This window comes from Scyliorhinus canicula, chromosome 20 (assembly GCF_902713615.1).
Source record: "Scyliorhinus canicula chromosome 20, sScyCan1.1, whole genome shotgun sequence".
Lineage (NCBI taxonomy): Eukaryota > Metazoa > Chordata > Chondrichthyes > Carcharhiniformes > Scyliorhinidae > Scyliorhinus > Scyliorhinus canicula.
The window spans coordinates 30,537,846-30,826,203 of NC_052165.1; the positions used below are offsets into that span (position 1 = coordinate 30,537,846).

The 288,358-nt window shown below is 47.3% G+C and overlaps 1 protein-coding gene across 3 annotated transcripts; it reads left to right on the forward strand.

Moving 5' to 3' along the window:
• The first annotated feature begins 14,699 nt into the window (after positions 1-14,699).
• LOC119954722 (monocarboxylate transporter 2-like) lies at positions 14,700-191,877 on the forward strand. Of its 3 annotated transcripts, none has more exons than XM_038780230.1 (5): positions 14,700-14,842; positions 83,750-83,984; positions 158,998-159,141; positions 163,645-164,484; positions 189,836-191,877. In XM_038780230.1, exons 2-5 carry the CDS (start codon positions 83,777-83,779, stop codon positions 190,099-190,101), a joined length of 1,458 nt encoding a protein of 485 aa, XP_038636158.1. In that variant the 5' UTR covers positions 14,700-14,842; positions 83,750-83,776; the 3' UTR covers positions 190,102-191,877. The 3 variants fall into 3 exon arrangements, with proteins under 3 accessions (XP_038636158.1, XP_038636157.1, XP_038636159.1); XM_038780229.1 differs by lacking the exon at positions 14,700-14,842 and adding an exon at positions 24,583-24,693; XM_038780231.1 differs by lacking the exon at positions 14,700-14,842 and adding an exon at positions 83,530-83,660.
• The last annotated feature ends 96,481 nt before the right edge of the window (positions 191,878-288,358 follow it).

Sequence of the window (288,358 nt, forward strand, 5' to 3'; positions counted from 1 at the left end):
TAGGGATCTGTCCTGGAAATTAAAGTTGACGCTTCCATTGATCAGCATTAGGTTATCCTTCACATGCATCACAGTACTTTTCCTTTGGTGAAAGTACTATCATGTATTTGAAAATATAAAAGAAAATGTCCTCTGCTGTCATGTTTTGTATTCCTATTTAATTGGACTGGCCGATATGGTTGTTTAAAACAAATACTTCTAAAAATAGAAAAAGTGGTCTGCATCTGATACTCCTCCTTGATTGGCAGTTACTCTTCTTTGAAATGGAAAAGCATAGTTTCCCTCAGTGTAGCTGGACGCTTTTGTTACGATGACATGTTCCACCGTGAGTGTTTGGCTGGGTTTCAAAAGCTGAAGCTCAGCAAGTAGCTTATTTGATGGAAGAGCTATTGAAACATTTACAAGCCCTATAATAACATAATACGTCTTCGATATGGTTTCTTGTTGGATTACAAACTTAATCGGCACTTAAAGGATTACAACCTTTTGTTTTCCTTGAGAGTTTTGGTTCAGTATCAAAACAGTGAGCTTGAGTTCAGGGTCTTCTTGGATTGTTAGAGGTTCAATGGTATTCCAAGATTTAAAAATAATTCCTGTTGCTATTGCATGACTCCTGAGAGTGACGTATATTGGTTGAGTAGCTATGGAGGATACATGGGGGAGGTGCGTAGAAGTGGCACGTGGAAGGTGAGGTAGCATGGGATACCTCAGGATCAGAGAGTGGCATGGGGGAAAGTGAAATTTCATGGGGCAGCATTGTGGGGGGGGGGGGGTTGTGGGAGAGATGAGGGGTGAGATTTAGGATGCCGTTAAATGAGACTGGGACCTGGATCGCTGCGTTGGAGAACTGAGATGGGCCTTCAAACTGGCTCGTCTTTGCATACACACTCTTCACACACTATCATGGATCACAAAATGAATTGCAGCCAACCCCTGTGTGAAAAGACAAACATTCTGGGCAAAGTCACACATGGGTCAGGTGTGCATCTTTTGAAAGCTAGGAAAGTTTGCGTGCCAGGTTTCCCGGAACCCTGCCAAGATTTGGCCCATGTACCACTTAAATTGTTTTGAGCAATTTCTGTTTGAATCTTAGGTGCCCTTTCCTTCAATTCATATCTAGGTTCTTATCTGTTTACAAAAATGTTGCCATAATGCATCCTTTTTACAACTTTCTGCTCTTGACTGGACTCGTACTGGAAATTCAACAGCACACCGCGCATGAATGTCTAAATAACATGATGTATGCACAAATTTTCAAAATGCAATCCTTCCAGATGAGGCTCCATCTTGAGAGTATGAAGTTGAAAAATTAGTATACCACTGCCATCCTATCGCAGGAACCATCCCACCTACATTGAAAATGGAAAATGGCCTTTAGAAAATCTTGACATCACAGATGCCTATGCCACCATTTGGCACACTGCCTCCTCCTGAACCTGTCACAGACCCCCCCCCCCCCCCCCCCCCCCCCTCCCACCCAACCACTCTGGTAATAATAAATATCAGGACATTGGTCAACAATCTAAGACTCAAGTGTTCACATACAGGCAAAACGTACATGGAAACTACAAACCCATGGACTCCCCCAAGCTCAGTACTGGCTCCAACCCTGTTCACTTTATGCACAAATGATCTTCCAAAAACTATCGTCCAAAACTGGACGACACACATACACACGCACCACACGCACCCACACACACCACACGCACCACACACACTACATACACACCACACACACGCAAAAACACACCTGGAAAACCCCTCCCACACAGGACTTCAAGCACATTCCACCTGCACAAATGAATGGGAATTATTGGACATGACACACAAGCACCTGGTCTTAAACCCAACCCAAGGTTGCCTGATTTCAACCTTTCAAGGAAAGAATTATGGAATTTATAGAATTTACAGTGCAGAAGGAGGCCATTCTGCCCATCGAGTCTGCACCTGCTCTTGGAAAGAGCACCCTACTTAAGCCCACACCTCCACCCTATCCCCGCAAACCAGTAACCCCAGCTAACCTTTTTTGGACACTAAGGGCAATTTATCATGGCCAATACACCTAACCTGCACATCTTTGGACTGCGGGAGGAAACCGGAGCACCTGGAGGAAACCCAAGCAGACACGGGGAGAACGTGCAGACTCCACACAGCCAGTGAGCCAAGCTGGTAATCGAACCAGGGATGCTAGAGCTGTGAAACAACTCTGTTAACCACTGTGCTACCGTGCTGCCCACCCTTAACAGATTCAGGGCTATGGCCCTGCTTGGCCAAACTCCACGGGCGGAATTCTCCGTTCCCGGGAAAAATCGGGAAGGCCGTCGTGGACTCGGCCGAGTTTCACGACGGCCTCAGAGGCCGCTCCTCTCACCGTATTCACCCCCACCCGGGGGGCTAGGTGCGGTGCTCTGTTATTCTCGGCCGCCGGGCCTTGACGCTTGGCGAGAATAACGCGACGGTGGTGCCTATGTGACATCAGCCACGCATGCACAGGTTGGCCGGCTCCAACCTGTGCATGCGCGGCTGATGTCATGACGGCTGACGGCTCAAACCCGCGCATGCGCGGTGGCCGTCTTCCCCTCCGCTGCCCCGCAAGACATGGCGGCTTGATCTTACGGGGCGGCGGAGTGGAAAGAGTGCGTCGCTTTGAGACGCCGGCCCGACGATCGGTGGGTACCGATCGCGGGCCAGTCCCCTCCCGAGCACTGCCGTGGTGCTCACTCCCCTCTCCGCCCCCCCACAAGCTTCAAACGGGCTTTTGGCGCCCATATTCACGACGGCAGCGACCAAGTGTGGTTGCCGCCGTCGTGAAACAGTCACGAATGGAAGGCCGCTCGGAGAATCGCCGAGCGGGGGGTGGGAGAATCGCGGGGGGGGCGCCAGGGGGGGCGTGAAATGAGTCGCTTGGCCCTCCCGCGATTCTCCCACCCGGCGTGGGAGCGGAGAATCGCGGCCCACACATGGGGCATTAGTGCCAGTCCCCGATGTGCCTGAGAAAAGTATGCGCATCATAGAAGAATGTCCAATCTACAGACTCAGTAGAGGCCTTCCACTCTCAACACAGCAGGAATGGAAGAAATTGCTTGGCTGAGGGGCTTTGCATTTCCTAAATAGGAACAGCTCGAGTGTAAGTAATGGTGTTTGGTCGGGAAATCAAATGCAATCCAAGGATTGTCTCAAGTTCTAACATTTGCTTCAAATATAGAAATATTCAAATATAGAACATTGGAACATATTTTCTGATAGGAGGCTGTGATTCCAATTCTTATAAGTGAAGGAGCGTATTTGTTCATAATGTTAATATAGTTCACCTCTATAATGACCAATCAGCATCACACATTCAAATTATCATGTGACACATTCTCAAGAGTTTTGCAATGTTCACTCATATGTCTGCTTGTAATGGGCAATGTGAGGATAGCAAATTATATTGAAAGCTTCACTTAATTATCACGTTGTCACGATGGAGAGATTAAACAGTTCTTCACCGCTTCCAAACTCTTCCTCTGAGGATAATGTTTTGTCAGACAATTGGCCATTTCCAATAAGCTGTGCATCTGATTTTCCAGCCATTGAAATTAATCATGTGGCACCGATCAGGCAAATGGATCACTTTGGAGTCAAAACCCTAACAGGATATACCTGTTGATGGAAATAGGCAGCAAAGTGAACCCTGTGGGAATCTATGTTCGTCAAACAGTTCTGCAGGATCCCAGGCCATTGCTGACAGACAACCAGCCAGCTAAGCTCATTAATGGACCCAAAAAGGGTAAGTCTGGGCCTGAGGCTGTTTTCACTCCAATGTCGTTAAGGGGAGAAAATCTGCCACCTATTCCTGGTCTGGCCTCAAGTAAGGTAATCACAGATTATCACTCACTCCGCTCTCACTGTGTTCTGTAAAGATTTGTTCACCTGTAAAGATTTACATTCCAACCATTCTTCACATGCCAGGCTCTCATTATCTTGTAATTGTGTCTCTCTATATGTGCTGTGATTGTGAACCTGCCTCCACTTCACCTGAGGAAGGAGCAGTGCTCCGAAAGCTTGTGATTTCAAATAAACCTGTTGGACTTTAACCTGGCGTTGTGAGACTTATTGTGGCCACCCCAGTCCGGCACCGGCATCTCTTCACCATGGGCTACAAGTAACTCCAGACCAACAGCAATGTAGCTAACTCCAAACTGTCCTCTGAAATGATCGAGTAGTCACTCAGTTTAAGGGAAGTTAGACATGGGCAGTAAGTGCTAGTCTTACTATTGCAAGCCAAATCTTTGATGGGTATTTCTAGTTGGATAACCAACAGGAAGATTACCAATGGCTCCCTCTGGCATATTGCATAGCTTTCACTCATTAAACAAGCAGGGGTCTCGTTATGCACTCTCGTTTGTTTGCTGATGGGTCACAGGCGTAGATCACTTGTTAAAAGAAACAATTCCTAGGCATCACAATGGTGCAGTGGCTAGCACTGCTGCCTCATGGCACTGAGGTCCCGGGTTCGATCCTGGCTCTGGGTCACTGTCCGTGTGGAGTTTTCACATTCTCCCCGTGTTTGTATGGGTTTTGCCCCCACAACCTAAAAATGTGCAAGGTAGGTGGATTGGCCACACTAAATTGCCCCTTGATTGGGAAAAATGAATTGGGTACTCTAAATTTTTTTAAAAAGGCAGTCAGTGTCTGATGAACAGAAGGTTGGGAGATGGGGAGCGGGTGGCTTGCTGAAAAGCAACCTCTCCTCTGCAACCATTTTACTGCCAGAGGCTGAGAGTGGGCGTTGTATGTACGGCAGCCACTACCTTCCCAATGGTGCTGCTGATTGCAGAGGCACTGCCGGCCTCTGATTGGCTGGCTGTTCTTACCGGGGCGAATCCGTCACCCCTCCCTCGCCGGGTCCTCTATCCGAAGGGAAGGCCTGCTGCAGGCCTGTTAAGTGCCTGAGTAGCAGAAGATGGCAGGCCTTCTCCAAAAGAGGCAGCATGGGTGGTTGCATTGGTTCTCCAGCTGGCGGGCAAAACCCCCAAAGCCTCCACAAGATATCGCCCATTCACTGTGTTTTTCACCTGCTATGCCAACATTGGGCACTGCTCAACAGTTTCCGCGCTGACCAAGGTCTTTGTGCAGCATGTTGACACAAGTGGGGCCTTGCAAGCAACCCAGATTACAGCTAATAATAATCCTTATTAGTGTCACAAGTAGGCTTACATCAACACTGCAATGATGTTACTGTGAAAATCCCCTAGTCGCCACACTCCAACGTCTGGTCGGGTACACTGAGGGAGATTCAGAATGTCCAATTCACCTAACAAGCATGTCTTTCAGGACTTGTGGGAAGAAACCGGAGCACCCGGAGGAAATCCGCGCAGACACAGGGGGAATGGCTCCGCATAGACAGTGACCCAAGCTGGGAATCTAACTCAGGTCCCTGGTGCTGTGAGGCAATAGTGCTAAGCACTGTTATACAGCCAGGTGGGCTGGATATTTACGCAATGCAACTCTCAAAAAGTAATTTAATGTTCTTGGTGGGTGTTTACAATTGGCTGGAAGAAAAGAAGTTAAAAAGGGAACAAGTTCATTTTGAAGTTGATGATGCCACTTTGGATTGTTAACTGACCATGTAATGAAATTTACTTACAGACCTGTGTCTCAAAGTGAAACTATTTAACCAATTTATTGTTTGACTTCAGACAAATTATTTAGCCAATAGACTTTAAATTAAATAGAATTGCACTCCGAGGTACACATTCTAATCCAATCAGTGGATTTTGAACAAAATATATATACTTTTTAAATTTTAAAGTAGCCAATTCTTTTTTTCCAATTAGAGGCAATTTAGCGTGGTCAATCCACCTACCTTGGCCATCTTTGGGTTATGGAGGTGAGACCCATGCAGACACAGGGAGAATGCGCAAACTCCACATGAACAGTGGCCAGGGCTCGGGATCGAACCCCAGTCCTTGGCGTTGTGAGGCAGCAGTGCTAACCACTGCACCGCCATGCCACCCTTGAACAAAATATAATTGATGAATACGTTTTTCTATTTAATTCTGTGACACGTTAATCAAGAAAACAAAATCAAACTCATTGAATCAGTGAAAGTAATGTGCTTCCACAGTTCATTGATAACTTTAAATTCTTAATTTATTAATCCATACTTGTGCAGCTTAAAATGATTAAGGGTAAGGGACCCTTATTTATTGAGTCACGCTTACAGTTCATAAATTTAAATCGGTCCAGTATTTAAATTGTTCTGAAAATAGCCACAGACGTCTTTGCACTGATAGGAGGGTTGCTGAAAACTTAGAATGAACAATCTGCATCGACCTAGAGTAAGATTTCTTAAGGTATACTTGTAACTGTGCTTTTTAAAAAAATCCTAGATATCTACTACTATAGATGAACAATTAAAGTAGCAATTGAACATATGCATATCAAATATTTGTGCAATAAGACAATGTGAAGTTGCATCAAAAGCTTAACAGATCAAATTCTTTTTTCAAAATGAGGATCGCATAATGGGACCGAATAAGGAAAATGTGGGGTGCAGAGTTGATATTTTGCAACTGTATGAGCTCTTCTATATGTAGGCCAGGGATCAACGCACCGGGGTTAGTAATGCATTCCTGACTTGCTAAAATTTTTAATCTACTGTTATGATTAATATTCCAGGAATAACTGGTCCATTTTCAATCGGCAGGAATCAATGTCTGGTGTATTCATTGTGTGAAGTGTGCTTAGTGGAACAATCAATCATGCCAACAAGATGTCAGTAGGACAATTTGATCAAGCAAATGGCTCCAATAAGTTATTTTCCCTATGTGCATTGGTATATTTTATAAGCAGATGAGAAGTGTACAGAGGACAGGAGGAAGTGACCATCTCTTTCAATACATCTTGGGTTATTTTTTGTAGCAAAGACCAATCTGAGAAAAAGGACAAGTTTACATGAGTATTCTTATCCTTGCTATCCTTATTGTAAACTTTGGCTTACTATCTTTTTGATTAGGATCTTCAGAATTACTTGCCTCCAACCAAGTAAAAGCATGTTATTTATTTATTTTGTAATATTAAATCAAGGTTTCCTCTTTTTAAAAATTTGTCCTTGTTCCTGCTTTCTATTGTGCTGGGTTTGTTGATCTGAATGTGGTTGTCAGCTCACATTCGCAGCTAAGTGGCCAAAATATAACAACATTGATCCATAGTGATCTCGTAATTTGAATATTTTCGCTGAATACTGGCTGTTGCAATGTCAGGGTGAGAACAGCATAAGTGCACCTTCTAACTGAGAAAATAAATTAATAATATGTGAGCAGCAAATGAGGGAAATGCACTGACATCAGAATGTGCAAAATATCTCATTCTAGATGTACGAATGGATTTAGTTTAACTGCTATGTTTTTATAAAATAAACAATTTAATTTAGGCTATAGGAAATGAACAGAAAGAACAGCAGATTGTAAATGGGTGACAATTAAGCTTTTGAAGAAAAGATTATGGGAAACAGTCCTTTATAGTGTCATGAGGTTATGTGCGTTTATTTTTGAAATATGATTTTTTTTTAACTTTCAACTGACTGGAAATTTTGCAATTTGAAGTGACTCAGAACAAACTATTGAAAACTGCAAGATCGGGCAGTATGGTGATGCAGTGGTTAGCTCTGCTGCCTCATGTCACCGAGGTCCCAGTTTCGAACCTGGCTCTGGGTCACTGTCCATGTGAAGTTTGCACATTCTCCCCGTGTTTGCGTGGAGTTCGCCCCACAACCCAAATATCTGCAGGGTGGGTGGTTTGGCCATTCTAAATTGCCCCTTAATTGAAAAACCCTGCAAGATCACCTTCCATGGTGAAGGTGAAAAAGCAAACAAGACACCCTCAGGAAAGTGAAGAAAAAGATATTTTCTATAATTTGGAGACCCATCCAAAAGGAAGAAACACTAAGATGCAAAGTGTTTGATAATGAAACAAATGGGCTGAATTCTTCCGCCCCCCCCCCCCCCCCCGTCGCAAGAACGCCATGGGCGAGCCGCGTACAATGGAGAACTCCGTTGGCCTCGGGCGGGATTCTCCGGTTTGGTGGGAGGACGCGGCCGGGGAATCCCACCCAACGGCTAAACAGACAGACTCACCCAAAACCCCTTGGAAATACTCAAGGGGTGCAATATAATAGGCCAAACTGCAGCCTCTGCAGAGAGATTACAAGAAAGCTTTCAGCAGAGGAAACAGGCTGAAAGCTGGGCTCTCTCCCTCCCTCTCTCTTTTGGAACAATGGGGTTACCTGGTTCAGAAACCAAGTTTACTAGAAATCTAACAGTGAACCGGGATTTTGTAATAATTGCAACACTATCTACATCTGACCACATCACAAAATCAGCTAATCCAAACTGGCCTCAATGGCAATTAAAGGATATTTAAATGATTTTTTAATCATTGGACTCCAACTTGTGTGTGTGTAGGTGTGTGTGTGGGGGGGGGGGGGGCAGTGGTGAGGAGTGGGCAATGACTGTATGAGGGCTAAATACCTGACATTGCATATTTGTTATTTTTCCTCTAGTTTTTGTGAGTGGAACGGTAGCATAGTGGTTAGCTCTGTTGCTTCACAGCCCCAGGGTCCCAAGTTTGATTCCTGGCTTAGGTCACTGTCTGTGCGGAGTCTGCATGTTCTCCGTGTCTGTGTGTTTACTCCGGGTGTTCCGGTTTCCTCCCAAAACTCGTGCTTGTTAGAGGAATTGGACATTCTGAATTCTCCCTCTGTGTACCCGAACAGGTGCTGGAATGTGGTGACTGGGGGATTTTTTTCGCAGTAACTTCATTGCAGTGTTAATATAAGCCTACTTATGACAATAAAGATTATTATTAGTGGTTGGAAAATGTGCTCTTTGTTTGATTAGCTTCTTATTGCTCCTTGCATAAATGATTGAATAGATTTGGATTCTGAAAAGATGAAAAAGAAACAAAGTGAGGACGTTGACTAGAGGGGAGCCGGTTCAGCCGCTCTTATCTGGTCATAACAATAGAAAGAAGCATAAGAATTTCTGGGCAAAAAATGACCCAGGTAAATCTAGATCACCTTCTACCATCCTGGATCATGCAATGATATTGGAGCTGTTGACTAATCATACCAGCTCGTCTTTCTGAAGGACCCAGGTTTGATGTGAGGAATATTTTCGTGGTGGAGTGCTTTGGGAATCATAGAACTGAAATTGGTTGACCAAAAGAGCGAAATAGGTTCATTGCATTTTGTCAACTGACTTTTCTGTTTTTGAAAAAATTTAGAGTACCAATTCCTTTTTTGCCAATTAAGGGGCAATTAAGCGTGGCCAATCCATCTAACCGGTACATCTTTGGGTTGTGGGGGTGTGGTAGTATGACTAGGGACATCATATTACCTTAGATACAAACTGCCATGGGTACAGCAGACTCGCTGCCCATTGGCCCAGGCAAGTCATGTGCCTCTCTGCCAATTGGCTGTGGCTAGTCATGTGACTCACCGCTGATTGGCTGAAAGGTTGGTAGCTCCGCCTACGAGGCTGGGTATAAGAACTCGTACCGGCTGGCAGTCGGCCTTTCTCTGAACGACCACTGCCGGGCACACATATAGCGTATTAAAGCCTGTTGTTTGGAACCTCTCTACGACTCGAGTCCAATTGATGGTGCATCAGGGGGTGAGACCCACGCAGACACAGGGAGAATGTGCAAACTCCACACGGACAGTGACCCAGCACCGGGATCGAACCCGGGTCCTCAGAGCCGTGAGGCAGCAGTGCTAACCACTGTGCCACCATGCCGCCCCATCAGCTGTCCTTTTACTGTTTTTATTTTCCATTGTCTTGGAAAGCAGTGACAAGATTTTTTTAATATAATCCAAGTAAACGCGACAGTGAAACAAGAAAATGAGTCTTCAAATAACGTTTGAACTATCGTTCTGTGATTTTCATGTGAAAAGAAGGTCAGATGTAGCGAAGAGGCTGCTGTCTGTTCACTTCGAGCCTGTTTTGGGCATGCTGGTGTACACCAATTTTATCCCGATGTCTTCAAAGTTGCCTGCTCCTATTAAAAATATCTCAAATTATTCAGGTATGGAATCCCAAAATCTTACTTTCTGAAAGAAACCACCGAGGGCTTTTTAAAAATAAAAAGACAAGCTGGGAAGTTTTGGACATTACAGGAAAAGCAAGAAAAGAACAATCAGCAGGCAGCTAGAACTTCAAACTTGGGGAAAAGCAGGTGAAGTAGTAAAATGAAAAAAAATGGGAGAACAACATTTAATTACATAATTCTATTTAAATACATCTATTGAAATATGGTTGCAGGCCACCATGAGGTGGCTTAAATGAAGTTTAGGTATGGACAACAGGAAGAATTTGGTAAAAAAAAATCTATCCTTTGTGTTGCGGGCACATGTTGTGAAATTCTGCCTTCCGAGGCTGTGTTGTTCATTAAAGAATTGTAGAAGCCAAATTTTCATCCCATGTTCATGTACGCAGGAGAGACCAATGAGAAGGATAGACTTTACAGAGGTTGCAAAAGTGATTGTGTGAGAAGATATGGTAGAATAATGGAGTGTAGAATAATTTGTTCTTAAGGGCAGCGCGGTAGCATTGTGGATAGCACAATTGCTTCAGCTCCAGGGTCCCAGGTTGGATTCCGGCTTGGGTCACTTTCTGTGCGGAATCTGCACATCCTCCACGTGTGTGCGTGGGTTTCCTCCGGGTGCTCCGGTTTCCTCCCACAGTCCAAAGATGTGCAGGTTAGGTGGATTGGCCATGATAAATTGCCCTTAGTGTCCAAAATTGCCGTTAGTGTTGGGTGGTGTTACTGGGTTATGGGGATAGGGTGGAGGTGTTGACCTCGGGAAGGGTGCTCTTTCCAGGAGCCGGTGCAGACTCGATGGGCCGAATGGCCTCTTTCTGCACTGTAAATTCTATGATTAATCTAGGACAAAGGTTCGGCACAACATCGTGGGCCGAAGGGCCTGTTCTGTGCAGCATTTTTCTATGTTCTATGTTCTGTATGTAATACTTATTATATTGACAGCTAACCATGACTCAAAATAATGGGCCAGGAAATTAAGTCTGAACTGGACAAAATGTACCTGATAGAAAGCTTTATAAATATGTGAACTTGCATATAGAACATAGCATTTACAATGCAGAAGGGGGCCATTCAACCTGTTGAATCTGCACCAGCCCTTGGAAAGAGCACCCTATATTTAAAAAAATAAATTTAGAGTACTCAATTAATATTATTTATTTATTTTTTCCAATTAAGGGACAATTTATCATGGCGAATCCACCTAACTTGCACATCATTGGGTTGTGGGGGTGAAACCCATGCAGACATGGAGAGAATGTGCAAACTCCACATGGACAGTGACCCAGGGCCGGGATTCGAACCCGGGTCTTCAGCGCCGCAGTGCTAACCACTGCGCCACATGCCCTAAGAGCACCCTACTTAAGCCCACACTTCCATCTATCCCCGTCACCCAGTAACTTAACTTTTTGGATACTAAGGGGCAATTTACCATGATCAATCCACCTAAACTGCACATCTTTGGATTGTGAGATAAACCGGAGCACCCGGAGGAAACTCACGCAGACACAGGGAGGAGGAAGTGCAGACTCCGCACCAACAGTCATCCGAGGTCAGAATTGAGGGTCCCTGGAACTGTGAGGCAGCAATGCTAACCACTGTGCCACCATGCTGCCCCATACAAAATGTCTTAATTGTTCCAGAAGAGATTCACATTTGAACCACCAATGAGCCACCTTTGAAAAATGCCTGCTGTTGTTATATGGGCAAACATACCAGCCAAATTGCTCAAGGTCACAATGAGCAATAATCATATAAATTACATGATAACCTGTTTTGATGAAGCTTTTTGAGGGATAGATATTGGCCAAGACACCTGTCCCTTTCCTCAAATAATATGATGGGGCTTTTCACATAGAACAGTACAGCACAGAACAGGCCCTTTGGCCCTCGATGTTGTGCCGAGCAATGGTCACCCTACTCAAACCCACGTATCCACCCTATACCCGTAACCCAACAACCCCCCCCCCCCCCCTTAACTTACTTTTTAGGACACTACGGGCAATATAGCATGGCCAATCCACCTAACCCGCACATCTTTGGACTGTGGGAGGAAACCGGAGCACCCGGAGGAAACCCACGCACACACGGGGATGACGTGCAGACTCCGCACAGACAGTGACCCAGCCGGGAATCGAACCTGGGTCCCTGGAGCTGTGAAGCATTTATGCTAACCACCATGCTACCGTGCTGCTGGTATCTACCTGATACATCTACCTGAACAGATAGAAAGAGGTTTTATTTAACATCAGATATTAACAAGAACAACTCTGTCATTTTACTGTTCCTGCAGTGTTCAACTGAAGTCATAGCTTAGAATACATTCTTAAATCCTAGAGTGAGATTTAAACCTATGACCATCAGTCAGAAGTGAAAGTGCTACCTCCAAGTCCAACTTGCAGATTAAGGTATAGCTCTTATTTGGCTTGGGTTTAGGATTAGAATGATAGCTCTTAAGAAATAGGAACATGAGTAGGCAATTTGGCCCATCAAACCTGCTCTAGCATTCAGTAAGATCATGCCTGATCTGATTGTTGCCTTAACTCCAAATTTCTACCTGTTCCCCATAATCCTTAACTCTGCTGCCGATCAAAATCTGTTTAATTCAGCTTGAATATATTCAATGATCCAGCCTCCATTCCTCTCTGTGGAAGAGAATTCCAAAGAATAATGATTCTCTGAAAAAATAAATTCTTCCTCGTTTCTGGCTTTAATGGGAGATCCATTCTCTTTAAACTGGGCCCTGTAGTTCTAGATTCCTGCACAAGAAAAAACGTCCTCTTAGCATCCACCCGATCAAGCTTCTTCAAAATCTTAAGTTTCAATAAGATCACCTCTCGATCTTTAGGGATGAAGGACATTACTTATGTCAAGGGGTTGAACTGTTTCCACTGGTATGAGGGCAGGTAATCAGTGGACCCAATTTAAAATGGTTGACAAAAGAATCAGAATGGAATTGAGTTTTAACATCCACTACCTGGAAAGGTGACGGAGAAAAGATTTGGTCATGATTTTCCAAAAGGAATTGGGCACATTCTGGGAAATGAAAATAGTTGCCAAGTTATGCGGAAGGAGCAAAGAAGTGGGGCTTATTGGGAGCTCTTTCCAAGAACTAGCACAGGCCCGATGGACTGGATGACCTCTTCTTGTGCTCTGACCTTCTGTGACCTACAGAACTTGAGGGCATGCCATTTGATCTTGGTGAAACCAGGGAAGACCGTTTCATGGTAGTAATGCCAGTGGACTAGTAATCCAGAAACCCAGGCTAAAGTTCTGGGGACACAAGTTCAAATCGCAGGAAATGCAGTGCAGAAGACGCCCTTCAACCCATTGAGTCTACACCGAGAGATGAAAAACACCTGGCCTATCTACCATGGTAACTGTGGAATTTAAAATTGATTAATTGATTCTGGAAGTGAAAGCTAGTCTAAGTTAAGATGACCATGAAACTGTAATTGATTTGTCATAAAAACCCATCTCATTCACCAATCCCATTGAGGGAAGGAAATGGTCTGGCCGGGATATGACTTCAGATCCATGGCAATGTGTTTGACCACATTTGTGGGACTGAAGGGCTATGGGGAGGGGGAGGGGGGGGGGGGGGGGGGGGGAGAGAGAGAGAGAGAGAGAGACAGTAAGTAGGGGTTGAGACCACAATCAGATCAGCCGTGGTCTTGTCAGGAGCAGACTTTTAAAACATTTTTCAGAGTAACCCAATATTCTTTTTCCAATTAAGGGGCAATTTAGCATGGCTAATCTGCCCACCCTGCACATCTTTGCGAAACCCACGCAAACACGGGGAGAATGTGTAAACTCCACATGGACGGTGAGCGAGAACTGGGATCGAACCTGGGACCACGGTGCCGTGAAACAGCAGTGCTAACTACCGCGCCACCGTGCTGCCTGGTCAGGAGTAGACTTGAGGGGCTAGGTCGGGGCCTCACGGTAGCATGGTGGTTAGCATCAATGCTTCACAGCTCCAGGGTCCCAGGTTCGATTCCCGGCTGGGTCACTGTCTGTGTGGAGTCTGCACGTCCTCCCCGTGTGTGCGTGGGTTTCCTCCGGGTGCTCCGGTTTCCTCCCACAGTCCAAAGATGTGCGGGTTAGGTGGATTGGCCATGCTAAATTGCCCGTAGTGTAAGGTTAATGGGGGGATTGTTGGGTTACGTGGGTTTAAGTAGGGTGATCATTGCTCGGCCCAACATCGAGGGCCGAAGGGCCTGTTCTGTGCTGTACTGTTCTATGTTCTATATGTCAATTAGGGATGAGCAATAAACGCAGGCCTTTCTGTTGATGCCCACACCTCATGACCAAATACATTTTCAAAATCCTGTTGTGCTGACCCACATAACTTGGAAAGAAATAATTGAATAAGTGCCTTTAGGAAATGACGAGACTCTAAGCAACAACAACCTCTCATGTGTTCCAGCATATCTGCACATACAGATGAATCTTTCTTGTATTGAGTGAATGTTTCTCATTGATGCGTTTTTGCACAGAGCTGCTTTTGTTTGGGCAGACTGGGTTATGTTTGTGTGCTCTGCTTGATCTGTGGCACTCTTAAAAGATTGGAGGGCAGATCCCAGAAAAGGGAGGAGTTGGGGGATGATGGGGAGGGAGACACCAGTGAGGGAAAAAAGTGCCGGTTTGCCGAAGCAGCCATCATCCCGACGTCACGGTTTCTCTCCAAGGACTGATCAAATCAATCAGGATAGAGGGGAAAAGGAACGGCGGCACACATCACCCGTCCTCATCACAGGTAAGGGCTGGAAATACCCCGGTACGGGGATGGGAGAGAGTGCTAGCTCTGGCTGCCTGGATATTCTTCTCCTGTAGGTCACTGTGTGGAGGATGTAAATTTCAACCCCCGCCCCCTTTGTAATATCAGTGAAGGTCAAAGTGAGAGCATCAATCCAGTGCGACCCCTGGAGATGGTTAGAGGGTGGGTGGCTCAATGTGAGCTATATTATCCCGGGACAGGTTTAGGTAACGAAGGGGCAGCATTAACCCCAATTGTCAGAGATACAGCTTCGGTCTATATTTAGACAAAGAGATCCTGACTGGCATTTATCCGGGGTAATTATTAAATGTGCGCGATGTGCACAGTATTCATTTCATGGGGTCGGCTGCGATAGAATTCCGATTTTATATTGTGTATTAAGAGGAGACGGGAGGGAAGCCCCCTTGTCATGTGATACAGCTGAACATGCTGCAATTCCTCCCAAGCCGGTGTGTTTGAGAATGAATGGACGGGGGCGGAGTCTGACTGTACACAAGTATGTCTTATTGCTGCCGACTTCAGTCAGCTGGAGCGTCAGAGTGGGAAGGGCTGGAGCTCAGCGATCTGGTTCGCCCGTTCTGGATGAGATCATGTGGCTCTATTTTCCCCTTGGCTGTCAGCTCACACACACACAAAGCTGTTCAGATGGTCTGCTGTTTTCTGATGGTGGGGGTAGGAGGGCTTTACAAATTGCGCTTCAAACTATGTTGTGCAATCTAAATCAAGCGGTCAGCAGTGTTTAAACCACGCACCTCCATCAGTAAGGATAACCAGCCTATGTCTCTTCTATAAATTGAATTGTGCCCCCCCCCCCCCTTCGTGTCACTTTAATCCTATTTTTGAAGTGAATTCTACCCCTTGCGTTCTCTTTCTGACCCAGTTTCTGAATCTGTGGTCACCTTTGGCGTACTTTCCTCATCTTCTCTACCAAATTGCAACGCAATTGCTAACTAGAAGCTACACCGTTTCGACAATGTGTTGGAAGCTGGAATACCATTTTAGAATGGTTTCAGAAAGGGTTTGCAGGTCAGCTATTTGCATGTAAAGTTTATTTTATCTGAAAGAAATAATTTGTGTAGAATCCCTACAGTGCAGAAGGAGGCCATTCGGCCCATCAAGCTCACAAGGCTAAATCGCTGGCTTTTAAAGCAGACCAAGCAGGCCAGCAGCACGGTTCGATTCCCGTACCAGCCTCCCCGGACAGGCGCCGGAATGTGGCGACTAGGGGCTTTTCACAGTAACTTCATTGAAGCCTGCTCGTGACAATAAACGATTTTCATTTCAAGCCTGTACCGACCTTCTGAAGAATACCCCACTCAGGCCCGCAACCCTGTAAACCCCACCTAACTTTTTGGATACTCGGGAAAATTATCACGGCCAATCCACCTAACTTCCACATCTTTGGACTGTAGGAGGAAACTGGAGCACCCGGAGGAAACCCACGCAGACATGGGGAGAATGCAAAACTCCACCCAGACAGCCATGTAAGGTCAAAATCAAACCCAGGTCCCTGGCCCTGTGAGGCAGCAGTGAGAACCACTGTGCCGCCCAAACACATTTCCCAAACAAATCTGATCTGCACATTCTGTCTCTATTTGTTTTCAATAGTGAGCAAAAGAGATTGCTTGTTGGCTGGTGTTTGATTTTCTGTGAGTCTCATTGATTTGCACTTAGCCAGTGTAAATATTTCAGACCATTAAATAAAAGGATTGTGTGCATTAAAAATATCTATTTTTTGAAATCAGTGCAGTTGGAAAGATACTTGCTCTGATCCATACTGTGAGAGTAGTGCTGTGACTTGGGTGATGTTTAGCAGAGTGGGGTAGGGTGATGCTTCCCGCAGTCTTTAATTTTGTTTTGGAGTGCCTGCTGCTCCATTCATAATGAACAGGGTTGATCACAAATTCAATAGTCTGATCCTGCCTTCCACCCCCCCCCCTCCCCTCCCCTCCCCCCATATCCCTTGAACCCTTTAGCTCTCAGAGCTATATCTAATTCCTTCTTGAAATCACACAATGTTTTGGCCTCAACTTTGTTTTGTGGTAATGAATTCCACACATTCATCACTCTTCACCTCAGTCCTAAAAGGTTTACCCCTTATCCTGAAACTCCGACCCCAAGTTCTGACTCCCCCCACCATTGGGAACATTCTTTCTGAGACTTCCCTGTCTAATCCTGTAAGAATTTTACAAGTTTCTATGTAATCCCCTGTCGCTCTTTTTCACTCCAATTAATATAATCCTAACCAACCTCGTATGACAGGCTCACCATCCCAAGAATCCGCCTGGTAAACCTTTGCTGCACTCCCTTCGCTGCACTCCCTTCACAGCAAGAACATTCTTCCTCAGATAAGGACACCAAAACTGCACACAATACTCCAGGTGTGGTCTCACCAAAGCTCTACACAATGGCAGTAAAACATCCATATTCCTGTACTCAAATCCTCTGGCTATGAAGGCCAATGTACCACTTGCCTTCCTTACTGCCTGCTGTACTTGTGCACATTTAGGTCTTATTGAATATCCACCTCTCTCAATTTGCACCCATTAAAATAATAATCTGCCTTCCTATTTTTGTCACCGAAGTGGATAACATAATTTATCCACATTAGGGGCAGCAGGGTAGCATGGTAGTTAGCATAAATGCTTCGCAGCTCCAGGGTCCCAGGTTCGATTCCCGGCTGGGTCACTGTCTGTGTGGAGTCTGCACGTCCTCCCCCTGTGTGCGTGGGTTTCCTCCGGGTGCTCCGGTTTCCTCCCACAGTCCAAAGATGTACGTGTTAGGTGGATTGGCCATGCTAAATTGCCCGTAGTGTCCTAATAAAAGTAAGGTTAAGGGGGGGGGGGTTGTTGGGTTATGGGTATAGGGTGGATACGTGTGTTTGAGTAGGGTGATCATGGCTCGGCACAACATTGAGGGCCGAAGGGCCTGTTCTGTGCTGTACTGTTCTATGTTCTATGCTGCATCTTCCTCACAGCTCACCCTCCCATCCGACTTTGTACCATCTGCAATCTGGAGATAATACATTTAGTTCCCTTGTCCAAATCATTAATATATAATGTGATCAGTTGGGGTCCCAACACAGATCCCATGGCACTAATGTCACTGGACTAGGAATTCCATGGCCAAGGCTAATGGTGAGGGACATGGGTTCAAATCCCACCATAGGTCTGGAAATCGGTGAATAATCTGGAATTGAACACTCATCTCTGTAATGATGGCTATTTATTTTGTTTAAAAAAAAAACAATCTGGTTCACAGATGACAGATGTCCTTCAGGAAAAGAAATCTGCCATCCTTACCCGGTGGGGCCTACATGTGACTCGTGAGCCACAGCAATCTGGTTGCCTCTTGACTGCCCTCTGAAATGATCTAGCAAGCTACTCAATTCAAGGCAAGTAGGGATGCCAACAAATGCTGACCTTGCCAACGACACCCACGTCCCATGAAAGAATACATTAAAAAAAACTATTTGTAGGTAATAAAGTAAATACTTGCATTCATATTGTTATGGGCCAGGGTTTAGAGAACCCCAAAGTGCAACGTGTTCACCTGACCCACAACTTTTAATAGATTGTGGTATGGGGAGCACACAGCTCACTCTCTAGGTGTAGTACAGGAGAAATGGAAAAGTATTTTTAAAGCAAAACAATGTTTATTCGATGAACTCAAGTTAACTTTTTTTAAACATACAGTGAACATCTTAGCAACCATTAATTCAAATACAATCCCCAAAGAATACAACACTACGTAATTCTTAAGCTGTCCTTTTAACATCCAGAAGACTTACAAAAAACCTTTTAGCAGAAGCACATCAGATTAAAGTCACTACTAAGAGCAGTTATTAGTTTTAAATTATTAGTGGGGTTGAGGAAGTGAGGGATGTAAAAGTGAAGACTGGGTTCATAGAATCCCTTCAGTGCAGAAGGAGGACATTTGACCCTCATCACAGTTACAAAGTCTAAAAAATACAGAAACAGTCTATTCGGATCAATGGTCCATGCCAACGCTTATGCATCAGAAAAACATCCCCTTGCCCCTTGACACCTAACCCATCTATTCCTAATGTTTCTATATTGTTTACTCGTAACGGTGGCCCACGGCTGCCCCCCAGCTTTGGGATTTGGCCAGAGTGACTAGATCCCAGTCTATGTCTGGGAGCTTGGGGAAGCTTTCCCCTCCAATCAGCATGGCCAGTATCTGGGCCACATATCCCTGCTCTCGGTTCCCTCCGGTAGGTCCACAATGCGGAGGTTTTGCTGGTGTGAACAACTCTCGTAGTCCTTCACCTTCCCCTTCACCGTTCCCTGTGTCGCCACAACCTTGCAAACCCAATCTCCAGTGAGGCAATCCAGTCGCTCTGGTTAGTTGTAGCCTTCTCCAGCTCTCTGATCATCGCCTCCAGTGTCTCTGGTCATCGCTCCGCCTTTTCCAGCACCGCCTGAAAGGGGACCAGTGCCTCTGCTACCGCCTCTTTCACCGTCGCCATAATTTCTAATTTGATGACGTCTCTGCAATTGCTGCTCCTGTGTTTGGAGGTCCATCCATTTATCATAGGTAGCCCGGCATATACCCTGGCAGCTCACATCATTCGGATGTGGTCGATTCCTCCACCCAGCGTGTTTGTTGTCGCCTCAATTAGCGGTCACTGGACCTGGTGAGTGGGCCAGGAAAGAGGGAAGTCGCCAGGGTGGAGGTTGGCATCGGGCAACCAAGTGAGCCACCACTACGTTGCGGTGCTCCTATGGCACTTGTGGCGCGACACCCCCACCTCAACTCCCCCACCTCTTCCACAAAACCAACCACCACAACCCGTGAGCCAATCATGTGTCGTGACTTGCAGGATCACCTGCCGATGAGGCGGGCACTTCTGGTGTTCCCTGCTCCCGACCCCAGCCCCAAGCAGATTCCAGAGAGGAGTCGGCAACGGACAGCGAGGTGAGCCCCGAAACTCCAATCCAAGACACCCCGGAGCACCAGTCCGGGGTCAGAACTGACTTTCCATCACAGCCATCACCATCGTTGGAGGATTACCGGGCGGAGGTTTTTAGGGTAATTTCTAAAGTGATGCACCTGAAAGTGGACCCCGGCACTCGGGAGGCCATATTCGGGGTGTTGGACCAACCGGGATTGGAAATCAGTGCGGAGGCAGATGTTGGAGACTTTGCCTCGTTGATAGCCCGAAGGCAAATCCCCGTAACCCAATAACCCCTCCTTTTTTTTTTTTTTTTTTTATAAATTTAGATTACCCAATTATTTTTTCCAATTAAGGGGCAATTTAGCGTGGCCAATCCACCTACTCTGCACATTTTTGGGTTGTGGGGGTGAAACCCACGCAGACACGGGGAGAATGTGCAAACTCCACACGGACAGTGACCCAGAGCCGGGATCGAACCTGGGACCTCAGCGCCGTGAGGCGGTTATGCTAACCACTAGGCCACCGTGCTGCCCTCAATAACCCCTCCTAACCTTTTTTGGTGACTAAGGGCAATTTATCATGACCAATCTACGTAACCTGCACATGTTTGGACTGAGGGGAAGGATGGATGGGTTCTACAATTCATAGGCATTATTCATGGTGCACTTTCAAGAACTGGATAACATCAAACATTAGTTGGTTGGGAGGATTTTGGGGGAGGGGGACTGTGTGTGTTAATGGGCGGGGCCCCCAGGTCAGACACTATGGTGCCCCTCCCACTCAATCCCAAGCCCACCCCATGCCTACCTCCAACTTTCATCCACCCCCCCCCCCCTTCCAGCACGCCGCCGCCCCTCTGCTGCGTGATATTGTGGAGGACGCAGCAGCCCACCACGTAATGGGAGACCCTCCTAGCGTATACAGGAGGGCCCTTCCAGAGCGGACCAGGCACCTGAACCGCATCGTCAGGATGCTGATGCACCACTAGATCATGACCCTGATTGCTGCAAGGGCATCATTGTAGTAGGTCTCCGCTTCTGTCTGTGACTTCCAGATAGGCATCATTAGCCACGACCGCAGTGGATAACCCCTGTCGCCCAGCAGCCAACTGCACACCCTGCGGGGCACCTCAAAGGGTTAGGAACTGTCAAGTGTGCCAGGATGAAGGCTTCATGCACACTGTCCGGGCATCGGGCGCAGACCTGCAGGATGTACACTTCAGGGTCTCACACCAACTGCACATTCATCGAGTGGAACCCCTTTCAATTTGTGACGACCGATTGGCCGGCGCTCGTAGGGGTACATGCATCCTGTTGAGGTGGTGGACCTCTGTTATTTAAGGATGACATTCAGACAATAGTAAAGGATGACATCGGTGCTATTGAGCATAAAGTTGAATCCATTTGGATGGAAATCAGGAATAGTAAGGTGAAAAAGTCATAGATAGGAGTAGTCTATAGGCTACCAAATAGTAACATTACGGTGGAGCATGCAACAAACAAAGAAATAATGGATGCATGTAGAAATGGTACAGCAGTTTATTATGGGGGTTTTTATCGACATGTCGATTCGTTTAACTAGGTTGGTCAAGACAGACTTGAGGAGGAGTTTACAGAATGTATCCGCGATACATTCCTAGAACAGTATGTAATGGAACCTACGAGGGAACAAGCGGTCCTAGATCTGGTCCTGTGTAATGAGACAGGATTGATTAATGATCTCATGGTTCGGGATCTTCTCGGAAGAAGCGATCACAATATGGTGGAATTTAAAATACAGATGGAGGGTCGAAGGTGAAATCAAACACTCGTGGTTTGTGCTTAAACAAAGGAGATTACAATGGGATGAGAGAAAAGCTAGCAAAGGTAGACTGGGAGCAAAGACTTTATGGTGAAACAGTTGAGGAACAGTGGAGAACCTTCCAAGCGATTTTTCACAGTGCTCAGCAAAGGTTTATACCAACAAAAAGGAAGGATGGTAGAAAGATGGAAAATCGACCGTGGATATCAAAGGAAATGAGGTAGAGTATCAAATTGAAGGAAAAAGCATGCAAAGTAGCAAAGATCAGTGGGAGACTAGAGGACTGGGAAATCTTTAGGGGGCAGCAGAAAGCTACAAAAAAAGCTATAAAGAAGAGTACGCTAGATTATGAGAGTAAACTTGCTCAGAATATAAAAACAGATAGTAAAAGTTTCTACAAATATTTAAAACAAAAAGGAGGTAAATATTGGTCCTTCAGAGGATGAGAAGGGCGATTTAATAATGGGAGATGAGGAAATGGCTGAGGAACTGAACAGGTTTTTTTGGGTCGGTCTTCACAGTGGAAGACAAAAATAACATGCCAGTGACTGATGGAAATGAAGCTATGACAGGTGAGGACCTTGAGATGATTGTTATCCCTAAATGAGGTAGTGATGGGCAAGCTCATGGGGCTAAAGGTAGACTTGGGAATGCATCCCAGAGTGCTAAAAGAGATGGCTAGGGAAATTGCAAATGCACTAGACTCTGGGGTGTTCCCGGTGGATTGGAAATTAGCAAACGTATCACCACTGTTTAAAAAAGGAGACAGGCAGAAAGCGGGTAATTATAGGCCAGTTAGTTTAACTTCGGTAGTGGGGAAGATGCTGGAATCTATCATCAAGGAAGAAATAGCGAGGAATCTGGATGGAAATTGTCCCATTGGGCAGAAGCAGCATGGGTTCATAAAGGACAGGTCGTGCCTAACTAAGTTAGTGGAATTTTTTGAGGACATTGTGGTAGATAACAGGGAGCCAATGGATGTGGTATATCTGGATTTCCAGAAAGCTTTTGACAAGGTGCCACACAAAAGGGGTCTGCATCAGATAAAAATGCATGGCATTAAGGGTAAAGTAGTAGCATGGATAGAGGATTGGTTAAAGATGATTTTGAGTTGGGGACCAAGTGCAATGTGTCCAAGTTTGCAGACGTCACTAAGATGAGCAGTAAAGCAAAAAGTGCAGAGGATATCGGAAGTCTGCAGAGGGATTTGGATAGGTTAAGTGAATGGGCTAGGGTCTGGCAGATGGAATATAATGTTGACAAATGTGAGGTTATCCATTTTGGTAGGAATAATAGCAAAAGGGATGTTTTTTTAAATGATAAAATATTAAAGTATGCTGCTGTGCAGAGAGACCTGGCTCGTGCATGAGTTGTAAAAAGTTGGTTTACAGGTGCAACAGGTGATTAAGAAGGCAAATGGAATTTTGTCCTTCATTGCTAGAGGGATGGAGTTTAAGACTAGGGAGGTTATGCTAGGGAAGTAGATTTAGGACTGACCTGAGGAGGAACTTTTTCACCCAAAGGGTTGTATGGAATTCCTTGCCCAGTGAAGCAGTTAAGGCTCCTTCATTAAATGTTTTTTAAGATAATGAGACATAGATTTTTGAAGAATAAAGGGATTAAGGGTTATGTTCGGGCCGTAAAGTGAAGCTGAGTCCACAAAAGATCAGCCATGATCTCATTGAATGGCAGAGCAGGCTCGAGGGGCCAGATTGTCTACTCCTGCTCCTAATTCTTATGTTCTAGATCACCCCCGGATCTGGGGCATCTCTGAGATGCCAGTGAATCCCGCTGTAATCTGGTGGACTCATTGAAATGGATGTATTGTGCCGACCGGGCATATAGGGCATCTATGATGACACGGATGCACCTGCGCACTGAGGTCTGCGAGATACCGGACAGCTCCCCATTCAGTGCCTGGAAGGACCCTTAGCGTACAAGTTCAGGGCGGCCGCCACCGGGAGTGGGTGTCCTCCCCCATACTGCCACAGTTCTAGGTGCGCCATGATCCTGCAGATATGTCACACGGTGCCCCTGCTCAGCCGTAGTCTTCGATGACACGCACAAGAGGTCTTCAAAGGACAAGTGCTGCTGGTACGTATGAGGCCTGATACTGTGCCTCCTTTCCACCTCCTCCTCAGCCTGTTGGGCGGCTGGCTCTCTCTCCGTCCTCACCGGATGTCTCCTGTTCCTCTGGGGCATGCTATGCTACTCCAGGACGCTCCTCGAGCAGCTCCTGCTCGTATAACCTCAGTGCATCCCCCAGGGCTGTGGCGGATACAATGAAGGCCGCCATTCCTGATCGGATTCTGAAGTCCATTGTGTATAGGGGGTGAAAGGTAGACGTGTGCGTACCCCCGTTCACAACCAGTTCCACTGGGCTACACAGTGGCCCAGCCTCCACTGCAGCCACCGCCTCCTCCCTCCTCCCATCCCACACCCACTCCCAGGCATTCCCCTGACACTCTACGCACTGCATGCACCCTTGGCCTAGTCGGTGCCTGATACAGTGGGGGCTTCTGGCCCTGGCACCCATCCCTGCCTGCAGGGGTACTGGAGGTTGGCCATACTCATACCAGAGGTACACACTGCAGCCCCTATCCAGAGTCCTCCAATAGGGGCTACTGCATGCGCTCCCCTTGGGTAGGCCATGCGGTGTCTCACCAGAGGGTGGTGCTCTGTTGTGGGGTAGGGGTGGCGGGGTTTAGGGGGGGTGGAGTGCAGGGGTACTGCGATGAGGTCACCCATACAGCCGGTGTCGCTCTGTGGAACCATGAGCCACAAGTGGGCGGTCAGAGGGGTGCACCAAAAGATGGCTGCCTTGCAGTCTGCGACAATGGCGGTTTGTGCATGGACACCCCAGTCCCAGGGGGTCTCCGACCCCATGGCAAATCCCCTGGTAGACAATGCCTCAAGCCAGCCCTGCCAGTGGCCGGATGGGCAGCCCACAATGGCGCCTCTGGGAATATGGCCTACTTCTTCTCTCTCCCTCAGCAGCCATGACGCGTGTTTCCCGGAAACCAGAAGTGAACATTGCCGTTGGTAATTCCTCCTGGAGGAGGCAGAGCATCTCATGGGAACCCCAGAGATAACTGGGTCAGGTCCGTTAATGGTATGTCAACGTTGGTTACTGTATGTGTGGAATAGAATGCATTGACGCTGCTGTTAAGCCACTGGAGCATGGCATTCTATTGGAAGCCCGGCACTGGCCCATGCGCGATTCTCTGCCCAATCACATTTCGCGATTCCGGCGTCACTGGATGGAGAATTCCACCTGCTATCTCTCTGTTCTGGCATAATTCCAGTAAATCTCTTTTGCACCTTATCCAGTGCCTCTATAACTCTTTTATGATATATTCACAGTACTACAAGTATGGTCTGACCAAGACTCCCTCCAAATTTAACATTTGCTTTTCATATTGGCAGCATGGCAGCACAGTGGTTAGCACAGTTGCTTCACAGCTCCAGGGTCCCAGGTTCGATTCCCGGCTGGGTCACTGACTGTGCGGAGTCTGCACTTTCTCCCTGTGTGTGCATGAGTTTCCTCCGGGTGCTCCGGTTTCCTCCCACAGTCCAAAGATGTGCAGGTTAGGTGAATTGGCCATAATAAATTGCCTTAGTGTCCAAAATTGCCCTGAGTGTTGGGTTCGGTTACTGGGTTATGGGGATAGGGTGGCGGTGTGGGCCTGGGTAGGGTGCTCTTTCCAAGAGCCGGTGCAGACTCGATGGGCCGAATGGCCTCCTTCCACACTGTAAATTTTATGAAATCTATGAATTTCAATTACTTCACAAATAAATATAGTTGTTCTCTTTTGATGGCCTTATTAGACTGCTACTTTTATTGATTAGTAAATCTGTATCACCAAACTTAAATGCTTATTTGCCAGGTCGTGTATGGCCTCCTTTTTCTTCCCATCAAAATCTTTAATCCCATATTTATTTATATTGAAGCTCATTTGCCAATTATGCACCCATTCCATTATGCTATTAATGTCTCTATGTATTTTGCCGCAGGCCGCCTTTGCATTAACTATATCCAAATGTTGATACCAATTTTGAAACTGTACTTCTAACTCCTGAGTCCAAATCATTTGTGTGGATTGTGAACAACTGTGGGTCCCAGCACTGATCTTTGCGGAGAATCAATCCCCACCAAACTGAGTAACTGCCTTCCACCCCAAATTAATGCTTTATGTTTTGGATCCAGCTTGCTACCATTCTGTGAATTGCTTCCTGACACCACGAGGGGGAGGGGGCGGGGTGGGGGGAGGATTTTCCGGCAGGAACTTCTGGTCCTGCTGATATCTGTGGATTTTGTGTGCGCCGCAACCTCCGCCGCTGGGGAATGCTCCATTTGGGGGGGGGGGGGGGGGGGGGGGGGGGGGGGGGGGGGGCGGCGCCGCCATTGGCGGGTCTGGAAGGTCCCGCTGGCGGGAAAGGACGGATAATTTCTGCCATTGTTTTAATATTGTCAGCCTTTCCCCTCCCTATCTCCATAATCACGTCCAGCAGAACAACCCTCGAAGATATGCACTCCTCCGATTCTAGCCTTTTCTCCTTAAAAAGTAGAAACACACGGGTAATATTGTCTGGATTATTACCTGAGCCACTAACTTATTGGCAGAGGGCCAATAGGATTAAAGAGGTAAATGCATGACTCAACATTGGTGTGGGAGGAATGAGTTTGAGTTCATGGGACATTAGCACCAATACTGGGAAAAGAGGGATCTGTTCCATTGGGATGGCTCCACTTGAATCATGCCGGGACCATTGTCCTGGAAAGTCGAATAACTGGGGCTTCAAACTAAATAGTGGGGAGTTGCGTGGAAATTTTAAAAAATCAAAGTGCAAACAGAAGATAGGAGTGTAGGTTAATGATGAGAATGCGCATAGCATTCAGATTAAAATTAATGCGTTACTGGGGCTTCAAACTAAATAGTGGGGAGTTGCGTGGAAATTTTAAAAAATCAAAGTGTAAACAGAAGATAGGAGTGCAGGTTAATGATGAGAATGCGCATAGCATTCAGATTAAAATTAATGCGTTTACAGTGCAAATAGAATCAAAGGCGTATCATTTGGTGGTGATTACTGAAACATGGTTACAAGGAGACCAGTCTGAATATCCAAGGGTATTCAGTGTTTCGGAAGTATAGTTAGAAAGGGAAAGGAGATGGTGTAGTAAGGGTAGCCTCAAGGGACAATACATAATGTATTCAAGACTATTTCTTAGAACAATATGCCATTGAATCAACCAGCAGGCAGGTTATTTCGGATTTAGTATTGTGTAAGGAGATGAAATGAATTAGTGATCTTGTAGTAAAGGATCCTCTGAGGAAGAGCGATCATTGCATCCTTGAATTTCAAATTCAATTGAAGGCAATAGTGTTCTGGTGTAATCTGATAGGCATGAGGACAGATTTGGAACTAGTGGACTGGGCAGATAGACGTAGGACGGTTGATGAACAGCGGAAGATATTTAAGGAGATATTCAATTGCTCCCAAGTAAAATATATCCAGAGAGGAATAAAGATTGTAAGAGGGTGAAAATGTATCTGTGACTAAGCAAGGAGGTTAAAGATAACATAAAATCAAAAATTAAGGCCTATCATATTGCAAGGATCAATGGCAGGTGAGACGATTGGGAAACTTTTAAAGACTAATAATGGGTTACTAAAAGGTAATAAAAAGAACAAACGTAAATTGTGAAAGAAATTTAGAACAAAATAGAAAAAAACAGATTGTGAAATATTCAAGTACACACAAAGGAAGAGAGTAGCTAAAGTCAACATTGGTCCCTTAAAGAACAAGATTTTGGATTTAATAATGGGGAACACAGAAATGGCAGAGGCACAAAATCTACATTTTGCCTTGGCTTTCATGGTGGAGGACACGAGAACTGTTCCAATAGTAACAGTTATTGCAGATGCTGTTGAAAAGGAGGAATTTAAAACAATTGCCATCACAAGACAAACTAGGGAAAATGTACTGAACAAACTATTGGAATTAAAGGCAGACAAGTCTACATGGCCTGATGGCCTACATCCTAGAGTCTTAAAGGAAGTGGAGGCATTGTTCATAATATTCCAAAATTACCTGGATTCTGGAAAGGTTCCAGTGGTTTGGAAAAAAGTCTAATGCAAAGTCCCTGTTCAAAAAGGGAGACGGGCAGAAAGTAGGAAACTATAAATCAGTTAGGAAATTGCTGAAATCCATTATTAAGGAAGTAGTGGCGGGACATTTGGAAAGTCAAAACGCAATCCATCAGAGTCAGCATGGTTTTACGAAGAGTAAATTGTGTTTGCCTAATTTGTTAGAGTGCTTGTTACATCGTCAAAGAAATGTGGATAATGGGGGTCAGTATCTGGACTTCCAGAAGGCATTTGTTAAGGTGCAGCACAAAAGGTAAGATCCCACAGGATTGGGCTAATATATTAGCTGTAGTAGGGTATTGGCTAACCAACAGAAAGCAGGGAGTGGGGTTAAATGGGTCTTTTTCTGGTTGGTGATCTGTAACTGGTGGGGTGCCACAGAGTTTGGTCCTTGGGCCTCAACTATTTACAATCTATAGTAATGTCTTTGATGCGGGGATAGAATGTATGATAGCCAAGTTTGCAGATTACACCAAAATAGGTGGAAAAACAAGTCGCAACAAGGAAATAAGACATTTACAAATGGATATGGATAGGTTAGGTTAAGTTAGGTTAGGTGATTGGGCCAAAATTTGGCAGATGGAATTTAGAGTGGACAAGTGTGAAGTTATCCATTTTGGTCAGAGGAATAAAAAGGCAATTTATTATCGAAATGGAGAGAAACTACAAAATGCTTTGGTGCAGAGGGATGTGGATGTTGGTATGCAGGTGCAACAGGTAATAAGGAAGGCAAATATGGAATGGAGTATAAAAGTAAGGAAGTGCTGTTGCAACTGCATAGTGCATTGGTGAGACCATATAATAGGAATCGCTTATTGTCACAAGTAGGCTTCAATGAAGTTACTGTGAAAAGCCCCTAGTCACCACATTCCCGCGCCGGTTCAGGGAGAACGGTACGGGAATTGAACCCGCGCTGCTGGCTTTGTTCTGCATTACAAGCCAGCTGTCAATCACCTTAAATCTGTGCCCCCCTCCCTCCCCCCCCACCCCGGTAATCTGTCCTGCATCTTGGGAAAATAAGCGGTCTACTCTGTCCACTGTGCTAAACTAGCCCCTAGTATCTGGAGTACTATGCAAAGTTTTGGTCCCTTACTTGAGGAAAGGACATGAATGCATTGGCAGATGAAGGACATAAATGTGGTTCAACAAAGGTTCACTAGATTGATTACAGGGTGAAGGACCTGTCCTGTGGAAAGAGATTGAACAGTTTATGCCTGTACTCGCTGGAGTCTAGAAGAATGAGAGGAAGTTTAATTGAGGTATAAATGATGCTAGAGGGGATTGACAGGGTAGATGAAGGGCAGATGTTTTCCCTTATTCAACATTATAGAACGAGAGGCCATAGTTTTAATCCAAGGGGCGGCAGATTTAAAACAGGAATGAGGAGAAATTACTTCACTCAAAAGGTCATGAACCTGTGGAATTCTCTACCCCAGAGTACAGTGGACACTGGAATACTAAACAAATTTAAGGAGGACATAGAAAAGTTTTAATTAGTAGCGGGATAAAGGGGTATGGGGAGCGGGCAGGAAGGCAGAGGTGAGGCAGATATAAGATCAGCCATGTTTGTATTGAATGGTGGAGCAGACTCGAGGGGATGAATTGCCTACTGCTGCTCTTAGTTCTTCTGGTCTGCATTCCTGATTTGAATTGTTCCCTCGCTTGTCAAAACCCTGTTTCTTCTCCCTTATGCTCTAACTCTCTCTCGAACTCTCTTTCCCCCTTAAAACAAACACCATCAATCAATTTGCTCTTCTGTCTCATGTCATTAGGTGTAAAATTTAGTTTTGTAATTCTTCTGTGTAACATCCTGTCATATTTTATTACATTAAAGGCACACTACAAACGCAAACTGTTTTTGTTTTGGCCACGCCAAACAATTCAAAGTTTTTTGTAACCAAATATAGATTGCAAAGCAGTATTATTTGACTGGCTAAGCATATACATAGTAAAGGTTCTAATTGCATCATAGTTATGTTTTACAGATGATGTCCTTTGTAAATATACAGCACAAGTGATTTGTGTTAAATGGGTCTAAATTGAATTATAAATGTCTAAAATATTTTTCATTGCAAAACAGCCTGTGATTCAATTGTTTTATTTTTGAAAGGTTGTTATCAACTACTATGTGCTTGATTAAACAGAAACATTGTTTGCGAGTAAGTAGAATAGGAATGTTTTTACTAGCCTGATACTAAACAAACGCAATTGGTAGATCAGGCATTTGAGCCTGTTCCTGACCCATTGATCTGATTTCTTCCTAATAATAATCTTTATTATTGTCACAAGTAGGCTTACATTAATACTGCAATGAAGTTACTGTGAAAATCCCCAAGTCGCCACACTCCGGCGCCTGTTCGGGTACACAGAGGGGGAATTCAGAATGTCCAATTCACCTAACAAGCACGTCTTTCGGGACTTGTGGGAGGAAACCGGAGCACCAGAGGAAACCCAGGCACACACTGGGAGAATGTGCAACTCCCCAACTGTAGCGGTGCTGGACACACCGGGTTCACAAAAACTGAGAGCACACGTGCCCCCCGCCATCGGAAACTCGGCCCATCGGGGGTGGAGCATCGGAGGTGGGCCTTCAGGAGGTGGGCGGTCCCAACGGCGTGTGGCGTACTCCTCGATGATGCCGTTTTGGAGGGGGCAGAGCATCTGAAAATGGGTACCATCCCCAATTCGGTCGTAAACAGGGATTCCCCGCCCGATCGCCGATTATGATATTGGCGTCAGGCAATAGAGAATCCCGCCCTGTGTTTCCGTTTTTAAAATTTTGGACAGAAGAGGTCGGACTCCTCAGCACCGGGTGCATCTTAGGAACTGGTTTTGGAGGAAGTCGGTTTTATTGGTTAATTGGTGGGTTGGCCTGGAACAGTGTTCTGCTTGACATCCTGTATGATGCTTTCTGAGAGAACTGGGCAGAAGTGCTTAGACCTTGGAATGAAAGGGATGGTCTCTCTCTCTCTCTCTCTCTCTCCTGCTGCTGAAGTGAAAGAACTGCTTTATTGTTCTTAAACTAGTGAGTCCCTGGCACATCTTTGCTGTGAACCTGAAATGACACTAAGTCTGTAGAGAAGGTCGACAACCTGGCAGAAAAAAAACACCTCAAGCCTAGAAGGAAGAAATGCCAAAAAGAAAGCCTAAACTGCATCCCAGTGCATCAAATATCTTTGTCCTTCTATTTTATTTAATATTTTCTTCCTCTTTCCACTCCCCTTTCCCCTCTGTGTTCTTTGTCTATGCGTGTAGAAAGTGGGGGCACTTAGAAAGGAGGGGTTGGGAAAGAGGTAGCAAAGTGTCAGTTACATTTCCTGTCTGTTTAAATATGATACTGTACATAATAAAAGGTTACTAGTGTTTTAAAGTTATAAACCTGGTGGCTGTAGACTATTGGGCACAACCGAGGATTTTGGTAATTTAAATAAAAATTAATTTCATCTTTGTTGCGACTCCGGGTCAAGTGGTGCTGAATTTGACTACGCATAGCCCAGGGGTGTCATGACAATCGTATGAGTACAAATAGGAGCGAACATTGCGAAAGGTGTGTGTAAAAATAAACCAACCCCTTGTATTTTATCTTAACTTGAGTTTGCAGTGCAAGTTATTCATCGGGGATTGGAACATCCCAGCGCGATTCTCCGAGCCCCATGCCGGGCCAGAGAATCGGCGCCATTTGCCCTGGTCGCGGGCCGCTGTACATGGCGGGGCCGCTGTTTCTCCGGCCCGGATGGGCTGAGCGGCCGCACGGAAAAAGCAGAATCCCGTCGGCGCCGTCCACACCTGGTCGCTGCCGGCGGGAACTTTCGCGAAGGGTCGGGGGCGGCCTGTGGGGTGGGAGGGGGGCAGCCTGCGGGGTGGGAGGGGGGCGGCCTGCGGGGAGAGGGGGGGTTCCGCCCCCGGGGGGGGGGGGGGGGGGGCCTCCGATGAGGTCTGGCCCACGATCGGGACCCACCGATTGGCGGGCCGGCCTCTCCCCCTCCGGGCCAACTTTGTTGCGCGGCCGGCCCCTGAAACCCCGCGCCATGTTGCGTCGGGGCTGGAGCATTCAGTAAAGCTACCGCGCATGTGCGCGTTGGCGAGTCACCACTGCGCATGCACAGGTTGGTGCCGCCCCCAGTGCGCGCCAGGAAGTAAGGCTGGAGCGGCGTGAACCGCTCCAGCGCAGCCAGAATCGCTACTACCTGCGCCCATTTCACACCGTCGTGAAACGCAACCACATTCACGATGGCACGGACACTCTATCCCGCGATCGGAGAATCACGGCCCCCCCAAATTTAAGAGGTGGGGAAAAAGTGCCAGTTTTAAAATTATTTTTTTAAATTACTCTATATTTTATGTTCTATGTTTTGTCAGAGTTACAAAGCCAGAGCTCAGAGTGTGGACAGGGGCAAAGCCCTAATCCTGCTCTTTGCCTGCTCCAAAATCCAATTCAAATTGAATCCAATTCGTGGGGGAAACCAAAACACTTTTCTGTTTACGGATGGGTCGCGAGAGGAGAAATCAGGGCTGATTAAATGAAATCTCTTTCCGCCTATAACGACAGAATGGCAAACACTGGTGTAACTCGCTTAAACAATGCTCTGGGATCTTTTATGTGCACTTTACAGAGTAGACGAGAACCTCGGTTTTAGGGCTTGTCTGAAAGACTGCACCTCGGTTCTGGCACTAAAGAGTTAACCTAGATTGCCTGCTCGAATCTCTGGGCTTCAATCCATGACCTTCACCCTTCGCGACAAGAAGGTTATTATTGAACCAAGGCTAACAGCTGATAGGGTAAATTCACTGATCCCACACTTGCTGTTGTACACTACGTATGGACTGTAGTTGGACGGTCAGTGTTTCTGAACAGTGCTCCCTTCAAGTATATCTACCGGCAGCGCAGAATTGGTGTTTTTGCCCTTCTTTAGTTACCGCAGTGCACGCTTTGATATGGAAGCTTACAGAAAGATTGTGGCCAAGTTAGTTAAGATAAGCCCTGTCCACACATACTCCAGCAGGGACACTGGCTGATGTTACCTCTCTTAGCCTGAGGCCAGTTTTAATGCTAACACTGTGACTGAGCATAGAATGTAACTTGAGGGCAGAACCTTCTGGGTCTCAATGACACAGTATCACACTGAATATATTTACACATTGAACAATTAGGAAAGCTCTTTCTTCTAACACTGGACAGTGAGTTTTTTTGCATTGTGTGAACTTGGACCCGATCAACATCCTTTGGCCCCACTTTCAACATGCAGGTCGAAGTTCATTAGTAAATCCAAAAACTAGAAACATCCCTGAACTGCACATTTTAAATTCATTTACAGGATGTGGGCCTCACTGGTTAGGTCAACATTTATTGCCATCCCTAATTGCCCTTGAGAAGGTGGTGGTGAGTTGCCTTCTTGAACCTCTGCAGTCCTTCAGGTGTAGGTGGTGAGAGCTGCTTTCTTGAACTGCTATAGTCTCTGTGGTGTAGGTTCACCCACACTGGTGTTAGGGAGGGAGTTCCAGAATTTTGACCCAGCGACAGTGAATGAACAGCGATATATTTCCAAGTCAGGATGGTGAATGACTTGGAGGGGACCTTCCAGGTGGTGGGATTCCCAGGTATCTGCTGCTCTTGTCCTTCAAGGTGGTAGCAGTCGTTGGTTTGGAAGATGCTGCCTAAGAAGCCTTGGTGGGTTCCTATATTGTACCTTGTAGATGGTACACATGGCTGCCACTGTTCATCGGTGGTGGATGGAGTGAATGTTTGTGGAAGGGGTGCCAGTCAAGTAGGCTGTTTTAGCCTGAATGTTGTTGGAGCTGCACTCACCCAGGCAAGTGGAGAGTATTCCATTATACTCCTGACTTGTGCCTTCTAGATTGTGAACAAGCTTTGGGGGTCTTGGGACCTTGGGACAACCTGGGATCTTGGCACCGTGAGGCAGCAGTGCTAACCACTGCACCACCTTGCTGCCATGACCTGCAATTATAACCACAGTATTTATGTGGTTAGTCCAGTTCAGTGTCTGGTCAATGGCAACTCTCAGGATGTTGTTAGTGGGGGATTCAATGATGGCAATGCTTTTGAAAAGGGGCGATGTTTAGATTCTCTCTTGTTGGAGATGGTCACTGCCGGGCAGTTGTATGGTGTGAATGTTACTTGCTATTTGTCAGCCCAAGCCTTGGATATTGCCTAGGTCATGCTGAATTTGGACATGGGCTGCTTCAGTGTTTGAGGAGCCACGAATGGTGCTCAACATTGTGCAATCATCAGTGAACATCCTTCTGACCTTATGTTGGCAGGAAGATCATCGATGAAGCAGCTGAAGGTGGTTGGGCCAAGGATTTCCTGCAATGATGTCCTGAAACTGAGATGATTGACCTCCAGCAACCACAACCATCTTCCTTTGTGCAAGGTATGACTCTAAATAGCAGAGTTTCCCCCCTGATCCCATTGACTCCAGTTTTGCTAGGGACCCTTGATGCCATACTCGGTCAAATGTTTATTGGATATCAAGGGTAGTCACAATTATCTCACCTCCTGGAGTTCAGCTCCTTTTTTCCATGTTTACAATGAAGTCAGAAGCTGAATGACCCAGGTAGAACCCAAACTAAGTGACAGTGAGGAGGTTATTGCTAAGCAAGTGCTGCTTGATATCACTGGTGATGACCTCCTTCATCACTTACTGTTGATCGAGAGTAGACTGATGAGATCGTAATTGGCCAGGTTGGATTTGTCAGGCTTTTCATGCACAGGACATACCTGAGCAATTTTCCACATTCCCAGGTAGGTGCCAGTGTTGTAGCTGTACTGGAACAGCTTGGCTCAGTATTTCATTGACCTTTCGTGTAAGAAGTCTAGTTGTTTGTCGGCACTGTTTATCTTGTGGTTTATGTATTGAACATGTTAGAGTGAAATTTATTACAGGTACCCTGTATTTATTATTCAGTGGGTTCTCTAACCATTTTACTCATTTAGACAATAGGCTTCAGCTATTGTAATAGGTTTACATGCGGTATCCAAAAACTGAAATGATCTGAAATCCCAAATGTAATCGGCACCAAGGGTTTTGGATAAAGGGGACAGATCTGTACTCCTTTTTCTATTGTGTGATTTCCAGTTAACAGAACTAAAACCATGGCGGGGAGACAGAAAAAAGATTTTTTTTCTACATTCATTTATGGGATGTGGGGGTCACTATTAAACCAGCATTAGTTGCCCAACCTTAATCGCCTTTGCGAAGGTGGTGGTGAGCTGCAGTCCATATGGTGCAGGTACACCCACTGTGCTATTAGGGATGGAGTAATAGGAATTTGACCCAGCGACAGCGAAGGAGCGGCGATATATTTTCAAGTCAGGATGGTGAGTGATTTGGAGGGGAACCTCCAGGTGGTATTGTCCCCATGCATCTGCTGCTTTTGTCCTTCTGGATGGTAGTGGTCATGGGTTTGGAAGATGCTTCATAAGGAGACTAGGTGAGTTACTGCAGTGCATCTTGTAGGTGGTATATACTGCTCCTACTGTGTGTTGATGGTGGAGCGAGTGTAAAGGGGTGCCAATCAAGCGGGATGCGTTGTCTTGGATGGTGTTGAGCTTCTTGAGTGTTGTTGGGCCTGCACTCATCCAGGCATGTATTCTATCACGCTCCTGACTTGTACGCTGCAGATGGTGTGCTGGCTTTGGGGAGTCAAGAGGTGAGTTGCTCACTGCAGGATTCCTAGCTTCTGACATGCTTTTGTAGCCACAGTATTTATAGGGCTAGTCTAGTTCAGTGTCTGGTCAATGGTAACCCGCAGGATGTTGATAGTGGGGATCCAGTGATGATAATGCCATTGAATATCAAGGGGCGATGGTTTGATTCTCTCTTGTAAATGGTCATTGTGTGGCACAAATTTTACTTGCCTCTTGTCAGCCCAAGCCTGGATATTGTCCAGATCTTGCTGCATTTGCACGTGGACTGCTTCAGTGTCTGAGGAGTCACGAATGGTGCTGAACATTGTGTTATCATTAGTGAACATCCCCATATAGAGTTCTCATGTGACCACTCGATCTACATCTTCCACGATTATCTGGGACACCCAGTGACGTGAGATGCAACAGTGGGAACAACATGCATATACTATGGTGTAACACACAAGTTAACCGAGTTCACAATGCATGCCTATTTACAGATACAGTGAGGCATGGATTAAGCTGTTAAAGCTGTACATAGCCCTTTGCGTGACCTTTTCTCCCCACCTGTTGTTGTAGAAAGCTGAAGTTCGAAAGCCTGTACTAGGCTAAGTTATAATAAAGTCACAGAACCTCGTGTTTGGTTTACCCTGATACCCTGATCATGTAGTTGCCCCAATTGGTCTTTGGCTGGTGTGGGCAACATTCCATCAGTGTGTTAGATCGAGTGAATGTGGAAAGGATGTTTCCATTAGTAGGAGAAACTAGTACCAGAGGACACAGCTTCAGACTGAAGGGATGATCCTTCAAAACAGAGATGAGGAGGAATTACTTCAGCCAGAGGGTGGTAAATCTGTGGAATTCATTGCCGCAGAAGGCTGTGGAGGCCAAATCACGGAGTGTCTTTAAGACCGAGATAGATAGGTTCTTGATGAATAAGGGGATCAGGGGTTATGGGGAGAAGGGGGATGAGAAACATATTAGCCATGATTGAATGGTGGAGGAGATTCAATGGGCTGAATGGCCTAATTCTGCTCCTATTGTGGTGATATGCATCACTGTAAATACACAAGGGGTTAATGTAAATACACGTAGACAAGATAGACACTAGAGCGAGCACCAGAGACATGACACACAGACAGTCAACCAATAGGTCAGTAAGATAGGACACGACCAATGGGCATTTACGATATACACAGAGGTGACACTACCACAGGGGGGCATTATACCAACCTATATAAAAGGACACAGCACACATGATCTTCCTCTTTCCAGTGGAGACTCTCAGTGTGTACACAGGGTTGATTTGAAACACATCACACCCACCACCTGGATTGTAGCAGACTGGTTCATCGGTCTGAGTAGCTGTAGCAGGATTAACAGGAGAGTCGAATCCAAGTAGGAGAATCGTTAACAGTTTAATAAATGTGTTAAAGCTATCTCCAAGTCTGAACCTTCCTTTGTCAGAGTGCACATCAAGGAGAAGCAGCTTATGCTATGCCAAGAGCATAACAAAACATGGTACCCAGGAGTGACCTGTTTAAATCCATATAGTTACAACTCAGCAAACAGTGACAACCAGCAACAGCACCCAGGCAAGATGATGTTCGGGATTTCGGTTCCACGGCAGCTCAGGTACCAAGGCAATCTCAGTGGAAACTGGCGTTGGTTCAGGCAGAGATTCGAGATCTACCTGGTAGCGACCGACCTAGATGGCGTGGCGGATGCATAGAAAATAAAGCTTCTGCTTACCATCGCGGGTCCAGAAGCAGCTGAAATCTTACAGACCTTCAAATGCTCTAATGAGCAAATCAAGAGCGACTTCCAGGCAGTCCTGGACAAATTCCAAGATTTTGCGAGGAACATACAAGAAAAAACAGTAAAAGAGGTGCCAAAATTCATCACGAGGCGAAGGTAGGCTTTCCATTGAAGACATCTGCAGTTTTGATTGGCAGCCATCTTGGAAAAGGTGACGCACATGCGCATTTGCATGAAGAGCACATTGAACGGGAAGGTCCGTTTGCGCATGCGCGAGAAGCCACGCATGCGCAATTGCGAAAAAGGCCCCCAGTAAAGAAACAGCGATATGCGCAAGCATAATCGCTTCCTACGCACTGCGTCACACACTTCATCACGTCAGAGGCCCCGGACCACGCCCACATAAAGGGGAAATGTCCCAAAACACGAAAAAACAAAATTAAAACCGTAAAACCCGATTCTTTCACCTGGAACGACAGCACAGTGCCTGAAATTCGACCAGTAGCTGCAACAAGCAGTAAGCACCGCCCAAAGAGATGATATAGTCCTTGAAGACTATGACTCAGACCTTGAATTCTTCTTTGGACATCGTGAGCCCAATGCCAGCTCCGACACAAAAAGTGATGACATGCTCTTGGAAGACAACGACTCAGACGAAGATTTCACCTTGGGAGGTGGCTACCCCAGTACCAAATCCGAACCGCAACTAGAGGTGTTGTACGTTGACGACCCCGACGATGAGTTCTTCGGATTGGGGAATCTTCAACCTAGCATACATGACATCCCGACTCGCGAGTGCAGGATTATGCTGCGTCCTGACGCCAAGAGACAGAGAGCAGTACAAGCCCACAGAGAGTGGCTGCTGCCACACAGAGAGTGGTCCACACACCGCAAAGGGTCCCTGACTCCACACAGAGAGTGGTCTACACACCACAAAGGGTCCCAGCCTCCACACTGAAAGTGGTGGACAGACTCCACAACGAGCTTGTGGACAGACCCCACGATAGAAGCAACGCAAGACTCCAGAACGCAGTCCTTGCATGAACAAGACCACGAGGGTCTGGTAACCTCCTCTGAGCAACCAGCAGCAGACAATGCAAGTCTGCCATGCTCAAGTGCACAGCACGAAGACTATGACAATCTACCATGCTCAAGTGAATGACAAGAACACACTGAGGCTCTACCCACTGTATGTGTAACAAGTGATGACGGCATTCCACTTCCCATACAAGATGTGCAATGTGACAGACCTCAGCTAGTGTGTACAGAGGCACTCGATGATCACAGTGAGACTGGTGACTCCGGTGACACCACATTACTTCAAACCTCATTCGCTCGAGCCTTTTTGCAAGCAAATTAATTCCTGAATGTTTTGACTCCGGCCATGGAGCATCAAGAAACCTCAGAAGATGCAAGTGAACCAGAAAGGGCTCCAGACGGGGAGCATCGACAAGCTAAAACTGACTCGGATGAAACAGACCAGACTCCAGATGGGGAGCATCGACAAGCTAAAGCTGATTCAAGTAAGTCGGACATGACTCCAGACGGGGAGCGCCGCGAACTCAGTGACGGCACGCTCAAGGAAACAGCAGACGCCACAAAGCACGCTGACACGACTAACACTGTGAAGGACTCTTATTATCCACAGAGTGTGGTCCTTGAGCGCAGCAAACAATACAACAAAACCAACCAACACAGCAGCAACATTAAAGACAATAACAAGAAGCGTACCAGAGGCAACAACGTCCACAGCAAGCACCTCAAAAACAACAACTATGGCACAACGACTGGTACGACATGGTACAACTCTGCAAATGCGGGACACTGTTACTGCTCAGCTCAGTATAATGACATACCATGGCAGGACGATGCATCTTCCCAATTCATGTTTGCTGCACTACCAACAGGCAACCCAGCTATCAGGACCGATTGCATACATTGCTAGCACAAGCATCGAAAGAAAGAGTCCACATCAGACAACAAAGTGATGTGACCACTCTTCTTGGTTCCTTACACACAGGGACACTGATGGTGTTCACAAGAACATGCCACCACCAACATCACCAACTCGCCAACCAAACGAGAAAGACATTCAACCATAATAATTAATGGATTTCCGACTCATGCATATTATTTGGACTTATTGTTTAATGATCACTGTTATCATAACTTGCACATAGCATCACTTATCCACCTAGTTTGTTCAATTTTCTTTAACACTGTACAGAAAATATGTAACATGAAAAAAGGGGCATGTGGTGATATGCATCACTGTAAATACACAAGGGGTTAATGTAAATACACGTAGACTAGATAGACACTAGAGGGAGCACCAGAAACATGACACACAGACATTCAACCAACAGATCAGTAAGATAGGACACAACCAATGGGCATTCACGATACACACAGAGGTGACACTACCACAGGAGGGCATTACACCAACCCATATAAAAGGACACAGCACACATGATCTTCCTCTTTCTAGTGGAGATGCTCAGTGAGTACAGACACAGGGTTGATTTGAAACACATCACACCCACCACCTGGATTGTAGCAGACTGGTTCGTCGGTCTGAGTATCTATAGCAGGATTAACAGGAGAGTCGAATCCAAGTAGGAGAATCGTTAACAGTTTATTGAATGTGTTAAAGCTATCTCCAAGTCCGAACCTTCCTTTGTCAGAGTGCACATCAAGGAAGCAGCTTATGCTATGTCAAGAGCATAACAAAACACCTATGTCTTTTGGACTTATGTTCTGTGGGTGCAGGGCTCACTGCATTGACTTACGGAGCAGACTGCATGTCCACTGGTGTCGGGGGCCTGTGCCATAAGCTGGATGACTGAATTGCCGTGTCATCTGTTGCTGCTGGTTCTGATACCTGCAGAAGGTGACAGTGGTTGCGTACATAGTGGGCACCATCTGAGGCTGAGCATTTCTGTGAACCATCGCCAACTAGTCATGCCCATATCCGGTCTGAATCCTGATTGTTTGCCCAGGTGTTAAATGGCCGAGTCAGTGGGCATCTCCACTGTCGTGCATTTTGCTTCTCAATTGACTTTGCATGAGGGTATCAATCGCTTCGCTTTCCGGTTTGGGCTCCTGCCAAACCTTAGCAGTAGGAATCCTGGTCCTGATGCACCTGGAAATGAGTCTGCGCTGACAAAGGCAGGCTTTGTCATGGTAGATTTCGCAGACTGAGGAGTGCAGCATCTGTAGTCTGTGCAGCTACTTCAACACGTGCGTTGCCTGCGCTCCAGGGGATAACTCCTGCGTTCCCACCATGTGACACCTTTTGTAGCTGCATCATCACATTCTCATGTGGTGACTCAGCCCACAGAAGAAAAACTTTTTCAGGCAGTGAATGGTTCAGACCTGGAATGCACTGCTTGAAAATGTGGTGGAGGGAGATTCAATGGAGGCATGCAAGAGGAAATTGGACCATTATCTGAAAAGGAAAGGTTTGCAGGACTCCAGGGAAAAGGCAAGGGAGTGGCACCAGATGCGTTGCTCCTTCAGAGAGCTGACATGGACACTTGAGGCTGAATGATCTCCTTCTGTGGTGCAACCATTCTATAATTCTACAGAGGGAGAGGTGAAGCTAACAAAAAGGAAGATTTCTGATAAGATGGATGTCAGAATGACTAAACAGCAACATAGATGATTGTCCAAGGCAAAAAGGGATGTGCCTGGATGAGACTGGTTATGGCTAATGCAATAGTCCTTCACCTTTGCCTCTCAGGAGTATTCTGCTCTCGACGTTCGGAAATACAGAATACCAGAGGGATCTTTAGGTGCATGTCCAAAGATCCCTGAAGGAAGCAGGACAGGTAGATAAGGTGGTTAAGGAGGCATATGGGATATTTGCCTTCATTAACCAAGGTATAGAATATAAGAGCAGGGAGGTTATGATAGAACTGTATGCAACACTCATTCGGCAACAGCAGAAGTAGTGTGCAGTTATAGGTAGGATGTGATTCCCCTAGAGAGAGGTGCAGAGGAGATGCCCCAGGATGTTGCCTGGACTGGAGCATTTCAGCTTTGAAGGGAGGTTGGTTAGGCTGGGGCTGTTTTCCTTAATGCAGAGAAGGTAGAGGGGGGAACCTGATTGACGTGTACAAAATTTTGAGACATAGATAGGGTAGATAAGAAGTTTTGCCCCTTAGTCGAGGGGTCTATACCAGGGGGCACAGTGCTAAGGTAGGTGCAGGAGATTTATACGGGATTTGAGGAAAATCTTTTTTGCTGCGAGGATGGTGGGAGTCCGGGATTCCCTGCAGAAAGGGTGGTAGAGGCAAGAACCCTCACAATATTTAAGAAGCATTTAGATGAGCACTTGAAACACCGTAGCAAACAAAATTACGGACCAAGTTTTGGAAAATTGAATTGGAAATTGGATAGATAGGTGCTTGATGGCTGGTGCAGACACAATGGGCTTAAGGGCCTCTTTCTGTGCTATAAAATTCTCCGACTCTGACTATTATTGTCCTATCACTATCTTTTTGATCTACTAGTAACCTGGAATTGGCATACAAGGAATTTTGCAGATTAAATAATATTCAGAAATGGCTGAATAAATGATTTGAATTTTTTTTGTTTTGTTTTATATGGTGATGCCTCTGAATGCTATAATGAAGCTTGTTGACTTTATGAAATAGCAATAACAAAGTGAAAGAGGCACATAAGTCAATGTGCATGGTTAGGAATGAGGAACAGGAATTGGTCATTCAGCCCCTTGAACCTGTTCTCCCATTCATTTCGATCACAGTATATCTATATCTCAAGTCCATTTATCCACCTTGATTCCTCATTCCTCAATAACCTTACCCAATAAAAATTGATCAAGCCCCGCTTTATAAGTTTTTTCCCCCTTCCCTTAATGCGACAAAGTGCTTCCTGATGTCAAATCTGGACAGCCTTGCTCTACCTTTTAAGTTTATGTCCCCTTGTTCTGGATTCCCCCGTCAGAGGGAATCATTTCGATCCACCCTATCAAAACCATTAATCATCTTAAACAACTCTTTTAGCACATTGTTGCTGCATAGACAGTATGCAACATTTCTACAACATATCTGCAGGACCACATTTGCAGAGAGAAGATGTGTAACGTTAAGGCAGGCTTATGTAGGAAACAGAATTCATGGCTGAACCTAAAGCTTTCCCAATAAAAGCAGGAATAATTTTCCAAAAACTTGCCTTAAGCTGAGGATAATTACATAGCACAAATTACATGTAAAATTAAGACCAGTCACTCACAGTAGTGAGGACTATGGGCGTGACTGAGCAATTCTCCTGTAAATCGTCTCTATACTGGCAGTGTTAGCATGTGGAGCCGACTCTACAAAAAATTGTTTGCGACACGGAAACAGTGAGCTTAAGCACAGCTTTTTTAAACTGCCAGAATATTTAAGGAATATTCAGAACAGACGACATAACTTTTCATCAGGTCGAATTTGTTCCAAAAGTGAAGCATTGTTCAATGTTCAATGCTGCGATGTTCAAGGTTTAAGAGAGATGCACTTTGGGTTGTAAGCTGTATTAGCATAGTGAGATTCTGTGCTTCGGCGTACACAGTCGACAACCACAAGCACCAAAGTATCCTGAGGCAAAAGCTGTCAGGAGATTCATAATAAAGAAACTTTACAGGCTGCAATATTTAATTATAAGATCACAAGATATTTTGTGTAAAGGAAAAAGGACCTCTGGCACAGCTGATCTCAACCTTTCTCACATTACCGACTCTATCATCTCCCTATTACAGCTTCAAGCATTTTTTCAAAAGAGCCCCATATGCTAGCTTCAACTGTAGTCAATCAACCTCTTAGTAAAAATAAACAACTCTTACTTGTCTTAAACTTCATCTTCACAACACTGAAGTTGTATATTCTTGTCTTGCTGCTTTTTGCAAGGTCAGATGATCATAAGAAATAGGAGTGGGCCATTCGGCCCATCAAACCTGCTCTGCCATTTAAAAGATCATGGCTGATGGATCCTGCAAGCTCCCTATGACTCTTGACTGTCTTGTCGATTAAAAAGTCAGTCCAACCCCGCTCGGCCTTGAACGTATTGAATGACCCAGCTTCCACTGCTTTCTGGGGAAGAGAATTCCAAAGACTAACGTCGCTCTGAGAAAAGTAATTCCTCCTCATGTCCATCCCAAATGGCAGACCCCTTATCCTTAAACTATATCCAGATTCTCCACGTTGGGAAACATCCTCTCAGCATCTAACTGACCAAGAACCCTCAGAATCTTGGGGGCGATTCTCCAATACGGGGCCCAAGTGTTCGTGCCGTCGTGAACGCCATCGTGTTTCACAACGGCGCGAACCGGGCCCGGGTACGACCGATTCTGGCCCCCACAGGGGGCAAGCACAGCGGTGTAGCGGTTCACGCCTCTCCAGCCTTCTTTCACGGCGCCAAATGGGCCAACCCGCACATACGCAGTTGGGCCGTGCCAACCTGCGCATGCACGAGGAACTTTGCGCGCCGGCCCCGACTCAACATGTCGTCGGTATTCAGGGGCCGGCCGTGCCAGAAAGTAGGCCCGGGTGGGGAGAGGCTGGCCCGCTGATTGGTGGGCCCCGATTGCATGCCGGACCACATCGGAGTGCCCCCCCCCCGGTGAAGGAGCCCCCCCCCACAGGCTGCCCCTGACCATTCGCGCAGAGTTCCCGCCGGCAGCAACGAGGGGTGAATGGTTCCGGTGGGACTCCCAAACACGCCGGCGCACATGGCGCCAATTCTCTGCACCTCGGAGAATCGTACGCTGGCATCGGGGAATCGTGGCGTAGTTACGGCGATTCTCTGGCCCGGCGTGGGACACGGAGAATCGCCCCCCCCCCTTATGTTTCAATCTGATCACCTCTAATTCTTCTGAATTCCGGCGAGAATAGGCCCAAATTGCTCAATCCTCCCTCTTAAGACAATCCCTTTATCCTCGGAATCAGCCTAATGAACCTTCTTTGAACAGCTTCCAGTGCAAGGATATCTCTCCCTAAAGTGACTAAAATGAAACATAGTATTCTGGGTGCAGTCTCACCAATGCCGTGTACTTCCTAACTTCACAAATACTGTTGTACCCCCATGCTAACTTTTAGTGACCCACACACAAGGGCACTCAGGTCCCTTTGTACCACACCATTCTGCAGACTTACTCTATTTAACTAACATTCTCTTTTTCTATTCTCCCTGCCAAAGTAGACAACCTCTCATTAGCCCACATTATGGTCTCTCTACCAAATTTTCACCCACTCAGTTGAGCTATCTTTGCAGACTCTTTGTATCTTCTCAGTTTGTCGCAGCATAATGCCTTCAAGATGCCTGACAGTGTGTTGTAAATCTTGTTTGTCTGCTTCCATAGGCAGGGGAATAGTCAACCCACCTTTGGGAATTAACTGAACATCAGTCATGAGAACCTAACTGGCACATCTGCTCTGCTTAAGCATTGGATTGTAGGACCAACATTTGACATGGGCGGGTATATTGCTATTAAAATGTATTTCCTGCACTCCAGTTCGTCCTGAATTCTATTCTCCTGAAATCTATGAACCCTTATTAGAGTATTCAGTAAGACAAATAGGTGTTCTCTGTTTAGGGTTGCCAACTGTGAAATGTATTCCTGGAGGTTCCATCACATGACTTGCTCCCAGGCTCCAGCTGTTGGTTGATCAACACATACGCCCTTGTGACACGCTGCCTTCTCCCTCTTGATTCCCTTTTGATCTGATTTATTGTCATATGTAGCAAAGTACAGTGAAAAGTATTTTTCTGCATCCGATGGAACGTACATAGTAGACAAAAAAAATAATCAAGAGTACATTGACAAATGTTACATCGACAAACAGTGATTGGTTACAGTGCAGAACAAGGGGCCAAACAAAGCAAATACATGAGCAAGAGCAGCATAAGGTGTCTGGTACGGGAATTGAACCGTGCTGCTGGCCTGCCTTGGTCTGCTTTCAAAGCCAGCTCTTTAGCCCTGTGCTAAACCAGCCCCAGATTGAGGATCCAAAGTGAGGAAGTAGGGACGTTGTTGGGTTTTCTTGACTGTTGCATCAATGTGAGTGGATTTGGACAGATTGATGGTGATGGTGTCACCCAGGAAATTAAATCTATCGACCACCCACACTTCGGAGCCATTGATGCAGGCGGGAGTGTGTGTCGTGCTATGCTTACTGAAGTCGATGGATCAGTTCCTTTGTATTTCCGACATTTAGCGAGAGATTGTTTTTGGTACACCGTGAAACCAAGTGGACGAGTCCTTCCTCCACCAATTGGAAAGCAAAAAGACTCATTACCCAATTGGACGATGCTTGACTGTCAATCAAACACCTTTTATCCCCATTTCCAATATTCCACAATTTGGTAAAGAGAAATATTTGAAGTTTTAAAGAAAGAAATTATGGCCGGGATTCTCCAACCCCACGCCGGGTCAGAGAATCGCCCGGGGGGGCCGACGCCGGCTTGACAATTATCCGGCGCTGATTTTCGGGCGACGGCGGGATCACCGCCGTGCCGGTCGGGGACCGATGAAAGCGATTCTCCGCGCCTCGATGGGCCGAGTGCCCACTGAGTTCGGCCGAGTCCCGCCGGCGTGGGTTACGTATTGTCCCACCGGGCGGGACCTCTGAGTTCTGCCTGTGGGGGCCGTCCTGGTTGGGGGGGGGGGGGACGAATCAGACAAGGGGGGCCACTGGCCTATGATCAGGCCTACTGATCAGCGGGCGGACTGGTTCTGTGGGAGCCTATGTTCCTCTGCGCCGGGCCCCTGTCGGGCTCTGCCATATTGCCCGGGGGCCGACGCCAACTCGCTCCGGCCGTCGAGCGCCGGCTTTCGGGCACCGGAGCTGTGGCCACCACTCCGGTGCCGTACTAGCTCCCTAGGAAGGGTGGATAGCTGCGTTGAGGCCCTTTGACGCCAGAGTGGCTCGTGCCGCTTTTCACGGCAGCGTCAGAACGTGGCTGCAGGATTGGAGAATCCCACCCTATATCTTTTATCATGTTCTGATGATGTTTCTGTCGGATTTCATGTAGCAGTGACCTGGAGATTGATCCACGTTCCTGGAGACACTAGACCAATCCTGAACGGTTGGCAACTCTACCTCACTGGTACATGGCTTTGTCTATTATTCAAATATGATTTTGTTCAATTTATTCTTCCATAGCACATGGCTTTTGCTGACGAGGCCAGTATGTGTTGCCCATCCCTAATTGCCCTTGAACTAAATGCTTTCTCCCCCCCCCCCCCCCCCCCGATCATTTTAGAAAGAAGTTAAGGGTCAACCACATTATTGTGAATCTGCAGTCCTATGTAGGCCAGACTAGGCAAGGATGACAGATGTCCTTCCCTACAGTGAACCAGATAGGTTTTTATGACAATCAAGGGTAGTTTCACCGTCGCCATTACTGAGACTAGCTTTATATTTCAGCTTGTTAATTGAAATTAAATTTCATAGGCTACTGTGGCGAGAGTTGAGCCCATTGTTGGAACAAACAATTCTACGGACACGTGCTTGTAGGATTAGAATAGCGGTTTTAATATACTCACAACAGAGCCAGCCTATTAGCCATTGAACTTTCGGTGAACTGGCCGGCTAACCATGTGGCACTGATCTTTATACAGCAGCTTACGGGGGAGGAGTCCTGGGCAGAGCCAAGGGAGAAGCCCCGTACAACTCAAGCATTCCCAGAGCTACTCCCCCTGGAGGACAGGTAGTGCAACTGCACTTACAATATAGACACATGTATATACGAATTATAATCCGGTGCGAATCACATTCACCACACCCATGAACCCAGAGGATTAACCCACGCTGGTGGAATACTAGTCCAGTGACTTTACCCCTATGTCCACCACCCTCCTGATACAGCAGATTCTAAATGGTCTTTGGAACCGAACAGCAACAAATAACACATGAATTCATAAACTGATGGATGTTTGTCAATACAGGAATAGGGCCATCCTGTGCAGGATCACCTATTTCAGTGTCTGTGGTGTCATGGGCGCAATTCTCCGCTCTCATGAAAATTCGGAGAATAGCGGGCGGCGTAAATTTTTACGGACACGCTGGTCCGACGCCCTCCCACTATTCTCCCCCACCCCCACGTCCGCCTCCCGACACGAATCGCTGCCCGCCGTTTTTTTACGGCGAGCAGCGATTCTCTCCTGGCCGATGGGCCGATTTCCAAGGCCTTTACGGCCATTTTTACAAGCGTAAAACACACCTGCTCTGACCGTTCGTAAAAACGGCCGTAAAGTCCCGTTCTCGGGAACCATGGCACCGATTGGCACTCTTTCTCCCTCCGCTGCCCCGATGGATCCATCCGCGGGGCTTCTGCAGGGCATAACGGCCCGTGCATGCGCGGGTTTCACGCACAAGCGCGATGACGTCATCCGCGCATACGCAGGTTGGAGTCGTCCAATCCGCGCATGCGCGGCTGATGTCATCTGACGCGTCAGCCGTCGGTAACTCTGGCTAGCGGCTTAACAAGATTCGTTAAGCCCGCGATGCCGGAGTTCACAGCCGCGCGATGCTAGCCCCGACCGGGGAGATGAATCGGTTCCCGGTCGGGGGGGCGGAGGCTGGCGTCAAACGCGCCCGTTTTTGACGCCAACTTCCCGAGTTTTCGTAACTCGGGAGAATCGCGCCCCATATTTGCCAAACTGATATATGATTGATTTAAATTCCTTAAAATGGAATGTTTAAGTCAGGTTTGAGAGTCGTGGGTTGCATACAGAAGGAGGTTCCAGATTCGAACCAAAGTGTACTTTTTTTACACAGAATTCAAACCGCAAGGGGTCAGCGAGCACAAATATATACTTGTAAAGCTTTTTCTTTTGTGTTCATTGACTGTAGAGGGTGCAGTGGTAGTGTCCCTACTCTGGGCAGAAACTGTGCGTACAAGACCCACTTCAGTGCTTGATGACCTTGGATGATGCAAGCATCGCATGACCAATGGCCATGCAGGTTGATTATCAGCCTGTGCATTCTTCCAATATGCCTGATAGCAGACGCTAAAGAGTGGAACATTTTCCTAGCTAACCACACTGCAGAAGGAAATGGCACTGCAATACTTTGCCAAGCACGATCATGTGACAATCTATTGGAAACCCATGGTCATTATGGGGCATTGTACCTGAAGGGGGAGGATTGACAGAATTGTACAATATGAATATTTGCCAACAACAAATGTGCAAGTGCCTTTCTTGCTCCAACAATTTTTTGGAAAGCCAAACGTCACATATATCATCCTGCTGCTCCCCTGAATGTTTAACAGAAAATTAAGCAGGAATGAAAAATTACTTTTTCCTTTGGGGACTATTCCTGATGCATACCTCAACGTGAAGGTACAAATTTTTGTTAGCCAGCTATTGAATACCTGGTGTTATTTTCTTATAAAAGGTAACAAGTAGATCAGAACCAGCTGACGGCAGTTTAATTGTCTATCACCACCTCTGTGTAAAGGGCTATTGAAGGTTAGGAATGAAGGATTGTGTTGGTGCATGTGACTGTGTGAGAGTTGCCAAGTGCAAGAAAATAATATCACTGAGAATAGAAGTCAACATCAGCCAGGAAAACCCCACCCCTTACTCTTTTTGAAATGTCAAGAAGTCAGGTTTTGTTTAAATGCTTCCTCTGGGGAAATGCAGTGACATTTCTGAGATTCCTACAAAATAGAAAATTAAGTTGCATTGTATGGTGAAGCAGAAAGCTAGTGTATTAATTAGCAGATCCGGAAAACAAAAAAATGCTAGAGGAACACCGCAAATTCATCATCGGAAAATAATGAGACAGGTCAATGATTTGGATGTGGTCCCTTCAACACCCGAAAACTTAAAACTGTTTTTATTTGCCTTTTCCAGATGCTGACCACCGCTCAGTCCCCAAACGTTGCCTTCATTACAAATTCTCAGCATTAGCAGTTTGTCTTTAGTTGAGCTTTTAACTATTTTCAGTAGAATTTTCTCATGAAGGTCTTTAAATCGCTGTGAAATATGCTACCATACTGCTTAATAAAAATAATTTTCATGTTTTCAGCTTAAATGTAAATATATGCGTGTACATTGTATAAACCTTTAATGAACAGTGATTACCACAACTAGCATTTACCTGAAAGCATTTCCAAATTCTGGAAGGTGATCTAATATCTGACATTGTGATCATCGTTGTGGCCAAACGCGATGCAATCTGCCTCAGTGTTGTTCCAGTTCTGCGGAGCTAGGCTGTTGCAGGCGCACTTTGTTTTGGCAGCATGCAATAGGCAATGAGAACCTGACAGCCATGAGAATTAGTGATGTACCCAGGTGCATATTTGTGACATTGAGAGAATTATGAAGTGAACCTTTTATAAAACTGCAGAAAAATACATATATTTGAGGAGTCTCTGTTCTTGGTAAGTCATTCTAATTTAAAAGCTGTTTAAATGTGAATATAATGGATATATGTTCCTTTTCGATCTCGTGGTCCTGTATCCTTACAAATGCTTTTGCATCCTATAGTAGATTAAGTGCTGACAATGCTCGAAGCCATTATCGGCCCATACTTGGACTGGTGCATATGATTTTTTTCTACAGGGCACATTTCCAATCTCCACCTGGTAATCAGTTGACAGGCGCGAGCAAGACAGACAAGTGTATCGTCCCATTTGGAAAGGAGGGATAATTGAAAGGCAAGCCAAACCTAACTGAACAGTACTGATTGGTGGTCAGGAATACACCAAATACCCAACCTCTTAGCCAGGACATCATTAGAATGATATAGCTCAGATCGGTCCCTGGGATGACAGGGTTGTCCTGTAATGAGAGGCTGAGAAAATTGGATCTATATTCTCTGGCGTTTCAAAGAATGAGAGGTGATCTCATTGATTCAGACAAGATTCTGAAGAAGATTGATAAGGTTGATACTGAGATTGGCCGGAGTTTTCTGGCCATTTACACCACTGGAACCTTCCGCTCAGTCCGACGGTACGCCCCAGCCCCTGCCGAAGTCCCCCCTGCCAGCGTTTTCCTGGTGGTAAGGGATGCAAACGGCAGGACCAGAAGATCCCATCACCAGCAAATGGCAGACTACCTCCACTGCCACGTGGAAAAATCCCACCCTATGTTTGTGCTAGCTGAAAAAAGCATGGGAGTGCAATCTTGGGATAAGAAGCTGATCATTTAAGACTGATAGGAGGAATTTAATCACTCTAATGTTGTGGTTCATTGGGATTCTCTACCTCAAGGAGCTTGTGAATAATCCATTATTGAATATATTTAGACTGAGATAATCAGATGTTTGATCTTTTCAAGAATTGCCGCATATGGTTTCTGAACAGGTAAGTGGAGTTGAGGCTGAAAATCAGCCATAGTCATGCTAAATGATGGAGCAGGTTCGAGGGGCTGTATGGTTTGTTCCTGCTCCTGTTCCTTGGTTCTATATTCAAGGAATATTAGTGGGCATCACTGTAGCACTGTGTCTTCACAGCGCCAGGGTCCCAGGTTCGATTCCCTGCTAGGTCACTGTCTGTGCGGAGTCTGCACGTTCTCCCCGTGTCTGTGTGGGTTTCCTCCGGGTGCTCCGGTTTCCTCCCACAGTCCAAAAACGTGCAGGGTTAGGTGGATTGGCCATGATAAATTGCCCTGAGTGACCAAAACAAAGGTTAGATGGGGTGCTGATGGAGCCCCCTCCCCTCTGCAGGCAAGCTCGCACTCAACACGACTCATGGTGATACTAATTGGTCCAACCCTGTAGGCCCCGTGCGGGTTATAGCACAAGGAGAGATGAAAATGACAGATGTAGAGGACAAACTAATAATTTGATGACACCAATAAATGATATAGGTAAAGTCATTCAATAGTCATGGGTATCATTTTCATGTATTGGAACAATTCAGAAAAAAGTTGCTCATTTGAAAATTATTATTTAAAATCTGTGAACAATCAAAGTATTTTTGATTCATGGTGTCATTATTTTACCTCTCCGTGAACAAGTGAAACTAAAAGTAATGTTAATGTTACTGGTCTGAAGGGCTCTGTCCATATGAAAATATCTTCAGTTACAAATGAGCATGACGTGATGATATAGACCGTGTTCAAATCTATAAAGCTGTTCATGCTGCTATGGTGAAAAATATTCTGTCCCCAAATGCCCAAATAAAATGCATGCCAAATAACTTTTCATCGACACAGTGCTCCTTATCACTGGGAAGGCCCTGAAGTTTTCGTTTCACTCTAATGTGCCGGAGAAGAATGGGCTGGGTTCAGTTGAGTTGCCCCACTTGCACCTCGCTTAATTTTCTGCTCCATTTAACTCAATATAACTATGATTATGAGTGGGATGTAAATTTTCATTGCCACCCCACTCCTGTTGTATGTGTCTGGCTAAAATCTGGACTTTGTACCGTTCCTGAGAGGCAAAGCAGAGGCAAAGGCTTTCCTGAAAGGCCTTATAATTAGAGGTAATGAGAGGCTCATCAGAACCCAAAGGAGCAGCACACACCCACATGAGTAATGTGCCAACACACCCATTACAATTACAGGCATATTTTTGATTTATGAAGCACCCAGTTTATGGAATCATACTACTGAATTAAAATAGCTTTCATTCTGCTACTAACTTGGAATTGTATTCCTTTTGAGACTTCCGTTTGATTTGTGTTCAGTAAACAGGGGCTTGATTCAATTGGAATGTGTTGGTTGTTAGGTTTTGGGAACTTTGCAGTTTGACATGAACCTGGCTGTTTTAGGCTGTAATTCAGAAGCTCCCAGCATTTTAAGATTACAGCATAGCTGCCAAGAAAATGCATTAAATATACAATTTTTTTTTTTTTACTGTATTTATAAAAAACATATACGTATTAAACTTATTGATGAAGGTGTCATACTCCAAAATTGATTTAGCATCACACGCAAGTTTGTTTGTGACAATTTTTTGAAAACAAAAATGTTAAAAACAAATTAATCTAACTGTTAATTAATCTGAAGATCCATTAAGATCAATTAGGCTTCAGTCGACCGGAGAAAACAGTATTCCCTCCAGTCATTAATGCGTCTATTTACACACAGTTGCATTTTAGCATGGTGCAGCAAATAGATAGTCTAATGAACCTGATCTTAGAAACCCTGTGCGCTGCTGCATTATTTGCCTCCGAATCAGAAGTTTTTTGCTTCAGGTCCCACTACAAAACTTGATTTTAAAGATCAAAGCTAATGGGCAGCACGGCGGCGCAGTGGGTTAGCCCTGCTGCCTCACGGCGCTGAGGTCCCAGGTTCGATCCTGGCTCTGGGTCACTGTCCATGTGGAGTTTGCACATTCGCCCAGTGTTTGCATGGGTTTCGCCCCCACAACCCAAAGATGTGCAGGCGAGGTGGATTGGCCACTCTAAATTGCCCCTTAATTAGAAAAAATGAATTGGGTACTCTAAATTTATAATCAAAGCTAGTACCCTCATGCAGTAGTAAGAGACTGCTGCAAGGCCCAAGGTGTCATTCTTCTGATGAGATGTTAAAACAAGACCACATCGACACCCCCCTCGTGTAGGAGCAAAATGTCCCACAGCACTAGTTTGAAGAATAATGGAGGGGTTATCCCTGGTGTCTTGCCAATACATTTATTCCACAAGCAACATCAGTGATGAGATTATCTGGTCATTATCACATTGCCGTCTATGGGAGCATGCATTGCGCAAATTGGTTGCTGCAGTTTTGCCAGGTTACAACAGTGACTATACTTTAATGAAATGAAACGAAAATGAAATGAAAATCGCTTATTGTCACAAGTAGGCTTTAAATGAAGTCACTGTGAAAAGCCCCTAGTCGCCACATTCCGGAGCCTGTTTGGGGGAGGCGGGTACGGGAATTGAACCGTGCTGCTGGCCTGCCTTGGTCTGCTTTAAAAGCCAGCTCTTTAGTCCTGTGCTAAACCAGCCCAAATGGTACATGATTGACTGTAAAGAGTTTGGGATATCCTCTGATTGTGAAAATTATTACATAAAACAAACCTTTTGATAAAACCCCAAACTGTGTCATCGGGGATATGCTAGTCCTGTCTAGCATAAAACGGAAGTAATCTTCAACAACCATTTGTTGCCTGGGATCTGGCGAGCTCCATATTATTTTAAATTTGCTGAAGTCAATATCCAATTCTTTCAAGTACCTATTCAAATTCAAATTTAGTCCATCATCATTAATTAATGTTGGCCGTGAACATTCAAACTGATGTCTGTGTTTTTTAATACTTCTGGTCTGTGTGCGTTTTGAAACATACGACAATGAACACCTGTTACACAGGAAATCTTACAACGAAGGCGTGATTTGCTAGTAAATGATTTGTCCCACATGTTATCAGAATGACAAATGGAGTCAGTCATGCTGTAAATGGCTAGTTGTATAGTGCAGAAAATGAAATTGCAGGTGAAAGGTAGATGAGAAATGGGAATATAAGTTGTCAAAGTATAATGTTTGTTTAAGTGTGCGCGCGTGTGTGTGTTTGCACAAATGCATTTGAAGGCCATATCCTTCCCTGGCAATCCACAGGATTTGAACTGGTTTCCCTGAGGGAATGTGAGACCATCAGATTTCTGTCCGTGTGGGACCAAGTATTTTTCAGCATTAGTTGACTTCCCTTCTGCTTGCTGTGAACTAATATATTATGAAATTACCATGTTCCTCTGGGAAACTGATGTCGTCTTTGAGAAGTTAGGATGGGGGAACTGGGAAATGTGTCAATATTTGCCAGATCTGCCTAGCCAGCACAATTATCGGGTAACAAGATAAAATAGTTTGTCCTTTCTTAGTAATCAAGTATTGATCATCACTTGAGTGTTCATGTCCCAATTCTAAATCCTTTAATGTAAATGTCATGACATTAGTTACGTCCATTAATAAAACGAAAATGACCTCATATTGATTAGTGCACCTGATAGAGTTCAAAATCATATATGACCTGTCACGTTTTAAAAACGACCATGTCACATTTAGATTCAGGACAATTGTTATAGATACTTCTATTAGTTTCTTGTAATCCTGTGTAAATATCTATGATTTTTCATGCAACACACATTATTCCACAATACTGTGTAAAATTGTCCCAACAGAACATTTTGACTCTGTATTTTGTATCATTTTCAGTTTGCTGACATGTGATTAGATTCAGTACCTCTCCAGCCCCTCATTCATAGAATCATAGAAGACGCACTGCGTGAAGGACCAGGTTAGGCTGAGAAAGAGGTGGGTGGGTCAGGTTTTCCACTCGGGGATTGATTCAAAGTCGCGTGGGAGGGTTGGGGGGGGGGGGCGCGGAGGAGGATTTTGATTAGCAAGAAAACCGGGTTTGTGAGCGCGAAGGAAGTGAGGGACTGGGTGGGAGATATGTGATGGTGATTGGGGTACTGGAAGGGGCGCCGGTGCTGCTGCTGAATGTGTATGCATCGAATTGGGACGATGTAGATGTTATGAGGGAGTTTCTGGCAGCGATCCCGGACTTGGCCACGCACTTGTTGGTCATGGGGAAGATTTCAATTGTTTCCGAGAGCCGAGGGAAGATAGATGGAGCCCCAGGTTAATGGGTGGCATACGAATGGAAAAAGGCCTGGAAGGTTTTATGGAAAAGATGGGTTTGTTGGACCCATGGTGTTTCAAGAACTTTGGGGAAAGGGAGTATTCCTTTTTCTCACATGTTTATAGGGTGCACTCAAGAATCTAATTTTTTGTGGTGAGCTGGGAGGCTTTGGTCAGGGTGGAGGGGAAGGAGTGAGCGGGGATAGTAATTTCGGACCATGCACCCTATCGGTTGGAGATTCTGCTTCGATCAGGATGGGTGCAGAGGCTGGGTGATCCTTCACTGGGGTTGTTGCAATTGGAGGGCTTTGTGATCAAGAGTGGGCTGTGATTAAAGATTATGTAGATTTGAACCAAAATGGGGATCTGTCGGCGGCCACATCATGAGAATCACTAAAAGCGGTGATCCGAGGGGAGATTATCTCATTCAAGGCACATGTGGATAGGGAAAGGAGGGAGGAGTATGAGCGATTAATGAACGAGACAGATGAGGTGGATAGGGAGTACTTGAGTGCCCACCACAGAGGGATTGGTGAGGAGGAAAACGTTGCACGGCCAATTCAATAAATTGATAATAGGGAGGGATATAGGACAGTTGTGAAGGGAAAGAGGGGAAAATGGTAATTTCATTATATATTAGTTTTATTAATGGATGTAACTAATGTCATGACATGTACAAATACAGGGAGAAGGCAAATCAAATGTTAGCGCATTAACTTCGGAGTCAGGCCGCGTCCGGGAAAATATTCAGGATATGGACTGAAGCAGGAGAGGTGGTGTCGGTGCTGGGGAAGATAAATGAGGCGGTTAGGGATTATTAAACGGAGCTGCACAGGGCAGACAATGGGGGCGGGGGGGGGGGGGGGGGGGGGGAGGTTTTGGACGGACTGGAGTTTCCACATTGGGAGGAAGAGCAGAGGCAGTCGCTTGTGAAGCCATTGGGGCTGAGGGAGATATTGAACAGTATTAGGGTTATGAAGTCGGGGAAGGCCCAGGGCCTGATGGAATTTTATAAGGAGTTTCCGACGGACCTAGCACCACATCCCTTAGGGGCGTTTACTGAGGCGCTGCCGAAGGGGGAGCTGCCGGAGACGATGACGCAGGTAACGATAACATTGATACCAAAGAAGGGGAAGGACCCTTTGGATGTGTATAGGCCCATGTCTTGTTAAATATAGATGTGAAAGTGCTGGCTAAGTTGGTGGCGGGAAGGATGGAAGTTTGTGTCCGGGGGGGGTTGCAGATACAAAACAGGCTTTGTAAAGGGCAAGCAGTTTTCCAGTAATATAAGGAGACTGTTAAATGTGATCATTTAAAAAAAAAAAATTTTAGAGTACCCAATTCATTTTTTCCCAATTAAGGGGCAATTTAGCGTGGCCAATTCACCTAGCTTGCACATCTTTTTTTGGGCTGTTATGCCCAAGTGGTGAAGATGATCTTTTTCCCCAAAGTTCCTGTTCATATTCCAGATACTTCTGACCTTTGTACCGAGGGCCTTCTTTCGAAAACTGGATACGATTATCTCAGACTTTGTATGGGCAGAGAAGGTGCCATGGGTTAAGAGAAAGAGGCAGAAGGGAGGGTTGGCATTGCCGAACCTGCTGCATTATTACTGGGCAGCGGAGGTGGAGGAAGAATTCTGTAGGGGGTCCAGCCTGAGGGGGACGGCGGTGTTGCCAATAGCGCCAAGAAAATGCACGCCAAGGAAAGAGCCTGGCAGTGCAGTCCCCAGTAAAGGTTTGGAAGCAGCTGAGGAGACATTTCAGGATAGAAGGTGGTTTTGAGCTGGGGCGGATAGATGGTAAGTATAGGAAGTGGAGAGAAGTGGGGCTAGTTAAGGTGAGAGATCTGCACCTGGAAGATTGGTTTGCCAGCATAAAGAAACTGAAGGAGAGGGTAGAGCTCCCGAGAGGAAGTGCGTTTAGGTATCTCTAGGTAAGTGACTTCTCACAGAAGGTTTATAGAACAGTACAGCACAGAACAGGCCCTTCGGCCCTCGATGTTGTGCCGAGCAATGATCACCCTACTTAAACCCACGTAACCCGTATACCCGTAACCCAACAATCCCCCCCATTAACCTTACACTACGGGCAATTTAGCATGGCCAATCCACCTAACCCGCACATCTTTGGACTGTGGGAGGAAACCGGAGCACCCGGAGGAAACCCACGCACACAGGGAAAGAGTTCCCCAGGTTACTGAGGTACACATTGTTGGAGCAATTGCTGCTTCTGGAGGCGGGATGGGAGAGCAGGATCTGGCACATTTAGGGGTGACTGGGAGAACAGAGAGGTGAGTGGGTAGTGAAGATTAAGGAGCAGTGGGAGGGAGAGGTGGGAGTGAAGATAAACTTGGGAGTATAGAGTGAAGCGCTATGAAGGATAAATGCGACGTCCTCGTGCACAAGGATGAACCTGATACAATTCAAGGTGGTACACAGGGTACAAATGACCCAGGCAAGAATGAGGGGTTCTTCCAGGGATTGTCAGACGAATTGAGAAGTGCGGGCGGGGACCAGCGAATCAAGCACATGTGTTCTGGGGCTGTGAACAGTTGGAGAGATTCTGGGTGGCAGTGTTCGCGGCGCTAACGAGGATAGTGTGGGAGGAGATTGAGCCGGACCCTTTGGTGGCGATATTTGGGATATCAGAGAAGCCAGAGCTGATGGAGTGGAGGAAGGACGACTTTGTGGCCTTCACCTCTCTGATTGCCTGGCCAAAGGATTTTATTGGAATGGCCGTCAGCAACACCACCAGGATAGCGGCCTGGCTGGGGACTTGTATAACTTTCTTCGGTTGAAAAAGGTCAAATACAAATTAAGGGATTCAGCAGAGGGCTTCGAGGCAAGGTGGGGAATGTTTGTGGCCGTGTTTGAGGAGTTGTTCATCGTGAATGGGGCAGGGGGTGGGGGGGGGGGGGGGGACGGAAACTGGGGTGAAGAGGGGGAAAAATTTGTACAAACTGTACAGTTGTGTGTTGGGGAGTTTGCTTCCCGAATTGTTAAGTTCTGTAACCTTTTAAGCTTGCAATAAAATACATTAAAAAAAATAGAATCATAGAATTTCCACAGTGCAGACGTAGTCCATTCAGTCCATTGGGCCTGTACCGACCCTCAAAAAGAGCAGCCTAACTAGCTCCACTCCTCTGCCCAATCTCTGTAACCCCAGAACACCACCTAATCTTTGCACATGAAGGGACAATTTAGCATGGCAAATCCACCTAACCTGCACATCTTTGGACGATGGGAGGAAACCGGAGTACCCGGAAGAAACTCACACAGACACAGGGAGAAAATGCAAACTCCACACAGGCAGTCACTCAAGGCCAAAATTGAACCTGGGCCCCTGGAGCTGTGCGACAGCAGTGCTAACCACTGTGCCAGCATGCCGCCCACACAGATGGTTTGTCCATTCTCAATGCAGGTCTCAGAAACCCACCCCGTTATCGACCAGCCAATCATCCACAAGATAATCACAATGCCTCCAGTGGAAGTGGTACAAGAGAATGATCAGCAACTGAGAAGCCAACTCTAAGAGTGGTACAGCTGACCAACACAGCAGCTACTGTGCACAATGCAGCTTCATCCCATATGACCATATGTGATGCTGTAAACTAGTCGCTGTGCTCCTACCATCAACAACAAAAAGCAGTGGTGAACATTTCACTAAAGCTATCTTTCGCCGCGGGAATGCTCTTCCTCAGCCACCGAGGCCATCGGGACAGCGTACACATAGAAGAAAAGAAAGAAGCGGCATAGGGATGAGCACAATGTTCATCGACCCTGCAATAAATGGGTTAGAGTAGCAGCAAACATTGATCAACATAACTGCTGAACTGACCAAGTGCACTTCAACACAATGGAATGGGAAAGAGAATGAAAGCATACCCAAATACCCGTTCAATCTCCAAACCAACAGGGAGAATCAGAACTAACAGAGCCTACCACAGCTCCGACAGGACAACAAGTTAGATATGAAAGGGTTTTAAGGTTTCCTGACTGCCTGATCCTGTAACTGCAAGGACTTGAAGGGGGGGGGGAGGTAGGGGGTAATGAGAATGTTATAATAATTCTGTAAAATTAATGTAAATGCATGAGACTGATAACCATGTAAGACATTAAGTAAATAGGTGTAACTCCAGGTACATTGGATAAAGACTGGGCAAGTTGGAGTATAAGTGTCTGGCACACACAGGCTTCATGTGGCACTGAGTACTAGTGATATAAGAAGGTACATGACACAGACTCGGTATTCAGTGTGGTGTTGAGCAGAGACATGTAAAGACTTAAATCTGGGCAAAAACATTATGCTCTTACCCCCCCTCCCTCCTCCCAGGTGGACTCCAAAGTGGGGAGGGGGCATAAAATGGCAGCAGGATTGTCAAATCCCAGCTGACTCTAAGGATGCCTACCACTCGCTATCCTGAAAATTCAGGCTATAGAGATAGTTCCCAGCCTGTATCATGCACTTAACATATGTGAACAGTTTTACTTGTTAATAAAGACTTACAGTTAACCTACTGAAGACTACAAAAATTATGAGACCTCTTCAAGTGATACCGTTCTGTAACCAACACCTTCCCACTTGGTGACTGCCAAAGTCTAAAGAGAGTGGTATGGGTTGTCCTTCCAGGAAGGATTCTGGCTAAACCACTTACTCACAGACATGGATGCAATTGATTGCTTTCCATTTGGCTGACAGCATGATGGGGAATGAACAGAGGCAACACTGAGGAGGACAAGGTGCTGGAAAAGGAAGCAGGGTAGAAGGGCTTGCAGTAGGAGGCCATATTTATCTCGGATATTCACTTGCTTTCCTGAACCTCAATTAAGAACAGTGTGCCGGAACACACAGGGACCAATCAACATGTACAAACACCGCAGCCAATCACCAGTTAGAATACACACACTATAAAGGCAGAGGGCACCACGGTTCCCGTTCATTCTGGGTGCTGCCTCTCGGTGTAACAAGAACTCATCCAGCCCAGCACAGACTTACAACACGTGCTGAGAGAATCAACTGGTTCGGACAAGGCTTAGGTCTCTAGTTTAAGTTAGCATCATTTAGACCCACAGTCATCGTGTGTTAGTTAGTTAGAAGTAGTTAATACAATTGAGTTGAACCTTCATCAGTGTTGGAAGTGTCTGTTCATCTCTCAAGTCTACACTAGCCAACACTTCACCGGACCTCTCCATGTTAGCAAGGATGTCCCCAATGAAACTTACCACCAGTTGCAGTCAAAACTGCAGCCTCCGGGAAGGGCAAAGATGGCATTGCCAGTGACTATGAAGTTAACTGTTGCCATGAATCTTTATGCTTCTTGTTCCTTCCAGGCTGCAGCAGACAATATTTGCAACATCTTCCAGTTTGCAGCCATTCGTGAAATGCGGGAATTCACTGAGGCACAATATTCTGAGACAGCCGAATACATTTAATTCTCTCTTGCCGGAGAGAAGCAGGAGAAATGAGAACGTGACTTTGCGGCTTCCCAGGGTGCCATTGATTGTACACAAGCTGTGTTTCAGACGCCACCTGTCAGCTCTGAGGTTTATCACAACCGAGAGTATCTCCACTCCCTACACAATCGAGAGGATATCTACCCCCTAAACATCCAGCTAGTGTGAAACCATACAGAGCATGTTATGCAGCCCAATGCCCAGTACCTTGGCAACAGTCATAATGCCTTTCTTCTGTGGCAGTTCCCTTCTACATTTGAGACATCATGGCAAAACGGAGGGTGACTACTGGGGAACAATGGCTAACTGCTGATGATTCCGGTGCACAACACATGCACGTGTACCATATGCGTACAATGAAAATCATGCTGCTACTCAAAATGTGATAGTAGTTCATTAGTTAAACAAGGCCTCTGCTGCCTGGAACACTCTGGAGGATTTCTTGGGTGTCTTCTGGCACTGTAGGTGGAGTCCCTGCCTCTGACCCAGAAGCTCTGGATTCGAATCCCATCCCAGGACTTGATGGGCAAGGAAGGTGCATTTATAACGTGGCCAACAGGTTGAGTGTCAGGCTGCAAGATCCTTCCAACATGCCAATGGCAGGTGGCAAGAGTGGAAGAGATTCTTGGTCAGCCATGCTCGATGCGGAGTGGTGCCCCTCAAGCTGTAAGTCTCCGGTGACCTGTTCCAGGAAGAACTAGCTATGGGAACAGATGCAAGTCTGCCTTGTTTGCCACCAGATGTGGGAAGAGAAACAGCTCCTATTGCATCTAGCCTAGACAATTACTACTTAGCTTGCTCGGTGGTCCAGTGATTAGGGTTTGCTGCTCTTGACGCTGCAGTTTGGGTTTGATTCCTGGTCAGGGCAAACTGTTTAAAAAAAATTTTTTTTTGAATACCCTCAATTGCTCTGTGATGGAAAAACAACAGTTGGAAATGTAACATGTTCAACAGGCCAGGAACAAAAGAAAGGCAGAAAGAGGAAGACAGTGATAGAGCTGCAAAGCGCTGACAATAAAGGTGCCGGTGCAAGATAATATCAGGAGTCCTGCACTCGCCAGAGACTTGTGGTGTCCTCCTCCCTGTTGCTCAACCTCGCTGTCATGAGGGGACAGCCTGTGCTACCACTTATTCTATGACCAGCTGAGGAAGAGAACAGCAAACCAATACTGTCCCTTTCCAATTGGCCTGACTGTCATCAACTTATCTGACTTTGATAGCGGTGAACACAACCCCGCTTCCCCATTCAACAACCTCACTCTGTTCCTGACCGTCAGCGTCCATTTGTTCACAATGTAAAAATGTAAGTCAACACAAAATAAACATTCCAAACTTGTCTTCAACGTGCCTTTTTCTATCCTCTTATTCATATGCAGTACTACTCCAGTGGCTGCAGCGTGGCTGATGGGAGGCTGCTAACTACAAATTGCCTTGGAATATGGCCTTTAGCAGCTCTGGGCCTAGAAGCACTAACTGTGGTGGGGCTGCAGCACCGCATCATGGGTGGGAGCAGTATGGGCTAATTGGCAGACCAACAGCAAAGAATGGAAGATTAGCAGGACAAAGGTTATCATCCAGAAGGAGAGGACAGGAGAGCTATACTCCACCAAGCCATCGCCACTCCTCTGAGAGGGCACCTCAGCAATCCTGGTAATATGTTGGAGGGCAGATTGCCAGACTTCTGTGACACCCTGCATGACTCCTTGAACGTCAGTATCCACAATTACGATGGGAGCAGTTTGTGCCTACAAGCTGAGCTTGAATGACTTCAGCCTGAACTCTTTTATTTCAGCATCCGAGCATTGGGAGGCTTCTTCTGTATTGTGAAGGAAACTGAGATATCAGCCATCGGATATTACATCATGGGTTTTCTTTTTGGCAATAGAGACTTAAATAGGAGCCACGTGATTGCTCTTGGCAGTACTTTTATCCAAATTACAAAATATGTCAGGTCATTTTCTGACTTCACACTGGTGTCTTCAAGGATTCTGGCTAAACCACTTGGGCATGTAACGTCAATTGGAAATAGCGGGAAATCAGCAGACCCCCTGAAGAAATTTTACTCGGCTTGGATGGTTTTGTATTAGTGTGTTGCAGGTTCAGCTTCACAGCAGTGCTCAACCTGTATAATATAACTTGCCCCCTTTTCGGGTCAGACACTGACTCTAGATTGAAGCCACAAGTAAACTAGCTACAGCACTGGCTATACCGGTGGTCTTAGTTGTAATGCAAATGCATCCCCAATCTGAGCGAGGAATTTGAAATTTTGGTCTTCCGATAAATTGGGTCCAAGATCTACAATAATTAGCCCGATGCTGAATTATCGCAGAATCACAGAATCAGAAACTTTAACGGCACAAAATGAGGCCATTTAGCCTATCATGTCTGCACCACACCTGCAAATGACCATCGTGACTCAATCCCATTCTCCTGTACTCCTGCACAGTGATTCTATTCAAATAATCATCTAATGCCCTCTTGAATGCCTCAATTAAACCTGCCTCCAACACATTTCCAGGCAGTACATTCCAGACCTGAACTACTCGCTGTGTGGGAAAGCTTTCTCTCCCGTCACATTTGCTTCGATTGCAAATCGCTTTATATCTGTGCCCTCTCGTTCTTGGTCCTTTATGAGTGGGAACAGTTTCTCCCTATCTACTCTGTCCAGCCCCCTCATGATTTTGAACATCTCTATCAAATTTCCTCTTTGCTTTCTTCTCTTCCAGGATTGGTGAAAATCGATGAAGCGCGGTCAGACACTGAGCGGCGTTATCTAGAATTATGCTTCTAGAAACAAAAAGTTTGACCTTTTTATTTAATCTGAAACTTCCTTTAAATCTGCTACACACATACTTAGCCAATACAGCGATGGGTTTTTGGTAGTGTTGGAAACACTAAGGACTTTGGGGAGTGCAGTGCAAAGGAAACCAGCCTTATTTAGTCCTCGGCAACAGTTGCTGAAAGAATATTGTGAATCTAATATAATTTAATATCAAGCAGTAACTTGAATACTATTGAGCAACTTTATTGGATCTGGCATTTGAAAAGTGCCAATGGCTATGAGATGAGAGGAACAATTACATTAATTGACGCCATCAGTGGGTAAATCTGGGCAGAGTCTCGGTCGCCCATCGGCGGTAGTGGAGTTCCCGATGTGGTGGCGAATCCAACATCGGGGGAAAAACCGTATCGGTGCCGGTTACTGATGCCTTTACAATGCTTTGATCCCAGACTGACAGCAGCATTGAGGTTCATGCCCCGCGCCTCTAGAAGGATGAAAATAGGTCACATTGACCTATTTGCGCTTCTTAATGGGTTGGACACCGGATTTTCCACTCCTCGATGATACTCTGGCTGTGTGGGACAAGATTCACGAGGGCATGCATTGGTGAAGGTATTTCCAATGTAGCCCTGGCGCGGTGGACCTTGGCGAAGGCCAAGGAGGGTAGGTCTTCAAGGTAAGTGCCCCCACCATCCATTGGAGGCTTCATTCCCCCCCCTCCCCACAATGCAAATCCTGTCCATTCCACCCCTACCAGACCCATCCCGCCAGTGACCCCTCCATAACAGAGCCTCCAACCAGAGACTGCCAGGTGAGACCCCCCCCCATAACAGAGGGTCACATAAGAGAGAGCCCCGCCATAAGGGAGCCCCCCCCCCCCCCCCCCCCCCCCACCCCCATCAGAGACCTGACCATAACAAAGCCCCCCGTCTGGAAGCCAGAGAGCAGTTTAGACAGAGAGAATGAAAACAAATCACTCCTTTGAAATTCATCTGGGTCCTTTGAAGCCCCTGCTGGCTCAGGCAGTGAAAGCAGCACCTGTCAATTCCTGGAAAGAGAAAACCAGTCAGCTGGGTTTAAACCCCCTCAGATCTTTGAGCTGCCTGCCATTCATTCATATCAATGGGAAATTATTTGTACTAGGCTCTGATTGACAGCTTGCATACAGAAAGCTGTCTGGATTGTTTAATTTAATTTCTCCTCATGCTTGGGTGGATCTCAAGTACCCTGCCGTGTAACTAACCACAATGTTTATAAACATCTAGCTATGATTGACAGCACTTGACCACATCAAAAACAGTCAATTGCTTGAAAGCTCTCTTATGGAGGGTCTGTTGGCGGTCTCTGTTATGGAGGCTGTGGAGAGAGGGGCCTCTGTTATGGTGGTCTCTGGAGAGGGGGGCTCTGTTATTGGGGGGTCTCTGGTGGAGCACTCTGTTATGGGGTTTTCTGGTAATGGGCAGTTGGGTCACTCTCGTACTGTGCAGGGGGGGGGTGATGGGGGGGGGGTGGGAGAGACGGGGTGACGCAGAAAATCCTGTGGTGGGTTTGCGGTGGGGCGGGGGGTGGGAGATGGGACAGAATTGCATTGCGAGGGAGGAGGGAGCCAGCTGTCGGACCTTACTACCAGGTCACCTGCTCAATTTGGCAGCCCAATAGCGGGATTTGTGATGGAACCCCTTGCAATCCCTGCAATGCATAAATTTGCATGACAAGGGACAATGAATTGCCTGTGGTCGCCCACTGCCAACGTGAGCAAAAATCAGAGAGATCCATCCCCAGCGGGAAAACAGAGGGCGGGATTCTCCGCTTGCCGATGCCAAAATCGTATTTGGCGATCGGGCGGAGAATCCCTTTTGACGCCGAAATCAGGGGCAGTGCCTGTTTTCAGATGCTCCTCACCCTCCAAAACGGCATCATTGGTGAATACGCCACAAGCCATTGGGATGGCCTCACAACGTCACCTGAAGGCCCGCTCATGATGGGCCGACTTCACAACAGTGTGGGACACGTGTTCTCTGAGTTTTCGTCAACCTCGTATGGTGGCTGCGGACTGGGTCCAGCGCCGCCACAGTCAAGTGGGGGGGAGCCGTTCCGCTGGCCGGGTGGTGGGGGGGGGGGGGGCTTCGGCGGGAGCAGGGGGGACTGGTGGGGAGTGGTCCGGGGATGGCAAGGATGGTTACAAGGGGGCACCATCTGAAAGGTCGTTGCCTTGTGCATGCGTGGCCACAGACCCGCCAATTCTCCGGCCGTTTCTGCCGGTGTAACTGATAGCCCCCCCACCCACCGGGCACAGCATCTGCCGGGGAGGGGTGCCGCCATCCTTTTCATCGTAAAATTAAACACATCTTCCGGACATAGCCTCAAAATCGGAGAATCCAGCCCACACTCTCCCAAACTGAGAATTCAGAGCTTTCTCAGGAAGTTAGACTGACTGTTGAATTTCTGAAAGCCTTTGCGTGCTTGACTATTACAGAACTTGGGCAATGCCAGATGATCTTCAGGACACGGCTGTGCTGACTTTCCCTTTGCTTTGTAACCTTCATTACATAACAATGATGAGTATTGACACTGGCAGAAGCAAAAGAGGGGATGCAGCAAATTAACATTTCAGTCTCTCGAAGTTTCAAACAGAACTGCTGTTCAGCAATAACAGGGAGCTTTGCTCCACATCAAAAGTAAAATACGCAATAAAATTTCAGAGAAAGTTGATCAAATCCGGCCTCTCAATATTTTGCTTGACATGAAGTTGAAATTGCTATCCAGCAAACTTTTTTTTCAAGATCCCGGCAGTCTTTGTAAACATTGGTCAAGATCTTCCAGCATCTTCCGGCTGGCGGGATATTACAGTCCAGCCAAAGGAAATAGCACTTTAAATGGCCAGCTACATCCACCGGAGGGGGAGGGGTGAGGTGGGGGGGGGGGAATAGCCAGCTACATCCACCGGAGGGGGAGGGGTGAGGTGGGGGGGGAATGGCCAGCTACATCCACCGGAGGGGGAGGGGTGAGGTGGGGGGGGAATGGCCAGCTACATCCACCGGAGGGGGAGGGGTGAGGTGGGGGGGGGGATGGCCAGCTACATCCACCGGAGGGGGAGGGGTGAGGTGGGGGGGGAATGGCCAGCTACATCCACCGGAGGGGGAGGGGTGAGGTGGGGTGGGGGGGGGGGGGGGGGGGGGGAGGAATGGCCAGCTACATCCACCGGAGGGGGAGGGGGAGGGGTGAGGTGGGGGGGGGAATGGCCAGCTACATCCACCGGAGGGGGAGGGGGCGAGGTGGGGTGGGGGGGGGGGGGGGAGGAATGGCCAGCTACATCCACCGGAGGGGGAGGGGTGAGGTGGGGGGGGGGAATAGCCAGCTACATCCACCGGAGGGGGAGGGGGCGAGGTGGGGTGGGGGGGGGGGGGAGGAATGGCCAGCTACATCCACCGGAGGGGGAGGGGTGAGGTGGGGTGGGAATGGCCAGCTACATCCACCGGAGGGGGAGGGGTGAGGTGGGGTGGGAATGGCCAGCTACATCCACCGGAGGGGGAGGGGTGAGGTGGGGGGGGGGAATAGCCAGCTACATCCACCGGAGGGGGAGGGGGCGAGGTGGGGTGGGGGGGGGGGGGGAGGAATGGCCAGCTACATCCACCGGAGGGGGGGGGGTGAGGTGGGGTGGGAATGGCCAGCTACATCCACCGGAGGGGGAGGGGTGAGGTGGGGTGGGAATGGCCAGCTACATCCACCGGAGGGGGCGAGGTGGGGTGGGGGGTGGGGGGGGGGGGGGGGGGAATGGCCAGCTACATCCACCGGAGGGGGAGGGGGCGAGGTGGGGGGGGGGGGGGGAGGAATGGCCAGCTACATCCACCGGAGGGGGAGGGTGAGGTGGGGGGGGGGGAATAGCCAGCTACATCCACCGGAGGGGGAGGGGGAGGGGCGAGGTGGGGGGGGGGGGATGGCCAGCTACATCCACCGGAGGGGGAGGGGGCGAGGTGGGGTGGGGGGAGGGGGGGAGGGAGGAATGGCCAGCTACATCCACGGAGGGGGAGGAGTGAGGTGGGGGGGGGAATGGCCAGCTACATCCACCGGAGGGGGAGGGGGCGAGGTGGGGTGGGGGGGGGGGGGAGGAATGGCCAGCTAATCCACCGGAGGGGGAGGGGTGAGGTGGGGGGGGAATGGCCAGCTACATCCACCGGAGGGGGAGGGGTGAGGTGGGGTGGGGGGGGGGGGAGGGAGGAATGGCCAGCTACATCCACCGGAGGGGGAGGGGTGAGGTGGGGGGGGGAATGGCCAGCTACATCCACCGGAGGGGGAGGGGGCGAGGTGGGGTGGGGGGGGGGGGAGGAATGGCCAGCTACATCCACCGGAGGGGGAGGGGTGAGGTGGGGGGGGAATGGCCAGCTACATCCACCGGAGGGGGAGGGGGCGAGGTGGGGTGGGGGGGGGGAGGAATGGCCAGCTACATCCACCGGAGGGGCGGGGAGGGGGGTGAACACGCCATAGTGAGACCGTAAATTCCTAGTCATTGAAATGTTATCTGCCGTTCGGACATGGAGAAGTAGGCCTGTTGTCCCGAGCAACACAGTGCCAGCCATGTATCTGGCAGAGGGGCTGGTTCAGCTCAATGGGCCAGACAGCTGGTTTGTGATGCAGAACAAGGCCAGCAGCATGAATTCAATTCCCGTGCCAGCTGAGAATTCTGAATTCTCCCTCTGTGTACCCGAATAGGCGCAGGAATGTGGCGACTAGGGGCTTTTCTCAGTAACTTCATTGCAGTGTTAATGTAAGCCGATTTGTGACAATGAAGGTTATTTATGAAGGTATCTTGTTTGTGCATTGTTCTAAGCAATCATCTGATGTCAAAGAATCGCCGGGAGGTGGCGTGAATTCCACCCCGCTGCTCAGACGCCGGCTGCCGAATTCTCCGGTGATGGTTTTCGGGCGGGGGCGGGGATCGTGCCGCGCTGGTCAGGGGCCGTTGGCAGTGGCACCCCAGCAATTCTCCGGGCCCCGATGAGCCGAGCGGTAGCCCGTTTACGGCCAGTCCCGCCGGTATTAAATAGACATGGTCCATCCCGGCGGGACCTGGCTTGGAGTGCAGCTGGTGGAGTCCTCGGGGGGCGCGTGGGGGGATCGGGCCCTGGGGGGGGGGGGGGGGGGGGGCCACGGTGGCCTGGCCCGTGATGGGGGCTCACCGATCTGTGGGCAGGCCTGTGCCGTGGGGACACTCTTTCCTTCCGCGCCGTCCTCTGGAAGGCTCCGCCATGGCTGGTGCGGAGAAGAAACCCCCTGCGCATGCGCAGGAAACAAGGTGGCAGTTCTGCGCATGCGCCAGAACACGCTGGCGGTTCTGCGCATGCGCCAACCCCGCCGATGCCGGCCTAGCCCCTGGAAATGCGGAGGGTTCCGCAACTTCCAGGCGACCCGACGCCGGAGTGGTTCGCGCGCTCTTGGCACCGGCGCCAGGCCGTTCCGCCAATTGTGGGAGAATCCCGGCCCTGGTGTATATGTGCAAACATACATACATAAACACACAGACATATGCATACATATAAAGTGCATGTCAGTACATTACTACAGAATATCATAAAAAATGTGAATGATAATATATAACTGCTAGTACATAGGAAAATAAAATTGGGCTCCCAAAAGGTGCGGCAATTTTTTTTGACCTTGAAGTGACTTATCTCCGCATTAAATTGAAGGTCAGATTTACTGTTAAATGTTATCTCGGTCTGCTTACAATCGAATCTGTTTGCTATCCCTTAATCTGTTTTTTGTAATTAACTTTGAGTTTAGTTATTACAGCATCATGCAACACTCTTTTAATCAGCCAATAGAAAAATGCCTACCTGCCAGGTAGTTTAGATTGGCAGATGCAGATAGGCTGCCTGAAGTTTTGCCACTTTAGCCTTAAGCTCAAATGATTTATCCAATTATTGCTTTCAAGATAGAATTATTGTACTTTTACAAAAGTGACTGGCATCTTTTCTGATAATTAAATTGAATACCCCTCAGGTACTGAGAGACATTTCTGAACAGATTTATGGGGAGTAACTGCCTTCTCAGGATTTTAAGCGACTACAACTTTCTGACTCCGCTTATCGTTGCTGTGCATGTAAAGATAAGACCATCCCTGTGTAATAAACTGTAATCTAATCTGGATCACATTATACCATGCTTACACAAAGCACTGATTTATAAAGGAATTATTTCTCTACCCTGATTTCCTTCCTACCTCAGTTCCCAATACTCTTTGTCAGGAAGCCACTTATCGGCGCCTCTACCTTTGACCCTCCCCCTCCCCCTCCCCCCCCCCCCCCCCCCCCCCCCCCCCCCCACCCCCCCCCCCTCCTTCTTTGCTTCTCCCCCTACTGATTGGTGTCTGTATATCTTTGTGAATTGCATTGAGACATTAACTGCACAATACATTTGCTGGAAACTGGAGTGAACAAACCAGGATTAAGCGTGCTCGGAATCAGCAGGTTTTCAAAGAAAAAGTCAGACATTTTAGGTTATGAAAGTTTCTCTATGCTGTATTATATGATGAATTGGATTGTACTTTTAGTTGTAAATTATTTTTTCACAATATGCAGTTTGTGTCCAGGGTAAAAAGCACAGGGAATACAACCTGATATGTTGAATGTTACATTTAGTTGTTTGGTAATGCACTGGACTAGGTCCTCTTGTCACTATTGTTTCGACATGCCAAATTCAGCTTGATCCTATCTGTTTTGTAACTGAAGAAAAAGCCCAGCTTACTAAAAGGGGCAAATAATGACCATTAATAAATGTTAGGTTGTTTATTTCTGTTTAAAAATGTAAGTTTGGTTGCTGAAGTATCCTATTTATTTGCTGCGCTATATAATGGTGTATGTACCAAGCCACAAAAAACAGGAAAGCTCCAGACTGGATCCCGCTTAATTAGTGGATCTCAGCAGAGATGGTGGTGGGAGAGCTGTTTTCTGGGCTGGGAGTGTATATGCTGAGTGTACAATCAAGGATGAGGTGTTGAAGCTCTCAGAAAATGCATTGACAGTATCATTTCCAAATCTACTATTAGGTTCTTTTCATGTGCATTGAGATTTTGATTCCCCAAGCACCAGTAAATCGTTGTTTGAAAAGTGAAAAATATTACTGCTGGTTGGCATTTTATTTTGAACCATACGGTATTTGGAATTATTAGTCTTTAATATAGCTGAAATTTCATTTGATTCAAGCCTATGAAAAACATAAATGACAGAAAACTACTTATGTCTGACTAGGGGATGGTATCTAGAGGGGCAACTGCTTTTCTTGAATTCTTTTGATAACCTGGCCCTGGGTGTACAGGGTACAATTAAAAAATTTGCAGACGATGCAAGCCTTGGAAACATTCTGAACCGTGAGGGGGCCAGTGATAGAATTCAAGAGGATATACACAGGCTGGTGAAATGGGCAGACGCATGGCAGATGGAATCCAGAGAAGTGTGAAGTGATATATTTTGCTCAGAAGAGCAAGGAGAGTGGGGCTGCACGTGTGGCGCATTGTTTAGCACTGCTGCCTCGATTCCTGTACCGGGTCACTGTCCGTATGGAGATTGCACGTTTTCCCTGTGTCTGCGTAGGTTTCGCCCCCACAACCCAAAGCTGTGCAGGGGAGGTGGATTGGCCACGCCGAACTGTCCCTTAATCAGAATAAATGAATTGGGCATTCTAAATTTATAAAAACAAAGAAGAGCAAGGAGAGGTGACATAAAGGGTACAATTCTAAAGAGAATCGGGAGCAGAGGGACCTGTGTGACTGCAAAGATCATTGAAGGTGGCAGGGCAGGTTTGAGAAAGCAGTTAACACATTATACTGAATCCTGGGTATTATAAATAGGGGCACAGAGTGCAAAAACAAGTAAGTTATGAACCATCGTTAAACACTGGGTCAACCTCGACAGGGAGGATTGGATGATTTCAGAAAGGATTTACGAGAATGGTTCCAAGGATGAGAGACTTCAGAAGATGGGAGACTTCAGCTATGTGGATAGATCGGCAATGCTGGGGCTAGTCTCCTTGGAGAAGAGAAGATTGAGCGGGGATACGTTCAAAATCATGAGCGGTCTGGAAAGCGTAAATGTGGAGAATCTGTTCCCATCAGTGGAAAGTCACGCGGACCCTAAGGTGATTAACAAAAGAACCAGAAACAACATGAGGAAAATCTTTCTTTATGCATCAAGTGGTTTGGATCTGGAACGCGCCTCCTATGCAGGAAGTGGAGACAGATTCAACTGTGTTTCCCAAAGGAAACCAGCTAATTATTGGGAGAGGCAATGGCATATTGGTGCTCTCCCTGGACTTTTCACCCACGGTAATGTTCTGGGAACCTGGGTTTGAATCCCACCGTGGTGAAATTTAAATTCAATAAAAAAAATCCGCAATTAAAAGTCTAATGATGACCATAAAACCATTGTTCATTGTCATAAAAATCCATCTGGTTCACTGATATCCTTTAGGAAGGAAATCTGCTGTCCTAGCCTGGCCTGGCCTACTTGTGACTTCAGACCCAGGGCATTATGGTTGACTTTGAACTGCCCTCTCAGATGGCCATGCAAACCACTCATTGAAAATGAAAAATGAAAATCGCTTATTGTCACAAGTAGGCTTTACTGAAGTTACTGTGAAAAGCCTTTAGTCGCCACATTCCGGCGCCAGTTCGGGGAGGCTGGTATGGGAATTGAACCGTGCTGCTGGCCTGCCTTGGTCTGCTTTCAAAGCCAGCGATTTAACTGTGTGCTAAACCGGCCCCTGTGTCATTTGTATCAAACTGCTATGAAGTCTACAAAATTAAATTAAACTGGACGGATCACCTGGCATCAACCGAGGCATGGGAAATGACAATGGCAAACCTAGGCCTGTTGACCCTGTAAAGAACTCCTTACTGACATCTGGTGGTTTGTGTCAAAGTTGGGTGAGCTGTCTCACAGACTAGTCAAGCAACAGCCTGACAAAGTCAAGCTCACAGGATCATACCATTGAAACGATGTCCCAGAAACCACCATCGCTATTCCTGGGTATGTCCTGTACCACTTGCAAAACAGATGCAGCAGAAGTGGTAGCACAGGGCATGCAGCTGGTGTGGTGAACCACTGTGCACCTGTATTAGGGGATGTACGGTAGGACCTGCACTACAGGTTCGCCGGTAGCCCCTGCCGGCTAGCTCTGCCTACAAGGAGCCGTATAAATATGCATGACATCCTCCTGATCAGCCATTTCGCCAGCTGCAGTAGGAGGCCACGCATCTGACTGTAATAAAGCCACAGTTGTACCAATCTGAGTCTTTCATGCAATTGATCATGCATCAAATTATTAGAGTCAGATTTTTCTACATTATGGACATCAGGATCAAACCAGATCGCCTGCAGCTGGATCCGCACTCGCCAGATGCCAGAAAGGACTTTAATCACTGGCTGGCTTGTTTTGAGGCCTACATCATCGCTGCGACCCCCACGCCGACAGAAGCTCAGAAGATCCAAGTTCTATACTCCTGGTTGAGCTCCAACATGTTCCCATTAATCCGACGCCCCAAGTTACACAGAAGCAATGACGCTCCTAAAGGAGAACTACGCTCAGAAGACAAACACACAATTCGCAAGTCATGTACTCGCCACTCGCGTACAACTACCTGGTGAGTCGATCAAAGACATCTGCCGGGCTCTTATCCCACTCGTATGGGACTGTGACTGTCAGGCCATCACGGCCACTGAACGTTCCAATCTCCTCATGCGTGACGCATTCGTAATGGGGATTGCGTCGGACCCCATCCGACAACGACTGCTGGAAGAGGCCACGCTCTACCTAACGGAGATGAAAACCTTAGCGCTCTCCATGACGGTCGCATCTTGAAACGTCCAAGCCTATCCCGCTCGCCATGCGACCCACCCCTCCTGCCCCTCCTGGATCCCGCAAATGACCCCCCCCCCCCCGGCCGGGGCCCCTCCTAATCAATACGCCTGTGCCGCCCGCCACGCCACGCACCCTGGGGGTCCCCGCTGCTACTTCTGCGGCCAGCAGAAGCACCCCCGCCAACGCTGCCCAGCCCGCACCGCCACTTGCAAATTCTGCAGTTAAAAAGGGCCACTTTGCAGCTGTGTGCCAGGCCCGCGCAGTTGCTGCTATCGCGCCCGCAATCGCCCCCTCCCCCCTGCCAAACGCACAATGGGCGCCGCCATCTTATCCTCCCGGGGCCACATGCGACCAGTGGGCGCCGCCATCGTCTCCCCCCAGGTCCACGTGCGGCCCGTGGGTGCTGCCAACTTGCCTCGCCCCCACAACGTGCGCACCGTGGGCGCCGCCATCTTGCCCCGCCCCCACAACATGCGCTCCATGGACGCCGCCACCTTGTTCCCAACAGGTCCTCCGGACGCCACCATTTTGTCTCCCCCACCGGACTGGAACACTGGATCCGGGTCACCGATGCTCCCCATCTGAATCCTCGGACGACCACTCTCAGCTCGCCGCGATGACACTGGACCAGTCCCGTCCTCACAACCTGGCCACCGCTTCGACGACAGTGAAAATCAACGGCCACGCGACCTCTTGCCTGCTGGACTCCGACACGGTAAAGCGCTGCTCCCTCACGGTCCAGCCCACCAACCAACGGATCTCCCTGGCCTCCGGATCCCACTCTGTCTCGATCCGAGGGTTCAGTGTGGTCAATCTCTGTCCAGGGCATAGGATTCAGCGGTTTCCACCTCTACGTCCCTCCCCAATCTCTGCGCTGCACTATTGCTGGGTCTGGATTTTCAGAGTAATCTCCAGAGCCTCGCCCTCAAATTCGGCGGGCCCCTACCTCCACTCACCGTTTGTGGCCTCGCGACCCTCAAGGTTGACCCCCCCTCACTCTTTGCCAATCTAACTGCGGATTGCAAGCCCGTCGCCACCAGGAGCAGACGGTACAGCGCCCAGGACAAGGCCTTCATCAGGTCCAAGGTCCGGCGGCTGCTTCGGGAGGGTATTATCGAGGCCAGCAAAAGCCCCTGGAGAGCCCAAGTGGTGGTGGTTAAAACTGGGGAGAAACACAGAATGGTCATGGACTACAGCCAGACCATCAATTGGTACACGCAGCTCGACGCGTACCCCCTCCCACGCATATCTGATATGTTCAATCAGATTGCACAGTACCGGGTCTTCTCAACAATTGACCTTAAATCCGCCTACCAGCAGCTCCCCATCCGTAAATCAGACCGTCCATACACTGCCTTTGAGGCGGACGGTCGGCTCTATCAATTTCTTAGGGTTCCCTTTGACGTCACTAACGCGGTCTCGGTCTTCCAAAGGGAGATGGACCGAATCGTCGACCGGTACGGTCTGCGGGCCACGTTTCCGTACCTGGACAACGTCATCATCTGTGGCCATGACCAGCAGGACCACGACGCCAACCTCTCTAAATTTCTCCGCACTGCCACTCTCCTCAATCTTACATACAACAAGGAGAAGTGTGTGTTCCGTACGACCCGTCTAGCCATCCTCGGCTATGTCATCCAAAACAGACTCCTGGGGCCCGATCCCGACCGCTTGTGCTCCCTCATGGAGCTCCCCCTCCCCCACTGCCCCAAGGGCCTCAAACGCTGCCTTGAGTTCTTCTCCTACTACACCCAGTGGGTCCCAAACTACGCGGACAAGGTCCGCCCACTCATACAGTCCACCCAATTTCCCCTCACGGCCGAGGCACAACATGCATTCGCCCGTATTAGAGCAGACATAGCCAAGGCCGGAATGCACGCAATAGATGAGACACTGCCCTTTCAAGTAGAAAGCGATGCTTCAGATGTCGCCCTCGCCGCCACTCTAAACCAGGCAGGCAGACCTGTGGCATTCTTTACCCGCACCCTTCATGCCTCTGAAATTCAGCATTCATCTGTTGAAAGAGGCCCAGGCTATCGTTGAAGCGGTGCAGCATTGGAGACATTATCTGGCCAGCAGGAGATTCACTCTCCTCACTGACCAACGGTCGGTAGCCTTCATGTTCAACAACACGCAGCGGGGCAAGATCAAAAATGATAAAATCTTGCGGTGGAGAATCGAGCTCTCCCCCTATAATTACGAGATTTTGTATCGCCCCGGCAAGCTCAACGAGCCCCCAGATGCCCTCTCCTGAGGTACATGTGCCAGCGCACAAGTAGACCAACTCCATGCCCTGCACGACAGCCTTTGTCACCCGGGGGTGACTCGATTGTACCACCACGTCAAAGCCCGCAATCTGCCCTACTCCGTCGAGGACATATGGACAGTCACCAGAGACTGCCAGGTCTGTGCGGAGTGCACGCTGCACTTCTGCCGGACCGCGCGCGCTTGGTGAAAGCGTCCCGCCCCTTTGAACGCCTCAGCGTGTATTTCAAAGGACCCCTCCCCTCCACCGGCCTCAACACATATATCCTCAGTGTGGTCGATGCATCCTCCAGGTTCCCCTTCGCCATCCCATGCCCCGATATGATGTCTGCCACCGTCATCAAGGCCCTCAACACCATCTTCGCTTTGTTCGGTTTCCCTGACTACATCCACAGTGACAGGGGATCCTCATTCATGAGCGATGAGCTGCGTCAGTTCCTGCTCAGCCGGGGTATCGCCTCCAGCAGGACGATCAGCTACAACCCCCGGGGAAACGGGCAGGTAGAAAGGGAGAACGGGACGGTTTGGAGGGCCGTCCAGCTGGCCCTACGGTCCAGGAACCTCCCAGCCTCTCGCTGGCAGCAGGTCCTCCCTGACACTCCATACGGTCTCTACTGTGCACCGCCACAAATAACACACCCCATGAACGTGTTTTTAACTTACCCAGGAAGTCCACATCCGGGGTGTCGCTCCCTACTTGGCTCGCAGTTCCAGGACCGGTCCTTCTACGTAGGCATGTCTGACTCTACAAGGCGGACCCCTTGGTGGACAGGGTACACTTGCTCCACGCCAACCCCCAGTATGCCTATGTGGAGTTCCCCGATGGCCGCCAGGATACACTCACTCAGGGACCTGGCTCCCTCAGGTTCTACTCCCACACACTTCCCCACCCACGCGTCACCCTCCCCTCCCCCCGGCGCTACCAACATTAGCCCCACCAGGTCCATCCCTCCTTCCCCTGCCCACGCTAGAGGACGAGGAAGATTTCGGCACGCTCCTGGGCTCATCCGACTACTGCCCAGCACCAACATCGCCAGCACCGACGTCGGCGATGCCAGCACCAACATCGCCGCCCACCGTTACGTGCTCCCAGCGAACCGTCAAACCACCGGACCGACTTAACCTGTGATGGGCACCGGACTACCAAAATGGACACATTTTTTTCATCTCCCCACTGTAAATTATTTGTAAATCTGTATATAGTTCCACACCACCCCCGCCGGACTCATTTTTAACAGGGAGTGAATGTGGTGAACCACTGTGCACCTGTATTAGGGATGTACAGTAGGACCTGCACTATAGGTTCTCCGGTAGCCCCTGCCGGCTAGCTCCACCCACAAGGAGCCGTATAAATATGCATGACCTCCTCCTGATCAGCCATTTCACCAGCTGCAGTAGGAGGCCAGGCATCTGACTGTAATAAAGCCACAGTTGTACCAATCTGAGTCTTTCGTGCAATTGATCGTGCATCAGCTGGGAGGGATGCATTTTCCATGACAGTATCGATAGCAGTGACCGCACAGTCCAGTTCAGCTTTTGGTCAATGTTAACCTCCAGGATGTTGATAGTGGGGATTCAGTTATAGTGATGCCATTGAATGTCAAGTGTCGATAGTTAGATTCTCTCTTGTTGATAGACATTGCCTGGCGCTTGTGTGGTGTTACTTGTAACTTGTCAACCTGAGCCTGGATATTTCCTCATCTTGCTGAATTTGGACATGGACTGCTTCAGTATCTGAGAAGTCACAATTAGTGCTGAGCGTTATGCAGTCAACAGCGGACATCCCCACTTCTGACCTTCTGATGGAGGAAAGGTCAAACAACTGAAGGTGGTTAGGCATAGAGCACTTCCCTGAGTAAGTCTCATATCCAGGAGCTGAGATGGCTGACGTCTGACAACCACAGTCATCTTCATTGTGCTCGGTTTGACTCCGACCAGCGGAGAGTTTTCCTGTTGATTTCCATTCACTCCATTTTTGCTAAGGCTCCAAAGTGCCACACTCGGCCAAATGCTGCCTTGATGTCAAGAGCAGTTATTCCCACCTCACCTCTGGAATTCAGCTCTTCTCTCCATGTTTAAACCAAGGCTGTAATGAAGTCAGGAGCTGATTGACACAGGCAGAACTCAAACTGAGTTTCATTGAGCATGTTATTGCTAAGCACTGCTGCACTGTTGATGACCCTTCCATCACTTCACAGAGGATTGATAGCAGACAGATGGGGCAGTAATTGACCAGGTTGAATCCGTCCTGCTTTTTGTGTATAGGACATAGCTGGACAATTTTCCACATTGCTGGGTGGGTGCCAGTGTTGTAGCTGTACTGGAATAGCTTGGCTAGGGGCATTGCAAGTTCTGGAGCACAAGTCTTCAGCATTATTGCCAGAATTTTATTAGGGGTCATTGCTGAATCAGCTTTGGCTGAATTGAATTGGCTGAAGACTGGCATCTGTGATCCCAGAGACTTCGGGACGAGGCTGAAAAAGATTGTAGGAAATGCCTCAGTCTCATAATTGAAGTGTTGGCTAGTGTAGACTTGAGAGATGAACAGACACTTCCAACACTGATGAAGGTTCAACTCAATTGTATTAACTACTTCTAACTAACTAACACACGATGACTGTGGGTCTAAATGATGCTAACTTAAACTAGAGACCTAAGCCTTGTCCGAACCAATTGATTCTCTCAGCACGTGGTGTGAGTCTGTGCTGGGCTGGATGAGTTCTTGTTACACCGAGAGGCAGCACCCAGAATGAGCAGGAACCGTGGTGCCCTCTGCTTTTATAGTGTGTGTATTCTAACTGGTGATTGGCTGCGGTGTTTGTACATGTTGATTGGTCTCAGTGTGTGTCTGCACCATGATATACTGGTGTATATTATGACAATATTTTGTAGTGATATTCTGGGCTCTCTGATCATTGAGGATGAGGTTATGTGTGGAGCTTCCTTCCCCAGTGGTTTGTTTAATTGTCCACTGGCATTCGTGGCTTGATGTGGCAGGAACGCAGAGCTTAGATCTCATCCATTGCTGTGGAATTGGTTAGCTCTGTATATCACTCACTGCTTATACTGCTTATACCACGGAATTTAGCACGGTAGTAGTGCCACACAACATGATTGAGGGTTTCGGCAATGTGAAATGGAACTTTGCCATCATAGAACCATATGGTAGCTTTAATATTGGAGGCAGTGAGGATTAAAATCAATACCAATCTTACAGATTGCAAATCTAGTCAGACAATTAATGGAGTGGATTCCATTTGGATCAGGGGAAAGAAGAATCAAGTGGGGTTTACAATGGATGGCCAATCAGCAGAGGAGAGTTTACCATCCATCGTTTAAATAGGAGGGCTTTAGAGGTAAAATAGGAGCTATTGGAAGTTAGTTAAGGCTGGAGTTAGAGTTACAGAAAAACCAATGACTTTTCCCGGCTACTAATCTTCGAGGCTGTTGTCATGTTAGTTTTAAACTTCACAGCTGATGTTTGGAGGTTTATATCAGTACGTCTTTCATGAGTGATTTCACTTCCTTCGCAACAATTTGTATTGTTTTCAGGAAGGGGCGACTGGATTTGGACAGGTTGAGTTGACGAAGAGCCATTTGAGTAAGGACGGGGGTAGGGTGGGGTCTAAATGCTGTAAGCAGCGTTGGTAACCGTTTGTTATGGTCCCTATGAATAATGTGGATTGCAGGACAAGTCATTAATTGGAAGTGCCAGAGTAGGGCTCTGGTGTGCTTGGGCAGGACGACACCCCTGAGTGAAAGGGGATAGAGGTTTTGCTACAGCTAGACAAAGCCCAAGTTGGCCACACCTAGAGTACGGTGAATAGTTCTGGAATGCACACCCAGCAAAGCATGTATTGATCTTCAAGGGAGTGCAGCATGGATTTGCCAAAATGATACCTGGGTTCCATGGGTCAAATTACCAGGTGATATTACACAAACTAATGTTATACTGCCTGGAATTTAGAAGGGAGCAGAGAGTAAATCGAGAGACACTAACAGAAACAAGACAGGATGACATTGAATCCTTCTTCTTGAAATTGTAGATGGGTAGGGGTGTTGGTAATGAAATACTGAAAGCTTTCAAGGCCAAATATGGAAGTGGTAGTCAGGTACCATTTGAATGCACAGTTTGACAAGTTTAGGACTGAGAGGCATATCGCCTAAAGATTAGAGCCAGACCTTTCAGGAATGAAGTTAGGGAGTACTTCCACACAAAGAATGGTAGAACTTTTGCTAATGGCAGTTAATGCTAGGTCAATTGCTAATTTGAAGTGTGATAGATTTAAAAAAAATAAATTTAAAGTATCCAGTAATTTTTTTTCAATTATGGGCAGTTTAGCATGGCCAATCCAACTACCCTGCACATCTTTATGAGTTGTGGAGGTGAGATCCAGGCTGGCATGGGAGAATGCACAAACTCAATGTTTAAAGTGTGTCTACTTCAATGCCAGGAGCATCCGGAATAAGGTGGGTGAATTTGCGGCATGGGTTGGTACCTGGGACTTCGATGTTGTGGCCATTTCGGAGGCATGGATAGAGCAGGGACAGGAATGGTTGTTGCAGGTGCCGGGGTTTAGATATTTCAGTAAGCTCAGGGAAGGTGGTAAAAGAGTGAGAGGGGTGACATTGTTAGTCAAAGACAGTATTACGGTGGCAGAAAGGAGATTTGATGAGGACACGTCTACTGAGGTAGTATGGGCTGAGGTTAGAAACAGGAAAGGAGAGGTCACCCTGTTAGGGATTTTCTATAGGCCTCCGAAAAGTTCCAGAGATTTAGAGGAAAGGATTGCAAAGATGATTCTGGATAGGAGCGAAAGTAACAGGGTAGTTGTTATGGGGGACTTTAACGTTCCAAATATTGACTGAAACGCGATAGTTCGAGTATTTTAGATGGGTCCGTTTTTGTCCAATGTGTGCAGGAGGGTTTCCTGACACAGTATGTTGATAGGCCAACGAGAGGCGAGGCCATATTGGATTTGGTACTGGGTAATGAACAAGGACAGGTGTTAGATTTGGAGGTAGGTGAGCACTTTGGTGATAGTGACCACAATTCGATTACGTTTACTTTAGCGATGGAAAGGGATAGGTATATACCGCAGGGCAAGAGTTATATCTGGGGGAAAGGCAATTATGATGAGATGAAGCAAGACTTAGGATGCATCGGATGGGGAGGAAAATTGCAGGGGATGGGCACAATGGAAATGTGGAGCTTGTTCAAGGAACAGCTACTGCATGTCCTTGATAAGTATGTACCTGTCAGGCAGGGAGGAAGTGGTCGAGCGAGGTAACCGTGGTTTACTAAAGTAGTTGAAACACTTGTCAAGAGGAAGAAGGAGGCTTATGTGAAGATGAGACGTGAAGGTTCAGTTAGGGCGCTCGAGAGTTACAAGTTAGCCAGGAAGGACCTAAAGAGAGCGCGAAGAAGAGCCAAGAGGGGACACGAGAAGTCTTTGGCAGGTAGCATCAAGAATAACCCTAAAGCTTTCTATAGATATGTCAGGAATAAAAGAATGACTAGGGGACAGTAGTGGGAAGTTGTGCGTGGAGTCCGAGGAGTTAGGAGAGGTGCTAAATGAATATTTTTCATCAGTATTCATGCCGGAAAAAGACAATATTATCGAGGAGAAGACTTAGATACAGCCTACTATACTAGAAGGGCTTGAGGTTCTTAAGGAGGAGGTGTTAGCAATTCTGGAAAGAGTGAAAATAGATAAGTCCCGGATGGGATTCATTCTAGGATTCTCTGGGAAGCTAGGGAGATTGCTGAGCCTTTGGCTTTGATCTTTAAGTCATCTTTGTTCAATATAATAGTGCCACAAGACTGGAGGATGGCAAATGTTGTCCCGTTGTTCAAGAAGGGGAGTAGAGACGACCCCAGTAACTATAGACCAGTGAGCCTTACTTCTGTTGTGGGCAAAGTTTTGGAAAGGTTTATAAGAGATAGGATGTATAATCATCTGGAAAGGAATAATTTGATTAGAGATAGCGTAGGTCATGCCTCACAAACCTTATTGAGTTCTTTGAGAAGGTGACCAAACAGGTGGATGAGGGTAAAGCAATTGGTGTATATGGATTTCAGTAAAGCGTTTGATAAGGTTTCCCATGGTAGGCTATTGCAGAAAATACGGAGGCATGGGATTCAGGGTGATTTAGCAGTTTGGATTAGAAATTGGCTAGCTGGAAGAAGACAAAGGGTGGTGGTTGATGGGAAATATTCAGACTGGAGTCCAGTTACTAGTGGTGTACCACAAGGATCTGTTTTGGGGCCACTGCTGTTTGTCATTTTTATAAATGACCTGGAGGAGGGCGTAGAAGGATGGGTGAGTAAATTTGCAGATGACACTAAAGTCGGTGGAGTTGTGTACAGTGCGGAAGGATGTTACAAGTTACGGAGGGATATAGATAAGCTGCAGAGCTGGGCTGAGAGGTGGCAAATGGAGTTTAATGCAGAAAAGTTTGAGGTGATTCATTTAGGAAGGAATAACAGGAAGACAGAGTACTGGGCTAATGGTAAGATTCGTGGTAGTGTGGATGAGCAGAGAGATCTCGGTATCCATGTACATAGATCCCTGAAAGTCGCCACCCAGGTTGAGAGGGTTGTTAAGAAGGCATATCGTGTGTTAGCTTTTATTGGTAGAGGGATTGAGTTTCGGAGCCATGAGGTCATGTTGCAGCTGTACAAAACTCTGGTGCGGCCGCATTTGGAGTATTGCATGCAATTCTGGTCGCCGCATTATAGGAAGGATGTGGAAGCATTGGAAAGGGTGCAGAGGAGATTTACCAGAATGTTGCCTGGTATGGAGGGAAGATCTTATGAGGGAAGGCTGAGGGACTTGAGGCTGTTTTCGTTAGAGAGAAGAAGGTTAAGAGGTGACTTAATTGAGGCATACAAGATGATCGGAGGATTAGATAGGGTGGACAGTGAGAGCCTTTTTCCTCGGATGGTGATGTCTAGCACAAGGGGACATAGCTTTAAATTGAGGGGAGATAGATACAGGACAGATGTCAGGTAGGTTCTTTACTCAGAGAGTGGTAAGGGCATGGAATGCCCTGCCTGCAACAGTAGTGGACTCGCCAACATTAAGGGCATTCAAATGGCCATTGGATAGACATATGGATGATAAGGGAATAGTGTAGATGGGCTTTAGAGTGGTTTCACAGGTTGGTGCAACATCTCCTGTATTGCGCTGTAATGTTCTATGTTCTACGTTCTATGTTCCACACAGACATTGACTCAGGGCCAGGATCGAACCCGTGCCCTCGACGCCGTGTGGCAGCAGTGTTAACCACTGCACCACCATGCCGCCCTTGTAGTGTGATAGATTTTTGTTAACCAAGGCTGCTATTGGGCAAAATCTAGTGTCTGGGATTATGTTGCAGATCAGCCATAACCTCATTGAATGCAGGGACTAACTGGTTTATTATGTTCCTGTGGTGTCAATCAAATAGTTCGGGCTCCTGTTCCTGATCACCATCCAATGAGCCCATGTGGAAAAAATATACCATGTGGATGCGGTTGTCGGTAACACCCTTTCATTTGGGTTCAGGAAGATTTGATTGAGAGGGGGGTGGGGGGGAGGTCTGATGGGGAGGAAGTCATTACCTTCAGGAAAAGGAGGAGAAAAGAAATCAAATGGAACAGGGTGAAACACAGTTTATTTGTGTCGCCAAAATCCATGACCATTTTAAGTTTTGAGCGCAGCAATGGTTGGAGCCAAGCAATGTAAGTTTGTCAAGTCTGTGCAGTTCCCAAGGTGAAGCCGAGCTCCCATAGTATTGCAGCGAGACCTTGAAACATTACTGAGGAAGGTGACCTCTAGCAGGACTTGAGACCATTTGGCAAGATGTAATTTGTTAATGAGCATGGGCAGACAGCTGGTGACTGTGGAATATTCATAAGTTTTTGTGTGTGTGTGGGGGGGGGGGGGGGGGGGGGGGAGTAGTGAGATGAACCAGAGCTTGTATTGATTGGATCCTTTGGAAATGAATGTGCTATTGCATGCTCTACCGGGCTACCTCTCTGGGTTGACCTTGCTGACTAAGTTACAGTTCTGTTCTGTTGGATATTAGGTCATGGTTTATATTCAAACTCCAGCGCTTCTCACTTGGCTACATTTCTTTGTTTAACTTTGAAGGGAAAATCACACGCGTCAAAAGATTTCATCTTGAGCTTTGCTGTTCTAATTTACCTGAAATTAAAAGGAGAGATTAAATTGTTTGCCCAAAGCACTGATTCATGCCGGGCTGGTTTAAATTGGCTGGCACTGCAGGTTTACTTCCCGCTGCAGTTTTCCTGTCCCCTCTCCTTAAAAAAAGTTGTGGTCACATTTTAATTTGCAGCAGTGATTTCCTGAATGGGCCAAGTTGTTTAATTACTTCAGTGATTTAAGACATGGCATGTGCAGTGAGATAATCCCTTTGACTGACGTTGTGTGTCTCCTCCTACTCTGTGTGTTTATATTGAACAATGCCAAGCAGAAAATACCAGTCTGCTTTTCATGGTGTTTATTATTATGCTCCCTGCATTTAAACAGCCTCAAATTGGCTGTACTGTCAAAAGCACCTCACAAGAAAACTACCCCTGAACAAGCTAGCTTTGGAATCCTCTTAAACAAGTCCTCGCAGGTTTGACTTATAGACAAGATAGATAAGATTTAGTTTAACATTTTCTTTAGTTACAACTTGATAAGATGACTTTTCTTTGCTCCTTCCAGTTAACCAAGAACAAGAAGAGATCGAAGATGCCACCACCAGCTCAGGAATATACCCCCCCAGATGGTGGCTGGGGATGGGCCGTGGTCGTTGGCGCTTTTATTTCGATTGGATTTTCTTATGCATTTCCAAAAGCCATCACTGTGTTCTTTAAGGAAATTCAGGAAATCTTTGGCACCTCTTACAGCCAAATTGCATGGATCTCTTCAACAACACTGGCTGTTATGTATGCTGGAGGTAGGTTGATAAACCTCTACGTTGAATGTTGCAACTAGCTTAAACAAGTGTTTCCACTGTGAAAGGGAAAACTACTGATATATGTTTGCTGAAACACATACATGCATGTTCTGAACTTACAGGAAGGCCGCACATTCAACAACAACAACTTGGATTTATATAGCAACGTTGATATTCGGAGAGAAAAAAACGGTGTACATTTGAGCAAAAATATATCAATTCTAATGCCCATCTTTGCTGTGTACAGAATACACAAATGTTGTGCTGCTCCTGTGAGTGAGAAGCAAGGCGGGCAGGGGAACTTAATTGACAGGAGGCCACAAATCAGCTTCCCGATAAACCTTTGCAATTAAATTCAGGGAGGTTTGAAGGTGGGTTGTGTTTCCCAATGGTTTGCATTAGGAAGCACATTTGTAGGCATCCGCATGTATGTTGTGCATGTTCATCAAAAGGCCAGCCAACGGAATTAGGTTTCCTTTCCAATTAAGTTATCAGCGAGTGAGCAGCATGTACCTTCAGATTTCTGACTGTATATAAGTGGCGTTCAGCAGGCGAGGTAGTCAACTTACTGAAGTTGGAGTGAGTCCCACTGTTTTTCCGCATTGTTCAATGAGGCAATGATTGGGTGATGGCAGTCTAACGGATGCAATATAGGGAGCCTGGCTGAGGAGAGAATGTCTGAGGCATGGAGGGAAGGTGATGGGGCAGGGATGTGGGAGAGACGAAAAGGCCTTGTGTGTTTTGTGTGGGGGTCCTATGAATATGTTGGTGAGGGGTAGTTTCCCGTTGGAGAGAAATGGTCCTAAATAGTGGGGTTGGGGGTTGGTGCTGTCTATGGTGGGATCCTGGGGAGTTGTAGTGAGGGTACTGGGAACCGAACTGTGAGAGGGGTGGTGGGATGCGGTAGGCTGCCAGGTCCAGGGTCATGGTGGGGTGGCAGATAGTCTCACATGGGTGTCACAGAAACAGACAAAACAGGGAGAAAATGGGAAGCATCACAGTTGCCATTGGATGGTAATAGGTGTAGACTCAAAGGGGAGAGATGGCACATGGAGGGTGATAGCTATAGGCTTAAGAGTAACATGAGGAGCTTCAAGGGTAACAGAGCAGAGAGGAATGGTTACATCGGGTGGATCAAGGGAGATGGAGAGAGGTTGGTGACTAACAGGTAGGTTACATGGTAAGGAAGTGGGTCTGGGACGTTATGGGCACCATTGTTGCAAGTCTCCTCTTCACAACTTGGTTGCTCTGCATGTATGAATCCTCAAAGCAGAAGGAGGTTTTTTTCTGGTGCATGGAGTTGAAGGTGAGCACATTTCGCCAACTAAAGGGAAACCCTAATAACCACTACTCAGCTGCACGAGGACAATGTTCAGGTGTGTTCAATGTTTAGGTGTGTTCAATGTTTAGGTGTGTTCAATGTTTAAGTGTGTTCAATGCTCAGGTGTGTTCAATGTTCAAGTGTGTGCAATGCTCAGGTGTGTTCAATGTTCAGGTGTGCGCAGTGCTCGGGTCGAGTGCGTTCAATGCTCAAGTGCGTTCAATGCTCGGGTGCGTTCAATGCTCAGGTGCGTTCAGTGCTCAGGTACGTTCAATGTTCAGCCGTGTTCGATGTTCAGGCATGTCCGATGTTCAGGCGTGTTCAGTGCTCAGGCGTGTTCAATGCTCAGGCGTGTTCAATGCTCAGGCGTGTTCAATGCTCAGGCACATTCAATGCTCAGGCGTGTTCAATGCTCAGGCGTGTTCAATGCTCAGGCGTGTTCAATGCTCAGGCGCGTTCAATGCTCAGGCGTGTTCAATGCTCAGGCACATTCAATGGCCAGGCACGTTCAATGCTCAGGCACGTTCAATGCTCAGGCGCGTTCAATGCTCAGGTGTGTTGAATGCTCAGGCACATTCAATGCTCAGGCGTGTTCAATGCTCAGGCGTGTTCAATGCTCAGGCGTGTTCAATGCTCAGGCACATTCAATGGTCAGGCGCGTTCAATGCGCAGGCGCTTTCAATGGCCAGGCGTGTTCAATGGTCAGGCGCGTTCAATGCGCAGGCGCCTTCAATGGTCAGGTGCGTTTAATGCGCAGGCGCGTTCAATGGTCAGGTGTGTTCAATACTCAGGCACATTCAATGGTCAGGCGCGTTCAATGCGCAGGCGCGTTCAATGGTCAGGTGTGTTCAATGCTCAGGCACATTCAATGGTCAGGCGCGTTCAATGCGCAGGCGCGTTCAATGGTCAGGCGTGTTCAATGCTCAGGCGCGTTCAATGGTCAGGCGTGTTCAATGCTCAGGCACATTCAATGGTCAGGTGCGTTCAATGCTCAGGCACGTTCAATGGTCAGGCGTGTTCAATGCTCAGGCGCGTTCAATGGTCAGGCGTGTTCAATGCTCAGGCGCGTTCAATGGTCAGGCGCGTTCAATGGTCAGGCGCGTTCAATGCTCAGGCGTGTTCAATGCTCAGGCGTGTCCAATGCTCAGGCGTGTCCAATGCTCAGGCGTGTCCAATGCTCAGGCGTGTCCAATGCTCAGGCGTGTCCAATGCTCAGGCGCGTTCAGTGCTCAGGTGTGTTCATTTCCCAGTGTGTTCAGTGCGCAGGCGTGTTCAATGCTCAGGTGTGATCAATGTTCAGGTATGTTCAAAGCTCAGGGGTTTTCAATGCTCAGGGATGTTTAATGCTCAGCCGTGTTCAATGTTTAGTGTATCCAATAATCTGGTCTGTTCAATGCTCAGTGTATTCAATAATCTGTCTGTTCAATGCTCAGTGTATTCAATAATCTGTCTGTTCAATGCTCAAGTGTGTTCAATATCCAGTGTATTCAATGCTCTGATGTATTCAATGCTCAGGGTCTTCAATAATCTGGTCTGTTCATTATACAGGTGTGTTCAATGCTCAGTGTATTAATGCTTAGTGGGCGGCTTGGTAGCACAGTGATTAGCACTGTTGCTTCACAGCTCCAGGGTCCCAGGTTCGATTCTTGCCTTGGATCACTGCCTGTGTGGAGTTTGCACATTCTCCCTGTGTCTGCGTGGGTTTCCTCCAGGTACTCCGGTTTCCTCCCACAGTCTAAATATGTGCAGGTGGATTGGCCATGCTAAATTGCCCTTAGTATCCAAAAAGATTAAGTGGAATCACTGGGTTACGGAGATAGCATGGAGGTGTGGGTTTAAGTAGGTTGCTCTTTCCAAGGGCCGGTGCAGACTAGATAGCCCGAATGGCCCCCTTCTCCACTGTAATTTCTATGAATCGACGATTCTCAGAGTGTTCAATGTTCAGTGTGTTCTATGTTCAGTGTGTTCTATGTTCAGCGTATTCCGTGTTCAGCGTGTTCCGTGTTCAGCGTGTTCCGTGTTCAGCATGTTCCGTGTTCAGCGTGTTCCGTGTTCAGCGTGTTCCGTGTTCAGCGTGTTCCGTGTTCAGCGTGTTCAGTGTTCAGCGTGTTCAGTGTTCAGCGTGTTCCATGTTCAGCGTGTTCCATGTTCAGCGTGTTCCATGTTCAGCGTGTTCCATGTTCAGCGTGTTCCGTGTTCAGCGTGTTCCGTGTTCAGCGTGTTCCATGTTCAGCGTGTTCATTGTTCAGCGTGTTCCGTGTTCAGCGTGTTCCGTGTTCAGCGTGTTCCATGTTCAGCGTGTTCCATGTTCAGCGTGTTCCGTGTTCAGCGTGTTCCATGTTCAGCGTGTTCCATGTTCAGCGTGTTCCGTGTTCAGCGTGTTCCGTGTTCAGCGTGTTCAGTGTTCAGCGTGTTCAGTGTTCAGCGTGTTCCATGTTCAGCGTGTTCCATGTTCAGCGTGTTCCGTGTTCAGCGTGTTCCGTGTTCAGCGTGTTCCGTGTTCAGCGTGTTCATTGTTCAGTGTGTTCTGTGTTTAGTGCTCAGGCGGTTTCAGTGCGCAGGCGCGTTCATTTCCCAGTGTGTTCAGTGCTCAGGCGCGTTCAATGTTTGGGTGCGTTCAGTGCTGGGGCCCGTTCAGTGCTCGGGTGTATTCACTGTTTGGTATATTCAATAATCTGGTGTGTTCTGTGCTCAGTGCTCAGTGTGTAGTGTGTCCAATGTTCAGGTGTGTTCAATGCTCAGTGTGTCCAATGTTCAGATGTGTTTTCTTCTCTATGTTGAAGCTCACTTGACAGCAGGTTTGTTCCCTGACTCATGGCTCACATAACATTGAGATCTCAGCAAAGTCGGCAGTAGCAGTGAAGTCTGCTGAAGGGCAATTCAAAGTGACCAAGATTGGAGATGACCGACGTATGATAATCTAATCTTTATTAGTGTCACAAATAGGCTTACATTAACCCTGCAACAAACTTACTGTGAAAATCCCCTAGTCGCCCCACTCACCCGCCTGTTCGGGTACACTGAGGGATAATTCAGAATATCCAATTCACTGGAACTTGTGGAAGGAATCTGGAAGAAACCCACGCAGACACAGGGAGAACATGCAGACTCCTCACAGACAGTGACCCAAGCTGGGAAACAAACCCGGGTTCCTGGCGCTGTGAATCAACAGTGCTAACCACTGTGCTACCGTGTCGCCCATGTGGAGGATGTGATGGAGGGAGGGAGGGAGGTAAGTGTTATTTTCCCCGGCCCTGTGATGTAGGGGAGGGGTGGGGGCAAAAATGTGCTGGCTTGGAACATTGACGGTCCCAGGTCTATGGTCATGGCTGATAATGATGTGTTCCCATCCCCCCTCCAATTTATACTCCAGACTGTGAATATTCCACCCATTGTATTTGTGGTCAAAGTATATTGTCAAAGTAATTTTGCATTTTGTGAACATTGATATTATGATTACGGAATATTACTTATGTGAGGTCTGTCTAGGTTGTTCTTGAGCTATCATCAAAACCTGTTGTAAGTTGCAGCTTGGAATGTGAGGATGATGGGTCATATGGGACTCTTGTGGTTTCTGCATTGCAAGTTGTGCGGTCAAAATGTGCAGTGCTTCCTTTTTGTGGTTCCTTGCTCCAGTAACGAATGATGATGATAACATTGTTCTGGTTGCATTTCATCTGATTCACCTGCCATGCATTCTGCCTTTGCTTTTACCGCATTGTCACCATTATCAGCCTGGACTGTGGTGGGAGCAACATAATAATAATCGTTTATTGACACAAATACGATATTACTGTGAAAAGCCCCTAGTCGCCACATTCCAGCGCCTGTTCAGTTAAGCCGGTACGGGAATTGAACCCGCACTGCTGGTCTCGTTCTGCATTACAAACCAGCTGTCTAGACCACTGAGCTAAACCAGCCCATGTGATGAATAAAGCAGCGTGGAGAATTAACTCTGGAGTTGACAATTATCCTGGCTCTTGACAGCAGCCAAGCTGGAGCTATCGTCCCCCGACAGCTTGTCCCAACCACTGACTATTCCCAGCAGCTGTCCCCTAGCCATCACCAATGGCTTGTCACACTGGGCACCATTTTCCAAGCCCCAACCAGGATGATTCCTCATCCCAACTTTACAGTTATGTTTTAGAATTTTTACATTTTGAGTCGAACAACAAGGTAAGTTTGCAGAAGTTAGCAAAATTGTGAGTTACCACTTGGCCATGCACGCTGCCATTTTCAGAATCTAGCCATTAGTCGGACACATTAATACACATTATATATCTAACCATACGTTGGACATTGAGTCCAATTAATCTACAACTGAAGAACTATCCTGATTGTAAAAGCTAGAGTATGTTACATAAGTCTTTTCTCTCGGGCCTATTTATTGTTCCACCATTACATTTAGCTGATCGTGTAAATATGTTCCTACTTTTCCAGTCATGGATGCACTTAAGGGGAAGCGAGAAATGAGGGAGAACGGAATCGAAGATTATGCTGATGGGGGTAGATAAAGGGGGCGGGAAGAGACTCTTATAGAGACTGAACACCAGCACAGACCAGATAGGCCGACAGGCCTGTTTCTGTATTGAGCATTCTATGTAATCATATGTAATTAAGTGCTAATTAATTAATTGTTAATTACATCCAGGTAATTAGTTGCTTTCTATCACATGACGAGGAATTTTTGTGGACTATCAGTTACATACAACCAGTGTTATGAGTCCTTTGATTTATAAGAGTGTGGAAATTTAGGACTCTACCTTTAACTTAATAGTAAGTGAAATGAGTCATGTGACTTGTGCCGGAGTCTGATTGACAGTAAGCCTGAGTGGTTTATTTGTGAGAGATCAAAAGAGTCTCGGGTTGTTTTATTGATCGAGAGATGCAAGACATTTATGCAAGACATCCATGTCCATAACGAGGAGAACCTGAGTCTCCAAACAGCCCAGAAAGATTGTATTATAAACTGTTCCTTTACCTAGAAGATCAAGGGGGTTGGGAACAAAGAAAAAATATTACCATTTTTGCTGAAATACAAAGCTAATGAGTTTCCTGTTGCCACAGAGAAGAGGATAGTGGAAGCCATTTTGAGATCAGGTTACAGGCTCCCTTGTAATGTCACAAAAATATCATATACAGACAGCAGTTTTGGAGTTTTATCTTTTGGGCCTGCAGCCAACTAGGAGGTGGAAAGTGAAATCAATAGTCATCCAGGCCTGCACCTTAAAAAGAGAAAATGCTGACCTTATTGTTCACCATGCAGAATAATAATAATCTTTTTATTATCACAAGTAAGCTTACATTAACACTGCAATGAAGTTACTGTGAAAAGCCCCTAGTTGCTACATTCCGGCTCCTGTCCGGGTACACAGAGAGAGAATTCAGAATTCTCAGCCAGTGCGGGAATTGAACCCGCGCTGCTGGTCTTGTTCTGATTTACAAACCAACTGTCTAGCCCACTGAGCTAAACCAGTCCTCTATGAAGATGGGAGCTCTTGCTCAGTTTGAAATTGAGGTTTGCCAGGAGTTAGAACAAAGTTAGAGGGTTCACCTAGCTGGAGCTCGAAGGAGAATCCCCAGGAAAATTCTCACTGTGAAAGATAGTATTGGGAAAGAAAAAGAACAGAAGTAAAACCCATGGGAGCTGCAAATTATTTGGATTGATTCCAGGAGAATTCAATGTCTACTTACGAGATCAAGTAACGTAACAAAGTTGGGGTTTTGAGTTGTCATGAAAAGTAGAAAGGGAAAAGTCTGTTTGGTATTTAAAAGCCTATGAAAAGAAATAATAAGTCGTTTGACATAGAAAAAGCTTTATAAAATGTGGAATCTTGTCACATATCTTTATTTCACCCAATAACTGGAAGTTCGCATTTCTGTTTATAAGTTGTCTGTCTCTGCCAAAATCATAACATTAGAAAGGATTCAATTGGTTAATGATTATCCAGCTTTGTGTGAATCATATTGGCAATTTTCTTTGTGTACGGGTTACATTTTAACTTGGAGGAATTGTTCAGCAAGTTCGGCTGGGATTTTCCATTGAGAATCAAGGGAATTGGGACAGATCTCTGCTGCCGCTGGGAATGGGGCACGGATGTGAGTCTCTCTCTCTTTGACCATGCAAACAGCATGGTGGAGAGCCTGTTAGATTCCATTGGGATCAGGCCACCATTTTGAGCAGGCAGCCCGACTCTGAGATCTGGTGCCAGGATCCCCCTGCAATGCTAATCCTGCCCCCACCTCCTGCTGACATGAAGGGGCATCCTCCCCCTTACCATGGGAATAATGGGTCACCTGCCCACAGCAGGCATGCATGAGGGTGACCCGGCCCCTTCCGCACTCCTCATCAGATCCCCCATCAAGTGGTGAAAATGACACAGAGATATAGACAGGTTAGGTGAGTGGACAAAAACTTGGCAGATGGAATATAATGTGGTAAAGTGTGAAGTGATGCACTTTGGTAGGAAGAATAAAGAAGTAGAAGATTATTTAAGTGGGCAAAGACTGCAGAAAATTGCAGCACAGAGGGATTTGGGGGCCCTCGAGCATTAATCACAAACCGTTACCCCGTCAATATGAAAGTTCAGCAGGTAATTAGGAAGGCAAATGGAATGTTGGCCTTTACTTCAAAGGGAATGGAGTATAAATAGGGAAGTCCTGCTAAAAATATACAAAGCACTAGTATGACCACACCTGGATTTGAGTGAACAGTTTTTGTCCCCTTATCTAAGAAAAGATATAATGGCATTGGAGGCAGTCCTGAGAAGTTTTGCGTGGTTGATCTTGGCAATGGAGGGATTTTCTTATGAGGACAGGTTGAGTAGATTGGGCCTGTACTCATTGGAGTTTAGAAGAATGAGAGATGATCTTATTGAGACAGGATTCTCAGGGGGGTTGACAGGGTAAATGCTGAGAGGTTGTTTCTTGAAGGGGAATATGGGACCAGAGGGCACAATCTCAAGAGTAAGGGATCACCCATTTAAGACTGAGATGAGGAGGAATTTCTTCTCTCAGAGGGAGATGAGTCTGTGGAATTTGTCACTGCAGAGGGCTGTAGAGGCTGAGTATTTTCAAGGCTGAGATAGACAGATATTTAATCATTCAGGAAATCGGGGGTTATGGGGATATGGCAGGAAAGTGGAGTTGAGGATTGCATCAGATCAACTATGATCTCATTGAATGGTGGAGCAGACCTGATGGGCAAGTGGACTACGTTTCCTCATACATCGTCAGTCACCCCCATCAGACCTCTCCATCAGTCACCACCATAACCCCCCCCCCCTCCCCTTCACAAGGGACCCCCATCAGTTACCCCTGCCTGAAAGCGGAAGAGCAGTCCAAGCAGTACAGTGAGAAATCATTGCATTTTCAATTACCCTTCCACAACAGCTGCTGCCTCAGCCAAAAGTGTTTAAAGCAGCAGCTGTTAGAGGAGTAAAAGGCTTCCTGGAAAATCAAGTACACTTGAAATGGCTTCAAATCCCCTGGAGGCCTTTGAAATGTAAATCCTCCATTCAATTCTCACTGCTTCTGGGCCCAGGTTTGACGGACACGTCACCTTTGACGGACACATTTATAAACACACTTGCTTTAATTGACAGCTCCTCACCACGTCGAAAGCGACCCCGTGGTTTCACTTTCTCTTTATCTCTGCAGAAACCACTTCAAGGCTCCAGGCTAATGGAGGGGCTTCATTCTTAAATTACCTATCGTGCCCAGGTTTACTTGGCCAGCTTCAAATTTGTTTGCATGCCAACCTTTACTGCTTCAGTTTTGGGCAGAAGGCCCTTCTATATTCCATTACGGTCAAATAGTGACAAATGTACAATTAACTTTATTTAATTTGGAGCAAAATATTATAAATGGACAGTTTGAGAGAACAGATTTGATATGGAGCACAAAGATTTGTTCTGCATATAACCCGACAGGAAAAGGTCCTTCTTTTGTTAGGTGATGCATTTTCCCTTGCCTGAAATCCATTGCTATTTGTTGTTTATCACAAGATTTCTGTAAAATGAGAATGACCTAGAGGATTGGAATTTAAACGAGAGGATTCACTTTTTGCTGGGCTGGTTCAATCTCCTGCACTAACTTGAAAGGAAGACTGGTGAAATTCCTGCAATAAAAACCTGAGCCCAGAAGCAGAACCCAGAACTTCCTGTCGCTTGCCATTTTAACTCGTCATCCTGCTCCCAGGTCTACATGTCCGTCCTTGGCCTGCTGCAATGTTCCAGTGAAGCCCAACAGAGGAACAGCATCTCATCTTCTGTTGAGCCACGTACAGCCTTCCGGACTTGACATTGAGTTCAACAACTTCAGACTGTGAACTCTGTCCTCCACCTTCACCCCATTTTTATTTCTAGCAATTTATTTTCATTTCTTCCATTGGTCAGCTTTTCCCTCATCACTGTCTCCCCTCCCCCACCCCACCCCACTAGAGCCATCTGTTCCCTGTTCCAAGTTGTACATTTACTCACCACCTTTTCAAGGGCAATTAAAGATGGGCAATAAATGCTGGCTTAACCAATGATGTTGAATTTTAAAAAATAAACGGTGGGAAAGGAAAACAGTTAATGAAAGATATTAACTATGAAATTTATATTAGTGCTCTTTATAGCTTTTCAGATCTCGCCTGTATTATACATGGTTCCAACAGAACCTGATGTACACGTTTAAGATTTTTCTGCAGGAGAAATTCAGCTCATCACTCAGGGATGGAAATGAAAAATGGGTTGTTCTTCCAAGGGTGGCAAATCTGCCAGGACAGTCTTACAGCTGAGGGCAGAGAGTGAACAGCTGGGGGGGAACCAGGCAAAAATCTACTCCAGAGTATGGGCATGATTCAATGAAAACATTTCTAAGTGTTACCCTAGGGCAGCACGGTGGCCTAGTGGGTAGCACAACCGCCTCACGGCGCTGAGGTCCCAGGTTCGATCCCGGCTCTGGGTCACTGTCAGTGTGGAGTTTGCACGTTCTCCCTGTGTCTGCGTGGGTTTCGCCCCCACAACCCAAAAATGTGCAGAGTAGGTGGATTGGCCACGCTAAATTGCCCCTTAATTGGAAAAAATAATTGGCTAATCTAAATTTAAAAAAAAAAGTGTTACCTTGGGCGCCATTACTGGCTGTCTCACCGTCTGATTCACCAGACCTGTGCCTCAGCGCCCCGCCGCTAACAAGGGGGAGTTGCTTTCAATTGCTCCCTCACCACTCACTCCCAGTGACGCACCAGCATGGCAGTGCGTCGACCTACTTCTCGCTTTGGCGATGCCGACCTGTCCAGTCTTCTTGATGCTGCCGATGTGAGATGGGACATTCTGTTCCCTTGAGGTCGGAGGCCCAGCAGCAGCGCCAACAATGTACCTGGGAGGCAGTGATAGCGGCTGTCAGTGGGGCAGCGTAACAAGGAGGATCGTGGTACAATCCAATGTCGGAAGAAGACCGATGGTCTCCACAGAGCTGCAAGGGTAAGTAACCACCTCTCTCCTGGCATCAGTTCCGTCTGCCACTGCTGAAATTCCTAACACCCCACCCCTCAGGTCACTGGCTGACACTTCGCACGCGCCCCACACTAATCTTCATACTTGTTCCTCTGTATCCCTTGTCGCCCACAAGATAATCCCTTCATGTCTAGATGTGGTGCCCATACAGGCCACCTGCTATTGACTCATCAAGCACGCGGCTCACAATGCCTTCCTTTGGCCCCACAGGAGAAGATAGCCTATAATAAATGGGAAATGTTGAGGACAGGGCGGGGGAGGCGGAGTCCCAGAGATTCGAGTCCTCACTGCCTATGAGGAACGGGCGCTGGAGACCGCGCGGATGCCCGAGGAGAGAGCAGTCACCGACAGCAAGGTTGGCTTGTGCCACAGAGGTGAGGATCCACTGCCCCTTGAGCCAGATGACCTGTCTCGTTCACATCAGACAAAATGATCCTTCCCTCTCATTGACCACGTCCATTGCCTTGCAGGATCTCCATCTGATGAGGCCCGGCCATCTGGAGTCATTTCCCCTCCTCCCCTGCCACCCAAGAGAGCTCCGAGGGGATTACTGGCGAGGCGTTACAGCTATCATCTCCACCTTCCACCGATGCAGAGACACACACCTCAGTGAGCGACATTAGTGGACACGCTTCTGGGGCACATTCTGGTGAGCACAACACAGTTGCTGATGCACATCAGGTGGAGTCAGGACGTCCTAGGAGACAGCAGTTAGAGGTCTGCTGGGCCTCAGCACTCGGCTGAGTCTCACTCAGATTCTGAGATTCTGGACAAGGTCATCGCAGAGCTGATGCAGATGATAGAACACAGCTGTGGCATTCAGGAGTGGAGGTCAGGCACATTCCAGTGACCGCAGAGCCAATTGGTGCAGGACATGTTTCTGACCATGTGTGGCACCGAGGACTACACTGCTAGGCAGGTGACCGCAGTGGAAAATCTGGAGCACGATGTCAGCGGTTTACGGCACAGTCTGTGATGACTATCATTGAGGCCTCAACATCGTGTTCCACTCACTGAGGGATGTGTCCCAGTAAGAAGTCTTACAACACCAGGTTAAAGTCCAACAGGTTTGTTTCAAACACTGGCTTTCGGAGGACTGCTCCTTCCTCAGGTGAATGAAGAGGTATGTTCCAGAAACATGTATATAGGCAAAGTCAAAGATGCAAGACAATGCTTTGAATGCAGGTAATTAAATGTTTACAGATCCAGTAATAGGGATGTGTCCCAGTCACAGCTGGACATTGCTGAGACACTCAAGAACGTGGCTTAGTCACAGATGCACATCGCTGAGCCAGATGACTCAGACTTCTGGAGCTCACTCCAGTTGCCCCTCCATGCCATGGAGACCCTCAGGGTCCCACAGGCACCATCAGGGAGGAGAAATTGTTGGAGGCCAACCCAGGGCCTTCCTCTAAGGAGACAACGGCAGTCTCAAGTTCGCTCGAATCCCCCCTCCCGACACCAGCGCATCTCAAGGGCAGTGGGCAGAATAATAATAATTTTTATTCGTGTCACAAGCAGGTTTACATTAACATTGCAATGAGGTTTCTGTGAAAATCCCCTAGTCGCCACATTCCGGCACCTGTTTGGGTACACTGAGGGGCAATTCAGAATGTCCAATTCACCTAACAGCACTCTTTTGGAACTTGTGGGAAGAAACTGGAGCGCTCAGAGGAAACCCATGCAGGCACTGGGAGAACATGCAGACTCCGCACAGCCAGTGATCCAAGCTGGGAATTGAACCCAGGACCCTGACACTGCGAAGCAACCGTGCTAACCACTGTGCTTCCGTGTTGCCTGAAAAGGGCGACATGGCAAAGCCAGTGACACCGAGTCGGCTGGGGCCTTCCAACTGTAACACCTGATACATTTGAAGCCTCTGTCACTTTAATCTTCAAAGCGGGTCTGCCTGTAGCTAGAGGCTACTCACAGTCAAAGGGAGTGAAATTGACTTTCATCATTGATGCCACAGTAAGGCTCTGTCCTGGAAGTGTTAGGAGGGACAGAAGGTCTGCAGCTTGCCCCTGTTTTGGGTCTCCATAATATTTAAAGATGACTTGAAGGCCTCACACTCACAGAGCCCCTCATGGTCTCTGCTGTTATTTACCCGGCATGTCCAGTTTCGCACCAGGCGCAACGCGGTGGTTGAATCACGCCCTATGTTTCCCTTGCTATGTTCTGAAGAAATCTGTATCTGAGCCATGTATGACTTTGAAGGCTGCCTTTTATTTTTCTTCTATACATAAGTACTATAACAACAGACCATATCTGTGTTTCTTTTAGGATTTGACTTTGATCTTTTTCAAGTTGTACACTAATGACATTGTAAGGAATTCCTGAAGAATTTTCAGTGCATAATTTTCTGCCGCAATTGCCTCCTCGCAGAACTATAAAAAGAGTAGAGCATTTCCAATAAGTGCTCAGAATATAAATGCGAGGGACTGTTTTAACTGAGCTTTGCAGATTGTTTTTTTTTAGTTAATTTTCCAGAGAGCAACTGCAAAAGCAATAATGACTTGAAGTTCTGCATGAAGCAAATGCGGAGTGAGTGGTAAACTACAGCATTCAATCTGTCGAGCACAGATTAATCTGCAGACATTTGCCATCAAAAATTATAGGCAGTTGACTAGGAGTTGGGAATCCGACACTGTCCTGCAGTTTTCTAATGTGTTGTGCATATTAATAGATCAGTACTGAAAAAGAAAATGTTAACTTATATTTCTGCAGTACGTTTCATGAGCTCAGGATGCCCCAAAGTGCTTTACAGCCAATTAACTACTTTTGCTGTGTACTTACTGTTGTAGGACGGCACGGTAGCACAGTATTTAGCACTATTGCTTCACAGCTCCAGGGTCCCAGGTTTGATTCCGGCTTGGATCACCGCCTGTGTGGAGTCTGTTCGTTCTCTCTGTGTGTGGGTTTCCTCCGGGTGCTCCGGTTTCCTCTCACAGTCCAAAGATGTGCAGGTTGGGTGGATTGGCCATGTTCAATTGCCCTTAGTGTTCAAAAAAGGTTAGGTGGGGTTGCTGGGCTACGGGGATATGGTGTAGGTGGGGGCTTAGGTGGAGTGCCCTTTCCAAGGGCCAGTGCAGACTCTTTGGGCCGAATGGCCTCCTTCTGCATTGTAAATTCTATGACTCTAATAAGGAAATAGAGTAACGAAAGCTGTGTCCCCCAAATCAGCACTGTGATAATAACCACATTTTAGTGCTGTTGGTTGAGGGATAATTGTTGACCAGGACACACAAGAACATCTCAATAGGGAAGACTGTTAACGTTTAAACGTTGCACCTAAAAGCCAGCATCACTGATAGTGCAGCACTCCCTCAGTACTTCACTGAAGTGTCAGGCAGGAATTTGTGCTGAAGACTCTGAAGTGTAGCTGGATCCACAACTTTCTGTTCAAAGAAGGGAAAGTGTTACCACTGAACTAGGGATGACACTTGCAGCAGGAGTTTGTTCACTGGCTTCAGGACCCTGCCTTCAGGGTTCTGTCGCCAGGCTCCAGGCACTGTCGCCAGGTTCAGGGGGCCCTGCCATCAGACTTCACGGTTCTGTTGCCAGGCTCCAGGATGCTGTAACCAGGCGCCACGGCCCTTTCATCAGGCTCAAATGGCAAGCAGTCAGGCATTGTGATTTTCATCAAATTGGCCAATTAATGGGCAGAGGGTGGGCTTGAACTGCAATTAAGGATGGATAATGAGCTGTCAAAGCCAAAGGGATTCTGTGCAATAATAAAGCAGCAACAGTCTGTCATGACAGTTCAGTAAGGGGGTGGGGGTACAGGGCAGACTTCAATGCCTTCACTGACCTGAAGACCGGCATTAAAATTCAAGTCTGCCTCTGACTATAAGCCTTACTGGGCCGTTAGCAGGGTCAATGGCTACCGTTGCAATGGGGGGTGTGGGGGAGGGAGGGAGGGAGGGAGGGGGGGGGGGCACCTGGAAATGGACCAAAAGAACAAGCAGATTGGCCAATGTTGTAGATTCCACGTCTTCCTGCCTCCATGCCAACTTCTAATTGGGGCTAAAGATTCAGCGCCTGGATTTGGAATATTGTAAACATTGCAAACTAATCACAAAACTTGAAAGTCTGTTTGAGATTACCAGCTTGTCTGTAAGGGGGTCTAAGAGAAATTTATGACATAGAGTTCTTGAACTAAACAACGTGTCTCATTTATTTGTAATCACTGTTCTCAGCAGGAATGGATAGATAGGTAAACGGGGATGAGTCCAACCAAAAAATAGTTTGAGCAAGTATGGGTCTGATTCCCTTTACTAACCTTGGGCAGATGACATGATAGACTGGTTATACGTGCACTGGAATAGACAATCCCATCCTGCAGCTGTTGAGCATGTTGGCATAAAAGCATGCAGAAAATTATTCAATGCAATATTGTGTGATAGCCCTCATTTAAAAACAATGTTCTCATTCACTGTTGTTTTATTATTACTCAGCTCACAGAAGAATTGATGGACAAGTATTGTTTGCTATTTGTATTTGCACCTTAGTCGTATCATTGAGGCAATCAATTGTTTGCAAAAGAATTGTTATGGGGATGGGATTTTTTGTAAAGCCCCTCTATCTGACTGCTAGATTCATCTTCTGAGGGTCATTTCTTGATCAACTGAGTGCATTTTCTGCACGCTTTATATCACCTCTGCCATTCCTCAGAATGTGGAAGTTCTGTGGAGCAGTGGATTAGCATCCCTGCCTCTGAGTCAGAAACTCTGGGTTTGAGTCCCACCCCAGGACTTGACATCCAAGGAAATTGCGTTCATAATGCAGTCAAACAGGTTGAGTTTCAGCCCGCAAAATCTTTCCAATACATGCCAATGGCAGGTGGTAAGAGTGGGAGAGATTTCTCCACGTGCTCGATGTGGAGTGGTGCCCCTCAAGCTATAAGTCTCTGGCGGCGGGGAAAGAATGGGAACAGATTAAAGTCTACCTTGTGCACCACTTGGTGTGGGAAGTGAACGAACAACAATTCCTCAAATTGTTCCTTATCTACAAAGCGCAAAGAGATAGGGAGGAAAGGGTGGCTAGGCAGAAGCTGGTCGACTCCATACTGGAGGTAGACCATAAATACTCCGAGGCCCCGACCGTAGAACTCCTGGCGGAGAGGAAAGAATTACAAAGGAACTTTGACCTGCTCTCCACCAGGAAAGCAGTACACCAACTCCGCCAGGCACGCGGGGCCCTATACGAACACGGAGACAAAGCCAGCCGCCTGTTGGCCCACCAGCTGAGAAAGCAGGCAGCCAGCAGAGAAATTGCGCAAATCAGAGATACCAGAGGCACGTTGGAAACAGAACCAGAGAGGATTAACAAAACCTTCAAGGCCTTCTACCAAGAGCTGTACACCTCAGAGCCCCCAACGGGGAAGGCTGGGATGAACCGGTTTCTTGACGGACTGGACATACCAGTTGTGGGAGAGGGCAGAAAACGGGATCTGGAAGCACCACTAGCACTGGGAGAGATCATGGACAGCATTAGCTCCATGCAGGCGGGGAAGGCGCCGGGACCGGACGGATTCCCGGCGGACTTCTACAAACAATTTGCGACAGCGCTGGCCCCGCACCTGCGGGAGATGTTCACAGACTCGCTAGCTAGGGGCACGTTGCCACCCACGTTAGCACAGGCCTCAATCTCGCTGATACCTAAGAAAGACAAAGACCCAACGGAATGTGGGTCATACAGACCCATATCTCTGCTGAATGCAGACGCCAAAATACTGGCCAAAATCCTAGCCAAGAGGCTAGAAGACTGTGTACCTGAGGTGGTCACAGAGGACCAGACGGGCTTTGTCAAAGGTAGACAGCTTACCGCGAACATCAGGCGCCTGCTGAACGTGATAATGACCCCCTCCGGGGAGAGAACACAAGAGGTGATCGTCTCCCTGGACGCAGAAAAGGCCTTCGACAGAGTCGAGTGGAAATACCTCATAGAGGTACTGGAGCGGTTCGGGCTTGGAACAGGGTTCACCGCTTGGGTAAAGCTCCTGTACAACGCTCCCATGGCGAGTGTACAGACCAACAATACCAACTCCCAATACTTCCAGCTGCACAGGGGCACCAGACAAGGATGCCCACTGTCCCCGCTGCTGTTCGCACTAGCAATTGAACCGCTAGCAATCGCGCTCAGGGCAGCAAAAAATTGGAGGGGGATCCGAAGGGGAGGTAGAGAGCACAGAGTCTCACTCTATGCGGATGATCTGCTCCTCTATATCTCGGACCCACAAAGCAGCATGGACGGAATCATCGCGCTCCTGAAAGAGTTTGGAGCCTTCTCGGGCTACAAACTCAACATGAGCAAAAGTGAGATCTTCCCAGTACACCCGCAAGGGGGGGGGGGGGGGGGGCAGCACTAAAGGGGCTGCCGTTCAATCAAGCCCGACATAAATTCCGCTACCTGGGGATCCAAATAGCCCATGACTGGAAAGGGATCCACAAATGGAACCTCACCAGCCTGACGGAGGAAGTTAAAAAGGACCTGCAAAGATGGAACACACTCCCGCTCTCCCTCGCGGGGAGAGTTCAGACGATCAAAATGAACGTACTGCCCAGGTTCCTCTTCCTGTTTAGATCCATTCCGATCTACATCCCCAAGGCCTTTTTCAAAGCGCTGGACAAACTCATCATGGCGTTCGTTTGGGGGGGTAAAAATGCTAGGATCCCAAAGAAGGTCTTACAAAAAACAAAAACCAGGGGAGGGCTAGCCCTCCCGAATCTACAATTCTACCACTGGGCAGCAACAGCCGAGCGAGTAAGGGGATGGATCCAGGAGCCAGAAGCTGAGTGGGTGCGTGCGGAGGAGGCCTCCTGCATGGGAAGCTCCCTCCGGGCCCTCGCCACGGCAGCACTCCCATCCCCACCCAAAAAACACTCCAGCAGCCCAGTGGTGACAGCCACCCTCCAATCCTGGAACCAACTGCGGCAGCAACTTGGCCTGACCAAAATGTCGAACAGGGCTCCCATCTGCAACAACCATAGGTTCACACCAGCACTGACTGACGCCACCTTCAAAAGGTGGAGGCAGGACGGGGGGACACTGACAGTCAGGGACCTATACACGGACGACAGGATCGCAACACTGGACGAACTGACAGAGAAATTTCAGCTAGCTGGGGGGAACGAGCTACGGTACCTGCAGCTCAAAAACTTCCTACGAAAGGAGACAAGGATGTACCCACAACCGCCACGACAGACACTACTGGAAGACCTACTGGACGCAAGTATCCTAGAGAAAGGGAACTGTAGTGACATGTATGACCGACTGGTAGATAGGGACGACACCGTACTGGACGCAACAAGAAGGAAATGGGAGGACGACCTGGGGATGGAGATAGGGTGGGGACTCTGGAGCGAAGCACTGCATAGGGTCAACTCCACCTCCACGTGCGCAAGGCTCAGCCTGACGCAACTAAAAGTGGTACATAGAGCCCACTTAACAAGAACCCGTATGAGTAGGTTCTTCCCGGAGGTGGAAGACAGATGTGAACGGTGCCAAAGAGGCCCGGCCAACCACGCCCACATGTTCTGGTCTTGCCCCAGACTCGTGGAGTACTGGACAGCCTTCTTCGAGGTTATGTCCAAAGTGGTGGGAGTGAGGGTGGAGCCATGCCCGATAGTGGCGGTCTTCGGGGTTTCAGAACAGCCAGATCTATTCCTGGGGAGGCGGGCGGACGCCCTTGCCTTTGCCTCCCTGATCGCCCGCCGTAGAATCCTGTTTGGCTGGCGGTCAGCAGCACCGCCCAGAGCTGCGGACTGGCTGTCCGACCTCTCGGAATCTCTCCAAATGGAGAAAATCAAATTTGCCATCCGAGGGTCGGACGACGGCTTCCACAGAACGTGGGAGCCATTCATGCAACTGTTCCGGGACCTATTTGTGGCCAATGTACAAGAGGAAGAATAGTCGGGGGAAGGTAGCGGGAGGGGGGGGGGGCTACAGGTTCGGTACGGGGGTTCGATGGCTAGCTAAGGCCCAAAACCAAACTAAATAAACATGTTGAGGGGGGGGGGGGGGGGGGGCGGGCGCAGTTACTACTACAAAGATGCTTACCTGTAAATATGTATGTTAATTTTTGCGTGTTTGTTTTTTTTTTCTCTCCTAACAATTTGTAATTTGTTCAATATAAAATATGAAAACTGAATAAAAACATTTATAAAAAAAAAAAATTGTTCCTTATCTTTTCCAGTAGGATGCTTCACTCTTATCACAGCAGAGCCCCAAGCTCGAGCGTTTTCAATCTGAAGTTTGTATTACTGTTTACTGTTATTGAAAAATAATGAGCAGGCCTCTAGTTTCAGGGGCGTAAAATGGCTGAAAGAGTATCAGCACTTATGATCCACCTCACCAGATTTTACTCTGTATTGAAGTCAGTGCAATTAGAGTTAGGTCATTGTTGAGAAATCAGAGAACACTTAATTTCACACATCACACAAAGGAGACTGGAAATCTGGAATTATCTCATTGAAAAGTGTTGCTGCTCTGTCAATTAATATTTTCAAGGTGATAGTGATAGATTTTTATTGGGGGGTGTGATTTAATGGAACGGTTTCTAAGTGTCGTAGTGAGGGCAACTGCCACGAGCTTCCCGATGCTCGGCCCGGTGAGGCCATCACCAGTACCAAACGTTAATTGTACCACTTAAGTGGCTTCACACCGCAAACGATGGTCCCGGCGGCTGATTCATCGAGACCATGCCGCCAGCTCCCCAATAACGAGAGCAGCAGTTAAAACCAATCTGGCAGAGCAAACCCCACATAGCTCAGAGCCATGCCACTGAGAGACCAGCCCCATGATGCGGATATGCCAACCTGGTCAGATTGTTGGACGTGATCGAGACCAGGCGGAATGCCCTGTTCCCCTGTGGGGCTCGGAGGGTTAGCCAGAGGGCAGCCAGTGCCCCCTTGGTGGAAGTGGCAGCAGCTGTCAGCTCGGGAAGGGTCACCAAAGAGCTCCGGCACCCAGTGACGTAAGAAGATCAACGCCCTCCATCGGGCCGCACAGGTGGATTGGCATCAGCCCCCTGAACACACACCTGGCACTGCACCAGCTCAGCACTGTAATGTGCCCTGGCCCACTCAGGTCCAGCAGTGCCACCCACACCTGCCCCCCCCCCCTCCCCTCCACCCCCTCTCCAATCCACCCACCGAGCTGGGGCAACAAAGATGGCTACTTACCTCCTTGGTTCCCCGCAGCATCCATTCTGCCAGCTTCACTCTTTTAAAAATGTGTACTAATTGGTGCCTGAGTGACCATTTGATGGGAGGGCATTAGATAGAGGGTTGCTGTCATTAATTGTATGGAGATTGGCTTTAAGTGGTGATTATTGATTTCTCATGCTACAGAGGGACCCTGATTCCGTCAATGGGAGTGGGCCGGTTAGATCGCAAACTGATCGGCGCCCGGTACAGTTCTCGATTTTGGTCTCCCCTGCGTTCTCGCTCGAGCGCAATGTGCCCATTAAATCGCACCCTAGGTACAGGTATCAGGGGATAAGGAGCAAAGGGTGGATAAACAGAGTTGAGTTGCAGATGATCTCTTTTTGAATGGCACAGCAGGGGTTGAGTGGCCTTCTCTTTCTCCGATCTTCCTGAGTTTTCTACTGTTTCATTCCAGCATGTATTCGTTCAACATTCTGAATTCATAGAATAGAATCAAAGCATTCCGACAGAGCAGAAGGAGGCCATTTAGCCCATCGAGTCTGCACCGGCTCTTGGAAAGAGCACCCTACTTAAGCCCACGCCTCCACCCTATCCCCGCACTGAAGTAACCACACCTAATCCTTTGGACACGAAGGGGCAATTTAACATGGCCAAACACCTAACCTGCACATCTTTGGACTGTGGGAGCACCCGGAGGGTACATATGCAGACATAGGAGAAAATGCAAACTCCACACAAACAGGAATTCATTTCCAGTTGCACGTTGCATCCCAACCAGGTTAAGCTATTGAGACCATGGCTCAGATTTTGCTGCCACAGGGCAACAAATGCCTTATTTATCTAATATTTACCTTAATGTCATCAGGCTGTCATGGTAGTGTCCCTTTAAGAAATGTGTGTTATCAAATGGCTTCAGTGATGTCATTGTGTGGGTGGAGCTGGGCTGTGGCTCTGAGTTTTACTTTTGGTTTACATAGTTGGAAGCTGGATTCAGACAAAAGAAGGCTTCTCTTGTCTCTCCCTCTCTATGTTAAAAGGTGTCTATATAACTTTATAATTTAAATTGAAACAGTTGAAAGGGAAGTTATTCAGGGTTTTACATATATCGAAAACTGTAGCTGTGTGGGGATTTATGTTTGTAGTTGGTAAAAATACTTACTGTGTGCGTTTATAAAATATTAACTGAATTAATAGAATAAACTTTGTTTTGTTCACAAGTGCTGTAGACCTCTGTTGGAGGTCTCAAGGTAGGCCCTTATGCTCCTCATGGGATGCTCTTGCTCCAGAGGGAGTGCAGCAAAGGTTTACCAGAGTGATTCCTGGGATGGCGAGACTGACATATGAGGAGAGATTGAATTGGTTAGGATTGTATTCGCTGGTTAAGAAGAATGAGGGGGGGGGGGGATCTCATAGAAACGTACAAAATTCTTCTAACAGTAAGGATGTTCCAGAACCAGGGGTCACAATCTGAGGATATGGGGTAGACCATTTAGAACAGAGATGAGGAGTAATTTCTTCACCCAGAGAGTGGTCACTGACATGAACAGACGGGGTGTGGAAGGGTACAGGCATTTGGTCTAGATAGGACATGTGATCGGCGCAGGCTTGGAGGGCCGAAGGGCCTGTTCCTGTGCGGTATTGCTTTTTGGTCGGTGGAACCTGTTGCCGCAGGAAGTAGCTGAGGCCAAAATATTGTATGTTTCTAAGAAGCAGTCAGAAATAGCACTTAGGGCAAAGGGGATCAAAGGATATGGGGGAAAAACGGGATTAGGCTATCGAGTTGGATGATCAGCCATGATAAGAATGGTGGAACAGGCTTGAAGGGCTGAAAGGCCTCCTGCTGCTCCTATCTTCTATGTTCTATAGCTAAAATCTATTAACAGTTGTAGGTCAGCTGAACAAGTGAATGGGCTTTGGAGTTTTCTAAACCCTGGCCCATACCAAGGCACAGTAACTTCATTGCAGTGTTAATGTATGCCTTTTTGTGACAATAAAGATTATTATAAAATAAAATGGCCAATATTGGTAATGCATCAGGAATTAGCATGCCAGCTGGCCTAATGTTTTTACAGGCCCAATCTGCCTCTGTTCCTGACCTTGGAACAGTCAGCCAACTTATTTCAAACAAGCTTGATTGACACTAAGGCGGTTTACAGCCAATATATCAGCAATTACAGTGTACAGCACTTACATTATTACACCAATTGCATTGTTAAAGACAGATGATAAGCATGGGCTCGCCTATAAATGGACACAGTCTTCGTGACTGGTGGGTACCGCAGAGTCTGGTGTGTGTTATAGACCCCGTTAATCACACTTTGGTTTAATATTTTGAGTTTCCTTTGCGATTCGATTTTGTTTGATGCAGTCTCCTTTGATTTGTCCCTTTAGTTTGTAGAATGTAGTTTTATTGGTGCAACCTAAAATAGTATAAGTGGACATGCTGTATCAGTGGGATGTGGGAGGTGCTGAGAAGGTCTGTTATGCTGCTGTTATGGCACTGTCTCAAAAATAAACCTGTTTGAGGTAAAAGACTAGTTTTTAAGCTGGTCTATTTGGGAGAAAAGTATATCCTTTCATCACATACATTTATTGGAATTAACCTTGAGATATGCAGAGGTCGTGAAAAGCACAATGTAAGTGCAAGTCCTTCTTTCTTACTAAACCAGCAAAATGTTTTTAAAAATCTTGAAAGAGCTATGATCAGGCTATAGGAATTGGATTGTTCTTTCAAAGAGGTGGCAATTGGCAATTTCAGAGATGGGCCAATTGGCCTCCATGTCAGAACCATATAAAAGTTACAGTGCAGAAAGGGGCCATTCAGCCCATCCGGCCAGCAAAGAAAAAAAGGAAACTAGCCGCTCATTTTAATCCCCTCTTCCAGCACCTGGTCTGTAGCCTTGCAACTGGATGCAGGTCCAGGTGCCTTTTTAAAGGAGTTGGGCATTTCAGCCTCAATCACCAACTTAGGCAGTGAATCCCAGCTGCATGAAAAGGTTTTTTTCTCATGTCCCCTCTAATCCTGTTCCCAATCACTTTAAACCTGTGTCATCTAGTAATTGACCCCTCAGCTTAGGGAAGCATGTCTTTCCTGTCCACCCTGCCTCGGCCCCTCATAATTTTGTACACCTCAGTTAGATCACCCCTTAGCCTACTCTATTCTAAGGAAAACTATCCTAGTCCATCCAATCTCTCCTCATAGCTGCAATTTATTTTAAATCTCCAGCAACATTCTTGTAAATCTCCTCTGCACTCTCTCCAGAGCAACTATGTCCTTCTTGTGTGTGGTGACCAGCATTGTACACAAAACCCCAGCTGTAGCCTAACCAGTGTTTTATAGAGTTCCATCATTAGATCCCTGCTTTTGTATTCAATACCTCGCCCAATAAAGGAAAGTGCTCCACATGCTTCTTGACCACCTTGTCCAACTGTCCTGCCACCTTCAAAGACCTGTGGACATGCACTTCAACATCTCTCACTTCCTCAACACTTCTCAATACCTTCCTGTTTATTGATTATTCCCCTTGTTTTGTTTGCCCTCACCAAATGCATTACCTCACACTTTTCTGGATTGAATGCCATTTGCCACTTCTCTGCCTACTCAACCAAACCACTGATATAATTCTAGAGTTGACAGCTATCCTCTTCACTATCAACTACATGCCAGTTTTGTGTCATCACTTAAGTCTAAATTATTAATCTATACAACAAACAGCAAGGGCCCCACCACTGAGCACAAAAACATCCATTGAACATTAGTCTTTGTAGGGGTGGCATGGTGGCACAGTAGTTAGCACTGTTGCCTTACAGTGCCGAGAACCTAGGTTCGATCCTGGCCTCGGGTCATTGTCCATGTGGAGTTTGCACATTCTCCTTGTGTCTGCGTGAGTCTCACCCCCAGAAGCCAGAGATGTACAGGATAGGTGGATTGGCCATGCTAAATTGTCCCTTAATTGGAAAAAAACAACAAAAAGAAACATTACTCTTTGTTATCAATAATTTTCCCACCACAGAAGCCAGATTGACCGTCCTATAGCTTTCTGACCTCTCCCCGTACCCTTTTTAAATAATGTTATAGCTTATGCAGACCTGCCATCCTCTGTTTCCTCATCTTTATCTAATGAGGATTGGAATCCTCAGAGCATCTTCCATTTCCACCCGGGCTTCCTTCCATAACCTGGTATAAAATCCATCCGAACCTGGTGATTTATCCACCTTCAAGGATGCCAGTCCCTCCAGTACTTCCTCTTTCACTACTCATATTTTATCTAATATTTCACACTCCTCTTTAACTAGAATATCTGAATCGTCCCTCTCCTCAGTGAAGAAAGAGACAAAGTACTCATTGAAAACCCTGCCCACATCTTCTGAATCAACCGCAAGTTATCAAATGTTACAAAATATGGTACCAACATTGTAACAATGCAAAATCCGCCTCTCGTGAAACCCCACTGAGCCATCTGTCACTTGTTCTGAAGTTTTGCTTTCATTGAGCACTGACCTTTTTTATTCCAAGTAAGGCCTCACCTTTGTGCCGTGACTAGCAGCTTCTCCTGCCTTTAATGCTCCTCTATTTCTTGACCTACACATCTTTGTTGCAATTTCTCCCAGCTCCCACCAATCACTGATCTTCTATTCTCCTCCAGCTTCATCCACCCCCTCTTATGAAATACAACACATTTTTCCCTCTCATATTGCGTTTGTGCTGTGGCGGAGGTTGGGAATTGTTTTGGGGGTCTCGGGGATCAAAGACGTCCCGATCCCTCGCTACATTGGGCCGTTCCGGCGAGTGGAGCTCCCTGAGCTCCCCACTGTAAAAAATGGGGCTAAATGCTGCCTCGGCTGCGCATTCCCCATTCAGGCCCCTTATTCAACTTGAGTCGCGTTGAATGGCCATGTGTTTCTCGGGACTGCGAGCGCCGGGAAACAGGCAGCTAAACGAGTTCACAAACGTTGTTCCTCTTGGGGAGAATCGCACCCATTGTGTCATTTAATTTGGTAGAATGACATCTAATGTATGTCACAGAAACAGAGGGCAAAATTTCCCCTAAATTCAGCAAATGCTGAGAGCAGGCGGGAAAAGCAGCATTGAACGCTTTCTCTAACCTATCCTTTGAGACTTAGAAAAAAACTGCAAGAGGCGGGTCCCATGATGTCCCGCTGGCGGCAGGCTTTGTTTTTCGAAGATTGGAGTGTCATTTTTAAAGGCTGCCCCCGTGCTTAATCAGCAAACGCTCCATCCAGCCCACTGCTGTGCCTGCGCAGTGACCAGGCAGTTTCCGAGCATGACCCTCTCCTCTCTGAGCGATGCACTCATCTGAGCTCTTCTGTGAGGTCTGCTCATCAGGTGCACACCTCGGGAGAGCAATAGGGTTTCGCACCAATCTGCTCCCACGTTGACATGAATGGATCTTCTTACTGCAGGGAGGAGTGGGGTTGGGAGGAATGAAGATTAGAGGCCTGATAATTATTATCGGATGTATGGAAATGATGTTCCTGACGTTGAACATTGGGAAACACGCTATGTCAGGGGGTGGGGACAATTGTGAACGGGATTTGGTTTCCAAGTGGACTCTGAGTCAGCAAGGGGGGAATAAAGGAGTATTGTACTATAATCTGTTTTTTCGTGTTCAATTAATATTTTTCTAGTTGTGACTCTGTTCCTCCACGTTTAATTTTTTAAAAAAGCAAATGTTGGGGGAGGGATTCTCTGTTGCCTGACGGCAAAGCCGGGCGCAAAATCTGACGGCACAGGCCACGTGTGGTCTCAGCAATCATGAGCCTAGCATAGTGGCTGCAGAGGGAGAGAGAGAGGGCATATGGACAGTGTCCAGCACCGCCATACTTCACCAAAAGTGGTACCGCTGGCCAGGGCTTGGGGGAGCAGTGGGGGGTGGTAGGGAGGTGGGCTGTGGGGTCGGGGTGGACGGGTACACAATCCAGCACAACCGACGCCATATATTCAGACCCGATCAGTGCGTGTGTTGGGGGGGGGTTGTATAGTGTACGTGTGGCGCAGTCTGTCAGCCCTGTGTGTGTCCAGCACAGACCAGCCGATTCTCCCACCGTTTTCCACGTGTTCTGTGGTGATGGTGATTCACGTGGCACCGGTAGCGAAAATGGTGCGGGTGTGGCGCCGAACTCCACGGATCTTCCGTTGGTGTCAGCACTTAGCCAGAGGAACGGAGAATCCAGCCAACGGTCTTTTGAGCCAGGGATCCATTGTAGGATCTTCCTGTCCAGTTATAATCTGAACTGGGATTGCAACACAGGGATGCGAGTTTTTAAGCAGGAGAGAGGATTACAGTATGGATAACAATGTGTATAATTTGGCTTTATCAGAGTGGTTATCAGCTCCTTCTCATTCATCTGTTCAACCGTGTCCTCTTTTCTTTGACAAGTGGACAAGTATGTACTGGGTATGTACAAAAGGCTGGTTGCCATGGGTAACACACCAGTTTTGTATAGCTCTGGACTCACCTGTCAAAAAGGTCACCAGGCACCTCCACTTTGGATATTACTACATTCTTATGTTGTTAAGGCCTTAACCATTTGACATCTGGAGCAGGTGGAAGGAATAATACTGCAGTCAGAGATAATGGTGCAAATGCTCCATTGACAGAAGGAGTAGACCCCATTCAGCAGGGCATAAACAATTTGTACAAACCTTCTAAATTCTCCTGTATTTCTTCTGCTTCACTTTTTGCCTTGGCTTTGCCTCTTCTATGTTATCACTGTCGCAACAATGAGTTTATTCATGCAGTGAGGTAGTGGGTCGGAGAGAATGCAGCAAATGGCCACAGCACTGATACATTTCTATTTCATGATCTCCTGCAACCTTGCTCATTGAAGTAGTGACGTTTTGTGCCAGAAATCGCTGAAATTTATTGAGGTTACACTGTCCAGATTCACTTGTGGGGTTTCACTAATCAATACTCTAAAGGCCCTTTTGTTATCATGTGTCGGGGCCTGCGTTAAAATCGCAGTTTGTATTTTCTTTCCTTAAATGCATTTAGGTGACTGCCAGACTGAGTTGGATTTTCTAGGTCATGCAATCTCTATGGATGTGCTCACTTGCAATAATTTATACTTTACAAGCTCTCTTGATCTGTCTCTCTGTGTTGAGATCCTGGTTTAAATTATTGTACTCCTTGCGTAAAAGTGCTCCATGTCTGCACGAGAAACCTGATTTTTATCTCTTATATGCCTGCAGGATGGATTGTGCTTTCAGCAAATTTACAACTTTGTATTTTTCCATATGGCAGAGCCTGCATTGTAAGCTGAAATGTTAACGGGGATAGGTCGTCATGCAAAAAAACAAATGTTCTTTTTATTTTTCGGTGAGTGAGAAGAGCCAGATAAATGGGGCAGCGTTTAAATCATCACATCACACAGCCATGGCTCAGTTGGTAGCACTCTTCCATCTAAAGTGCTGAAATTGTGGGTTCGTTTCCCACTCAAGAGACCTGAACACACAACCCAGGCTGCTACTCCATTGCAGTACTGAGCTAATGCTCGACCATCATGGTGCTGTCAATGAAGTGAGATTTTGCACTGAGGCTGTCCACTTGGGTAGACTTAAAAGATCCCATGGCGCTATTCAAAGAAAAGCAGATGAATATTCTCATCAATGGAACAATATGAAAAAGACCCATTGATTTTGTGTGATGTCGGTGTTACGACCGCCCCCCCCCCCCCCCCCCCCCAAGGGGTTTGAACCTACACTGTATTAGATTCCCCACCTACACCTTGAAATACGAACTCACCAGGTGATTAGGGGCACGGAGCTTCCTCCCAATTGGAGGAATCCCCACAGGATATAAACCCCGGCCAGGGAGCAGGTCGGGGAAGAGGACCCTGAGGGGGAGGGAGTGCGAGAGAGTATTGTATTGTGGAGTAGTAGGATAAACCTTGTTACATCCTGTCTGTCTGGCTACCTGTGGAGTCCTTGGGTGGGTTCTTCCGAATGCCGGCAGGATGCTCCGTTTCGCCGGCTGGTCAATGGGGTTTCCCATTGCGGGGTAGCCCCACGCCGTCGTCAGGAAACCCCCGGGCTGCCGACAAAAGGGAGAATCCTAACGGCGGAGAAAGAATTCAGCTCCTTGCCTTCGGTCGCAACACTTGGGCAGGATTTTCCGTCCGTTCACTCCGGTAGGATTCTCTGTTCCTGCTGTGGTGAATGAAGTTTCGGCTGAGCGCCAAATTCTCCGTTCTCGCTGGCAGAGTTAGCGGGGCGAATTTGGAGCGGAGAATCCCGACCGTAATGTTTTCCTTGTTGCTGAAATTTACCCAGTTATAGCCTAATGACATTACACACTTGTATCCTATGCCTGTGAAGCCACCTGTATCCTGTGCTTGTGACGCCACCTGTATCCTATGCTTGTGAAGCCACCTGTATCCTGTGCCTGTGAAGCCACCTGTATACTGTGCCTATGAAGCCACCTGTATCCTATGCCTGTGAAGCCACCTGTATCCTATGCCTGTGAAGCCACCTGTATCCTGTGCCTGTGAAGACACCTGTATCCTGTGCCTGTGAAGACACCTGTATCCTATGCCTGTGAAGCCACCTGTATCCTATGCCTGTGAAGCCACCTGTATCCTATGCCTGTGAAGCCACTTGTATCCTGTGCCTGTGAAGCCACTTGTATCCTGTGCCTGTGAAGCCACCTGTATCCTGTGCCTGTGAAGCCACCTGTATCCTGTGCTTGTGAAGCCACCTGTATCCTGTGCCTGTGAAGCCACCTGTATCCTGTGCCTGTGAAGCCACCGGTATCCTGTGCCTGTGAAGCCACCTGTATCCTGTGCTTGTGAAGCCACCTGTATCCTGTGCCTGTGAAGCCACCTGTATCCTGTGCCTGTGAAGCCACCTGTATCCTGTGCCTGTGAAGCCACCTGTATCCTATGCCTGTGAAGCCACCTGTATCCTGTGCCTGTGAAGCCACCTGTATCCTGTGCCTGTGAAGCCACTTGTATCCTGTGCCTGTGAAGCCACCTGTATCCTGTGCCTGTGAAGCCACCTGTATCCTGTGCTTGTGAAGCCACCTGTATCCTGTGCCTGTGAAGCCACCTGTATCCTATGCCTGTGAAGCCACCTGTATCCTATGCCTGTGAAGCCACCTGTATCCTGTGCCTGTGAAGCCACCTGTATCCTATGCCTGTGAAGCCACCTGTATCCTTTGCCTGTGAAGCCACCTGTATCCTGTGCCTGTGAAGCCACCTGTATCCTGTGCCTGTGAAGCCACCTGTATCCTGTGCCTGTGAAGACACCGGTATCCTGTGAAGTTAACCTATAACTGCACTTTTAGATTTGCCACCTTTAGCCGCAGACTATCCCTGATTCCTGGGATGGGTCCTTGCTGGCCAATAGTCTTGAGTTTGTCATTTAATAGTGCATAACTTGCTGAAAAAATATACTTTTTTTGCCAACGTTTGTCCTCTTGCATTCATCAGGAGAATTTGCAAGAATACCAATGTCCTTGGAAACAACAACCTTACACTGTATGAGAAGAGAGTGCTGAATACGCTTCCACTTGCAAACAATCAGCATATCCCGAGAGAAATAATTCCCAGAAGTACTTTAGCCAGGCGATTGAGTTTCTATAAAGGCCCTTTATGCTGTTTTCACTGGGATTGCTTTGTCAAAACTTACAATGGATGATTGGGAATCCTGCCCTCGGAGAAAATTTAGTCCCACAGTTGATGCCACTTTCTGCTAGATGTTAAATTGAATAGTGCAGGGTGGGATAAACCTAGAATGGAGTAGAGATTTGTAAACCTTTTCTTTAAGCAATCTTTCTCTGAATTGTGTTGATCGGCAAATGGAATTATGACATTATTTCGATCACAGAAACTTGGTTGAACAAAGAACAAGACTGGCATGTGAACATCCCAGGGTATAGACGTTTCAGGCATGATACAGTGGGGAGGTAGAGGAGGAGAAGGAGTTGCATTAATGATTAAGGAGAACATCACGGCTGTACTCGGGAATGATATCTTTGTAGGTTCCTCAAATAAAGCCATATGGGTGGAACTTAGTAACAAAAAGGGGACGGTCACATTTCTGGGAATATACTATAGGCCCCCAAATAGTCAGGGAGAGATATAAGGCAGATATGTAGGTGAATCATAGAATCCCTCTAGTGCAGAAGGAGGCCACTGGCCCATCGAGTCTGCACTGACCCTTCAAACGAGCACCCTACCTAGGCCCAATCTCCTGCCCTATCCCTATAATCCCACCCAACCTTTGGACATCAAGGGGCAATTTTAGCATGGCCAATTCACCTAACCAGCAGAACTTTGTGGGAGGAATCCGAGCAGCAATTGCAAACCCATTCAGACACGGGGAGAATGTGCAAACTCTACACAGTCACCCCAAGGTCGGAATCAAACCGGGGTCCCTGGTGCTGAGACAGCAGTGCTATCCACTGTGCTCCTGTGCCAGCCTTTATCTGACAATTGGCAGGAAAATCTCTGCGAATTGTGAGAAAAATTGGGTAATAATAGTTGGGATTTCAACTTGGAAAAGTCAGTGTGAAAGGCATTGAGGAGGCAGAATTCTTACAATGCACCCAGGAGAGCTTTTTAATGCCAATATGTAGAAAGTCCTACAAGAGTGCCTGATCTAGTCTTAGGGAATGAACCCGGGCAAGTGGTTGAAGTTTCAATGGGGGAGAATTTTGGAAACAGTGACCATAACGCAGCATCATTTAAGGTAGTTATGAAAGGGACAAGGAAAGATCAGAAATTAAGGTTCTGAATTGAAGGTGGCCAATTTTAATAAAATAAGACGGCCTCTGTTCAAAATTAATTGGGAGCAGCTACTTGTGGGAAAATCTACATCAGAGCAGTAAGATTCATTCAAAAAGGAAACAGAGAGTACAGGGCAAAAGTGCTCCCATGACAGAGAAGGGTAGGAACAATAAGATGTCACGGGATATCCAGGTTTGGATAAGGAAAAAAGGAAGGTTTATGGCTCAAAACAGTGGGAGCCCGAGAGGAGTGTAGAAAATGCAGGGGGTTACTTCAGAAAGAAATTAGGAGAGCGAAGAGGGAGCATGAAAAAGCTCTGCCGGATAAAATAAAGGAAAATCCAAAGGTGTTTTATACGTATATTAAGGGCAGGAGATTGACCAGTATAAGAATAGGGCCTATTAGGGACCAACATGGCAATTTGTGTGTGGAACCAGAAGATATAGGTGAGATTTTAAATGAATACTTTGCATCTGTGTTCACTATGGAGAAGAATGATGAGGGAATAGAAGTCAGCGAAGAGCACTGTGATTTACTTGAATGACCTAACATTGAGAAGGAGAAGGTATTAACAGTTTTAACGGACCTAAAAGTAGATAAATCCCCAGGGCCAGATGAGATGCCTTCCAGGTTGCTGAGGGAGGCACGAGAGGAGATTGCAGCAGCTCTGACAAGTTTTCAAATCTTCTCTGGCTAGAGGGGAGCAGGCAGTTAATCAGTTCCCCTTCACATCAGGAAACTGGAGATAATCTGAAAAATTTGAGTCAGCCTTCTTAATCCCCGGTTAACCAGGCAATGAGAATGGGGTCGGGAAGCCCAGCGCACCAGTTGGAATTGTAATTTTTGAACCCCATCCACCTCTTCTTTCCAAACATTTAACTCATGATGTTAAAACAAATTTTACGCTGACTGTCTTCTGCCTGCCTTCCTTTCATCAGCAGATTCTCAGGGCAATTAGAGATGGGCAATAAGCGCCAGAGTGTGGAGACGAGGGGATTTTCACAGTAACTTCATTGCAGTGTTCATGTAAGCCTACTTGTGACACTAATAAAGATTAGTATTATTATTAAATGCTGGCCTAGCCAGCGACACTCACATCCCAGGAACGAACAATAAAAGGTTTAAATCATAGAACACCAGCATGAGGGAGGCTTCTTTCAAATTTTAGGATTGTGTATCAATTCATATTGTTGCAATTCATTTTGAATTATTGAGGAAGGAACAAAGTTTGAGTCTTCGAAGCACTTGCTTACAAGTAAATCCACAACTGTCAACACTGGGCCAATGAGTAGCACCCCTCACTTTTGCATTAGAGGGCTATGATTTCAGGTTGCATTGCAACTATTTGAGCACCGAATTGAGGCAAGCGCTCTATCACAGCACTGAGGGGCGAGTGACATTGTTGCTGTTGTCTTTGAATGAGACATTAAACCGAGGCCTCATCTGCTCACTCAAATTGGACACAAAAGATTGCATGCCGCTAATCCTTAAATAAATGATCTGGTTGTTATTTAATTGCTGTTTATGAGAGCATGCTGCGCACAGTTACCTACCATGTTGCAATAGCAACTGCACTGCAAAATTACTTCATTGGCTGTAAAGTGATTTGGTAGGTCCTGAGGTTATGAAAGACGCTCATAAAATTGCAATTCCTTTTTTAATCACATTAGTTACATTTTGTTAAAGACCCCTTGCAGACTGTTGCCTCAGCAACTGGTATATTTGTGCCTCCAGATATATTTAAAAAGTATCTCATGTGCCTAAATTCTAACTCTTGATTTCCATAAATGCAATGCCCGCGATCCTGCATATACCAAAATGAACCGTAATTGACCTTGAATGATATTGTTTAAAATTGCTTGTACAAATTAGGGATAGCTTTTTTTTTACAATTCACTTTTGAAACTATGATTGTTTAATATCTTGCAGTTAAATAGATAAAAATTCATCAAAATTTACTGGCGTTAGATTCTGATGTTTAAAGTGCGCTGAACAATTTATTTTTAATTGTGCAGCACTTAACTCGATTCATTCCATTTACAACAAAATTTTCACTTGACCAAATGAGTAATAATGCAGTTCTCCAATTCTTTTTATTTTCAGTCACTTTTATTTGGTAGTGGAAAGCAAAAGTATGGTTCCATTCCCAATTGTATTGAAGTGCATTGTATGGGAGACACACACACACACACACACATGCAGGATCCAAACTATTTTATATTGAAAAGCATCTGTGTCTAATCAGCTAGCTTTTCTCTTCAAATTGTTGTTTATAAGTATGTAGTGGACACTGATTAAAGCAGCAAATTGTTGTTTATTAATAAATATTGGACACTGATAATAGCAGCAAATTGTTGTTTATTAATAAATACTGGACACTGATAAAAGCAGCAAATTGTTGTTTATTAATAAATACTGGACACTGATAATAGCAGCAAATTGTTGTTTATTAATAAATAGTGGACACTGATACTAGCAGCTCTTTGTTCAGCCCATAAAACCGATTGCTTCTCAGAACCCAGTTACATCAAAGCTTTGCCAGATAATGCATTCTCTGGACTGGCAGCTATTTCAAAAACTTGGCTGGGGTGGTGGAAAAACCAGCAGGTGTCAACCCTTAGTGAAACTGCCAATACCTGGTTAATTTTATCATCACTGGGGTATTCTGTTGAGGCACCCAACGCAACTCCTATAAATCAATCTCGGGCATGGACAATTGAATTTTATCAGCTGTCTGTATCAAGTATATGAGAAATATATACAGCTTTTATTAAAAACAAATCTGTATTTTACAGAGCGTAGGCCCTGCAAAAAACACACCTAAATTCTGAAGAGTATCTGTGATTTTGGCACCAGAGGGAACACAGATGCTTGCTTACTGTACCCCAAAAGGGTATGTCTTTTGGCAGAAGCTACAAGCGGGCTGCAGTATTATGACATGATCAGTTTGTGAAAATTGCTGGCACTTTAGAGTTTTGAATGGACATTTTCCTGATATAAAAACAGAAAATGCCTCCTGGGGAGCCATGTTCGGGGTGTCAGACCTGCGGGAGTCGGCAAATGTTTTAGCCTTCGCCTCGCTGATATTTCGCAGGCAGGCAGGCAGTGTTGGGGTGGAGGACAGCTTCTCCACCCTGTGCCTCGGCATGGCTTGGGGATCTAGTGGAGTTATTTAGAGAAGGTGAAATTTGCCTTAAGAGGGTCAAATGAAGGGTTCCACAAGAGGTTTGTTTATTCTGCATTTTGGAGAACTAGTTACCGCCAACTGTTAGGGTTGGCGGAGGGAGGTGGATTAGGGGGAAATTCTGAGGAAAGGTCAAACACACAAAATGTTCTTTCTGTTTCCCTCTCCATCGATGCTGCATTGAGTATATCGAGTATTTCATGCACTTTCAGTTTTTATTTTAGATTTTCAGCATCCGCCGTGTTTTTGGTTTGTATTTTTGGACTGGGTCCCATCGCTCAGCTTTAATCATTGACATTGCGATGAAGAACTGATGAGGCAACTTCAATTCATGTCACTGAGAAAGTGGGGCCAACTTTAATTATGGTTACCTGGGGTCTACGTCTGTATCACTATAGAAGTGTTTTCAGTCTGCTTGCAAAATATATGAAGCAATATCATTATTTTAAGAGTCACAGAATTTTGTTAGATTCACTCAAGGATGAAGTAGGATAAATCTTTCCCATGGCTACAATAACATCGGAAATATAGCAACGTTTGTGTGAGGCTGTCGTTATTTTATGGACTTTTTGGAGAGACAATTTCTTTGATATAAACAGTGTTGACTCAGCGTAAAAGGGTAATTAAAGTCCACACTGCCCATGCATGATATGGCATGAGGGTAGCCTTCATTTATTGATTGCCCATCATTCTGATCCTGTCTCTGGAACGGTGCATATGTTAGTTCACATTTTAATAAGTGCAAAGTATTATTGCAGGCAACTGTAAAAATATCACTTAAATGATTCTTTGTAGAATGTGATTCCCGAGTTCCGGTGCTGAGACACGATGCGAGGATGTGTCAGATAGAGCAGAGCTCTGGCAACAACCGGCTGAAGCTTTAAACATTAGAGTGGTGATAATATGTGCCCTCGTTCAACTCTTATTTATGGAAACGAACTCATGTTAACACACACGGTTCTAACACTGGAACCAAGATGAGTTGGAGCAGGCTCACCAACTATGCAGCACTAGGGCAGGCTGCCACATATCGTCAACTGACTATCACAAGACTAGTTTTTCCGACTTCACGTTGCAGCAAATGCTGACTCTCGTTAACCTAAATTAGAATGCCCTTGAAACAAAGTTCAAGTTGGCGTAACCATTCGTAAAAACAAACCAACAATAGGCCAGTGATACTGTATTGTCCTGAACTCTATAGGATATTTCCAACTCTTTAGTTTGTGATTTGAAAATTAATGTGGCTGTTTTAATAAAGGTTTTGCATTTCTTATAGGGGCTGGTTTAGCACAGTGGGCTAAACAGCTGGCTTGTAATGGAGAACAAGGCCAGCAGCGCGGGCTCAGTTCCTGTACCGGCCTCCCCGATCAGGCGCCGGGATGTGGCGACTAGGGGCCTTTCACAGTAACTTAATTGAAGCCTACTTGTGACAATAAGGGATTATTATTATTATTATATACGTGAATTTTAAAATGATGTAGAAAAAAGTATTTGTTATATCTATATCTATATATATATATATATATATATAGATATAGATATATATATATATGTTGTACAGCTGGTTTGTGATGCAGGACAAGGCCAGCGGGTTCAATTCCCATACCGGCTGAGGTTATTCATTAAGGCACCACCTTCTCAACCTTGCCCTTCGCTTGAGGTTAGGTGATCCTCAGATTAAATTACCACCAGTCAGCTCTCTCCCTCTCAAAGGGGAAAGCACCCTATGGTTATCTGGGACTATGGAGATTTTACTTTACTTACTATATTTGGCCAGTGACTAATGACGATATTTTGTTATCTTTAACTCTTTCAAAGCAAAGATTCTACATAAACCCTCGGCACACAAAATTTGAATCAAGGAGAATGGAATTATTTGCATATGTCAATGTTAAAACTTCTAGGTCCTTCTGACATTGCTTGAAGACAGTCTTATTGCAGTAATAAAATCATAAGAGGGGAAGGATAAATGGGACACAGAATGTGGTGGGGTAAAGAAAGACTTATGTTTATACAGCATCTGCTCAAGGCCTCCCAAAGCATTGCATAGCCAAGGAAGTCCTTTTGAAGTGTGTTCACTGTTGTCTTGTAGGAAACATGGCAGCCACTTTGTGTCCATGATGTGGAGATGCCGGCATTGGACTGGGTGGGCATTAAGAAGTCCGACAGGTTAGCCAGACCTGCTGAGATTTTTCAGCATTTTCTCTTTCGTTTCAGATTCTAGCATCCGCAGTAATTTGCTTTTATTTAACAAGTCCAACATGTTTATTTGAAATCACGAGCTTTCAGAGAGTAGCTCCTTCATCAGATGAGTAAAGAGGAAGCCAATGTGGCAACAGGACTGGCATTGATCTCCTTGACATGCTGCTTCTTCAGGCATAATGGGCTCCATCAGTCACTGTAGTCATTGAAATGACGCTCAGTTTAGAGTGAGCCTCAGGCCTCTCAGTTCAGATCATGTTGCTTGCCATCTGGGTCATTACCACACGCTACCTCTATATAAAGAGCAAACTATCTGTTTTTCCCAGTACCTTGTTGAGTTTATGTGCACATTCTTAATTCCCAAAGGAAGGTGAAAATAAAATTCAGGAAGATAGCAGAAACTGTTACAAGAGGAAGTAAGACTGGCGAAAGACCAAGAAGATGGTGGAGCAAGTGAAAATTAATGTGTAGGAATAAACCGACAACAGTATCTATACAATAGAGTCAACAGCTCACATGAGCAGGTTTGGACAATGAGGAGATGTGTATCGTGGAGCTATTTTGGTAAGAAATTCTTGTTAGGGGGTGTTTATAATGTGTTGCCATCTAGATTGGTGGAGGCAGGTAAAATTGGCGGAGGGGGTGGCTAATTTGAAGCATATTTCATTGCCATGTATGTCATCATCAGCGATCCCTCAAAATCGAGGATGACGCCCATCAGGCTTGGTCAGCCTTCAGAAGACTGAGGAGCCCAATTCTGGATCCATAAGTTCTTCTGCAACAGGGGCATGCTGTTGTGCAGGGGAGTGAAATTTGCAATTTGAGGGTCGTCTTCCCTCACCTTCCTGTGCCGTTGCCATTCTGCTTTGCTGTCAAGCCGCTGAGACTCAAACCGGTTTGCCCCTTCATGGGCTAGGTGGGGCCACACTGAGCGGTCCACAGCCTTCTCCTCCTAGTCAGTAATGTTAATGCTTCCGTGCTTCTGGGTGACCTTAAGCGTATCCTTATTCCTTTTTCTTTGGCCACCTTTAGAGCACTGGCTAATAGAGAGCTGGGAGAAGAGAACCCACCAATGGAGCCGACTTCAGGAATCCAGCTGTAAAGACTCAACCATCAGAGTTGGTTCCAAGGAGCAGGGCTTTGATACTTGCAGATGCAGATTCATGGAGGACGCTAGCATTGATCTGGGGGTACTCCAATTTGATCCCCAGGATTCGACAGTCATCACTGAGAGAAGCTCTCAAGGATCTTAATGTGGCATCGATAGACAGTTCAGGTTTCGCTAGAGTAGAGGAAGGTGGTTGGCACAACGATCTTCTAAACCAGGAGTCTGGTTGACTTCCAAAAGTTCCTGTTGTCAAAGACACATTGATTCAGCTTGAAGAAGGCAGCTGACATCTCAGTGCAGTAGAGGGACTGTGAATGAAAGGGAAAAGTTGGATTGAAGGCTGACATTAAAAACTGCACCAGACTTTGAGGACATAATACTTTCACATTGCATAGAAAGAGAACAATTCGGAAAAAGAAACAGGAAATGTTGGAAACGCTCAGTAGGTAAGGCAGGATGTGTGAGGAGAGTGTTGCTCGTTATGGTTTCCTTAATTTGCTCTGTTTTAATTACCTTTGCTCAAGAGTCACCAGGTATCTTTCTGATACCACCACAAGGTTCAAAACCGAATACTGATCAATGACTCGATACACTAGTTAGTAAGTTTGAAATCAATGCACATTTATTTACACACACAGTCAATTGTTACTCATGCACAAACTCTACTCACTAAACTACAACTAGATAGGGGATCTAATTCTGTATACCGGGGTGCGAGAGCGGTAGGCTCTCCTTCGCCATTTCCTCATTCTAATGGTCTGCACGACACTGCAAAGTATCGCCAGTGCTAAAAGTCTAATAAAAGCTGTGTTGGGGTGTGTTTGGTGAGGATGGTGATGGGGTTGAGTCCTGTGATGTATGAGAAGTACTGCCTAAAAAATTGCGAGCAGGTGCCGTTCACAGGCAGAAAATCCTTGCTCGACAAGGTCTAACACTCGTGAGGCGTATGCCACGGGGCTTAACTGGTCATGGGGTTCCTGGAGGAGCATGGCCGAAAAGGTTCGGTCGGTGCTTGCCACTTCGATGGCGTACGGGGATAAGGGGTCTGGGACCTGTAGTGCGGGGGCTATGCTGAGTGCTCTTTTTAAAACATCCACGACATCTGTATGCTGCGGAAGCCATTCCCAAGGTGCCATTTTCTTGAGAAGTTCAGATAGGGGCGCTGCTTTAGTGGCAAAACCGTCAATATGGTTTCGGCAGTCGCCAACCAGTCCTAAAAATGACTGGAGAGCTGAGACATTGTGGGGAAGGGGCAATTTGACGATCGAGTCAATCCTTTTTTGTTAATTTTGTGATCTCGCGTTTACCATGTGTGATAACTGTTCCCAAAATCTGGGCCTTTTTGGGATTTACCTTGCAGCCAATTTCTTTTAGGAGTCCTAGGAGTTCTGCTAGAAGCGAAATATGCTCTGCTTTTGTGTCTGTCTGTAGTAGCAGGTTGTCTACATACTAGACCAGACATTCGGGGTGGGACAATTTTGCTAATCCATTTTCCAGCTGTCGGTGGAAAATGGAGGGGGAGTTGTGGAAGCCTTGTCGAAGGCACATCCACGTATACTGCTGTCCTTTAAAGGTCAAGGCAAATTTGTACTGGCACGCTTTAGCCAATGGAATGGACCAAAAGCTGTTACTAATGTCCAACACCGTAAAGAATCGTGACTGGAGTCCCTGCTTGAGCATGGTCTCGGGACTTGTGGCTATGATGGGGGCTGCTGCTGGGGTAACTTTGTTCAGTTCCCGCTAATCAATGGTCAGTCGCCATGATCCATCCGGTTTCCTGACGGGCCAAATCGGGGCATTATTAGTGGAGGCCACTGATCTCAGTATGCCCTGGTCTAATTAGCTATCCATAACTTTTGAGATTTTGCCCTCTGCTTCCTGGGGAAATCCGTACTGTTTCTGGGGTCTGGGGTCAGGACCTGTAATCTGCACAGAGCCAGCCATTCTGCCACAGTTGTGCTTGTGCTGTGCAAATGCTGCTTTGTGTTCTTGCAGGACTGCCCTAACCTGTTTGCACTAATGGTTTACGGGTCGAACTAGTATTCCCCTACTGAGCTGATCCTATTTGCATATTCTCCTACTGTGAGCGTGGCGGGGGCACGTGCTGCCTTTGCCATTTTCCAAACACACTTATTGACTGGATCAAATGAAAGGTTGTGGGAGCTCGTGAAATCAATCCCTAAAATATGTTCTGCTGTGTGGGGCAGATCAACTAACACGGTGCTTGGTGGTTATATTGCCGATTTGTATGGATACAGGGGCTGTGATGTGTCCCTGTTGTAAGTGACCTGTAAAGCTCCTGAGGGTGATGGTGTCTGTTGTGGACCACGTGTCCCTCTGGAACATCGTGGAGGAATTGAGTGTGGTGTGGGACCCTCCTGTGTCCCAAAACAATTCTACGGGCTGACCCTGGACTTTGCCTGCTACGACCGGTCGACCGGACTTGTCCCAAAGGGTGTCGCAGACCAAAGTTGGGGAGCCCGAACACCGTCAGTCTGTGCCGTTCATGTCGCCATGGTCTGAATGGGCGCTAACACTATGTATCGGCTTTCTATTTAGGGTGCCTGGGTGTTGCCCTCTGTTGTTTCTGTGGCACATTGCACTCTCGCGCAAAGTGTCCTAACTGTCCACAGTTGTAACACTCCTGTGATTTGGGCTGGGGTGGGCTGTTCCCACTCTCATTTATCCATGCAGGGTTCTGATGCGCTTTAACTGTATGCATGTTTGCATCTGCCTGCTCTTCCTCTGGTTTCTTAAATGTGGGTTTGTTCTGAACGGATTGCTCCCAAGCGCGGGATAACCTTTTCAAAACCCATTTCTCATTGTGGGCCTCATCTGAGGGGTCGTAATTCGCGCCAGCTCTCTGTCCTGCCTCTGTTGCGTGAGAGACCAAGATTCGAGTCCATTTTGCCATGTTATCTGGGGACAAATGGGCACGGGCTAATTCACCAAAAACTGCTGTGAAATGAATCCACAAGAGTCCAGCAAACGCTGTGGGGTGCTCTGTCTTCTTTTGCCTACAACTATTTAGGCCTTCTACCGGGTCTCCTCTGTTGTAGCTGATCGCATCAAGGATCGCTGTGTGCATCTCTGTTAGGGTGCCTCCTCCTACATTCTGTGGGTCGGGAAGGGCTGCCATGACTGAAGGGTCGAGGCTTAAAACTGTGAGCTTTATCTTCTCTCTCGTCCAGGGCGTATATGGTGGCCTGCTGTTTAACCTTAGCGAAGAATTGGTGGGGGTCTGAAGTGGGGAGGAAAGGTCTAATTTTCTCACACGCGTCCCGTAATTGGGTCACGGTTAAGGAGGTTGTGTACAGAAAATCAGCTTCTCCTTCTGCTGCGGCCCTGCGGTGTGTGGTTACTGGGTTCATGGGGGTGTGTTCTGCCTGTTCCGTGGGGCGTTGGGGTGCTCTCCTTTTCTGGGGTTTCTCCTGCGTACATGTTCCATGTATGTATCTATGGGCTGTTTCATTTAATTCCTGACAATCTGGCCCGTTTTCCTGATCTAGTTGGGGTCCGAATGTGCTCTGAAAGCCATTTTGAACAGAAAGCAGGGATTGCAATTCTGCAATTTGCTTCCGGCATTTTGCGTGGTCTACGGAGATCTGCCTTTGTTCTGTTGTGGAAGCATGGAGTGCTCGTAGGGCTGCTTTTAAATCATTGCACTGTTTCTGCAATGTCTCGACCTGCTGTTTGGTTTCCTGTCTTACCAAGACCGCACGTTGTGTGTCCTGGTAGGCCTTATCGTACTGTGTCTGGAAGCTGCTTAAGTGCGCAAGACAAGACTGGTGTGCCCTCTTGGCATCATCCACCTCTCTGTCCTTTGCTGCTAACTTCCCTCTTAACTCTTTATTTTCCTTCTCAATCTCGCTCACATCTACCTTACTGGTTCTATCTCTCTCCTCTATCTCTCTATGGAGCGTCCGAACGACCTCCTCTGTGCCTCGCAATTGTGCCAGACAGGACACGATTGCCATCGGCTTGCGAGCTTTTCCCAAGCTCTTCTTGTGGATCTCTGTCAGGTTCTCCCACCAAGTATGTCCTATACTTCCGGGACCTGTTTCTTCATTTGTGCAAAATTCGCTCCAAAGGGGCCATCCATTCCCTTTGAGGTACTTCCTTATTTCCTCTTCCCAAATGGGACACTGTCCTACTCTGCTGGTCACTGCGACCTCTAATTCCTGTGGATTCAAAAGGCGTTCCATTGCCTTCATTGCCATCTTTCCTATATCTGGGTTCTCTACTGAATTTGGAACAGGGGGTGATAAAGCGGTGATGTAAACACGGGTACGGCTTGCGCTAATTTCCGGCCTACAAAACTCCCGACAGTTTTACGCAACACAATCTCTCAGTTTTACCTTATATCCCTGTTAGTACGCATGCATTAACACACTTCCGAATTCTGGAGGATTGATCAGTACTGCTTAAACACTTGTGGTTTTTCTGTTTCCAATTGGATTTCTAATTCAAATTTTGGGATCTCTTGGAGTGGTGGGGCCACTTCTAAGTCGAGTCCCATCAGAGGTCACCAGTAAATGTTGCTCGTTATGCTTTCCTTAATTTACTCTGTTTTAATTACCTTTGCTCAAGAGTCGCCAGGTATCTTTCTGATACCACCACAGGGTTCAAAACCGAATACTGATCAATGATTCGATACACCAGTTAGTAAGTTTGAAATCAATGCACATTTATTTACACACACAGTCAATTGTTACTCGTGCACAAACTCTACTCACTAAACTACAACTACTACTAAAAGCCTATACTTGGCTTTGGGCACCCACTCAGTCAGAGGAACAATGGCCATTGTCCGGTTCTGATACTGCTGGTCTCGAACTGGTATAGAATAGTAGCTAGGAGCGCCTATCTCGTAGCGTGCGTTGACCTTAGACTTACTTGGCTGGTGCTTGGAGGGCCTCTCATCGCTGAGAGCCAAGGCTAAGATGAAGGTGAAGAAGAAGAGAGCGCTCTGACCTTGGGGACTCTTCTTTATACCCCAGAGGGTTTTGCGCCCTTCTGGGCGGTTCCTGAACTTGGCCCCAATTAATTGGACCATGTCCCAATGATTTGTATTGATTCTCTCCAATAAAGGGGTCGTTCCTTGATCACGGGGCGGGCCCTAGGTAACCGTTGGCCTGCCTTTGTTTTAGTCTCTACTGGCGCCGGGGAGTCTGCCCTGGTACCGATTGCTTAAATGTTTCTCTTTTGTCCCCGGAGATAGCTCATTACACTTGTACACGTCTCCATATGTTAGGGGCATGGGCCAACATAACTTGTAAAGCCCTTTACACTGAAGAACCTTTAAATTGGGATATATTTGCCTCTGATGAGATCCAACGGGTTTCTTTCCTTATTTTAAGATGTTTGTTATAAAGTTGGTGTAGACAATGAAGATAGCTAAACGCTTGGACCTTTATCACACAAAAGGAGGCCCTTTAGCATGTTGTGCCTATGACAGCCCTCAGGAAGAGCTATCCATTTGGTGCCATTCCTTTGCCTTTCTTCCATATCCTTTGATTTTTTTTGCTTTTGGAACAGTTATCATATTCCTTAAAAAAAAGCCATGAGAGATTCCACTTTGACCTCATCCGAACAAAACTTTGTGAGTTCTCTTAATTCTTTATTCGGTAGCATAGTGGTTAGCATAAATGCTTCACAGCTCCAGGGTCCCAGGTTCGATTCCCGGCTGGATCACAGTCTGTGCGGAGTCTGCACGTCCTCCCCGTGTGTGCGTGGGTTTTCTCCGGGTGCTCCGGTTTCCTCCCACAGTCCAAAGATGTGCGGGTTAGGTGGATTGGCTATGCTAAATTGCCCGTAGTGTCCTAAAAAGTAAGGTTAAGGGGGGGTTTGTTGGGTTACGGGTATAGGGTGGATACGTGGGTTTGAGTAGGGTGATCATTGGTCGGCACAACATCGAGGGCCGAAGGGCCTGTTCTGTGCTGTACTGTTTTATGTTCTATGTTTTGCCATTGATCATGGATTTAAGCTCTCCGCTCGCCAATTCACTGACTAATGGAAATTCCGATCAATTTATCAAACTTCATGGCCGGGATTCTCCGACTCCACGCTGGGCATTGAAAACGGACCACCCCCCGGCAATTCTCCGGGCCCCGATAGGCCGAGTGGCCGGCGAGTTCGGCCGAGTCCCGCCGACGTGGGATACTCATGTCCCACACGGCAGGACCTGGAGGGTGAGTCTGCGGGGGGGGCGGGGGGGGGGGGGGGGGGGGGGGGGGGGATCCGACCCCGGGTGGGGGGCCCCCAAGGTGGCCTGGCCCGCGATCGGGGCGGGCTGGCTCCGTGGGGGCCTATGTTCCTCCGCGCCGGGCCCCTGTAGGGCTCTGCCATATTGCCCAGGGGCCAGCGCAGAGAAGGGAGCCCCCCTCCCCCGCATGCACGGAAATAAGCTAGCCCTAGCGCGCATCCGCGGAATTTCGCCGGCCATAGTGCGCATGCCCGAATGCGCGCCAGCCGTTCCGCACTGGCTGGAGCTGCGGGGACAACTACGGCGCCAATCTAGCCCCCAAGAAGAGCAACATTCCCCATTATCGGGGACCGTTGACGCCGGAGTGGTTGGTGATGCTTTTCACGCCGGCGTGGGGACATAGCCCCATTATTGGTGAATCCCGCACCGTGGTTTTGAAAATCTCCACAGAATCTCCTCTTCATCTTTTGTTCCAATGTGTTTGTCCTGTTGGATGTCATGTACCTTGAATGATATTTGCTCTGCATTTTGCTTTCTTCCCCTCTCTCTGGATCTGGTGAAAATGAAATTCACGCTTGTTATAACCCACAAGGATCTTACAGGGTGGGAACAATTTCCCCGTGAACTTTGCGGAATGAGCCATGGTCTAGAACAGTTTATCATGCTGTTTCCTGAACCAACACAATTTTCCTAGTAACCTCTGTTTAATCCAAAGTAATTTAAATATGAAATTTGCAGTAGTTACGGAAAATATAGTTTAATGTGAGCTTAATAATGGATCAGTTAAAACCAGAAAATCCTCAAAGTGCTCAGCAGGTACGACAATGTCTGTGGAGCGAGTAAGGTTTGTTCAGCTTGTGTTGTGCGCTGTTGAGATGGTTTGTTCCACAAGTCAGGCACTTTTCCATTAAGATTGCGACTCATCTTGATTCTAGGCTCAGTGGTGTGGGATGTGGGAGCCAGTGAATTTAATTGTTTGCTTTTGGTTTCAAACTGTTTTAATAACTTGCTGTATTTTGCATGATGCAAGGTTGCCCACTGAACTTTGCCACTCACCTAATGTGGCAAATTGGTTACAGGCATGTGAGGAATTGATGCTGTTCATTTTCTAAGCCACACAATACTGAGTTGTGTTAAAGTTGTAGTGAGAGCAGGGCCGACCTTCAGAAGGACAACAACCCGATTGCTCTCAATAGTTTTCTTGAGGAACTTGGTGACACGGGGGATGCTAACTAAAGAATTTGGTTTTGTTTAGCTGGTAGTTGGTGGTTTTCGGCAAAACAGTTCAGTGTGGGAGCAACAGATAGCACTCCATGGCTGACATGGAGGTGAAATGTCCAATATTGGCAGTCTGGGGTGGTGCAACATCTAAATGTATTCAAGGTTCATCTTAATAGGTACACTCAGCAAGAGGTTGAGAGGAATAGTATGCGATTGGTGTAAAAGGTCGGACTGAAGGAGGTTGGCACTGAGCCAAATGTCAATGAAATATCTGGATGCTGTGTTCCGAAATGGCAGGTGACAAGAGCAGACACAAAGCAAAAGTGACACTGCAGAAGCCAATACGTGGAGACTTACTTTTTTTCCTCCCTGAATTTCAAATGATAACACAGAGACAGCTTACCCTTGAAGAAATTTGTTTTTGTAAAATACACTGGACCTCACTGTCAGAAACAGAATTCTTCAGCGTACAGATTGTCACCACACTTTGAGAGTGCACACACAGGTTTCCTTTGCAGAAGAGTTGGATGTTAAAACCCCTTTGAAGCTGTTCTCCTGGCCCTGGCAAGTCATATATCCATCTTGAAAGCTGATGGTTTAAAACCTCAAAACTAATTTTCCAACGCTTTCCATTTGTTTTATATTTCTGTCTGTACCAAAACTGAAAACCTGATTTCCTGAGTTTGGCGATCTTCAAAATCCTTTTGGACAACACTAATATAACTGCATAAATCATATAGAAACTTTAATTTGAAGTTGTTTACATCAATGATGTTCTTTTTCGCATCAGTGCCAGTTACTTATGTGGGATTTAATGCTCTCCCTGATGGCTTGTTTGCTGGTGGGCGGGCATTTATCAGGAACAGGAAGTCTCCGGGAGAGACCCCAACACCTTTCCGCCACCGAGCCAACTAGGTTGGTGGGAGGAAGTCCGGTGGATGGCCTTTCCACCAGTTGATGCCCACTTGGCAGCACGGTGGCACAGTGGGTAGCACTGCAGCCTCACGGCGCCGAGGTCCCAGGTTTGATCCCGGCCCTGGGTCACTCTTCGTGTGGAGTTTGAACATTCTCCCTGTGTTTGCGTGGGTTTCGCCCCCACAACCCAAACGATGTGCAGGGTAAGTGAATTGGTCACGCTAAATTGCCCCCTATTTGGAAAAAGTGAATTGCATACTCTAAATTTATTTTTTTAAAGTTAATGCTCACTTAAGGGTCTTATCTCACAGCTATTTATATTCACTCAATAATGGGCGGGGACCCCACCATGTGGGAAACCTGTAAAGCAAAATCTGTTGGACTACCTGGGCAGGTCCCTCATTCAAAGGCACCCGCGTGCCCTTTCGGCCTCCTCAGTGCTGCTGCTGATAAAGGAAGAGCTGTCAGCCTCTGGGCGGTGGCTCTTGCCGGGCAGGATTTCCCCCCCTTCCCCCGCCCCTCCCTCTCCCCCGATTCCTCGATTCTAGAGAATGTCCATCGCTTGGCACTTATTTTGGTAGGTCTTTCCGAAAAGAGGCAAGATGGTTCTCTTGTCAGCTTCCAGCCAACGGACGAGACACTCATCGCCTTCATTAATTCGTGACCTTGGTGTTTCTCACTGCGATTGATACTGTAGAAACACCATGGAGGTTGTTTTTATTTACACATTATTTATTCCCAAACCTTTCTATTCTTTTGGGTACTTTAATTTAAAATTGTTATTCTCCCTGTATGTCAAATATTGAGACTTGGTAATATGAAGACTGCCAATTAATCTACCTAATGATCTACCTCTCACCTGATGAAGGAGCTGCGCTCCGAAAGCTAGCGACTCCAAACAAACCTGTTGGACTTCAACCTAGTGTTGCAGGACTTCTTACTTTGCTTACCTCAGTCCAGTGCCGGCATTTCCAAATCACACTTAATCTAGAGACAACAATGTTTGCAAATAGCACGTGGCAGCTCCCAACTTGGTCCCAAGTTCCTTCAAGGTCGTGCAAAGAAATTGAAAAGGGCTGTGCACGTGAACAAAAATATTCGTGTGTACAATGTTTAGGATCTGATTGTGATGGCAGTCATTCGAGCCTGCCAACATTCACTATCTTGCTTGTATACCAATGATGGGCCGCTGAATAAGGTTTCAGAGGTTACCTGGCACACGTGGGATAATGCCTAATCGCTGTTTTCAGGAAAGAAAGAGAGAATGTTGGAAATAAATATAAGGTGGGAGGGCGGGGGATAAAGAAACACAATTCAATGAGCTGGTCGAGCAGGCACAGGCTCTCTTAGAACCCGTCTCCCACTGTAAAATACGTTCAGCTAAATTTTATTGAAATGTTTGTGCCTAGTTTTAAAAGGAACTTATGCACAAGTAGCTGAAACAGTGACCTGCCTGACTCTGCTCATTTCCGCCAATAGAGTGGGGTCTACCTGTGGAAGCCCACAATCCTTTTGTGTGCTGTCGTTAACAAACATTCAGAGGTTGAGATACCCTGAATCTCCAGTGATAACATAGAGACAGCTTGACCTTGAAGAAATTTGATTTTGTGAAATACACTGGATCTCACTGTCAGAAACAGAATTCTTCAGTTAACAGACTGTCATCAAAGATAACCTGAATTGGTTAAGGCATTCACTCATTTGATGTACAATATGCTTCTAACTCATCGATTAGCATGATGTAATATCAATAGTGTGCTGATCAAACTTTACTGGGCCTGAAATCCCTAATCATTGATTGATTGAATTAATTGATTGATTGATTGATTGATTTTTATTGTCACGTGTATCAAAGTTCAGTGAAAAATATTTTTCTGCCTCCAAAGAAACAGTAAGTACATAGTAGACAAAAGAATAATCGACAGAGTACATTGACAGTGGTGCATCAACAAATGGTGATTGGTTACAGTGCGGAACAAGGCCAAACAAGAGCAGCATAGGGCGTCGTGAATAGTGTTCTTACAGGGGACAGATCAGTCCAAGGGAGAGTTGTTGAGGAGTCTAATAGCTGTGGGAAGAAGCTGTTCCTGTGTCTGGATGTGCAGGTCATCAGACCTCTAAATCTTATGCCTAATGGAAGGGTTTGGAAGAGGCAAAGCTCTCCCAGGGAACACCTGGAGCCACTTGGCAATCAGGTAGCTTGGTTTGTGTGTGAATAGTGAGCTGAAGGCCAATCAGACTGTCACTGAATCAAGCTTGTGCCCAATCCAATGGGTGTACCCAATCCTGAGGTCATGCAAGATGCAGCATGGGTTCATAAAGGGCAGGTCGTGCCTAACTAATTTAGTGGAATTTTTTGAGGACATTACCAGTGCGGTAGATAATGGGGAGCCAATGGATGTGGTATATCTGGATTTCCAGAAAGCCTTTGACAAGGTGCCACACAAAAGGTTGTTGCATTAGATAAAGATGCATGGCATTAAGGGTAAAGTAGTAGCATGGATAGAGGATTGGTTAATTAATAGAAAGCAAAGAGTGGGGATTAATGGGTGTTTCTCTGGTTGGCAATCAGTAGCTAGTGGTGTCCCTCAAGGATCAGTGTTGGGCCCACAATTGTTCACAATTTCCGTAGATGGAGTTGGGGGCCAAGTGCAACGTGTCCAAGTTTGCAGACGACACTAAGATGAGTGGTAAAGCAAAAAGTGCAAAGGATACTGGAAGTCTGCAGAGGGATTTGGATAGGTTAAGTGAATGGGCTAGGGTCTGGCAGATGGAATACAATATTGACAAATGTGAGGTTATCCATTTTGGTAGGAATAACAGCAAAAGGGATTATTATTTAAATGATAAAATATTCAAACTTGCTGCTGTGCAGAGAGACCTGGGTGTGCTACTGCATGAGTCGCAAAAAGTTGGTTTACAGGTGCAACAGGTGATTAAGAAGGCAAATGGAATTCTGTCCTTCATTGCTAGAGGGATGGAGTTTAAGACTAGGGAGGTTATGTTGCAATTGTATAAGGTGTTAGTGAGGCCACACCTGGAGTATTGTGTTCAGTTTTGGTCTCCTTACCTGAGAAAGGATGTACTGGCGCTGGAGGGTGTGCAGAGGAGATTCACTAGGTTAATCCCAGAGCTGAATGAATGAATATCGCTTCTTGTCACAAGTAGGCTTCAAATGAAGTTACTGTGAAAAGCTCCTAGTCGCCACATTCCGGCGCCTGTTCGGGGAGGCTGGTACGGGAATTGAACCGTGCTGCTGTCCTGTCTTGGTCTGCTTTAAAAGCCAGCGATTTAGCCCAGTCTGCTAAACCAGCCCCTAAGGGATTGGATTACGAGGAGAGGTTAAGTAGACAGGGACTGTACTCGTTGGAATTTAGAAGGATGAGGGGGGATCTTATAGAAACCTATAAAATTATGAAGGGAATAGGTAGGATAGATGCGGGCAGGTTGTTTCCACTGGAGGGTGAAAGCAGAACTAGGGGGAGGGGAAGTAGATTTAGGACTGAGTTTAGGAGGAATTTCTTCACCCAAAGGGTTGTGAATCTATGGAATTCCTTGCCCAGTGAAGCAGTTGAGGCTCCTTCATTGAATGTTTTTAAGATAGAGATAGATAGTTTTTTGAAGAATAAAGGGATTACGGGTTATGGTGTTCGGGCCGGAAAGTGGAGCTGAGTCCACAAAAGATCAACCATGATCTCATTCAATGGCAGAGCAGGCCCGAGGGGCCAGATGGCCTACTCCTGCTCCTAGTTCTTATGTTCTGTATTAATCCAAATCTTTCTCTCTTTTTATCTCTCCCAAGACCTTCCAGCCTCATAATACCCACTTCCCTTGAAGTTTATATTCCTTTGACACCTGGATCTCCTTCGCCCCAAGCATGGGCAGATGTTCCTTTTGTCAGCTAGGTCCCGCACTCTGGAATTCACTTCCTGACTCCTCTTCCTCTCCTCTTTTAATAACCACTTTAAGATCAATTTCTTTGACCAAAGTTTTAGCCACCATTTGTAATCCCTTTTCCTTCAACTCTGTCTTCGTGAATTGTTTATTCCACGTCGAACATGAAAATACATATCTCACAAGTTATTGTAGAATTCGCAATGGAAAAGAGAATCGGGCTGTAACACTATTTAAAGGCGCCCTAAACCTCACCACTTTCCCCAATGTCAGTCACTGTTACATCATCCCCATGATCTAACCTTAATGGCAAATCAGAATCCACATGCCACCCCATGACCCTCCATGCCACCAGGTATCCTACATAGCCATTTGCACACTATCCACTCCGTAGAGTCCTCAGGAATTACTTTGAAAACATTGAGAAATATTCAAACACATTAGGAGGGATTTACAAGTTATTTTGCACCCGAAAAGCACTGTGACACAGCGCAAAGTGACCAGTAGATGCCGGGAGATCCCACTTCCAGGATTTAACGCGATCTTGCGAGGCGCCGCAATGTGAATCTTGCCCATTCTGGGTGGGATCACTTTCTGGCAAATCTCCATATTACAGTGAGACAGGCTGTCTCACCCTAATATGCATTCCCGAGATCTACCCAAGGAGTGGGATCTAACCCCTTTGTCTTGAAGACCTCGGCGGGCGCCATTCAGTACTGATCTCCACAACTAGGACCAAACATAATGACACCTATGGGGGTTTTCCAGGGGATTGGAGTTCCCAAGAGCATGCTGGCCTGGCACCCTGACAGTACCAGCTTGGTGCCAGCCTGGCACTGCAAAGGTGCCCAGGTGGCTCTGCCAGCTGTCGGGGTGCTGGCAGTGCAAAGCTGACATTTTTCCTGCGACGTTGATTGGGCCAGGGTACTTGCATGGGTGAGGAAGGTACGAGGGCCCGGCGTCCCCCTTATCGTGAGTTGGAGGCTTGTCTCCTTGGGGGGGTCCAGTGTTTTATTATAATCTTTATAATAATCTTATTGTCACAGGTAAGCTTACATTAACACTGCAATGAAGTTACTGTGGAAAAGCCACATTCCGGCCCCTATTCTGGTACACTGGGGGACAATTCAGAATGTCCAAATGAAATTAAATGAAAATGAAAATCCCTTGTTGTCACAAGTAGCCTTCAAATGAAGTTACAGTGAAAAGTCCCTAGTCGCCACATTCCGGCGCCTGTTCACGGGGGCTGATACGAGAATTGAACCCGCGCTGTTGGCCTGCCTTGGTCTGCTTTAAATTACCTAACAGCGCGTCTTTCAGGACTTGTGGGAGGAAACCAGAGCACCCAGAGGAAACCCACGCACACACAGGGAGAATATGCAGACTCCGCACAGACAGTGAGCCAAGCCAGCAATCGAAACATGGACCCTAGTGCTGTGAAGCAACAGTGCTAACCACAGTGCTACCATGACACCTGGTTGCGCTGTAGGCTCAAGAAAAGTACTGTAATGCATGACAACAATTACACAATACTGATCAATGTATTGATTGACTTTACTTTGTAGGATATAACCCATCATTAAAAATACATCTGCATGACAATAAAAAAAAATCTGATAATGACATATGAATGTATCAAAACAGTTTACACTTACCTGCCAGAACATTCCCAACTCCTCATCAGGTTCCCCCCAGGGATCACAACCTCTCCAAGGAGAACAGTTTAATTTTTTAGGCTTCCAAAACTCTGCGCCACCACATTAAAGTGTTGTGTGGGAGGAAATGCAATTTTCCTGTGGCCCTCTCGAAGGGGACCCCCACCTGGGAAGAGGTGCTTGTGTATCTTGTGCACTGGGCATTCACAGCACCTTCAAAGGCCACACAAACATGGCATGTGGTCAGGAGGGCGGAGGATAATAGTGTTTCCTCTGAAAAAACACCAAGAGCAGTTAGTTGTTTCCCATTTGGAGATAAAAATTCGGACCCCTGTGCCAGGGAGTAGCGTTGGTTCAGTCTCCTCCCCAAGATCTGGCATCAAGATGGAAACTTGTGAGGAGTCGCCCAACATTTTACAGCAAATCTGTCAAAGGGTGCTGCCACTGGTCCTTCGTCTTGAATTGTCACAGTCCATATGGTGAATGCCTAACAAATACGGGGCAACTGTGATGGGATGGCTCCTTAAAACATTATTGTTTCCATGGAAGCGGCAATCAGAAAGCAAAGTACTGTACACACCCCTGTCAGCATCAATGGAGCCGAGGTGGAGATGGTTAACAGTTTTAAATTCCTTGGGGTGCACATCTCCAAAAATCTGTCCTGGTCCACCCACGTCGATGCTACCACCAAGAAAGCACAACAGCACCTATACTTCCTCAGGAAACTAAGGAAATTTGGCATGTCCACATTAACTCTTCCAACTTTTTCAGATGCATCATAGAAAGTGTCCTATCTGGCTGCACCACAGCCTGGTATGGCAACTGCTCGGCCCAGGACAGCAAGAAACTTCAGAGATTCATGAACATAGCCCAGTCCATCACAAAAACTTGCCTCCCATCCATTGACTCCATCTACACCTCCCGCTGCCTGGAGAAAGTGTACAGCATAATCAAAGACCCCTCCCACCCGGCTTACTCACTCCTACAACTTCTTCCATCGGGCAGGAGATACAGAAGTCTGAGAACACGCACGAACAGACTCAAAAACAGCTTCTTCCCTTCTGTTACCAGACTCCTAAATGGCCCTCTTATGGACTGACCTCATTAACACTACACCCTGTATGCTTCAACCGATTCCGGTGTTGCCCTATTATGTATTTTCTTTTATTTCCTTTTCTTTTCATGTACTTAATGATCTGTTGAGCTGCTCGCAGAAAAATACTTTTCACTGTACCTTGGTACACCTGACAATAAACAAAATCCAATCCTAATCAGAGAAATAAAGCCGTTCCAGTGAGGTAGGCAGCCAATTGCACCACTTAGGGTTATTTTCTGATGTAGACCGGATCTTCCCACCTCCTGGAGGGCTGTGTGCAGAGCCTGCTAGATCTGAATAGCCGGCCTCCTGGTAGCAAGTTGGGAGGCCGGCAGAATAGATGCTCCATGCCCCAATAAACGTCTGACGAGGGAAAAAAAAGGCGTTATCATTGACAAAACGAGACAAATAAATGACTTGCCCCTATCTCAATGGCCTGCTGTGGGCCTCTCCAAACTAACATTTACAGCACTTTCCCAAAGGCAACTAATGATGGGCAATAAATGCTGACATTGCCTAAATCCAAAATATGAATATATTTAAAAAATGATATGATGGTGTAAGTTGAAATATTATCTTGCCAGGCATTCCTCAACCCCTGCTCACCCTGCATGGCCACTACTTTCATTGGTGTTAAATTGCTTGAACACCAGCAACACTTGTATTGATGAAGCGCCTTTCATAGACTAAATCATCCTCTTGCATTTCACAGGAGTGTTATCAAACAAAATTTGATACTGAGCCATATGAAGAGGTATTCGGACAGATGACCAAATGCTTGACCAAAAGTGGCAGGTTTCTAAGGATCGTCTTAAAGGGGGAGAGAGAGAGAGAGAGAGAGACGGAGAAGGAAACTCCAGAGCTTAGGGCCTTGGCAGCTGAAGATGGCCCTAATGGCGAAACATTTAAAATTGGGGATGCTCAGAACGCCTGAATTAGAGGATTACTGATATTTTGGAAGGATGTGGGGTGAACAAGAGTCCAGATATAGGGAGGGGTGTGGCCATGAGGGATTTGAAAGGGAGGGTGAGTATTTTGAAATCAAAGGTTTAACCGGGAGTCAGTGAGCACAAGGCCGTTGAGTGAATGGGTCTTGGTGCACGTTAGGGCAGGGGCAGCATAGTTTTGGAATCATGTGAGGGTTGCCAGGAGGCTTTGTTTGTTGGCACTCAGTGTTAATGAGTTCAGATTCTTTCCATAGACACATACGCATATTGCCGAAATCCTATGAGCTCACAGCCTGCAGACACTTGCTGCTGAAAGCACTAGATCATAGGCTGGCTGGAAACAATTTGTTTTCTCAGAATCGCCCCACTTTTAAATTGGATTTAAAACTTGTGCTGTTCCCGGCTGTAAGTCAGGAGAAGGTATAGAGCGTGGAAGCATTTCACCATTAACCTGTCGTCACGTTGCTAAATGCTTCCACTCTGGCTGTGTGGATCAATGGATAAAGTATCTGACTGTAGTGCTGATGGTGAGATTATCTGGAGATTGCAGGTTCAAATCCTGCTGTGGTCATTTCAAAGTTCAGCCATGATCTTATTAAATGGTGGAGAAAGCTCACGGGGAAATCTCATGAGAAATTGGGCGCAAAATAAAACTCAGAATTGATTCTCTTTATGATCCACAGCATATGTTTGATAAATATCAGTATTAATATTAATAGAAATAATTGTCTGCTGTTATCAGATGATTTTAAATACATGCAGTTGAAAAACAGAATCAATATGCAGGAATACTAGAATCTCAATACCACATTACCATGGTACAACGCACACTAATACAGTGCCGTTAACATAAATGGCCCAAGGTGCTTTCTCAAAATGTTATTGGACATAACTTGATAAAAGCACATAAATAGATATTAGGACATGGTGATGAAAAGTTCACTCAAAGTGGTGGGTTTTAAATAAAGTCCCAAAGAGGGAGAGAGAGAGAGAGGTAGAAAAGGCAATTAGGCGAAGTGAGAAATCCGAGAATTTAGACAGCTGCAGACACGGGTGTCAACGGTGGAGCGATTAAAATCGGGGATGAGTAAGAGGCAAGAATTGTCAGAACATAGAAATCCCGAGTGCGGTAGGACTGGAAGAGATTACAGCTAAGAAGGCGTGAGGCTTTGGAGGGGAATGAACACAATTTGGAAATGGTGTAATCAAGGCATTGCAAGATAGGGAGTGAATGTTGGCCAGTAAACATAGGGGCCGGACTGTCCGTTTCTGCGACTAAGTGTTGACGCCAATGGAGAATCCGTGCATCTTTATGATAGGATAATCAATGCCGCACCTGCAACAATTCCACTCCGGTGAGGGGCTAGCACCGGTGCCGTGTGGAACACCATCGAATCCCATGAAAAATGGTGCGGAAATCGCAGTGTCCGTGATCGACACTCGCGGGCCTGACAAGCTGCAGCTGCGCATAAACAAACATTCCCACACACACTTATCGAAGCCGAAAAGATGGGACATGTTGTGCTGGAGTGGCCATACATGGGCCGTCTGGGGCCAGAGGGCACCGGGGTTGCCCAGGGGGTGGGGAGGGGGGCAGGGTCACCTATATGACCCAGGGCACCAGGTTTAAAGCAGTCTGTCAACGGCATACACAGCTGCATGGCTGCCTTGCCGGCTGCGGTAATGGTGTTTCCTGCCCGTCCACTCCAAAACCACAGCCCACCTCCTGGCCAACCCCCATTACCCCTCCCAGCCCTGGCAGAAGCCCCCTGGCCAGCGGCGCGGCAGTCGGCGATCTATGGCGGTGCTGGACACTATCTGTACTCCCTCCCTCTCAGCAGCCACCACGCCAGGTTCACGATTTCTGAGAGCACACTTGGACCGCGCCATCAGGAACTCGGCCCATCAGAGGCGGAGCATCGAGGGTGGGCCCACTAATGCCGTTGATAGCTATTCTCCGCCCAATCGTACGCCTCGATTTTTACATCGGCTAATGGAGAATCCTGCACAGGATTTGTTGTGATATAGCGTGCAGGCAGTGTTGTGTTTTCTATCCTAAATACTGAAGTTCCTTAGACTGTAAAAGTCACCTGAGTTTTCAGCATCTTTGAATAATGCCTGATATTGCTCTTTTATATTGTAGAATAGGAAACAAATCAATTGCTTTTTCTTTTTTAAAACATATTTTTATTGGTTTTACATTTATTTATAATAACATTTTTCTATCATACGACAATCTACAAAGTTGGGTATACAAAAAGGGTAAAATTAGAGATAAGCAAACAGGGATACATCTAAAGTAACATATGTATAGGGGTGAGGCCTCTATTTTTGAGCCCCCAGTGAACAGTTGCCGCAACTGAACCGTTTTAATTATGTACGTGCTGCCTCCTGGTATGAGAACATACCAGGGGGTGGGTTTGACATCAGCCGGGCATGCTGTTGTGGTCATCCCATGTGTCCTTCACCTCCAGGAAGAACCCGCTCATTCATGTTCTGCTCAATTGCTCCCTGTGCAGTACCTTTAGCTGTATTAGGCTCAGTCCTGTGCATGAGGAGGTGGAGTTCACCCCTTTGCGTGCTTCAATCTAGAGTTCTCCCCCTATCTCTATGTCCAACTGTTCCTCCAAGTTCTCTCGTGGTCTTATCCAGCGGTGACTGTACCTCCTCTAATGGTCGTCCGTACATGTCTGTGCAGTTTCCATCCCCGAATTCGCCCATGGTCAGAGGGGGAAGATCTCTTTCTCCTTACAGAGGAAGTTCCTTGACTATATGTACTGGAATTCATTCTCTTTTGGGAGCTGGAGCTTGTCCGTCAGTTCTTCCAGGGTTGCTACTCTGTCGTCCATGTATCAGTCCCTTACCATCAGAAACCCTTTTAAAGGTGGCGTCCATTGTCACGGGAATGAATTCATGGTTCTCGCAGATTGGGGCCATGGTGGACATTGCGAACAAACTGAAGTGGTGTCATGGTTGGTTCCACGTTCTCAGCATGACCACTATCATTGGCCTTCTTAAGGAGCTGGCTGGGGGGAATGAAAGTGGGGTCATGGCCAATGCTCAGAGGGATGCCCCCATATAGGAGCTCTTTTCCATTTTTACCCACTCTGCTTCCGGCTCCTTGACCCATCTCCGTACTCTCAGCAGTAGCTGCCAAGTGATAGAATAGGAGGTTCGCGAGGATCAGGCCCCCAAATTCCTCCTTCTCTGCAGAACGCTCTTTCAGATCTATGGGTTCTTTTTCACATTCTCCATGCCATGGTTAATATATCTACTTTGGGGATGAAGATCAGGAGGGATCTGAACTGAAAGAAGAACCTGGGCAACATGCTCATCTTGATCGTCTGCACTCTCCCCTCCAGGGAGAGCGAGAGCTGGTCCCTTTTTATCTCCTCTACCAGACTCGAAAGGTTCAAATAGTGGATCGGTGTCCAATCGTGGATCCATCCACAGATATCGGAATTTGCTATGAGCCAGCTTGAACGGCAAACTCATCAGCTCTGAATCTACACCCCTCACAGGTTCATGGGAAGACATCACCCTTTGTCAGGTTAAGTTTGTAACCTGAGAAGGCTTCGAATTAGGAGTTAATTAACTCCATTAGGAGTTCCATTATAGTTCAAGGTGTAAGGGAGCAAGTCATCTGCATAGATTGAGACTCTTTGCTCCCTGTCTCCCCTTTCGATGCCTCTCCACCCTTTCGCTGATCCGAGAGCGATAGTCAGTGGTTGAATTTCCAGGGCAAATAGCAGTGTGGACAATGGGCATCCCTGCCTCATGCCTCTGTCCAGCCAGAAGTGTTCAAAGTTGGTGGTGTTTGTCCGTACACTCGCCATGAGGGCGCTGTACAGTAGTTTCACCCATGAGGTGAACCCTGGCCCAAACCCAAACTGTTCTAGTACCATGAGGTACCTCCATTCGACTCTGAAGACGGCCTTCTCTGGATCTAGGGAGATGCTCACTTCTGGTGTTTCCTCCCCGGGCGGGGCCATGTTCACGTTCAGCAACTGCCTGATGTTCACCCTTAATTGTCTGCCCTTAATAAACCCTGTCTGATCCTCTGAGACTATCTCTGGTAAACACCACTCCAGTCACCTTATCAGGGCCTTCACCAGAACTCTAGCGTCAGTGTTTAGGAGTGAGCTGGGTCTGTTTAACTCGCGCTCTATCGGGTCTTGTCTTTTTTTGGATCAGCGATATCAAGGCCTGTGCCAGTGTGGGTGGCAGGATCCCTTTCAATCGCGAGTCATTGAACTTCTCTCATAGATGCGGGGCCAGTGCTGTCGCAAAAATTTTAAATAGAAGTCCACCTGCAATCCGTCAGGACCCAATGCCTTCCCTGATTGTATGGAGTTGATATTCTCCATGACTTCCCCCAGTTCTGGTGGTGCTTCCAGACCCTGTTTTTTTTCCTCCCCCACAACTGCTATGTCCAGGTGGTTGAGGAACCTTTTCATCTTCAAGTCCCCCTCTGGGGGGCTCGGAGGTATACAGCCTCGTTGATGTTGTCTAATGCTGTGACTAGCTTGCTGTTCCTGTCTTTTCATCTGTGCTATTCCCTCGTGGCTTCCTGCTTTCTCAGCTGGTGAGCCAGCAGGCAAATGGCCTTGTCTCCATGTTCATGTAAGGTCTCGTGGCTGGCGGAGTTGGTGAGCTTCTTTCCTGGTGGAGAGCAGCTCAATACCATTTGTAGCTTTTTCCTCTCTGCCAGTAGTTCCACGGTTGGGGCTGGGGAGTGTCGACAATCTACCTCCAATATGGTGTTGCCTAGCTGCGCCCTCCTGTCCCTGTACATGACTGTTTCCCCCTTTACCACCACCTTCAGAGCCTCCCAGAATGTGGAGGGTGAGATCTCCCCATTCCGGTTGTAGGATATATATCCATCGACGACTTGTGACATTCTTCGCAAAACGCCTTGGCGGTGAGGAGGGCTGTGTCCAGCCTCCATGGGAGGGGGGGGGGGGGGGGGGGGGGGGGGGGGGGGGGGAGGTTAGGGGGGACAGGACCCGGCCAGTTTCCAACCTCGCATCCATGTAGCGTGGAACGCGGTCAGAGATTACTATTTTGTAAATGCTTCAGTTCCCTTGCCATCGCTGATTGCTACCCCCAATTTGGGGCTGGATTTATCCGTCCTTGGGGTCCTGTGGGCAGTTGAGGTTCCCTCCCATTATGGTTGGCGGGGGTCGAGGCTGGAGTTCTTTTTCTGCCATGGTCTTTTTGAGAAAGTCTCATCATCCCAGTTAGGGATTTATGCATTCATAAGCACCACTGGTGCTCTTTCCAGGACACCACTGACCATGACGGACCATCCCCCCCCCCCCCCCCCCCCCCCACTGGATTTGTTGTTGTGAAGGTTGTCCTATTATTAAACACTATGGCACCTCCCTCACCCTCGTTCCGTAGCACCCCTTGGTAGGTCTGTCCTAGCCAGCTCTTTCTTATCCTCAGTCAGTACGTCTCCCTCAAGTGTGTCTCTTGGAGGAAGACTATTTCAGTCCTCAGGTTTTTCAGGTAGGTGAAGACTCTGGATCTTTTCACTGGGCCATCTTAATAGGGGTTTCTGTTTCCACCCCTACTTCCTGCATGGTCAGCCAAACGTATCACTTGGATGTGCCCCTGCACTCCGAGTTTCCTTTGTCGGGAGGCCATCCAAGATAGTCACCATTGCCTTCTTTATTCCAGCCGTCCCCATGTGCGACCTGTTGTAACCAGCATTGCAATCCCCTCCCTCACCCGATAGACCCCCGACCCTCCCCAGCCTTGCTATCCCCTCCTCCCCGTGCCCCTGTGTGGGCTCCTCTCCCACACATCTCTCTCCCTTGCCCTTCTCCACCCCTTCCCCTCAACCTGCTGTTCTGCACCCCCACCCTTCTGGCCGTCACTTCCTCCCTTTCAAAAGCTGCTCCGCTTTCCATGTGCTTCCAAGTTTGCCAGTCTGGTGGCTCTCCCCCCCCCCCCCCCCCCCCCCCCCCCCCCCTCCCCACTCCCCACGGAGTGTCTCTCGGCCTTACCCCACTCTCCCAGGGAGGTGTAGGTGTTCATTACAGAGAGCGCCAAAGACAAACAACAAAACAAAAAGAAAAAAACATTCTACTGGTCCTTGTGTGTCCATTATTGTTGCTGTATTCCCAACCCATTTTTATGAATGAATTTGGCCTGCTTCTCCCGACGTGTTGAAATAATACTCCTTATTGCCATATGTCACCCAGAGTCTTGCCAGCTATAGCATACCAGACTGCACTTTGTTCTTAACTAAAGCCGCCGTCACCCCATTGAACTTGGCTTGGTGCTTGGTCAGGTTAGCCGTAATTTGGTGTATGTGGATCGTATGCCCTTCCCATTTGCAAGACCACGTGCTCCTCACCCAGCTCCAAATTTGCTCCTTGTCCGGGTCCCTGTGGAGCTTTGCAATGATCACTCGTGGTGGTTCTCCTGTGGACCCTGTCCACGTCTGGGGGCTTGGGGAAGCTTTCTCCCCTGACCAGCTTTCCTAGCTTCTGTCCTACATATTCCATTTTTTTTGCCCTCTGTGCCCTTGGGTAGTCCAACAATCCTGAGTTTCTGGCAATGGGACCTATTTTCTTGGTCTTCCACCTTCCCCTTGGGCCGCTGCCAACCTTGCCACTTCCGCCTCAAGCGAGGTAATCCGATCACTCTGATTGGTGGCCGCTTTTTCTACTTCCCGCACTGTCGCCTCCTGTGTCTCCAAACGCCCATCTGTCCTCTCCAGCGCTTCCTTGAAAGGGGCAAAAGCGATTGCTGTGGCCGCCTTCAAAGTCACCATGAGGACCTCCTTAATGGAGTCCTTGTTTTAGGAGCTCTTGTGTTAGGAGCTCTATCCAGTGGATGGCCAGCATTCATGGTGGCAATCCCTCTCGGTTCACCATGTCCTGCTCTGCTTCACTCCTGGTGTCTGCAGCCTGGGTAGTTTCTTGGTAAAGTCCCCTTTGGTTATGGTCCCGAGATACCTTTGGATGATTTCAGGTGCCCTTTGAGAGAGATACAGTGCTTTTTGGCATTGTTAAAACTAGGCATGAATGTGCATAAAAATTGCATAGATTCATTAACTGTCAAGCTCATTGGAACTTTCAATGTACCTATCCAAGATCGACTGTCAAAAGTGTTATAAGCAACTCTCATGATACATGTCAAGATAACCTATCAAATGTCAAGAGGAACTGTCAAAAACAACTGTCAAATTGAAGTGTCAAGCTTGTACAGCATTTAAAATATCCTGCCCTGTAATTCTTCGAAAACAAATGTCCGGGTGTTAAAAAATGTCGTTGTTTGCTATTTCACCTTGTCCTTTGACATCAGCCATTACTGGACTAATTTTTCACAACCATCCATTATCACAGAAGGGTGCCTACCTTTTCACAGTATGATTGTTAGTTACAAGTAGTTATAGACTCTTTGAAGTGGGACTGTTATTTCCATTGCTTGTTGTTGTAAGGGGTTGTACACTTGAATGAAATGTTTGTTGTTATAAGGCGTTATGTAATTGAAGGAATATAAATGTAGTAAATAGGTTTTACGAATAAGTTTTTTTCAATATAGTGAGGTCTACAACAGACACTTGGAACTTTATTTTAGAGAACTATATTTTATCTCATCATTGCATAGTTCCTGAGATCTGAGATTCTACCCAGTTTCTGGGTAAAAAGTGGATGAGTTGATATGATGGATACAAGAGTAATGAGTGGTGGGTGAGGGACATGGGTGGACATGAGTTGGCACCAAGTTTGTTAAGGAGCTATAAAGAGCCATGGGGTGGATGCAGGGACATAGATTCACAATGAGCATGCGTACGAGGGGCTATGGGGTGAGTAAAGGGCTTGAGGTGACATGGAGGGTTTGGGCTGTTATGGGAGATGGATACAGGGCATGAGGTAGGATGGACTGGCATGGATGGGGAATGTGTGGAGGGTGAGGGCTGGAAGGATGTTTTATATTTTATTCTTTAAAAAAAAAATTAGGACCCAGAGCCAGTTCCCTAAGGCACTACTGACACCCAGCTCATCTCCAACCCGGCATCCTACTCCATTACTTCCCAAGCCACCCGTCCCAACCTCTAATCTAGCCTGCCCCCAGTCACCCATGCAGAGGCTTGCTGGGCTGGGAATTCTTCCGACTCTACACACACCAACCTATGGACGAAAATCCTGGTCATTGTTTAAACTCCTTTAAACCATTGTCCACTAAATAATATGCAAGCAACTATCCTGACAGAATCATGGAAACCTGCAGCCCAGTGCTGCCGCTTTGAGAGTACAAGTGTGCTTCGACCCACTTCCCCGTTCTTTTGTCCATAACCGTGTAAGTTCTTCACAACTGTTCACCTTTTGAAATTATTTATTGGAAAGAGTTTTAATCACCTTTTCAGGTAAATCCAGAACCTGATAAATCTCCTGTCTAGATATTCCACCAATGATTGTAAATCTAGGACTCCTAGTTATTGATTCACTCACAGAGGAAAGAGCTCTTCTCCATCTGCTCTTATCAAAACTTCTCATCATCTTGAAAAAATCGATTAAGTCACTTTTTAACTTCTCCTCCAGGGAGAAAAGGCCTAACTTTTCCAATCGCTTCAAATTACTGAGCCCTTGGTAACATCTTGATAAACCTCTCTACCCTTTTAAAAGAGCTTCACACTTTCAGGCAGCGTGGTGTGCAGAGCGATCTACAATATTTCAGCCGAGGTCTAACACGCAATTTGTAAGTTCTGGTATGATTTATTTGTTCCCGAGTTCCATTACTCTATTTATAAACCTTAAGTTAGTAAAAAATGGATATGGACTAAATTATCAACTTGCCTCCGCCACCTTTGTGTATAGGTTAACCAAAAGGTGTCGCGATGATCTATGCTTTTCAAAATCAGGTCCCTTCACACTTTTCTGCTTTGCCTCAAACTCTATCTCCCATGCTTCCAACCATTTCACCATCCTATCCGTGCAGTCCTAAAGCATGTAACTATTCACCCCTCTATTTACTACTCTACTGATATTTTATAACACTGCTGTCTATACCTGAGACTAGGTCGTTTATCAATGTTGAAATAAGTAATGGGCCCAAGCCTGACCCTTCAGGAACAGCAAACATCCTCCCAATTTAAAAAACATCCAGCTACCTTTGCTTCCTGTTACTGAGCTAATTTTGTATCCAAACTACCACTTTTTCTTGAATTTTGTGAGCTTCTATCTTTTTAGCCATCCTCTAATGTAGCACTTTGTTGGGTGTGTTTCGAATGTCTAGCTACTGTAGTACTTCAATCAACTTTCCCTGTTTTGTTATCAAAGGATTAGGCAAGTTTTTCAGACAAAATGTTGTCTTTAACACATCTATTTTGTCACTCCTTCATTGGTCCATACCTTTCCAAATTAAAATGTTTTGTCTCAGATAATAGTTTCTAATATTTTGACACTGCTGATATTAGACTGACTGACCTGTAGTTCTCTGATTTACCCTCACCTGTTTCTTGTGTAGTAATATAACATTAGCAACGCTCCAGCCCCCTGGCACGACCCCAGTATCCTTCCAATGAAAAATTGTGACCAATGGCTCTGCTACTTCTACCATTGCTTCTTTCAACAACCTAGGATACATTCTATATGCCCGGGTGTGACTTAGCAACTTTCAGTAATACTAATCGCCTTACTACATCTTCTCTATCTATTATTATCCTGCCCCTAATTTCCCTTTCCTTTTTAATGTAATCTTCAAATCATTCACTTTCAGATGCAAGATGCTCATTTAATATTTTATTTGTGTCTTCAGCTTTTACATGAAGGTTTCCTTTCAGGTTGATAATAGGCCCAATTTTTTTTCCCAGTGAGCTGCTTACATTTGATGGGTGAGAGTCTCTGGCCTCCCCGCGGTGTGATTCTCAGCGGCTGAGATATGGTCCACAGTTGGCTGGTGGTGGGATCTTCTGGTCCCATCGCTGGTAATGGGATTTCCTGTTGAATCCATCCCATGTTGCCAGGAAACCCGTAGCGGGGGGTGTGATGTGGGCTGGACTGGAAGATCCCACCGGAATAAACAGCGGAAGTTTTGATTTATTGTCACGTGTACCGAGCTACAGTGAAAAGTATTGTTCTGCGTACAGTCCAACCAGATCATTCCATACATGAAAAAAACATAGGATAAATGATAAATACACAATGTAAATACATAGACACAGACATTGGGTGAAGCAAGATGTATGGGGAGATCAGTTCAGTCCATAAGAGGGTCATTCAGGAGTCTGGTAGCAGTGGGGAAGAAGCTATTTTTGAACCTGCTAGTGCATGTTCTCAGACTTTTGTAACTCCTGCCCGCTGCAACAGGTTGGAAGAGAGAATAACCCGGTAGCAGAGATTATGCTGCCCGCTTTCCCAAGGCAGCAAGAGATTTAGACAGAGTCAATGGATGTGAGACGGTTTCGCGTGATGGCCTGGGCTGTACTCAATACTCTCTGTAGTTTCTTATATCTTTTTTCCTCCTATATTTTTTAATACCCTTGTCATATTCATAGATCATAGATCATAGAATTTACAGTGCAGAAGGAGGCCATTCGGCCCATCGAGTCTGCACTGGCTCCTGGAAAGAGCACCCTACCCAAGGTTAACACCTCCACCCTATCCCCATAACCCAGTAACCCCACCCAACACTAAGGGCAATTTTGGACACTAAGGGCAATTTATCATGGCCAATCCACCTAACTTGCACATCTTTGGACTGTGGGAGGAAACCGGAGCACCCGGAGGAAACCCATGCACACACGGGGAGGATGTGCAGACTCCGCACAGACAGTGACCCAAGCCGGAATCGAACCTGGGACTCTGGAGCTGAGAAGCGATTGTGCTATCCACAATGCTACCGTGCTGCCCACTAAATCATATCCACTCATGTATATCATGAGATGCAGACAGGCAGTGATTGACACACAGGATAACCAATCAACACACACGACACAGAACAACCAATCACGAGACAGGACACCACCACTATAAAGCCCACAGGGCATTAAGGCTCTCTCTCTCTCAAAAGACATGACTAGGGAGATAGTCACAGTGCACAGGCCAATGAACATAGAATTCATAGAGTTTACAGTGCAGAAGGAGGCCATTCGGCCCATCGAATCTGCACCGGCTCTTGCAAAGAGCATCCTACCCAAGCCCACACCCTATCACCGTAACCCAGTAATCCCACCCAACCTTCTTGAACACTAAGGACAATTTAGCATGGCCAATCCACCTAACCCACACATCTTTGGACTGTGGGAGGAAACTGGAGCACCCGGACGAAACCCACGCACACACGAGGAGAACGTGCAGACTCCGCACAGACAGTGACCCAGCCGGGAATAGAATCTAGGACCCTGGAGCTGTAAAGCAATTGTACTAACCACTATGCTACCGTGCTGCCCTGCATCACCACCATGTGATAGAGAGCTAGTCTGGTCAAGCCAGTAGGGGGTTATCAGTTAGGTTAATAGAGTGTCAACCCACAGCAGATTTGTACAGCAATCAACAGGTTCAATAAAACAGTGTTGGACCATCTCCCTTTTCTCGTTTTACTGCATCCAGTTGCAGTCGATGTTTGACCGACACAGATAACACATCATGGTACCAGAGAACTTTTCACGATCCTACCACTTTAGTCACATCACATCCAGTCCCCATTATCCGCAATCAAACGGGAAGGTCGAGAAAGCGATCCATATTGTCAAGCAGTTGCTGTGCGACGCTGCAGACTCAGCCTCGGATTTCAACCTGCCGCTATTGGCATACAGGGCAACCCCTCTGTCGACTGGTTTGTCTCCAGCACAGTTGCTCATGAACCGCAACCTGAGGACGACTGTTCCAGCCATCCATGTTCCAGACCTTGACCACCTCACAGTGTTGCAAAAGGTGCAGCGATCCAGGGACCAGCAAAAGATCACGTATGATGCTCATGCCACGGATCTGTCTGTGCTGGCTCCAGACAATGTTGTTCGCATTCAGCTGCCTGAGGGAGGTTGGTCAGCCCCAGCTATTGTCGTGTAAAGTTCCCTGCCCATCACCCGACCCCACTTCTCCGCATGTCATCATGCCTCCTCCGGAAGTCTTGCACAATGAGGCCACCGATCTGGCAGCGATCCCACCTGTCCACAAGGCCACCGAGATGGCAGCCATCCCACCTGTCCAGGTGCCGGCATCTCCCCCCTCCACCTCTGCGGCGATCGACAAGAATTCGTCGCCCACCACAAAGACTGAATCTATAGACTTAAATCTTGTAAATTTTGTTCAGTTTGCTCTGTATCTGCACGATACACACCTTCCCATGTACATATGTTCATTAATTCCCCACCTGTACACAGTTATGCATGCATATACAGCCACGTTACAACATTTATTTTAAAAGGGGGAGATGTCATAATATCCACTCATGTACATCATGAGATGCACAGTCACAGTGCACAGGCCAATGAACATCACCACCATGTGATAGAGAGCTAGTCTGGTCAAGCCAGTAGGAGGTTATCAGTTAGGTTAATAGAATGTCAACCCACAGCAGATTATGTACAGCAATCAACAGGTTCATTAAAACAATGTTGGACCATCTCCTGTGTTGGAAGCCTGTTTCTCATTTTACTGCATCCAGTTGCAGTTGATGTTAGACCAACACAGATAACACAACAACTCTCTTGCGCTTTCCAGAATCTTTCTGGTTATTAACTGAATCCTCTTCCTGACATTCACCGTTAGCTTCTCTTGGTCATCATGTCATTATGCATCCTCCGTAAGTCTTGCACAATGAGGCCACCGATCTGGCAGCGATCCCACCTGTCCACAACTTTTAATTTCTAAACCATGCAGCATACATTAACTTTGAATGCTCTACCTTTTCCATTCAAAGGAATATACCTAGTTTGTGCACAAACTTTCACTTCTGTGAATGCTTTATCCGGTAATTGCCTTTTCCAACCTACCAACCTGTGCTCGGTCTCTTCCTGAATCAATTAAAATAACTCTTTCTGCGTTTACCTTTGATATTTTCTTGTTTCTTTCCTTAATTACTTTAAGTCAGGCAACCAAATGGTCCACACCCCCTCCTTTGAAATTCCTTTCAACTAGAACCTCCTGTCATTACATCTCAGTTGAATGGATAATCTAGTTTGCTAGGTAATCAGCAGTTGGCAAGAAGTTACAGATGGCGCGGGTTATATACATTGCAGTTATATACACAATAGGGGAATACCCTCCTGGCTCCCCAGCATCATATTTGGGGGGCACCCAAATGATGCACTGGGGAATGCATCTTGGAAGTTCCCAGTTTACCTGGCATTTGTCCAGACAGGCTAACATCCCTTGTGCCACGCTGAGAACCATCCCGACAATGCAATTTAAATGGCTAATTTTGGACGTTTCGACCAGTTTTACCATCATTGCTATCTTGAAAGGGTAACGCGGGAGGAAAGTACTTCTAAATTCAGAGTAGCTATTGTAAACTCTCCCTCCTCTCCTCCCCCCCCCCCCCCCCCCCCCCCCCCCCCCCCCCCCCCCCCCCCCCCCCCCCCCCCGCCGCCCCTCCCTTGGTAATCTCTGCACCCTTCCTGGTCAGCTAGAACCGTAAAAAGGAGGCATTTCGTCCCTTGCTGTACTCCACACCGATACAGCCGCGGGCGTGCTTCAGTGATCCTATCTCACCCAGCCTGAGTGAGGAATGTCGCGCGAGACAGGGGCTTTGGAACTTCAATGAGGGTAATTTCCTCCAGAATGGCAATCCGTCGGTGGTTTCCACTACAACGAAGTTAGTGCCATGATTGAACATATATGTGTATGATGTATGTATGGGTGTATTGTGTGTTTATCCACAATATATATGTGTATGATGTACGTGTGAATATAAATAATATATAATCATGGAATGAGGCAGTATAGAAGGAGGCCATTTGGCTTATCGCACCTGTGTCAGTTCTTTGATAGATCTCCTAATTAATCCCAATCCACCACTCTGTCCTGATTGCTTGGTTGGGTTTGTCTTTGTGTGGGTTGTAACCAGTAATGTTGGTTCCCTGCCACTGGGACAGTGATGTTGCTGGAAGAGCTTTGATGCTCACATGTGAATATTATCAAATTTGGCATCAGGAACCTAAAGTTATCAAGTAATAATCTGCAATTGTTCACTGTTAAATGTAAAGTTCTACATATCTAAACTAATATAAAATATGCAATTATTTTTTGAATGGTGGCCTCTGAAAGAACTGTCATCTTTCATTGCATAAATAATAATTTCAGAGTTTTGTTTGTTTGCAAACCCACATAATCTTAACATATGTCCATGGACTAAAGTGTGAGATAAATTATGTATAGGTCCCTTGGCTAATTGTCCAAACATAAGGAAAAATGTTCCAATATTCAAACGATACAGAGATTTAAACCTCTCGTAACAAGACACTTTTCTATCAATTTTTCTTTATTATGTTACAATAGTTGCTATGAAAGAATCCAGACCTCACGGGGTACTAGTTGATTAAAATTATATTTGGTGCTAGTTTGCAATTGAAAGTGTGTTATTTGTTATTTGTCAATATTAAGGTGTTGTTATATTGCACATACAGGTTTCAGATCAATAACTGCTCAGTCAGCTCGCTATCGTTCTCTGGCCAGACAACGAGAGCTGTTCCCGCCACTGATTTCTAAATACTAGTTCTATTTTATCTATGAGTTGACAAGATGGTTGCCCTTTTTGGCCAATAAAAGAGGCTGAAAATGAACTTCTTCAGGAGTGTCATGGTTCACTTTTGAGTGACTGAAAGTGAATTTTGTGCCGGTTGCAATTATGCCTACAGAACTTTACAAGACGTTATCTCACACGTTCAATTGCAAACTAGGACCAAATATAATTTTATTCAACTAGTACCCCCGTGAGGTCTGGATTCTTTCATAGCAACTATTGTAACACACAATATGGGTGTTTTTTTCCCCAATCAACTTGTCAGAATAGTGTAAATGTGAGTGTGCCAGACCTTGTGCCTGACACTTTAACTGCTCACGAACTGTGTACAGTTTCCTGCGGTCAGTCTAGCTAGTTCATGAGGCTGTGCTCGCAGCCAATATTGGACCTGGCAATGAGATTGCTGGGTCCAGATGGAGAGGTTGATTTTAATTGTGCGGGGAAAATTAAATGGCTTAACCCAAGTGGCTGCACATTTGAAGCATAAGTTGGATAAGTTTTAAAATGTCAATGATACCATCGGTTTTTGAACAAATTCTTCTAATGTCTAAAGCATTGTGACCAGCAGGTATGTGGAAAGAAAGAACTTGCATTTATATAGCTACTTACATGACTTCAATATGGCTCAACGTTCTTTTCTGCCGTTTAAATAATTTTTGAACTGTAGTTACCATTATTCTGCAGGAAATGTGCCTACCAATTTGCATACAGCAAACTTCCATTTTGTTCTTTTTCTTAAAATGAAGTTTGATACACTGGGACCTTACTTTGTGATGTTTTACTCTGCTTGAACTAAGGTATGAGTAGCCTAAATACTGGATTAGCAATTCTAATATTCTTGTTTCTTCTAGAATTGCTGATCAATTGCAGATTATTGAGTCAAATCTGACATATCACATGGTGTCGCAAATAATGAGGATTTAGTTTAGCAACATTTCTACTTGAGTAGAAAATTAGCACTGAAATTAAGCCTAAAAGCCTTGTAAATGTGATCCAGTTTCAGAACAAGTAGAAAAAATTGGACTGGATTTTACAGGGGGTGGAGAGGGGATACCGTTTGGTACCCCCCAACGATAACACTCTGGGTCACCTTAACAAGCTGAAAGTTGACTTCCACCCCTTATTTAAAGGAAGTCCTAGCCATGAGAGCTGCCAGCTAATTTCATCAGCCAGCGGCTCTTGCAGTAGTGGGTGCCGCTGTGCAGGCAGTCTCACGAAGAAGTGGACACAGGAGGTAGGCTATTCCTTTTCTTTTTGGGTGGAGATGGATCAGGCACCCTAGGGAGTGGGGTGGGAATAGGTTTTAGAGGCCAGGTGGGGAGGCACAAGGTTGATGGGTGGAGCGGGGGTGGCGATGCACACAGGGCACTTCCCCTCCACCTCCAAAAGGAGGTTCCATTTTTTTCAGCAACCTGAGTAAAAAAGGTGTCCTCCCTACTTAACAGGGCTCTCAACCATGTCCAATCCATCTCTCGTACCTCTGCTCTCACCCCTTTCCCTCCCTCCCAGAACCAGGATAGGATTCCCTTTGTCCTCACTTTTCACCTCACCAGCCTCTGCATTCAAAGAATTGTTCTGCCAGTTAGGCCAACTCCAGTATGATGCCACTACCAAACACATCTTCTCCTCACTCCCCCTGTCAGTATTTTGCAGAGACCATTCCCTCCAGGATACCGTGGTCCACTCCTCCATCACCCCCCAACACCTCATCCTCTTCCCATGGCATCATCCAAGGGTCTAAATACTTTTCGGGCTTCACGTGCACCTCCTTCAACTTGCTCTATTGCATTCGCTTCTCCCAATGCAGTCTCCTCTACATTGAAGAGACTAAACACAGGCTGGGTGACCACTTTGCAAATCACCTTCGGTCCATCTGCATGCAGGACCCAGACTGTCCTGCCACTTGCAATTTCAACTCATTGTCCTGCTCTCATGTCAACGTGTCCATTCTTGGCCTGCTTCAATCTTCCAGTGAAGCCCAGTGGAACTTGGAGGAACAGAACCTCATCTTCCGAATTAAGCTTCCGGAAAAAACATTGTGAACTCAACAACTTCAGACTGTGAACTCTCCCCTCCACCTTCACCCCATTTTTCTTTCTATCCATTGGTTTCCGTTTCTTCCATCGATCTGTTTTTCCCTCACCATTGTCCACCCTCCCCCACCCCACCCCACTTGGGCCATCTGTTCCTAGTTGCCCTTTGACACTCTGCTCACATTTGTTCTGATGCGGTGATGCCTGCATTGGACTGGGGTGAGCACAGTAAGAAGTTGCACAACACTAGGTTAAAGTCCAACAGGTTTGTTTGGAATCACTAGCTTTCACCTGATGAAGGAGCTGCCCACCGAAAGCTAGTGATTCCAAACAAACCTGTTGAACTTTAACCTGGTGTCGTAAGACTTCTTATTGTGCCCACCTTTCGTTTGCCATTAACACATTCTAATCCGTTTATGTGCCACTATCAGCATCCTTCTTAGACTTAATTACCCACCATTTACATTCCCTTTGTCTTTCAGTCCACAACACCTTTGTCAATCTGCACCTGTCGCTGGCCCCCTATCCAGCCCCTCTGCTCCACGACCACCACCCCCTCCCCCACAACAGTATAAATCTGAACCTATTTCCAGTTCTCTCCAGTTTGGACAAAGGCAGCGGGATTCCCCGCCCTGCCGTTCCACATTTCTGCCTCGCCCGCCGGCGGGATGCTCCGTTACGCCGGCCGGTCAATGGGGTTTCCCATTATGGGGAAACCCCACGCTGTCGTGAAACCCTCGGGCTGCCAGCAAAATGGAGCATCCCGCCGAAGGAGAATTCCGCCCAGGGTTTTCCAGACTCAAAATGTTAGCAACCTTCTCTCTCCACAGATGCTGTCAGACCTGCTGAGATTGTCCAGTATTTTCTGGGGTTTCTTTCCGATTCCAGCATCCGCAGTAATTTGCTTTTATCCGTCCTAATCTTGCCCACCTTTCACTGTCCAGAGTATTCTGGCAGTAGGGGTGAACTGGCAGCCTTGATTTAGCCCTTAGTGACTTCAATAGATCTAAGAGTAGATAGGCTATTGGACGCCTTTCCCACGCCGCATATTATGGGGACCAGTATGGGAGTTGACATGAAAGCGGTGGGTTAGACACCTGACATATTTAACTTGCTCCCCTGCTACTTCCACTGAAAAGGACTGGGGGGGATCTGCTGGCGATGACTGTCCGGGGGGAGAGCTCCTAGACCTCCGAGATGTGGTCTGGATGCCGTTCGGCTACAGTGCTGGTCGGGGCCCGGCGATTGTTTGAAGCCGGTTTCTGGCTTTCAGAGTTCCCACTTCACCAGAGTGATAGCATTTGCTACACTCACTTTTATTTTCTAGGAGGCTCAAGATTTCATGAGAAACTCCATCAGTGGGATATTTTTTGCGCTGCTGTTGACATCTTGCCATTTTTTGGTACAATTCCTTACCAAGTGTTTGGAAAATGCTGTGAAAGGATCCTTGGAGAGTTGTGTTGTATCTTGTAGATGGCAGGCACTACTGCCAAGGTGCACCAGTGGTGGAGGTAGTCAATATGTAATTGAAATGAAATGAAAATCGCTTATTGTCACGAGTAGGCTTCAATGAAGTTACTGTGAAAAGCCCCTAGTCGCCACATTCCGGCGCCTGTCCGGGGAGGCTGGTACGGGAATCGAACCGTGCTGCTGGCCTGCTTGGTCTGCTTTATAAGCCAGCGATTTAGCCTTGTGAGCTAAACCAGCCCCTATTTGAGTCGATAGGGTGCTGATCAAGTGGGCAGCTTTGTCCTGAATGGGGCTCAGCTTCTTTTTTTGGAGCATTGAAAGTGAGACGTTGCCATGTTCATTATGACTGTTAATCTTTCTGTGCACAAATTGCATCGACGTTTCTCATAGAATCACGATGACTGCACTTGTAAAGGATGTTGGGACTTCCTGAGGTTGTGAAAAGCTCTATATTAATGCCAGTTCTTTTGTCTGATGAGATAAGGAATTATGTGGAGCCAACTCTGGTATTGGCAGAGTCCCTACGCAAAAAAGATCATTTTTAAAACACATTTTCTTTATGAACAAGGAGAAGGAAGACATCCTACTGTTTCACTGGTCTGGGTAAACCATCAAATTAGATGGACTGATTGGCCTATTTCTCTGCTGTACATTTTAAATAGTCTTTGCTAATGTTTATAACCCAAACAACCTTTCCACGGACCCCCCCCCCCCCCCAACTCAACTTTCCACCTAACCATGAGAAGGTCCACTGCTACCTTCTCGTGGGCGGTAACTCTGGTCTCACCAGCATTTTCTAAAATGCCATGTGGTGAATGTACATCATGTAATTCACACTGTATAGTTTTGCGTTCACACTGTATAGCATTGTGTCCTTGTGGGCTCTGTCTGTGGGCCATTGCGCGGCTCTTCCCACGGGGGAGATGAGGAGCTTGTACAGGGCTCCACCCTCTGCTCCGCCCATGGCTCTGCCCATGGCCCCTCCCACTACCAGAAGTATAAAGTGCTGCAGCCTTGTAAGTCTGCCCTCAGTTCTTCTGGTCGCAGGCAGGCTCAGTTGTAAGTCTATTAAAACCACAGTTTACTTCCTATCGTGTCTCGAGTAAATTGATGGTCACATCATGCCATCATCGGTTTGATTATCTCATTGTGCACCAGTCATACTGCTTCATTTAACTTGGTGCAGCAGAGGACAGAACATCCCCTGATAAAATGCAGCAACATAGTAGATAAGGCCCCACATTCTTTCCTTGGATTGTCATACACTATTCCATACTCCAACTATTCTTCGGCATCTAAGAAAGAGACTTGAAAAATTGGAAGGTTTTAAGTGGAATTACTTTATTTTTTCCTGCGTCAAATTCAATTAAAGGGAGAACCATCCAAAAAATCCAAGGGGAAAGCTATTTTAAGGCTAGATTCTAGCAGTTATACATATGATGAATGGTCATAGTTTAGTCATCAAAAATATGTTTTCTTTTTGTAAGTATTTCCACATATCAGCAAAAATAACACTTTAATACTCATTAGTATTCAAACTACCTGAGCATAAGTTATTAGTTTTGAATGTAGTGACAGTATTGAACACTTCTGAGACAGTGACGGTACGCAGGTCATCACCCTGCCAGATTTCAATTTTTAGTCATGCAATTTGACTTTCATTCATAATATTAGAGAGGGGAGTGCGATCTCACTCCTTCCTGAACAGACACAGAGTGTGCAGAGTTGTGTATGTTTGCAGTCCTGAAACACAGAAGACCTTGGCACTGTGATGATGCACCCAGATGCCTTCCAGTCCGATTGTCTACAAAGAAAAATGAACACTCGAGCTGGATGTTCCTCATCAGTGGCATTAAAGCTCTGAAACTCATGGGGCGGGATTAGAATCCCCGGGGAGCGGCATGAATCCCGCTCCGACGCCGGCTGCCGTATTCTCCGGTGCTGGTTTTTGGGCGGGGATCACGCCACGCCAGTCAGAGGCCGATGGCAGCGGCCTCCCCAGCAATTCTCCGGGCCCCAATGGGCCGAGTGGCCGTCGGTTTCTGGCTAGTCCCGCTGGCATAGATTGGACATAGTCCCACACGGCAGGACCTGACAGGTAAATTAGCTGGTGCCGTCCTCGGGGAGGTGGGGGGGGGGGCACGGGGGGATCCGACCCTGGGGGGGCCCCATAGTGGCCTGGCCCTCGATCGGGGTCCACCGATCTGCAGGTGGGCCTGGGCCATGGCCGGTACGTAGAAGACACCCCCTGCACATGCGTCAGAATATGCCGGCCAGTCTGCGCATGCACTAACCCGCGCAGTCCCTTCGCCGCCGGCTGCATGGCGCCATCTCCTCCGGCGCTGGCCTAGCACCCAGAAGTGCAGAGAATTCCGCAACTTCCGGTCAGCTCGAGGCCAGAGTGGCCTAAGGTTTATGGGCATCCAACTTTCCTCTACATTTCTTTGAGTCAGGGAATCCGGCAATGTGAAGCATGGGCCAGTAAATGGAGCTGAGAAACAGATCACCCATAACGGTTCAATAGGTTGAATGACCTATTTCTATGTATACTGGCTCCCAGATGGGTGGCGTGGGCATCCTAGCCGGCACTTTGCTTAGGGATTAGGGTGAATCTCCCCTGCACCCTTTTTAGTGCAATCACATCCTTCCGACAGTGTGGCGACCAGAACACCACACAATATTCTAGCTGTAGCCTAACAAGCATTCTATACAGCTGCAACATAACCTTCCCGCTGTTATATTCTATACAATAATAATCTTTATTAGTGTCACAAGTAGGCTTACATTAACACTGCAATCAGGTTACTGTGAAAATCCCCTAGTCGCCTCACTATGGCACCTGTTCAGGAACACTGAGGGCGAATTCAGAATGTCCAATTCACCTAACAGCACGTCTTTTAGCACCTCGGCTAATAAACGCAAATGTCAGATGTGCCTTCTTGTCCACCTTATCCACCTGCCCTGCAGCCATCAGGGATCTAAGAAAATGCATTCTACTGTTCATTACGTATCGTTAGTCCTCCCAAAATTTATCACCTCATACTTTTCAGGGTTAAATCCCATTTCTCACTCTTCTGCCATTCTGACTCTATCAGGACCTTCCCCACCAATATGACATCAAAATTCACACATCAGAATTTTTTGTGTGTATGGGGAGGGGTGGGGGGGGGGGGGGTGCTGCGGGTGCAGACAAGGAGGGGGGGGAGGTGTGGCTGGTGGCTTACTGTATCTATGCCAGCCCAATGGAGAGATGCTCAATTAATAATCAACCATGTGAGCTTTAATACACAATAGGTATGAATGTAAAACTACACCAAAAAATGCAATAAATTGCAGTTTGGGTTAAAATGTTGAGTTGATTCTAGTGGTATAGATCACTAGTTGATCTGCCATTGCTTCCTTCCTAAAATAGCCGTAAAACATCCTAGTTGACACAATGTGGGGAACTGTCTTTGGAATTTGCTTAATCATGCTAATGTTGCTGAAGATCTGGATGAAAATTGAGTGGCAGCATTTGTTTTACTGTCCGTTTGTACTTGTGAGGTTTCAAGACTTTGACTACTTTGTGCGGACTTTGAAGAGCAATATAACCCACATTATGATGAAATATGACAACCTTTCCCTTTCATTTTGTTCCTTTTAGGGCCTGTAAGCAGCGTCTTGGTAAACAAGTATGGATGCCGTCCCGTGATGATGTGTGGAGGCATCCTATGTTCAATTGGAATGATAGCAGCTTCATTTTGCAACACCATCATTGGGCTTTTTTTATGCGTAGGCTGTATTGGAGGTGAGTATTATGCCCAACAGCATTAGATAGAAGATGTGCTTCATGCATTACTGTTTCCACAACCTGCTTTGCTTTGATAATAGATTGGGACTTGCCATCGGGACTGATTTGTTCACTAATTGGTACTAATTTGAGTATGAACTGCAGTCTTGGCATCCTTCAGGTCATGTGCGGAATGCAGAGCAATGATAAGATACCTCTCTCTGCCCATACCAAAGCATAACACTTAGAAAGTTGTTTGCCACAATTGATGACACATGGAGTAGGCATGGATTAATCAGGGCTGTTTTTCCAATCAATGAGCAGTTGGAGAGAGTTAAATTAGTGAATGGAATTTGAAGAGAGTGATGAAAAGAATGAATAATTCAATAAAACAATTAGGTCAGGTAAATGAACGTCGTTATGGCACCGGCGGAAGGGAAGGAAACAGAGGTGGTTGTGGCATTGTACACCGAGAAGGCGTTTGACTGGGTAGAATGGGGGTACCTGATGGCAGTTCTGGAGTGGTTTGGGATTGGACCACGATTTGTGAACTGGGTAAAGCTATTATATAAGGAGCCGAAGGCGAGTGTCCGCACAAACAATATCAGCTCGAGATACTTTTCTCTCCACTGTGGGACGAGGCAGGGATGTCCTATGTCCCCCCTGCTGTTTGCACTCGCGATTGAGCCGTTGGCCATCGCATTAAGAAGTTCGGGAGCATGGAAAGGAATAGTGCGGGGGGGGGGCGGATAGAGCATAGGGTGTCCTTATATGCCGATAACTTGCTGCTGTATGTGTCGGAACCGAGTGCGTCGATAGGAAGAATATTGGAGCTACTGTGAGTATTTAGGTCTTTCTCGGGGTACAGGCTGAACCTGGACAAGAGTGAGTATTTTGTGGTGTCTCGGCCGGGGGTGAGGGCAGGGGTGGGGGTGCTGCCATTCCGTAGGGAAGGGACTCACTTTAGGTATCTGGGGGTGCAGGTTGCCCGGGGGTGGGGGAGGCTTCGCAGGTACAACATCACTAGTTTGGTGGGGAGAGTGAAAGCCGATCTGGCAAGGTGGGATGGTCTCCCTCTGTCACTGGCGGGATGGGTACAGGCGGTTAAAATGAATGGGTTGCCGCGATTTCTGTTTATTTTTCAATGCCTACCGATTTTCCTACCAAAGTCTTTTTTCAGGGAGATTGAGGGAAGGATTTTACCTCGTTCATATGGGGAGGGAAGGTGGCCAGTGTGAGAAAGGTGCTGCTGCAGACGGGAAGGCAGGCAGGGGGTTTGGGTCTCCTGAACCTGATGTATTACTACTGGGTGGCGAATGTGGAGAAGGTGCGGAGTTGGGTCAGACGGGTTGATTCCCAGTGGGTCAGAGTGGAGGAGAGTTTGTGCAGGGGGTTGGGGCTGAAAGCACAAGCAACAGCGCCGCTCCTGATAGCTCCGGGGAAATACTCAGGGAGTCCGGTAATAATAGCTTCACTGAAAATTTGGAGGCAGTTTCGCCAACATAGAACATAGAACATAGAACAGTACAGCACAGAACAGGCCCTTCAGCCCTCAATGGTGTGCCGAGCCATGATCACCCTACTCAAACCCACGTATCCACCCTATACCCGTAACCCAACAACCCCCCCCTTAACCTTACTTTTATTAGGACACTACGGGCAATTTAGCATGGCCAATCCACCTAACCTGCACATCTTTGGACTGTGGGAGGAAACCGGAGCACCCGGAGGAAACCCACGCACACAGGGGGAGGACGTGCAGACTCCACACAGACAGTGACCCAGCCGGTAATTGAACCTGGGACCCTGGAGCTGTGAAGCATTTATGCTAACCACCATGCTACCCTGCTGCCCACTTCGGGTTGGGGGCAGGGTCAAGGGAAATGCCGATTCGGGTGAACCACAGATTTGAGCCAGGGAGGTGGGATGGAAGTTTTCGGAAATGGGAAGAGACGGAGATTAAGACCCTAAAAGATTTGTTTCTTTGGGGTCGGTTTGCAGGATTGAGGGAGCTGGAAGCGAAGTACGGGCTGGAGCAGGGCAAAATGTTTAGATACATGCAGGTTCGGGATTTTGCCAGGAAGGAGATACAGAGCTTTCCGGAGGACCTTTTGTCATTTGTTTATGTAAACACGTGGGCTGATGTTTGGGGGTTGGTGGGAGGATGGGATCATTGTTATTGTTATGGGAATTGACATATCTGTTGTTGATTATTGTTTATTGTTGGTGGGTGTAAATTCGGGAGAAAATGTGAAAAAGGAGAATAAAAATATTTTTAAAAAAGAAAGAAAGATCAGGTATAAATAAATAACAAGTACAGGAATCCATTTCACTATTGTACTTAGTAACTTGAGAACATAAGGAATAAGAGTGGGAATAAGCCATACGGTCCCTGCTCCACCATTCAGTAAATCCATAGCCAAACATCACCATCAAGTCTAATTTCCTGCTCTAGCCCCACATCCCTTGATTCCCATAGTGTGCAACATTACTCATTAAGAAATGTTGCAATGTCTTTTTGTCATTCGTAGAAGTACCTTGCTGTAAATAAAATCATCACAGTGTCAGTGCAGGAAGAAGATTCATATTGGTTGCATGAGGTAATACTGTGCTGCGGTCCGGGACTAAGGTACAGTGTTTGGGCGTACACGTTATACTTAACCTGTGAAAAGAAATAAAAGTTGTCATATTCCAGAAGAACCATAGGCTACTCTTCCCTTTGAGAGAGAGACCTGCTGGTGGTGATTGAAACCGAAGGCCACCACACCTCGGGTGAAGGACAAGGTTATGAAGACACAGCCTTCATGGTAACCTCAGCCAGTTCGGGAAATGAACCCGCGCTGTTGGCGTTGTTCTGCATCGCAAACCAGCCATTCGGCCAACTGAGCGAATCGGACTAAGAACATAAGAACTAGGAGTAAGTGTAGACCATCTGGCCCCTCGAGCCTGCTCCGCCATTCAGTAAGATCATGGCTGATCATTTTGTGGACTCAGCTCCACGTACCCGCCTGGTCACCATAACCTTTTATTGCTTTACTGTTCAAAAATCTATCTACCTTTGCCATAAAACATTTCATGAGGTAGCCTCAACTGCTTCAGTGGGCAGGGAATTCCACAGGTTCACGACCCTTTAGGTGACGAAGATCCTCCTCAACGCAGCCCCAACTGTGATGCTGACAACCAAGTGCAGAAAACAAACAAAACATTTAATTCGCTCACATCCTTCTCCTTAACAAATGAAGAATTCCACCCCTAAAAATTGTAGATGTAAAGGTGCTACAGAGCGTGATGTGACAGCAGCATTGCAATTCTCCATTTGATAATTCTTCTAAAGTCGCTATGTGCAGTGATAGCACAATTCTTCCTGATGTAATGATTTCTGAAGGTTTACAATGGGAGCATTGTAATGTTGGCTGAAGAGATTCAGCATTGGAATACTTCGTAACTATACAGTAGATCACCATATTGATTGCACTGAAGAGGGTGTGATGATATGCATAAAACAAGTTTGTACATAATGTTATGCACAACCTCTGACCACTAGGTGGCAGTGCAAACCCAGCACGTGACCCTGTGGCTGGGGAGTTGGGAGCAGGCCGAGCTGGAGGATAGATATATGTTTTGCAGTAGTTCTACAATAGTTAATTAGTGTTAGTAGTTTATTATTTTATTAGTTATCTTATGCAGTTGTTTCATAATAAATTATTTAAAGCTAGATGTTCTGTAGTTCATCATTCACTTTGGCCAGGCATGACAAAGGGTGCAGAGGAACTTCACCAGGATGGTGCCGGGGCAGGAGGATCTGAGCTATGAAGAGGAATTGGGTAGGGTGGGGTTGTTTTCCTTGAAGCAGTGAAGGTTGAGAGGGGACCTGACAGAGGTGTACAAGATTATGAGGGGCAGAGATAGAGTGGATAGGAAGGCACTTTTTCCATTCGTACAGGGGTCAATAACCAGGGGGCATAGATTTAAGGTAAAAGATAGAAGGCTAAAAGGGGAGTTGATGAGAAATGTTTTCACCCAGAGGGTGTTGGGAGTCTAGAATTCACTGCCTGAAGGGTGGTTGAGTCAGAAACGCTCGTAACAATTTAGAAGTACTTAGATATTCCGTTGTGCGGCCATAACCTCCAGGATTATGTGCCAAATGCTTGAAAATGAGATTCCTGCCGTTAGATCTACGTTGACTGGTGTGGTCACAGTGGGTTGATTGGCCGCCTCCTGTGCTGTAAATGTCCATGAATGTACAATCTTTATCATTAATTGTTAAACAATTTTGTTACAAAAATCAGCCAAAGTATATTCGTAAATTTGTAGTGCACACGTAAAATAATTAGCCCAAATAAACTGGTATGTGTAATGTATGATTTATGGAATAAACACATCAATTTCTGATGTCCTGGTCATGCCTTTGTGCACTTTCAATGTTAATCTGTACCTTTTTGCTTACTCCATTTATATTTTATTAATCCTTTTTCCCAATATACATATTAATAAGTACAATGTTTTCCTTATCTTTTTCAGGCCTAGGATTGGCTTTCAACCTGCAGCCAGCCTTAACGATGATTGGAAAATACTTTTACAAGAAGCGCCCCCTTGCCAATGGATTGGCTATGGCTGGTAGTCCAGTGTTCCTGAGCACTCTGGCTCCTCTGAATCAGTACTTAGTCAATGTATTTGGTTGGAGAGGTAGTTTCTTTATCCTAGGATCAATACTGTTGAACTGCTGTGTGGCAGGATCTTTAATGAGGCCACTGCAACCCATAAAATCCACTGCCATAAACAATACGCAGTTTTCCACGATAAAGAAAGATGAGAACAAAGATGTGGGGGATGGTCTGTCACAGAAAAAGAAGAAGAGATCAAGTGTCTATGAAGTCATTAATTCTTATCTAGATCTCAGCCTCTTCAAACATCGGGGATTTCTGATCTACTTGTCAGGAAACGTCATTATGTTTTTTGGCTTCTTCTCCCCTATTGTGTTTTTGGCTCCCTATGCCAAGCACATGGGCATAGATGAATATTCTGCAGCATTCCTGCTTTCTATTCTAGCTTTTATAGATATGTTTGCAAGACCCAGCATGGGGCTTCTTGCGAACTCTAGATGGGTGAGGCCAAGGATCCAGTATTTCTTTAGCTTTGCGGTCTTCTACAATGGCTTCTGTCACGTCATGTGCCCATTAGCAACCGGCTTTAAAGGCCTAGTGGTCTACACGATCTTCTTCGGTTTTGCCTTTGGAATGGTCAGTGCTGTTCTCTTCGAAACACTGATGGACTTGGTTGGCGCGAAGCGGTTCTCCAGTGCAGTGGGACTCGTCACCATCGTAGAGTGTTGCCCTGTACTTGTGGGGCCACCACTGGCAGGTAAGAATCATATAATCTAATGTCTTCTGGAATTAAGCCACATGTAGTACCATGCTTGCATCTCACATCTGCTGGATTTGTCCAAAATGTTCAGTGTGGTGAAATATTTATTCTTAGCACAGGCATTTTACCAAGTATAAAATTGAAGGGGAAATACAGAACTGGGTAATGGTGATAGGATAAGGGGAATAGATAAAAGGAAATAAATATATGGAAATGGCTGACAGAAATGCTAGGATAAATAGAAAGTAGGTTTAGAGAACAAAATGGACAGAGGAAGGAAGCTGGCATGTGGGATGAGTTGGATATAATAACCCATTCCTACACTATTAAGCCAAGTGGTGCGATTCTCCGGTCCCCCAGCTGTGAGTTTCTCAGCGGCCTGCCATTCGCTGGTGGTGGGATCCTCTACTCCTGCCACTAGTCAATTAGATTTCCCATTGAAGCCAGCCCCCTGCTGCTGGGAAACCTGCAGGTCGCGGGTGTGCTGCTGGCAGGAAAAAATAACCCCAATACCGGAGAAGTTTGACCAAGATCCCATGTATTTCTCCAAGGCTTCCAGTTTCTCGTACCAGCCTCCCCGAACTGGTGCCGGAATGTGGCGACCAAGGGCTTTTCACAGTAACTTAATTTGAAGCCTACTTGTGACAATAAGCGATTTTCATTTCATTTCATTATCATGATTTGACTGCAGCCAATAATTGGGTAAAGAAGGAAGGAAAAGGTATGCAGACACAAGCCATTCTACTTACTTGCAATTGCCTTGCTCGTTCTTATGTTTGTCACTGAAATATTTAATGGTGCTTTGAGTCATTTTCACCGATTTGTCAGTTAAGAGCTTCAAGTAGCAAAAAAGTACCCCCCCCCCCCCAAAGTACGAGAGTGTGGTAAAGTTTTAATGAACTCAATATTTCAAGTTGATTAAAGTTTCAGATTCAGCTCGTGAAGAAACAATACTGCCGATAAGTTACTGTCTATTCCAGAAATTATCCGTTGCCTGACACGTTGCGTCCATCACAGATCCAGAATGGTCGGTGTTTGTGAAATCCATTTGAAAGTTACATGAAATGAAAATCGCTTATTGTCACGAGTAGGCTTCAATGAAGTTACTGCGAAAAGCCCCTAGTCGCCACATTCCGGCGCCTGTCCGGGGAGGCTGGTACAGTAACAGCCCTGATCTTTTAAAACTCTGGACTCCTAGGTTTGTAAATAAAAGTGGCATTAGTTTCATCAAATTTTTTTTTATATACAAATACTTGATGTGGGATAAGTACAATTAAAATTATTATTGACATAAGATATTATGGTTAAAATAAATGCGTGTCTCTCCTCCTGCAATAAATAGAAATCGTTTGATGGCTGGTTTTTCGTGAAATTCCTGAAATGCAAGTCCTGACAAACACTCATATTTCTGGTGTGCCACTCCCATCTCTGTTGCTGAGATTCCTGTACCGAAGGTACCCATTGCAGCTGTTGTGTGTAATCAGTCTGTTTTTCACCTGCTCAGTGGGATATCATCGGAAATTTGAAGTGCAGTGAAAATGACTGTTTGTGCAACAAAGCCGATCCATTTGTATCTGAGCACAGTAATGTTCTGAAGGTCACCATCTCCCCGTTTCTATTGCCGGGATTTTCTGATCCCAGCTGCCCATTGTACAAACACTTCTCTCCAGTAAAATTGAGTGGACCGAGACTATGGCTGTCAGTTTTGAATGACAGGTGTTGCAGCTTAGCACTTGCAGGCTCCAAGTGATACCACAAGCTGCGAACTGTTATTAAGTTGAGCATGCGTACGGAACAGTTGATTTGATGCACCTATGAAACTAAACCTTTGAAAAAGATTGCCATTTCAAGCACTGGCATCTAATAATGGATATAGATTGAGAGAGGGGAATGTGCAACGAGACCGGGGTGTCCTTGTACACCAGTCACCTAAAGGTGCAGCAGGCAGTGAAGGAGGCAAATGGTATGCTGGCCTTCAAAGCAAGAAGATTCGAGTACAGGAGCAAGGATGTTTTGCTGCAGTTATACTGAGCCTAGGTGAGGCCACACCTGGAATGTTTTGTGCAGTTTTGGTCTCCTTATCTGAGGTTGGATGTTCGTGCTTCAGAGGGAGTGTAGACTGTATCCTGGGATGATAAGACTGACCTATGAGGAGAGATTGAGTCGATTATATTCGCTGGAGTTCAGAAGAATGAGAGGGTTATCATAGAAACCTATAAAGTTCTAACCGGACTAGACCAGGGATATGCAGGAAAGATGTTCCCGATGGCGGGGGAGTCCAGAACCAGGAGGCACAGTCTCAGGATACGGGCTAAACCATTTAGGAATGAGATAAGAAATTTCTTCTCCCAGAGAGTGGTGAGCCTGTGGAATTCACTACCACTACCGAATTTACTACTGAAAGGAGTGGAGGTCAAAACAATTGTAAATTTACAAGAAGGAGTAAGATATAGCTTTTGGGGTGAAAGTGATCACAGGATATGGGGGGGAAAGTAGGAACAGTATATTGAGTTGGATGATCAGCCATGATCATATTGAATGGCGGAGCAGGTACGAAGGGCGAAACGGCCTCCTGCTCTTATTTTCTATGTTTGAACACTAATCAAGGTGTCACATGCTGGCTGTCCTCAATTGAAAATAGAATGTAATATGGTTGAAAGCATAGCAATGTTCAGTGTGTAGGTATAAAAAGGGGGCGAGATTCTGCATTTCTGAGACTAAGTGTTGACACCAACACAGAATCCGTGGACCTTTACAACAGAAAAACCGGCACTGCATGTGGAACGATTTCACTACCATTGAGGGGCTAGCACCAGTGCCATGTGGAACACAATCGAGTCCAATGAAAAACGATGTGGGATTCGCCATGTGATGAACCATCAATTGAACGCGAGATGAGTTGCTGTACAAAAGTAGGCTTTAATAAGCTAGATGTTAGCCCTGCGGTCGACTACAGTAAATGGCCGACCGCCGGGCGTGCTGGGTATTTATATCTCGCCCTGGAGGCGGGGTTAACTCAGCCTCTCAACCAATCGGGGAGCCGTCACATGACTGGTCTCAACCAATCGGTCGAGAGGCACATGACCGACCAGGGCCAATGGTAAGCCGGTGTTCTGCACCAACGGCAGGCAGCTATGTTAATCATACCACCACATTCACCCCTTGCGGAGAAAGAAGCCGGTGGGGGGGGGGGGGGGGGGGGTGGGAGAACTGGTGGTATGAGTAGTGGCCAGAGAAGGGGAAAAAGAGGGGTTTAGCTTCCCACTGGCCCAGACATTTAACAATAGTACATATTGTCCATACAAGGTCCATGGTGTTGTTGAAAATTAAATAGACTCGATCAGCCTTTTCGTTGCCCGTGACGTCCTGGCAGACCGCCGCAGTGGAGTTGGTGACGCTGGTTCAGCCGATGGTGGTGGTTCCGCTGATGTCCTGGAGTCCGGGAGCGATGGTCCTTGAACTGTCTCCGTCACTCGGGCTTGTGGTGGAGACGCCATGGATGGGGAAGGGGTGGCCTGGGTGGGGCGCTGGGGGAAAAAAAACAGGGGGGGGTCTGTGATGAAGGGGGGGGAAGAGGTCCCAGAGGGAGACCGTGTCCTGCCGACCGTCAGGGTACTCCACGTACGCATACTGCGGGTTAGCGTGGAGTAACTGGACTTGTTCCACCAACGGGTCGGACTTGTGCACCCGCACATGCTTCCGGAGCAAGATGGGTCCGGGGGCGGCCAGCCACGTCGGGAGAGGGGATCCGGAGGACGACTTCCTGGGGAAAACAAGAAGATGTTCATGAGGTGTCTGATTTGTTGTGGTTCAGAGGAGTGAGCGGATAGAATGTAGGGCATCGGGGATAACCTCTTGCCATCGGGAAATAGGGAGATCTCTGGACCGGAGGGCCAGTAGTATGGTCTTCCAGATGGTACCATTCTCCCGCTCGACCTGTCCGTTACCCCGAGGGTTATAGCTGGTCGTCCTGCTAGAGGCAATGCCCCTGTTGAGCAGGAATTGACGCAGCTCGTCGCTCATAAAGGAGGACCTCTGATCGCTACGTATGTACGCGGGGTAGCCGAACAGGGAGAAGATGGAGAGGGCCTTAATGATGGTCGATGTGGTCATGTCGGGGCAGGGAATGGTGAAGGGGAAGCGGGAGTTATCATCGATTACCGCCAAGAAGTAAATGTTGCGGTTGCTAGAGGGAAGGGGCCCCTTGAAGTCAATGCTGAGAAGTTCGAAGGGGCGGGATGCTTTGATCAGATGTACGCGCTCGGGGCGGTTGAAGTGCGGTTTGCACTCCGCGCAGATGTGGCAGTCACGGGTTACTGTCCTGACTTCCTCGATGGAGAAAGGCAGGTTGCGGGCCTTTATGAAATGGTAGAAATGGGTCACCCCTGGATGGCAGAGGTCCGCGTGGAGGGAGCGGAGGCGGTCTATCTGCGCGCTGGCACAGGTACCGCGGGACAGGGCATCAGGAGGCTCGTTGAGCTTCCCAGGACGATACAAGATCTCATAGCTGTACGTGGACAACTCGATCCCCCACCGTAAGATCTTGTCATTCTTAATCTTGCCCCTTTGAGCATTATCAAACATGAAGGCCACTGACCGTTGGTCTGTGAGGAGGGTAAACTTCCTGCCGGCCAAATAGTGCCTCCAATGTCGCACAGCTTCGACTATGGCCTGGGCTTCCTTTTCCACTGAGGAGTGGCGGAGTTCGGAAGCCTGGAGGGTTCTGGAGAAGAAGGCCACAGGTCTGCCCGCTTGTTCAGGGTGGCCGCCAGAACTATTTCTGATGCGTCGCTCTCGACCTGGAAGGGGAGGGACTCGTCGATGGCGCGCATCGTGGCCTTTGCAATGTCCGCTTTGATGCGGCTAAAGGCCTGGCAGGCCTCTGTCGACGGCAGGAAGGTCGTGGTCTGAATGAGGAGACGGGTCTTGTCGGCGTAATTGGGAACCCATTGGGCATAGTAAGCGAAGAAACCCAGGCAGCGTTTGAGGGATTTGAGGGTATTGGGGAGAGAGAGCTCCATCAGGGGGCGCATGTGTTCAGGGTCGGGGCTTATCACTCCACTACGTAGCCGAGGATGGCTAGATGGTCGGTGCTAAACACACACTTATCCTTATTGTAAGTGAGGTTAAGGAGTTTTGCGGTTTGGAGAAATTTCCGGAGGTTGGTGTCATGGTCCTGCTGGTCGTGGCCGCAGATGGTGACATTATCGAGATACGGGAAGGTAGCCCGTAATCCGTACTTGTCGACCATTCGGTCCATCTCCCGTTGGAAGACCGAGACCCCATTTGTGACACCGAATGGAACCCTAATGAAGTGGTAGAGGCGCCCATCAGCCTCGAATGCGGTGTACTTGCGGTCACTCGCGTGGATGGGGAGCTGGTGATAGGCGGACTTGAGGTCCACAGTGGAGAAGACTTTGTATTTCGCGATATCGTTTACCATGGCGGAAATACGGGGGAGAGGATACGCGTCCAGTTGCGTAAACCAGTTGATGGTCTGGCTATAGTCGATGACCATTCGGTTTTTCTCCCCAGTCCGGACCACCAGAACTTGGGCTCGCCAGGGACTGTTTCTGGCCTCGATGACCCCTTCCTTCAGCAACCTCTGGACCTCGGACCTGATGAAGGTCCGGTCCTGGGCGCTGTACCGTCTGCTCCGTGTCACGACGGGTTTGCAATCGGGGGTGGGATTAGCAAACAAGGAGGGGGGGGGTCAACTTTGAGGGACGCGAGGCTGCAGACAGTGAGGGGGGTATAGGGCCGCCGAATTGGAAGGTCAAGCTTTGCAGGTTGCACTGCAAGTCTAGTCCTAGGAGTGCCGGAGCGCAAAGGTCGGGGAGGACAAGGAGTTTGTAATTTTTAAAAACCTTCCCTTGGACCGTGAGGTCCGCGATGCAGCAGCCGGTGATGCGGACGGAGTGCGAACCTGAGGCTAACCCGATTTTGTGTTTTACAGGGTGGACAGGGAGCGCGCAGCGTCTTACCGTAGCAGGGTGAACGAAGCTTTCCTTGCTCCCGGAGTCCAGCAGGCAGCCCGTCTCGTGGCCGTTGAGGTGGATCAGCGTTGTTGTTTTGGCGAGCGTGCGTGGACGTGACTGGTCGAGCTGAATGGCCACGAGCCGTGGAGAAGAACCATCGTCGTAGTCGTCGTCGGCCGAGTAGGTGGTGGCAGAACCTTGCGTGCCAGTCCAGGATGGTGGTGCCCAGGATCCGCACGTGGATTCGGGGCCCCAAGATGGCGGCGCCCAGGACCTGCACGTGGAGTCAGCGCCCCAAGATGGCGCCGCCCGCAGGGCCCTCGTGGTAGCTGGGGGCGGGGTTAGCGGTGCTGGCGGGCCGAACGGAGTGGCTGAGAGCGGGGGCAGAGAGGCGCGCAGGGGCTCGGGGGGAGAGATTGGCGCGGTGTGCTGGAAGGGCCCGCAAGGGCCCGGAGGGGGGGGGATTCCCGGTCGCTGCGCGGTACAGCAGCGACCGATTTGGCCTGGCAGACCATCGTAAAGTGGCCCTTCTTCCCGCAGCTCTTACAGAGGGCGGAGCGGGCCGGACAGCGCGGGCGAGGGTGTTTAGCGAACCCACAGAAATAGCAGCGGGGCCCCGCGGACTTGTCGGGGCGTTCCGCGGCGCTGGCCTGAGGGGGGTCGGGAGCAGTGGATGGCAGAGGGGAAGCGTGCCAGGAGGCCCAGGGTGCTGCAGCGCGGCTGGGACATAGGCGCGGGCGTTTAAATCGGCGACCTCCAGGGAGGTGGAGAGAGTCCGTGCCATAGTTAGGCTGAGGTCATCTTTCTCCAGCATCCGCTGGCGGATAGCGGCAGACTGCATCCCAGCCACGTAAGCATCTCTAATAAGAAGTTCCATATGCTCCATGGCTGAAACTTGGAGGCAGGTGCAATTCTTCCCCAGGACAGCGAGGGTCTGGTAAAAATCGTCTAATGACTCACCGGGGAGCTGTTGTCTGGTAGCCAGCAGATGTCGGGCGAATACTCTGTTTACCGGTTTAAGAAACTGTCCTTTCAGCTTATCCATGGCCGCGTCGTAATCTTTTTCATCCGCAATCATCGCATAGGCTATCATGCCCACGCTGGAGTGGAGGATATGAAGCTTCTGTGCCATGGTGGGGGGGCAGTTTGCGGACGCCAGGTAACCATCGAAACATGCCAGCTAATGTTTAAAGATTTCTGAAGCATTCTGAGTTTGCAGGCTGATGCGGAGGCATTCGGGCTTGAACCGGAGCTCCATCTTCAAAATTCTAGCTTATTAAATTGATGAACCATCAATTGAACGCGAGACGAGTTGCTGTACAAAAGTAGGCTTTAATAAGCTAGATGTTAGCCCTGCAGTCGACTACAGTAAATGGCCGACCGCCGGGCGTGCTGGGTATTTATACCTCGCCCTGGAGGCGGGGTTAACTCAGCCTCTCGACCAATCGGGGAGCGATCACATGACTGGTCTCAACCAATCAGTCGAGAGGCACATGACCAACCAGGGCCAATGGTAAGCCGGTGTTCTGCACCAATGGCAGGCAGCTATGTTAATCATACCACCACACCATGTCCGTGATTGACACTCACGAGGCTGACAAACTGTAGCAGCACATACACATTACAATCCTCACACACTCATCTCAGCCAACAAGATGGCACTGGTTGTGCTGGAGTGTGCCCATACAGCTGATGGGCCAACAGGGGCCAGAGGGCACCCAGTGTGTTGTCCTGGGGGACACCTATATGACCCGTGGCACTTAAGTTCGAAGTGGTATGTCAGCAGCGTGTGCAGCTGCATGGCTGCCTTGCCAGCTGCGGAAATGATGTTCCCTGCCCGTCCACCCCGACCCCACAGCCCACCTCCTGGCCACCCCCCACTACTCCCCCCGGCCCTTGCAGAGGGCCCCCGGCCAGCGGCACAACTGTCAGTAAAGTATGGTAATGTTTGACACCTTCCATCCGTCCTCTCTCTCCCTCAGCCACCGCCACGTCGGTTTCATTGTTTTTAAAAGCACAAGTTAACCACGCCATCGGGAACTCAGCTCATCGGAGGCGGAAGCCTGGAGAATATAGGGTCGTGCCCGCTAATGACCTGCAAATGGTGTCTACTGTACATGAGTACCACAATGCATTGACCCCGCTGTCAAGATGCTGGAGCATTTCGATTTGGCATCAAATCGGCACCTACCGCGATTTTGACGTCTGAACCGATTCTCCGCCCAATTGCCTTTCCCAATATTGGCGTCGGCTAATGGAAAATCCTGCCCAGGATCTGTGTCATAACTATGTAGAACTATTTTGGGAGGCAATACTGGTAAAAGGTAACAGTTACAAAAAGTTAAGGCACTGCCAGCCCAAATGGGCACAGTGCATATAGCACAGTTGCTTCACAGCGCCAGGGTCCCAGGTTCGATTTGTGGCTTGGGTCACTGTCTCTGCAAAGTTTGCACGTTCTCCCTGTGTCTGCATAGGTTTCCTCCGGGTGCTCCGGTTTCCGCCCACAAGTCCCGAAAGACGTGCTGTTAGGTAATTTGGACCTTCTGAATTCTCTATCAGTGTACCCGAACAGGCGCTGGAATGTGGCGCCTGGGGGATTTTCACAGTAACTTCATTGCAGTGTTAATGTAAGCCTACTTGTGACAATCAAGATTATTTAAAAAAAATACTTCACTGAGACACTGAGCTTGATGTGCTGAAATGTATTTTTTGATATTTAAAGCATTTTTATTTGGTAGATGGATGAACCCTATGTGGTACTGAACATTTGAATTCTGCCATTCGGAAGCCCACACGGTGAAGTGTAGATATAGTCAATCCCTGTTTTGTCAGCCTTGATATGTGTACAAGGAAACTCTGGTCTCATTGCACATTCCTCTCTTACAGAATCATAGCATTTACAGTGCAGAAGGAGACCATTCGGCCCATCAACTCTGCACTGGCCCTTGGAAAGAGCACCCTTTTTATTGCAGCCCTTTTGTCTGCTTCTGCCCCAATTTCAAGCCCTGCACAGCTGAAAACCTTAACCATGCTTTTGTCACCCCAGAACATGTTCCCCCCAGTGTCCTGTTTGCTAACCTTCCACATTCCACCCACCAAAAGGTGTAGATTCCCCAGTTCTCAGTTGCAGAAATCTGTCAATTCCTCATCCTAGCCGGCCAATCCTGACTTTGTGTCACCAGCACGTTAAATTATCCTCATCTTCAAATATTTTTGTGGCCTTGCATCATCCTATGTCTGCAACATTCTCTACATTTCCTCCAAATGTGACCTTCCATCCTTTTCTTTCACTCCATCATTCAAGATCAGCTGACTTTATCCTGGGCTGTGGAATTCCCATTCCAATCTATTTTCCACCACACGCCAACTTTAAGACAAATAAATTTGTTCTCGAAACCCATCTCTATAACCAAGCCTCCCTGTCACCCCTTCTAATCTCTTCCTTCACGGCTCAGCAGCTGTTCCCATACTCGAGGGTATCACCTGGGCATGATGTCCCAGAGATCAGAAATTATGTGTCAAAAATCAGATAATGTTTTTATTTTATTTTGGGGGGACATGTTTGTTGAGGGGGAATAATTGGCCGGTCCACCGGGGTGAACCCTCCTGTTCTTCTTGCCCAAGGAGCCTTTCATGCATACCTGAGAAATGGACAGAAGCTCAAGTTTAAATGGCGACACCCCTGACAGTGCAGTATCCCCTCAGTACTTCATCGGGGAACTTTAAGTATGAAAGGCACTATCGTTCTTCATGCAGTGACCTCATTGTCTGAAGGTTACTCATCAAGGCTTATGTCATGGTATCACAATTAAAAGCAGGTGAGGAAGCATAGAAACATCAAAATTAAGAGCAGGAGTAGGCCATTCAGCCCTTCGAGCCTGTTCATCATTCAATTTGATCATGCCCATCCTCTATCTCAATGCCATATTCTCACTTTCTTTCCATATCCCTTGATGCCATTAAAAGTTTTTTTAAAATATCTAACTCTTTTTTTAGGAGCTGGCCCCCAAGAGCTATGGGGATTGATCCTGCATTGCAGCCATTATTCTACGTCAGACTCTAGCTATCCTACCAACTGAGGTAACTGATCCCCTATGGTCACTATATAAATGCAATTTGCTAGCCTTCACGTCAATGTCACCACTGATGGTAGTTTTGGTTGTCGCCACTTCCAACAGCAAACTCCTCAGTGCTTAGAAAAGCACATCACTGACAGTGCGGCACTCCCTCAGAGCTGAAATGGAATTCCAGCATCAATTTTTAAGCTCTGGTCTTGGGTGAGACTTGACCCCAGAACCTTGTCACTCAACAGCAAGACTACTGCCAACTGAACCACAGATGCCACACACTCTAAACAGGCGCCAGGCCAAAAGGAGAGAAAAATGGTTGAAATCTTACTGAAAGACTGCCATTGCAGAGTGGCATTTTACATGCTCCTTAGCTGCTTCCACATTGCCACCCTGTTATACATATATATGGACAGAACTGGACAGCAGCGTCACTTTGACACATTCAAATTCTGCACCAGCTGGGTATGTCACAATCTGGGCAAATACAGTTTGATTTAGGACTCAAAAGAATTTACTGAAAACCGACCTAGTGCCTGTAATAATTCCAATAATTTATCCACAATAAAGGTATTCATTCGTACATTTTATTAATACAAATGTCAGACAAGACCTTAGCATCTGTTCTACTTTTCGGCCTCCACTCACAGACTTGTACATCTGAAAGCAATAAGCTCCAAACTAGGCAACCTTCAAATCATTGCTACCCTGCCACATTTGTAAAACTATAGTTGAAAACTTCAGTGGCTCAGACGAGGAGTGATCTCCTGTACACATTACTTGTGACAAAATTAGTGAACCTGTTCTCAATATCACTACAGACAATGACAAAGGTGCTTTTTAAGCAAATAACACATGGGTTCTAACTCCATGGGTGGCATGGTAGCACAGTGGTTTGCACTGTTGCTTCACAGTGCCAGGGTCCCAGGTTCGATTCCCGGCTTGGGTCACTGTCTGTGCGGAGTCTGCATGTTCTCCCCGTGTCTGCGTGGGTTTCCTCCGGGTGTTCCGGTTTCCTCCCACAGTCTAAAGACGTGCAGGTTAGGGGATTGGCCATGATAAATTGCCCCTTAGTGTCCAAAAAGGTTAGGGTGGGTTACCGGGGAGTTATGGGCTTAAGTAGGGCGCTCTTTACAAAGGGCCGCTGCAGACTCGGGCCTGATGGCCCCATTCTGCACTGTAAATTCTATGATTCTATGAATTTCATATTGTGGTAAGATTGTACGTTTTTTTCCAACCTGAAAACTTGAAGTTTTAAATGACTTATTGTAACTGATAAATGAGTTTGAGCCTTCAGATAGAAGGAACTATGTAATTATAAATAACAATTAGACCTACATAAAATGCATAACAATAATTAGAACAATATGTTTATAATTAGTCGTTTGGTAGTACTGATGTGGAGATGCCGGTTTTGGACTGGGGTGAGCACAGTAAGAAGTCTTACAACACCAGGTTAAAGTCCAACATGTTTGTTTCAAACACTAGCTTTCGGAGCATTGCTCCTTCCTCAGGTGAAGGAAAGAGCATTGCTCCAAAAACTAGTGTTTGAAACAAACATGTTGGACTTTAACCTGGTTTAGTAGTACAGTATTGCTGAAAAAGGACATGTCTCGTTGAAGCTTTTTGTCCTGCACTCATCAGGACAATTTGCTACACTTCACCTGCTATTGGTACTTCAAAACACTGCATCATCCAGTAACAGTGCTATAACAGCAGGTGTTACCAATGTAACAAATCTTACTCTAACCGAGATATTCATTATTCTATAAAATAACCAACAAATCCCTATCTACCTGTGAAGAAACAAAATTAACTATATCTCCCAGAAAAACAAAATATTTTTGGCTTTGGTGCATCTTATTATTTGCATCTCAATTTTAAAATTCTCACCGTTGTTTTCAATTCCTTCCATGACTTCACCCTTCCCATCTCTATAACCTTCTCCATCCTCACAGCACTCTAGGTATCTGTATTCCACCAATTCTGGTCTCTTGACCATCACCAATTTTCATTGCTCGCTGAGTGGGGTTGTGTCTTCAGCTACTGAGGCCCTAAGCTCTGAAATTCCTTTCCTAAGCCTTTCCACCTCTTTCGCGTAATTTAAGATGAAAAAAAAACAATAATCAGATGCCTTTACATAGCGCTGCTCATGACCAACAGACATCTCAAGCGCATTACTGCCAATCAAGTATTTTTTGAAGTGTAATAGTTGTTGTACATGTTGTACGGCAGATGTTTCTTAAAACCTACTTGCCTCTGTCCTAATAACTCCTCATATAGCTTGGTGTCACATTTTGATTAATAATTCTTCCACAAAGTGCCTTGGGATGTTTTACTATGTTAAAGGCATTGTATAAATGTATGTTGTTGGTGTTCTTGTTGAGACCTGTTATTGCCACGAGTATCTCTGGTACTGTTCCAGACAAGTTATTGAGAAGTCGCAGCTCCCACTAATCACAATGGTGCACATCGTAGGTCGAGGAGAGACAGGTAGAAATGTGGGCCGGAATTCTCCGGCCGTTCGCTGGAGGCGGGATTCTCTGGTCTGCCTGGTAGTGCACTCCCCGCCGGTGGGTTTCCCAGCGGCATGGGGTGACTTCAATGGAAAGTCCCATTGACAGTGCCAGGAGCAGAGAATCCCGCCAGCGAACAGTACACCATCTCCCACCACTGAGAAACACGTGGCTGGGAGGCCAGAGAATCCTGCGTATGGTTACCACATTGGCAGGGTGTATATAGTGTATAATGGAAAAGTCATGTAAACTGCCCTTCCCTGTCCAAAGGCACCCCCTAACCCCTTCACTCACTCGACCCAGTATCTTCTATTTCTTGGACTTGGGCCAATTTTGAACCAAACTGCGGGGATCAAATGGAGCTGATCTCTTTACTATTAGCTCTAACTTGTTAGGTTGTACATCAGCTGTTGGTCCAAGATGTCACATTGCTCTTGAAGTTGATTTGAATGACTGAAGCTAATAGCAGTGCTTTTGTCTTCAGTCAATGTTCTCCCCATATAACATGCAGGTGGGCAGAATTTCCCCCGTATTTGACAGAGTGCAATAGTGGGCGGGTAAAGTGATTCTGAAGCCACTGGCACCAATGGTAAGCCTGACCTGCCAGAAATTTAGTTTTTTAAACATTGGGGTGACATTTTTAAAGGCCGCCCTAGTGTAAAAAATTCCATATGTAAGTCCCCATCCTGACACAATGCTGAAGCACGGCCCTGGCATTACCTCCTTCCTCTCCCTGCCCCCACCTCCCTTCCCGCCCCCTAGATATAGATCTTAGGGCTAAAGGGATCAAGGGATGCAAGGGGAAGGCGGGATCAGGGTATTGAATGTGATGATCATAATGAATTTTGGAGCAGGCTCGAAGGGCTGAATGGCCTCCTCCTATTTCTATTTTCTATGTTTGTTTCTATGTATGTTTTTCTTTCTTTCTTCTTCTTATTGGTATTCAATCCCCCTCCACAACTGGAAAGGAGGAACATTTTTTATGGATAATCAGTAGCAAAAATGATTGAAACAGATTAAGCTAGACCCTATCCATTCTCAATCTGCTTCCATTCAGAGACGAAGGATGAAAGTTCCCCATATGGCGCACTTCCGGCCTCCTTAAGAAAATGCTAAGATCTGACTTTCTCCTTGAAGAATGGGTAATGCAACTTAACCCACGTAATTTTCAAGTAACGTTACTCAAGAATAAAACAATTATATTGCTGAACTACGATTCTCCAATGCTTGATAGAATCTGATGCTGATTAAACTACCACATTTATATTCCAGTGTAGTTTCTACAGAATCAGATTAACATTTAAGTGACCCGCTCCAGCGCCGTGCTGGCCCCCTGTGGGGGCCAGAATAGGTCGTGCCCGGTCCCTGTTCGTGCCATCGTGAAACGCGACAGCATTCACGACGGCGTGAACACTTGGCCTCCATATCGGAGAATCTCCCTCAATATAATTAAGGCTTGGATAGACATATCTTTTGGTTTTTCAGTGAATGAAGTTATGGGGAATATGCAGGGAAGTGGAGTTCAGGCAGATGATTAACCAGGATTGTACTGAATGGTGGAGGAGGCTCAGTGAGCTGTATAGTCTATCCCTGCTCCTATTTATGTTCTTGGGCAGAATTCTCTCATGCCCCCTCTGGCAGTTTCAATAGTGGGCGACAGGGGGGATAATATGGCGGGACTCTAAAAATCGGTTTTACGCCGGCATGAATTTCCCTCAGGATCTTCCGTTGGTTCGCACCACGGTGGATCCAGAAACCCACTGGAGGCTGACGTGATACCATTTTGCATCCCCTTAATGGATTGCAGATGAAGGCCTGACTAGAATCTTCCACCCACACCTGATCCTCCGTGACATCAATGGGAAAACACGCCGGTCCAAAACACATCAGGAATAATATGCCGTGCGGAAGTTGGGGCTCACCTGAACAATGCTGGGACTGCCTTCAGATTTTGGGATCAAAGCTGCAAGCCACCCTGGACCCGGAACACCATAGCATTGTGAGGGGGGAGGGGGGAGTGGAGGCCAGGGGAAAGAGGCATCAGTCCCTTTCAGTTCTTCCAAATTCAGGACAAGAGATATAGCGTGGTTTCCTATCGGCCCCCACAGTGGGAAACGCTCCCTGTTTTCACCCCCGCCACGGCACTTAGTCCAAGATGGGAAATGTTTTTGATCTGACCAAAATGGTATGAATCACAACAAAAAACTTTACGGAACTGAAGGAGGTTCTGCGGCCTCTCGTGCCTATCACACCTCTTTGAATGAGCCATCAAATTAAGTTCTGCTCGCATGTTCCTTCCCCATACACCTGCACATGTGCCCCCATCCCCACCCAATTACTTTCCAGATGGAAGTATTTGACCGCTGGTTCGCACACTGATCAGTACCAACATTGGATGGCCTAAAAAAGAAGCAGAACAAAAAAAATATGGACACAAAAAGGAAAACATTTTTCAAATAGGTTGAAAGTTTGAATGGTTGTACTTCTGATTCCTAAATTTGCTAGGCTCCCTAACATTTAACTGTCCTAGTTATCAACACTGTAGCTGCTACTCTCTGTCTGATGCAGGTAATAGGATTCACACGGTAACTCAAATAGTCTGAGAAAATCCTTTCAGGTACAGTTGCTTCATTTACTTCGGCATGGTATTACACACCCAGCCACAAGACAGTATTACATGTTTGAGCACCTCTTGCTGTCAGAACGTTAAGTGTGTCTGTCATTTCAGAATGCAATACTGAATCTGTTCGTACTCCGATGAAGCACTCAATTGTCAGGAAATGACCTTGGGATGACTAAGCACTTGCATTGTCAGAAGAGGAGAGGTTATAATTTCACAGATTGTCAGCAGTTCTCATTGCTTGACAGGGTTATTAGGTTGTTGACCTTCACCTCCAGAGGTAGCCATGTTGGCACCGCTTGTATCCTCTATATTAAGCATTTGTGTTGTGCCCAGTGCAAAAGGAACATCTCTTTTTTTTTTGCCAGGAATTTTATGTTCAACAACGTAAGTGATATTACTGCTGGGCAATGGGATTTTAGGCATCGGGTTTTGCTGTAAGGTACCCCGAGGTCAAGTGCAAAACATCGCGGACTGGATTCTCCAGTTCCTCGGCCGCGTTTATCTTGGTGGGACACCATTCGCTTGTGGCACGATCCTGTCTTCCTGCCGTTTATCAATGGGATTTCACGGTAGGATAATGGTTAGCATAGTTGCTTCACAACTCCAGGTCTGAGGTTTGATTCCCGGCTTGGGTCACTGTCTGTGCGGAGTCTGCACGTTCTCCTGTGTCTGCGTGGATTTCCTCCGGGTGCTCTGGTTTCCTCCCACAGTCCAAAGATGTGCAGGTTGGGTGGATTTACAAGTGCGGAGTTTGGCGTATTCAGTTAACGTCCAAAACTTTGGAGAAGGAGCCACGTGGACACTAGGTGTCGTGTTGGCCCAGACTGGACTGGTCTCACATCGGGTAAGGACACATGGACGCAAATCAAACCAGCATGTGGATCACCTCCAAGGGCTCATCCAGGAAAGGCTGGATTCAATTCCAAAGGTTTCAGACTGTAACCGCCCCCATCTCAAACTGACACCTCCGCCCCAGTTGCCACCGTTGGTCTCGGGCGCATCTATCGTGGAGCAGACAATTCCAAACCTAGAGGACGTCAAAATGCCAGACAAAGACCCATTGCACTCTAATTCTGAGGGCAACATCGACATCTTGCTACCACTGGAGCCAACAACGTCAACGGCTCTAGCCACTGCAGGGTCTTTGACCCCACTGAGACGCTCCACGCAGAAGCGCCGCTCCCTAGTTCAGTACACGGCATCGGATTTACACGGCATCGGATGCCACATGTTCAGCCCTAGATGGTCGTTTCCGGGCTAGGATGCCAAAGGCACCATTACATCGGCCGCAGACACGGACATAGATGTATCTCTGGACTTTGGGGGTGGGTGGAGTGGAGGGATTTTCTAACCCTCAAAAAAGTCACTTTATCAGAACAATGAGATTCCAGGTGACATCCTCTGAATATGAGCTCTGTTGGTAATGAGGGTGTTGGGGTTCCCCTTTAACTGCGGGACTCAGACCTCTAGAATAAGACCTGTTGGGGAGAATAAGACCTGTTGGGGAGATAAGCTTTGTTTTTTACCTGCCTTAGCGGTTCTACACCCGCCTTCTCAACCTTGCTCCTCGTCTGAGGTGTGGTGATTCTCAGGTTCAATCGCCGCCAGTCAGCTCTCCCCCTCAAAGGGGGAAGAGCCTATGGTCATCTGGGACTATGGTAACTTTACCTTACCTGTACTTCAAGAGATGGTCGTGCTGGCTTGGACTGTTTTAAAGAAACCTCTATGTGCAGCAGGGTGTCCTTGGATGATCACAGTCAGCGAACAGGGCCCGATGCAGCCCTGATGCAGCTTACAGCTGGGTTGGAGGAAAAAGGAAGCAGGAGGCCTCCTCCTTAAGCTCCTTGTCCTCCAACCTGCTGAAAGAATATCTGCTTAAATCGTACAAAGGGTTGGCTTGTCAAGTCATCCTCCTCCAACTGCCATGGCATTTTAAAAAATAGAGCATTGCGCCCATGTATTCCGAAGGTGATCTGATTAACTCATGACAGGAGGCTAACTTATCCAGGGTCCCACTGTCCAAGCAATTAGTCTTAATAGCACATCTCCAATAGTTGAATACCTCATATAATTGCCATGGCTGCTTTGTTAATCAGACAGGAGCTGTGAGCCCTTCACACTCCCCTGAAGTTATTCCCCTTAATGGGTTTTGCAAACAGACTGAGTCCACCCCAATGAGTTGGAACGTACTCTATTGAAAATAGGATTAGCTATCTTGGACAGTGAGTTCAAGCCAGTTTAGTCTTTGTGTTTTTAAAATGCCTGTTTTTTAAAAGTTCAATTCAGGTTTCCATCTGGTGGATTAAAAATCATTATTCTGCTTGAACTACATCTTCATGACAAGTGTTTTGGGACGGCTTGAGGTAATGCAAGATTTCTTTGTTTCTTTTCTGATTTCTTCCTTCCCTCCTTCCGAAGTGTTCCTAGTTTCTCTACCACTAAGGAAAGACATTGTGCAGTTTTGCCGCATGAGGTGCAGCGAGGGAATCTCCAAACAAGCAAGGCTTTATTCAGTGGGGTGGGGTGTGTGTTTGGGAATAATGGTGCTTCAGAAACCTTTGTGCCAAGATAGTTCCTGCATTGTTATAAAGCTGCAGTGTCGGCTTTCCACTGCTCTGATGTGGAACTCTGAGCCAGATATTACTGTTTCAAACAGCATGTTAGATGGCAGCTTTTGCGATTGATTGGCAGCTTTGAGATGTCAAGAGATATTGGTTTTGAGTGAGATGCTCTAGGATCGGACAAAATGAAAGTGAATATATCGGCTAATCCTGCATAGGCAGCTGGCTGGAAACTAGGATCAAACTCCACCTGAACCGGAACATGCAATTGGAATGTTCACAACACATTCAGTGAGACAATGCTTTCTTTTTTAAGCTTGAAATTTGTTTTCTTTTACAACTCACTAGGCCGCCGGAAATCGTTGTATTTATTAGGTATTTTGCACTGTTCACTTTTTCATTCATTCTTTCATATTGGAAGTGATAGCTGAATTAGCTAATGGACTTACTGGTGTGATGTCACAGAAAAACAAATTAAAGTTTATAAGGTTTCTTTCACATCCTTGGCATGAACCAATGAAGTACTTTGAAATGTAGTCCCTATTGTAATTTAGGTAAACACAGCAGGTTATTTTCATATACAAGAGTAAGATAAACAATGTGGATTGAAGCATAGGGTGTCACCTAACAAATGGGTCGTGCCCCGTGTGAATCTGCAAAAGCCGGTTAATTCATGGGGGCCCAAAATCAGGAACTGACCCGGGCGCGGATCGATTTGCGATCTAACCAGCCTGCTCCCATTGATGAGATCCAGATCCTGGCGTGGCGTGGCGAGAAATCAATTATTACCAATTAAGGGGAATCTCCATCCCATTAATGGGAAGGACCCCTTATCGAATGGCCTCCTGGGATCTAACCAGCTCCCGAGCGAGCGGTCAGGCAGGCACCCTTTAGCACTCCAATTCAAAAACATGAATTACAGTAGTGCCCACAGCCGTGGGCACCGGAGGAGGTGAATAGCCCTCTTGGAAACCAGCAATCAGCCTGGTGGCACTGGGGCTGCTGCCTCAGTGCTCAGGGCAGGTGGAGGATCCTCTTGAGGGGACGGGCCGGTCGGAGGAGGGAGGGTCGGTCACCATCAGTTGGGGGTCACCCCTGGGCTGGGGGGTGATGAGCTCAGCTCCCACGGGTCCAACATGCCACCCCCCCAGATCGTGTATATCCATACCAGAGGCAACTTCAGTTGCTGCCCTTCGGTCGTTTCCCCCCCCCCCCCACCAAAAAAACCACCCCCAGGACAGAGCCCTGTCCGCGGTAATATGGTGAAGGTCACTTTAACTCCCGCTAATTGCAGAGGCCTTTGATTGCACAGCTGAAGGCCATTGCTAATATAAACTGGCAATGTCAGCTATGTGAGCATTCCACAGCTTCCAATTGGATTCCCGTGACTTGATGTGCCATTTTCCAGGCGAGAGTTATTGCCTAGCTTCCCAATCAGACATTGAAACCTTTGCGTGAACACTGGAGGCATCAATACCACAGAAACAGCAGCCAACAGTCAACCGCCCAAGAGCTGTGCCTCAACACTGAGGGCATCCCACCAGAGGATGGGTGTGTGGATCAGGGAGAGAACATACCCGGTTCAGGTAATTCTCCGGCAGGGATCTGGGGTCTGGATTTTGCATTGAGGAAGTGCTGGAGGTGCATGTGCAGGGCGGGGTCCCCCAGCACAACTGCCTCATTGGACGGCACCCTGACAGATGGCAGGGAATGTAAGGGTGGGAAGGCCTGAGAGCCTCTAGGGTACTGGGGTAGAAGCCCAAACGGATTGTCGGTCTCCACTCTCCGATTACTTACAGATATCACATGATGGTTGATATTGTGGACCCCGCAGCAGCGTCCCTCGCAGTGGCATTTGCAGTCCAGGTGACCAGGTGCCTGAGAAGGCAGCACAGCCAAAGTGCATGGGCCAGCCCCACACCCTGAGGACCTGGCTGCCCATCAGGCTAACCAGGGACCCAGAGGGAGAGGCCAATGAAGGCCCAAGGTGTACAGGTGTCGCTGATTTTTTGAGAAGATGTTGGACAACATGTGCCGCAGGAAGCTCCACCTCAACAAGGGACGGTACGGCACTTGTGTCGTGTCCTTGTGACCTTGGCACAACAGGGAGGAGGATATCTGCTCCCGGTGGCCGTCAATGTCACTGCAGCCCTGAACTTCTATGCCTCAGGATTATTCCAGGGTTTAGTCAGAGACTTGTATGGCACATCCTGACCAACAGCCCACAAGTGCATCCATGAAGTTACAGATGCCCTGTTTGCCTGGGCAGCTGACTATATAAACTTTGACCTGGACCATGCCCATCAAAATGCCTGGGCAGGAGGATTCTCCACCATTGCAAGGATGTCCCAGGTCCATGGGTAATAAATGGCACTAATCTCTCCTTGCACGCAGTGAGCGTTTGGAAACGCCCTTCATTAAAATAATGAACACCCTGAACATTAAACTTGTGTGTGACCACCACCTTGAGATGATGGATGTGTGCGCATGCTTCCCAGGGATTGTGCACGACAGTTACATTCTGGGCGGTCGGAGATCCCCGGAGTCTTTGAAGGACACCCCAGGATGACTAATTGGCACTTGGGGATAAGGAGTACCTATTAAGGTTCTGGCTAATTACGCTGGAGACCGATACGAAGATTCGCTACAACAAGGCCTGTGTGGCCACCCGGGCTGTCATTGAGCGGTGCATTGGACTTTTGAAAATGCGGTTCCAATGCTTCGACCACCTTGGTAATAAACTGCAGTACACCCCCCCCCCCCCCCCCCCCCCCCGGGAGGGTCACCTGCTTTGTGGTGCTCCGCTGTGCCTTCCACAACCTGGTATAGCAGCGGGGATTGGACTTGTTTGTTTATTGTCACGTGTACCTAGGTACGTGAAAAGTATTTTTCTGCGAGAAGCTCAAATGGATCATAAAAGAAAATAAAATAAAAAGAAAATACATAATAGGGCAACACAAGGGCCAGTGGCCTGTGAATGGCAGATGGAGTTTCATTTGGATAAATGTGAGGTGATGCATTTTGGTAGATCAAATCAGGGCAGGACCTACGCAGTTAATGGTAGGGTATTGGGGAGAGTTACAGAACAAAGAGATCTAGGGGGACAGGTTCATAGCTCCTTGAAGGTGGAGTTGCAGGTGGACAAGGTGGTGAAGAAGGCATTCAGCATGCTAGGTTTTATTGATCAAATAAGGTAGATAGTCAACATCTTTTCCCAAAGGTAGAGGAGTCTAGAACTAGAGGGCGTAGGTTTAAGGTGAGAGATACAACAGAGACCAGAGGAGAGATTTTTTCACACAGAAGATGGTGAGCATCTGAAACAAGATGCCAGAGGCAGTGGTAGAGGCGGGTACATTTTTTTTCCTATAAAGAACAGTTAAACAGTTACATGGGCAAGGTGGGTATAGAGGGTATGGGCCAAATGTGGGCAAGTGGGACTAGCTCAGTGATAGGAACTGGGCGGCATGGATAAGTTAGGCCGAAGGACCCGCTTCCATGACTCTATGACAATGTAAATACATAGTCACTGGCATCAGGTGAAGCATACAGGAGTGTAGTATTAATCAGGTCAGTCCATAAGAGGGTCGTTTAGGAGTCTGGTAACAGCGGGGAAAAAGCTTTTTTTTGAATCTGTGCGTATTCTCAGACTTCTGTATCTCCTGCCCGATGGAAGAAGTTGGAAGAGTGAGTAAGCCGGGTGGGAGGGGTCTTTGATTATGCTGCCCGCTTTCCCCAGGCAGCGGGAGGTATAGATGGAGTCAATGGATGGGGAGGAGGTTCGTGTGATGAACTGGACTGTGTTCACGACTCTGAAGTTTCTTGCGGTCCTGGGCCGAGCAGTTGCCATACCAGGCTGTGATGCAGCCAGATAGGATGCTTTCTATGGTGCATCTGTAAAAGTTCGTAAGAGCTAGGGTGGGCATGCTGAATTTCCTTAGTATCCTGGGGAAGTATAGGCGCTGTTATGCTTTCTTGGTGGTAACGTCGACTTAGGTGGAGCAGGACAGGTGATGTGCACCCCGAGGAATTTGAAGCTGTTAACCATCTCCACCTCGGCCCTGTTGATGCAGACAGGGGTGTGTAGAGTACTTAGCTTCCTGATGTCAATGACCAGATCTTTAGTTTTGCTGGCATTGAGGGAGAGATTGTTGTCGCTGCACCACTCCATTAAATTCTCTATCTCCCTCCTGTATTCTGACTCGTCGTTATTCGAGATACGGCCCACTATAGTCGTATCATCAGCAAACTTGTAGATGGAGTTGGAACCAAATTTGCCACGCAGGCGTGTGTGTACAGGGAGTAGAGTAGGGGGCTAAGTACACAGCCTTGCAGGGCCCCAGTATTGAGAGGTATTATGGAAGAGTTGTTGTTTATTCTTACGGATTGTGGTCTATGAGTCAGAAGTCTAGGATCCAGTTGCAGAGTGAGGAGCCAAGTCCTAGGTTTTGGAGCTTTGATATGAGCTTGGCTGGGATTTTGGTGTTGAAGACGGCGCTGTAGTCAATAAATAGGAGTCTGATGTAGGAGTCCTTGTTGTTGAGATGCTCGAGGGATGAGTGTAGGACCAGGAAAATGGCTTCTGCTGTGGACCGGTTGCGGCGATATGTGAATTGCAGTGGAACAAGGCGTTCTGGAGGTGGAGGAGGAGGAACATGCGACCTGGTCTGAGGAGGAGGACGAGGAGCTGGACCAGGATAAGCTGGAGGACGAGCCCAGGGAGGACTCGCGGGAGCAGCTGGAGGATGAAGGACAGGTGTGGCGGCAAGACACCGGCATGCCCAGAGGACCAAGGAGGTCCTCATCCTCGCCCGCTTCTCATAGGGACGTGGCTTTGTCTGTCATCTCACCCCCTTCCCCTACCTGACATGCCTCTGCCTCACCTCCCCCAGCCATTACCCGCCCCTCTCCGCCTGCCCCTTTCGCCTTGTTCCACCATTGCAGGGTCTGTGTAACATCACTCCAGGGTGATGAGGCTAAATTATGATATCCTTTCACCAATATGTACATTTCCCACCAGTTTAAGTGTCAATGGCAAATTCCAATAAATGAGCAAATGATCGTCCTCCATTAAATTTCAAATCAAAATGCAACAATGTCTTGTCGATCCTCTCAATGATACAGAGCCAAGGCTGCATAGTCATTGAACTCTTGTTACTTTTTCTTCTCACTAAAGTGGGAGCACGTTATTCATCAAGGAGCAGAGGTTCACTCAAAACAGTGCAATAAAAAAAAATCAAGCAATTTCAAGGTTTTGTTTATTAATGGGACGTAGAGTCACTGGCTGGCCCAACATTTATTGCTTATCCCTAATTGCCTTGAACTGAACAGCACTTCATTGCTGTGGATCTGGAGCCACGTGTAGGCCAAGTAAGGACGACAAATTTCCTTCTCTTTAAGGTCCATTAGTGAACCAAATGGTTTTTTTTTACACCAATGGTTTCCTGGTAATTATTAGGCTTCAAATTCCAGAGTTTTATGGAATTCAAATTTCACCATCTGCCGTGGAGGGATAAAACCCAGTCCTCTGGCTATTACCCTGGGTCTCTGAATTACTAGCTATATAAAACCACCACATCATCAACTCCCCTTATGTCCAGGACAAATTGAGCTTCTGCAATCTTTTGTGCCGGTTTGAAAAATCTTTCACAGAAAGTGGCCCGGCCAACAAAATGTCCATGCTAACCCCTGCCCCGGTTGAATTAATCACTGATGAGATTCTGCTAATTGTGGCAATTTAATGGCAAATTAGGAAGCTATGGAATTTTAGCCTTTTTTAAGTGCAAAATGCAACTTTTTAAAAACGTTCTGCCTGTAAGAAACTGACTACCGTACACCAGCGAAGCAGGCTATTGATAGGTGTTGGACTAAACACGGTGATTAAAGATTATTATATTTTGTAATCAACCCATTTCCAACCGTGCTAATAAAGAGAACACTGATTTCCATTGAGGAGATGTTAAGGTATTTCTAAGATGTATTTTTCAATTGACTTTTCAATTTACTTTCTCCAACAAAGCATTAACGTGAGAACAGCTGAATGCAACAAATAAAGGCCCTTCCAGGCTTGCTTGTAGACCAAGTGGCAAAGGAATCCTTTCCCCCATCTCGCACTGTCCCAGAACCCCAGATTTACCACTAAAGAACTTCTTGATTCAATCTTTTCAATCGTCTTACAGCCAACCCAACCTCCAATCCATGATCAGATCATTGATGAGCATCTTCTCCATAAAATCTGATGTCCGACTAAACTCCTGATCTCACATTGCCCTCACATGCAACTCACCTACGATGTCTACTCCTCTCCCAACCTCTGACATGCAACTCACCTCCGATGACTCACTCCTCACCTGACTTCCGATGCCCAATCCTTCATCTGATCAGACCTCGCCCCCTTGGTCGACTCAATTTCACCTTGTGACTTTTTTTGCAAAAATATACTTTACTTGTAAAATATCCAAAAGAATATTTTTTTCCGGCTGTTGCGATTCTCTTTACCAGCTGACCAGTGAACGGCGCACCGCTGTGAAACATCCGGCCGGGGGACCATACAATCCAGCCCTTCAAAGTGCAAAAATATTCAAGTTCTCTACGTACATCATGTTGCACTCTGAGGTGCTTAAATACAGTCAAAGAAACATTACAGACATTTCAAAATGGTCATTACAGCGGTGCAATGTGATTTATATTGAATACATATATCAGGTTGCACTCTGAGGTGTTTCAGTACAATAGTGATACATTCAATGTGAGCCATATGGCCCGACGACATTCTCTACAGTTCTACCCCTTGTGACCGCCGATATCCAGTTCAAGCCTGTTATCAATATGCATGGGTGACCCACCTATGCTTTGCTCCACCTTACATGAAGGTCCCACCTTCTCAACCTTGCCCCTTGCCTGAGGTGTGGTGATCCTCAAGTTGTTTTGCCACCAGTCAGCTCTCCCCCTCATAGGGGAATGCAGCCTCTGGTCATCTGGGACTATGGCGACTTTGTTTTTAATTGCTCCACCTTACAGCCCAATAGCTTCTTAGTCTGGCTGGCTGTCACCAGGAAAGCAATGTGAAAAATCTCAAATCGGGTGCTACCTTTAAATTCAGCATGATTTCCAGGGAAATCCATGCTTCCAGGTTTGCAAGCGGCTAAGTCTGTTCCCTGCTTCTCTTACTACCTTAGTTATTGTCAGGGTCAATGTCTCAATCGGTGAAGGATGGGATGGTGCTGCATTCATTTCCTTTTTGATAAAACTGAAAAAGCCAAAGGAGCCATGTGGCAATTTGATCTCTGTGAATACTCATTTGAAATACTTAAAGTCAACAGAGTTAGCACCGATGTTAAATCGGTACAGGCGCCGGAATGTGGCGACTAGGGGCTTTTCACAGTAACTTCATTGAAGCCTACTCGTGACAATAAGCGATTTTCATTTTTCATTTCAAATAAAACCCCAGAAAATTCAGGCCTGGCTTTGTAAACCGGCTTCCTAATTAATTTCCTTGTCAAAGCCCCTTTAATCTACTTGATTTGTTCATAGACTTATTTTTGATGCTTTGCAGCAGTTGCCAATTCATTTATTAAACATACAGAACATCATTACTGTCTTTCAGGATTGTTGGTGGACATAACTCAAGACTATAGGTACATGTACACAGTGTGTGGAAGCATCGTGATACTGGCCAGTATCTATTTATTCATTGCAAATGCCATCAACTACCGGCTCCTAGAGAAGGAGAAGAGAATGGAAGAGGAGAATGCAAAGGCGCCACCGAATGATGCAGAACTGAACGACATTTGTGATAGTGGCACTGATGACATAGAAGTTAGTCCCCAGATGCTGTTGGGGATTTCTTCTGAGAAGGAGACTGATATTTAAACATCTGGGCTGACCTGATTTTGCTTCCAGGGTGCATTTGGAATTGAGTGTCAGAAATTTCACCACTTCAGGAGATAGATATGTCAAACCTCAGACAAATATCCAGGGTTCTAATAAGGATAAATCAGTATTTTCAGCTGCATGAACACCGCGTCGTACATTACCCCTTTTCTTCCTAATGGGCAGCCCTTTCAGTATCACATGCTACCCTGGCATAAGGTTCTTGTGGAGGAAGTGGAAGTTGATTCTGCGTTTGCCCTGCATTGTTAATTAAATATGCCATTATTTAACAGGGTGCAGAGGAATGAGGCATTCATAAGGGTTAAAATGGAGGAAATATTCCAACATTTTCTATTCCAAATGCTACCTCCGTAACCTGCTATTGTGCATACATTTTAAATCCAAATCGTAATTGTTAGCACTAAGCAATTTTAATAGTGTGTCAGCAAAACCAATGGAGCCAGTAGTTTATTCCTTATTGACCTCAATTTGTTGTTACTATGCACAATTTATAAAAAAGAGATGTTATAAACAGTCAAAGATACTGCACTAAAACACCTAAATTTAGACATCAAAGGCACTGCACTAGGGGTAGAACCAAGACTTCAGGTAAAATAGTCAGTAATATATACTTCATTCAGAAGAGGGCACTAGACCAAGAATAATTGAAGATAAGCTTCTGTTCTTCCTCATGAGGAGATAACCCTTCCTAATAAAGTCTCTATAGACTTGAAACCAACCTTTCATTAAGTTTGACTTTCAAGAAACCTAATGAAGTGTGAAAAGGCCTTGCCTTTACCATTCTTTTGTTTTGCAATTAAATAGATTAAAGTCTGATAAACGAACTAAATTAAGCTCTGCCACTCAAAAAGATTTAAACTAGATATAAGAAAGAGCTTGAGGGACAAGGGGCTCTTAAGCCTAGATTTTCTAATCAATGTTGTTTTAACACCAGCGGTAACCTCTTTAATTTTAAAATAATGCCAATCAGAAAATCTAAGCTTGGGTATTCATCTGAAAAGGAAATCAATGTTGAAATGCTCTAGAGTTTAAAGCTTCGAAGTGAAATGAAGCTCGGCCAATTCTTAGTGACAAGTCAGCCCATAGCACCACACTGCCTCATGTTTTAGCACCAATTGACACTGTCAAAAATTTGTTTGATAATTACTCCGGTGAAGCACCTTGCGATTTTGTTCTATAAACAGTCCTAAGATACTGCGCTAAGAACCACTGCAATAGGGCCAGAATCGAGATGCAGGCAAAAGAGTCAGTAATGTATACTTCATCAGTAATTCTTATAAAAATACAAGTTGTTAGTGTTATACATAGGCAATCTCACTGAGAAACTACAGGATGGCTGGTATCAAATGGACAAATAACTTTGGCACATTCTTCCCCGTTTGGTGCTGGGCATTTTATGAGGGCAAAGTGAAGTGGGCTTTGAACTCCAATTACCCAGACCGTTTCTGATCTGGAGGTGCTGATTGACAACATTGGGTGCCCAATCTCTAAAATATTCCATTACCTTACACCAAACCCTCCCTTTATCTTCTGGGTAGCCTCAGTGTTTTCTTAAAGATATTTGTATGATTATTCTATTAAACCAGGTCGGTGCCATTAGTTTTGATTTTAACCAAGGTTCTTTTGTTTCTATTTAAATGGTCCTATTGTGATATTTTCAAGGCACAGGACAGAATTTTATGATGCAATAGTTTTTACTTTTCTAATATAAATCTATCATAGAATAAAGTTCTCATTCTAAGCAAGTAAATGGAATAAGTGTTAAGGCCTCAGTGTCGAGTAAACTCAGCTCATATCACGTTGACGTAAAGAATTGCAAGAAACAAACATGTTGCAACTTGTTTTCACTGCTTCCCAATGGGGAAATGTCTACAATGTTCTCCTTACGGCAAGGTAACCGGGGCTAACAGTTTGGGGATAAGTGGATACGGTCACACCCCATTGTGTACACCCCACATCGACCATTAATCTTATGCACTGATCCGTGGTTGCGATGAGATTAGGACTGGGATGACCTTAATGTACTTCCTAAAGTTAGCACTGCCTCTACTTTTTAGCAACAGTATAACTAGTGACCAGAAAAATTCAATAAGTATCTTCAGCATTTGGTACTTAATCTAATTACAGGCATTCTATTTCAGTTTTTGCAACAGCGTAACGACGCACTACAGGAAGCAATTCAAAGCTAACTTGCTGGGCAGGAAACCCAAGGGATTGGTTGGAACGTTGGTTTTACAGCCTGTGCAATATCTCTCCCCATTGATTTCAAAAGTCAACCAGTTGTAAAACCCAGTTTTCCACCTGGATCCTGTTAGTTTTCCATTGGACTAGTTAGGTTAAAATTGCCCCCCAAAGTGTGTATCGTGGGTTTATTTGCCCAATCTCAACAAGCTTTTCAAATACAAGTGCGATCTTGAAATTATGCTGTAAATAGAAAAGCACTGATAACCCTGTCATCACTGAGCCAATGATGTTGCGGGCTAAAACATTATCCTCGACAATATTGTGATGAATTGTGACCCTGCTCTACCTGACCATCCAGTCACTACCATTTGGTTAAAGAGAGAAAGAATTGCCAGAGTAAAGTCTAACAAATGGTTTAAAGAAATATTCCGACGTACGTGACTGCTCAGTGGAGTCCAGAAGGCACTCTATGTTTCAGTAAGTGGAAGCAATGGCGTGCCTAAATCAGCCGGAGCCCCAAGAGCACCCGAGGAGAAGTTTTACTTCCTGTTAGCTGGTGAGTGTGACTTTTGGCTTTGTTCTCCCACATATGGGGAATCAGTTTTAATTCCCATCAAACTCTGGTGAGGTTTTACTGATGCATAATAGAAACGTGTTGAAGACTGAGGATTGAAAACTATTGACCAAAATCAGTGGACCAGTTCTCCAGTGCATGTACTTCAAAACAAACAACATATTGAGCATCACTTCTCTGGGTCTTCTATGTCAGAGATTTCTTTATTGTATGAAAACAGCTATTTGCAGCATACCAAAGGAATCATTTCTTTCAAGGTACTTAGGGGGAAATTTTCAGACCTCTTTAGCCTTCAGTGAGAATAGCGATGATGGCACAAAGTACGATGAGAATCAGGAAACATGATCCGCACTGGTGAGATTGCATTTTCCGATTTTCCAAGCCCCCCCAGCACTGGCGAAACGCGAATTCCTCACGGAAGGTTGGGAACCTCATTTCAATACATTAGCGTCTTATTACATGCACCCCCTCACTAAATATTCATCGGCAGCTGGCGTAATGTCACACCGGCATGATATACAACAGCCCTATCATAATGAGAACATTGACACCTCACCTCCGAACTCTGTGTCAGAGCTGAGCACTCAGGCCAGGATTCGGAGATGACCTGCGACGCCGGGACGCGATTCCCCGGCGACCGGAGAATGGGCGCCATGCTGCGGTGGTCGGGGGCCGATGAAAGAGGCCCCCATGGCGATTCTCCGCGGTCGACTGACCGAGTTCCCGCCGGCGTGGTCCTAATGTGGTTCCACCCAGCGGGAACTCTGGCCTGGGGAGGGGGGATCAGACTCCCGGAGTGGCCTCCACAATGGTCATGCCCACGATCGGGGGCCACTGATCGGCGGGCGTGCACGATCCGGGGGGGGGGGCCCTACCTTCTTCCGCGCCAGTCCACTGTGTGGCTCCGCCATGTTGCGCAGTGCCGGCACACAAGCAGCCGCAGCACGCATTCGCAGACCTGCAGCGAACAGAGCAGGGCAGCATACGGCAGCTGGAGCAGCGCAGAGCACACCAGCACCACCCTGGCCCCCTGTGGGTAACAGAATCGCTGGGCCAAGAGGCCCGTTGACGCCGGCATGGAACACTCCGGTGCTTACGCCGGCGTCAACACTTAGACACGTTTTCAGAGAATCACAGCCTCGGTTCCCCATCACCCTTCAAGGTGTCAATTACAGAGGGCACCAGAGAGGACGAGGGGGACACAGATAAATTCAATGTGACCAGGGTTCAGTCACGATATATCGAAGGGTTGGGGCCGGTCGCATGCCTTAGCGGCTTTTCATGGCTGTGAGCTCGAGGGGTCTGGCGGCTGATATGCAGACATTGTTTCCTGTGTCGTCGTGGTGCTTCTTCCAGTATCAGCGCTGAGGGATAGCCCTTCCAGAGTGGCAGTTGGAAAGTGGGTGAGAGCAGGGTCAGCACAGGGGACATCTGTGAGGTCACTGGATGGCGTCCCGTGGAGGACTCTGACAAGGCGTAGTACCCAGCCTCAAAGACCTCACGAGAAGGACGTGTACAAATTAACCCACACACTGTGAATCCAGAGGGCATGAGTTATCTGGAAGTCCAAGTCCACTGGTTATAGAGGTCAGGCCGTCAAGGGTTATGGGTGTATGGGTAACTGGCTGAACAAGTCGGAAGACTTGCTTAATCCACAGCCCATGAGAGCTGGGAGACTGAGTGGCCCCTAAAGGTCAAGTTGACTACAAATTGCAGTCATCACATGCATCAGGTGTACCTCACCTGCCACAAGGGGGTGCCAGTTTCCCAATCAGCTCCCTGACCCTTCCTTGATAAGTCAGCGTGTGCCAGTTTAGTCAACATTGCAATGCATAAGTGTGCCACTGATTGGTGCCCAATAGTGAACCCTTTGGAAGTACTTTCTGCCGCTTTACTGTGGCTACATTTGCGACCATGTGTCTGTGGAGAGGGGGCATGCAGTGTCCACGGGCAAATTTGAGACCTTCCGTTCCCGTTGGGTGCTGCAGGGGCTGGGCTGTCTTATTGTCCCCTTTAATCACATTTTGATTTGCTGTTTTTAAGCTTTGTTTGTGATTCGCATTTTGGAAAGAAGACTGTGGGACTCCTCCAGTCAGCCTTGCAATCCGAGGAGGGATGCTGTTATCCCTTCCTGATCCTCATGACTCTGCCTTTGTTGCTCCAGCAGCTCTGTGATGACCGTTCCCAGGGGCATGCCATTGGCCAGAGGCTCAGCGGAACCCTGGGCTCTAGCTTCCCTCCGAGTGCCAATCCCTGGGACGTTACTCCCACCACCTACTGTTTATTCTTTAGTTGTGAGGTGTCTACCAGTGAGTGACCCAGAAGTCTAGCTACTGTGGTGATCACAAGTTAACTAGATGCAATACAACTGAGCAAACACTAGAGGGGGCACGGGAGAGCCATATAAATAGACGGGGACAGGAAGTGAGGACACACTTCACAGAGGGCAGAACTTGGAGCAAGACACAAACACACCAGTAGAAACACTTGAGGTAGCCGTAGGTAACAGCTCTGAAGAGAGAACGAATTCACAATAAAGCATCTTCTCCACATTTGAGACTACGAGCTTTATTAAGTCACGAGGAACAACACAGCTACTAGTTAATCTTACCGAGGTGTAAATATCTGCACTGATGGAGGGTATGGGCTGACAGCTGTGAAGCCACCTCGATGCTTGTCTCTGAGGTGTCTCCCTTGGTGCTGCTTGGGTCTGTGATCTCCAGAGGCACGAGGATGGCTCCGGCTGGTTGACAGATTGACCTGCTAGGGAAGCGAGATGACATTAGTGCATCATGGGTAGATTGATGGGAGAACATTAACTCACTTGAAGCGTGCACTATGGCTCTTTTCATTAAGGGTTCTCAATTTTGTCTGGTTTCCCCACCTTGCCCTCTGTACAGGCGTGGTCCTGCTCCTTGCTGGCCAGCTCAAGGGTTTTCTTCTCAAAGGGCGTTAAGGTTATTAGCTCGGGCATGACACAGCTAATCACAGCTGGCCAGCTGTATCCGCTCACTCCGTTTCTTCTCGGGTTTGTCCTGCAATGAGACAGATGGAGAGAGTGTAGGTGGCAATCCTGCCCGCTCAGATGGTGATGAAGTCTGGCTTGCATTGGAGGTGAGTGAGAGCGGGGTATGAGGAGCAGGTTATCGATTGGGGGATCATCGGGATTGGAGCGTCAGTGGCAGGAGGGAGGAAATGAGATTGAACATGCAGAGTGTTTTTCCACCAGCGCTGATGGTTGACTCGTCGGGACGGACACTTTGAAAAAATATGGGTACATTACGCTGTTATTCTTAGGTTCTTCGCTATTCATACAGGATTTAATCTTTCAGTATTGTGTGATCATTGAACACCTAAAACACTCGAATTTTGTAGGAATGGTTTGCTTTGAATTGCATTCGTATGTCATTATTTAGAGATTCTCATTGAAGAAGAGTAAAAGGTAGCTTTCATATATTCTTACAAGATCTCCACGACAACAGGTCAATTATATGACAACCTTTTGAACTCAGCACATGAAGTTCAACAGTGACAGAGCTGAATGTTTTCAGCATTAAAAATATTTAATATTGAAGGATCAATATGTTAACCTCCTTTGGAGGCACACCCCTAGATCCAAGAATGAATAGGCTACTCGTCAGTGGTGTTAAATTTTGTTTCTACTTGAATAGCTAGCTTCATTTGGCTTTGAAGTAACATTAGTTACAGCTGATTTCACTTTGTGGGATGAAATAAATCTGACTGATTCACAGGAATAATATTATCTCCCCTCCCAGAAGCAGAGCTGAATGTGATTGGCTACAATGGTTGATATGATATTCACCAATGGAACTTGAGGAGAGGCAGCATGGCAGCATTGTGGTTAGCACTGTGGCTTCACAGCGCCAGGGTCCCAGGTTCGATTCCCTGCTGGGTCACTGAGTGTGCGGAGTCTGCAAGTTCTCCCCATGTATACGTGGGTTTCCTCCGGGTGCTCCAGTTCCATCCCACAGTCCAAAGATGTGAAGGTTAGGTGAATTGGCCATGCTAAATTGCCCTTAGTGTCTAAAAAAAATGTTTGGGGGGTTATTGCGTTAGAGGAATAGGGTGGAAGTGAGGGCTGAAGTGGATCAGTGCAGACTTGATGGGCCGAATGACCTCCTTCTGCACTGTATCTTCTATGTTCTACATGGGCATCAGCGAGTTGAGAAATATGTCACAAATTTTCAAGTGCTCACAATTTCGAAGCAGAATAGTGACATTACTATTGTAATATTTTCAAAAGCTATTCCAAAAGCTCAACTTAAAATACAAATACTCTTTTAATATCAACATGAATTATTATCTCTGATTTTAATTGTAGAAATGTGCAAAATGTTCTTTTGCCACAAACGAGCATGAGGATATGAATGGGCGAGGATATGGAAAGACACTCTGGGCTGGATTCTCCGTTTTTGGGTCTATGCCCCCCATGCCATCGGGAAAACTGTGGTCTTTTATGCCTGGAAAACTGCCGTAAAAAGGCCATAGATTCATCGTCTTGCAGGGGGCTATCAGGCAGCTGTCATAGAGCTCGCAGCTCTTTGCCAATACGACCCCCGGCATCTCTGGATCAGAGGCCGCAGACTGAGTCCACAGCTGCCACACGAGGATCAGAGATGATAGGACCATGTTAGAACCATGGCCGGTCGACAACGGAGCATTACGGGCCGTCCTCAGGCAATGGACCGAGGTGGTGGGTACTCGGTGCTGCGTACTCCATGAGTACGCTGATTTTCGGGGGGCAGAGAATTGCGAAACCGGCGCTGGTCCCGACTTTGTGCGTGAAAACGGATTCTCCGCCCTCTCACCGAACACGATTTTGGCATCGGGGGTGGAGAATCCAGCCCCCTGTCTCTTTACTCCAAGAGAAAAGCATAGAATTAGCAAAGGCAGATCTGAGACATCCATATGAGATTAGCTCTAATAAAATGAAAGTTTTTCCTGTACAAGTGTGTTGTGATTTCCTGAAAAGACAAAAAAATTACTACTAATTTAAAATCAAATTAAGCTTAAGGCATAATTTTAATCCATGATGAAGTTGTCCAGCATAATAGCTAATCGATGCCTGCCCCCACATCATGCCTTCCAGCTCTCCGTATGGACCAACAATGAGACCATTCAATGAGATCAATCCTGCCACCAGGGTCACAAGTATGAAGGTAGGCGCCTACACTCCTGCACTGTTTACAGCAATATAATAAAGCAAAATACTGCAGATTCTGGAAATCTGAGAGAAAAACGGAAAATGATGGATAAACTCAGCAGGTCTGTGGAGAGAAACAGAGTTACTGCTTCAAATCTAAATTTGAGCTGAATTTTTCGGCTGTTCTCGCCGGCTGGATCTTCCGTAAAATGCGCATGGCGGGGTCGGGGGGGGGGGGGGGGGGGGGAGTAGAAAATCCCACACTCTACTTCTCTCTCCACAGTTGCTGGCAGACCTGCTGAGTTTATCTGGCATTTTCTGCTTCCAGCAATAATGTTCACCTTGGAACAAGACCAAGGACATTGGAGCAGACCTTTTAAGCAATGAAAACAATGGCAGACTTTCAAATATCTGCTAATTATAAATGTGTCACTTCCTTAGCAATGATCTATTGCTCTGGGATTGATTTGTTGTTAGGGCAACAGCGCTGCAACAATGTACACCAGCATGGGGTGGAAGAGGAGGCACAATGGGATCTCTTGCTTTTATCTTTGAGCACAGTAAGACGTCTTACAACACCAGGTTAAAGTCCATCATGTTTGTTTCAAACACTAGCTTTCAGAGCACTGCTCCTTCCTCATTTTATCTTTGAGACTGCAGAGAATTGCTGCTCACAATGTTGTATAACTATGCGTGCAGCATTCCGCTTCAATGGGGAATACAACTGATAGTCGATCCATTGCATCCACCCCAACCCTCAACCACACCCCGACCACCACCAAGCTCCAGAAAGTTCCAGAACAAGCCTTTGCAAGATCACATTTTGCTTTGGATGAGGCTCCAAAAAAATGATCTGCTTCTGCACTTGTATCAAATGTTCTCGTGTTATGCTGCTTCGGATAACACAGGCTGCTACTTGATGCAGTCTTAACTAAAGGATGCTCCAGACTCTGAAATGAGTGCAATGTGTTTATTGATCTATTAACACAGTTCTCAAATGAGTTTGACTCTCTGCTAATCTAACTGTAGTAACTCAGTCTAACTGTACCAGCTTGCTCTAAGCCACGTGCTGGGGTGTGATGCTGCTGATCAACCCTGTCTAACTCTCTAGATGCCTGGCTGTGGAAAGAGGCAGGGTGTGAATGCCTCATCCCTTTTATAGTGTTTATGTCATGCCCCCTTGTGGTGATGCCACCTCCTCACTGCCCATTGGTTGTGTCCTATTCTGAGTGTTCATTGGTTGCATGTTTGCATATCATGACAGTTCTCATCTGTGAGTCTCTCTGCAGTGAATTCCCAACTGCTACTGGGTCAACTGGTTGTTCTAAATCGGGGTGAACTACTTCCCCTAAGTGAAATTGGAAGATATTGTGAATGAGGGGACAGGGATATGTGACTAAAGAGGAAGAATTTGGGATTTGTGCAGGAGAAACTTCTTTTGCCCAGAGGCTCTGGAATGCACTGCTGGAGTTACTGATTGAGGCGATGACCAGATCAAAATTTAAGAATAGATTTGTTACATGGTTGAAGGATAAGTAAATTAAGGGATCTGGAGACAGGGATAGGCACATGGGATTAGGACAACTGGTCATGTGGAGGGGAAATACCAACATGAAACGGGTTGGCTTGTTTATTGTGATTTCTATTTATTTCTAAAGGTGATTCAAAGCTGCTGGTCTTCCATATATTTTTTTTAATATTGAAAAAAAGTTTATTCAGTTTCAACTATTCACAAAGCAGAAAACTCAAGAAAAATACACTAAAAATCACCACAATGACTAGTTAAATTATCTCAACTAAGATCCATTGACAATTTTTAATAAACTGAGGAGATATGCGTAACTATCTAAAATAAGTGGAAAATTTCCCATAATTAAGTTTTTTGCACATCTGGGGTGAAATTCTCCGAACCCACGCAGGGTCGGAGAATCGGCCGGCAGCGGCGTTAATCCCGCTCCCGCAGGGTTTTTTATTCTCTGACCGGACAGAAACCGGCATTGTGCAAATCCCGCCGGCAGCCTCTGAAAACAGCTGGCGCCGGCGGGATTTCATTATATTTTTGTTTGAACAAATCTCCGGCCCAGATGGGCCGAAGTCCCGTCGACGTGGCCACGGGTCACATCGGCGAAAACAGAGTAGCTTTAATACGGCGTCAACCATTGATGATGGTTGACGCCGTTCAGTGTCCGGGGGGGGGTTGCGGCATCGGGGGGGGGCGGTTGCGGCATCGGGGGGGGGGTTTGCGGCATCGGGGGGGGGTTGCGGCATCGGGGGGGGGTGTTGCGGCATCGGGGGGGGGTGTTGCGGCATTGGGGGGGGTTGCGGCATTGGGGGAGGTTGCGGCATTGGGGGGTAGGGATGGTGAAGGGGTAGGGGTGGTGAGGGGAGGGGGTTGGGGTAGGGGCAGCTGTGTGCAGAGGGGGGGGCGACGGTGCGTTGGCCCCGGGCATCCGTCGCCCCCCTCCTCTGCACGCCGCTACCCCTACCCCAACCCCCCCTCACCACTCCTACCCCCTTCACCACCCCTACCCCCCTCCAACGCCGCCCCCCTCCAACGCCACCCCCTCTCTCAACTCAACACCGCAACCCCCCCCTCTCAACTCAACGCCGCAAACCCCCCCCCCCTCCTCTCCTCTCAACTCAACGCCGCAAACCCCCCAACGCCGGGTCTGTCTCTCTCCTCCTCCTCCCCCCCCCCCCCAAAATGCCGGGTCAGTCTCTCTCCTCCCCCCCCCCAAAAACGCCGGGTCTGTCTCTCTCCTCCTCCTCCCCCCCCCCCCCCAAATGCCGGTCTGTCTCTCTCCTCCTCCTCCTCCCCCCCCCCCCCCAAATGCCGGTCTGTCTCTCTCCTCCTCCCCCCCCCCAAATGCCGCTCTGTCTCTCTCCTCCTCCCCCCCCCCCAAAATGCCGGTCTGATTCTCTCCTCCTCCTCCCCCCCCAACGCCGGGTCAGTCTCTCTCCTCTCCCCCCCCCCCCCAAACGCCGGGTCAGTCTCTCTCCTCCCCCCCCCCCCCAAAAAAAAAAACGCCGGGTCAGTTTCTCTCCTCCTCCTCCCCCCCCCCCCCCCAAAAACGCCGGGTCAGTCTCTCTCCTCCTCCTCCCCCCCCCCCCCCCCCCCAAGAACGCCGGGTCTCACCACTTCCGCAGCTGGTGAAACTGACGCGTATCGCGTCAGTCCGCTGCTGGCCCCTCCGGGAACGGAGAATAGCCGCCTAAAAGAAGGCCCCCACGCCGGAGTCATCCACACCAATTATGCTCGCCGGAAATCGGCGTTACGACGGTCTGCGGAGAATCTCGCCCCCGGTATGGCAATTTTAAGTGGCAGAATTGCAGAGGCATTGCAACAATTTTTAGCTATGTGGGTTCCTCCTGTTCCAAAAAGTTTAACAATTCAATTGGAGACGAGGTGTCTTTAAGACATCCTACCCAATGGAAATGGGGCAATAGTGCAAATGAAAATGGTGGGGACTGATTAATTTCCCATTCCTGTTGTAACTATGGCTGTCAAAATATTCTCTGGGTCAATTGCTCGGCATCCCCAGGACGTGGTTTGCATTAAGGAACAACACTGGCCAGAGCATGTGTCAAACCATCTGGTGATCTCACTGAATAGCAGGCGAGATGGTAAGTTTTACTGACAATCTGAAAGTACTCAGAGGCATGCTCCTCCAGTCTCACTAAATCAGTCTGGGCCTGTGCTAGGTTTTCAATCACTCAGCCCTCCCATTGGATCAAAGACTTGACCTTTTTCCTGACAAGAGGCTGCCTGATATTGCAGCTTTTTTGTCAGAATTTATGTCGCCTGATCCAGCGTGCATTGTTGCAGTCTGCAGTCCTCAAGCCCATAATGATGACCCTCAAAATAGACTAGGCCTCCCCCAGGACAATCAGGCAAACATTGGCCATGCTCTGATCCTCAATTGCTTCATGGAACCCACAGTTATCCTGACTTTCTGAATGGATCTAAGTATTCATGAACTCTATATTGTACTATATATCAAATGGTAGTTCTGAAATTAGCATTTTTACATTGGTTTTGAAATACTTCCACCATGAAAATGGCAACTCAATTTGTTCGATTGTCATTTAATATATATATTAGATAGATAAAACTCATGATGCACCTCTTAAGATTTTAACTTGTTCACAGATAGATTTAGGTTATTTCCTCGGAATAACAGGGAAGCTTTCCTGTGCCAAGTTTATAGTCTACTTGAGCATTAGCAACATCACATGAGGTAGACATGATAAATTCAGAGAAATTATAAACATTTAGAAGTGCTGCTTTTCTGAAATTTTAGTCAGAAAAATTAAACTTATGAAAAATTCTTTGCCCTTTTCCCACATGCTTATTTGTGTACGTTTTGAACACTGCATCTTTTCTTTCCAGTTTTAAATAACAGATGAATGCAAAAACCTTGAGTCTGTGAACGCATCACCTCAAAGCAGTTTACTTCTGAGTGGTGGTTCTTTGTAATTTAATCCTGCAGTAGTTTGCCGTTTACCACGTAAACTAAGCTGTGACTGATGTATGAGTTTGGTAGGAGTTACATTTGTCAGATCTTTCAGGACTTCACATTCTTTCTTCTCAGGAGAGGTGTCCCTCGCAGGTCCGGAAGGTAAGTGAAGGCCCCAAGCATCTTCCATACTTTTAGCAGCTATTTTAGTGGATCACCGGTCTCAAAGGAGGACTTTAGACTGTGCAAGAAACAAAAATGAAGGTTTTTTTTTAACGACCTCACACTTTGTCAGAAAATTGATATTCTATTACCAGCTTCTCAGGGTATTTAGTAATAAGCAATAAACGCAGGCTAGCCAGCAACTCCCACTTCCCAAGGACAACTCTTTAAACTTTATAGTTCCAATTATTTCCTCTGCACCAATAACACCTCTTTGGAAGTGAAATCTCAACGACCGCCTACAGAACTATGCCTGTGAGCTGGATAACAGTGCCCTAAGCCGCCATTGAAAGCTGCAGTGCTGCACTGTACATTGTGGATTGGTAGACGCAATTTGTTCAACAACCACCCTTCCAAATATCAAAATGAGCGTTTTTTTTAATGAAAATACTGACATTTGGGGGATTTTTTTTTATATAGAAAATGAAAAGCTGCTGAAAAGCAACCTTTGCAAATATCACTGCTGTCGCTTTGAGAAATTAATGCAGTGTATGTAATACTTCCTTCCAAAGACATTGCGAACCGACATGTCTGTGTGCTAAAACTACACAATTATCTGTGTATATTCAATTCCAAAAAACGAAATCCCATGGAGCGTATTTGTTATGAAGCTAGGCTTCTTTTCCTGCAACCAAGTATGTGAAATTCTTCCGACTAAGCTCTTTGAATGTGACTCCCAGGATGTCTCAAAGTGTTCATTATAATTTCTTGTTTAGTTTAAGGACACTTGTAAGTTTAGTGTCTGAATTTATGACAGATTTCACTGCTGCACTCTTAAGACTAATCACCTCCTGCACCACAGGAAACATCAACAATTGTTTGAAGAGTAACTTTAAGGAGTTACTCGCTGAGTTTTTTGGGCCATTTTGTGATAGCCAGCGAGAACAACTTTCCCTTTTCCTCTCTGGTCACTCAGGTACTCAACTCCGGTTGGAGTGAGCCTCAGTCCACAGATCAAATGTCGTAATAATTCGACTTAAATTACTTATCAGGCCATGCCGTAGGAATCCCCATAAGAAAAAACTGGGGATCCCTTCATGATAACCAAGTGTAAATTCCAGCTGTAAATCCCTTCAGGATCAACTGTGCAAGCAATGGAGGTGTTATGGTGATTCTGTTGTTAGGTTAGGGTTTTGTTTCTGTTGTCAGGGTAATGCATAATTAATTCAGGGTTTTTTGCTGCTGCTTCTATACTTGAGAATGTTGGATGCTGGTATTGTGCCCAATGTCGGGGAAACCAATCAACTCCCAGTATTATTGTCCCTCGCGTCACGATCAAATGAACAAAGATTGAAATTACTCCATTAACTTAGTCTGTAGATTTCTTTCAGTCTACTTAGAAAAAACAACGTTAAACATTTCTAGAGGGTGGAGTTGGGTACAGGACACACAAGACCTGTGCACTTTTCAAAGAGGGAATAGAATATCCAGCACTGGAAGGGCTATTGTTATTTATTAAAAAGTATTGATATTAATGTTCAGTTTAAGTTTTTTCTAAAATTATTCATCTGGATCAAATTTCAACCATTCTTGTGGGAAATTGCGTCCTGATATTGTTGTTGCTGTTTTGCATGGGTGCATTTTCTCTGTGCATTGCATAAGAACACAAATATTTTTTATCTTTTTTGTCGTGGCAACAATTAATATGAGAATATGAAGCTTTTGTTTCTTTTGGCTATACTAGAAAGGAATGTGTCGCAAAATGTGTCAATAAATCCAGAGGCCATTTCTTATGCTGGTATTTTCATAAATATATCTATTAATAGTTTGTAAAGATTTAGTTAACATTAAAAAATCCTTCCATTATTTTTTATTCTAATGCAAAAATTTGGTGGTGCAGCACTGTGAATGGGTTACGACAAAGTGTCCTCATGCTACATGTGGCAAAGCCGCAAGCAGATATGAATTGAAACCCATGTATCTCCAGTTCAAACTGCACTTGATTAGTGGTCGGTCTTTATATAACAACAACCATTTCTCTGGGACCAGTCTTGTATGTATTTATGTAGTGTAGAGTCTACGAAAATGAAAGGATCTGATAAACTGAGATCCTTTTGAGCCAAATGGGCACAACTGACAGTAATTTTCATGGGAGGTGGCCCCATAACCCACTATCAGTTTGGAAGCTCAGTGGAAACCTCCTGCAAAGCTGTGGGAGGAGATTGGGAGAACCCCTATGGAAATTATAATCCGAGATGCATTACTTGTTGGAGCGGGAGAAATAAACTGGAAAACCTGGCCTTGACCTTCCTGCTGCCAGATCAGGGAGCAGAATTGACATCAGTCCTGCAAACCCCCCCCCCCCCCCCCCCCCCCCCTTCCCATCTGGTGCCAATCTACCTGCTGGGACTAGGAATCATGAGGCATGTCTTTAAAAAAGCTCGTCATGAGTTGTTTGTTTTATTGATTAGTCTAGGGTATGTAAACTAGTTTTGATAGGAATCTTTAGTTGTTGGACACCCCATGTTACCAAAGGCCCAATTCCAAATCTCTTCCCACACCCAATGGTGCACTAAGTCAGACTTCTTTCTGTTTCCGTAGCTAATTGTTTCCTGGAACAGGTCACTAGTCTGTCATCAGAGGCTTATACCTTGGGCGGTCCACATCAAGCGTAACTGACCAAGAACCTGTCCCACTTTTAACACCAACCATTGATGCATTGGAAGGATTTGCAGGTTGGCACTCAACCTGTTTGGCTACATTAAGAATGCACCTTTCTTAGCCATCGAGTCTTGGGGTGGGAATCGAACCCAAACCTTCTGGCTTAGAGACAGGGGTTCGCCACACTGCACCCCAAGACTGTTACTAAAGGTGCAGCGACAATATCCAAAGAAAATTTGTGTAACTTTTTTGATATCGAGTGGGATAATTTTCTGATTTCCAGTCACCAGCAGCAGATATTAGAAACTGATCTAAATTTCTGAACAGAAAATGGCGGCACCGCATTTTTAAAATGGATGCCCAGTGGGCAATTGTTGACAGAACAAGAATAAAGGGCCATAGACACAAAATTAAATGGAAGTGATTTAGAATTAAAGACAGCAGAAACCACTTCAGCAAAGTGAGATGTAAGGCTGTGGAATTCAATTCGGAGATTAGTGGTCAAGGCAGAAAATATGGCAGCCATTCACAATCAGAGTGGCTTTAGGAAAAGGGGTTGAAGGAATATGGTAAGAAGATGAATAAATACTTCCATGGTCAGATTAGCATGGCTTGTTTCCATGTTGTAACCTTGTGGATCTCTAGTTTCCCAGGAATATGACGGTATGAAATTACCCCAAGATGTAAATATAAACCAGTTAAGATTTCTAGACATTAAAGATATTTCTAGATATTAAAGATGTCAAGGGATATGGGGGTACTGCAGGAAAATGGTGTGAAGATTGAAAATCAACCATGATCTAGTTGAATGGCACAGCAGGCTCACAGGGCTGAGTGGCCTACTTCTACTTCCTGGGCCCTTACGTAAAAAGAAATACTGGTAGGTGTGCAGTAAAACTATTGTTCAAACATATTTTTGTGCATTTAGTTTGAGTCGACAGTGAACATATTTCAATTAGATAATTTATAGAATATGCTGAAATAAGGTACATTACCAAAATATATATATGCTGTAAAATAATAGTGTGGTGATAAAAATTTTCCTTGTCACGTGTTGCTGTCTGTGAAGGGAATGTGAGAGCGCCCCCAGTTCTGGCACTTGAGTTGGATGACCTCAATTTGGGGTCCATTCTCTGTGTCCAGCTGTGTGAGGAGAAAAAAGCAGTAAGTGCTCTGCGCAAGCTGTTCATGTTGCCAGATTGGTGAGCGGCAGTGATGGCAGTTGAGGAGAAACCTGCTGCACAGTCTGCAAATGGGCAGAACTGGCTGGCAAAGAAGGAAACTTTAATCGCCGTAATACGCATTTATTTGTGAAATAATTCTGGGTATTTTTTTTGTCTACTGTATTATTAATGCAGCACTTGTGCCTCAAAGCAATGGGCTTGCATTTGGTTACCAGATCAACCAAATATTATATTGCAAGGCTGTGCAGGCCATTTTGTGCTTGTTAATTTGACTTTTAAATGACTTTGATCTGCAAATGTACGATACCCAGGCAAGAGGCCATTTCTGGCTCAAGCGTTTTGTTTCCTGATTTGTTTCCCACTTGCTGTTATGGTGTTTTTAAAATTTTGTATCGCCTTTCAATAATTTTGCATTTATTCTTATGTACGAATTATGCAGCAGATCTTGCGAAGAACTGAAAATGTATTTTAATAAGTAGGCAAAATTGTGCACTTACAAAAATGATCTGAATTGCTTTATGATTTTCAATGTTCTATGTAGCATTTATATTACTGTAAGCTTTTATCATTATACTTCGTTTTTGTGCATTGTGTGAAACATTTGGTTTTCTATTTAAAACAATACTATCCATTGTCTTTCAGTTCTAAACCATTTTAGCTCAGGGGTGTCTTGAACGATATGTAAGAATATTCCTGTTATTTGCAAAATCCAATATTTTAATAAATATTTTGATTTTCAGATTATTTTGTGCTGTGATTTTGTTTCCAATGATGAAAGGAATAACAAATGTTTAAATAGTTCCTTTCAAAAGCACAGGATGTTTAAAAGTGCTTCACAGCAGAGAACTGCTACTGGCCAAAAGTGAAGTTGTGACGAAGATAAGGGAAAAACTGGGAAAGTGGGGCAGGCCAGATGGTGGGTAGCCCACCGTCCTATCCGGGTATCATATTGAAAAGGTGCCCAACATCACTGACTCACTATTGAAGAAGGAAGATGGACATCCTGCAAATGAAGATTGATCTCTGAGGCTGGAAGATGTAACCTCTCCAGGTTAGTGGTTCAGCCAAAACATTTCTATGTCCGGTTTTGGGTGCATTTAGCAGGGTGTTCCTCACCGGCTGCAGCGCGAGAAAGACCCGGCTATTCAACGGCACTTTGCCAGCTCTTTTGGCCTTCCCTACCGAGGCTGCATTTTTAGTAATTTCCTGTGTGATGAGCTCAGTTCGTCAGTGCAGGAAGACGACTCGCGGATCGGGTACATTTTTAAAGGCAGCCACGATCTTTTGACCCCCCCTTAGCGACCGCACCACGGCCATCAGATCCCTCCCCCCAACTCACCCAATGTACCTCTTTTGGAATCCTTGAGCCACCCCACCCCCCACCACCCCACCTCTTGTTGACAAGACACCCCTGGGCCCGGCCCTTGGCATGGACAACCTGGCACCCCGACAGTGCACTGCCAGCCTGACAGTGCCAATGTGTGGCAGGGTGGCACTGCCAGGGTGCCGGGCTGGCAGTGCCATGCTGTCAGTGCCAAGGTGCCAGTAGGAGCGCCAGGATACCACCCTGCCCAATGCCTCACCACCCGGGGGCTTCCAATGGCTTGGTAGACCCCCTTCCCCAGGTACCATTACACATGTTTATATGTACCAGTACTAAACGGCGCCCTGGTGAGGTCTCCAAGTTGGCCAGTGAATCCCGGGCCCGAGCTAATGGCTCATTTGAATACGCATATCCCAGTGAGGGTGCGACAAGGTCGCTGAATCGCACCCCAGGACAGAGATTCTGGAACTAATTTTTAGAACTAATCAGACTTGTGCACTTGAGTTGCTACAACTATGATTGATGTTCAAGTTTGCCATTGTGCTTTGAAGCCACATTGTGGTATGAGAACCATAATAGTGGATTTTACCTCAGGAAGCGGTGCCACATGATAGACTGTAAAGTATGCTAAAGATTTAATTTCCAGCTGTTCACTTCCTCTTGATTAATGTTCGATGGAGAGACACCTGAACCCCCTTTCCAGACAGTAACATTCTCAGGCTGTAGAGTTTCAGGGAATGTTAAATTAATTCCCTCAATCACTGCAATGTGAACCATGTGCATAAGGTGCTCCGCTGAATCTCGCCAAGCACCTTGCAAACCTCTACCATCTTGAGGGAGGAAGTAGTACAGTAAAGAAGTCTTAGAACACCAGGTTGAAGTCCAACAGGTTTGCTTCGAATCACTAGCTTTTGGAGCATAGCTCCTTCCTCAGGTGCGGGAGAAAGGCCACAGCTACATGGAACACCAACACCTGGACGTTCCCCTCCAAACCACACACCATCCTGACTTGGAAATATATTGCTGTTCCTTCACTGTCGCTGGGTCAAAATTCTGGAATTTTTTCCCTAACCTGATCAAAAAGATGAGGAAAAGGCAACAAAAAAAGAACAGTTGGGAAGGCCATAAGACCATTAGACGTAGAAGGAGAATTAGGCCATTCAGCCCACCTAACATGCCCCACAAGTCCACAGAATCCCTACAGTGCAGAAGGCCACCCAGCCTGTCGAGTCTGCACTGACCCTCCGAGAGAGCACCCCATCTAGGGCCATCACACCCCACATCCCTGTAACCCCATCTAACCTGCACACTAAGGGGCAATTTTAGCATAGCCAATCTACCTAACCTGCACATCTTTGGACTTGTGGGAGGAAACTGGAGCACCCGGAGGAAACCCACGCAGACATGGGGAGAACGTGCAAACTCCACCCAGACACTCACCCAAAGCCATAATTGAACCCGGGTCCCTGGTGCTGTGATGCAGCAGTGCTAACCATTGTGCTACCGTGCAACCTCAATTAGATGATGACGGATCTGATAAAAAAAAACCTTCAACTTAACTTTCCCAGCTTATCCCCATATCCATTGATTCCCTTACTGATTAAAAATCTGTCTATCTCAGCCTTGAACATACTTACCAACCCAGCCCCTGCAACCCTCTGTGGTAAAGATTTCCACAGATTCATTATCCTCTGAGAGAAGAAATTCCTCCTCATCTCTTTCTTAAATCGGCGAACCTCTTACTCTGAGATTATGTGCTCTGATCCGAGACTCTCCCACAAGTGGAAACATCCTCTCGGCATCTACCCTATCAAACCCCCTGAGAATCCTGTATGTCTCAATAAGGTCGCCTCTCATTCTTTTAAACTCCAGTGTGTACAGGCTGAATCTACTCAACCTCTTCTCATGAGCAAAACCCTCCATATCTGGGATCAACCTAGTGAACCTTCTCTGGACTTGCCTCTGCTGCCAGTATATCCTTCCTCAGATAAGGCGATCAAAACTGTTCACGGGCAAAGATAAACTATTAAGTTACATTGTCAAGGAAAATTTTAAACATTTGAAATGATGAGGGGAGATATTAAATAAAAAAATCAAATTCAAAAAAGATCAAATCTGTGTTCAGGCAGACTGCACCTCTGCAATTTAAATGAACCTGGAGAAAATATAACAGACATATTACACATATTTAATAACCTTTGGTTAACGGTGTAGTGCTCAAAGTCTGGCAGATAGCGAAGTCTATTTAAGAATGGAGAGAGAGCATGTTCAGAGAACTGGCTATAAGACAGAAATAGGAGTAGGAGAAAGGAATCATTAGCCAGAATGCCAGAAAGTAGACAGCAGGTTCCCACATTGTTTATAATTTAAACTAACAAATTAGACTGTTGAATCAAAAACACATTTCTAAATTTGTGGATGGCATCATATTGGGGGAGATAGTTAATACTGAGGAGGACTGTAAGCAATTACAGGAAGATATTAATAAACTTGCAGAATGGGCACATAATTAGCAAATTAATTTCAACAAGGAAAAGGGTGAGGTGTTACATTTTGATAAGAAAAATGAGGTCACAATATTGCTTGGAAAATAAGAATCTAATTGGAATAGAGGAGCACGAGGATCTGGGAGTACAAATACAAAAATCACTAAAAGAATCAATGCAGGTTAATAAGGCCACTTGGAGAAAAAAAAGCAAACCAAGCATTAAGTTTTATTTTTCGAGTGATCGAATTGGAAAGTCGAGAAGTTATGCTAAACTCGTATCCAGCCTCATTTAGATTCCAGTTCCAGGACTATATTCAGTTGTTGTCATCATATTACAAAAAGGTCAGGAGGCACTGCAGAGATGCGAAAATGATTTGCAACAATGATGCCAGGACTTTGAGGTTACACTTGTCGGGGAAGGGTGAACATTTTAGATTCCTTTCCTCTTGAAAAAAGAAGACTGAAGAGTGACCGGACGCAGGTTTTTTTTTTTTGCAAATTGCACAAGGTTTTGATTGTGCTGACACAGAGAGAATGAGAGGAAGAGCAAACTTGGAGGCCATCAATATAAGATAGCTACCAAGAAACGCAACGGGGAATTTAGAAGAAATATCTTTGCTCGGAGAACAGTGAAAATGTGGAAGAAGGGAGCAAGCAAGACAAATGGGACGGGATTCTACGATAATCGGCGCGATCGGCGGAACCCGGCGCCAACAACCACGCGGATCACTCCGGTGTCGGGCCCCCCAAACGGCGCAAAGTCTCCGGCCCGGAATGGGCTAGTGGTGGCATGACGCCATTCGCGATGGCGTCACCTGTCGCGGACGCGCTGCGTCATTGACGCCGCGCGATGTCACAGCACAAAAGACGCCTCCCCCTGGAAAGCCGTCAAGATGACCGCTCGCTCCGAGGTTCCAGGAGCACGACATTGAGGCGCTCCTGGATGCAGTGGAGCAGAGGAGAGATGCCCTGTACCCCGGGCACGGCCGCAGGGTCACCCTACACTTCAGCCGGCGCCTGTGGAGGGAGGTGGCAGAGGCTGTCAGCGCTGTGGCAGTAACACCAAGGACAGGTGCCCACTGCCACAAGAAGGTCAATGACTTTGTCAGGGTAGCCAGGGTGCCCCCTCTGATGTGTGGCACAGCCCCAGGTGCAACTGACATGGATGCACCCACCCATACAGCCTGCAGCGTCAGGGTGTGCTGCGCACCTCTGCCAATATATGCACAACCGCTGGCTTGCATGTATATCTTGGCCTAACGGTGGTGCCCTTTATCCCTCCCACCCACCTGCACGCCCCCCACAGGAGAAGCGCACCCACAAAAACAGGGAGCGTGAGAGGACCGGAGGGGGCCCAGCTGATGAGATACCACTCCGTTCATGAGGAGAGGGCCCTGGAACTGGCAGGTGGACCCGAGAACCGGGAGGTTGCTGATGCAGTGGTCGGGGGGCGCACCACCAAATGAGACCCCCCACGGCCCATCCCCCTTCCCCATATCCCCCTTCCCCTTCCCCCATATCACCCCTCCCCATATCCCCCCTGCACCATATCCCCCATATACCCCTCCGCCATATCCCCTGCCCCATATCCCCCTCCCCATATCCCCCTACCCCATAGCCCCCCTCCCCCATATCCCCCCATCACCGCCTGCGTGTCTAACCATGCATGCTGTATTGTGTATTGCAGGATCAATCTGTCCCCACGGATGCCGACCGCCCCAGGATGATTCAGGGCGGCCACGAGACAGGGAGCGGCCTGGCCCCTCCAGCATACGACGCCCACAGGGTGGCCACAAGACAGGGAGAGACCTGGCCCCCAGGCATGCGATGCCCCCGGACGCCCCAGGGCGGCCACGAGACAGGGACAGGCCCAGAGCACCAGGGAGACGACGCCCCCTTCTCGTGCGAGTGCGGCGACGCAGGCGGGCGACACCCAGCGATGAGGGGGGCAGATACAGGCCCCCGTTGCAGCCGACCCAGGACACCCCTATCCAGGACACCCCTACCCAGGACACCCCTACCCAGGACACCCCCACCCAGGACACCCCGTACCCAGGACACACCCTACCCAGGACACCACTACCCAGGACACCCCTACCCAGGACACCCCTACCCAGGACACCCCTACCTGGGACACTGACACACAGGACACTGACACACAGCGGACGGGTGGACAGGAACCACCACCCCAGGGGACCATGGACTCTGGGTCGGATGACAAGCACGACAAAACACCACTGCTTTCTCCAACACCCTCCACCATCGCAGAGACACTCACCTCGGTTGGGCACTTTAGCGATGAGGCTTCTGGTACACTCACTGGTGCGCACTACACAGCCGTACAGGTACAGCAGGTGGAGGTAGGAGCAGCCGAGGGGCCAGGAGGTTGGAGGGCATGCGGGGGTGTGGTGTGCGATTAGCACCAGTGTGTGTGTGTGAGGAGCGGTATTACATCGGCCTCAGGTGAGTGTGCCCCCCTCCCCCCGGGTCGCCCTCTCCATCCCCCCGGGCAGAGGACGGGACCGTGTGCTTCAGTGTCACGGCCTTATGCAGGGATGGTCCGGATGGAGGGTGGCACTGTGGCCATGGGTCAGACATTGTCCAACGATGTAGAGCCAGGAGCTCACCGCAGAGCAGGTCGTCATCATCCTCCATGGCCTGCAATAGACACGCTTCCACCGGCAACCGTGTGAGCCCGGCCCGTTGTGCCGCAGGTGGATGTGCAATGGAGTGGTGGTGCGCATGCGGGTGGGGTGAGGGTGGTTGGTGGTGGGTGGAGTGGGTGAGGGTGGTTGGTGGTGGGTGGGTCAGGGGGGTGAGGGTGGTTGGCTGGTGCTGTGGTGTGCAGTCTGTGCCCATACTCAGCGATTCCCATGCCCCTCTAGTCAGTGAACCGGGCGGTTATCAGCCTGTCCCGTGCCCGTTGGCCCAGCCGGTAACGGTGGGCAGCCTCCCGTCCATGCCCAGCCCGTCTGTCCTGACCATTGCCTCCATCCTCCTCATCTGGGGAGGACTGCGCCTCGTCCTGCTGTTCCTCCACCCCCCCCCCCCCCCCCCCCCCTCCTCTGCCTGCGGCACATCGCCCCTCTGCTGGGCTATGTTGTGCAGGACACAGTACACCACAATGATGTGGCCGACCCTATCTGGCGGGTATTGGAGGGCCCCTCCAGATATGTCCAGGCCCTTGTAACGCATTTTTAACAGCCCAAAGCACCTCTCTATCACACCCCTGGTCGCTGCATGGGCATCATTGTAGCCGTTCTCCGCATCAGTCTGTGGCCTCCCTATAGGCATCATCAGCCACAACTGCATCGGGTAACCCCTGTCGCCCAGCAACCAGCCCCTCAGCCGGGGTGGCCGTCCCTTGAACATGCCGGGGATGAAAGACTGTGCCAATACGAATGAGTCATGTACACTTCCCTGTTACCGGGGGCAGACGTGCAGGATCATCATGCGGTGATCGCAGACCACCTGAATGTTCATGGAATAGGTCCCCTTCCTATTGGTGAGCACGGCCCTGTTATCTGCAGGTGGCCGCACGGCGACGTGCATCCTGGACCATGGGAACCCCGGCCACGGCAGAGATGCCCGCTGCCCGGGCATCCTGGCTGGCCTGGTCCACAGGGAACTGGATGTAGCGGTCCGCAATGGCATATAGGGCTGTCACTGCCCGGATGCACCAGTGCTCAGATGTCTGCGAGATGCCGGACAGATCCCCACTCGGCGCTTGGAAAGACCCCGTAGCATAAAAGTTCAGGGCCACCGTAACTTTGACAGACACAGGGAGAGGGTGTCCTCCCCCAGTGCCACACGGTGCCAGGTGTGCCAGCAGGTGGCAGATGTGTGCCACGGTTTCCCGGCTCATCCGGAGTCTCCACCTGCATGCCCGGTCTCTGAGGTCCTGGTACGACGAGTGGGGCCGGTACACACGGGGCCTCCTCGGGCGTCTCCGTCGCCGTGGCTTCACCACCTCATCCTCCCCCGCCTCCTTCTCGTCCTGTCGGGCGGGTGGCCCTCTAGCCTGGGCGACTGCCACCTGCCTCTCTGCGGCATGTCCCTCTGCGGCAGCCTCCGCCGCCTCCCTGGCACGCTCCTCCTCCTGCTCCCCCAGGGGAACAAGTAGAAGTGCGGCTCCCGCCACGGCGGCCAACATTGCTGGCTGATCACCAAACATAAATACCTGCAGGGGGTGTTGGGTGGGGGGATGAATGACCACATGTCAGCATTGTCTATACCCCTCCCTCCCCCTGCAGTCAGGTGCCATGGGCTGCACGGTCGCGTCTGTTGGAAGCTGGAACCTGGCCAGGCGGACGATCTCCTCAACTCGTCCCCCCTCCACGGCACTCGCCCCCCCCCCCCCCTCCCTGGCACTCGCCCTCTCCCCCCTCCCCTGCACTCGCCCTCTCCCCCCTCCCCGGCACTCGCCCTCTCCCCCCTCCCCGGCACTCGCCCTCCTCCCCCCTCCCCAGCACTCGCCCTCTCCCCCCTCCCAGCACTCGCCCGCCCCTTCCCCGGCACTCGCCCTCTCCCCCCTCCACGGCACTCGTCCCCCCCTCCCTGGCACTCGCCCTCTCCCACCTCCCCTGCACTCGCCCTCTCCCACCTCCCCGGCACTCGCCCCCTCCCACTTCCCCTGCACTCGCCCCCCTTCCCCGGCACTCGCCCCCCCCCTCCCCTGCACTCGCCCTCTCTCCCCTCCCCTGCACTCGCCCCCCTTCCCCGGCACTCGCCCCCCCCCCCCCCCTCCCCTGCACTCGCCCTCTCTCCCCTCCCCTATACTCGCCCTCTCTCCCCTCCCCGGCACTCGCCCTCTCTCCCCTCCCCGGCACTCGCCCTCTCTCCCCTCCCCGGCACTCGCCCTCTCTCCCCTCTCCGGCACTCGCCCTCTCCCCCCTCCCCTGTACTTGCCCCCCTTCCCTGGCACTCGCCCGCCCCTCCCAACCTCTCCACCCCCCCCTCCACACACCCCCCTCCACACACAGCCCTCCACACACATATACACACACACACTCTCCACACATACACACTCCCCCTCCACACAGACACACACCCCTCCACACACAACCCCCTCCACACGCCCTCCACTCATAAACCCCCGTCCAAACATACACACACACGCACCCACCCCCCCAACCCCCCCAACCCCCCCCAACCCCCCCCAACCCCCCTCCCCCCCAACCCCCCCCCCTCCCCCCCAACCCCCCCCCCCCCAACCCCCCCCCCCCCCCCCCCCCAACCCCCCCCCCCCCCCCCCCCCCCACACATCATCGCCCTCCACACCGACTGCAGCCGCGCCGTCATTTCTCCTGTGGCCACACCATGCCGTGACCTACCTCCACCCTGTCCGGTGTCAACCATCAGCATTGGTTCACGCCGTTATATATGTGTTTTATTTTACGCCAACGTGACCACAGGACTTCGGCCCATCCGGCCAGTAGAATTTGGGCAGCCCCGGACCCATAGCGTCGTGCCAGTCCCCGCCATACTCTGAGGCAGGCGACGCGATTCACGGCAAATTTTGGGGGGGTCGGAGAATTCGGAGGACGGCGGGGGCGTGATTCACGCCAACTCCCGCCGATTCTCCGATCCACCGGGGGTTCAGAGAATCCCGCCCATGATATCGATGCATTTACTGGAAGGTTAGAGAAACATGAGGGAGAAGGGAATTAGAGGATTATGCTTATAGAGATAAAATGGGAAGCTTGAAGCCTAATTGCCAGCAAGTACTAATTGCATTGAAAGGCCTGTTTCTCTGCTGCATATTCTGTGTAAAGCCATTGGACTATAATTGCTAATATATACTTACTCAATTGGAGTGGTGTCACTGGACTGGTGATCGAGAGACCCAGGGCGATACTTTGGGGACCCGGGTTTGATTCCCGCCACGGCAGATGATGGAAATTGAATCCAATAAATATATGGAACTAAAAGTCTAATGATGATCATAAAATTATTGTTGATTGTCGTTAAAAAAATCAGCTGATTTACTAATGTCCTCTAGAGAAGTGAATCCGCAGTCCTCACCTGGCCTGGCTTCCACATGACTCCAGATCGACAGCAATGTGGTTGACTCTTAAATGGCCGAGCAAAGCCACTCAGTTGTATCAAAAACCACGACAAAGTCAATAAAAAGGCCCGAATGGCGCTGTGGGTGTACCTACACCACATGGGAGCTCAGTTGGTGGACATCTGGTTCGTGATGCAGAGCGAGGCCAACAATTCTCGTACCAGCTGAGTTTATTCATGAATGCCCACCTTCTCAACCTAGCCTGAGGTATGGTGATCCTCAGGTTAAATCATCACCAGCCAGCTCGCCCTTTCAAAAGGGAAAGCAGCCTATGGTCATAAGAACATAAGAACTAGGAGCAGGAGTAGGCCATCTGGCCCTTTGAGCCTACTCCACCATTCAATGAGATTATGGCTGATCTTTTGTGGACTCAGCTCCACTTTTCCACCCGAACACCATAACCCTTTATTCCTTTATTCTTCGAAAAACTATCTGTATCTTGAAAAGATTTAATGAAGGAGCCTCAATGCTTTTACAGGAAGGTTAGATAAACATAGGAGGGAGAAGGGAATTTTTCGCTTCGCTGGGCAGGGAATTCCATAGATTCACAACCCTTTGGGTGAAGACGTTCCTCCAAAGCTCAGTCCTAAATCTACTTCCCCTTATTTTGAGCCTAGCCAACTAAGCCCACATCCCGTAAAAATTAATTAAAAAAAAAATAGTGTTTCTTTGCAGGTGGAACAGTGGTTCGCACTTCTGCTTCGTAGCACCAGGGACCCGGGTTCAATTCCAGCTTTAGGTGACTGTGTGGTATTTGCATGCTCTCCCCGTGTCTGCGTGGGTATCCTCCGGGTGCTCCGGTTTCCTCCCACAGTCCAAAGATATGCATGTTAGGTGGATTGGCCATGATAAAATTGTCCCTTAGTGTCCAGGGATGTGAGGGTTAGGTGAGGTTATGGGGATAGGGTGGGGAGTGGGCCGAGGTCGGGTCTCAGCCAGTTGGCGCAGACTCGATGGGCTGAATAGCCTCCTTCTGCACTGTGGTGATTCTATGATTAACAATACACAAATACCATGGGCAAGATTCTCCGCCGGCGGGATTCATCACCGGCAGATCCTCCGTTCTGCTGACAGTACACCCATGCCCGCAGGTTTCCTGGCAGTGTGGGCTGTCCGCAATGGGAAATCCCATTGGCAGGTGGCAGGAACGGAGAATCCCGCTGTCAGTGAGGGTGAGTCACTGAGGAACACACGGCTGGCGGACTGGAGAATCCACCCCATATGTATCGTCTGGTACATAGAAAGAGTTTGGATGACCAGAACTTCCCAAAGTACATTACAGTTCAATGAGATCCCTTTCCAGTGTAGTCACTACTGTAATTTGGTGAGGCTCTGCCCCCAATTTGGCCGCAGAAAGATCTCAAAACAGTCGTTGTATCAGGACAAGGCAATCAAAGAACAAAAGAACAAAGAAAAGTACAGCACAGGAACAGGCCCTTCGGCCCTCCAAGCCCGTGCCGACCATGCTGCCCGTCTAAACTAAAATCTTCTACACTTCCTGGGTCCGTATCCCTCTATTCCCATCCTATTCATGTATTTGTCAAGATGCCCCTTAAATGTCACTATCGTCTCTGCTTCCACCACCTCCTCCGGCAGTGAGTTCCAGGCACCCACTACCCTCTGTGTAAAACACTTGCCTCGTACATCTCCTCTAAACCTTGCCCCTCACACCTTAAACCTATGCCCCCTAGTAATTGACCCCTTTGCCCTGTGGAAAAGCCTCTGACTATCCACTCTGTCTATGCCCCTCATAATTTTGTAGACCTCTATCAGGTCGCCCCTCAACCTCCGTCGTTCCAGTGAAAACAAACCGAGTTTATTCAACCGCTCCTCATAGCTAATGCCCTCCACACCAGGCACCATCCTGGTAAATCTCTTCTGCACCCTCTCTAAAGCCTCCACATCCTTCTGGTAGTGTGGCGACCAGAATTGAACACTATACTCCAAGTGTGGCCTAACTAAGGTTCTATACAGCTGCAACATGACTTGCCAATTCTTATACTCAATGCCCCAGCCAATGAAGGCAAGCATGCCGCATGCCTTCTTGACTACCTTCTCCACCTGTGTTGCCCCTTTCAGAGACATGTGGACCTGTACATCTAGATCTCTCTGACTTTCAATACTCTTGAGGGTTCTACCATTCACTGTATATTCCCTCCCTGCATTTGACCTTCCAAAATGCATAACCTCACATTTGCCCTGATTAAACTCCATCTGCCATCTCTCCGCCCAAGTCTCTAAACAATCTAAATCCTGCTGTATCCTCTGGCAGTCCTTATCGCTATCCGCAGTTCCACCAACCTTTGTGTCATCTGCAAACTTACTAATCAGACCATTTACATTTTTCTCCAAATCATTTATATATACCACGAACAGCAAAGATCCCAGCACTGATCCTGCGGAACACCACTAGTCACAGCCCTCCAATTAGAAAAGCACCCTTCCATTGCTACTCTCTGCCTTCTATGACCTAGCTAGTTCTGTATCCACCTTGCCAGCTCACCCCTGATCCCGTGTGACTCCACCTTTTGCTCCAGTCTACCATGAGGGATCTTGTCAAAGGCCTTACTGAAGTCCATATAGACAACATCCATTGCCCTACCTGTACCAATCATCTTTGTGATGTCTTCGAAAAACTGTATCAAGTTAGTGAGACACGACCTCCCCTTCACAAAACCATGCTGCCTCTCACTAATATATCCATTTGCTTCCAAATGGGAGTAGATCCTGTCTCGAAGAATTCTCTCCAGCAATTTCTCTACCACTGACGTAAGGCTCACCGGCCTGTAGTTCCCTGGATTATCCTTGCTACCCTTCTTAAATAAAGGAACAACATTGGCTATTCTCCAGTCCTCTGGGACATTACCTGAAGACAGTGAGGATCCAAAGATTTCTGTCAAGGCCTCAGCAATTTCCTCTCTAGCCTCCTTCAGTATTCTGGGGTAGATCCCATCCGGCCCTGGGGACTTATCTACCTTAATATTTTTCAAGACGCCCAACACCTCGTCTTTTTGGATCTCAATGTGACCCAGGCTATCTACACACCCTTCTCCAGACTCAACATCCACCAATTCCTTCTCTTTGGTGAATACCGATGCAAAGTATTCATTTAGTACCTCGCCCATTTCCTCTGGCTCCACACATAGATTCTCTTGCCTATCCTTCAGTGGGCCAACCCTTTCCCTGGCTACCCTCTTGCTTTTTATGTACGTGTAAAAAGTCTTGGGATTCTCCTTAACCCTATTTGCCAATGACTTTTCGTGACCTCTTCTAACCCTCCTGACTCCTTGCTTACGTTCCTTCCTACTTTCCTTATATTCCACACAGGCTTCGTCTGTTCCCAGCCTTCTAGCCCTGACAAATGGCTCCTTTTTCTTTTTGACGATGCCTACAATACCTCTCGTTATCCAAGGTTCCCGAAATTTGCCGTATTTATCCTTCTTCCGCACAGGAACATGCCGGTCCTGAATTCCTTTCAACTGACATTTGAAAGCCTCCCACATGTCAGATGTTGATTTACCCTCAAACATCCTCCCCCAATCCAGGTTCTTCAGTTCCTGCCTAATATTGTTATAATTAGCCTTGCTCCAATTTAGCACATTCACCCTAGGACCACTCTTATCCTTGTCCACCAGCACTTTAAAACTTACTGAATTGTGGTCATTGTTCCGGAAATGCTCCCCAACTGAAACTTCTACCACCTGGCCGGGCTCATTCCCCAATACCAGGTCCAGTACAGCCCCTTCCCTAGTTGGACTGTCTACATATTGTTTTAAGAAGCCCTCCTGGATGCTCCTTACAAACTCTGCCCCGTCCAGGCCCCTAGCACTAAGTGAGTCCCAGTCAATATTGGGGAAGTTGAAGTATGCCATCACAACAACCCTGCTGTTTTTACTCATTTCCAAAATCTGTCTAGCTTTCTGCTCCTCTATCTCCCCGTGGCTGTTGGGAGGCCTGTAGTAAACCCCCAACACTTTGACTGCACCCTTCTTATTCCTGATCTCTACCCATATAGCCTCGCTGCCCTCTGAGGTGTCCTCCCGTAGTACAGCTGTGATACTCTCCCTAAATAGTAGCGCAACTCCGCCACCCCTTTTACATCCCCCTCTATCCCACCTGAAACATCTAAATCCTGGAACGTTTAGCTGCTAATCCTGTCCTTCCCTCAACCAGGTCTCTGTAATGGCAACAACATCATAGTTCCAAGTACTAATCCAAGCTCTAAGTTCATCTGCCTAACCTGTAATACTTCTTGCATTAAAACATATGTACCTCAGGCCACCAGACCTGTTGTTTTCAGAAACATCTCCCTGTCTGCTCTTCCTCAGAGCCATACTGGCCCTATTCCCTCGTTCTCCCTCAATGCTTTCACCTTCTGACCTATTGTTCCCGTACCCACCCCCCTGCCATACTAGTTTAAACCCTCCCGTGTGACAATCAGTTTCAATGACGTGGGCTCAGGGTAAAAGGTTGCCAAGATTACAGGAAGAACACTCTGGTTTAACAATGGAGCCAAAGCTATTGTAAGCTTCAGTAAAATTGTCATGTGCCCAAATCTGTATGGGCTACATTGGACAATGCAGCCTTGAGCCAAGTACAAAGACATAAAAAAAAGTGTGATAAATAACCAAAGTGAACGAACAAGGCAAAATACTAGCACAAAGCAGTTTTTGAATAGCAAACCTCAACAGATTAAAAATGTCCCGGCTAACCTTACAATGCGTAGGTGATAAATAAAAATGATAAATAGCAGGGAAAGTTATACCCTACAGGTAAACAAATAAAATAATTGAGCAACATAAGTTATACTAAGCAACAGTAGAAATTAATCACTTATCGGTTTATAGACAAGGTGAATTTCGGGGTCAAAATGAACAACAGCAAACAAGCCGTTCCTGATGTGTGTCCAAACGTGTTCGAGTAACTGCTCCAGAGGAGGCGGATGGCCTTTGGCTGTTACAGATTAACTAAAGGAAATGTCAAACTTTATACCAGTATGCACCTCAACTCTCTGAGAATATCTTTTCTTTTAAAAAGGAGATCTCATTTTTCAGTTCAGACTCTCCCCCAGCAGTGCCCTCTGGAACTACATTGAAATTATTCTCACTCAATTCTCTGGCACAGTCATCAATCGAAATGCACTGAGAATTCTAGTTCAATTTTGCTCGGTGTAAACAACGTTACCACAACTTGATTTTAGAGTCATCCTTCTTTTCAAATCCTTCAGTGGCTTCATCACTCCAGTCCTAAAACCCTCTGATATCTCTGCATTCCCCCCCACCCCCACCCCTCCGCAATTTGGTCCACTTGCACTTCCACAATTTTCATCACTCCAGCGTTGGCAGCTCTGCCTTCAACTACCTCAGTCTGGAATTGCCTCTCCAAATCTCTCCATCTTTAAATCTCTCTTACTTCCTCATGATGTATCTTAAAATCATCTTTGCTTTTGGTCCATAAGATCATAAGACCCAGGAGCAGAAGTTGGTCATTTGGCCCATCGAGTCTGCACCACTCTTCAATGCGATGGGGCAACACGATAGCACTGTGGTTAGCACAGTTGCCTCACAGCTCCAGGGTCCCAGGTTCAATTCCTGGCTTGGGTCACTTTCTGTGTGGAGTCTGCACGTTCCCCCTGTGTCTGTGTGGGTTTCCTCTGGGTACTCCAGTTTCGTCCCACAGTCCAAAGATGTGCAGTTTAGGTGGATTGGCCATGATAAATTGCCTTTAGTGTCCAAAAAAGGTTAGATGGGGTTACGGGGATAGGGTGGAGCTGTGGGGATAGGGTGGAGGTATGGGCTTGGGTAGGGTGCTCCTTCCAGGGGCTGGTGCAGACTCGATGGCCCGACTGGCCTCCTTCTGCACTGTAAATGCTATGATGCTATGATTGAATAATCCTCAACTCCATTTTCCTGCCTTATCCCCATAACCCTTAATTATCTTATTGATTAAAAGTCTGTCTATCTCAGCCTTGAACATACTTCATGACCCAGCCTCTATAACTCTCTACGGTAAAGAATACGGTAAACACAGATTGCTACCCTCTGAGAGAAGAAATTCCTCCTCATCTGTCTTGAATGGGTGACCCCTTACTTTGAGATTCTGCCCTCTGGTTTTAGACTTCCCCACAAGGGGAAACAACCTGTCGGCATCTACCCTATTATGCCCCCAGAGAATCCTATATGTCTCAATAAACACCATAGAATCCCTACAGTGCAGAAGGATGTCATTTGGCCCATCAAGTCTGCACTAACCTACTGAAAGAGCATCCTACCCAGGTTGATCCCTTCAACCCTGAAACCCCAACTAATTTACACATCTTTGGACACTAAGGGGCAATTTCGAATGGGAAGAAACTGGGGCACCCGGAGGAAACCCACGGCAGTGTTAACCACTGTGTTACCATGCCACCGTCTCATTTTTCCAAACTCCAATGAATACAGGCCCATTCTACTCAACCTCTCATAAGAAAATCCCTCTATACCTGGGATCAACCTAGTGAACCTTCTCTGGTCACCAATGCTAATATCTCCTTGGTATGAAAATGTATTTGATAACATTCATGTGCAGCACTTGAGATGTTTTATAAGATCAAAGGTAGTGGAATGCTAGAATACATTAAGCTGAAATATCATTATATTTGAGCAGCACGGTAGCATGGTGGTTAGCATAAATGCTTCACAGCTCCAGGGTCCCAGGTTCAATTCCCGGCTGGGTCACTGTCTGTGCGGAGTCTGCACATCCTCCCCGTGTGTGCGTGGGTTTCCTCCGGGTGCTCCGGTTTCCTCCCACAGTCCAAAGATGTGCGGGTTAGGTGGATTGGCCATGCTAAATTGCCCTTAGTGTTAAAGTAAGGTTAATGGGGGGGTACTGGTATAGGGTGGATATGTTAGGCTTGAATTGGGGGTGATCATTGCTCGGCACAACTGTTCTATGTTCTATGTTCTATAAATCTTGTTCCCTTCTCATGATGGGTTTGGCAGTGGAGGGTGCATGTAATTGAGTGGAACGTATGGCAGGGGCAGATTAGCCACCTTCCCATCTCCAACCCGATTAAGTCCCTTTGAGGGTATGCACGTACCTCTGCCGACTGAGGCCCTTAAGTGGGCAATAAATGATCAATTATGAGTCTCACACTGTCTCCACTAGCATTTGCTCAGCAGCAGGCAGGTGTCTTGTTATGCACTCTTGCTTATTTGCTGTGCGGTTCCGGACGTAGTTCACTTGTTAAAAGGCAGTCAGTGTCTGATCAAGAGACCCGGCAACCAGAAGGTTGGGGGATGGGGAGCGGGTGGCATGCTGAAAACCAACCAGCCTCCCCCACAACCATTTTACTGCCATCAGTCACCTGTGCCTGAGGCTGAGTGGGTGTTGTACCTACGGCAGCCACTATCTTCCCAAAGGCGCTGCTGATTGCAGAGGCATTGCCAGCCTCTGATTGGCTGGCTGTTCTTACCGGGAGGAATTCCACCCCCACCCCACCCCTCGCTCACCGGGTCCTCCATCCCAACGGAAGGCCCGATGCAGGCCTGTCAAGTGCCTGAGTGGCAAAAGATGGCAGGCCTTCTCTAAAAGGGGCACCACGGGTGATCACATTGGTTCTCGAACTGATGGGCAAGATCCCCAATGCCTCCACCAGATATCACCCATTAACTGTGTTTTTCACCTACCACGCCAAAATCGGGCACTGCTCAACCATTTCTGCGCTGGCCAAAATCTTTGTGCAGCGAGTCAACAGAAGTGGGGCCTTGCAGAGAGAATCAGGATTACAGCTGTGATGCCCCCAATCAATGAGTCGCATCATTGATGGCTGCCCCTGACAAAATTCAGCAGAGGGCTCCATTTAGCAACTGCAGAACATTTGCTGGCGGCTTGCTGATTACTGCACACTGCTAAAAACAAACTCCACAGCTGTTACCAGATTTGCTATATATGCCAGCATTTTCTGGTTTTGGCTCAAAATCGAGAGTCTAGTTTAAACTCAAAACCTTGTGCCGAGCTAACAGTATAACTACAGGTATGTTCCATCTCAGCAAAATGGCTCTCAATTTTTAAAAAAACACATCTGAGAGCTCAGGAAGGGAATGAACCCAGATTCCTGAACTGGTAATTGGTTTAATCAAGATGTCAGTACGACAGACAGGAGCAAGTGAATCCTATTGTCCTGTGATTAGCTGTAAATAGGCTGAGACAGGATCAATCAGGCCCCTGCTCGATGCTATCAATGTAGCACATTTGCAAGTAATTAAAGAGTTACAGTTTCACACGTTCATTTATTATTTTCGCTCCACTATAAATAGTCAGCACTGACCATGTCATTCGCTCAATATTATTTTGAGGTGGACATGCCTGTTTTTAAACTAAGGGCTTCATGTAGAGCAGAATGTAACAGGATCAAACATATAGGCGGGGATTCTCCGGCCACGGCTGCCCAGCGACGGGAAATTATCGCCCGAGGTCGATGGACCTTTACATGGTATGCGTCCCGCCGTGGCGATCTTGCGGCGGGCAGGGCAGAAGATCCAGCCCATAGTCCCATTGCTATCAGACTCCTAATTACTGCAAGAGAGTCTTATTAGGACTTGAAACGTCAACTCTGGGCAGGTTTCTCCATCCAGCTATGCTGGAATCGTGAATAGTGATCGGGGGAGAATGGGGCATCAGCCAAAAATCGAGATGGGTGCCGAGCGCCCAGTAGAGCGCCATGCACCGGTGTCTCGGTGGTGCGTGGATGCATCCCATGTCCCGGCCTGGGGTAGGCATTAAAATCGTACAGTAACACTCATTAACATATCATTAACGGGCCCAACCCGGTAGTCTCCAGCTGCCCACAATGCTCCGTCTCCATCAGGTGGAAGTGACGCCGCCGGGGCACACTTGTGGTATTTAAAAATGGGGACCAGGTGCCGTGGCTGCTGAGGGGGAGAGAGAGGAGGTAACAAAGATAACGACGAAGCATTGACAGTTGCGCCGCTGCCATCTGGGGCTGGCGTCTGCCCACTCCCACCTCCCAGGCCACCCCCCCAGGAGCGCCCAGACCCCAGCTACCCAACGAGATGGCCGTGGTCCAGCACAGCCAGTGGCCCAGCAGGTGTTGGCACACCTCAGTGCACCCATCTGAAACCCTGCCCCACTGCAAGGGGTGCAGGGGAAGAGCAGAGTGCAGCCCGATCAGCGGTTGCATGCACCATGGCCCCGCCACCCTCCCTGGCACTCACCCCACCCTCCGACCCACCAGGGCACCATTAGTCAGCCCACCCCGCAGGACCATCCACCATCACCAAGCCCCCCCTGCCCACTGCGTCCCTGCTCCCATTAAACCTGCCCCTGCACAGGTAGGCAAGCTCCATGTATCGGACACAGTACCCATGGCACACTACAGCTACGGCCCCAACGGTTGCCCACCCCTCTCACCCAGCCCCATCCGTGGGCCCTTCCCGCATGCATGCCATCAGGCATGGTACCAGTCAGTGGCATAGTGCTTCCCCACAACCAAGTGCCATCCTGCTGGCCGGGTATCACTTTTTTTTTTTTTTTTTTTTTTAAATTTAGAGTACCCAATTCATTTTTTTTTTTTTTTTAATTGAGGGGCAATTTAGCGTGGCCAATTCACCTACTCTGCACATCTTTCGGGTTGTGGGGGCGAAACCCACGCAAACACGGGGAGAATGTGCAAACTCCACACAGACAGTGACCCAGAGCCGGGATCGAACCTGGGACCTCGGCGCCGTGAGGCAACAGGGCTAACCCACTGCGCCACCGTGCTGCCCTGGCCGGGTATCACTTAGCCCACGCAAGGAGGAAGGCCATGGTCGTCCCCACAGAGGCCAAAGAGCTTTTAACTGGCAGCGGCATGTGGCGGGGCTGAAGGCAGCCCGGTGACAGGCACCAGCGAGGCCAGGGGCACTGTGATTAATGTAAAGTGTTGGTGGGAATAGCCAGGGCTGGGGCAAAGATCAGGAGGGGGGATGTGCGGCTGCAGAGGCTGTAGGGCAGGCCAAGGAATTAGATGTCTATGTGGAGGCCCCAGGCTGGAGTGGAGAACCGCTATAACAGAGCTCATGCAGTGACCAGGGGCATCATTGAGTGGTGCATCGGCATCTTGAAGGTGCAAATCGGGTGCTTGGATCGCCCAGGAGGGGCCCTCCAATACAGCCCTAGAAGGGCCTCCTGCATCGTGGTAGCCTGCTGCATCCTGTATAACATCGTGTAGCAGAGGTGTGACATGCTGGAGGAGAGGATGGAGGAACCCAAGGTCTCGTCCGACGAAGAGATACAGAGGAGGGCCAGAATGGGCAGGTGCAAAACTTGTAGATTATAATAAAATAGGTGGAAAAGCAGGCTGTGAAGAGGAGAAAAAGGTTTTACAGATGGATATAGATAGGCTAGGAGATTGGGTAAAATTTGGCAGATGGAATTTAATGTGGAGAAGTGTGAAGTTATCCATTTTGGCCGAAAAAATAAAAAGGCAAATTATTATCTAAATGGGAAGCAGATTTAAGATGAGTCTCAGCAGAGGGATCTGGTTGTCTTTGTTCATGAATCGCAGAAAGTTGGTTTGCAGGTACAGAATATAATTAAAAAGGCAAATGGAATGTTAGTGTTCAGTGTAAACTGGAGTATAAAAGTAAAGAAATGTTGTTGCAATTTTATAGGGTGTTGGTGAGACCACATCTGGAATATTATATCCAGTTTTGGTCTCCTTATTTGAGGAAGAATGTGGTGGTATGGAAGCAGTTCAGAGGAGGTTCACCAGATTGTAGCCGGGGATGAAAGGATTGATGTATGAGGAGAGATTAAACAGTTTCGGCTCATACTCGCTGGAGTTTAGAAGGATGAGAGGGAATCAAAATACTAAATGGGATTGATAAAGTAAACATTGACCCCTTGTGGGGAAATCTAGAACGAGAGTTCATGGATAAAGGTTAAGAGGCGGTAGATTTAGAACTGAGATGAGGAAGAACTACTTCTCGCAGATGGTGGTGAATTTGTGGAACCCGCTGCCCCATAGGGCGGTGGAATCTGTCATTAAATGGTTTCAAGAAAGAGATTGATATATTTCTGCTTTAAAAAACAGTTAAAGGGATACGGAGAACAGTAGGGAGGTGGATTTGAAACCAGGAAGAGATCAGCCATCATCCGATTGAATAGCAGAGCAGCTCAAAGGGCTGAATTGCCTACTTCTGCTCCTAAATCCTATGTTCCTATGACATGGGGCCCAGTCAGCCACAGGAGGCCAACGATGCATGCGCTAGGGCCGCCATGCAGGGGACAGCCTGATTGCCTCCAGGTTCGCCAACAAAGGGGGCCTGGCCACAGGCAGATCAACCATCCCACCCCACCACCACAACCCGCCCTACCCCGCCGTTTATTCAACCCCATCCCTCCCAACCCAGCACCCCACCCCCATTTGAGCCCCCCACCAGCTGCACCACAGGGTGTTGGCCCTGGGTTGGCAGTATCAGTGGGTCTGTTACATTGGACAGAGGATGGTGACGACCTGCTCCACGATGAGCTCTGGTGCTCCGCATCGTCTGACAATGTCTGACTCTCACCCCGGTGTCACATACCACTGTCTGTAGGACTTCCCCCCCCACTCCCCACGCAACCTGCCCTCATCTGACCTCTCCGCCAACTCTCCACCAACATTCCAATACTCCACTCACCTGTTATAACCTGCTTGGATCCTATTGGCTGGGGGCAGTTGGTTACTCCATATTCCTTGGTGAATATGAGTACCCACAATGAGGGGATAGGGCAGTCCTTAACTTTGCTGCCTGATAAATAGAGCTGGCCAGTGTGGTACTGGCTAGAGAGGGAACCAGTCGTGAACTGCAGCTGTGTACATATTGTTGGAAATAAAGTTACTTTATGGTTGACTCTACAAACTCATGCTGGATTCTTTGTGGCCCTGGCAAAAGTCCTCCCCTCAGGCCTTCCTTATCCTCGCCGCTCTGAGACCTCCAAAAGTCCCGGGATTTCTGTCCCAGTCCTGTACACTACAGCTTCTTGTGTTGCAGGGAACCATAGAGAGCTGCTGGCGAATCAGATTCGTCGCCAGCTCTTTGAAGTGGGAGTTCCTCCCAAGCGAGGGGCAGAAGTTCCAATCGCAAGCGAACAATTGTTAATTGGAGTGTGAAATGATTGCGGGGCAGAGAGTGCCCCATCTCCTCGGATGGCAGTGAAACCCCAGCATCCTGGCTGCTGAGTATTTGCTGCGCTTTCTGTTTCATTTCTGTTAAGTACTGACTCATTCAAAGGCCATTTCGAAAATCACTGGAAATTCACCTAATCTTTAAATGCCTGCAGTCACAAACTTGTTGGTCCCAACTTCCTTCCTTGGGAACAATTTTACACTCGAAAATGTGTCCAATATTGTCTTCTGCTCCTAAGAATGGAATAATAACATAGCATAACCTCGAAACATTCATTAATCCAGAATCAGTCATCACCGAATCATCAATGTTTTTAAGTCCTCAGCATCTTCAAAACACAGATGAATAGATTCTTGTTGTGGAGATGCCTACATCTCCACAGTGGAGATGTGGAGTTTCCTACAGAAACTCAGCACCCATGGACCAGTTGAACCAGGAACATTCCTCGTCACAATGGATGTCTCGGCACTCTACACCAGCATCCCCCATGACGACGGCATTGCTGCAACAGCCTCAGTCCTCAACACCGACAACTGCCAATCTCCAGACGCAATTCTGCAACTCATCCGTTTCATTCTAGACCACAACGTCTTCACCTTCGACAACAAATTCTTCATCCAGACGCACGGAACAGCCATGGGGACCAAATTTGCACCTCAATATGCCAACATCTTCATGCACAAGTTTGAACAGGACTTCCTCACCACACAGGACTTTCAACCGATGCTATACACCAGATACATCGATGACATTTTTTTCCTTTGGACCCACGGCGAGACATCACTGAAACGACTACACGATGACATCAATAAGTTCCATCCCACCATCAAACTCACCATGGACTATTCTCCAAATTCAGTTCCATTCTTGGACACACTCGTCTCCATCAAGGACGGTCACCTCAGCACCTCGCTTTACCGCAAGCCCACAGATAATCTCACGATGTTCCACTTCTCCAGCTTTCACCCGAAACACATTAAAGAAGCCATCCCCTATGGACAAGCCCTCCGTATACACAGGATCTGCTCAGACAAGGAGGAGCGCAACAGACACCTACAGATGCTGAAAGATGCCCTCGTACGAACGGGATATGGCGCTCGACTCATTGATCGACAGTTCCACCGCGCCACAGCAAAAAACCGCACCGACCTCCTCAGAAGACAAACACGGGACACCACTGACAGAGTACCCTTCGTCGTCCAGTACTTTCCTGGGGCGGAGAAACTACGACATCTTCTTCGCAGCCTCCAACACATCATCAGCGAGGATGGACATCTTGCCAAGGTCATCCCCACACCCCCACTACTGGCCTTCAAACAACCGCGCAACCTCAAACAAACCATTGTTTGCAGCAAATTACCCAGCCTTCAGAACAGCAACCACAACACCACAAAACCCTGCCAGGGTAATCTCTGCAAGACATGCCAGATCATCGACATGGACACCACCATTACACGTGGAAACACCACCCACCAGGTACGCAGCGCATACTCATGCGACTCGACCAATGTAGTCTACCTCATACGCTGCAGGAAAGGATGTCCCGAAGCGTGGTACATTGGCGAGACCATGCAGACACTGCGACAACGAATAAACGGGCATCGTGCGACTATCAACAGGCAGGACTGTTCCCTTCCAGTTGGGGAACACTTCAGCAGTCAAGGACATTCAGCCTCTGATCTCCGGGTCAGCATTCTACAAGGAGGCCTTCAGGAGACGCGACAACGCAAAATTGCTGAGCAAAAACTTATAGCTAAGTTCCGCACGCATGAATGCGGACTCAACCGGGATCTGGGATTCATGTCGCATTACATTCGGCCCCCACCAACAAGCCTGGACTTGCAGAGGCCTACCGACTGAACTGGCTTGGGACAATTCACACCTCTTTAACCTGGAGTTACCTCTCTCTCTGCATCTTTGATGATTTGATTGCCTGCAGGTGCTCGCATTCCGGGGCATCTCTGACTGTGCCTATATAAACATTTCTGGAACAAGCCTTTCCATTCACCTGAAGAAGGAGCCGTGCTCCGAAAGCTCGTGTTTGAAACAAACCTGTTGGACTTTAACCTGGTGTTGTAAGACTTCTTACTAGATTCTTGTTGGCCAAGGATATTAAAGGTTACAGAATAGAGGCTGATGGATTAGGTTCAGACGCAGAACTGCCATGATTACCTTTTTTTGAATTCATTTAGGGGATGTGGGTTTCATTGGCTAGGCCACATTTATTTCACATCCCCAGATGCCCTTGAGAAGGTGGTGATGAGCTGCCTTCTTGAACTACTGCAGTCCCTGAAGTATAGGTACATCCACAGTAAGGTTATGGAGGGAATTCCAGGATTTTGACTCAGCGACAGTGAAAGAATGGTGTTTCCAAGTCAGGAAGAGAATCTTAGAAAGGATGTGCTGGCCTTGGAAAGGGTCCAGAGGAGGTTCACAAGAATAATTGCTGGAATGAAGACCTTATCTTATGAGGAGCGGTTGTGGACTCTGGGTCTTTATTCGTTGGAGTTTAGAAGAACGAAGGGGGATTTTATTGAAATGTGCAAAATACTTACTGAGAGACCTGGATAGAGTGGACTGTCTTGTTATAGAACGTAGAACATTACAGCGCAGTACGGGCCCTTCGGCCCTCGATGTTGCGCCGACCCGTGAAACCATCTGAAGCCTATCTGACCTACACTATTCCATTTTCATCCATATGTCTATCCAGTGACCACTTAAATGCCCTTAAGGGCATAAGCTGCTTCCTTGATGTGCACTCTGACAAAGGAAGGTTCAGACGTGGCGATAGCTTCAACATGTTTATTGTTTATGTTTATTAACAATTCTCCTTAATGGATTCAACTCTACTGCAGTCTGCTACAATCCACGTGGTGGGTGTGATGTTCAATCAACCCTGTGTCTATACCCACTGAGTGTCTCCACTGGAAAGAGGAAGATCATGTGTGCTGTGTCCTTTATATATGGGTTGGTGTAATGCCCTCCTGTGGTAGTGTCTCCTCTGTGTGTATCGTGAATGCCCATTGGTCGTGTCCTATCTTACTGACCTATTGGTTGAGTGTCTGTGTGTCGTGTCTCTGATGCTCCCTCTAGTGTCTAGCTAGTCTACGTGTATTTACATTAACCCCTTGTGTATTTACAGTGATGCATATCACCACATGGACGTGGAGAGTTTTCACTTGTAAGAAAATTTGTTAGGCCCGAATGATGTTTCCACTAGTAGGAAAAACTAGAACCTGAGGGCACAGCCTGAGACTGAGGGGATGATCCTTTACAGCTGAGATGAGGAGGAATTTCTGTAGCCAGAGGATGGTGAATCTGTGGACTTCGTTGCCGCAGAAGGCTGTGGAGGTCAAATCACTGAGTGTCTTTAAGACAGAGATAGACAGGTTATTGATTAATTGGGGAGAAGGCAGGAGAATGGGGATGAAAAATATATCAGCCACGTTTGAATGGCAGAGCAGACTTGCTGAGCCGAGTGGCCTAATTTTTTTGAAATTCTGCTGCTATGTCTTATGGTCTTATGGGGCTGGATTCTCCCCTACCCGGCGTGACGGAGGGTCCAGGCGTAGGGGAGTGGCGCCAACCACTCAGGGGTCGGGCCTCCCCAAAGGTGGGGAATTCTCCCCACCTTTGGGGGCCAGCCCCCCGCCGGAGCGGTTTGCACCAGAAGACTGGCGCAAAAAACCGGCACCCCCGGCAGCGGGGCTGGCCGAAAGGCTTTCACCGGTCGGCGCATGCGCCGGCAGTGACGTCAGCAACAGCTGGCCGCTGACGTCACCACCGGCGCATGCGCGATGTGGGTTTCTCTTCCGCTTCCGCCATGGCGGAGGCCGTGGCGGCTGCGGAAGGAGAAATAGTGCAGCCAGGGCACTGGCCCAGAGTCTGAGCGGGGGGCCCCGATCGCGGGCCAGGCCACCGTGGGGGCACCTCCCGGGGTTCGATCGCCCCCCCGCCCCCACCAGGACCCCGGGGCCCACTCGCGCCGCTGATCCCGCCGTTACAGAGGTGGTTCAAACCTCGGCGGCGGGAGAGGCCTCCCAGCGGCGGGACTTCAGCCCATCCGGACCGGAGAATCACCTCAGGGGCCTCGCTGATCGGGGTGGTGAGATTCCCGCCACCGCCACTTCCCGGGTGGCGGAGAATCTCTGCCAAGGCGGGGGCGGGATTTTAGGCAGCCCCAGGCGATTCTCCGACCCTGCTGGGGGTCGGAGAATTTCGCCCATGGTAAGTTGTAAAGGATTGGAGGGGAACAGCCTGGTGGTGGGGGTCTCAGATAGCTGTTGTTCTTGACTTTCTATATGGTAGTGGTCATGAGTTTGGAAGGTGGGACAGAATTGGGCAGCTGAATGGCTTGTACCATTTGCATTCTTTGATTTCTGTCATCTTCTGTCTTCCTCTGTAGATGACCACCATCTCAGGTTTTAGTCTTCTACCTATAAAAGAAGACCTGTGGAAGCAAATAGGGTGTTATAGTAAAATTGTGGCAGGGAATATATCAGCAAAATATTGAAATCTGGCTCCCCAGAAGGCGACAGGGCAGCTTCCAGTTAGCAGAAAAAAATACATCCAGCACAAGTATTCCAATGATTATAAAAGCAGAAAGTGTTGGAAAGTAAGGTCACTTCGGTGATTAGATTGTTGCTACGTTTAATTAAACTTGCTTGAAGTAAATGATTAATTAAACTGTTGGGCTCAGTAACTAATCCTGGCAAGTTCTGCTTGATATTATCAGCATACATTGGTTAAGCAAAAATATTCAACACTCGAAGAGAAAGTGTTAATTGAAAGGTTTGCTATGATGACACCTCGCATAGAAAAAACAATAAAGGCCAGGATTCTCCAATTGAGAGACATAAGGTTGGATTTTCCGATTTTGAGACTCTGTCCGGAGGAAGTGTTGGCGGTGCCCCTGCATCGATGCTCCTCGTGGTGGGCTGCTCGCAGCAGCACCACGCCTGCAGATATGGATCGAGAATTGCCAGGTCCGTGGCCAAGCATGTGCACAACAGAGATCTGCGGCGGTCGCGCCTTACAAGCTGGCGACGGCCACGCGCAGACCTGGCCTGCCAGATAGTGCCCCCCTGTAACCCCCCTGCCACCCTCGGACCACCCCTACACCACCCCCCACCAGTGCCCCCAGCCCCCACCAAAGGCACCCCCCCCCCAGCCAGCGGAACGGCTCCCCTCCCCGACAGTTCGAAGCCGCCGCGCAAGGTTCCCGAAAACAGAGAGGACACGAGACCGACGCTGTTGGGAACTTGGGCCATCGGGGGTGGAGCATCGGGGGAGGGCCTCAGGTGACATCCTGAGGCCGACCCGACGGCAGAGGTGTACTGTGCCGTTTTTGAGGGGGCGGAGCATCTGAAAAACAGTACCGCACCCGATTTCGGCGTAAAAAACGATTCTCCGGCCAATCGCCGAACGCGATTTTGGCATCAGCAACTGGAGAATCCCACCCTAAGTGGTGACACTGGGACTGAATTGCCAGAGTTCTACATCGACGAAAGCGGAGCCGGTCCCAAAGCAATTCAGGACAAGTTAATGGGCTAGCATTGGCTACACGTGGAACTGGTGTCTGATTCGCCGGGGTCGGGATTATCACTGGAGAACCCGACAGGCTGCAGCCACATATAAGCACCCCACCTCCACACACACTCATTCCAGCCAAGATTATTCCACCCCGAAGAGCGGCCCTGAGATTCACAGATGTGGAGCTGGAGACGATGTTGGATAGCATGGAGGAGAGGTGGGACAACCTGTTCCCCGGGGTAGGGAGGAGGCTGCCACCCTCAGATGTAAACCACAGATGGCAGAATCCGTGAGCCCCACTGCCAGGACCAAGCAGCAGTGCAGGAAGAAGCTGCATGACCTCCTCAGGACGGCCCAGGTGAGTCACCACCTCCGTGCCTCTGGCATCACATGCATCCCCCCCCCACACCCATAACCAACAACCACCCCCCAAAATGTGACCCGCACCAGGGAGATCGGCAGGCACTGCTGGGTCAGGATGAGCAACCACCACAGGCCGCCAATGTAAGCCACCTTCACCACTTAGAGGGTGGCCAAACCTTAAACGCCGATAGTCCACCCGCATCCCACCCTGCATCAATGCTGGGACCTTTGCTGTTCGTAGTATATATAAATGATTTGGAGGAAAATGTAACTGGTCTGATGAGTAAGTTTGCGGACGACACAAAGGTTGGTGGAATTGCGGATAGCGATGAGGACTGTCAGAGGATACAGCAGGATTAGATCGTTTGGAGACTTGGGCGGAGAGATGGCAGATGGAGTTTAATCCAGACAAATGTGAGGTTATGCATTTTGGAAGGCCTAATGTAGGTAGGGAATATACAGTGAATGGTAGAATCCTGAAGACTATTGACAGTCAGAGAGATCTAGGTGTACACGTCCACAGGTCACTGAAAGTGGCAACACAGGTGGAGAAGGTAGTCAAGAAGGCAGACGGCATGCTTGCCTTCATTGGCCGGGGCATTGAGTATAAAAATTGGCAAGTTATGTTGCAGCTATAACGAACCTTAGTTAGGCCACACTTGGGGTATAGTGTTCAATTCTGGTCGCCACACTACCAGAAGGATGTTGCGGCTTTGGAGAGAGTGAAGAGATTTACCAGGATGTTGCCTGGTATGGAGGGCATTAGCTATGAGGAGAGGTTGAATAAATTTGGTTTGTTCCCGCTGGAACTTCGGAGGTTGAGGGGCGACTGATAGAGGTCTACAAAATTATGAGGGGCATAGACAGAGTGGATAGTCAGAGGCTTTTTCCCAGGGTAGAGGGGTCAATTACTAGGGGCCATAGGTTTAAGGTGCGAGGGGCAAGGTTCAGAGGAGATGTACGAGGCAATTGTTTTACACAGAGGGTGGTGGGTGCCTGGAACTCACTGCTGGAGGGGGTGATGGAAGCAGGGACGATAGTGACATTTAAGGGAGTCTTGTCAAATACATGAACAGGATGGGAATAGAGGGATATGGACAGCGGAAGTGTAAAGGGTTTTAGTTTAGACGGGCAGCATGGTCGGCGCAGGCTTGGAGGGCCGAAGGGCATGTCCCTGTGCTGTACTTTTCTTTGTTCTTTTCTTTGTTCATGGCACCTGGTTCCCGATTTTAAACACAAGTGAACCTCGCCGTCGGTAATTCCTCCTTGCAGAGGTGGAGCATCAAGGGAGACCCGGAGAATGCTGGGGTGTGCCCGTTAACAATATGTCAATGGCGTTTGCTGTACAATTTGCATGCCAATGCCAGCCTGTGGTGCAGAACACATCCACGCCACTGTCGAGGGACCTGAGGCATTCCATTTGGTACCAGGCACGATTTCCGACTGATGCGCGATTCTCCACTCGGTCATGTTTCGCGATCCCGGCGTCGCTGGCTGGAAATTCCCGCCCAAATCAGCATCTTTCACACTCTGTCTGCCTCAGTTCATCTTTACAACCAATGAAGTATTTCTGAAATGGAGTCAACTGTTGTAATGTAGGGAATGTGACAGCCAATTTGCGCACAGCAAGGCTTGATCAACAATGTGATCATTGCTCGAAAATCTGTTATTGAGATGTTGTTTGGGACAATTAACACCAGGGGAAACTCCCCAGTTCTTTGAAATAGTGCCATCAGATATTTTTAGTTGAAAGACAGCTGGAAAATGTACCTCCAACCATAAAGCTCTCCCTCAGTACTAACTGGAGTATCAGCTAAGGCTCTGTGCACAGATCTCCAGGGTGGAACCTGAACCCATATCCTTCTGCTATCAGCTGAGGCAAGGCTGACGTTGAGCTGTCAGATTGACAGATTTGTCAGAACTCCAAACAGTTACATAAAAATATAGGAACGGGGGAGTTCATTCAGCAGCTCAAGTCTGTTCAACCATTCATTGAGGTCATGGTTGATGAGTATCTTAGTTCCATCTACCTGATTCATATCCAAATCCTTGTCAAGCAACAATCTATTGATCTCAGGTTTGAAATTATTAACAACTTCTCTCCTGAATGTCCCAACCATTATTTTAAGGCTATATACACTTGTTCTGATATTCCCCCAGCATATACTCTCCATCTACCTGATGAACAATTTTTTATATTCCAAGGAATACAAAACCTATTTTACATAATCTCTCCTCACAGTTGGACGCTTGAAGCTCTGGTAATATTTCAGGCCCCCTCCTGTGATCCCCAACATTGTAGATGTCAGTCTTCAGGCATTTTCATTCACTCCATATGCTATCAAAACTGGTCAAGGGCATTGGTATCATTGATGGAGCTACCAAACAGCACTTGCAATAGCCTGTACACCAATGATCAATTTGGATTTTTCCAGGGTGACTTAATTCATAGAATTCATAGAATTTACAGTGCAGAAGGAGGCCATTCGGCCCATCGAGTCTACACCGGCTCTTGGAAAGAGCACCCCACCCAAGGTCAACACCTCCACCCTATCCCCATAACCCAGTAACCCCACACAACACGAAGGGCAATTTTGGACACTAAGAACAATTTATCATGGCCAATCCACCTAACGTGCACACCTTTGGACTGTGGGAAGAAACCGGAGCACCCGGAAGAATGTGCAGACTCCGCACAGACAGTGACCCAAGCCGGAATCGAACCTGGGACCCTGGAGCTGTGAAGCAATTGTGCTATCCATAATACTACCATGCTGCCCTTCCTGAGCTCATTACAGCCTTTATGATACATAAGCAAAAAGTGAGGTGAGAGCGACTGCCTTTGACGTCAAGGCAGTATTTGGCTGAGTGTGGCATCAAGAAGCCCTAGCAAAATTAAAATCAATGGGAAATAGGGGAATGTACGATGCCATGAGATTTCTTGAGGCCTGGAGTCAATTGTTATGGGCCAGGGTTTAGAAAACACCAAAGTATATTCTAGAGTTCACGTGACCTATAACTGTTTATTGATTTTGGTTACGATGAGCACAAGAGCCTGCCTTTCAGGTGTTATTCAACAGAGATCTGGCACTTTTAATAAAAAAACAAACTTTATTCTGTGAATTTAGTTAACATTTGTATAAACACACACATGCAAGAATTTTTATCAACTACAAACATAAATCCTCCACACTACAGTAATTTATGTATAATCCCTCATTTACTGTTCCAATTCAATAACAAGATCCAAGTAAAACCAGAACCTCCTTTTCAAAGGTGTGGCCCAGCATACGGCACTCTTACTGGGATAAGACTTCGTATTGATACTCTTGTTTCTTTTCCAAACAGCAGATTTGAATTCCTTCCAGAAAACAATTATTTATTTTAAGTTATCAAGCAGTCTGGAAACAGCTTTTAAAATGACGATAAGATAAACCCTTCTTTCAACCTGTGCAGTACAAATCAGTACAAACTCAAAGTGAAAGTAAAAGTCAAATGGTGGTGATAAGGATGACTGAGGTATTGGCTGTAAGATATGATTCAGTGAGTTGGAGAATAACAGGCTACTCGATTAAGTATCTAGAATAGGTCTCCCAATTTTGGCACAAGACCCCAAGATGTTAGGAAAGAGGATTTTGCAGGGTCGGCAGGGCAAGGAGAGCCACTGTTATTTACAATGCCTAGGTCAATGCCGTATGATCTGTCCAGTTTCTTTGCTGACTTTTTTGCAGCAGTTTGATCCACCTGTATATCTCACTTGGCCATTTCAAGGAGCAGGTAACATGTGACTTCTGATCCACTGCCTGGATCAGAAGTCCCATGTAAACCAGACTGGGTAAGGAAGGCAGATTTCCTTCCCTAAGGGACATTCATGAACCAGACGAATTGGTGGTACAGTGATTAGTTCTGCTGCCTCACGGCATCAGGGACCCAGGTTCAATTCCGGCCTTGGGTGACTGTCTGTGTGGAGTTTGCATGTACCGCTCTGTCTTTTTTTTAAATAGATTTAAGTCCCCAGTTCTTTTTTTCCAATTAAGGGGCAATTTAACGTGGCCAATCCACCTGCCCTGCACATCTTTAGGTTGTGGGGGTGAAACCCACGCAGACACGGGGAGAATGTGCAAACTCCACACGGACAGTGACCCAGAGCCGGGATCGAACCTGGGACCTCGGCGGCATGAGACAGCAATGCTAACCACTGCACCACCGTGCTGCCCCTGTACCCCCTGCCTCGGTTTCCTCCGGCTGCTCCGGTTTCCTCCCACAGTCCAAAGATGTGCAGGTTAGGTGGATTTGCCATGCTAAATTGCCCCTTAATGTCCAAAGGTTAGCTGGGGATACAGGGAGGGGAGTCGGCCTAGGCTAGGGTGCTCTTTCTGAGAGCTGGTGCAGACTCAATGGGGTGAATAGTCTCTTCCTGCACAGTAGGGATTCTATGATTCTTTGATTTTCACATTCATGAAATAATTGAATTTAAATTCCACTAGCTGGTGGGATTTGAATCATAGAATTTACAGTGCCATTTGGCCCATCGAGTCTGCACCAGCCCTTGGAAAATGCACCCTACTTAAGTCCGTGACTCCACCCTGTCCCCATAACTCATAACCCCACCTAACCTTTTGGACACTAAGGTGTACGTTTTCATGGCCAATCCACCTAACCTGCACATCTTTGGACTGTGGGAGGAAACCAGAGCACACGGAGGAAACCCACGCAGACACAGGGAGAAAGTGCAAACTCCATACAACCACCCGAGGCCAGAATTGAACCCGGGTCTCTGGAACTGTGAGGCAGCAGTGCTAACCACTGTGCCACCATGCTGCCCATTTGACCCAGTGTCATCAGAGAATTAACCTGGATCACTGGTCCAGTAACGTTACCATCGGAATGAAAGCAAAATATTGTGGATTATGGAAATCTGAAATAAAACAGAAAGTGTTGGAAAAGCTCAGCAGGTCTGACAGAATCTATGGATAAAGAAACAGGGATAATGTTTTAAGTCCATATGATTCTTCTTCAAGACCATTATATCACCAGTCTCCATTATCCTATCAGACCTTTAGCCACATAGAATATGCAGTATAGAAATTGCCCGTTAGCCCATCAAACCTACACTGGCAAAGAAAAGCTACTCGAATCTACACTAATTCCCAGCATTTGTTTCCAATCTATGTTCCTCAATTCCAATTTGGATATGGTTTAGGCAATAATCCAGAGACAATTATGTCAAGTTACAATTTATTAATTTAGCTCTTAACTCATGATACTCTCACTTCTTGAATTCCTTCCTGTACTGACCTATTTTGTGCATTCTGTCATGGAACAAACAATGGGGTTTCCTTGATAAACTTGATAATCCCTGCTCCCTCACAGTCACACTCTCCTCTTCCTGAACGTGTGAGATCTTCCAAAGAGTGTCTGTATTCTCGAAAAAACTATCCATATATTTCACCCTCCTCGTTGTGTTTCAGAATATCTCTAACTCAGCTCAATAACTCATTCAGAGTGGCTCAAAGTAGAGACATTTCCAGTAGACGTGGGAATCCTGGACAGTTCCACAGTCTTCTCGTGGGTTATTTTGTTATTCTTTGACAATATTTTCTGGCCCAGTGGGTTATTTTCAATCCTTTTTCTTCTGAAATCCCTCTCCCCTGATATAAGAAACTGGTCTCCAATGAATGCTTTTCCCATACAAAAAGCAATTATGCAATTAAGCAGATATATTTATTATTGCTCTTTTTTACCACCTTGTCCACTTCGGAAACGGAATTTCCCTCTTAGTTCCCTATCAGGTCCCCATACAGCAGTGGCTAGAATTAGCCACACCCGTTATGGAGAATGTGCCCTGAGACGAATGGAGAAATAAAAAGGGCCCTAAGCATCCAGCCTCATTGCTTTCAGGACAAAAGCAGTCCTTCTCTTTTCCCCTCTCTACCCTTTCACAGATGGCCAGTCGTATCAGCTCAAAGAACATCTTCACCCAGGCCAAGTCCATGTTTCCGTTGAAGAAGCACGTGGCCGTGAATATAAAGCTCCAAGCCTGAGGTATGAGGAAAACTTTGATAAAGCTTTCAGCTGTTTTATTAACGCAGGTCGAAAACATTGAAGGCGAGAATCAGGCTGGACCCGATTAATATTGAAACATCCTTTCCGTCACTGTTGTACACCACCTTGCTCTGCTCCTAGACCACATGATGTAAGCACTCCACACATTGACTTGGTTGATAAATGTATCTTCCAATGTGGTTCTGAATCAGACAGACCAGGAGGTTGCCTGGCTTCCATCCTGGTCAATGCTGAGTTACTGGATCTGAGCCAGGGTGACAGGAATGCCACTCCAGTTGGTGTTGAAGCCCCTGTTTAGTGCCAAATTCCAACACGAGTTACAGTCTTGGTGCAGGTCCAGAGGTTGGCAAGCCTCTCTCTTTCTGAACCCCTCTTTGTCTCCTCAAAGACCACATGATCATGCACATCTCCATTGATGATGCCCCCCCCCTCCCCATCTCAACCATGGGGCAATAAGGTCTCTTTCCAACCGCAACACTTGCTTCTACCTGACACAGAAAGAGATTCTGCACAAGTGGAAAGCAACGCATTGGAAGGAAGGTTCACTGCCTGAGCCCACACAATGCCAAACTATTTTGCTGAACTCTCAACCTTGATGTTGGCTGGGGTGCGGGCGGGAGTGGGGGGGGGGGGGGGGGGGGGGGGGGAGAGAGGTCCAGGTCCGGAGGATACATTTGTGGAGTCTGGATATAAACAAGCACCAGCTTTGAAGACCTCAACTGTAATGCCATCAGGGCCACAGGCTTTGTTGCTTTCCATCCATTTAATTGCCCATTGAGTCTCTCCTATCAATGGTGGTTCACCATGGATTCTAACACGGGTTACTGGGGGAATAGCATGTAGAGTATCAGCTGCTCTTATGGATTTACAGGTGAGGGGTTGTTGAAATTGTTCTTTCCAGTATTGAGTGAAACACTATCCAGTGAATAAAGGGGATTTTGCCATTTGACCTTGATCTATTAATGGTTCTGGCGGCTTCAAAAATACTTTTCCGAGTACGATGGTTAGGATACTGTTAGATCTCTCAGGCTTTCTTTTCCCACCACTTGTCCTTTATTTTCCAGATTTGTCTTTAGATGTGTGCATTATACTGTTGGAATTCTACCTTTATGACTTGCGGCCATGAGTTCTTCTGCTTATTATTATTCCAGGAGGTCACATATTTCAATTAAATTTTTGGCGAACCAGTTCTGGTGACGAAGATGCTCAAACTCAAAGGTTTAGACACAGGAGCCAAATACAGCTTACTTTATATTGAGTTGGATGTGTGAAGACTTTGCTGATTAGGTGCGATCTGCCTTTGGAATTCCTCTCTTTGGTTAGGGCTGCCTTAGGGCTGAGACAGTGAGTAGGATATTCCCATCCCACCCGAAATCAACAGACCTTTTGCTGGTCTGTCAAATTTTCCATCCTACTGGCGCCAATTCCCACGGCAGACGGGAATGAAAAATCCCACCCATCGATCTCCTTCCTCTTGGGCCTTTAGGCTGCACAGTGGATGCTCAGTGGATGTTCATCACCTACTGAACAAGTCGACAATCTCAGCCCTGTATGGATTGGGCGATACAGACCTTACTTAGATCTTTGATTCAAACAATAACATAATCCAGCACAGGCATCCGTCCTCTTTCTCCCCCACCCCTGTTACCACTCTTGCAAACAAATCATCAAAGAAAAGGTCAGCTGAGGAATGATCTTCCAGAGGAGAAAAGAGAAAATTAATGGGAGCGAGGCAGCACATTTTGTTTTGGAGACTTTGTTTAAAGAGTTCTATCAGTGTTAGTGACGCTTTGAATTGCCATAAACAAGTCTGTCACAGTGGTGTTAGCTATATTTTTGAAGATCACCTCAGACGATGTTGCATTACTGTTTCTAAAGGAAGCTGAGCAGTGCAGCTGTCAGTTGACATGCTCTTCAATCCATCTTAAAATTGAACACAGCAAAGCGAATTACAGTAAATGACTGTTCGCTGGAACAATAAGCAAAGTGTGGAAGCTCTTTTTCTCTCAGAAAGTGAGACAACTTAACACAGTTGCTTGGCTTTGTATGAATGCTATTGCCCTGCAGTAGGTGCTGAGGTTAGAACAATGCATTGTGATTAACTAGAAGGCAAACGACTTGGCAAGTAGGCCCCAGTTGTTCCTTGCAGTTTTTTTCTCCCAATACCATCTCTTGTGCGCGACACATACTGGAAAAAGAGCCATCTCTCAACAATGTTTCATTTTCCTTGTTATCGTTGCATTCCTTTTAGATTAGACCTTCACACAGTGTTATGGCTTTGCATTCTGATCTCGCAAATAAATGATGCGATTAATGTCGTCCAGGCTTCCAGGGTTTATTTGTTCTGTAGACCTTGCCTTTGAAAAGGTGCTGAAAGGTCATTTTTTTCTGAGGGAAACAAGGTTGATTCAATGCCTCTTAAATGAATTGTTACCTCCTTCAGCAGATCCTGAAGGACGCAGTTTGGTAATCAGCTGGTGTATCTCCTGGGGTGGGAATTTCCAGCCCAACTGCAACAATTTCCCTCGTGACGAGCCTGTCGAATGACCATTGACTTCAGCGGGATTGGAAGATCCTGTCAGAGGGTGGGGCGGGAAAATTCTGCCCTCAATTTTCTTTCTCTTCTTTGTTTTGGTCTTCTCTCTAGACCACAGTTATTTACCTGTTCCTCCTGCTCCCATTCCTATTCCATTCTAATAATATATATGAGCTGTCTTACCACAATTATACAGTGCTTTGATGAGTACAGAGCACTGTAGTTTTGGTCTCTTTCCTGAAAGATAGATAGACTTGCCTTAGAGGGGGTGCAATGAAGGTCTGTTGGACTGATTTCTGGAATGAGGAAATTGTCCTAAAAGGAGTTAGAAGAATGAAAGATGATCCCACTGAAAAACCTTAAGGGGTTGGAATGGGGAGATGCTGGGAGGATGTTTCTCTAACTGGAGAGTCTAAAACTACAGCATTAGCCGCTTAGGACTGAGATGAGGAGAAATGGGCTGGATCGTCCGTTGGTGTTTCGCTAGTAGCGCACTCACGCCCGCGGATTTCCCGACGGCGTTGGGGTGCCCACAATGGGAAACCCCATTGGCCGGCTGCCGGCATGAAGAATTCCGCTGCCAGCGGAGGCACGTTGAACGAGAAAACGGTTGCGGAGGAACAGAGAATCCCGCCCAATTTCTTTCCCCAAAAGTTTGTGAATCTTTCAAATTCTCTACCACAGAGAATTGTGGATGCTCAAGTCAGCGAGTATATTCAAGTCCTAGATTTTTGCTTACTAATGTCCAAACATTGCAGGTTAGGTGGATTGGCCATGCTAAATTGCTCCTTAGTGTCCAAAAGTCAGATGGGGGTTATAGGGTTGCGGGGATGGAGTGAGGGAGTGGGCCTGGTGAGGTGCTCTTCTAAAGGCTCAGTGCAGACTCGAATGGATGAATGGCTTCCTTCTACACTAGGTATTCTATGAAGGGATAGCCCTACCTGAAACCTTTGACAGAATTTTGTGCGCAACAGTATTAATCTGGAAACGGGTGCGTTAATCTATTTTCGAAAACAATTTTTAAGTCATCACTTGATATCTGTAAGTTATCAAGTGAGGCAACTGACCTGGAACCACGTCAATTCCGCACATTTGTTTGCTTGCAAGCATGAGACCACATCAATCGTGGCAGCAATCATTTAACTGATATCATTGGTGTTAAACCCCATAGATCAGTGATTGAATAGTTCCAAGGTGTGGTTACAGCAAGTTACCTTGGCCTGTTTAAGCAATGACAAATAGAATGTTGGAAATTAATAAAGTCCCTAGTTGCCGCCCTTGGAAATTTGTCCCTGCAGTAAGTTTAAGTGCAGCTACGAGCAATTAGAATGGAAAGGCCTTGTACTGAACATGTCCATTTCCCAATTTCCAATATCACTGAATACAGAGATATATTTAGGCAGGATACAGATATTCGGGAGAATTCGTATATAATTAGGACCTTAAGATTGAATCAATGGTTACAATTTGTTAGCAGGCAAAATAGAGCTAAAAATGTTTTACCCATTTTACACCCACACAGGGACAGCTCTGAATTTAGTTTAAGACAGCTGACTTTGTGTTGTTTTCATTTACAGAAGGTGAGCATCACTGACCAAGTCAACATTTGTTGGCCATTCATAATTGTCCTTAAGGTAGTGGTGACCTGCCTTCTTGAACCCCTGTAACCACCAAATTAAACCAGGATTTCAATCTGGTGTCTAGTCTCTAGAATAGTGGAGCCCCCCACCTCCATCCTGTGCCGAGGCCCCTAAACCCCAATGCCCTCTTACATCCCCCACCCCTTACCCATAACCCTTACCCATCAAGCTTACTACTCTGCAACGCATTGACACGCCACCACCTGCCAATCTCTCTAGTCCCAATAATCCGTGCACACTCCTACGCTCTGTCCCAGACTCCCCCCATCACTGGAACTATATCATTACCCCCTACCTCCCACCCTGCTCTTCAACCTAACCCGTACCAGCCCACATCCCCAACTGCTTGCTCCCACCTATACCCCAACACTCCATCCTAGCCCCCACACCACACCCTCACCCACCAGCATTACCCACCATCCCTAACCTCAATTCCCCACTCTGTGCCTGCCATCCCCTCTAACCTCACTACACCCTCCTACAGCCTCAACCCCACCCTAACTCCCAACCCCTATTCCTTATCTCACCTCTCAACCTCCCCCAGCAATATTTCCCCTCCCCAGTTGGAATATCCCCCTCCAAGCCCTCCTTCTCCACTCCACTCCTTCTCCATTCCATTCCTCCTCCATCCATCTCCACTCCCTCCCTACAACCTCCCTACCACCCCTTCCATTTACTCCTCCGCTCCCTTCCTCTCCACTCCCTTTCTACTCCCTCTCGCCTCCTGGCCACATTCCCTCCACTCAGTCCTCCTCCTGTCTCCATATGGAAATAGTCCAGGAAGATGTAGCTGACGTAGAACATCAGCCATGTACTTACTGAAAGACTGGACAGGCTCAAGGGACTGTCCGGCCTGCAACTGTGTCCCATTTCTTACGTTCTTATGAAGATTGATAATTCACGAGATCCATGACAGATGAACGGGGAAGAAAATATTTTCCTGTCTAAAGTTATGCAAAGACAGCTTGCAGGATCCTGAAAAAGAGTCAAATAGGCTCGAAACATTAACTTTGTTCCTCTCTCTACAGATGCTGCCAGGCCTGCTGAGCTTATCCAGCATTTCTTGTTTCTTTTCAGATTTCCAGTACCTGCAGTATTTTGCCTTTACATCATGTTTCATGCAGAATCATTTCTTAGTGAAAGAGGCTGACTTCAGAACAAAGAAACAGCCAGCTCCCAATGCCAATGTGGGAAGTAGCGCTGTGAAATTGCTAAATCTTTCACCTCAATTTAAGTCCACAAAATGAGACCAAATTTCTAGGCCTAGTTCTCAAGACTAATGACATTTCATGCTACCAGTTGAGAGTAACTCACAGTGCACAAACCTATCTTGAAAGGTGCGAGGTAAATTCCTCAGCTGATCCTTCACGGGCTGCAAAATTTGTACAGTATCAATTTATTTATAAATGAGTTTCTGTAGCTTAGAAGAGAATAGTTTGTCGGTTATGATAAAACTTCAGCTCTAATTCGTGACCAATAAGGGGGCGGGTTATGTATTGATCTAGAGCTGACTCAGAAATTTGGTCAATACAAGTGTCACCTACTAATCATAGTTTTAATGGGAAAACATGTTAATTATATGTATTATATTGATAAATGGGGAATAAATTCCTGGTGTCTGTTTGTGTGGTCACCTTTGCAGGCTTCAGTAATGGATGTTATTGAGTGCTCACACCAGGCCTGTACTGCAGAACTGTGGAGCTTAGAGCAAAGCGCAGCAGTTGTCTTTAATCTTGTTTTTCATTATTTTGTCTCACTTCTGCTCAGCAGGGTCTTTAATTACCGTGCCGTGAGCAGGAATAAATTAGCCAGACAAGCAGCAAAAGTAAAGCTAAATGCGGCCAATATAAGTGTAACATAGCACAGTTGTATCACTGGCTCTTCATTCTGCTCTTGGGGGAGGGTGGGAATGCTTGATCAGGGTAAGGTACCTTGGAGATTCCTGAGAGATAATGAGGTCAATCACTGGACGTCCGGCACTACCGGCCACCCCTCTGCTTCTTCCCCGCTTGGTCTGTCCCACAATGGGGCCCCCTTTTTGGAATTCTCTTCCCAAGATATTTTCTACATTCCTGTTTGCCAACCTTTTCACCTCAGTTATGCTCTGAGATCCAAAATATCTCAAAATATCCTTGTGCCCGCTTTGCATGCTTAACGTTCAATCCGGTACTGGATTTTCATCCTCAAGGAAGGTACCGGCAGTCAAATTCCATACTCGGCCCTGCCTGCCTTGGGAGAAAGTGCCTGCAAGGACGGGATATTCTTTGTGGGGAGTAGGAGGGAGGTGTTGGTAGTTTGCAGTCAGGAAAAAGTTCAGAGGCAACCAAGGTGGCATGTTTACAATGCCGAGCCCAGTGCCGCAGGACTTTATTCCAGTTAATCTAAAAAGAGAATGTCCCTCCAGCGCTCTCCCTTCACACCCCATCATCACCCATACAATCCTCATGCCCCATCCATGTCATCTCATACCGCCCCCGCCCCTGACCCACCCCCTCCCCAACCCATCCCCTATGGCTCCTCAATTGCAGAAACTTCAAGCCTTTGTCTTGTGTAAATAAACATTGCAAAATTGACAGAAGAGATCATAGAGCCAGAGCTGTCAATCAAGGAATAATTTTTCTGGGGTTTAGGTGTTTCAACAGCCTAATGGATTTCCTAATTGTCCGCTTCAGAATTTGACGGTGTAATTTTATTTAGTTTGTAAACTATGCCGACGAAGAAAGTATCTTCTCAGTCAGATTCATCTTGGACAGTGTCGCGTTTACTTGCTTTATTTTTAGATTTGTTTAAATTTATTTCTTGTACAGCTCTTTAGTTTTTTTAAAAATAAATTTAGAGTGCCGATTCATTTTCTCCGATTAAGGGGCAATTTAGCAGGGCCAATCCACCTACCCTGCACATCTTTGGGTTATGGAGTGGGGGGTGGAGAAACCCACGCAAACATGGGGAGAATGTGCAAACTCCACATGGACAGTGACCCAGAGACGGGATTGAACCTGGGGCCCCGGCGCCGTGAGACAGCAGTGCCATCCACTGCGCCGCTGTGCTGCCAACTCTTTCTTTAGTTACTATACTCCTCTTCTTAAATTGCTGGGATGCAGTTCCCGTTCGACACTGCAAAGCAAAATAATTGAGTCTGTGACACTTTGCACAGGTTTTATCGAAGGCTGGGCATTTTATACTTGGTGGGTGTATCCGCAAAATTTACACGTCATTGTGCTCATGATGTCATGTGCAAAATGGCCACCACCTGAAGAATGCTGTTTTTTCAAGTACACCACAGCATTAATGGCATAAACCATTGATCGTTTTCATGCCACATTCACGAACCAACATTTCTGAATATTGATTTTTAGCAGGTTCGCTTGCACGACACATACAAATAGCATCTTCTAAAGATAATTTTGATTGTCTGAGCAATCTTTCACACAGCTTTTCATTTGTACGCCAAACACAATCTGATCACACAAAGTTTAATAATATTGACAAATTACAGGTCTGAGCCTTAAGCCTGAGATCTGTAATAAAACAGTGAAGTGCTTCACCTGGTTTCTGGACTCTTCCAGAATAGATATTGTTCAAACGTTTCATTGATCTGAAGCTCACAGTGCCTATCGAACATTTTGATAACATTGTTATATTTTTTTTCATCCCCATTCTATAAGTCCAGCTGTTGTTCGGAACAGCGCTATTTTTTGCTGATCGCTGGCTGCTTCAAGGACTAAGGCTGAGATATATCATTTGAACTGCAGTTTGAAATTTTTCCAGTTAACATCAACTTTGCCTGATGTCCCAAATTCCTTTGGAGTCTGCAAACCCTCCATGAAGCTTCGACTGAGCAGTTTTTTCAACTCTACTGGCTTTGACGAGGTTGTTGCGATCGGAGCCTGGTTGGATTTTTTTTATTCTTCCTTCGCAAGTTTTGTTTTCCGCATGGCGAGTTTTTCTTTTCTCACTATTTCTAGTATACCTTAGGAACATACCTGGTACCATGTGATGTTCTCTGTTTTCTTTGTCTTGAATGCGTTGTATTTAATAAAGAACATCAAGCAATGTTAATTAACAATGCTGATTTATTAACACTACTTTAAACTAGATTTGAACATATTCCTAAGCACAAAGGTTTCTAAAATAAACTATGCTATCACTCTAACTACAGAACAGTCAAATACACAACTACTCTCTCTCACGCCTAAACACTTCCTCCCCAAATCAAGGGTTGTCACATGAGAGATATATATATGACTGCTCTTGATCACGATCTGGTGGTAAGATATATTTACATGAAATTGTTAACTCTTTATCTCCCGTACAATATCCATATTGTTACACGTTCTGTAATATAAAGGTCTGGCACATGCAGTTAAAGTGGGACTGAATACTGTACCGCCTAGGAGGTGATGTAAGAGAATGCCTGCACCTAGGGGGCAGTCTAGTGTTGGATAGGGCCATGTGCACGAGCAAACATGGAGACAGATCTTAGCTTGAACCCTTTGCTGTATAAATGTACATAGTTCTTATTGTTCATAAATATATGCAGCTAACCTACTTAAGCCCATGTCGACTTCATTAAGATCTATTGAACTGAACAGATTACTGGACTGGTATCTAGCTTCAAAAGATAGCCTAAATTACCACTTTAGGATTAAAGAGGTCTTTTAGCATTAGAAAGCATACATTAACAAAAGAGGCCAGTAAGGGAATAGGGCCACAAAGTGCCACAGACAAGGGCTCGAAACAGGGAACTGCTGCAAGCACCCACCCAGTACGGTCTGTGGGTGAAGGGGCCCCCCGGAGTGCAGGGGACTACCCGCGTGGCGGACACACAGTGGACGGCCATGGCGGGTGTCCCCGGGACAAGGGGGAACCCCGGAGCGCAGGGACCCGACCGCATGGGGAGAGCAGTGATAGTGGACATCCTGGACGGCCCCCTAACAAAGGGAAACCCCAGAGGGCAGGGGCGCGTCCACCGGACAAATATGGTTAACCCCACAGGAGCAAGGGGGCAGAAGCCCCCCACCAGAATAGTCACCTGGAACGTAAGGGGACTTAACGGCCCAGTGAAGAGATCTAGAGTCCTCACCCACCTTAGAAACATGAGGGCCGACATAGTCTTCCTCCAAGAGACGCACTTGAGGGAGCAGGACCAACTGCGGGTAAGAAAGGGCTGGGTGGGACAAACCTATCATTCCTGTTATGGGGCAAGGGCCAGGGGGGTGGCGATCCTGATTGGCAAGAGGACAATGTTTAGGGCGACAAAGACGGTTACGGACCCAGGGGGACGGTATGTCATGGTCAGCGGGGCCCTGGATGGGGCGCCGGTAGTTCTAGTTAACGTGTACGCGCCCAACTGGGACGACACGAGCTTCATCCAAAAGACCATGGCAGAAATCCCGGACATAGCGACGCACCGACTAATCATGGGGGGGGACTTCAACTGTGTACAGGACCCAACGACGGACAGATCAAACCCCAGAACGGGGAAAACCTCAAACATGGCAAGGGAACTCAGCCACTATATGGAGCAGATGGGAGCAGTAGACCCCTGGAGATTCGCCCACCCGGGGGAGAAAGAATTATCTTTCTTCTCCCCAGTACACAACGTGTACACCAGAATTGACTTCTTTGTGGTGGGGAAAACGGTGCTTCCAGAGATAGACAAGGTGGAATACTCCGCAATTGTGATATCAGACCACGCTCCACACTACATGGATGTGCGGCTAGAGACGGGAAAGGCCCAGCGCCCCAAATGGAGGTTGGACGGTGCCTTACTAGCTGACAAGGCCTTCAGCGAAAGGATAGCGCAGGCCATAGCGGAGTACACTGAGATCAACCAAAACGGGGAGGTCTCACCCTCCACGTTCTGGGAAGCGCTTAAGGCCGTACTAAGAGGGGAAATCATAGCCTACAAAGCGCGAAGAGATAGGGAGGAAAGGGTGGCTAGGCAGAAGCTGGTCGACTCCATACTGGAGGTAGACCATAAATACTCCGAGGCCCCGACTGTAGAACTCCTGGCGGAGAGAAAAGAACTACAAAGGAACTTTGACCTGCTCTCCACCAGGAAAGCAGTACACCAACTCCGCCAGGCACACGGGGCCCTATACGAACACGGAGACAAAGCCAGCCGCCTGTTGGCCCACCAGCTGAGAAAGCAGGCAGCCAGCAGAGAAATTGCGCAAATCAGAGATACCAGAGGCACGTTGGAAACAGAACCAGAGAGGATTAACAAAACCTTCAAGGCCTTCTACCAAGAGCTGTACACCTCAGAGCCCCCAACGGGGAAGGCTGGGATGAACCGGTTTCTTGACGGACTGAACATACCAGTTGTGGGAGAGGGCAGAAAACGGGATCTGGAAGCACCACTAGCACTGGGAGAGATCATGGACAGCATTAGCTCCATGCAGGCGGGGAAGGCGCCGGGACCGGACGGATTCCCGGCGGACTTCTACAAAAAATTTGCGACAGCGCTGGCCCCGCACCTGCGGGAGATGTTCACAGACTCGCTAGCTAGGGGCACGTTGCCACCCACGTTAGCACAGGCCTCAATCTCGCTGATACCTAAGAAAGACAAAGACCCAACGGAATGTGGGTCATACAGACCCATATCTCTGCTGAATGCAGACGCCAAAATACTGGCCAAAATCCTAGCCAAAAGGCTAGAAGACTGTGTACCTGAGGTGGTCACAGAGGACCAGACGGGCTTTGTCAAAGGTAGACAGCTGACCGTGAACATCAGGCGCCTGCTGAACGTGATAATGACCCCCTCCGGGGAGAGAACACAAGAGGTGATCGTCTCCCTGGACGCAGAAAAGGCCTTCGACAGAGTCGAGTGGAAATACCTCATAGAGGTACTGGAGCGGTTCGGGCTTGGAACAGGGTTCACCGCTTGGGTAAAGCTCCTGTACAACGCTCCCATGGCGAGTGTACAGACCAACAATACCAACTCCCAATACTTCCAGCTGCACAGGGGCACCAGACAAGGATGCCCACTGTCCCCGCTGCTGTTCGCACTAGCAATTGAACCGCTAGCAATCGCGCTCAGGGCAGCAAAAAATTGGAGGGGGATCCGAAGGGGAGGTAGAGAGCACAGAGTCTCACTCTATGCGGATGATCTGCTCCTCTATATCTCGGACCCACAAAGCAGCATGGACGGAATCATCGCGCTCCTGAAAGAGTTTGGAGCCTTCTCGGGCTACAAACTCAACATGAGCAAAAGTGAGATCTTCCCATTACACCCGCAAGGGGGGGGGGGGGGGGGGGGCCAGCACTAAAGGGGCTGCCGTTCAAACAAGCCCGACATAAATTCCGCTACCTGGGGATCCAAATAGCCCATGACTGGAAAGGGATCCACAAATGGAACCTCACCAGCCTGACGGAGGAAGTTAAAAAGGACCTGCAAAGATGGAACACACTCCCGCTCTCCCTCGCGGGGAGAGTTCAGACGATCAAAATGAACGTACTGCCCAGGTTCCTCTTCCTGTTTAGATCCATTCCGATCTACATCCCCAAGGCCTTTTTCAAAGCGCTGGACAAACTCATCATGGCGTTCGTATGGGGGGGGTAAAAATGCTAGGATCCCAAAGAAGGTCTTACAAAAAACAAAAACCAGGGGAGGGTTAGCCCTCCCGAATCTACAATTCTACCACTGGGCAGCAACAGCCGAGCGAGTAAGGGGATGGATCCAGGAGCCAGAAGCTGAGTGGGTGCGTGCGGAGGAGGCCTCCTGCATGGGAACCTCCCTCCGGGCCCTCGCCACGGCAGCACTCCCATCCCCACCCAAAAAACACTCCAGCAGCCCAGTGGTGACAGCCACCCTCCAATCCTGGAACCAACTGCGGCAGCAACTTGGCCTGACCAAAATGTCGAACAGGGCTCCCATCTGCAACAACCATAGGTTCAAACCAGCACTGACCAACGCCACCTTCAAAAGGTGGAGGCAGGACGGGGGAACACTGACAGTCAGGGACCTATACACGGACGACAGGATCGCAACACTGGACGAACTGACAGAGAAATTTCAGCTAGCTGGGGGGAACGAGCTACGGTACCTGCAGCTCAAAAACTTCCTACGAAAGGAGACAAGGACGTACCCACAACCGCCACGACAGACACTACTGGAAGACCTACTGGACGCAAGTATCCTAGAGAAAGGGAACTGTAGTGACATGTATGACCGACTGGTAGATAGGGACGACACCGTACTGGACGCAACAAGGAGGAAGTGGGAGGACGACCTGGGGATGGAGATAGGGTGGGGACTCTGGAGCGAAGCACTGCATAGGGTCAACTCCACCTCCACGTGCGCAAGGCTCAGCCTGACGCAACTAAAAGTGGTACATAGAGCCCACTTAACAAGAACCCGTATGAGTCGGTTCTTCCCGGAGGTGGAAGACAGATGTGAGCGGTGCCAAAGAGGCCCGGCCAACCACGCCCACATGTTCTGGTCTTGCCCCAGACTTGTGGAGTACTGGACAGCCTTCTTCGAGGCTATGTCCAAAGTGGTGGGGGTGAGGGTGGAGCCATGCCCGATAGTGGCGGTCTTCGGGGTTTCAGACCAGCCAGATCTATTCCTGGGGAGGAGGGCGGACGCCCTTGCCTTTGCCTCCCTGATCGCCCGCCGTAGAATCCTGTTTGGCTGGCGGTCAGCAGCACCGCCCAGAGCTGCGGACTGGCTGTCCGACCTCTCGGAATCTCTCCAAATGGAGAAAATCAAATTTGCCATCCGAGGGTCGGACGACGGCTTCCACAGAACGTGGGAGCCATTCATGCAACTGTTCCGGGACCTATTTGTGGCCAATGTACAAGAGGAAGAATAGTCGGGGGAAGGTAGCGGGAGGGGGGGGGCTACAGGTTCGTTACGGGGGTTCGATGGCTAGCTAAGGCCCAAAACCAAGCTAAATAAACATGTTGAGGGGGGGGGGGGGGGGGCGCAGTTACTACTACGAAGATGCTTACCTGTAAATATGTATGTTAATTTTTGCGTGTTTGCTTTTTTTTTGTTTTGTCTCTCTCTCCTAACAATTTGTAATTTGTTCAATATAAAATATGAAAACTGAATAAAAACATTTATAAAAAAAAAAGAAAGCATACATTACAAGGAAAGTCTATTCAGGTCTTTGAGTAATGGAAGGACTAAATTCAGTCCATGAAGACAGACTTACTTTTGTGAGACACGTTCGGGAGGATAAAGGGAATAAGTCCTCATTCCCAACAACTTGCACACCAGGCAAATATCTAATAAGGTGGGACGAGGTACACAATATTAATTTCAATTCTCTTCTGGCACCTAGTGGTGCACTAGAACATAGAACATACAGTGCAGAAGGAGGCCATTTGGCCCATCGACTCTACACAGACCCACTTAAGCCCACACTTCCACCCTATCCCCGTAACCCAATAACCTCTCCTAAACTTTTTTGGTCACTAAGGGCAATTTATCATGGCCAATCCACCTAACCTGCACGTCTTTGGACTGTGGGAGGAAACCGGAGCACCCAGAAGAAACCCATGCAGACACGGCGGAGAACGTGCAGACTCCGCACAGACAGTGACCCATAGGGGAGTCGAACCTGGGACCCTGGTGCTGTGAAGCCACAGTGCTAATCAGTTGTGCTACCGTGCTGGGCAAACTTTACGAGGCAAACTTTTGTCTGCTTCCATAGCTAGTAATTCCTGAAATAGGTCACTAGGCTGTGGCCAGGAGATTAAAGCTTGAGGGGCGACCAGGATGGCTGACCAGGAGTCTCTCTCGCTCTTAGCGCCAGACATTGGAAGGATTTGCATTCAACCTGTATGAATGCACCCTCCTTGGCTTCAAGTCCTGGGGTGGGACTTGAACCTGGGGCTTCTGGCTCAGAGGAAGGACTCCACACATTCCACCACAAGGCCACCTATGAAATATTAAGCTGCATTATTTCATAGTAAGCAGATCGCTGGTGGAGGACCAAAGTTTCGGGAAGGCAAGTGGCGGATGAATTTCTAAAGTGACACCTCAACACCCCCATGACCCATGGAAATGGGATCACTTCCACTGGCTCCTGATACCCCAGCAGGACCATTATTCAAGGATATCCTTTGGCACGCAACCCTGGCACAATCATGGGATTGCAAAACGAAGAATCCAAGGAATAATATCCTTAACATTTCCATTTCAACTTCCATGAGTTAACTTGCCGTTATTCTGTTCCCACACATCCCACTGAGGCTGAATCTTTACTGCTGTAACGCCAGAAAATCGATCTACTAGGATTTAGTTGCCATTGGAAAACACATATTTTTATTATTTATTTTAGTTTAGAAATGCTTCTTGCCTGTCCTCATATTTGACCAATGTGATATCCCAACAACTGGCAGAATGAGCGATGGAGATGAACTGAATCTCCTCCCAAAGCGCATGCTGGAAGTGGCGCAAGAGCCTTTTCGATGATCATCATCAATAGCAGATGATGACCCAATGTACAATGGCCTTCAAACAATCAGTCCTCGGCATTGGATGATTACATTTTCCTGAAGGTAAACCCAACACCAATCACCGAATTAGGGAACAACAGCATAGCTTTCAAAAAGGAAAGAAAAACCAGACAGAATATCTGCATCTGGATGTTCGATGAGCAGACAATAAACACACAGCACATCTGGACTGACACTTCAAGTGCGGTGTAGAGAGAAAGAAAAAAAAAGTACTGGCAGTTATTTGGTGTCTTGCATAACCGCAGGATGTCCCAAGGCACTTTACAGTCAAGGGAAAACTTTTGAATAGTAGTGGCTGATGTTTGTCAGCCAATTTAAACAAAGAAGACCCAATTGCAATGTAATAATGACCAGATGGATTGTCTTTAGGCATTGATTGAAGGGTAATTATTGGCCAGAGCACAAAGGAGAGTTCTTCTGTTATTCTTCTAAATAATGGTGTGGGATTTTTTACACCCATCTGAGATTCAATGGCGCATAGCCCCCGCAAAATACTCTACAGGGGTCCGGTGGGAGGTGGGGGGGGGGGGATCTCATTCCCCTCAATTGTCCCCAGAAATATAGAGGTATGCAGAGTAGGCAGATCATAAAGCAGCAAGTAATACTGATCTGATGCCAGAACTGTCATTTTAGAGCAGCGAGATTTATTCTGTGTCCGCTCTTAACCTCACACAGCTGAACATGGGCTCAACATGCATGAGAGAAGCGTTAAAGGGGGAATGGGGCTGGGGAATTGGGTATGACGGGGGGCGGGGGGGGGGGAGGTGGTGGATAAGGGGCCTGGAAACAGGAGGAGCACCACATACCCATGATTTCTCTCCGTGTTCTTGCACAAGAGGGGTGATAGCTGTCAAGAGTTAGTGGGCGAAATTCTCCGCCCCCCACGACGGGTGGGAGAATAGCGGGAGGGCCTTCCCGACTTTTTTGACGCCCTCCCGCTATTCTCCCACCCCCCCGCCGAAATCCCGACACGAATCGCTGCCGCCGTTTTTTTTACGGCCGGCAGCGATTCACAGCTGTTAGAAGGGCCGAAGTCCCAGCCCTTTACGACCTTTTTACGAACGGCAAACACACCTGGTCCTGCCGTTCGTAAAAACGTCGTGACCACCTGGAAAAAAATAACCATGGCACCGATTGGCACGGCAGTACCACGGCCGTGCCAAGGGTGCCATGGGCCCGCGATCGGTGCCCACCGATCGCGGGCAGCGGGCCCGATGCCCGCGCACTATTTGTCCTTCCGCCGCCCCGCAGTATCAATACGCGGGGCGGCTGAGGGGCAACCCGGACCGCGCATGCGCGGGTTTCGCGCAAAAACGCGATGACGTCACCCGCGCATGCGCGGGTGGCGTCTTCCCACCTGCGCATGCGCGGCTGACGTCATATGACGCGTCAGCCGGCGCTAAGTCCGACAAGCGGGTTTAACGATTTTCGTTAAGCCCGACTTGTCGGGGCCTCCGACGTCGGGCTGCTAGCCCCGACGGGGGACCAGAATCGGTCCCCCGTCGGGAAGGGGCGCGATGCCGTAAAACCCGCCCGGGTTTTACGGCGGTTTGACGATTTTTCCCGTTTTGGGAGAATTTCGCCCGATATTTCTCATGGTTCTTATTACCAGACTAATAGCATGATAGCAACAATTGAATGCCATTATTCAACCTGTTAACCTTAATGAGATGATATCAAAATCATTCTGACAAAGATGGATGTATACAAATTGATCATTCAACCATCAAGTGGATAAGAGTCAAACATGGGAGATGTAAACATCCATTTGGGAAATCGTTATATCCGAGGCACCGACAGACACCAATGATGGCACTAAGGTGAACCACATGCAATAAGTGCTGACAATACTGTGCTGATTGCGGAGTCAGTAAAAGGCTTAGAATGGATGCTAGAATCAATAGAGATTCAAATATGAGAAACCAAAAAAAAAAGACAAAATTACTCTAATGATGGCTGGCAAAAATAAACCTAAAGTGAGATAAAACATTGTCGATGTTGACTGATTCATATCGTTGGGTGAAATGGAATAGGTCATCATTGTAATGGTGAACAAACAAACATTTAATTATGTGGGAAGACTGATTGATGCACCAATATCTTTGTTTGTGAACATGCGTCAAAATGCTAAAATGCAGTTTTTGTATTGGAGGGGAGGGGGTTACTGTTTTTCTCTGTTGTGATAAAATTTGTTGTTGAAAACTTGAATAAAAATTATTCCAAAGAAAAAGGAAGGACAAAGCCGCAAGCGGCAGTCTGATGGCAAGCTAAGGCCCAAAACCAAATTGTAAATAAATGCCTATAAACATGTGCCTCGGCCATATTGGGAATGTAAAATATGTATGCCGGTTAAAGGGGGCGGCCACAGTTGTTATTATGAGGATGCTTACCTGTAAATATACATGTTAATTTTCACGTGTTTTTTTTTCTAATAATTTGTAATTTGTCGGATATAAAATATGAAAACTCAATAAAAAACATTTCCAAAGAAAAAAATGCTAAAATGCTTACATTTGATCAGTAGTTTTGTCCGGTGTTTGAAATGATCATGTATCATGGGATGATTAATCAGGTGTAGAATTTGACAAGATAAGTAAAAGGGAGCTTTTGAATTGTGTAGGGCAACATAAAAATGCAGCTCACTGGGCACGCAATTGCAGGAAGGCAGCAGGAACACATCTGTGAATTGTAATTGAGGAAAAACGTGGAAGTGAAGTGAGCAAGAGACAGGCTGATTACATCTGCTGCAATTATGTCAAGCAATGGTTCGAACTATCAAAGGATTGTTAACCAGATGTGGCGAATCATAATAGCATAATTCACACTGTTAACACACATGTTGTACCATGCCTCTGTAAGCTTGGCACACGAGCAGTTGTGTGGCTCTGCCCCTAGGGGGAGGTGTACTGGGAATGTACGGAAGTTTGTACTGGGCTCCACCCTTGGCTCCGCCCATGACTCCTCCCCCCCCCACTGGTTGTATGAGGCTTGGCAGTCGGAGCCTGCCTGCCAGTTCATCTGGAGTTCATCTCGTCACAGGCAGGCTCTGTTGTAAGACGATTAAAACCACTGTTCACTTCTAACCACGTGTCGCGTGAATTGATGGTCTCATCACCAGATAACATCTAATGATCAAGTGATGAATTAAGCACAAACCTAACAAATAGAATATTTGCTAACATTAGCACCTACAAGATGTAGTGCAGGAACTCACCAAGGCTACTTTAGATAGCACCTTCCAAACCCAAGACCATGACCACCTTGAAGGACAAGAGCAGTAGATACCCGAGAACACGACCACCTAGAATTTCCCCTCCAATCCACTCACCATCCTGACTTGAAAATATATTGCCACTCCTTCACTCTCCCTGGGACAAAAAATCATGAAACCATCCCTAACTGCACAGTGGGTGTACCTACACCGCATCCTAGAATCCCTTCAGTGCAGAAGGAAACCATTCAGCCTATCAGGTCTGCACCAACTCTCTGAAAGAGCACCCTACCTAGGCCCACGCCCCCACCCTAATCCCGAAACCCTGTAACCTCACCTAACCTATTGGACACTAAGGGGCAATTTATAATGGCCAATCCACCTACCCTGCACATTTTTGGACTGTGAGAGGAAACTGGAGCATCCAGAGGAAACCTATACAGACACGCCGAGAACATGAAAACTCCACACAGACGGTCACCCAATGTTGGAATTGAACCCAAGTCCATGGTGCTAACCACTGTGTCACCATGCCGCCCAGGTCCATTCATGATGTCACCTATGGTCTGCATTGGTTCAAGAAGGCAGCTCACCAGCACCTTCTCAAGGATAATTAGGATGAGCAATTGAATACTGGCCTAGCCACTGATGCTCATATCCCTTAAATGAATTCAAAACTGCAGTTGACATCTCTGTAGCAAAGAGCTAATGCCAACAGCAAGGCAAAGTTTGGAGCTTTAGTACTTTATCAAATGTTTACTAGCTTTTCATTGCCATTTATTCTTCTTTTTTATATTAGAGTCTGCAATAAGGCCACGTACTGAATTAGCTGAATACTAATATTCTGTTTAAAAAATGTAATAGAATTTTCCATTTACTTATTTGTTTTCGATAAAAGAAAACTTTACTTTGGATGTTTTATTGACATAATTTAATTTTTGACATGAACCAATTTGGATGTAAGCCAAACTAAAACACTATGAACCTGCAATTTAATTGAGATGGGCAACTGCACAAGCATTTTAATATGGTGATTTCTGTGAATCGACATTACATACTGTCGGCAGCTGTCTCTGAGTTACAGATTCTCAGCCCTGGGAGGGGCAGGAATTTGCTCCAATTGAATATTAGGAAGATCAAAGTCGTCGACTTCTGTCCCTTCCACAGCATGCCATTCCGAGCCACAGACTAGGATTCTCCAATCCCGTGGCCAAGTTCTGACGTCGGCGTGAAAAGTGGCGTGAATCACTCTGGCGTCAACTGTCCTCAATATGCTCCCCTTCCTAGGGGGCTACGTCGGCGCCGGTGTGGTCCCCGCAGCTGCAGCCGGCGCGAGTTCGCGCTACGGCCGGCATGATTCCGCACATGCGCGTGGGTTCCTGTCTCTGCGCCGCCCCCCGGGCAATATGGCGGAGCCCTACAGGGGCTCGGTGCGGTGGAACATAGACACCCATGGAACCAGGCCGCCCGCCGATCGGTAGGTCCCGATCGCGGGCCAATCCACCATGGAGGCCCCACCAGGATCGGATCCCCCCCCCCCCCCCAACCAAGACGGCCCCTGTAGACACAACTTCCAGGTCCCGCCGTGTGGGACGATACGTGTTCCATGCCGGCGGGACTCGGGGACACTTGGCCCGTCGAGGCCTGGAGAATCACCGGTGGGGGAGGGTGAATTCAACGGCCTGCGACCAGCACGGCAGTGATCCCGTGGGAAACTGAGAATCGGCGCCGGAGAATCGGTTAGCCGGCATCGGGTTGGCGTGGCGCAATTCTCACCCCCCCCCTCGGGGATTGTCCGACCCGGCGTGGAGTCGGACAATACCATTAATCCCTCTCTCGGATCCCAGTGTACGGCTGAAACAGACCATTTGCAAACTTGTCATCCAATGTTGGCCCTGAGATGACCTTCCAATCACATAACTACTTTATCACCAAGAGAGCCTACTTCCATCTCCATTATATCACCTGTCTTCATCCCTGCCCCTGCTCATCTGCAGCTGAACGCATCATCCATGTCTCTTTTACCTTTGGACTGAATTATTCCAATGCTATCCCACCTTGTACCCTCCATAAACCTCAGATTATCCAAAATTCTGCTGCTGTTATCTCAATTGACGACATAACCCAGGTACTCACTGATCTACAATGGCTCTCACCTCACAAGGTAGTCAAATCATCTGCTAAGGTCCGATGAAGGCGTGTTGCTGGAGGAAACCTGGAATATCCCATCAGCCTCCAGGCACCCAGGGTGGCAGGGAACATTGTAGCTGCCTGGACATGGCCTCCCGTGTGGGCTTAGAGCAGGGGTGGGCAAACTTTTCCGTGCAAGGGCCACATTCAGAAATTCACAATTTTAAAGGGCCGCATAGTATATTAAGTAAAATAATTAATATTTAAAATAGCCAAAATAAAAGGTTTTTAAAGAAAAAAAAGCAATTAATTTTTATTAATTAATATTTTAAAGTAGAAACTTCACATGAAACACATTTATGACCACCCTACTTAACCTTTTTAAAAAATTTATTTTAATTATTTTTTTTATTTTTTTTTTTTATAACTTGATCTTGGCGGGCCGCAAAAAGACCTTTGGCGGGCCGCATGCGGCCCGCGGGCTGTAGTTTGCCCACCCCTGGCTTAGAGGCTCTTTCTGCCTGCCTGGGTTCAGCAGCAGCTGCAGGTTAGCCTGTAGAGGGGTTGATCCCTGCCACGGCAGTGACCTGGCTGCAAAGGCCCTTTTTTGTTTTAGATTTGAAAAAGACTAAAGACAGCTGACTTCCACTTTGGTGTGGCCTCTTTCCTAACCCGTGAATGGTATCCTGCTGCTGCTTTCAAGCTTCCTATTTGTCTTCCAGCTTCGAGAGCCCATCCGCCATCCTTAATTGGATGGCGAGCCCACCCTCTGGCCATTCGTTGGCCAAGTCGCGGAAAATCACTGGTGGGTGACTGTTTCCTACACCTCCACTTGAATCTGACTGCAGGTTCCTGAAGCCCACTTGAAAACCCTGCCTACTATCTCTTTTCACAAAGCTAGGGATGGAGCAAGATGAATACTGTCAGTGTACTAAATCTTTGAGAGTGTGTTCCTTAAAGCTCTTGATAGAACGTCCAGAGGAAAATTAGGATCAAAAACACTTCACCCTCTGTCTGTCTACTCCTTGCTGAAGAAAAGTCAGACTGGGAGACAGGTCATAAAAGACAATGACAAAAAAGGATCTTAAACAAGGTGCAAGCTGTCAGCCGCATAGCAGTCTCGTTTAAAGTTGGTGTTGATATTATTTTATTTATAATACCCATTTTTAATATCAAATCATAAACTCGTACTTTGAATTCAAGTAATGTTCCCTCAGCTCATGATTGAAAGTTGAGCTACAGAAAAATGCCAAGAACAAGTATTGACGGCGGTTGTGATTCACTTAACTCTCAAGAGAGGCCATATAGCATACTCCCATATGTCTATTTTATTCCACGTAAATAATTAAAGAATATAAATTCACTAAAGCTCTAAAGGTTGAACTACAACAACTTGGCACTGTTTAAAATGTGTTACTTATTTATAAGGAATGATGATTTCAAAATATCTCCTAGGTTCTGTCCAACTTTGGTGAGATCAGCCCTTTTGCGATATCTTTACATTGCGTGTATTGTTAGTATGACACATAGGAACAATTTGCTCACTTACCATCTCCTTCAAAGTATAATGAACTTTTACAATGCTTAGGGGACATGAAAAGTGTATGCTTAGTAAAATATTGCCACTAAATGACTTTGCCAACATAATGATTTGTGACAAAACACATGAATTATTTATAACATTTCTGTAATAATGCTATATCTATTTCCTTCCGATGCATTTTCAGCTATAGTGGCTCGATGCAATGTATGCTCTGTACAGAGGGCTGAGATGAAAATGGTGCAAACCTTTTCCAGTTTTCCTTCCATTAATTTGAATAGAAGGAAAATCAGGCCAGCACCAGAATAGGTACTGGGCAAGTATGGATGACTATCCATTCATTCGGTGGGGTTTTCCGGCATTTCCCGCTGGCGGATCTTCAGGGCCCGCTGGCGGCAACCTACCGCTGCGAATTTGCCGGCGGCAGAAGGTGCGAACAATGGGAAACCCAATTGACTGAAGCCTGGCCGGAAGATCTCACCACTTGCCAAGAGGGGCCGACTCCACTGCTACAAAAGGTGCGAAAAATCCCACTAACTACTGTATCTTGAAGCTCTCCTGGTATTTCAAATCAGCCCTGGCTGAGTGGGAACACTCTTGCCTCAAAACATCAGCAGTCCATGGGTTCAAGTCCCACTCCAGTGACTTGGGCCCAGTATCCAGGCTGGCACTGCAGAGCACTGCTTAAGTGCTGCCCTGATAGAAGTTTCACCTTTCTGGTGAGGTATTAAACCTCACCAAAAGCTTTGACAAAGAGTCATCCAGGCTCCAAGTATCAGCTCCCTTCTCTCTCCACAGATGCTGAGATTGTCCACTATTTTCTGTTTTTGCTTCAGATTCCAGCATCTGCAGTAATTTGCTTTTACCGATTTATGGCAAGTTTGGTCAGGCGGAGAGGCAGGTTCACAAGGAGGTCCTCCTTCTCCTTCTATAGAGGCTGGGTTAGCACAGAATGTAATGCAGAACAAGGCCAGCAGCGCGGATTCGATTCCCGTACCGGCCTCCCCGAACGGGTGCCGGAATGTGGCAATTAGGGGCTTTTCACAGTAACTTCATTGGGCAGCATGGGTAGCACAAGTGGATAGCACTGTGGCTTCACAGCACCAGGGTCCCAGGTTCGATTCCCCACTGGGTCACTGTCTGTGCGGAGTCTGCACGTTCTCCCCGTGTCTGCGTGGGTTTCCTCCGGGTGTTCCGGTTTCCTCCCACAGTCCAAAGACATGCAGGTTAGGTGGATTGGCCATGATAAATTGCCCTAGTGTCCAAAAAGGTTAGGAGGGGTTATTAGGATATGGGGATTGGGTTGAAGTGAGGGCTTAAGTGGGTCGGTGCAGACTCGATGGGCCAAATGGCCTCCTTCTGCACTGTATGTTCTATGTATTTTTCTCCTCGCCCCTCTCCACACGGGGTGGCAATTCCATTATAGTTACACTTGTTCTCAGTACTCCTTAACAAGCAAATGGAGATGGACACATTTTTTGTTTGCGCATTTTAACAAGAGAAAAGAGACGTTGATTATTAGAATGCCTTTCTGTTTCAGACAGAATTTAGTCAGGGTATATGGAGATTCACAATCAGAATTCACACTGTAACCAGGTTATGCAATGGTGTCTGAATAAGTATTTTAACAGAGAAAGTACTGTGACTTGTCATCCTGGTTTAGATTAGAATAGGCCGCAACAATAATATTAACTGAAGTGAATTCAGCACCAGGCACAACAATGCCAAGAAGTTATCCTACAATTCCCTGAGATGCCCTATGTAGGTCAATCTAATGTTTTTTATACGTGCTCCCATAGTTTGCTACTACAGAGAAACCTGTTTATAATGACCACTCTTGGGACTGTATTCGGGGTTTTCAAGGAGGCCAGTTAGAATAATTGTGGCACATTGAATATTTATATCACACTTATGCGATTTGACTCAATAATTGAAGTGAGATTCCAACAGCAACAAACAATTTTTACGCCACTTTTAACATGAGGCGATGTCCCAAGGTGCTTCACAAACCAGCCTGAGAGGTACCCAGCCAGGGAACGAAAAGGATCGTGAGATGCTTTCAAAAAGAGAGGGAAGGAGAAGTGGCGAGATTTAAGGAGGGTGGTGGGAGGGGAGGGGGGTTTCCAGAAAGTAGGACTGAGCTGAAAAGTCCTCCAGGTGGTGGAACATAGTGGAAAACAAGGTGCTCGAACGTATACTCCTGACCAGAAAAGGGATCTTCCAGTTCTGTCAAAACTGACTCCCCCCCCCCCACCCATGGTGGGTTGCCTGGTGCTGGCATAGGGCAGGTAAGCCATGAAAACTGCTGTAGATTTCGGCGGGACCTGAAAAGCCTGCCAGCGGCGAATGGCTTGCTGATGTAGTGGGAAAATCCTACGCGAGGTGGCGGTGCTGGCGGGGGGTGGCGGGAGAGGGGGCGGGGGGGGGGGGGGGGGGGGGGGGGGCAGGAAATCCCGGCCTGGCACCTCAAAGGATTTTGAAACATTTTCATCACATTCTATGGAGTCATTTAAATTTGTTTTGTTTGTATTTCATGAATGGACTGCATCAATCCTCAATACAATCTAGTATAAATTGATGATATTTTCCCCATAGCCTGGGGTGCTCGCTTTGTCTGTTACATCAGGTACAAAAATGTGTGCAATATGTGAGCCTATCATTAACTAGGGCTTTCCATGCCCGATCTGGACGGACGTGTTTGTGGCGATATTGGAAAAGCTCGTGAGAAAGGCTCAGATGCTTTTCCTTGGCAACAATAATGGAGGGCGGAGAAGTCATGGCAGCACTGACTAAAGGTTGCACGTAAACATCTGGTGGCTGTGAGGGGGCAGCCGGTGGAGGGGGCGGGGGGGAGGGGGGGTGGGGGGGGGGGGAGAGGGGGGGTGAAGAAAATGGTCTGGTAAATGGAAAATCATGTCAAAATTGAACACTCTTTGACAGCTGAGATGCTTTAGCGTGAGCTCAATTGACATGCTTGGAGTCAGGCTCATCAAGTAACTGTGCCCTGTCAAGCAGCATTAATTCCTGAGAATGCTAATGATTGCTGTTCTACACTTAACCCCTCGCGGACAAATCCAATGAGGGCTATGGTTCGATGAAACCTTTATGGGGTGACTGGGCAAATAAAGCCGAAAATTATGGATCAGCTCAGCAGGTCTGACAGCATCTGTGGAAAGAGAAACAGAGTTAATGTTCTGAATCCATCTGACTCTTTTTCAGCACTGGTCAAGCTTGAGGATCACGTCAGAAAGGTGGCCATGGAACACCGACTGAGTGGTGCACCCTTAATTCCTTGCTTTGTGTTAGAGTACATATTGACAAGTGTCCCTCGTGGTTCAAGCAGAGTGTAAGGACAGATCAGGCCAATGCCTGCGCCTGAGATGAGGGCTCAGGATGCAGTCGAATGGCCGGACCTGTTGCCACTCGGCCATATGGTGTGGGGCAAGGGTGGTAAGGGACGGTTCTAATCAACCATCTCCTCTGATGAGGAGGAAGACGTCAATGGAGATGAAGGTGAGGAAGTCCTCAAAGGTGTGGATGATTGCCATGAGGCCATTGTGATGTCCAACGAGGCAGGTGCTTGGGATACGCTCATAGCAGCAAGATTCATAGAAGGTCATGACAACATGTAGTGAGGATTTCCCATAGATCCTGGAGTCATAGAGGTTTACAGCACAAAAAAATGCCGATCGTGTTTGTGCCAGCCACCAAGCATCTAGTTATTCTAACCCCATTTTCCAGAATTTGATTCAGACTTATATGCTCTGACGTTTCAAGTGCTCATCTAAATGATTCTTAAATGTTCCCACCTCTATCACCTTTTCAGGTAGTGAGTCCCACGTTCCCACCTCCCTCTGAGTGAAAAAGGTGTTCCTCAAATCCCCTCTAAATCTATCCCTATTATGCCCCTTATTTATTGACCCCTCTACTAAGGGGCAAAGCTTCTTTGCATCCGTGCTACCTATGTAGCTCATCATTTTATATACCTCGATGAGGTCCTCTCTCAGCATTCTCTGCCTGAACAAAACCAACCCCAGCCTAACCAGCCGCTCTTCACAAGACATCTGTGAACATTTGACCAGTGTTTGACTGATAGCAGTGCACATACCCTCTGTGATCAGGCTCCTGTCATGGAGATGAAGTGGATGCCCATAGTCCCTACATTCCAGGTGGATGATGATGACTTGCAGTGCGGACAACCCCTAGATCCTGGCAGAGCTTTTGTGAATGACTGGCTCCTGTCTGGCTGATGGTAGCTCGCTTGCTCTCAATAATCAAGATCATGTAATGGGGATGCAATGGAGAACGTTTAACCTCTCCTGATCCTACGCCATTCTTCGTGAGCTGAACTCTTGAGGACCAGTGTCACTGGAGACAGAAGCTGCTGAGATGGGGAGCCAGCTGCAAATCAAATGGACAGAGAGCCACAGGGAGAATGACAAATTCTGTGACACTGGCACTGGACATTCTGGCAGTAATTATAATTCCTATCAGTATACAGGCATGACTGATATGTCCTGTAACTGTGAAGCTGCACCATCAATGTGCTGGGATGTTTGCACACAGCACAGGGAGGAGGATCTGGACTCAGCACCCTGCCTTTATCTCATGGAGGAACAAGTTTTCACTTCAGACTGACTGGCATATTGCTCATCATGACAATGAACAATAGGAAGAGGTGAAATTAGTGGGAGTTTATTTACACTTGTTGACATTATGTACAAGTGATGCAATGACAGCTTCTTGACATTTCTTACCATGCCACTGTGCCTGGGTGCACCCTCAGCATCCACAACTGAGGTGGATGCGGCCTATGTCCGTGATGACCTTAGCGGGTGTCCTCTGAAGGCTGAGACTTGGGTGGGAGCCCAGTCTGCTGTTTGGCTGTGCCACCTTCCTCGGTCCCGGAACTGTTGCTGGGTTCCTGGGTAGATGGCCCCGGGATGTGCACCTGCTGATCCTCCTTCCTATGGGTGCTCAAGGGTCTCCTTGAGAAGGAAGTGCAGCTGGAGTGGTTTTGAGATGTCCCACTCCCGTCTGGCGTTGACACTGATGGATACCAGCAAGTGCATCAACCATGGAATGCAACTCCCGAAGCAGTGCAGGACAGATAGCCTGCACTGAGGTCTCCATGGCAACAGACACCCTACCAGTGTTGACCTTGGTGCATTGGCCTATCAGCGCGATCGCCTCATTTTGAAGGCGGGCGGGTGCTATGCCTTGAAATCTGCCGAGTGCAGAGACATCCCTTCCCGATGTTCCTGAGCTTTACTGTTCAGCTGCAGCAGCTGAGGTGGGAGTGAGTCCAGAGGTTCACAATCTGACTGGGACTCAGCAGATTCCCTGTACAGGAACCCTCCAAGTGCCGACACCCCTGGATGTCCCTGCTTCCACCTGCTGTGGATCAGACTGTGTGCTGTGAACAACAGATTGTGACCCTGAGACTGCTCTAGAACTAGGTCTGAGCAATTTGTGCTGCTGGAGGGGGTGTGCACTGGGGTGCAGTGTGCAGTGGAGAGTGCTGTGATGGGTCAACAATGTTGAGGTCTAGGGAGTCCGCATCTATGCTCTTCTTGGGTTGGAGACAAGGACCTGGCTCGTGGACCCCCTCCGCTGCTTCCCAGATGTTCCTGCAAAAGAAAGGAAAGGTCAATAGTGTACGGCAGGGGCAAGAGATACTGGAGACATGACCCACAGTGCGGTTGTCTGATGGATATTGCAGCGCGGGATCCTCACTTGGTTGAGCACCGCCGGACTCACCGTCAGCACAAGAGTGGTCCACATCAGTGGCGACCAGCTGGATCGCCCTGTTTACAAAGTCTGTGAGGACCTTGCTGTTGGTTATCCCTCCACTCGTCTGGGATTGCTCCCTTTTCTTGTGTGCCAGTTTTTCCAGCATGAAGTCAGATGGAGAGAGTGTGAGCAGAACATCTGCCAGGCCAGATAATAAAGGTGTCTGACAGGTGTGGGTGATGAGCGGTGCCATGGATGCGATGCGGACACAGCTCACATGGGAGGTGAAGGTGAGAGTGAGTGAAATCCCTGTGGGTGTGTGATGGGTGTGTGAGTTTGTGAGTGTTGAGAAGAGTGACTTACCCTGGAGGAACTAAAGAGATCATTCATCCTCTTGCAGCACTGGATGGATGGCGCTGACCACCGCTGCCATCGCCTCCCATGCTGGATTTGTCACCTTGCTTGCTGGTCTTCGCCCAGATCTGGCGGGTGGAGGGGGGTTTGGGTGAAGGAGGGGGGTAGTAGAGGACATTGCAGAGGGCCTCCACTGAGTCTAGTATGCGCTCGAGGGAGCTACATTTAGGGGCAGCATGATCCTTGGTTTTGGCAGCCATCAGATCCCAGCGGCTGACTATTCCTTGAGAAGTGCAGGGATGATCTTTAAATATGGCATCTGTATTACTGATGCTCGTAGGACACGGTGGGATGAACAAATCAGAGGCCACCTTTCAGTGGTCCAAGGTGAAACCCATGCCTCTAAATATTTTGAACAAAGTGCTGTACAATACGGTGGGAAAGGTCAACATTGGCGTCAATGCGTTAAACACCACGTTACCCACCTGAAATTGGAATTTGTCGATTTGTGGGATAATTCTGCCCTAAAAGTGCACCGTGCGCCTTGTCAGTTTGGGGGGCCTGCTGTTGTTCTGGGTGCCTACTATAGATAAGGCATGGTGGAACAGTGGTTAGCACTGCTGCCTCACAGCGTCACGGACTCAGGTTCATTTCCGGCCTTGGGTGACTGTCTGTGTGGAGTTTGCACATTATCCCTGTGTCTACTTGGTTTTCCCCCAGGTGCTCTGGTTTCCTCCCAGACTCCAAAAGATGTGCAGGTTAGGTGGACTGGCCATGATAACATTTCCCATTAGTGTCCAGGGATGTGCCGGTAAGGTGGGGGTCAGCTGTGATGGGGATAGGGCGGGGGAGTGTGGAAGGGTGCTCTTTCAGAGGGCCTGTGCAGACTCGATGAACATAAGAACATAAGAACAAGGAGCAGGAGTAGGCCATCTGGCCCCTCGAGCCTGCTCCTCAATTTAATGAGATCATGGTTGACCTTTTGTGGACTCAGCTCCACTTTCCGGCCCGAACACCATAACCCTTAATCCCTTTATTCTTCAAAAAACTATCTATCTTTACCTTAAAAACATTTAATGAAGGAGACTCAACTGCTTCACTGGGCAAGGAATTCCATAGATTCACAACCCTTTGGGTGAAGAAGTTCCTTCTAAACTCAGTCCTAAATCTACTTCCCCTTATTTTGAGGCTATGCCCCCTAGTTCTGCTGTCACCCGCCAGTGGAAACAACCTGCCCGCATCTATCCTATCTATTCCCTTTATAATTTTATATGTTTCTATAAGATCCCCCCTCATTCTTCTAAATTCCAACGAGTACAGTCCCAGTCTACTCAACCTCTCCTCGTAATCCAACCCCTTCAGCTCTGGGATGAACCTAGTGAATCTCCTCTGCACACCCTCCATTGCCAGTACGTCCTTTCTCAAGTAAGGAGACCAAAACTGAACACAATACTCCAGGTGTGGCCTCACTAACACCTTATACAATTGCAGCATAACCTCCCTAGTCTTAAACCCCATCCCTCTAGCAATGAAGGACAAAATTCCATTTGCCTTCTTAATCACCTGTTGCACCTGTAAACCAACTTTCTATGACTCATGCACGAGCACACCCAGGTCTCTCTGCACAGCAGCATGCTTTAATATTTTATCGTTTAAATAATAATCCCGTTTGCTGTTATTCCTACCAAAATGGATAACCTCACATTTGTCAACATTGTATTCCATCTGCCAGACCCTAGCCCATTCACTTAACCTATCCAAATCCCTCTGCAGACTTCCAGTATCCTCTGCACTTTTCGCTTTACCACTCATCTTAGTGTCATCTGCAAATTTGGACACATTGCCCTTGGTCCCCAACTCCAAATCATCTATGTAAATTGTGAACAATTGTGGGCCCAACACGGATCCCTGAGGGACACCACTAGCTACTGATTGCCAACCAGAGAAACACCCATTAATCCCCACTCTTTGCTTTCTATTAATTAACCAATCCTCTATCCATGCTACTACTTTACCCTTAATGCCATGCATCTTTATCTTATGCAGCAACCTTTTGTGTGGCACCTTGTCAAAAGCTTTCTGGAAATCCAGATATACCGCATCCATTGGCTCCCCGTCATCTACTGCACTGTTAATGTCCTCAAAAAATTCCACTAAATTAGTTAGGCACAACCTGCTCTTTATGGGCCGATGGGCCGAATAGCCTTCTTCTGCACTGTAGGGACTCTACGTCCTACCTGTTTGATAAGCATTTAGGTCTCGCAGGCGAGGGTCTTCAAAGTCTTTACCTGTGCCCTTTGGACCAGGACTAGAATGAAAGCCATCCCTCTGGTGAATTGCTTTGTGACTGTCTTTTCCCTCTCCTACTTCTCCTGCACACCTGTACAGGTAAATATCCCAGTGCAGTTCTTCTCAGCCTTGTATTCTTACAGTTTCTGAGCTTGTGCTTATTAGGCACTGGCAGAGTGAAGCTTCACAATCTGGAGGCTTATTGTTAAACTGGTGCCGCACCTGGACCGATTCCAGGGGCCAGCACCAGCTCCATGGGGAACACAATCAATTCCAATGAGAAATTATGTGGGATTCGTTGGTTTCACGATTGACACTCAGGAGATTGACAAGCTGCAGCCGCATATACACACTTCACTCCCCACACACACCATCCCAGCCAACAAGTTGGCAGCAAGACGCGTGGCCCCACGCTTCATGAATGCCGAGCTGGAGACCCGCCTGGATGCCGTGGAGGAGAGGCAGGTGACATTGTACCCCGGCCTGGGAAGGAGGCCGCCAGCCACCGCTATTCACCTGCCTGGGCGCAGATGGCAGAGGCGGTCAGTACCACCAGTAACACAGCCCGGCCCAGACAGCAGTAACAGAAAAATATTGCATGACCACCTCAGGGCGATCAGGGTGAAGAGACAACACGGTGCCCATTGGCACCAACCCTCGTCCCACAGACCCGTAACCATACCCTCCCCAAATCGGAGAGCGGCTGAACCCCTGCGTTGCAGCACATGCCGGCACCTATAACGAACGTCATGGCTGCAGAAGAGGGCCGTCCATAACCGCTGGGAACGGGACGCGGCCCCTCACCTTGGCAGAACAGAGAGCCCTGGACGTGGTCGGCAGCCCGGAGGAAAAAGAGGTCGCTGGGGTGCAGTTTGGCTGTGGGTGAGGAAGTGAGACCCTGCTGAGTTACAATTCCCTGTGACACGTGTGTCAAAGAACAAAGTACAAAGAACAATACAGCACATGAACAGGCCCTTCGGCCCTCCAAGCCTGTACCGGTCATGATATCAACCTTTGCCAAAATCCTCAGCACTTCCTTGTGCCGTATCCCTAGATAGGATACCTATCCTATCCATGTGTTTGTCAAGATGCCTTCTGAACATCGTTAATGTATCTGCTTCCACAACCTCCCCTGGCAACGCGTTCCAGGCACTCACCACATCTCCTCGCACATCTCCTCTAAACTTTGCCCCACGGACCTTAAACCTATGCCCGCTGTGACTGACCCCTCCACCCTGGGAAAAAGTGCCTGTCCATCCACTCTATCCATGCTCCTCGTAATCTTGTAGACCTCTATCAACCTCCGTCTTTCTAATGAAAACAGTCTGATCTATTCAGCCTCTCCGCATAGCTAACACCCTCCAGACCAGGCAACATTCTGGTAAACCTCCTCGGCATCCTCTCCAAAGCTTCCACATCCTTCTGGTAGTGTGGCGACCAGAATAGTGTGCAATATTCCAAGTGCGCCCTTACCAAGGTTCTATACATCTGTAGCATGACTTGCCTGTTTTTATACTCGATGCCATATCCAATGAAGGCAAGAATTCCGTATGCTTTCTTGACTACCTTGTCCACTTACGTTGCCACCTTCAAAGATCTGTGGACTTGCACGCACAGATCTCTCTGACTTTCTATATTTCTAAGAGTTTTGCCATTTATGATACATTTCCCCTCTATGTTAGACCTACCAAAATTTATTACCTCACATTTGTCCAGATTAAACTCCATTTGCCATTTCTCTGCCCAAGTCTCCAACCTATTCATGCCCTGCTGTATTCTTTGACAATCCTCAACGCTATCTGCCATTCCTTGGTGTCATTACCGAACTTACTAATCAGACCAGTTACATTTTCCTCCAAATCGTTTATATACACTACAAATAATACAGGGTTCAGCACAGATCCCTGTGGAACGCCACTGGTCACAACCTTCCATTAAGAAAAGCACCCTTCTGCTGCTACCCTTTGCTTTCTGTGACCAAGCCAGTTCTGTATCCAACTTACCACCTCACATCTGATCCTGTGTGACTTCATCTTTTGTACCAGTCTGCCATGAGGCACCTTGTCAAAGGCTTTACTGAAGTCCGTGTAAACAACATCCACCGCCCTCCCCTCATCAATCATCTATGTCACCTCCTCAAAAAACTCAATAAGGTTAGGGAGGCATGACCTCCTCTTCACAAAACCATGCTGTCTATCACTAGAGTCTATTTGTTTCCAAATGGGTATTAATCCGATCCCTGAGAATTCTCTCCAACCCCCACAACACTACCCCCACAACACCCCAACATCGCACCACCCTCATCCCAACCTCACACCCTCACCCTGAACTCCACCATTACACTCCCCACCCCCCCCCCCCCCCCACCCACCCCGGGCCGCGGTCTAACCATGCATCGCATCTTGTGCCTTACAGGACCTGCTGCAGATGGGGCTCATCTGCTGTTTCCCCCCTCCAGCCACTGCCAGAGCCAAAGCCCCTCCGTGAGCTGAGCAGTGAGGCTGGGAGTACCTTGAATGCTCGCCCTCCACCTGAGACGCAAGACACCCCAGCGCTCGACTCTGGGCATGACACTGACTTCCCGTCACAGCTGTCTCCAACACCCTCCACTATCCCAGAGACATTTACCTCGGTTAGGCACTTTAGCAGAGAGGCCGTGGAACACTCTCTGGTGCACACCACACAGCTGATTAGGAACAGGGGATGGAGGTAGGAACACCCGAAGGGAGGGAAGGTTGGAGGGGGGGGGACCGACCCCAGGGACTAGCTGCCGTCAGACAGTACCATCGATTGTGGAGATGCAGTCTCAGAGCCACAGAATACATTGGATTGGATTTGTTTTCTGTCACGTGTACCGAGGTACAGTGAAAAGTATTTTTCTGCGAGCAGCTCAACAGATCATTAAGTACATGGGAAGAAAAGGGAATAGAAGAAAATATATAATCGGGCAACACAAGGTATACAATGTAACTACATAAGCACCAGAATCGGATGAAGCATACAGGGTTAATGAGGTCAGTCTAAAAGAGGGTCATTTAGGAGTCTGGTGACAGTGGGGAAGAAGCTGTTTTTGAGTCTGTTCGCGCGTGTTCTCAGACTTCTGTATCTCCTGCCCGATGGAAGAAGTTGGAAGAGTGAGTAAGCCAGGTGAGAGGAGCCTTTGATTATGCTGCCCGCTTTCCCCAGGCAGCGGGAGGTGTAGATGGATGGGAGGCAGGTTCGTGCGATGGATTGGGCGATGTTCACAACTCTCTGAAGTTTCTTGCTGTCCTGGGCTGAGCAGTTGCCATACCAGGTTGTGATGCAGCCAGATAGGATGCTTTCTATGGTGCCTCTGTAAAAGTTGGTAAAGGTTAATGTGGACATGCCGAATTTCCTTCGTTTCCTGAGGAAGTACAGGCGCTGTTGTGCTTTCTTGGTGGTAGCGTCGACGTGGATGGACCAGGACAGATTTTTGGAGATGTGCACCCCTAGGAATTTGAAACTGCTAACTATCTCCACCTCGGCCCAGTTGATGCTGACAGGGGTGTGTGCAGTACTTTGCTTCCTGAAGTCAATGACCAGCTCTTTAGTTTTGCTGGCATTGAGGGAGCGATTATTGTCGCAGCACCAGTCCACTAGGTTCTCTATCTCCCTCCTGTATTCTGACTCGTCGTTATTCGAGATACGGCCCACTGGAGTCGTATCGTCAGCAAACTTGTAGATGGAGTTGGAACCAAATTGTGCCACGCAGTCGTGTGTGTACAGGGAGTAGAGTAGGGGGCTAAGTACGCAGCCTTGCGGGGCCCCGGTATTGAGGACTATTGTGGAGGAGGTATTGTTGTTCATTCTTACTGATTGTGGTCTGTTGGTCAGAAAATTGAGGATCCAGTTGCAGAGTGGAGAGTCAAGTCCTAGGTTTTGGATCTTTGATATGAGCTTGGCTGGGATTATGGTGTTGAAGCTGGAGCTGTAGTCAATAACTAGGAGTCTGATGTAGGAGTCCTTGTTTTCGAGATGCTCTAATAATGAGTTTAGGGCCAGGGCTAGGCTCTACTGTGGACCGGTTGCGGCGGTATGCGAATTGCAGTGGATCAAGGCGTTCTGGGAGTATGGAGGTGATGCGCTTCATGATCAACTTCTCGAAGAACCTCATTACGACTGAAGTCAGGGCCACCGGACGGTAGTCATTGAGGCACCTTGCCTGGTTCTTCTTTGGCACCATATATAATACATAATACATGAGGGATTATAAGAGAGCATCCAGCACCTGCGGGTGCAGTTGGAGGAGTCCAATCGTGTGGCAGGAGCAGGAGGTGATAGCGACCATGTGTGCCACCCTGGCCAACACCGCACGGATGGCGTCTGCAGTGGAGGCACTTTGGGTTTCTGATCACATGGAGCCAGTAGAAGCAGGGATGAGCAGGCCAGTTAGCCCTTCTGACTTGTTCCACCATGAAATAATATCCTGGCTGATCTGTATCCTAACTCCATCCATCTGCCTCTGCTTCTTTCAAACCCTTGCTCAGCAAAACAACAAAGCATCTCCAATTTAAAACTATTAACTGGATCTACTGCTTTGTGTGGAGAGAGTTCCATACTTCTACCATCGTACACTTTGCTCTTAAGCTTTAAGTTTATGTCCCCTTGCCTAATTAGTGTCCACGGCATAGTGGTTTTATTCACTGAGGCCTGAGGGCAATCTCCAGCAGGTCTTGGCCAAGCTTCTTCAGGTGCAGGTTCTGATGACCTCTTTGCTGGTTTTCCCGGCCAAAATGTGCCTCGAATTGTCAGTCAAGTTCCTCGAATAATGCCGCTGAAGGATTGGTGCTCACCGACAGAAAATTAGCATTGTACCTCAGACCGGCCATTAGTTGGTGGCGGTAGAAAGGATGTACCAGCTGATGTAATTCGTGCTCTTTTGAGCCAGAGGTCAAAGTGTATTTGTGGGCATGGGCACCCTTTTCTCTGCATGTTTCCCATTCTGTATTTGACTTCATCAATACTGGCATGAGATGCTAACTATTGAAGATGCTCCATGCCGAGCGCTGATAAATCTTTCCCTGAGGAGGAACAGTGGAAAAAAATCCATCAATAAATAATTTGAATGAAAGAGCACACCATCTGGGCTGTTAAGAAAATGGATGAAAATAAACTCAATGTGATAACACTATTACAGAGCGTTTATATCGTGTTGTTTGCCACATGTATGACTTGCCTTTCACATTACCAAAAAATAAACCCTCATTATCAGAGGAAGCATTTGGCTGTTTAGAACTCCTTTCTTTTAATTTATTCACAGGGTGTGAGCATTGCTGGTCAGGCCAGTATTGCTTGCTCATTACTCTTGAAAAGGTGGGCTACCTTCTTGAATAAAACTGAACAGCTTGCAATGCTACTTTAGTCTCAAGTACATTGCTGTGGAATCACACATTGGCCAGATTGGATAAAAACAATAGGCCAGAATTTTCCGGATGATTTTCCAGGTCTCGATCCTCGCCATCCAAAGAATTGGCGGGATTCAACAGGCCTGTTGCCCACATTGTTCTAACGCGCATTGATTGGCAGAAGGTGGGATTTCCTCCAATCTGATTGGTTGGCAGCTCTCCAGTGGGAGGGGAAGGGGAAGATGGGGAGGAGGAGGTGAGAGAATAGGGAGAGGAGGGAAAGGGAGGGGAGGGAGGAGGAGGAGAAGATGGGGAGGAGGAGGAGGAGGTGGGGAGGTAAGGCATGGCATTAGGGGAAAAGAGGGTCAGATAAGAGTATGGGGGGATGGGAAGGCGGGGAGGAGGGAAGGGAAGGGAGAGGGGCAGAGGAGAGAGAGGAGGGATGGGAAGGCGGGGAGGAGGAGGGGAGGGCAGAGGAGGAGGGGGGGAGGGCAGAGGAGGGGAGGGAGGGGGAGGGCAGAGGAGGGGGAGGGAGGGGGAGGGCAGAGGAGGGGGAGGGCGGAGTGGAAGGCAGCGTGGAGGGTGGAGGAGGGGGAGGGCGGAGGAGGGGGAGGGAGGGGGAGGGCGGAGTGGAAGGCAGCGTGGAGGGCAGAGGCAAGGGGAAGGGAGGGGGAGTGGTGCGGAGGGGTGTTCCGGAGGTCTCAGGGCCTTCACAGTAGGGCGGCCAGCATCAGAAGGCCTCTTTCCCACCCAAAAAGCAGTTTTTAGAATTTTTTAATTCCATGGCTTATGCCTGCTGGCCTATAAATTGAGGCTGGACAGGAAAATACTTTAAAAGTCACTTAAGTGCTTTAATTGGATCAAGGGCAGTTCATGGTCAGCACCATTAGTGCAAACTTTTGAAATCTAGATTTTAAAATTTATTTAATTGATTTCAAATTCCCTGTCACCGGGGATTTGAACTCACATCTGCAGATCTGCATAGCCACTATGCTACTGTACCCCACGACAGTGGAGTCACCCTGAAATACTTGGAAACAGGTCCAGTGATGTACGATCCCACCTCACTCCATTTTTTCCTGAATGCTTCAGAAGGTCTTGTTCTTTCAGAAAGCACACTTCTCTGTATATTTAAACAGGGTTTCAATCTGCCTCATTTGTTATTCCCATAAAAGTTCTCTCCTGATAGTGCTGGTCCCTTGAGTCTCTGTGAGACACTCGTGCTGTTTAAACAGCCCATCATGGGCAGTTTATCACTTTCAAACAGGTGCTTGCAGCCAGACAACTTTGCGCCTGAAAGCCAATCTCTCTATTGTTCTATTTCCTCTTTTATGACTTGGTGATAGTTTATAGTTTAGCATCTGCCTGTTGAAGCAGCTGCTAACTTGTTCGTGAATTATTTATTTAGATGCTTTCCTGGATGGAATATTTCTTTCAGCCTGACTGCATTTACTCAGTAAACACTGGCGAGACCCTGCGAGAGAATACCTTTGGAAATAAAAATTTTGGGGGAAAAGCACCAAGGCTTAGCAATTGGGTCGTAATCATTTTGTGTGTGGTGGGTGGGGTGGACATAGCTTGCAAAAAGCCCAATGCTCTCTAGATATTGGACCTTGGGCCTTATTTCAATATTGGCAGTGAAGGCAACATTGAGCAGGTGATCCTTCAGATAAAGGTTGTCAGGCCTGGGTCAGGAATTGATGTAGGATCATCGATTGGGGGTCTGGGCTTGTTGGGGATCACTGGTCAAGGGCCGTGCTTTGGGTCAGGGGCCATGGTCGGTGTTGGGGATGACAGAGAAATCGGGCTGGGAATGGCTTTATTGAGTCCAAACCCATAAATTTGTGGCTGCGTTCTCATCAGCAGAACAGGTGGCTAGGCAGTATGCTTTACTGGTCAGTCATTCGAAATTCAAAATTGGCCCTCAGGTGTCCATGCAGATCAGTGTACAGTACATATATCCAGGTCATAAAGTCATTGGCCGGGATTCCCCGTTTCTGAGACTAAGTGCTGACGCCAACACAGAATGCGTGGACTTTTACAACAGCAAAACCGGCACCACACCTGGAAACGGAGAATCCCGCCCATAAAGTCAGAGGGCAGAATTTTCTCGAAAAATGACTAAGGGAGAGATTTAACGGAAATGAAACAGATTCCCATGTTGAACATGTTTAGCTGGGTTTATCGCCGAGAACGACCCTGCTATCAAATGGGACTCTGCTTGATTTCGGGGCCTCGGCAAGTAATGCCCCACTGAGGCCACACTCAGTCCCATTTCCTACACTAACAAGCTCTGCTCGCAGTTTTTAAATACCGCCCCGAGACCCCCCCATCGCAGCCTCCAGAGCCGACTTTGCACCTAAAAGGGGGTCTTCGAGCCCCATCGTACCCCACCTCGTAAGGACAGAGCGTCCCTGGGCCCAATCCCCGGCATGAGCAAGTTGCCACCTGGGCACTTTGACACTGCCAGGAATTGCCTGGTTGGCACCCTGGTGGCATTGCTAGCGTGCCAGGGTGGCAGTGCCACGGTGCCCGGGTAGCATCTGGGGTGTCAGGTTACCACCCTGCCAGAGCTCGATCACTCAGTGACCCCAATATGACCTACACAGAATTCACCTGCACACCTGCACAGCACACTTCAGATATACACCCATTCATCCATTGCTCTCTGGTCACAGTCATCAGGCAGAAACGTTGTCCTTCAGCCCATCTGAAAGCAGGACATTCTTAATATTCCACCTCACTGTTATCTCTCCTTCTAGGAAATGAGATCACACAACTTGGTATGAGTCAGACATGTAGGAGGCATTGGGAGGAGGGGTAGTGGGAGTGGGATGGTGTTGGTGGCTGGGCCTCTAGTAACCTTACCAGTCACTGGCAATGTGTACCCACCCGCTCCACTCGGAAGGCATGTGGCACCATGAGGATGCAGATGCCAGCAGACCTATCGTGAGAGCCTGACCCTCCTGAGGCAATGGTGCTCAGACATGTCGGGATAGCTGGACCTCTGCCTGTTGACTCTCAATTAGGGGTCTCTGGTGCTTCTGTCTGTATTTTGGTAGCCATTCCCTCTGCTCTGCCTTCTTATTCAATCACGGAGGAGAATTCTGACCTCTCCACAGCACATACGATTGTGTGACTCCAGGAGTGACATCATAGGAACACGATAAGTTCATTGGCTGGTAAGTAACCGCTAATTTGCATTACCTATTCTAAACTACTTTCAGTTTAAAAGTAGGAAGAGAAATATTTTACAGATTAGAAAGACTAAAAACTAGCTGGAAATTAAAAATAAAAGAAACAGGGCAGCACGGTGGCCAAGTGGTTAGCATAACCGCCTCACGGCGCTGAGGTCCCAGGTTCGATCCCGGCTCTGGGTCACTGTCTGTGTGGAGTTTGCACATTCTCCCCGTGTCTGCGTGGGTTTCGCCCCCACAACCCAAAAATGTGCAGAGTAGGTGGATTGGCCACGCTAAATTGCCCCTTAATTGGAAAAAATAATTGGGTAATCTAAATTTATAAAAAGAAAAAAAAAATAAATAAATAAAAGAAACAAATGAACATTTAAATAAAATAGAGGTGCAGGGGCCAGGTGATGTTTTCTACCTGCATGGTGTGGGAGCTGGTAGACCCCATTCTGGTTCATAGTGAACACATCTGCAGCAAATGTCGGTTGCTTCAGGAGCTTTGGCCCAGAAGTGATGAGCTGGAGTCTTGAGCTTCGGACACTGCGACACATCAGGGAGGGTGAGACTTCCCAGGATTCTATGTTGCAGGAGGCAGGCACACCCTTGAGATTAACTACCTTGAATTTGGCCAGTGGTCAAGGACAGGAGGGTGTGATGATGAGTGAGGTAGGTAGAGGGATCCAGGAGGTGGGTTTCAGGAACCTCAGTCCTTGTCCTTGTCCAACAGATTCAAGTTTTTTGTTCCCAGTGCGGACGAGATGGGGTTCTGTGGGAGGATAAGCAAACTGACCACAGCACTGTGGTACAGTGAACCATTCAAGTGGAGGGAGAGAAAAGAAATGTAGTCATAATCAGGGATAATATAGTTAGGGCATAGACACTGTTTTCTGTGACCAAGATTAAGAGTCCCAAAGGTTTTGTTGCCTATCTGGTGCTTGGGTTTGGCATATCTCATCTGGGCTGCAGAGAAACTTGGGAGTGGGAGGGTAAAGATCCAGTTGTCGTGGTACATGTAGGTACCAAGGACAAGAGTAGTACAAGGATGGAGGTTTTGCTAAGGCAGTATGAATAGCTAGGAGCTATATTAAAAAGCAGAAACAAAAAGGTAATGATCTCCAGATGACTACCAGATGGGAGTTATGTACAGGCCCCGAAGCAGTAGTCAGGATGTGGGGCAGAAAATAAATCAGGAGAAGGAAAAAGCATCGAAGAAAGGTAATGTTACAATAATCATGGAGGACTTCAATCCTAGCTCAGGATTTTCTTAAGGTTAACATGTAGGTTCAGTTGGCAGGTAAGAAGGCAAATGTAGGGCAGCACGATGGCACAGTGGTTAGCATTGCTGCCTCATGGAGCCGAGGTCCCAGGTTCGATCCCAGATCTGGGTCACTGTCCGTGTGGAGTTTGCAGATTCTCTCCGTGTTTGTGTTTTTTTCACCCCACAACACAAAGATGTGCAGGGTAGGTGGATTGGCCATGTTAAATTGCCCCTTAATTGGAAAAAATGAATTGGGTACACTAAATTTATTTTAAAAAAGGAAGGCAATGTTTGCATTCATTTCGATTCAGCTAGAAACAAGAACTGGGATGTACTGCTGAGGCTGTATCATGCTCTGGTCAGACCCCATTTGGAATATTGTGAAAAGCTTTGGGCTCTATATCTAAGGAAAGATGTGCTGACCTTGGAGGGGTCGAGATGAGGTTCACAAGAATGATCCTGGGAATTAAGGTCTTGTCATATGAGGAGCAACTGAGAACTCTATGTCAGTACTCAAGGGAGTTTAGAAGAACGAGCGAGGATCTCATTGAAACTTACAGAATATTGAGAGGCCTAGATAGTGTGGACATGGAGAAGATGTTTCCATTGGTAGGAGAGACTATAACCCAAGAACACAACCTCAGACTGAAGGGACGATCCTTTAAAACTGAAATGAGGAAGAATTTCCTCAGTCAGAGGGTGGTGGACGTGTGGAACTCTTTGCCGCAGAAGGCTGTGTAGGCCAAGTCACTGAGTGTTTTTAAGACAGAGATAGATAGATTCTTGATTAATAAGGAGGTCAGGGGTTATTGGGAGAAGGCAGGAGTATGAGGATGAGAAACAGCTATGATCGAATGGCGGAGCAGATCTGATGGACCGAATGGCCTAATTCTGCTCCTATATCTTATGGTCTTATGGCTGAGTAGCTTCCTCCTGTGCCATAATGACTCTATGGCTCCACGACTCCACCAACTCAACCTTGGAAATGAAGGAAGGAGGTGGGAACATGTCTGGATACCGTCTAGTGGCATATTTTCCAATTTACCATCATCCCTGCCCCCAAACTCATTCTCAAACGCCTGGAAAAATGTTCTAGGGCCCCCCAGCATATCTGCAAGTATATTACCAAAATTAATTGTACCTTTATTTGTCATAGTGTCCAGCACTCTGAATACATCAGCGCATTTAACTTGCGAACGGCAGGTGTGGAATGAGTATGGCAGGGGTCTTTGGAGATGCACTGACTGTTTAAACGTGCTACCCAACTGACTAAAGTCTGAATGTGGCAATCAGGGAGCCAGCACAGCTTTCTGTCCAGACTGTGCTGTCACCCGCATTAGATAATGAAAAGAAAGAGGTGCACCATACCTGTGTCTGGTGGAGGCATTGGGACTTTTGCTCATGCACATGGGCAAAAATTCAAATGATCCTTGATTTGACTACTACACATTGGCATAATAATATGCTGAACCGTCGTATTATACATAATTGCCAAACTATGTCAGGTAGGCCAGATGCTTTGGGAGAATTTTTCCCCACCCCCTACCATAATGTGTGGTTGGCCTCGCTACAAAATCATTTTAGCTGAAGCACAAAATGCGGCTTTCGATTCTGATTAGTTGGAATACAAGTCTTGCTGACAACAGGCCCAATTAATTCTCCAGATTAATGAATAACAGGGCCTGCTGTAATTTTCTCATCCAGATCTGAACAAATAAGAAACAGGTTTTAATTGGAGCCAAATTCTAGATCCAACTCGAGCACAGTTCAGGAATCTTCGGGGCAGCATTTTCTACCATCCCCCGCAATGTGTTTTGCGGCAACGGGGGCATTCCACTGTTGGCTGGCGGTGGGATCATCCAGTCCCGCCGCTGTCAATGGATTTCCCGCCCTTTACACTCTCTGCCACCAGGGAACCCCAGCGGGGATTCATCGTCGACAGGACTGGAAGATCCCACTGGCGGGATCATCCAGAAATTCAGCCCTTGTTGACTGTTTTAGATAGACATATGCAGCATTTCTGCTTATTGCCTTAGATTCATAAATCAAGCAAAGGCCCCTCAATACGACCACTTTGTTAACTCCCAGATTGCCAAGACTCAATAAAAGCCATGACCAACATTGGTCAGATGTCCCAAACCTTGGAACAGACATGATGGGTTTCACTTAATGCCGCTGGTGTTGTACCTGAGGGCGAGGAGGTGCCCTTTTTTCATGGGCACTCAGTGCACACCAAAGGACACTGCCAGCAGAAAGGGTCACTCCCGTGTGATGATCCCCCCTTCCCTTTAAACTTACCCTCCTTCCCAGCTCATTGGGGCCTGCCTGACTGTGACATAAATTTTCTTCATTGCTATGTTAAATGGTGATGATTGTTACAAGAAGGACCCACCACCGTTGAGATCATCCTGATCAAATATTATCAGCTGATAAAAATATTAAATGATACACAACATCATGGTAATAATAATATATGCACATATCATGAAATAATAGAGTAATTGTGTTATTACTATCAATACGATTTACTTACGTTTCTTTTCAAGTAATCTGAGGCATTTCAAATTGAAAAATGTCAATCTACCAATGCTAATTTTTTTAAATCAATTGTTTATTAATGCAAGTGTAAAATGCTGAGCAGGATTGGATTGGAATTTGTTCATTGTCACATGTACCAAGGTACAGTGAAAAGTATTTTTCTGCGAGCAGCTCAACAGATCATTAAGTACATGAAAAGAAAGGGAAATAAAAGAAAATACGTAATAGGGCCACACAAGGAGGAACTATATAACACCGGCATCGGGTGAAGCATACAGGGGTGTAGTGTTAATGAGGTCAGTACATAAGAGGGTCATTTAGTCTGGTAACAGTGGGGAAGGAGCTGTTTTTGAGTCTGTTCATACGTATTCTCAGACTTTCGAATCTTCTGCCCAATGGAAGAAGTTGGAAGAGTGAGTAAGCCAGGTGGGAGAAGTCTTTGATTATGCTGCCCACTTTCCCCTGGGAGCGGGAGGTGAAAAAATGAAAATCGCTTATTGTCACAAGTAGACTTCAATGAAGTTACTGTGAAAAGCCCCCAGTCGCCACATTCCAGCGCCTGTTCGGGGAGGCTGGTACGGGAATTGAACCGTGCTGCTGGCCTGCCTTGGTTTGCTTTCAAAGCCAGCGATTTAGCCCAGTGTGCTAAACCAGCCCCTAGTTTAGATGGAGTCAATGGATGGGAGGCAGGTTTATGTGATGGACTGGGCTGTGTTCACGTCTCTCTGAAGTTTTTTTCGATCTTGGGCTGAGCAGTTGCTGTATGAGGCTGTGATGCAGCCAGATAGGATGCTTTCTATGGTACATCTGTAAAAGTTAGTAAGAGATAACAATGATGAACAATGAAGGATCAACAATCGAAAGAAAATCAGGGGTGGGATTCTGCACAAATCGTCGGGGCAGGAAAAAACGGCGCAAACGCTGGCTGAAACCACTCCGGCGTCGAGCTGCCCCAAAGGTGCGGAATCCTCCGCACCTTCGGGGGCTAGGACGGCGTCGGAGTAGTTTGCGCCATGCCGGGCAGCGCAAAAGGGCTTGGTGCCACGCCAACTGGTGCCGAAGGGCCTTCGCTGGCTGGCACGAGTTGGCACATTCGCGGGTGTGCCAGTGTGTACTGGCTTCATCCCCGCGCATGCGTAGGGGGGGTTCATCTCCGCATCGGCCATCGCGGGTCGGTACAAGGCTGACACGGAGGAATAGAGTCCCCCCACGGCACAGGCGCGCTGGCGGATCAGTGGGCCCTGATCGCGGGCCAGGCCACCGTGGGGGCACCCCCCGGGACCAGATCACCCGCGGCTCCTGGAGGCCGCCCACGGAGCTGGGTCCCGCCGGTAGGGACCAACCTTGATTTACGCCGGGGGACCCTCGTTAAATGGGCGGGAGTTCGGCGCATCGCGGCCCGGAGAATTCGGGCGGCCCCGGTGCCTATTGCGTCGCGCTGGTCCCTGCCATTCTCCGAGGCGGGCGGCACGATTCACGCCGGGGTGATTTTTGGGGGGCCGGAGACTTCGGAGGATCGCGGGGGCAGGATTCACGCCGACCCCCAGAGATTCTCCGATCCAGTGTGGGGTCGGAGAATCCCACCACAGGTTTCTCAAGTTAATGTAGAACTAGTATGAATTGCAACACTTTAAATACAGTTTGAGATCAGAAGGATTATTTTCCTTGAAGTACTAGATACAATACATGGAATAGACTTCCAGCTATATTGATTAACATCTTGAATGAAATGGGTGGATACTTGGCTTGAACCAAGGCTGATGGTCATGGGGAACATTACGGATGTCACTCGACACTTACGGAGTGATAACACACTCAACAACATCGAGGGCCGAAGGGCCTGTTCTGTGCTGTACTGTTCTATTTTCTATCTCTGGATCCTAATGAGCTGGCATAAGTCCCACACCAGCTTCTAGAGCACATGTTAGGTCAGTGATATGCAACCTAGGCTGTAATTTCAGTGGGTCGCAAGGTTGAAATTGGGCATGTTCACTAACTATGACCCCATGAAAAAGATTCAATACATTTAATACACGTTGAACATTTCAGAATGATTCATAGAAAATGCTTAATCATTCATATATTAATAGAACTATCAAATTAAAATGATAAAGCCAAAAGAGGCGGGATTCTCTGTCCCGTCAGCACCTTTTTTCCAGCGCAGCACATGCCCGCCAGCAGTGGAATCCTTCGTTCCCACAACCGGTCAATGGGGTTTCCATTGTGGCCACCCCATGCTGTCGGGAAACCCGCGGGCGTGGGCGTGCTGCCGGTGCAGCGGTGGATCCCGCCGTTGGAGAATCCCGCAGCAGAAATATTTACACTTTGATTTGACGCAGAGGGAGCCCACGGCTCTCACTGTCAACACCTCACTTCACTTGCCCTTGCTTTACATGCAGTCATTCCAGAAGGGAAAGAAATATGCAGACAGAAACCAATGGAATCTGACAACCCTGCGCATGGGCAACAGGCAACAAAATGTTTCATCAGCCTCACTGAGAACCCTGAAGAGCTGGCTGTGGCTCTTTGAGCAGCAGGCACCCCCGCTGCAAACACACCAGCCTCTCGGCGGGGCTGCTCCCCCTCTCTGCATGGATCAGCCGCCAGGTCCGGGTAGCATGAAGAACCTCCCCCCACCCCCAGTGTGCCCCCCACCCTCAGTGTGCCACCTCCCGCCCTCCATCCTGCCCTCTCCCCACACCCCATCCTGCCATCTCTCCCCCACCCCCATCCTGCCCTCTCCCCCACCCAGTGTGTGCCCTCCCCCCAGGGTGCCCATTCTGGTGCCCGGCTCCCTCCCTCGCTCTGTGACTCCAGCCCCTCCTGCACCGCTATTTTTAAAAAACGATCACAGCTTTTTGTTTTACAAGTTCGGGGTGTGGGTTTATTCATTTTATTCATTTATTTTGTTCATTATTTGATAACATTTTACAGGAAAAAAATTCAGAACTTTGGACAGATGGAGACTCCATACTTTCCGACACCAGAAGGCTTCACCTTCGTCAACAGGTTCCATTGGAGGAGTGTGTACGAGGGCCAAAGGGACCGAAAACCATTTCCTCCATTTTTGTCAGCAGCAAACAAGGTAAGAGAAAATGGTGGGTCGCTCAGGTCGGCCGGCGTGGATCGCGAAGGTCGGCCGGCGTGGGTCGCAAAGGTCGGCCAGGTTGGGTCCCGAAGGTTGGCCGGTTGGTAAAAATGGGTCGCCGGAAAAAAAGTTTGAAAAACACTGCCGTAACCTCACCCAACCTTAGGATCCGAAGGTGTAATTGATAAAATTCCTACAGTGCAGAAGGTGGCCATTTGACCCATCGAGTCTGCACTGACCCTCTGAAAGAGTATCCTTCCTAGGCCCACTCCCCTACCCTATCCCTATAATCCCATAACCCCACCTTTTGACACGAAAGGGCAATTTAGCATGACCAATCCACCTGACCTGCACATCTTTGGACTATGGGAGGAGCACCCGGAGGAAACCCACACAACACGGGGAGAAAGTGGAAACTTTGCACAGTCGTCCAAGGTCAGAATCAAAACTGGGTCCCTGGTGCTGTGAGGCTGCAATGTTAACCACTGTGCCACACCATTGTCCACCACTGACCCAGGCTGACAACCCTGATCATGTTGAGGGAGTGCTGCACTATTACAGATGCTATATTTCAAATGAGACATTAAACTGTTGCCCTGTCTGTGCTCTCAAATGGATGTAAAAGGTCCAATGCACAATTTGAAGCAGAGTATGGGAATTCCCCCCAGTGTCTAAGTCAATAATTATCCCTCAGCAACACACAAACACAGATTATCTGGTCATTGTCGCTTTGTTATTTGCTGTGCACAAATTGGCTGCAGTTTTCCTCCATTACAAGAGGAGCTACAATTCAGTGGCCTTTCATTGTCTGTAACCCAATTTAGGACATTATTTGGACAGAAAATGATCATAAACTGCAGCGTCCTTAGAAATGTCTCATTAAGGAAATCACAGGTAAGTCAAAGTGACATGACATTGAAGATCAGACAGTTATTCTGAAATGTCCTTAAACTGCATTGCAGAGATAACAAGGAATTGATGAAGCGTTCCTTCTGTTTCAATGGGTGCAATATGTTGGTGATAAATGAATATAGTTTAATGTGGAAGGTTTGATTCGGAGAAATGTTATTTTCTCATTATAGTTTTTACGATTGTAAAAGGAAAAAATCAGGTGGGATTAACATTGAAGCACAGGAATGGCATTTTGACTATGTTGATTAGCTTCCAAAGCTACATTTAATGGCCTTACATTTGAGCAAGGTGATGCTGCAATTATAATCTACGCATCCACATTTGGCAGACAGCTACCAAAGAAATCAAAAGTTGCCTCTGCCCATGCGTGATTTTGGTGTGAGAGGTGTCTGACCCTGGTGTGTGCCGATTAGGCCTTGGAGGAACTGGTCTGAACTTCGTAGATTTGTTTGAATAGTACTCCTTTGGGGAGGAAAGATAAGCTTTGGACATGGTCCCAGGGCACCTTGGGGGAGGTAAGATGTCCTTTGGGGGAAGTCAGTTGACACCTGGAGAGATAAGGGGCCTTGTGGGAGAGGTAAGTGCTGCAGGGTTTGGAGACAGTTTGGTAAGTCTTATGTAGTCTTACATAGGTTACCTGTGTGTATTTATGAACTACAAACTATGTACCTGGGTGCAGTAAAGGATTCAAGCCAGGGTTTTTCTCCCTGCTTGCTTGTACACACAGCTCTGTCCAACAGTATACTGACTCCTAGATGTGGGTCATGTGTTTCTCTTACATCACTGTGTGTGGGCAGTACTGTATTTAGTCCATGTCATTCCCATATTTTTGCGGGGCCCTAATACTACAGAAATATGCCCTCTGGAATTTCTAAAAATAAGCATGAATGTGTGTAAAAAGTGCATAATCTCATTGGAATTATGCAGTTCATTGGAACTATCAAAAACAATTGTCAAACGTGTCAAGATGAATTGCCAAGCTGCCAAGGCATTTCAACCACAATCCTTTAACTTTTTGAAAGGGCTGTCATGAATGTTAAAAAATATTGATTTCTTGCTAATTCACTGTGTCTGTTGACAAAAGCCTTTGGGCCGCCATTACTGGCTTAATGCTGCATGATTTACAGTGCAGAAGGAGGTCATTTGGCCCATCGAGTCTGCACTGGCTCTTAGAAAGAGCACCCTACCCAAGGTCAACATCTCCACCCATCCCCATAACCCAGTAACCCCACCCACACTAAGGGCAATTTTGGACACTCAGGGCAATTTATCATGGCCAATCCACCTAACCTGCATATCTTTGGACTGTGGGAGGAAACCGGAGCACCCGGAGGAAACCCACGCACACACGGGGAGGATGTGCAGACTCCGCACAGACAGTGACCCAAGCCGGAATCGAACCTGGGACCCTGGAGCTGTGAAGCAATTGTGCTATCCACAATGCTACCGTGCTGCCCATTTCACAACCATCTGTATCACAACAGGGTACCTGTCATTTCACAGTTTGGTTTTTGGGTGGCTTTTCTGGCTAGGCCAACATTTATGCCCTTCCCTAGTTGCCATTCAGAAGGTAGTGGTGAGCTGCCTTCTTTAAACGCTACAGTT

Coding starts and splice junctions, on each gene's coding strand:
- LOC119954722 (XM_038780229.1), top strand. CDS start 24,655: ATGGGAACCCCAGAGATAACTGGGTCAGGTCCGTTAATG. Junction 24,694..83,749: donor CTGGGTCAGGTCCGTTAATG/GTATGTCAACGT, acceptor TGCTCCTTCCAG/TTAACCAAGAACAAGAAGAG. Junction 159,142..163,644: donor ATGCGTAGGCTGTATTGGAG/GTGAGTATTATG, acceptor TATCTTTTTCAG/GCCTAGGATTGGCTTTCAAC.